Here is a 234,075-nt window from a genome sequence, read left to right on the forward strand (position 1 = left end):
TTGCTGCCATCTAGGGAGTGAACCAGCGAATGGAAGACCTCTCTGTCATTATTTATCTTTATTTATTTGAAAGACAGAGTTACACAGAGAGAGGAGAGGCATGAGGGTACAGGGGACCAAGTACTTGGGACATCTTCTTACTGCTTTCCCAGGCCATAGCAGAGAGTTGGATCGGAAGTGGAGCTGCCGGGACTCGAACTGGCGCCCATATGGAATGCCGGCGTTTTAGGCTAGGGCATTAACCCACTGTGCCACAGCGCTGGCCCCAGGAATTTTTATTTTTAATGGACAAACATTACATATATTTATAGAGTACAATTATGCATATTTATGGGATATGTGATGTTTTTATCTATGTATACATTGTTGAAAAGTTGTATTGAGCTGTAGAGATTCTTATATAAAGAAGACAATTATTAGCAGGTGACACATATTATTTGGAGAATACACACACACACATACATATACATATGTATATATGTATTTTTACCCACTTTAAGGTAATATATTAATTCATATCAGTGTAAAACAACATGCATGTAGGAAGTGGTTGGAAGCCTGCCTCTGCCTCCTCTTGGTGTGCGGTATTCACACCTATCCTGTGTGTTGGTTAGATGGTCACGAAGAATGCAGCCAAGGCAGTGAGCCTTTAACTGATGCACCACATGCTAGCATAGCTCATTAGCACACAGTCTGTCAAAATTTGCATCAAGTGGTCCAGCAAATCTTTTCCACAAGGTTTTACTTAGCAATTTAAGTAGTTTTTCCATCATAATTCAGTGGTTTGGAATACTTATTCTCATATATGACATATATGTCATTGATGACATATGACTTGGGATGTTTTCCTGTCTCTTTACAGCAATTGAGTTAACCGCATCATGATGCTCTTTGCCACACCAGCATGATTTTGGTCTTACTGAAAATTTTAGAAGAATAATTTGTGGTACTGTGCCATTGCCTTGCAGTTGAAGAATGCTAAGCCGTAATGCCTTAATGCTTTGGAAGCATAAAAATATACAAAGCTCATATCATAATTTTATTTAAATTTGTTGACTGAATTTTTGGACTCTAAGATAAAGACTATATTCAGTATTACACATTTTAGCATTTAGATTTAAATTATTAAAATACAGACTATAATATTTTGTAGAGCAATTTGTAATTTATATACCATTTAAAGTATAAACATTGGGGCCGGTGCTGTGGCGCAGCGGGTTAATGCCCTGGCCTGAAGCGCCGGCATCCAACATGGGTGCCAGTTCGAGTCCCGGCTGCTCTTCTTCTGATTCAGCTCTCTGCTTGGCCTGGGATATCAGTAGAAGATGGCCCAAGTCCTTTGGCCCCTGCACCCAAGTGGGAGACCTGGAAGAAGCTCCTGGCTCCTGGCTTCGGATTAGCACAGCTCCGGCCGTTGCAGCCAATTGGGAGTGAACGATCAGATAGAAGACTTCTCTCTCTCTCTCTCTCTCTCTCTCTCTCTGCTTCTCTCTCTGTGTAACTCTGACATTCAAATAAATAAATAAATCTTAAAAAAATAATTACTTTAAAACAACGTCCAAAGTCAATACATAAGAATTTCAGGATTAATATGAGTATCTTAATTTTCCTATTCCTCTATTTCAAATATTTTTAAGTCACAAATGAATTGAGAAAAAGTAAGAACTGAATTACATTCAGAGGAAACTTTAGATGCTTCAGAAACTAATGAACATATATGTTTATAGATTTATACATCATAGATATGACCTAATATAGTAATCACCATTACTTTAACACAGTTGGCTTATAAAGAAGACACATTGTCCAGCAGTCTTTTAATGTGAATTGAAGTAGTGATCTATGTGAGATCTGATTCTGATTGTAAAGATGATTTCTGCTCTTATCTCCCACTGACAGCTTCCATCCACCAAGCTTCAGAGGATTGTGTGAATAAAGGAAGTCAAAAAGTCCCCATTGATATCAGAAATACAAAGTGAAAATGCAAACCCATGCATGTGGATGAGAAAGCATAATTATCATATTAAAATTCATGCCCTTCTGCATTTTCCAATCTCTGCCCTTTGGGACTGAGATGCTGGTCTTTGAACCCCACCTTCTCCAAAAGAACATGAAGCAATTACACACGGGCATTGTGTCTGCAGAAATTCTATTCCTCCCATCAGTTAGTGCAACAGAAAATATTTATCATAATATTTTTGTTTTTAAATCTTTGAGGTACAAGTTACACATTTTTATACATCCATGTGAAGCTTAACTTCTTTAGTTCATGCTAGTGTTATAAAAATTTTGTCATTCAACTGCCATTACTATGAAACAAAATCCATGTTCAGATTACAGGCTGATTAGAATTTTTCAAGTGAAAAGCAACATATAAAATTTACGTTGTGTTTCTTCTGTTTTATTGATAAGTCTCACTTGGTAATTGTGGGAGACAGGATTGACTACCAACTTTTGAGATTGGTTGGCAGCAAATGAGCAAACAGCCAATTTGGTTTTAGTCAATGTCATTCTCCTTTATCTACCAGTAGTCTGACTATCATAAAATGGAAATAATGTCAAAGTGATTGTGTTAATTTTCTTTACTAAGCTAATATTTTAAATTTATTTTCATTGATAAAATATTATAAATAAATCTTAATATTCCATTTTGAAAATTGAGGCTGCTTATCTGGTAAAATTATGATTTCTTTGCTATCTTTTCAGAAAATAATATTCTTATATAGTAAGCAATGGGCTTGTTAGAATGTACTTCCCAAAGTAAGAATCTTGTGTGTTAAGTGCTTTTTTTTTTAACTTTATATTTAAAAATCATTTTATAAATACAAAATAATTGCAGCAGTTTCTCTCTTCAATTAATATTTTCAAAATAACTGCAAGTCAATATTTACAATTATTTGGAAAAACAAAGCAAAACAAAACAAGATATGTGTGGTATTTTTAGATATCTTTCTTTAAAAAGATTTATTTATTTATTTGTAAGGGAGTTACAGAGAAACAGAGGCAGAGAGAGAGAGAGAGAGAGAGAGAGAGAATCAGTCTTCCATCCGCTGGTTTACTCCCCAAATGGCGGCAACAGCTGAAGCTGTGTCAATCCGAAGTCAGGAGCCAGGTGCTTCTTCTGGGTCTCCTACATGGGTGCAGGAGCCCAACCACTTGACCCATCTTCTGCTGCTTTCTCAGGCATATTAGCAGGGAGCTGGATGGGAAGTGGAGCAGCCAGGACTCCAACCCACATCCATATGGGATGCCAACACTGCAGGCTGCAGCTTTACCCATCACAACGCCGACCCCTATTTTTAGATATCTTAATCCAGGTAAAGAAAAGAATTATTTTGAAGCAAAGTACCTGATACAAGCTCACACTAAAATTAATTAATTAATTAATGCTGGAAAACAGAAACTAGACGTTTTAGTCCTCTTCCCTGTTATCATCTCACACCACATTTGGGATCATTTTCCTTAGACCCTGCTCTACTCACTCCATGAATTTCATGAAAACCTGGTACTCCACACCAGTCTGTTCACAGAAATCCAACAAAGTTCACACCAAACCTTATGTTCAGCTCTCTAGGAAAAAAAAAAAAAAAAAACACTTAACATACCAGCAAGTCAGCCATGATGGCCACCTCACTGCCTGCCTCACCAGCACCTGGGAAGAGGCCCCTCCCACCAGCACAGCCTGAGCCTCCAGGAGCACAGCACAGCAGAGGGTGGTTGCTAGGGAGGAAAAGCAGCTGGCTGCCCTTAATGTTCTCTGACTCTGCCTGAGAGCAAGGTTCAACCAGGAAAATATTTTCCAAATAGAATAAAATATATTAGATACAGTCTTCCTTTTCCTTTGTATTCCAAACAGCTATGTTAGTGTTTCTTATGACCAAACTGATGTAATATATTCAGGTATGTGTGTGTGTGTGAATATACATCTGTTTGTTCCTTATAGATCCTATAACGCAGAGTCTGTAATAATGTGACAAATGAAGAAAGTGAAAATTATTCTCAATGTTGATCTGCCTGCCACTAGGCTAGAGATTTTCATGAATGTAACTTACTAAATTTTCACAAAAATCATCTTTATTATATATATATTAGGAAGTTGCAAAGATGTTAAACAAATGTATCACAATTCCTTCAGCTAAAAAGAACAGAGTGAGTGGAATTTTGAACTAAGTTCTATCAGTGTGCCTTAGACAACTAGTAATCAAATTTCTATCCACACAGATTTGCCTGTTCTACATGTTTCATGTAAATAAAACCAAATAATATATGGTACTTTGTGGATGGCTTCTTTCACATAGCATGATACTTTTAAGTTTTTTCTATTCTGCTGCATGAATCAATGCTTCTAATAAGTGCCTGGGAAAGCACCAGAAAAAGCCCCAAGTGCTTGGGTCCCTGCACCCATATGGGAGACCTGGAAGAGACTCCTGGCTCCTGGCTTTGGTCTGCTCCGGCCTTAGCTATTGCAGCCATTTGAGGAGTGAACCAGCAGATGGAAGATCTCTATACATCTCTTCCTTTCTCTCAAGTGGTGACCCTGGAGTGCAGCATCAACATTCATAAACACATCCTTGGAGCAGGCTTCAAGAAATGTGCCCCACGGGCACTCAGAGAGATCTGAGAACCTGCATTGAAGGAGATGGGGACTCGAGATGTGTGCATTGACACCAGGTTTGACAAAGCTGTCTGGGCAAAAGGAATAAGGAATGTCCCACACTGCATCCATGTGTGATTGTCCCTAGTACTGACTCACCAAACAAGCTCTGTACTTTGGTTACCTCTGTACTGTCAGCACCTTCAAAAATCTACCACCAGGGGCCAGTGTTGTTGCATAGCAGGTTAAGCCACCACCTGCAATACCAGCATCCCATATGATAGCAATAGTTCCGGCTGCTCCACTTGCAGTCCACCTCCCTGTTAATGCTCCTGGGAAAGCAGCAGATGATGGTGTGAATCCTTGGTCCCCTGTCACCCATACGGGAGACGTCGGTGGTGTTCTAGGCTTCTGGCTTTAGTCTTGCCCACCCCTGGCCATTGCAGCCATTTGAGGAGTGAAAGGAGTGAACCAGCACATGGAAGAGCTATCTCTACATCTCTCCCTCTTTGTCTCTAACTCTGCCTTTGAAATACATAAATCTTAAACAGAAAAAAAAATCTAAGATCAATGTGGACTAGAACCAACTGCTGGTGGTCAAATAAAGTAATAAAACTGTGAAATGGGGCCCGTGTTGTGGCACAGTGGGCAAAACTGCCACCTGTGACATCAGCATCCCATCTGGGCACCAGTTCGATTCCTAGCTGCTCCACTTCCAATCCAGCTCCCTGCTAATGGCCTGGGAAAAGCAGCAGAAGATGGCCAAAGTATTTGGGCCCCTGCCACCGACATTAACAACCTGGATGAAGCTCCTCGTTCCTGATTTTCAAATAAATACATCAATCTCAAAAAAATAAAAATAAAAAACTTAGAAAGGAAGGAAGGAAGGAAGAGAAGGAGGGAGGAGACCGTTTAATCACAGGTTAATCAATACGTTACAGCTTAACTAGTTAATTGCTTATAACAAACAACAACCAAATCTCCCTTCCTGTGATTAAACTTTACGATAGTTAGGTCTGCTGGGTCTAGGGCAAGTGCCTAATCTAGATCTGTGGCCTCCCACAGATTTTATTTAATGCTAGAAAGATGGATTTAACCAGTAATAATGTTACTGACTCTATCTTGCTTAGCATAACAAGTTTTTACACCCATTAACATTCTTAGGAAAGCTCATTGAAAAGATAAGTAGACTCATTTGTGCTAAGATTTGTCCATTTGTGGTTCATTGGGTGCAAATTCCCAGATATTTTCTCTATTTTAGCAAAACATGTTTGAAAAATTAACACCCCACTGTCTTGTGTTGTCATCTATACAGTTTTTAATATTAGAAAAGATTTATCAAACATTTGTAACTTATTTTTATATTTAGAAAAGAATATACCTGCACATACAAATATATGCATTTGTTCCTCTGGGAAGAATCAAAGAATCTGGTAAGTTTTATGCTATATGTAGCTCACCACATTTTTTTAAAGACGTATTTATTTAATTGAAAGGTGGAGTTACATAGAGGCAGAGACAGAGAGAGAGAGAGAGAGAGAGAGAGAGGTCTTCCATCTGCTGGTTCACTCCCCAAATGGCTGCAATAGCAGGAGCTGGACCCATCCAAAGCCAGGAGCCAAGAGCTTCTTCTGGGTCTACCACGCTGGTACAGGAGCCCAAGGACTTGAGCCATCTTCTACTGCTTTCCAAAGCCATAGCAGAGAGCTGGATTGGAAGTGGAGCAGCTGGGTTATGAACCAGCACCAATATGGGATGCTGGCACTCCAGGTGATGGCTTTATCTGCTACAACACAGCACAAGGCCCTCACCACACTTTTAAAAAAGTTATTTTAGCTTGCTTGAAAGCTCAGATAGGTTGTAGAAGGAAAGTCAAAGAAGACACTGGCATTGTAGGGATTGCTAGTTCTCAAAGTAGGGTTCCTGGGCCAGCAACAAGCAACAGCATTATTACAGAGAACCTGGTAAAATTGCATTTTCAGCAATTTGTGTCCCAATGAGTCCTTTGGGTGTTTCTGCTGCAGGCTATGAGAATTTCTGATCTAATACCAGTCCACGGTTGAGAACTTGCATCCCTATGACACACGGATATCACCTGGAGAAATGTTAACAAATGCTGACATCTGGGGCCTACCACAAATAAACTCACTCAGAGTCTCCAGAGGTAGAATCCGGTTATCAGTGCTTTTTAAAAATTCCCCAGATAAAATGAAAATCAGAACCATATGTGATATAACCTTGCACCTGTTAAGATGGCTATTACTTTTTTTTAAAAAAAATAGTGTTTTATCAAGAATATAGGAAAACTGGGGCTGGCGCTGTGGCATAGTGGGTTAAGCACCTGTCTGCGGCACTGGCATCCCATTTGAGTCCCAGCTGCTCCTCTTCTGACCCAGCTCCCTGCTAATGTGCCTGGGAAAGCAGCAGAGGATGGCCCAAGTCCTTGGGTCCCTGTACCCTAGTGGGAGACCTGAAAGGAGCTCCTGGCTTCTGGCTCCTGGCTTCGGGTCAGCTCAGCTCCGGCCATTGTGGCCATTTGGGGAGTGAAGCAGCGGATGGAAGACCTCTCTCTGTCTCTCCTTCTCTGTCTGTAACTCTACCCTTCAAGTGAGTAAATAAATCTTTTAAAAAGAAGAATATAGGAAAATTGAAACTTACCCACTCTTGCTAGGAACACAAAATGGCACACCTGCTTTGGAAAAGAGTATGGAAGCTCTTGAAAATATCAAAAATAGAATGAACTTATGACCCAGAAATCACAGTTTTTAAAAAAATGTACAATGTAATACTTTATCCATTTTAGTATTTTTTTTGTTCTAGTACTATTGGTTGAACTCTGTAATTAACACACAATTATTTTTAGGTGTTTAAATTTTAACTGAAAAAGTGATCCCTGTTAAATATAAGAGTGGGAATAAGAGAAGGAGGAGATGCACAATTTGGGACATGCTCAATCGGACTTGCCCCAAATGGTGGGGTTAGAAATGTGCCAGGGGATTCCAATTCAGTCCCATCAAGGTGGCATGTACCAATGCCATCTCACTAGTACAAGTGATCAATTTCAGTTCACAATTGATCATAATGATAGGTCTAAGAGTCAAAGAGAGCACATAAACAAGATTAGTGTCTGCAAATACTAACTGATAGAATAAAAAAGGGAGAGAACAATCCAACATGGGAAGCGGGATACACAGCAGACTCATAGAATGGCAGATGTCCTAAATAGCACTCTGGCCTCAGAATCATCCCTTAAGGCATTCGGATCTGACTGAAGAGCCCATGAGAGTATTTCAGGCATGGAAAGCCAAGACACTCTGGGGAAAAAAAAAAAAAACAAACAAACAAACAAAAAAAAAAAACTAAATGAAAGATATCTGCGATTGAGATCCCAGTAGAAAGAATGGGGGCCATCAAAGAAGGAGGTACCTTTCTCTGAAGGGAGGAGAGAACTTCCACTTTGACTATGACCCTGTCAGAATAAGATCGACGTTGGCGAACTCAGGCTTCCATAGCCTTGACAACTCATGACTAGAGCCTAGGGAGATTACTGACGCCATAAACAAGAGTGTCAAATTGTTAAGTCAACAACAGGAGTCACTGTGTACTTACTTCTCATGTGGGATCTGTCCTTAGTGTGTTGTCCAATGTGAAGTAATGCTATAACTAGTACTGAAACAGTATTTTACACTTTGTGTTTCTGTGTGGGTGCAAACTGATGAAATCTTCACTTAATATATACCAAATCGATCTTCTGTATATAAAGAGAATTGAAAATGAATCTTGACGTGAATGGAATGGGAGAGGGAGTGGGAGATGGGAGGGGTGCGAGTGGGAGGGAAATTATGGGGGGGGGGGAAGCCATTGTAATCCATAAACTTTAATTTGGAAATTTATATTTACTAAATAAAAAAATGTATTGGGACTGGCGCTGTAGTATAGGGGGTAAAGCTATCACTTGCAGTGCCAGCATCCTATATGGGTGCTGGTTTGAATCTCGGCTACACCACTTCCAATCCAGCTCACTGCTGTGGCCTGGGAAAGCATAGAAGATGGCCCAAGTCCTTGGGTCCTTGCACCTGTGTGGGAGACCTGGCGAAAGCTCCAGGCTCAGTCCAGCTATTTGGGGAGTGAATCTCATATGGAAAACCTCTCTCTCTCTCTCTCTCTCTCTCTCTGCCTCTGAGTAATGCATCTTTCAAAAAATGAACCTTTAAAAATTTATTTAAGAGGCAAAGAAAGATAAACCAACACAGTGTTTCCATTTCAAAGACCTATAACTGCCAGGCCCAGCTCAGGTCGAAGCCAGGAGACTAAAATTCAATCCAGATCTTTCATATGGGTAACACAGACTCAAATACTTGAGCCATCACCTGCTGTCCCCCAGTGTATGCAATAGCTGAAAGTCAGAATTAGGAGTGGAGTCAGGATCCAAAACCGGGCACTCCAATGTGGGATGCAGGTTTCCCTAGTGGTGTCTTAACTGCCAGCCCAAACACCTACTCCCCTACTTTAAGAATATTTAGCTGAAAGAACTGAAATTAGAATTTTGAGATATCTGCACTCTGTTACTTATTGAAGTATTACTGTCAACAGCTAAAACATGAAAGCAACCCAAGTATTGTCTCAATAATATCAACAAACAAGCAAAAGCAAAAATAACTCCCCAGATGACTTTTAACATTCAACCAGGATTGAGTACCACTGCCCTGGTGGCCATTGATGATATAGCCATAGCCCTTAAGGACCCTAGCCCTCGGCATACCTTGGCTCTTTAGAACAATGCAGTTCAAGCCATTAGCAAATTACCATTATTGAGATATGTGACTTGATATTAAACATTCAATTAACCTGAGTCTGTATTCTTTAAGGAAACCACTGATTATCACTGATTTCTTAGGTATCATGCCTGGAGTTAAGAAAATACTTTGATCATGTTGTTTGAAAGCAAATCTAATCCTCTTGGGAAAACATTCCATCTTAGACAATAAATTGGCTTGGGGCGCTGACACTATGGTGTAGTGTGTAAAGCCACTTCCTGCAGGGCTGACATCCCATATAGGCTCTGGTATTCCATTTCCAATCCAGCACCCTACTAATGTGCCTGAGAAAGCAGCAGAAGATGGCCCAAGCACCTGGGCCACTGCATTCATGTGGGAAACCAGGATGAAATGACAGCTCTTGGCTTCAGCCTGGCCCAGCACTCTCTGTTGTGGCCATTTGGGTAGTGAACCAGAGGATGGAAGATCTCTCTTTGTCTCACTTTCTCTCTCTCTGTCACTCTGCTTTTCAAATAAATAATTTTTCAAGGTTTTTTTAAAGATGCATTTATTTTATTTGAAAGGCAGAATGACAGAAAGGCAGAGGCAGAAAGAGAGAGAGATCTTCCATTTGCTGGTTCACTCCCCAAATAGCCGCACTGGCCAGAGTTGAGCCTATCCAAAGCCAGGAGCCAGGAACTTCCTCCAGGTCTCCCATGTGGGTGCAGAGCCCAAGGACTTGGGCCATCTTCCATTGATTTCCCAGACCTTAGCAGAGAGCTGGATCAGAAGTGGAGCAGCTGGGACTTGAACCGGTGCCCATATGGGATGTTGGCACTGCAGGTGGCAACTTTACTCACTATGCCAAGTGCCAGCCCATAAATAAATCTTTTTAAAAAGTTGGCTTTGGGTTTATTTTATATCAGTTTCATTAACTTGATTAATATGAATATGGCTAGAGATGGAGACCAAAAGTCCTATATCTCTAGAGATGATGCCCTACATGACCCAGTGCATGCATATTTTGTTGTCTAAGCCTACTATTTGTGGTTTGATGATGATAGAGAAACAAAATCTTTCCCAAGTGCACACAAACAGTCGATATATTTTAATTGCTGCTTGGGAAATGGTGTTACTATTTTCCCTGTTCCTTCCTCCAAACAAGTTCCTTCATTGGAGGGCTTCTATTTAGTTCAAGTGTTTCCAATTTAGTGTTGTCAATCCTCCAGGCCCTACCCTGCTGCACCACACCCAACTGAGCTCTGCCAGGCAATGCCCCACAATCTAAGCTTTGCTTGTCTGCTGCTTCTTTCATGTGCTAAGCTTCTGACATTTATTTTATTTTCCACCTGCTATGAGAAGCAGAGCTAACTCTAAAGATCTGTGTCTATTAATCCATCTATAGAATGGGTAGTGTTATAGGCAAGTAATCTTCAAAAAGTCCATGGAGATGCATATTATGAAAAGATATGCAAGAATTTCAAAATTTTTACAACAAAATAAACATTTTTCTGATTTTTTTAAAAAAATGTATTTGTTTGAGAGAGAGAAAGAGAATGAGTTAGAGCTCTTATCTGCTGATTCACTCCTGAAATGCTCATGATGGCCAGGCCTGGACGAAGCCAAAACCCAGAGCCAGAAACTCAATTCAGATCCCCCATGTGAATGGTAAGAACCCAGTTGCTTGAGCCATCGCTGCTGCCTTCCAGGGTCTATGTGAGCAGGAAGTTGGATTCAGGAGCCAGACGTGGGTACTAAACCCAGGGACTCTGATGCCACACCCAGATGCCTTCACCACTAAACGAAATGTCTGCCCTGATATGAACTTTCTGAAGAGCTGTCATATATGCCTTGCGGCGTTCTCTCTTAAGTATATTTTAAAGGTTTCCTTTTAAACTCAGTTGTCTTTCTTTTTGGTTTAGTTTTGAGAAGCAAAGAACCAAAAGCCTTTTGAAAAGAAGCATGCCAAGTCCAGTTGACATCAGCATTTATTAAAGATGTCTCCAGATGATTCTATCACCTCTCAGGGTCTATGGTTCTCTGGCTGTATGTGAGAAGTATCTAGGACAGCTTCCCACTGATCAAATCCCACTGAGTTCAGTTGTGTAGGTGATTTCAGTGCACGATGGGGATGGGTAGTCACTGCTGTAGACACTGGGGGTGCCTTTAACACACAGGCATTGTGTAGGGAGAAACTGGCTGTAGACTTGCATGTTCCTGGTTGCAGACTCTAGATTGGAATAAGATGAAAAATATATAGCCTCATAAATGAGGAGATTTGAAAAATAGAAAGAAGACTTAGAAGGGTGGGTATAATTTAGTGGTTAACATTCCTGGATCCTACACCAGAGTACCTGTATTCAATTCCTGCTCCAACTTCTGACTCCAGCTTCCCAGTAGTGCAGGTCCTGGGAGGCAGAGGTAATGGCTCAAGTGGTTGTGTTCCTTTACCCTTGGCTGCTGCAGCCATTAGAAAAGTGAAACAGTGTGTGTGTGTGTGTGTGAGCTCTCTTCTTTCTCTCTTTTGCCCTCCCTCTGTGTGCTGTGTATGTGTGTGTGTGTGTCTATGCTTTTCAAGTAAACAAACAGAATGTAGTACAAAGGAACTTGTGCGAGGTAGAGTGAAGTTTGTTTTTCAGTGGAAAACCATGCATGTCTATAGCTCATCCTTCTGAGTATTGTGGAAACTATTCTATGGAAATGATTTTACTACTGTAAATAGAACACCACTGATAGCAATGCAAAATTATTAACTATAGACATACAAATTCTATCTGAAAGATTCTATTGACTTCTTTCCTCTACTGTTCCTGTACTGTAGACTCTAATTTCCCCTCCATTTACACATTCATTTAACTGTAATATGTCTGTGTCTCTGTTTCTCCCATTGAACCAGTTTTGATCTCACCAGTTTCATCATTAATAAGTTAAATAAAATAAACACTTTTTTTGTATCTCTATGGGAGATATGATTTTACTCCTTTTGTAAATTTTTTTTTTATTTTTTGACAGGCAGAGTGGACAGTGAGAGAGAGAGAGAGAAAGGTCTTCCTTTTGCCGTTGGTTCACCCTCCAACGGCCGCCGCGGTTGGCGCGCTGCGGCCGGCGCACCACGCTGATCCAATGGCAGGAGCCAGGTACTTATCCTGGTCTCCCATGGGGTGCAGGGCCCAAGGACTTGGGCCATCCTCCACTGCACTTTCTGGCCACAGCAGAGAGCTGGCCTGGAAGAGGGGCAACGGGGACAGAATCCGGTGCCCCGACCGGGACTAGAACCCGGTGTGCTGGCGCCGCAAGGTGGAGGATTAGCCTGGTGAGCCACGGCGCCGGCCTCCTTTTGTAAATTTTTAAAATGCTATTACAGTTTCAAGTGTTTTAATCCTTTAAGTAAGGATTGGCTGTTATGTTTTTCAAAGTAACAGTTGAGCTAAGAATTCTAAATTTCACCAATTTGATTATGTTGAATAAAACTAATATTGTATATATCATGTTCTTACATGTGTAAGTGTAAACTGAATTATTTCCCATATTATTTCATCCAAAGCATGACTATAGTAAAATACCAGGGTACTACCAAAATGTCATGGAAAAATGGAATTAAAAGATGAGTTTATTTTGCTGTGAAATTTTTTGAAAATCTATGCATAGTTTTTTCATAATACACATTTTCCATAAACTTTTTAATATTCTTCACTTTATCATTTTAATAGTGTCTAATTCATACATTGCACAAAGAAAAATATTAATTTTATTTTCCTAAGCAACTTATCAGGATAAACCACTAGGTGGCAAAATAACATTTCTGATGCCAAATTTGAAGCAAGGCCTAAACTATGTTCAATATTATAATTAAAATAGAGATGGTCATTGGATTCTAACTTGATAACATTTTCTAAGGAAATCCAATCTTTATAATAAACTTTTTAAAACACCAGAATTCAAATATATGGAATTAAGCCATCTATCCTGAAGTCAGAGATAAACTTGAATTAAAAATTATTCTGGGGGGACTGTTCCCTGGTTCAGTGGTTGTGACACTGCTTGGGCATCCCATTTGGATCCAAGTCCCAGATCCACTTCTGATTTCAGCTTCCTAGTAATGTACACCTGGGAGCAGCAGGTGATAACTCAAGAGTTGCTGGGTCCTTGCCAAACATGTGGGAGACCTGAGTTAAGTTCTGGGCTCCCGGCTTTGGCCTCCCAGCTGGCACCTGGGAGTGAACCAATGGATCTCTCTCTCCCTCTCTCTCTCTCTTTCTCTCAAATAGAATGAAAATAAATAAAACTAAAATTAAAAGAAAATAAAATTATTTTGTACTGTGTAATAGAGCAAAATACTCCAGTATGAAGAGACTTATGATATCATCTAAACTAGGTTTCTCCTTTATGCTGACACTGGCTTTAGGATATTTCCCCCAGAGATTTATTTATTAATTTGAAAGGAAGAGCAACAGGGAGAGAGGAGAGACACACAGAGAGAGAAGTCTTCCATCTGCTGGATAACTTCCCAAATGGCCACAATGGAAAGGGCTGGGCCAAGCCAAAGCCAGGAGCCTGGAATTCCATCCATATCTCCAATGTGTGTGAAAGGGGATCAGCGTTGTGGCATAGCAGGTAAAGCCTCTATTTGAGATGCCAGAATTCCATAAGGGAGCTGGTTTGTGTCCTGGCTGCTCCACTTCTGAGCCAGCTCCCTTCTAGTGGCCTGGGAAAGCAGCAGAAGATGGTTCAAGTGCTATGAGCCCTACAACTCACAGGAGACACAGGAGACCTGGAAGAAGCTCCTGGCCCCTGGCTTTGGCCTGGCCCAGACCCCACCTTGGTGACCATCTGGGGAGTAAACCAACAGATGAAAGCTCGCTCTCCCATCCCTCCCCCCACTCCTCCACTGTCTAACTCTGACTTTCAAATAACAAATAAATCTTTAAAAAAATTTGCCACATAGGTGACAGAGGCTCAAACACTTAGGCCATCTTCTGCTACTTTTCCCAGGCCATTAACAGGGAGAGCGATTCGAAGTGGAGCAGCTGGAACATGAACCACCACATGGGATGCCAGTGTTGCAGGCATTGGCTTTACTTACTATACCACAACGCTAGCCCCATTTTATGTTTACTTATTTGAAAAGCAGAGAGACAGGGACAGACAGAGGGAAATCTTTCACCCCAATGGTTCACTCCCCAAAGCTCTGCAACAGCTGGGACTGTGATGGGCTCAAGTTGGAAGCCAAGAAATCAACCTGGACTCAGGTACTTTAGCCAGCACCAGTTGTCTCCCACAGTATGCGTGGGCAGGAAACTGAATTGGAAGCTGATCCAGGACTTGAACCCAGGCCACCAGATGTTGGATGCAAGCATCCTAAGCAGTATTTTAACTGCTGTGCCAATCACCCACTCCTCTTTTACTTTAAATAGAGAGGGGAATTGTTTCAGGAAAGATGGAACAAAAAATTGACAATAAAAGAAAATAAAAACAGAATTCTTCTTGGATACACATTAAAATACAAATGGACAAAATTGGTTATTTTGTACCACAATTTTCCAAAAACATAGTACTCTCCTAAAAGTTTTGGTAATTAAAATTTTACATTAAGGGGTGAGAATTGTCGCACAGAAGATAAGCCACCAACTGGGATGCCTGTGTCCCATATCAGAATGTTGGAGTTTAAGTCTCACCTCTACTTCTTTTATATACATACACACACACACACACACACACACACACACACATATATATAGAGAGAGAGAGTGTGTGCTTTTATTTAATAAATATAAATTTTGCAAGTACAACTTTTGAATTATACCTGTTCTTCCCCCCCCAATACCCGCCCTCCCACCCCCAAACCATCCCATCTCCTACTCCCTCTCCCATCTCATTCTTCATAAAGATTCATTATTAATTATATTTATATACAGAAGATCAACTCTATACTAAGTAAAGATTTTAACAGTTTGCACCCACACAGACATACAAACTATAAAGTGTTGTTTGAAGACTAGCTCTACTGTTAATTCTCATAGTACAACACATTAAGGACTTCTGATCCAGTTTGTTGCTAATATGCGGTCGGGGAGGCAGCAGGTCATAGCTCAAGTACTCAGGTCCCTGCTTCCCACTTTGGGAGACCTAGATGCAGTTCCTCACTTTGACTTGGCTTAGCCTTTGCTGTCACAGCCATTTGGGGAGTGAACTAGCAGATGGAAAATCTCTTTTTCTCTTTCTCTCCCTCTGTCACTCTGCCTTTCAAATAAATTAAAATTAGATACTTTTAAAAATTTTAAATCAAGGTATTTATAGCAATGAAAAGCGGGAATTCTGGTAGTGATAGCATGAAGGAATCTGATGATTTTTTTCTCACTCAGGGAACTAAACACTGGACAAAACTGTGACAAGCAGGTCTTCAAAGGCACTGAAAATGACCAAAGACAGGCAAAAATTGAGAAGGGTTTACTCACTGAAAACGGCCATTGGATGATTTTCTTTCTAGAGCATTCTTCTGTCACTACCATACCCTAGATCAGGAAGTGGAAAACAATAGTCCTGCACCCCAATGGCAGATGATGGATTTCTGATAAATGGAGTAGCTAGAAATTTAACAGAAAATATTTGAAAGTGATATTACTGCAAAATATGACTACAAACCAAGTCCTAGTCCGTGGTTTTATATATATTGTATATATATATATTATATAATATGTATATATTGTATATAATATGTATATATATAATATGTATATATGTATATGTTATATATACAGGGAAGGTCCCGGGAGCTTGGTGAAAAGGCAGGCAGAAACCAGAGAGGAAAGACTTCTCTGAAAAGCAGAACTAATCCTAGTGAGATCCAAGCTTCTTGTGCCTCCAACGAAACGTACCCCTCAGCCTGTACATGGCTTAGCAAGTGGACACCTTTTAATATGTCAGGGAACAGAAGCTGGAACAGGCAGAGTAATTTCTAGTAACTCAGGGAGACATGTTAGAAGCAAAGGAACCCACAAAAGGATAGGCCTCCAAACCTAAATCTTTGATGCATCATTAAACTGCACAGATCCAGGGGAGATATCTGAAAAAGCAGAATCTAGCAAGTGAAAGAACTGAGTAGAGATCCTGGCTGTTGTCTGATTCTAAGAAAGATAACTCCTGTTTTAATAAACAAGCAAAAGTCCTCACAAGAACAAAAGAGATTTCATAACCTCTTCAAAGTAATACCTAAAAATGTTTTTAGTTGAACAAAACTTATCTGATGCACAAAAACACAGAAATAGAAATTTATGAAAGATTCCATTTGTTGGATTTAAAACACAAAGATTTCAAAGTAGCTGCTATGCATATGTTCAAGTAATGAAATGAAAATGTAATTTTATGGTTGAACAAATAAGAAATTTTAAGAGAAGCAGAAGCTGTATACCAGAAGTTAAGAAATGCAGTAACTGAAATGAAAAATTAACTAGATGTACAGAGCAGCAGATTTTAGGTAGCAGAAGAAAGAACCTAAACGTGAAGGTAACTCATTAAAAAGATCCAAGTCAAAGAACCAAGAAAGATTGGAGAAAACAAAGCATCAAAGATTCATAGTTCAATATCAAACAGTCCACCATATGGGAATTTTGAATCTTAAAAAAAGAGAACAAAAAAGGGGAAAGCAATTTTTAGAATATATAACAGATGAAAACTCTCCAAATTTCACAGAAAACGTGTAGTTCGCCAAACCTCAATAAGCCCCAAGTAGTATAGACACAACAGAAACCTCATCTAAACATACCTAGATGAAAGCCAAGCATGCAGGAAAAATTCTCAAAATAGAATGTGTTTGTAGCAGCACTATTTATAATAGGAAAAACTAGAAAGAATCTACATGCCTGATATCTATCTCAGACCTGGATACATTAATTATGATGTTTACATAATGGACTGGTTGCTACTGAAAAAAATAACATTGACTGAACTACTAACGTACACAACAACATAAAGGGGTTACAAAAATGCCATGACAGCTGACATAATTACATACAGAGTGATTCTATTTACTAAAAGTTACAGAAAAGGCAAACTCACACAAAAGATAAAAACAGTGATTGACTGGGAATAGGGGTCATAGGAGGGTCTGATTAAAAAAGAGACTGGGAGGGGCTGACATTGTTTAGCTGATTAAGCCTCCATTTCATATGCCTGCTTCCCATATGAGCACCGGTTCCAGTTCTGGCTGCTCCACTTCTGATCCAACTCCCTGGTAACGTTCCTGGGAAAGCAATGGATTATGGCTCAGCTACTGGGCCACTGCCCCCACGTAGGAGACAGGGATGGAGTTCCTGGTGCTTGGTTTTATCCTGGCCCTGCCCTAACTGTTGTGGCCATTTGGGAAGTGAACCAGTGGATGGAAGAGCTTTCTCTCTCCACTCTCTCTCTCTCCCTGTCTGTAACTTTTTTTAAAGTGAAAGGGAGGCCGGCGCTGTGGCTCACTTGGTTAATCCTCCTCCTGCGGTGCCGGCACCCCGGGTTTTAGTCCCAGTTGGGGCGCCGGATTCTGTCCCGGTTGCTCCTCTTCCAGTCCAGCTCTCTGCTGTGGCCCAGGAAGGCAGTGGAGGATGGCCCAAGTGCTTGGGCCCTGCACCCACATGGGAGACCAGGAGGAAGCACCTGGCTCCTGGCGTAGTACCGGCAGTAGTGGCCATTTGGGGGGTGAACCAACGGAAGGAAGACCTTTCTCTCTGTCTCTCTCTCTCTCACTAACTCTGCCTGTCAAAAAAAAAAAAAGTGAAATGGAAATTTGGGGTGATTAAAGTATTTTATGATTTGATTTTATGGGTAGTGATAATACAGCATTCATGTAAGTGTAATAAAATTAATATTTAAAGTAACTGAGGGCAGCAGCACTGTGGCGAAGTGGGTAAAGCTGCCGCCAGTGCCGGCATCCCATATGGGCACCAGTTCTAGGCCCAGCTGCTCCTCTTCCAATCCAGCTCTCTGCTATGGCCTGGGAAAACAGTAGAAGATGGCCCAAGTCCTTGGGCCCCTGTACCCATGAGGGAGACCCAGAGGACACTCCTGGCTCTTGGCTGTGGATCAGCCCAGGTCCGGTCATTGTGGACATCTGGGGAGGATGGATAACCTCTCCTCTGTCTCTCCCTTTGTCTGCACCTCTACCTGTCAAGTAAATAAATTTAAAAAATCTTTAAGAAAAAAAACAGCTGAATTTTCTTGTTTGTAAATTCTACCTCACTTCATTTGTTTAAAAGAAAGTAACAGCTACACACAGATACATAGAGGCCTTGAAAACAAAAGGACTTGAACTTAACAGTAGATTTCAGCAGGTCAGGAAGGTGAAAGTAAGCAAGGATGTAGAGCAAGAGTTGGAGAATTGTGCACTGTGAGTTACATCTGGCCTGTGACCTGCTTTTGTTGTTGTTGTTGTTTTTGAGACACAGCTATGCTGATTTACTTGCATGACTATGGACACTTTTTGCACAGCAATAGCAGGGTTCAGTGGTTGTGAACTGAAAAATCCCAACTTCAATTATCTGCATCTATAGAAAAGACTTCCCTATCCTGATAGAAGACCAAAATAATATAATTAATAAGATTGATTTAATGAATGATATCAGAATGAGTAGGCTATCAACAACAAAAAAGACTATGTCTATTTATCCCAAACTCTTCTTGTATTTATTTAAAATAAAATAATTATGTGTAGCATACATAAACACACACACACTTGAATTATGACAAATTCTTTATAGACCACATTCTTTAACTCACAGTACAAATACAATGGAAAGAAATAAACTTCAAACAAAACCCTAAAGAACAGCTGAATTTTTTTAAACTTTATTTATTTTCAATTTATTTGAAAGGCAGAGAAAGGGACAGAGATCAATCAATCTCCCATCAGTTGGTTCACTACTCAAATGCCTCCAAGTTGGGCCAAGCTGAAGCAAGAAGTCAGGAAATCCATCTGGATCTCCCAGAATAGCTGGGGCTCGAATTGGCACTGTGATAGTGATTTGCACAGCCCAAGCAGTGGCTTAACCCATTGTGCTACAATACACCACTGCCCCAGGAGTGCAAACACTTGAACAATCTTCTGCATAATACCTGAATCAAAACTGAAGTTACAAGCAGGCTTCATATCAGCCAGTAGCCAAAACTTCACATAGGAACAATATGTATGTGTGTCTTGATGGTCTTTTTGTTTTGATGGTCTTTTTGTTAAACAACACTAACAGTGACATAACCAAATGGGGCATTACTTCATGAAATTAGAAATGTGGCAGGCATGGCACAGCAGTTAACTCACTGCATGGGACACCCCCATCCCATATCAGAGCAACAATTCAAGTCCTGGTGACTCCACTGCCAATGCAGCTCACTGCTAACGTGCATAGGAAGCAACAGATGATGGCTTGAGTACATGTATATCTCATCCTCTGGATCTATATCAAATCTCTTCTCCTGTTTTTCATCTTTTTATTCTTTTCCTTTGAGTTCTATACACATTTCTCATTCACTCCTTATATACTTCTATAATATCCAACATGGTATGAATTATCTCCTTTGCACTTCCAAAATGTTCTGCAGCATTCTGATCCATTCACACAACCTACCTTTGGGTTAACTTCATTTTAGACTGACAAATTCACTGTTAATTCATTACCTAATTCTGTCATGAATGATAGTAACTTTTTTGGTATCTGTCAACAGGGTTTACTTTTTGTCAATCAATAGCAAGAAATCTACCCTTGCTTTGTCTTAGGACTGGAGTCCCACGAGATAGTGAACTAGGCCCCATTCAAATCTTCAAGAATCCTCTATGGGGAAATGCGAAGAAGTCTTTAACCATCCCTATTAGAGGAAAATATTTGATATAATCAGAAACGATGAATTTTTTTATGTTTCTTCCACGAGTCTAGTAAAAGAGGCTAAAATTCATCAGTGAGATGATTTCAGTATTTTCATGACACAATTTTCTTTATTCACAACCACAGTCACCATCCTCCCACTTCTGCCTGGAATGGTCTCCTGCATCAGAGAAAGTGTCCCCTGGATTGACACGTCTGCTGTACTGCTGGACAAGAGTTCTTACCTCAACAACAAGGGTGATGAGGAAAGGATGATGAGAGCCCCTTCTTATGACCAGAGCACCACAAATAGGCACCTCAGTTTTAGACCAAGTGTTCAGAATGCTTAGGTGAGCTGCCTATCCTGCTGTTAAAGAAACACCATGTAAGTTCTCCTTTATATTGGGAGAGTTAGGCCCTCTATTTCACTTCATAAGGACATGGGTTGAAGTTATGTATAAATGTTTGAGAAAAATCAGGGCAAAAGAATGTTGGAGGTCAGGCCAGCGCCGCGGCTCACTAGGCTAATCCTCCGCCTTGCGGCGCCAGCACACCAGGTTCTAGTCCCGGTCGGGGCGCCAGACTCTGTCCCGGTTGCCCCTCTTCCAGGCCAGCTCTTTGCTGTGGCCAGGGAGTGCAGTGAAGGATGGCCCAAGTACTTGGGCCCTGCACCCACATGGGAGACCAGGAGAAGCACCTGGCTCCTGCCATCAGATCAGTGTGGTGCACCGGCTGCGGCGGCCATTGGAGGGTGAACCAACGGCAAAGGAAGACCTTTCTCTCTGTCTTTCTCTCTCACTGTCCACTCTGCCTGTCAAAAAAAAAAAAAAAAAAAAAAAAAAAAAGAATGTTGGAGGCCAACCAAAAGCCAATGGCTACACAGACAGCCTAACGTCCTGACACCTGAAGAACGAGGCTTGGATTAGAGCACATCTGTAGCCTGTGCACATGGATTTCATGTGGCTTCTCAGTGGTCCTCTGGAAGAGTCTCCCTTATTATTGTAAACCAAGTACAGCAGGAGTTATTCTCTTAATGTTTATGTTCATCTATTTGAAAAGCAGAATGACATGGACAAACACACACACATACACACACAGAACAGAGAGAGAGAGAGAATCTTCCTTCCACTGATTCACTCCTCCAAATGGCTACAATAACCAGAGTTGGGCTATGATGAAGCCGGGAACCAGGAACTTCTGCATCTCCCACATGTATGGTCGGGGCCAAGTACTTGGGCCATCTTCTGCTGCCTTCCCAGGTGCATTAGCAGGGAGCTGGATCAGAAGCAGAGAGGCTGGAACTCACACTGGCACTTCCATATGGGATGTGGGCCTATTGCACTATAGGGCCCACCCCAGTAGAAATCATAATGAAAATTTGAAAGGTAGAATCAGATAGATAACCGTGTCCCTGAAACAAATAAGGTTGCACAGATAATAAGTGGCTTTGTATGCTTGAAAGCCTTTGGAACAATGTTAATGTTGTATCAATGAAGAATCAAATTCATCATGATACCAATGACTAAATGATTCTGTGTACTTAGGAAAAAGTAAGTGGGTGAGCTAGATCACCTGCATCACTCTAACATCAATGTTCTTCCAGTCTCCATTTCTGTTTTTCTTTTCATTGTTATTATTGTTTTGGTTCTAGGATAGGCATCTCAGTTTTAGGGACTGTCTTGGCCATTATCCTCTTTAAAAAAAACTGTGCCATTTACAGCCAAGACCCGTGAAAACCAACAACATCCCCTCTGGCCACGGATGGGTGTGGGAGTGATAGGGCACTTCCTCTGATGGCCGAGGTGATTGTGTTCTCTCTCAGATGTGAATTGGAGAGCTGGGGGTAAAATGAAGTGATTATTAGTGGGAACCAGAGGTGAAATGGTGTCAGGAAGTAGGTCCAGGGTCTTAAGAGGCATGCTATATTGAGTACATTAAGTAGAACAAGAAATTGAGACTATGGATTAGGAGGAGCTAGGCCGTGGAGAAATATAGTCAGAGGGGAGCTCTGTTTCCATAATTTCTCTAATCCAGCACACTTGAAGTTCACAAAAAACTTTAAATGGGAATCCCTAAGTCCCTCAAGGAAGAGGCCATGGGGAGATCTATACATTATGTATTACTGGGTGGCCTATATCCTACAAAAGCTTCCTCAAAGTGTATTTGATATTTGGCCCCACTTCCATCATCATTGCCATTTTCAACTATTTTCCCTAACGTGACAGCATTTTCAGTCAATGTATTATGTTCATTAAACTGAAACAGCATTTTCCTTATTTGATTGCTATTTTTAAACATCATTTGCACCCTCCATTGCCACCAAGTCATTAACTCGCTAATCAAGATTTGAAAAACTCTCATTGCATGCGAGGCACACTGTTACTTGTGGTCATAGAAGCTGAACACTGCGAGGATCCCCAGGAGGGCTTTCAGTAAGAGACTGACTCTCAGAGAATGAGATCACTTTGCCAGCTAATTTGAGGCGCCACACACCAAACACAGACAGGAAGTAAGGAAAATTCCCTATTTAAATCCCGACTCTTCAGAGAATTGAGACTTGAACAACCAGAGGACACATATGCAACATCCTGGAACAGGGTGAAGCAGGTAGAAGGAACAAACCAGCATCAAATCCCTCATGAGAAAGTAAATTCAACGTCCTCATTTCAAGAGGAGAATCCAAAGTCTTAGGATGGAAGAGCAGACTGCAAAATTGTGATTCAAACTAAAATATCTTCACTCAAAGTACATTTCTCTTCTTGAAAGAATAAAAAAAATGACTGTTAAGTGCATGGATTACATGGCCTACATAAAATCAAAATTTTTATACTCAAATATCCTTAATCGGTTAATAACCAGAATCTACAAAGAGATCAAGAAACTCCACAACAACAAAACCAACAACCCAATTAAGAGATGGGCCAAGGACCTCAATAGACATTTTTCAAAAGAGGAAATCCAAATGGCCAACAGGCACATGAAAAAATGTTAAAGGTCATTAGCAATCAGGGAAATGCAAATCAAAACCACAATGAGGTTTCACCTCACCCCGGTTAGAATGGCTCACATTCAGAAATCTACCAACAACAGATGCTGGCGAGGATGTGGGGAAAAAGGGACACTAACCCACTGTTGGTGGGAATGCAAACTGGTCAAGCCACTATGGAAGTCAGTCTGGAGATTCCTCAGAAACCTGAAGATAACCCTACCGTTCGACCCAGCCATCCCACTCCTTGGAATTTACCCAAAGGAATTTAAATTGGCAAACAAAAAAGCGGTCTGCAGCCTAATGTTTATTGCAGCTCAATTCACAATAGCTAAGACCTGGAACCAACCTAAATGCCCATCAACAGTAGGCTGGATAAAGAAATTATGGGATATGTACTCTTTAGAATACTATACCACAGTAAGAAACAATGAAATCCAGTCATTTGCAACAAAATGGAGGAATCTGGAACACATCATGCTGAGTGAAATAAGCCAGTCCCAAAGGGACAAATACCATATGTTCTCCCTGATCGGTGACAACTGACTGAACACCAAAAAGGAAACCTCCTGAAGTGAAATGGACACTATGGGAAACGGTGACTTGATCAGCATAGCCCTGACTGTTAATGAACAACTTAATACATTATCCCTCTTAGTAGTTTTTTTGTCTGTTCTACTTAATATGACTGGTTTAATTCTGTAATTAATACACAGTTATTCTTAAGTGTTGAAAATTAACTGAAATGTGATCCCTGTTAAACATAAGAGTGGGAATAAGAGAGGGAAGAGATGTATAATTTGGGACATGCTCAAGCTGACTTGCCCCAAATGGTAGAGTTAAAAACATACCAGGGGATTCCAATTCAATCCCATCAGGGTGGCATGTTCCAATGCCATCTCACTAGTCCCAGTGATCAATTTCAGTTCACAATTGATCATAATGAAAGGACTAAGAGTCAAAGGGAGCACATAAACAAGTCTAGTACCTGCTAACACTAACCGATGGAATAAATAAAGGGGAGAGTGATCCAACATGGGAAGTGAGATACTCAGCAGACTCATAGAATGGCAGATGTCCTAAATAGCACTCTGGCCTCAGAATCAGCCCTAAAGGCATTCAGATCTGGCTGAAAAGCCCATGAGAGTATTTCAGGCATGGAAAGCCAAGACACTCTGGCAAAAGATCTCTGCGAGTGAGATCCCAGTGGAAAGAACAGGTCTTCAAAGAAGGAGGTACCTTTCTCTGAAGGGAGGAGAGAACCTCCACTTTGACTATGACCTTGTCTAAACAAGATAAGAATCGGAGAACTCAGAGGGCTTCCATAGCCTTGGAAACTCATGACTGGAGCATAGGGAGACTACTGATGCCATAGACAGGAGTGTCAATTGGTAAAGTCAACAACAGGAGTCACTGTGCACTTACTCCTCATGTAGGATCTCTGTCCTTAATGTGCTGTGTATTGAGATTTAATGCTATAACGAGTACTCAAACAATATATTTCACTTTGTGTTTCTATGGGGGTGCAAACTATTGAAATCTTTACTTAATGTATACTAAACTGATCCTCTGTAAAAAAAAAAAAAAAAAAAAAAAAAAAAAAGAAAGAAATTATCAACTCCCAACTTGACTCTCACTGGGATTAAACATGACAATAGGTCTGATCTGATTTCATCATCATTTAAAAAAAATCTTCTATTATTTTTCACTTTATGTTTCTGTGTGGGAGCAAACTGTTTAAATCCTTACTTAATGTATACTAAGCTGATCTTCTGTATATTAAGATAATCGAAAATGAATCTTGATGTGAATGGAAGGGGAGAGGGAGTGGGAAAGGGGAGGGTAGTGGTGGGAGGGACGGTATGTGGGGGAAGCCATTGTAATCCATAAATCGTACTTTGGAAACTTATATTCATTAAATAAAAGTTAAAAAAAAATATCCTTAATCACTCTAATCACCTCAAAAAAAAAAAACCCACACTGCCCTATACAAATAGAAGCATGGATAAAATGGATTAGCCAAGAAGTCATGCAGTAGACAGTTGTGCAAAGGTGTAGGAGATGATAATGATATCTGATAAATAATTATAAAGAGTAGGTAATTTGGGTCTCTACTACCATTCTGCCCAAAAGCTACTGGGTGAGTCTGATCTATGTAGCTTTTGGCAGAGAGGAAATGGGAGCCCCAGTGACTTGTAGAGGTCACATGTCCAGTGGGCATATAAACCAGTGAGAGGCAGGCACCCTATCCCTAAAGGAGAGAGCATGGCATGGAGAGTGGGAGGTGGCCTCACACTGGGTATGGGACGATGAGCAGTGTGAGGAGGTGATCTGGCTCCAAGTATCAGGAGTAAGAATCAGGAGGGTTTCCATGCAGAAATCCACCAGTGAAGAGAATCATATCCAGAGTAGGGAAATACAGCCATTTGTGCAAGGGAAAATGGTGACAGTGGAACAAGATTTGTTGCACTCGGGATATTGATATTAAATTAACCAGTATATTAAGAACAATGATAGCCAGGGCTAGATGTTGTGGCACAGAGAGTTAAGCCACAGCTTGAGATGCCCATATCCCATATCAGAGTGCCTAGTTTGAGTCCTGACTATTGTGTTTCTGAGCCAGCTTCCTGATAACGCACTTGGGAATGGTCCAGGTACTTGAGTTCCTGCCACCCACATGGGAGGCTTGGAAGCAGTTCTTTAATAAAAAAAAAAAAAAAAGATGTATTTATTGTATTTGAAAAACAGAGATACAGAGAGATAAGGAGAGAGAGAGAGAGAGAGCGAGCGAGCACATGCCTCCATCCACTGATTGACTCTACGAATGGCTGCAATGGCCATGGCTGGGTCAGGCCGAAGCCAGGAACCAGGAGCTTCCTCCAGGTCTCTCACACGGGTTCGGGGCCCAAGCACCTGGGCCATCCTCTGTTGCTTTTCCCAGGCACATTAGCAGGGAACTGAATAGGAAGTGGAATAGCTGGGACTCAAACTGGTGCCATATGTTATGCCAGCACTGCAAGTGGAGGCTCAACCTTCTACACCACAGTGCTAGCCCCACTGGATGGAGTTCTTGACTCCTGGCTTCAGTCTGTCCCAGCCCCAGTCGTTGTGCCCATCTGGGATGTGAACAAGAAAATGGAAGATATCGCCTTCTCTCTCTCGCTCTCGCTCTCAGTCTCACTCTCACTCTCGCTCTCACTCTTGCTCTGTCACTTTGTCTTTCAATGAAGTATTTTTTCTTTTTAAAAGATAAAGAATCATGGTTAAGAGTTAGATGATAGACAGATAGATGATAGAAAAATACAAATGTAAATGTATATACATATACACAATACTAAACCTTTATCTGGGTTTAGCCTTCCGGGGTTTCAGCTATCCTCAGTCAACAGTGATTCAAAAATAAGAGTACAGTACAATGCAATAGATATTTTGATCTAAAGAGAGCTCACATTTCCATAATTTTTATTAAAATATATTGTTACAATTAGCATTTTATATTAGTTATTATTGTTAATAGCTTACTGTGCCTAATTTTTCAATTGAACTTTTTCATAGGCATATATGAGTAAGAAAAAACAGTGTATATATAGGATTTGGTATTATCCATGGTTTCACACATCCACTGGGGGTTTGGAACAGAAACTTGGTGCCTAAAACAATAGAAATTTATTGCTCACAGTTCTGGGGGTTGGCAAGCCCAAGATTTAAGTGTCTGCAGATTCAGTTCTGGCTAGGACTTTCTTCCCGGCTTGTAGACAAGTGTCTGCAGATTCAGTTCTGGCTAGGACTTTCTTCCCGGCTTGTAGACGGCTGCCTTCTTGTTGTGTCATCACACAGCCTTTTCTCAGTATGCTTACATGGAGATTACATGGAGACATTCTCTTTCTCCCTTTTCATTTTAGGCCACCAGTTCAATCAGATTAGTATCCCCACGCTTAATGACCTCAGTTAACCTTTATAACCTCCTAAAAGCCCTTCTCCAAATCCAGGCACACTGGAGCTTACAGCACGTGAACTTGGGTGAGTGGGTGAGGTACAATGCAGTCCACAAATTGTACATATAAGGGTATTTCAAACAGTTCATGGAAAGTCAGATTAAAATATGTTTATTTTGCTGCAACAAATTATTATTAAAGTTCTTGTATAAGAGAGGTTTCAAAAAAGTTCATGTAAAGTGCGCAGTATAAAAAATGTTTATGGATGGATTTCAAAAAATGTTTGCACCAGACTTTCCATTTACTCTTTTTTTTAAAAGATTTATTTATTTATTCGAAAGTCAGAGTTACACAGAGAGAGGGGAGGCAGAGAAAGAGAGATCTTCCATCCACTGGTTCACTCCCCCAAAACTGGCTGCAATAGACGGAGCTGCGCCAATCCTAAGTCAGGAGCCAGGTGCTTCTTCCTGGTCTCCCATGCGGGTGCAGGGCCCAAGCACTTGGGCCATCCTCCACTGCCTTCCCAGACCATAACAGAGAGCTAGATTGGAAGTGGAGCAGCCAGGTCTCAAATTGGCGCCTATATGGGATGCTGGTGCTTCAGGCCAGGGTGTTAACCCACTGTGCCACAGTGCCGGCCCCTCCATTTACTCTTATTTCACACGAATTTTTTGAAGTGTCCTCCCATGTGCCTATAGATTAGGAGATCTTAGGTTATCTAAAATTAATATGATCAAGTATTTCAAGTCTGGTGACTATAAACTGTGTCAGAGCTTTTGATTCTCTCAGTTAGGCTGGTCCACTATGATGCTTGCATGAGTATACATACACCCAGTGCCCAGATCTTCATTTCTCATATCATCCTCTATTACAGGAAAAGCCAGAACTTTCATGTTTAAAAACAAGTGGCTGACATCAACGGTAGACTGGATAAAGAAATTATGGGATATGTATTCTTTAGAGTACTATACCGCAGTAAGAAACAACGAAATCCAGTCATTTGCAACAAAATGGAGGAATCTGGAACACATCATGCTGAGTGAAGTAAGCCAGTCCCAAAGGGACAAATACCATATGTTCTCCCTGATCGGTGACAACTGACTGAACACCAAAAAGGAAACCTCCTGAAGTGAAATGGACACTATGAGAAATGGTGACTTGATCAGCATAGCCCTGACTGCTAATGGACAACTTAATACATTATCCCTCATAGTATTTTTTTTGTCTGTTCTACTTAATATGACTGGTTTAATTCTGTAATTATCACACAGTTATTCTTAAGTGTTGAAAATTAACTGAAATGTGATCCCTGTTAAACATAAGAGTGGGAATAAGAGAGGGAAGAGATGTATAATTTGGGACATGCTCGGGCTGACTTGCCCCAATTGGTAGAGTTGGAAACATACCAGGGGATTCCAATTCAATCCCATCAAGGTGGCATGTGCCAATGCCATCTCACTACTCCAAGTGATCAATTTCAGTTCACAATTGATCATAATGAAAGGACTAAGAGTCAAAGGGAGCACATAAACAAGTCTAGTATCTGCTAACACCAAATAATAAATAAAGGGGAGAGTGATCCAACATGGGAAGTGAGATACTCAGCAGACTCATAGAATGGCGGATGTCCTAAATAGCACTCTGGCCTCAGAATCAGCCCTAAAGGCACTCGGATCTGGCTGAAAAGCCCATGAGAGTATTTCAGGCATGGAAAGCCAAGACACTCTGGCAAAAAGATCTCTGTGAGTGAGATCCCAGTGGAAAGAACAGGTCTTCAAAGAGGGAGGTGCCTTTCTCTGAAGGGAGGAGAGAACCTCCACTTTGACTATGACCGTGTCTAAACAAGATAAGAGTCGGAGAACTCAAGGGGCTTCCATAGCCTTGGAAACTCATAACTGGTGCATAGGGAGATTACTGATGCCATAAACAGGAGTGTCAATTGGTAAAGTCAACAACAGGAGTCACTGTGCACTTACTCCTCACGTAGGATCTCTGTCCTTAACGTGCTGTACACTGAGGCTTAATGCTATAACGAGTACTCAAACAGTATATTTCACTTTGTGTTTCTATGGGGGTGCAAACGACTGAAATCTTTACTTAATGTACACTAAACTGATCTTCTGTAAAAAAAAAAAAAAAAAAAAAAAAAAAGAAAGAAATTATCAATTCCCAACTTGACTCTCACTGGGATTAAACATGACAATAGGTCTGATCTGATTTCATCATCATTTAAAAAAAATCATCTATTATTTTTCACTTTATGTTTTTGTGTGGGAGCAAACTGTTGAAATACTTACTTAAGGTATACTAAGCTGATCTTCTGTATATTAAGATAATCAAAAATGAATCTTGATGTGAATGGAAGGGGAGAGGGAGTGGGAAAGGGGAGGGTTGTGGGTGGGAGGGACGGTATGGGGGGGGAAGCCATTGTAACACATGAGTCGTACTTTGGAAATTTATATTCATTAAATAAAAGATTAAAAAAAATAAAAAAAAAAAAAAAACAAGTGGCTGATTTCAAGGCTAGGTTAAAAAAAATGTATAAGGTATAAGCTGAGCCTTAAACATATTTGTGGTCAGGAATAATGAAATGCTCAATGATGGGCACATGACAAAAGGTCACTGAAGCTGGATTGAAAGGGCTCCCTTGGGCTAAATTCTGGATCATTTGAGCCTCAAAATATATAATGACATTCATCCATGATAACCATTGAATAAAATCAAGCTCCATGAATCCATAACAACTAGTTTACCAAATACATATATTGGAATTTAAAAAATAGCATATTTGTGAAAGAAAGAGAAAGCCCATCCACTGGTTTTCTTTTTTTTTTTAACTTTTATTTAATGAATATAAATTTCCAAAGTGCAGCTTATGGAGTACAATGGCTTCCCCCCCATACCGTCCCTCCCACCCGCAACCCTCCCCTTTCCCACTCCCTCTCCCCTTCCATTCACATCAAGATTCATTTTCAATTCTCTTTATATACAGAAGATCAGTTTAGCATACATTAAGTAAAGATTTCAACAGTTTGCTCCCACACAGAAACATAAAGTGAAAAATACTGTTTGAGTACTAGTTAGAGCATTAAATCTCAATGTACAGCACACTAAGGACAAAGATCCTACATGAGGAGTAAGTGCACAGTGACTCCTGTTGTTGACTTAACAAATTGACACTCTTGTTTATGGCATCAGTAATCACCCTAGGCTCTTGTCATGAGCTGCCAAGGCTATGGAAGCCCCCTGAGTTTACTGACTCTGATCATATTTAGACAAGGCCATGGTCAAAGTGGAAGTTCTCTCCTCCCTTCAGAGAAAGGTACCTCCTTCTTTGATGACCCGTTCTTTCCACTGGGATCTCACTCGCAGAGATCTTTCATTAAGGTTTTTTTTTTTCCCCCCAGAGTGTCTTGGCTTTCCATGCCTGAAATACTCTCATGGGCTTTTCAGCCAGATCCGCATGCCTTAAGGGCTGATTCTGAGGCCAGAGTGCTGTTTAGGACATCTGTCATTCTATGGGTCTGCTGTGTATCTCACTTCCCATGTTGGATCACTCTCCCTTCTTGATTCTATCAGCTAGTATTTGCAGACACTATTCTTGTTTATGTGCTCCCTTTGGTTCTTAGTCCTATCATTATGATCAATTGTGAACAGAAATTGATCACTGGGACTAGTGAGATGGCATTGGTACATGCCACCTTGATGGGATTGAATTGGAATCCCCTGGCATGTTTCTAACTCTACCGTTTGAGGTAAGTCAGCTTGAGCATGTCCCGAATTGCACATCTCTTCCCTCTCTTATTCCCACTCTTGTATTTAATAGCGATCACTTTTCAGTTAAGTTTCAGCACTTAAGAAGAATTGTGTATTGATTACAGTATTCAACCAAAAGTATTAAGTAGAACAAACAAAAAAAAAATACTAAGAGGGATAACATATTAAGTTGCTCATCAACAGTCAGGGTGAGGGCTGATCAAGTCACCGTTTCTCATAGTGTTCATTTCACCTTATCAGGTTTCCTTTTTGGTGCTCAGTTAGTTGTCACCTATCAAGGAGAACAAGTGGTATTTGTCCCTTTGGGATTGGCTTATTTCAGTCAGCATAATGTTTTCCAAATTCCTAACAGGGATCACTTTTCAGTTAAAATTTAAACACCTAAGAATAATTGTGTGTTAATTACAGAGTTCAACCAATGGTACTAGAACAAAAAAAAATACTAACATGGATAAAGTATTACATTGTACATCAACCATCAGGACAAGAGCTGATCAAGTCACTGTTTCTCATAGTGTCCATTTCACTTCAACAAGTTTCCCCTTTGGTGCTCAGTTAGTTGTCACCATCCACTGGTTTTCTTTCCAAATGCTGTGGACTCAGGAACTCAGTCTAGATTTCCCACGAGGTTGACAGGAATGTAACTACTTGAGCCATCACCTGCTGCATTCCAGGGTGTGCATCAGCAGGAAGGTAGAATTCAGAATAGAGACGGTCCTCAAGTGTAGGCACTTTAATATGTGACACACGCATCCCAAGTGGCATGTTTGCTGCTGAGCCAAACACCCACCCCTACACTGGAATTTTTATAAGGAGTAGTATATTTTTATCATTTACTACAAAAACTTTCTCTTCCCCCAGGTTTTTCTTCTTGATTCTCCTCTGCTGCTGCCCCAAATCGCTCTGTATTGCTATTCCTTAATCTCTAGCCTCAGCTTTGAGCATTTCTCACACAAAGTAGCCAATGAACAAACTCAGCTAATGTTTAAACTTGGGGGGTCCTCCTAGATTCTCATTTTCCCTAAGACACCTACAGACAAATAGTAAATGTGTTTTATCAACTTTATTTTCTTACCATATCTCAAAATTTTCCCATCTATTCTGACCTAACTACTTCTGTACTACTACAAGCCTAGATTACTGCTGCCTTTCCAACCTTCCTGCTTCCATTTCATTTATTAATGTATTCTGCCATTCATTCAGCAAATACATATTTAAGTTCAATTAGGCATTGGCACAAGACAGAGAATTCTGTCCTCAGCTAATTCATGAACTAATTTAATGAATGATTACAAAATTGACCCTGTAAGTACAATTGGGATGACTGATATGAAGGAGACTATAGGACTTATGAGAAGATATAACTAATAAAAAAGATCTAATGAGGAGGATTATCAAAGTCATTTCCAATCACAGCATTTGAGCTGTGATCTGAAAATAGGTATGGGATAGAAAATCCCAAATGATGTATATTGTACATTCAAACTCACCAAGGCAGGGAAGAGCAGGGTACATTCTAGAAACCAAAACAAGCCAGTACAGCTGAAGAACTTTGAGGGAGGCAGAGAAATTCTTGGGAATAAAAATTGACTTGAGTTTTGATGTACTAGACCTGGTGTTGTTAGGGAGCGGGGGTGGGGGGAGTATCCAGGATGACCTCTGAAGTTCTGGTTTTAGCTACTAGTTAGAGGAACACCCTGTTTGCTTAGAAAAAGAACATCAGAGAGATCCCAGCCATACATTGCAGTAGAATGCATGATAAAGAACATCAGTTTACTTTCATTTGCCTATAGAGAGCCTGGCAGTGGTGACATATGGAGCTCAGAGAATGCATAGATAGAAAAAGGAATTGGAGAGCAGTTATGAAAATAAGAATGTGCAGAGACTGGGAAGTCAAAGAAGCTAAAGGAAGGAGGCTTTTCTGAACGCAGGAAGTGATGAATAATCCCAATTTCCACTGACATGTCAGAGAATAGTAACTGAAATATGTCCATTGGAATTAACCACATGAAGGTCATTGTGCTTGTACAATAAATTATTTCAAACTCTCAGACGATAGTAGGTGACACACCTGACTATCTCACCTCCACCCCGAGGTACTTCATCACATCACTTTCTCACTGCACTGCTACCAAAGCCCCTTCAGAAAGAGTGTCCTTTATTTAAGCCCCAACTCAAATTTCTTCCATCGATGATCCATTTAACTTTGTGTTTTGATTTACATGCATTGTGATTTTTGCACATCCTCATCTCTCCCTATTAAAAATATTAGCTCTTTGAGGGCAAGGATTATATTTTATTCATCTTTGCTTCAGTAGTGGCTTGCACATGGGAAGTAAACATGTGTTTAGCTGTATTTTTCAAATTTTCTGTTACTCACGAGATGCTTTGCAATGGATTTTTCATTATCCTGTTTCTCTTTTCATGTGCATTTCTGAAAGAGGCTGACAAGATGTTTCCGAGTGAGCTTTGCCAGGTGTCAGCACATTCGTGGAGTCACCATGGATACACAGTCTGCTTTTCAATTTTGTAAATCAGGAATCTTAATCTCACCAGTTAATCTAGTGATGGACAGGTTCTGTAAAGAATTCATTAAAATCAAGTTACCAAAATATATGCATACATAAACACACACACACACACACACACACACATTCATGCTTTGAAGATGACATACGTCCACATGTTAAATATTCTGAATTAAAGAGTGGTCTGGGGGCCAGCACTGTGGCACAATGGGTTAAAGCCCTAACCTGAAGTGCCGGCATCTCATATGGGTGCCGGTTCTAGTCCTGGCTGCTCCTCTTCCAACCCAGCTCTCTGCTATAGCCTGGTATAGCAGTGGAATATGGGCCAAGTCCTTGGGACCCTGCACCCACGTAGGAGATCTGGAGGAGGCTCCTGGCTCCTGGCTTTGGATTGGCGCAGATCCAGCCATTGTGGCCATCTGGGGAGTGAACCAGCGGATGGAAGACCTCTCTTTCTGTCTCTACTTCTCTCTGTAACTCTGGCTTTCAAGTAAATAAAATAAATCTTTAAAAAAAAAAAAGAGTGGTCTGAATGATCACGAAACATAGACGAAGTAATAAACACATGAAAATATTCAGCTCTTACATGATTTCCATACTTTATACTTTAAAAAAAAGGGAAAAGGAGTGAGAAGGATTGAATCTGAAGATACAGTGAGACTATATGATGAGGTAGGAAGAAAATAGTGTACTCAAAATAAAAAGATCAAGGTACCAATTCCAAGTATGGTTTGATGAGTTTCTTTATCAATTAATGAGGAATCACAAAGCCTACCAAATAAGGGATTATTATGAGAATTCAATTATTCAACTTGTGATAAGTTTCTGGATACACTGTATCCAGATCTGAAGCCAGGAGCCAGGAGGTTGCAGGGGCCCAAGGACTATAAATACTGATTTACATTCTTTTAACCTTCTTCATATCAATATATCAGATTATATGTCCTTTTGTCCCAATTTCTGTTTAGACTAGGAAACATGCTATCTTCTACTTCTTACATGATCTCTCTCTGAAAAACTATTTCATTTATCAACATTTTCTGGAATCATAGAAGTATCAGATTACAGAAACAGGAAAGTGAACACCATCATCATTATTCAAAATCAAATGTAAATTCATGACCAACAGACCCAACCTGAATGCCAAGTCCACATTATCAAAGCAAGTCAGAACAACCCATAGTCAACTTTGACCAAGAGAACTCCCCATAGGCAAGTGAATATTCTATACCTATTTTATCTAGAGATGTTGTAGTTGGCACATGTTGTTATAGAACATTTTCTAAAGATTTATTTATTTATTTGAAAGTCAGAATTACACAGAGAGGAGAGGCAGAGAGAGAGAGAGAGAGAGAGAGAGAGAGAGAAAGTCTTCCACCCGATGGTTCACTCCCCAACTGGCTGCAATGGCCAGAGCTGCACCAATCTGAAGCCAATAGCCAGGAGGTTCTTCCAGGTCTCCCACGTGGGTGCAGGGGCCCAAGGACTTGGGCCATCTTCTACCGCTTTCCCAGGTCATAGCAGAGAGCTGGACTGGAAGTAGAGTAGCTGGGCCTTGAAACGGTGCCCAAATGGGATGCCAATGATTCAGACCAGGGCATTAACCTGCTGCGCCACAGTGCCGGCCACATGTTATAGAACATTTGTAACACACTCTTTCAGGTTCTGAGCCTTGCTAATCTACCATGATGCTTAATTTTCTGTTCCTGGATCATGCAGCATGCAGACATTTAGTTAAACATTATTTCTGGGTGCACTGTGAGGGTGTTTCCAGATGAGATCAGCTTTGGAATCAGTAGACTGGCCAAAGGGAATTGCCCTCACTAATGTGAGTGGGCTTCATTCAGTCAGGTGAGGGAATAAGGAGAACACAAGGCTGACCCCTCTTTGAGGAAGAAGAAATTCTTCCTGTCTGGCTGTGTTGAGCTGGGATGTCAGTTCTTTCCTGCATTTGGAGTCCAGCTAGCCATGAATTCTTCCTAGATCTTCAGCCTGAGGGCTTTCTGTTGGGAACTATACCATCACTGATCCTGTGTCTCTCTAGCTTGCCAATAAGAGATCTTGGGACTTCGTAGTCTCCACAGTAGTAGCAGTCAATCGCATACTTCCTGTTGCCTTTTTTTCTGTAGAGAATCCTGATTAGTGCCTACCCTGGAGAAATTGACAGAGCTTTGTGTGGATCTTGGCAATGGCATAGTGACTGAACAAACTCATTGTACATTATCCTCAACACTTGCTACCTCAGTCCATGTATCCAGCTATCTTGATGGATGTAGCATGATTAATGCATACACTCAGTATACATATTTAGAAGCCTTGGCTGGCCTTTGCATATTTTCCAAGATACACAGATATACAAATTTCTGAACTGTTTCTGCAACAACAGGTACTGCAAATTTTCTCCTTGTCTGCCAAATCCAGTAGTAACATGATTCTTTTTTCATGTTTGCAGCATTACATTTATAAGAAAATGCTTAATCCATCTCAGAAGTGCTTATTAAAGACACTGTAGAAGCTAAAGCATGCATTTTGAAATTCAATCATTTCAACAATGTCTCCCCAGGCATCTCCCTCTCTCTCCTCTCTCTCTGTCTCTCTCTCTCTCTCTCTCTCTCTCTCTCTCTCTCTCTCCACACATGGCAATCACATACTAGTGGCATCCATAAACATTTAAATAAGAAGAGGAGTGTCATATTTTGTTTAAAATTAAAATATATTAATCTTATTGTATGGGAGATAGTTTGAATTTTAGTTAGCTAGCTATTGTCAAAATCTGCAGTACACTTTATTTCCTAGTAACTTATTTGCAGTGGAAATTTTCTTCTGAGAAAAACTAATATATTACCAATGGTTCATTTTGCGTTATCTTTCAGAAGTTGGTTAACAAATTATCCACAGTATGAACTTTCAACTAAATAAAGTTTCCAAAGACAACACATTGGAAAAAAATAGCATTTTACATATTAGCATGCTTTAGTCAATGAAACAATATTGATCACAGATAGAAATTTTGATGAGAATTTCCTCCTATCTGTTAAACAGGCCTGGGTAAATGACAGATTGATAAATTGACTCTGTCTCTCCCTTATGTCTAAAGGAAAATAAATAAGTCTTTCTAGTCTTTGGGATCATAATTTTCACAAAAGGGAAAATCATAATTCTAATGCAGATACAAGAATGAACAGATGTTAAGGTTGTTATTTAACTCATAGTGAGGGAACCAGGCAGACATTACAACTGGTTCAAAAAATAATCCAAAAATCAGAAATATGCATAGGCCGGGAATACTGAAGTCAATGTGCAAATGAACACAAAACTCTTTCCACAAGGATGGGAGGGACAATGAAGTCCACCAAGCCTCTCCTCAGACAGGAAACAATTTTATGCCTATGGACAAGAACATTTTGCATTCTTATCAGCTATCTACATTTTACAGAGTCATAAAATAGCTTCCATAAAATCAGAAACAGAAAACCCAAAGGGATATAATAATGTAGAGTCTAGTCAATCTCTAATTTCCCACCAAAGCACAAGTTTTTCTTTTTTTTTTTAAGAGGGTAGAGTGAGGGAGAGGGAGGGAGAGAGAAAGAGGTCTTCCAGCCACTAGTTCACTCCCCAATTGGCTTCAACAGCTGGAGCTGTGCCAATCCAAAGTCAGGAGCTTCTTCTGGGTCTCCCACAAGGTGCAGAGGCCCAAGGACTTGGGCCATCTTCCACTGCTTTCCCAGGCCATAGCAGAGATCTGGATCAGAAGTGGAGCAGCCAAGACTTGAACCGGTGCCCATATGGGATGCCGGCTCTTCGGGCAGTGGCTTTACCTGCTACGCCACAGCACCACCCCAAGTTTTTCTTTACATTCAAAAATGTAAGCCCTAACCTGCTCCCTAAACCTGTCAATGAGCAAAATTATCAGCAACAAATTGGATTTGACGTTTGGGCATATTCCAACCAAAGATTACATACAGCTCCAAAGGAATAAGTTAACATGTCACTCCTTACTCCAGCACAGAGCTCCTCCAAGAATCACATTAATTCTAAGTTAAAAATAACCAACTGTCCAGATTTTTGAGAGATTTGATTCATTGCAGTAGGCATAGGTAGCTGATGAGAGATGACTGGAGAGAAAGGGAAAGCAGAATTAAGTACATCACCATTGCTGTCTAACCACCCCATCACCTGTGATTTATTCTCAATGTTTCCAGGACATTTCCCAGAGGAAGGTGGAAGCTAGAACGAGGCAGGAAGAGAGGGAGAGAATGATCATAGATTTGACCTAAATGAAGTTTCTCCTTGTCAACTAGTGTTTTTGTTTAATATTATCAATAACATTCTTATCAATGATATTTCAGACATTAATTAACATTAAAGGGGATATTGTGGTGCACTAGATTAAACCACTGCTTGGGACACCCACCTACCATATTGAAGTGCCTAGCTCAAGTCTAGGATCCTCTGTTTCTGGTCCAGATCCTCAATTAATGTGCCTGGGAAGGCAATGGATAAAGCATCCATTAATTAATGTGCCTGAGAAGGCAATGGATAAAGCATCCATTAATTAATGTGCCTGAGAAGGCAATGGATAAAGCATCCATAATTGGGTCCCTTCTGTCCATGTAGAAGACTGGATAGAGTTCCCAACTCCTGGCTTCTGTTTGCAGCACCAACATCCCATATGGAAGCCGGGGAGTGCCAACTGCTCCACTTCCTATCCAGCTCTTCTGCTTAAGCAGCAGAAGATGACCCAAGTGGTTGGGCCCCTACACCCACATGGGAGACCAGGGAGAAGCTCCTGGATCCTGGATCCTGGATCCTGGCTTTGACTTGGCCCAACACCAGCTTCTGTGTGGTGAGCATTTGAAACGTAAATCAGCAAAAAGAATATCTCTCTCTCTTTCTCTCTCTCCTCTTTCTCTGCCTTTCAAATAAATAAATTTTTAAATGACCTGAGATTTTGAAAAATTGTTAACAACCCTAGGATCTGAGGCTCATTTGCAAGTGAAAAAGTCTATTTCTCTCTTTTTTTAAGATTTTATTTGAAAAGTAGAGTTTTTGAGAGGTGGAGTTACAGACAGACAGAGGGAGAGACACAGAGAAAGGTCTTCCATCAGCCGGTTCACTCCCAAATGGCAACAACAACTGGAGCTGGGCAGATTGGATGCCAGGAGCCAGGAGCTTCTTCTGGGTCTCCCGTGCGGGTGCAGGGGCCCAAACATTTGGGCCATCTTCTGCTGCTTTCCCAGGACATTACTAGGGAGCTGGATAGGAAGTGGAGCAGCCGGGACTCCCTAGTGCCCATATGGGATGCTGTAGGCAGAAGCTTAACTTACTATGCCACAGTGCTGGTCCCCAAAATCTATTTCTTTATAGCCACCTTTCAGAGCACCTCCAGCATGTCTTTGCTGTTAGAAAAGGAAGGACCCATGGCTAGCCAATAATAATAAAAACAGAAAGGCTAACAATTCATATGAAAGAGTATGTGGATATCTTTGGTCATAATAATGTTTCCTGCTTACTGATTCACATTTGGACTCTACCATTGTGCCTATAGGATTTCTTTACTTTGAGTGAATCATGTTATTGAGTCCTAGAATCTTTTCCCACCTTGACTCTTTCCTGGTTGGATTCCACTGCTTCTGAATATACTACTAACCAGAGCAACATCCTTCATTAAAAACAATAGGAGTGGGTGTTGTGGCACAGTGGGTTAAACAACCCCTTGAGACACCTCAGTGCCAGTTAAGAGTCCTGGCTACTCTACTTTTGATCCAGCTTCCTGCTAATGTGCCTGAGAAGGCAGTAAAAGATGGTCTAACTACATGCGTCCAGACCACCCACTTGGGAGACTCAGATGGAGTTTCTGGCTCCTAGCCTCTGCCTGGCCCTGATCCAGCTGGTGCAGCCATTTGGGGAGTGAGCCAGAGGAAAGAAGATCTCTCTTTCTCATTCTGCCATTCAAATAAACAGATAGATAATTTTTAAAAAACTAAAATATAGGGGCTGGCACTGTGGCATAGCAGGTTAAGCCACTACTCTGCAGGGTGGCGTCGGCAGACTCGAATCTACCAGTTCAAGTCCCAGCTGCTCCATTTCTGATCCAGTTCCCTGCTAATGCACATGAGAAGGCAACGGAAGATAGCCCAAGTGCTTGGGCCCCTGTGTGCGGGAGACCTTCATGAAGCTCCTAGCTCCTGTTTTAACCTGGCCAGTCCCAGCCATTGCCTCTGCCTTTCCCTCTCTGTAAATCTGTCTTTCAAACAAATAAGTAAATCTTTAAGAAAGCTAAAATATAAAAAAAAAAAAAACAATAACATTAGCTAGCATTTATGATGTGCTAAACATTTAATTTTCACAGAAGTCACATCAGGGAAGGAGTAACACACTACAAAGTTATAGATAACCAAAATGGAAACTTCTGGCCGGTGCCACGGCTCACTTGGCCATTCCTCCGCCTGCGGCGCCAGCACCCCGGGTTCTAGTCCCGGTTGCTCCTCTTCCAGTCCAGCTCTCTGTTGTGGCCTGGGAAGGCAGTGGAGGATGGCCCAAGTGCTTGGGCCTGCACCTGTATGGGAGACCAGGAGGAAGCACCTTGCTCCTGGCTTCAGATCTGTGTAGCGCACCGGCCGCAACACGCCGGCTGTAGTGGCCATTTAGGGGGTGAACCAACGAAAAAGGAATTACTACTTTCTCTCTCTCTCTCTCTGTCTAACTCTGCCTGTCAAAAAAAAAAAAAAAAGGAAACTTCTCTCAGTCCATTCATGAAGCTGCCAGGTGGATGCACTTTCATTGAAAGATAACTTTTTCATTCTTTCACTCAGGTTTTTATGAAATATTGCTTACCTCGCTGGATTACATCTAGAAATCATCATTCCTATAGGGTTTCCTCCCTATGATTGCTTCAATCTGAGCAAATCATTTTACTGAATCCTTGAATCTAGTCCTAGGCAATGACTAGATTCTAGAGCAAAAAGACAAAAAAAAAAAAAAATTAAACATTTGACCCTTAAGTGGCACAGTTGTGAATAGGGTCAAGCACAATTAGGCAAGTACCCAGTTACACTAAACTAGAAAAAACATACTTCAGAGGAAATCATGAGCAGTTTTAGCTTTTGATGAAATGTCTTTAGGGAAGTTCTTTACTCTCTCCTTAAAGGTGATATCTTAATGATATCTTGTAGATGGGATTGAATAAAGTAACCCTGTATTCATGCTTCTGGCAAGTCCTGACCATTAGTGAGCTGACTGAAAACCAGATACTTCAAATTCACATGTAAATCATGCGAAACATTTTCTACTGAAGTATGGGTTTAAGCTGACTTGTATCTCAAGAAGTATGTGCTCGTATTTTAAAGATTTACTTACTTATTTATTTATTTGAAAGGCAGAGTTACAGAGAGAGAGAGAAAGAGAGAGAGAGATCTTCCATTTGTTGGTTCACTCCTCAAATGGCCACAACAGCCAGAGCAGGGCAGATCCAAAGCCAGAAGCCAGAAGCTTCTTCTGGTTCTCCCACACACTTGGACCATCTTATGCTGTTTTTCCCAGGTGCATTAGCAGGGAGCTGGATCAGAAGTGGAACAGGGATTCAAACTGGATGCCAGCACTGCAGGTGGTGGCTTTACCCTCTATGCTACGGTGCCAGCCCTGAAGTATATGTTCTTGAGATATCTATGTTTGTTTGTACAAGAATTTTCCTGAAGGATATAACAGGATAGACACACAAAACTGAGATTCTCTTCTGTTTGTAACACTATGAAGTTTTCGACAAGGAATTGGACTGAATTTAGAGAAAGTTTACCTAGAGTAAGTGGGCTTCATCCTAGGAATACTGTTATGAAAGGCTGAATGATGTGGGTTGTGGATGCTTACTGTGAACTGCTGAGCATCTCTTGGTCTGTTCTTGATGCTGAGAGCAAACTCCCTTTAAGGAAAAGAATAGAATCTCTCTCAGTCATCTGAGGTATTGGATTTTGATTAGAAAATATTACCGTGCTTTGTTAGTCCACAAGGAGGTGGGCCTAGGTTATAAGCTGTAGAAATGCCTGCAGATCACTCTATAGAAGCCTACCAGGAAAAAGTACATGCTTTGCAAAAAGGGTTTGTCCAGAAGCTCCTGAAACTTGCTATAGAGAGTTGTTTGTTCCATCTGCTCGATTCAAGCTGTTCTTAAGCCTTCAGTAAAACCTGGTTAAATTCCAAAAACCTAGCATTTGCTATAACTCCGAATATTGCTTCTTCCATGTGGATGAAATAGGTATATCTGCAGAGATATCATCAGATTTTTGCTGTCCCTGCAGAGAAATCAATCCCAGCTTTTTACATGTTTGTTTTATTTTTGTATTTCATGACAATTATTTTTGGTTTGTTTAAACATTTGCTATCTTTTTCCCATAAACAGACTGCAGACTATTTCAAAGAAAGGACCATGGGGCCAGCACTGTAGAATAGCCAGTAAAGCCACCGCCTGCAAAGCAAGCATCTTATTTAAATACCAGTTCAAGTCCTGGCTGCTCCACTTTCAATCCAGCTCCCTCCAATAACCTGGTAAAAGTAGTGGAAGATGACTTAACTGTTAGGGCCCCCTCCACTCAGTTGGGAGACCTGGATGCAGCTCTTGGCTCCAGCCTTCATCCTGGTTCAGCACTGGCTGCTGCACCCATCTGGGGAGTAAACCAGAAGATGGAAGATCTCTTTCTGTACCTCTCCCTTTCTGCTACTCTGACTTTCAAAATAGATAAATATATCTTTTTAAGGAGGACTATGGATGCCCGATTTGCTGTTGAACATCCTTGACCTAGAACAGTGGCCAGGACAGAAGCGATGCTCATAAAAGATTCTTTGAACAAGTAAGTGGTGTTATTGACAGTGGAAGCAGTAGAATAATGATAAAGCTAATGAAAGAAAGAGTCAAAATCTTAACTGAAAATCAAGTTCATTTAATTTTGGAATTGAAATGAGAAATTGTGATCACCCAAAACAACCAGAAAAGTCAAGCCAAATTTCAGTATAAGTGTGCATCCATATGTAAGAATGGGCATAGTCCCAATTAAAGGGGCAGTGGAAGTCTCAATAGTAAAGTTTCTGTAAGTTTATATCCAATGAAATGGGGCAATCACATGCTTGTGGTAGATATGGATATACACAGACCTAATAAATCCCTCAGTCCTCATATTATATCCTTATTCTTAAGTCATGAACATGTTCATAATCAAAATTTTTAGGTGGGGTGGATTAGCTGGTTTAAGGTAATGCACGCTTCTTTCTTTTAAAAGGAAGGGAGGGACTTCTCAAGAGGTCTTCCGCCTCTTGTGTGGGACAGTAACTAGATTTATTACTTGGTCCACTGATCTAATGAGAGGGATGAAGTTACAGCAGTATTTATGCTTGAGAACAAACCAGAAATCCTTTGATCTTGTCAAAAATAGGAGGGTTGGGAAAATAAAAAGAATTGGGAAAATGTGCAATAGTCACAAAGTTTTACAACCTAGCCCCCCTGACATTTTCATCAGTAGTAATCCATCACCAATGCAAGGGGATTTCAGATGGCAGGAAGCCACCCCTGACTCCCAACTCTGATTATAAATTCTGATGTGATTGCCCAGCCATTGCCACTATTGATTAAAAGCATTAATATGGAATAATGATTCCTTCTTTGTTCCTATTTTATTCTTTCAAAATCTAGCACTTTGAGTTCTGACATTTTGGATTCAGTTGTCAGTATCTGAGAAGCAGCAGGCAGAAATTCATTTTCAAGTTTTGCAAAAACATGAATAAGAATAGGTTTCATCTATGCAATCTCTTAGCAGTTTCAGAGAGAATAATGGTCAGGGAAGTCACACCAAGGACATCTGTCCCTGAGTCTTGGATCTGTCTTGGTGGTGAGAGGCTGCCTTGTAAACCAAACTGACTGCACCGATATGAGCTCCTTTGGCTCCCAACCTGCCAAGGCTCTTTTGCAAAGAGCACCTTTAGCATGTTCTTGTCAATTCTTCCTTCTCTGCCTTTTGGTTTTCCTTTATGATGTGTCTGCTAGAGAATAAATCGATTGTGACCTCCATGCTTTCCAAAATAAATCACTAAATCAAGAAATATGATTCGGTAGATTACACAAATGGATGGTTGTGTGCAAGGCAGAAACAAGAAGTGTGCCAGCCCTCCCCCACAGATTTTTCAGAAAATTCATCCACAGAGAAGCATTTATCTTCTGTGGTGTAATCTTCTTCACAGTGCCATCAACATTCTCAATAATTACCATATTCTAGCTCACATGTTTGATTGCCTTTTGTGCTCTTTGAGAAAGAACAATACAGCCTGTTTTGTCTTAGTGTTCTGCAAGAGCAATTTTGTATCGTTAGACCAGGCTCCCAAATATCTTCTTGAATACAAAGGACTCTATTCTTCCATTCAGTGTGAACAATTGTACAAATAACAACTCATACACATCACTTGATTGTGAGGAATAAATAACACTCCTAAAATATCAAACATATCATTTAAAATTACTTAAATCAATCATTTAAAATCTATTGTCACACCTCAAACATTTGAATTGGAAAATTTAAGCATTAACATTACAGAATATTAATACAGTACATACCATGGACCATTTCCAACTTCATAAAATTTAATTTTAAAAGTCCACAAATTTCCAGAAGAACCTACATATTTTCCTAAAGTTTCAATCATGGCAGGACTTATACTTTTGAAACCGGACTTGAAAATCTACCAAATCAGACCCCAATCCTGTTTGTGAAATTCTAACTCTGTTCCCAGCAACAAACGGATTGTACCTTAAAGAAATGTCTGTTCAGATATAATTTTATGCATTTCCAAACCCTCTCTTTCACTTACCACATGGTGAAAATATTATTGCACATTATCATGCATCCATCTGTATTCCAGATATTTCTGTTTTAGCACGCATGTAACTCAATACTTTTATTTAAAAGATGCTAAATTTGATCATGATATTTTCTACTTAATTGTTTGAGAGAGTTACTTACATTTCTGTTTAGTAGAAATGTTGTATTTGAGTGATAAGGTAAATACGAGAGTGAATATTGATTATTTTGGTGACAAAGAGTCATTTATAGCTACTTATGTTTGTTGGATTTTTTATTATTTAATTTATAACTGTTTGCAAGTCTTTCAAAAAGTCCTTTTGTCTGTCTGCGTGTCTATCTAACATGTATCTATTATCTGTCATCTCTGTCCTGAAAACCCAACAGAATTTGCAGACTAAACTTCATCCATCCTTTCTTTTGAAAGTAAAAGTGTAGAAGTTCAAAAAGTACTAAACGTATCCCCAAAATGTGTGTTTCAATGGAAAACTATGCATCTTCTATAGTATACACATCCCAGTGATCATCCTCTAGGCCTCTTTGTTAGCTTTGAGAAATTTTACAATGCTGTGAGTTGTAGGTAACTGATTCCAGATTTTTCTTCTCCCTAGGTTATTTAATCGGCTTCATCCACCATGTGGAAAAGTGACTTCTGATTCCATTTGCAATTCCTTTCAAAATATGTATTAACTTATGCTGCTTTAACATTTCCTTTGAATTGGTCATAATATCTGCCTGGCTCACTCATTCCACAAGTGAAATAAACCTCTTTAACATGTATTCACTTTTAGAGACATAGGAGAGCCATGATTTTACATTTACTCTGAAAATTATTTTTCCAAACTAAGACAATTGCCAAATATTGGACTATCCAGTAGCACATGCCAAGACAGAGACTGGGGTATAAGACATTGATTAAAGAGTAATAACTGTGAAAGGGAAAGTGAGGAGTCAGCATTGGGTGGAGGAAAAGTAAAATTGCAAAGCAGGCCTGGGACTGCTCATCCCAACCCAGTGGGCAGCCCACAATCAAATTTCATATTTGCCACTTACCTTTTAGGCTTCAGTCACACTTGTTGGCTGCCTCCAAGTTTGTGACCACAGCCACCAGGGTCCCTGCCACAGAAGCAGAATCTGCCTCTTTCTTCTTCCTCTTTTCACATGCTTTGACATGCCCTTAGAACACCTACCTGCCACCACGTAACTTGTGAGCTGCACTTTCAGGAACCAGCTCAGGGTTAGCAGGAGTCCTGGAGAATGTTTCTGCCTGGAGCTGCTGGGCTGGTCGCAATGCAACTGCACTTGGAAGTGACAGTGAGGCACACAGATACAGCCCACTAACTGCCATATGTTCCTTCTCAGATCTTTGAAAGGTCGACAGCCTCAGCAAGACGGTGGTCACAAGGGAGGTGGTCAGCAGGAAAAGATGGGAGTGCAACAGGATGTTAGGCCCCCAGGCTGCGATTTTAAAAAATTCCACTTGCCAATTTCATGAAAACATATAACTATGTGGACATGTGGCTAGCTTTCTCCCTGGGGCTCATCCCGAAAAGTAAGCTTCCTTCTCTTCACAGCAAATCTGCTTCTAAGTACAGGCAGCCCCTCTGTAGCTGCAGATTGCACAGATTTAACCCACCACAGGGAGAAAATATTTGGGGAAAAAATGTGTCTGTACTGAACACATAGATTGTTTTCTTGCCATTATTCTCTAAACAATACAGTACAGCAGCTGTGTACATATTTAAACATTTACATATTTATATTACATTGGGCGTTATAAATCATCTAGAGATGATCTGGTGTGTATGAAATATAGGCACAGGTTATATGCAGACTCTAGAGTGTTGTACAGAAGGGACTGGAGGCTTTGTGGGTTTGGGTATCTGCAGAAGGACCTGGAACAAATCAGCAATGGCAATGAAGGACATCTGTATGTATATAAATATGGGGTCACGGGGCAGGGGGAGCACAGAAGACAGAGTGACTAATCCTGCCTGCACCAACAAGAGGCACACTTTACACAGGAGATATTTAGTCTTGCTAGGCAGAGAAGAGGCAGCAGGTAAAGAGAAAATACTGGGTTTACGAATCAACAGGAAATACTTAAAATGACTATAACTTTCAAGATCTAGTTTGGACAAACATTCTGAGTTCAAATGTTTATCTCAGTCTCAGCTGTTTTCTGAAAACCAACTGCATTTAGAAAACAGGAATGTAAATATTCTGAGAATAGACTCTTTCATTGGATTATTACTTCCTCTGTAAACTTTGACCTTCATAGCATACTTGCCTTGCTTCCCAATAGGGACAAAGCTAGCATTTGAGCTAGAATGGTTTTTAAAGGAGACATGAGCAGCCAGCAGGAATATTCTGTTTGGAATATGTATCAAGAAATCAGTGTATTTTTTATTCCTCTCCTAGGCTCTGAGGATATGCCTAGGCCTGAGGATTATCCACAAAGAATAACCAAACAATACACCAAGCACATAGTAGATACTCAGTATTTGTTTCATGAATGAAATAAAATGCAAAGTAAAACCGTAATCACTAACAGGGCTTAGTATTACGTATGAATAAACTGATAAGTTGAATCACTTTCAGTAGTTAATTTATATAAATAATTATATAACTAATATAATATATTACACAAACACAACACAGTCTAGAAAAGAAAATGATAGCTTATAAAACCAATCTTTGGAAGGAGCTCTGTATTTACATTAAATCTCTTGTATGAAAAGGGAGGTTCTGGTCAGCTGGGAAGCCCCACTTGACAAAGTTCAACTGCCTCATGCTCCCTCCCCTGAACTGCCCTTGGGGTGGATCGGCTCTCACTGCACCCATTAAGGCTTCTCCCCCAAGGGTCTTCCATCTGCTCCCCTCTGAACACTTCCTCAGGAGGCAAAGGTTACACAGGATGGCTCCTGAGTCAAACTGCTCAGAGGTAAATCATGGCTCTTATTCTTTGCAGCAAGTTGATCTTGTGCAAATTTTGGTGACCTTTTTGTGCTTCCCTTGCTTGCATTTGAAAGAAGGACAGTTGGTGCAGCAAACATGCCACTTGGCATGCCCACATCCTATACTGGAGTGCCTGGTTCGAGTCCAGGCTCTTCCACTTCTGATCCAGTTCCCTACTAATGCGCAGCCTGGGAGGCAGCAGGTGATGGTCCAAGAATTTGGACACCTGCCACCCATGAGGGAAACCTGACTGAGTTCCAGGCTCCTGCTTTTGATCTGGCACACCGCTGCTTGTAGGTAACATTCAGGGATAGAACTAGTGGACGTTAGATCTCTCTCTCTTTTTCTGCCTTTCTGTCTCTTTGTCTTTTAAATTAAGTAAATAAGTAAGTAAGTAAAGAAGTAAATGAAACAATTCAGGCAAAGTGTAAGCAATGTTTAACACATAGGAAGTGCTTGCTAAAATAATCACACATAAAATAAATAAAAGTATATTTAAAGCTAGCCCATCTTAAAAAGTTCAGATGTCCCACGTCTGTATATTCCTTTTCATATCCTTTTTCCTTCACAAATAAGTTTTTTGCTTCATTTTATTTCTTTATTTCATTTATTTGGAAGGCATAGAAACACAGAGAGAGACAGAGAGACAGCAGACTGATAGAGCTCCACCAACAAGTGTGTTCTTCAAATGCCTGCAATAGCTGAGGTTGAGCCAGGCTCAAGCCAGAAACTCAATCCTGGTCTCCCATGTGTATGACAGGGATCCAGCTCCATGAGCTATCACCTGCAGCCTCTAGGTTTAAAGGAAGCTGGTACTGGGAACAGAGCCAGGACTTAAATCCACACTCTGAAATGGAATGCTGTCTTCGGAAGCAGCCCCTTAACCTCAGGGCCACACCCACAGTCCAGCTTTTTGAAAGCATTGTGCTAGTAAGTTGAAAAATCCTTCTTTTACCTCTGCCATTCCAATGAACTGCCTTTTTCACCAGCTCCGCTGACCCAATTTCTGACAGTATGGAAAATGTTTGAATGTGCGTGCCTTGAATATAATGCTGCATTTTCCCCTGTGAACCACCAGAGATGCTTTAAAATTCTCTCCTTTCTCACAGTCTGAGAAATCTTGTTGGTGCTCTTGCTGTCTGATTAGCTTTGTCTCCTTTGTAGACTCATTTTGTCTCTGTTAAAAGATTGCTGATCTTCAAATTTCTGTCTAGGCTCTCTTTTCTTATCCTTCTATTGCTTATCTCTGGAAGCCTGTTAAATTTCTGTGACTATAAATCTACATCCAGAGGGTACATCTTTTGACTATAGAGTTTCATGTGCAAAAGCCTTCTATATATATCTAAATGGATCACTCACAGATAACTCACACTGTCATATCCAAAACTGCATGCATGATCTTCTCCTGCATCCAGTATTGCACACTTTAATGGGCCTAATACTCACTGATCAAGCAAAAACTCTGATATTCCTATCGTTCCTTTCATAAATCTAAAAACAATTATATAATGAGGAGAGCATGTATTTTGAAACCAAAGCAACCTGACTTAATTCCAGCTTTTGCAATACCTAACTGGCCATCATTGGGATGTCAAAAGAAAAATCTTTTGTTCTTCAAATTCCTCTTCTTTAAAAATGAAGCAACATTAATTTCTCAGGGTAGTGGAGATTAAATGGTAATGTACACAAAAGTATCTTTGCTGAAACGTGCAGCAGAAGTTTAAAAAAGGACAAACTTTCCCTGCTTCTTTTTTTAAGAAAGAGAGAAAGGAAGAAGGGGATAGATGATAGAAAGATTGAGAGAGATCTTCAATCCATTGATTCATTCTCCAAATGGTCACAACAGCAGGGGCTGGGCCAGGCTGAAACTGGCCTCTCATGTTTGTTCCAGAGCTCAAACACTTGGGTCACCTTCTGCTGCCTTCCCAGGCACATTATCAAGAAGCTAGAGTAGAAATAGAGCAGCCATGACTCAGACTGGCACTCCAATATGTAAAGCAGGTGTTCCACATGGCATTTTACCCTACTGTACTGCAACGTCAGCACCTGCTTCTGTTGTCATTGACCACACATTCAATTCAGCACTTCCTCAATCTTTTTTTTTAATATTTATTTTATGTATTTGAAAGACAGAGTTACAGAGAGAGGTAGAGACAGAGAAAGAGGTCATCCATCTGCTGGTTCACTCCCCAGATGGCCGCAATTGCCAGAGCTGCGCTGATCCGAACCCAGGAGCCAGGAGCTTCTTCTGGGTCTCCTACCTGGGTGCAGGGGCTCAAGGAGTTGAGCCATCTTCTACTGCTTTCCCAGGCCATAGCAGAGAGCTGGATCGGGAGATGAGCAGCCAGGACTAGAACTGGCACCCATATGGGATGCTGGCGCTTCAGGCCAGGGCTTTAACCCACTGCGCCACAGCGCCGGCCCCAGCACTTCCTCAATCTTCAGCCATCCTTGTTGCTCACTTGAATCAGCGACTTCTTCAGTTGGTCTCCAAATTTGCAGACTAACATCCCACAATCATCCTTTATTACTAGAAAGCACTTTGAAATATTATGAGTATGAGTATATCACGTCTCCAGTAATCTCCAGAAAATTAAATCCAGCCTTGTCATCCCACAATTAAACACATACTAGATTCTGGTCTCTATTTATTCCACCTCACCCTTGCCACAACCATTTCTGACCCATGCCCTATCTCCAACTTTCTGTGTGTATGTGTATAGGGGGAGGGGGGACTTATAAGCTATTCCCTTGAAATTTACTCTTCTCAATACTAGCAAAAAAAATAATTATCTTACACAGCCAAATTCTCACAGAGAACGTTCATGTAAGGGTGCAATGCTTTTCCAACTTCCATGTCCCCTCCCTACTTGGAGATTCTGATTCATGTCTACAGGATGACTTGTCATCATACATACTTAAGTAAGAAAGTTACTGAGATTGAGAGAAGATAAGTTGCAACCTTCGAATGAGTGAGAGAAGAAATATGAGAATCATTGTTATAAAGATTAAAATGGGGCCAGCATTGTGGAGCAGCAAGTTAAGCTGCAGCCTTAGACATGGGCCCCGGTTCAAGCTCCACTTCTGATCTAGCGCCCTGCTAATATGCCTTGGAAAGCAGCAGAAAATGGCCCAAGTCCTTGGGCCCCTGCATCCACGTAAGAAACCCAGATGAAGCACCTGGCTCCTGGCTTCTTCAGGGCCCAGCCCTGGCGATTGTGGACAATTGAAGAATGAAACAGTGAATGGAAGATCTCTCAATGTCTCTCCTCTCTGAAATTCTGCCTTTAAAATAAATAAACTCTTCAAAAAATATCCAAATTAAACAAGAAAAAATGAATTACCTATCCCATCTCTCCATTCCCATAGATGCTTATACATACCTCCATTATAGGAAGATTAAAATGATTTTTAAAGTTTAATCTCTCTCATCAGATTTTAAGTTTCCTGAGTGTATCTCAGCTTGTGGCCTGGTGACCAGCATACAGTGTATGTATGTAATATCAATTTCAAACATGAAAATTGACTCTTATAAGCATATTTATTAAAAGTTCTGTTAGAGTAAGTGCTCAACATGGTAGTTAAGATGTTGCTTGGGATGCCTGCATTCAAGTTCTAACTCCACTTCTAAATCCAAATTCTTGGTAATGCCCACCCTGGGAGGTAGTAGGTGGTGTATCAAGTAGTTGTTTCCCTATCACCCATATGGGAAAACAGGCTGGAGTTCCAGGTTCCTTGCATTTTTTTTAAGATTTTATTTATTTATTTAGAGATAGAGTTACAGACAATGAGAAGAAGAGACAGAAAGTTCTTCCATCTGTTGGAATGGCCAAATGGCTGAAATCCCCAAATGGCCGCAATGGCTGGAGCTGAGCTAATCCAAAGACAAGAGCCAGGAGTTTCTTCTGGGTCTCCCATGCAAGTGCAGGGGCCCAAGCACTTGAGCCATCTTCTACTGCTTTCCCAGACCATAGCAAAGAGCTGGATCGGAAGAGGAGCAGCCAGGGCTATAACCGGTGCCCAAATGGGATGCCAGCACTGCAGGCAAAGGATTAACCTACTGCCCTATAGTACCAGCCCCAAGGTTCCTGGCTTTAGCCTGGCCAAAGCTGGATTTGGTAGGCATTTGGGAAATAAACCAGCAGATGGAAGATCACTATTTGTCTATCTCTGTGTCTCCTTCTTTCTCTGTCTCTCCCTCTTTCTCTCTGACTTTCAAAAGCAAATTTAAAAAAATGTATTTTTAAAATCAAAACTTCTGTCACAGGACTCATAGAGGAGATGGAAATGCTAATTACTGGCCGGTGCTGCGGCTCAATAGGCTAATCCTCCACCTTGCGGCGCCGGCACACCGGGTTCTAGTCCCGGTCGGGGCGCCGGATTCTGTCCCGGTTGCCCCTCTTCCAGGCCAGCTCTCTGCTATGGCCAGGGAGTGCAGTGGAGGATGGCCCAGGTGCTAGGGCCCTGCACCCCATGGGAGACCAGGAAAAGCACCTGGATCCTGGCTCCTGCCATCGGATCAGCGCGGTGCGCCGGCTGCAGCGGCGGCCATTGGAGGGTGAACCAACGGCAAAAGGAAGACCTTTCTCTCTCTGTCTCTCTCTCACTGTCCACTCTGCCTGTCAAAAATAAAAAAAATAAATAAATAAAAATAAAAAAATAAAAAAAAGAAATGCTAATTACTGTGATTTTATCAGTATTCACCATAAAATCATCTTAAAATCACACTAAACACCATAAATATATACACTCATTGCATGTTAATAAAGTGTATAAAATTCCTGTGAAATATAAAAAATAAATAAATTACAATAAAAATCAAAATTATAATAAATCCTGACATAACAGATTCTAAAAGAAATGCTGAATTTTCACTAAATCACAATTTCACTGTAGTACTCGTTTCTACAACCATAATGAAGATCTTCAGGGAAGGGTTGGCATTATGGCATAATGGGTTAAGTCACTGCCTGCAACTCTGAAGTCCCATATGGGATTTTTCAAAAATTCCCTTTCAAGCCATACTCTCAGCTAATGATCTCTATCAAATTAAGATAATAGAAATAATCATAAACTACTGATCATGGACCCACAACACTATATATGTATACCCTATCTGAATCTCTGTATTTTCTCTTGTTACTGAGGGTGAACTGTCCATAGTTTCCAGTGGCCAGGAGAGTCGATCCTGCTCCCACCCTAAAGAATATTGCCCCACTGATACTTCTTTTGCTAGCTGTCTTAAAGCATTCACTTTTTCTTTCTCTTCTGGGTCATTTCCCTCAATATATGCTAATTTTTAAATAAATATCTTTCCTCTTCCTTCTTGTATCTTTTTTCTTTCCTTCTACACCCAAATTCCTTGAATGAGGTGTCTGTCTACACAACTGCCTCTCCTTCACTCATTTGCCCTTGAACCTTCTAATTAATTTTTCATTCCTTCTACTCAACAAAATATGCTTCAATGAAATCCACATTATGCTTCACTCTGAAATATCCATTCTTGGATTCTCAGTCTTATTTGTTTATACTTGACCTGTCATTATCAGTGAATTCATTAACCGACTTTCTGTCCCTCAATACATTCTTTTTTGCCTCTTGAAATCCAAAACTTCACACTCTATGTGTTTTTTTCTACCTCTCTGGACATTTTGCCAGTCTGCTTGATGTTCTATTGTAATTTCTTTTTTTAAAAAAAGGATTTATTTCTTTATGTGAAAAGCAAGTGACAAAGAGGGGGAGAGAGACATCTTACATCCACTGGTTCACTCCTCAAATGGCCACAATAGCCAAGGCTGAAGCCAGAAACTCCATCCCAGTCTCCCACCTGGGTGTCAGAGGTCCAAGTACTTGCACCATATTCCACTGTTTTCCCAGGCATGTTAGCATGGAGCAAGACCAGAAGCAAAACAGCCGGGATACAAACCAGCACTCCAATATGAGATAACAGCATCACGGTTGCTGGCTTAACCTGCTGTGCCACAATGCTGGGCCTGTATCATTTCTTAACCTATAAATCTAGAAATCTCCTAGCTATTTGTCATGCAGGGTCCCTTGCTATGTCAACATTCAGTCCTTAGTAAATCTCATCCAAACTCAGTATGATTGACCATCTGGATGCTAAAGGTCTCACACTGGCATCTCCATCTTGAATACTTTGTTCCAAAATCCAGACTCATAATCAACTACCTTCATTATATCTATACTTAATTGTTTAGTAGTCACCTCAAGTTTAAATATCCAAAAATGAATTCCTAATATCTCTCCATCACCACCAAAACAATTCATTTCTCAGTAAATGCAACTCTAGGATGGTAAATTTAAAGGGAACAGAGATTATTAAGTGGATAAAATTATATATTTAAATCTATAGCAATTCCAATTCAAGATTTTATATTTTAATGGATTACATTAGTAGTATACAATTTTCCTTATATAACTTGAACTCAAAAAAAATTTATGTTTAGCTTGGTATGAGGGTGGAGTGAACGTGTTAATTTGTAGTACAATCACAGAACACAAAGAGTGAGAGAAAAAGAAAGTGAAGCAAGCAAATTTGGAAAGAAAATGCTGACTAAGTGTTCCACAGTTTTAAGGTGACAGGTATGGAAAAGGTGCCTTCATTGGGAAGAACAGAGAGGAAATTTAAGTGGTCTCTTGTGTCTCTTGCCAAGCACTGGCCAACATTTGCCCTGAGAAACATTTCCCCTGCACTTCTATGTTGTATTATCCAGTCCCATGGTGGCAGGGGAGCCCAGGATGGACCTGATTCCACATTCTGCAATGGCACTGGTGTTTCTGGTGGGAAAGAACCTAGAAGGTAAGTACAGCCAGGAAGTTCTGAGGAGGCAAGTGAACAGTGACAACCACCCCCTCCAAAACTGCTCCAGCAGATGTGATGGCTAACACCTCCAAAACACCCATCGAATTCACATCTCTCAGCAAGGAGTCAGCCAGGAGTGCCACCTCTGTGTCCACATTTCAGAGTATTTTTTTTAACTAGAAGAAGAAAAGGTCATTTAGAAGCATTATCTGGTAGTTGATATTAGAATGAATGTCAACTTGATATGTGGCTTAAAATGGCAGAAAATTCTTTAAAGACATGGGCATTTTGGACCATCAGCTTATCATTTCATGAATATTTACAGAGAGGACTTCTGAATCATTTCCTGAAATAGTTCCCAAATTAGCAACTACCTGATACTATATTTTGTTCTAATTGTACCTTTCAGTCTGTTTGATGTCTTGAAAGTTGATGACTAAAGCGAATTACATGACATTCCTGCTGCCTAACCATAAAATTCCAATTCGAACTCCTCCCTCAATGATTCTTTTCCATTTCTATATCTACTATTTTGGGGACCATCAAATAGAATAATATTTTTGTGTGAATTAGTTGTGAAATCTATACAGGTAGAAAAGTCACTTTGGCATTAAATTTTACTGCAGGCTTCTACTGAGTGATAATGCTGCCTATTTTAAAGTTACCTCAGGAATAGATGAGTCTACTTAAGTTATTTAAAACTCCAAACTTTAATTACAATGTCGTGTTAACTAAATGACTAATGCTGAATTTGAGGGATAGATCAGTGTTAAAAAGGCTATGTTTTACAAACTATTAATTGAGCTATTATTTATAAGTGGGATAAGAAATGTCCAGGCAGTGGGACATATAAGCCCACAAAATCATTTGGTCTGTCCCTGTCAGGCAACTTCTGTTTAGGACCAGAAATTCAATAAATCTATAGCAGTCTAGTTTTTAAGCTGACAACGTTGTATGGTCCATGAAAAATGTTATAAATATCCAAATAGCCCTTGGCAAAAAAATAAAATAAAATAAAAAGGTTCTCCACCCCTGGTCTATAAGGCAAGTACAAAAGTAAATATTAATATGGAATTAAATTATATTGATAAGGAAATTTTTGGTATTAAATTTTAAAGGAATTAAAATAATTATTTCATTAAAAAGTACCCTCCATTAATCTTGAAAGATTCAAACAGTGTGGGGAAATTAGTTACACGAAGCAATTCAAAGATGGTGCCCAGAGGAAGTAAGGTGGGTGAAATCCAAAGTTGTTTACCACTAAAGCTAACTGGCCATGCAACATCAGGGGAGGTAACAAAACTAGTAACAAGTGTATAGACATATGGCTAGTCCTATAGAAATCACCCTGTAAAATGACCATTTAAGTGATTGTTTGGTCCTTAGCCCTGCCCCAATGACTTTGCAGTTTTGTGCTATAAAAGGCTCTGTTACGACTTGACTCCCCGCTGCGTCTGATTGTCTCTGGGATCAGGAGGCTGGGGAACGGGTGAGCACTTACCTTTCCTTGGACCCAGTCCATCCTTGTATGGGTGGACTAAGACCCTGCAAAACAGTGCTTATAATATCAAGGATGTCTCAAAAATTCTTAATTTTTGCCTCTTCCTGTTTTTTTGAAGATTTATTTGAAAGGCAGAAAATTTCATCTATTTATTTATTTATTTATTTGAAAGGCAGAAAGTTTCTTCAGAGAGAAAGAGAGCTCCTCCATCCACTAGTTCACCCCCCAAAAAATGGCCACAATGGCCAGGACTGGTCCAGGCTGAAGCAAGAAACCAGGAACTCTATCCTAGTTTCTCACATGGATGGCAGGGATGCAAATACTTGGACCATCTTCCACTGCCTGCCCAAGCACATTAGCAAGAAACTGGATTGGAAGCAGAGTAGCTGTGACTTAAGCCAGCACTCTGATATGGGATGATGGCATCCTAAGCAGTGGCCTAAATGGCTGCTCCACAAAGCTAGCCCTTCTTTCAGTTTTTGAACATAAATATTTAACATATAATAAGCATTTTATAATATATATACATAACAAGTTATGCAGTTCAATTAATTTACACAAAATATAAGCAGCCTTCAGATAAAGAAAGAGTTGGACAGAAACTACTGCTTGCCCTTGTTTTATACAGTTAATGTGGAACTAGGTGTGAACATGAATTTAAGTTAGCAATTGCCATTCCACGTACTTTGGAGGTGATTTCCATGAGAATTATTTAAAATCGTTTCAGAGTTAAGAATACAGTGAGAGTGAGATCCTATCCCTGCATGTAATGTTCAAGATAAGTGAGCAAAATGTACTGAAACACAGAGTAAGTCCTTGAGTTTGAAATCAGTCTCACATTGTCTTATTGATTGTATCATGCAGATCTTGGCAAAGGGATTTTGACAGAAAAAAATATTCAATTACTACTAATTTCTTTGCATATAAAAGACAGTATTTAAATTGTTTTTTTTAATCAAACTGGTGCACACCATAATTATTCATCATAAATAAAAGATAATGTCAGGAACTTTCTTCAAATAAGCAGTATTTAAGAAAGTTCAAAGTATGAATACATTATAGTCAGGATGTTGGATTATCAAGCAATAAGTTTAAAGAATATTCATATACTATTAAGCCAATCAGTGATAAAAATAGCTTACATTACTTTGTTCTGCTATAAAAACTGAAAAGGCAAATTTTAATTACTTTCAAAGACAAATTTCTTTTTATAGCTCTTTGTTCAAAGATAGTCTTTAGTTTGATTTTTCAAAAGTAATTTATCTATTTTAGTCACAGAAACTCATTGGCACTGTCTACATACAAGGGTCTATATTAGATAATTTTAAAATAGTAGGAAGAATAGCAATATGGACATTAGGCTAAAAACACAACTGAAAATTAAAAGCTCAAGGGCAGACATTTGGCCCAGCAGTTAAGATGCTGCTTAGAGTAATAGAGTGCCTGTGTTCAAGTCACCACTCCACTTCACATTTCTCCTTCTTGCTAAGGTACATCCTGGGAGCCAGCAGGTGATGGCCAGAGTACTGAGTCTCTGCCACCCACATAGGAGAACTGAATTGAGTTCCCAGATTCCAACTTCAGCATGGCTATTGCTGGCATTTGAGGAGTGCTGTGGACATATCTAGAAGCTCTGTCTGTCCTGTCTCTGTCCCTCAAATAAATAAATAAATTTTGGCGGGGGAGGTCGATTTAGTTTCACAAAAAACTGAATCTATAAAGCAAGAGATCCTGATAATCTGGCTGTCAGCTGAACTCACTGTGACAACTAATGCCAGATTCAAACTGAAGAGCAAAGATACATCAAAAACACCTGACGGAGGCTCTTTATAGGTCACTAGATGCCGCTATTTGGTGAAAAAAATTATTAAATGACATAATTTATATTTAATTTATATCCCTTTCTTTTTCATGGTTGATCGATTGATTTGAAAGGCAGAGTGCTGAGAAAGAGAGAGAGAGAGAGAGAATGAATATCTTCCATCTGCCGGTTCACTCTCCAAATGCCACAACAGCTGAGGTTGAGCTATGTCAAAGCCAAGAGGTGGAACTCCAACGAGCTCTCCCATGGGCTGCAGGGACTCAAGTACTTGGGCCACCACCCACTGCTGGATTATAAGTGGAGGAGCCAGGATTTGAAAAGGCACTATAATATGGGATGCAGCTGTCACCAAGTGCCAACTTATCCTGGTGTACCCCAACATTTGCCTTTCTCTTTTTTTTTAAGTCACATATTGAATTGGGATGTTGCCATATAATAATTCTATAGTCAGTATATTTCTTGGACTAGGTTTAGTTAAACCTACCCCAAAAGTAAAGTAATACACTATTTGATAGATGTAATAAAGCACAAAATTTATCATTATCAACATAAAATTTTGGCTGTCAAAGCTAAACCATCATTGATCAATAACCAGCAGATTTATAAGCTGAGAATTTAACAGACATGAATATAAATAATAGGTTGACTGCATAAGCATTTTAAAGTGGCATATAACTTAAGTCCAAAATCCTTTCTTTTCCTACATGACTGTATATAGAAAATTAGGAATAGGGTTACACATAAGGTAGTGTAAGAAAGTTTCTTGGAAGCAACTGTCTTTATTCCATCATTGGCATTTATCTTAATTGGATATAAATAGGTTACTATAAAAGCTAAAGAGAGTGTGATTACCTTCAGAAGTAAGCAACTCATGAGAGCCAAAACCAAAAGATGTTTTTCTTATTAACGTGCTAAATTGCTTAAAATCTTTTGCATGTGTAGCATCACACACACTTTTTGTTTAAAAATGTATTTATTTACTTGTTTGCAAGGCAGAATGACAGAGAAGGAGGGAGAGCCAGAGATCTTCCATCTGCTGGTTCATTCCCCAAATGACTGCAATAACCAGATCTGGGCCAGGCTGAAATCAGAAACCAGGAACTCAATGGTAGTTTCCCACGTGAGTGTCAGGGGCCTAATTATTTGGGCCATCCTCAACTCCAAGGTCTATTAATAGAAAGCTGGATCACAAGTCAAACAACCAATAGGCACTCAAATTTGGGATGCTGGAATTGCAAGCAGTGCCTTAACCTGCTATATCACAGTGTCAGCCCCTAAATATGCTGAATGCTAAGGGCTGATTCTCTTTATTCCCCAAAAGGAACCTAAACAAAAATCACTAATACAGTTCTTTAATGTAAGACAAATAATATAAAAGAATTCAATATACATGGATTTGACAGAAAGTTGAAAGCAAGTAAGGTTTTATGCTTTCCAACTAATATTAAAAATCTAAGTATATATAAAGTGTTCTTTCAAATAGACTGTTTCTAAATCTAATGAAAGTAATTAAAGCAACTAGTGTAAACTGATAAGCAATCATCTTAATATTCAAGTGAGGTCTCATAATCTGTCATCTGTGTTTTAAAAATATTCAAGGTAGTATGCTGTCACAGCTCACATACCCTACTGATTAGGTATTGACACATAACACATTATTTCAAATTTGGTGGCAGAAAAAGACAAAAATTATTATCTCACAGTTTTTGATGGTCAGGAATCTAGGAATGGCTTAGCTGACTGATTCTGGCTCAGGTCTTCTCAGAGTTGTGGTTGGGCTATCAGGCAATACTGCCATAATCTCAGAACTCAACCGGAATGGAAGGATTCATTTACAAGTTCATTCACATGTTGTTTTCAAGGTTATAAAGTTCTCTTTGATTATCTAAGACTCCAGATTTTCACCATATAGGCTTCTCCATTGGATTCTCACTATAGGGTAGCTTGTTGAACTGAAAGTAATGAGAGAGAGAGAGAGAGAGAGAGAGAGAGAATGAATTAATGAGCACGTAAGACAGAAGCCACAGTTTCCCTTCCATTTCCCTCCCCTCCCCTTCCCTTTTCAATTTATTCCAGAGGAAGAGACAGACAGAACTCTGATCCTCTGGTTCACTCCTCATACCTGGGCTGGGCTGAAGCCAGAAACTGGAAACTCAGTCTGGGTCTCCCATGTGAATTGTAGGTACTCAACTACTTGAAACATTACCTGTTGCCTCCTAAGGTTTTCATTAGAAAGAAGCTGGAGTCAGATGCCAGAGCTGCCCTTCAAATGCAGGCATTCTGGTATGTACATGGCTGTTGCCTACCCCCATTTCTTCCACATTACATTCATTTTAGTTCACTGTTAAGTCCAGGCCACACAAGGATCCCACAATGGCACCAACATCAAGAGGAATGGATCACTGGCAATCCTCATAGGAGCTGCATAGTAAACTGCACCAAAGTCTAAGCACCAAAGTCCATCCTTCAAATGTCTCCTTCAGTGATTAAAGTTTTTCAAAAGCTGATGTTGACCAATCATATTTCAGCTGATATTAGACAAATAATTTAATTTTTTAAAGATTCAAATTAATATTGTCATAGCAAAAGGGTACTGATTCCATGGAGTCTATAAAAAGAAACAGTGAATAGAATCTGTCATTATGTATTTATGCTAGCCAGGTAGTTTTCTTAATTAACTGAAGTAAATCCCTGAATTAAGATGTAATGTTGGAGAGAATCAAGATGACGGAATAGAGATGCAGTAGTCTAGGGGAAGACAATTAAAAACAACGTGGAGAGAATGCAAACTCAGGGAAGAGTTAGGGAGAAAATGGCAGAGGAAACTCCACACAAATCAGAGGGACACTGTGGATCTACACAGAGGGTGTGGATGCACACAACTCAGGACCCTGGCAACGGAGAGACTCAGCACCAGCTCCGGAGAGTGAGGTGAGACCAGACTTCAGCAGCCCAAGACACTGGTGATAAAGCTGCAGGAAGAACCTGGCCTTGGAGCCACAGTCTTGGAGCCCTGTGGGGATAGTATACTGGCCAACCTAGAGGGATAAAAAAAAAGGAGGCACATTTCTGACCACCCAGCACCAGTGTCCTATAACTGGCTGAAAGTGGGTGATCACCATTTTTAATGTATGTAACAGTGTGTCTGTAAGCCCAGCTACCAGCTAAGAGGAGATGCCTGAGTCTGGCTGGGAGAATTGACAGCGGGCTGGGTGTTCGTGACTCTGGGAGCCTTGTGTGTTGGGACTGTAAAAACACTGTGGCTGTGTATGGTGGTGCAGGGTGTGGCTGGGTCTTTGAGTAGTTACTGCAGGGGCTTCACACACTCAGGGCTCCCTGATTCCCTGGTGAGGGTCATTGCTGCAGGATCCGTGCTCACACTGAAGACTGTACAGATCCTTTGTGTGGTTCTTATGGCAGTGCAAATGGATATTATATCCACTGGGGCTGGCAAACAGGCATTAGTATACTTGGAAGAGAGGAGGGGAGCATGAGACTATGCCAAAGGCACATTCAACCTCTCCTCTGATTAAAAAAAAAAAAAAAGAGGAGATTTGCCACGCCTGATTTGGGTGTCACCTTGGACTCTTCCCTCAACCTGGAACACTGAACAGAGCTCCCTGACCACGCCCAGCACACACCTCTGGGTATTCACTAAAAGAGCAGACACTACCCGAATCCAGCAATAGGTGCCTACATCAAGAAATTGGAAAGGCAACAAATAAATGAGCTATCAAAGCATCTCAAGGATCTAGAAAAACTATAGCAAACCAAACCCAAAGCTAGTAGGAGAAGAGAAATAATTAAAATTAGAGAAGAAATGAACAAAATTGAATCAAAAAACATTACAAAAGAACAGCAAAATGAAAAGCTGGTTTTCTGAAAAAATTAACAAAATTGACACACCATTGGCAAAACTAACCATAAAAAGGAGAGAAAAGATCCAAATCAATAAAATCAGAGATGAAAAAGGGAAAGCAACAACAGACACCACAGAAATAAAAAGAGTCATATGCCAACAAACTGGGAAATCTAGCAGAAATGGATAGATTACTGGACACCCACTACCTACCTAAATTGAACCATGAAGACATAGAAAACCTAAATAGACCCATACCCGAGTCAGAAATTGAATTAGTAATAAAGGCCCTCCCAACAAAGAAAAGCCCAGGACCAGATGGATTCACTGCTGAATTCTACCAGACATTTTAAAGAAGCACTAACTCCAATTCTTCTCAAACTATTCAAAACAATTGAAAGAGAGGGAATTCCTGCAAATTCTTTCTATGAAGCCAGCATCACCTTAATTCCTAAAGCTGAAAAAGATGCAGCAGAGAAAGAGAATTACAGACCAATTTCCCTGATGGCTATAGATGCAAAAATCCTCGATAAAATCCTGGCCAATAGAATGCAACAGCACATCAGAAAGATCATCCACCCAGACTAAGTGGGATTTACTCCTGGTATGCAGGGATGGTTCAAGGTTTGCAAATCAATCAATGTGATACACCACATTAACAGACTGCAGAAGAAAAAACATACGATGATCTCAATAGATGCAAAAAAATCATTTGATAAAATACAACACCCTTTCATGATGAGAACTCTAAGCAAATTGGGTATACAAGTAACATTCTCAGCACAATCAAGGCAATTTATGACAAACCCATGGCCAGCATCCTACTGAATGGGGAAAAATTAGAAGCATTTCCACTGAGATATGGAACCAGACAGAGATGCCCACTTTCACCATTGTTATTCATCATAGTCCTGGAAGTTTTAGCCAGAGCCATTAGGCAAGAAGAAGAAATTAAAAAGATAGAAATTGGGAAGCAAGAAGTCAAACTATCCATCTTTGCAGATGATATGATATGATTCTTTATTTAGAGGATCCAAAGAAATCCACTAACAGACTATTCGAGCTCATAGAAAAGTTTGGCAAAGAAGCAGGATATAAAATCAAAACACAAAAATCAACAGCTTTTGTATACACAACAATGCCATGGCTGAGAAAGAACTTCTAACATCAATCCCATTCACAATAGCTACAAAAACAATCAAGTACCTTGGAATAAACTTAACCAAGGACGTCAAAGATCTCTACGATGAGAATTACAAAATCTTAAAGAAAGAAATAGAAGACGGTACCAAAAAATGGAAAAGTCTTCCATGTTCATGGATTGGAAGAATCAATATCAACAAAATGTCCATTCTTCCAATAGCAATTTACAGATTAAATGTGATGCCAATCAAAATACCAAAGACATTCTTTACAGATCTGGAAAAAATGATGCTGAAATTCACATGGAGGCACAGGAGACCTCGAATAGCTAAAGAAATCTTGAGGGGCCGCACTGTGGCTCACTTGGCTAGTCCTTCACCTGTGGCACCGGCATCCCATATGGGTTCTGGGTTCTAGTCCTGGTGCCCCTCTTCCAGTCCAGAGCTCTGCTGTGGCCCGGGAAGGCTGTGAAGGATGGCCCAAGTGCTTGGGCCCCTGCACCCGCATGGGAGACCAGGAAGAAGCACCTGGCTTCTGGATTGGCACAGCACCAGCCTTAGCTGGCCATTTGGGGAGTAAACCAATGGAAGGAAGATCTTTCTCTTTGTCTCTCCCTCTCACTGTCTATAACTCTACCTGTCAAATAAAAAGCAAAAAGAAAGCTTGAACAACAAAAACAGAGCCAGAGGCATCAGAATACCAGATTTCAAGATATACTACAATGCAGTTATAATCAAAACAGCATGGTGCTGGTACAGAAACAAATGGATAGATCAATGGAACAGAATAGAAACACCAGAAATCAATCCAAACATCTACAACCAACTTATATTTGATCAAGGAACTAAAACCAATTCCCGGAGCAAGGACAGTCTATTCAACAAATGGTGCTGGGAAAACTGGATTTCCACATGCAGAATCATGAAGCAAGACCTCTACCTTACACAAAAAATCCACTCAACTTGGATTAAAAATCTAAATCTATGACCCGACACAATCAAATTATTAGAGAACATAGGAGAAACCCTGCAAGATATAGGCACAGGCAAAGACTTCTTGGAAAAAACCCCAAAGGTACAGGCAGTCAAAGCCAAAATTAACTATTGGGATTGCATCAAATTGAGAAGTTTCTGTACTGCAAAAGAAACAGTCAGGAAAGTGAAGAGGCAACTGACAGAATGGGAGAGGACATTTGCATATTATTTAACTGATAAAGTGTTAAAAACCAGAATCTACAAAGAGATCAAAAAACTCCACAACAACAAAACAAACAACTGCTTAGGAGGTGTGCCAAGGACCTCAATAGACATTTTTCAAAAGAGGAAATCCAAATGGCCAACAGACACATGAAAAAATGTTCAGGATCACTAGCAATCAGGGAAATGCAAATCAAAACCACAATGAGGTTTCACCTCTTCCAGTTAGAATGGCTTACATACAGAAATCAACTAACAACAGATGCTGGCGAGGATGTGGGGAAACAGGAACACCAATCCACTGTTGGTGGGAATGCAAACTGGTAAAGCCACTATGGAAGACAGTTTGGAGATTCCTCAGAAACCTGAATATAGCCCTACCACCCAACCCAGCCATCCCACTCTTTGGAATTTACTCAAGGGAAATTAAATTGTCAAATAAAAGAGCTATCTACACCTTAAAGTTTTTTGCAGCTCAATTCACAATATTTAAACATGGAATAAACCTAAATACCCATCAACAGAAGACTGGATAAAGAAATTATGGGACATGTACTCTATAGAATACTACACAGCGGTAAAAAAAAAAAATGAAATCCAGTCATTTGCAACAAAATGGAAGAATCTGGAAAACATCATGCTGAGTAAAATAAGCCAGTTCCAAAGGGACAAATATCATATGTCCTCCCTGATCTGTGACAACTAACTGAGTACCTAAAAGGAAACCTTGAAATGAAACTGACACTATGAGAAGCAATGACTTGATCAGCCCTTGTCCTGACTGTTCAGGAACAGCTTACAATTTTATTCTTTTTAGCTTTTTCTTTTTCTACTTAATAGTATTGGTTGAACTCTTTAATTAACACACAATTATTCTTAGGTGTTTAAACCCACCTAAAAATTGATCCCTGTTAAAAAGAAGAGTGGGAATAAGAGAGGGAAGAGATGTACAGTTCGGCACACACTCCCTCAGACTTACTCCTAAGGGTAAAGCTAAAAACTTGCCATGGGAATCCAAATCCCATTAAGTTGGCAGGTACCTTGCCACCTTACTAGTTAAAGTGATCAGTTTAACTTAATAACTGATCATAAGATAGGATTAAGTTTCAAAGGGATCACATAAATAAAACCAGTGTCTGTTAATAATGACTGATAGAATTAAAAAGGAGGGAATGATCCAACATGGGGAGCAGGGCACACCGCAGACTCATGGAATGACAAATGCCCTAAACAGAACTCTGGCCTCAGAATTAGCCCTTAAGGAATTCAGATTTGGCTAAAAAGCCCATGAGAGTATTTCAGACGTGGAAAGCCAAGACACTGTGGCAAAAAAAATGACCTAAATAAAAGACCTTTGTGAGTGAGATCTCAGTGGAAACAACACACCATCAACAAAGAAGGTACCTTTCTCTGAAGGGAGGAGAGAACTTCCACTTTGACTAAGACCTTGTCTAAATAAGGTCAGAGTTTCTGAACTCAAGAGGCTTCCATAGCCTTGGCAGTTGATGACAAGAGCTTTAGGTAATTACTGACGTCATAAATAAGAGTGTTAATTGTTAAATCAACAACAGGAGTCACTGTGCAGTTGTTCCCCATGTAGGACCTTTGTCCTTAATTTGTTGTGCTATGAGAATTAATGGTAAAACCAATCTTCAAACAGTACTTTATACTTTGTGTATCTGTGTGGGTGCAAACTGCTGAAATCTTTACTCTGTATAGAGTTGATCTTTTGTATATGGGGATATTTGAGAGTGAATCTCAATGAAGAATGGGATGGGAAAGAGAGTAGGAGATGGGATGGTTTGTGGGAGGGAGGGGAGGAATGGGGGGAAGAATGCTATAATCCAGAAGTTGTACTTTTGAAATTTATATTTATTAAATAAAAATTTTCTATTAAAAAAAGAAATGATAATGGACCTAAAGGGAGACAATAGTAATGGGGGACTTCTATACCCACTTTCAGCAACGGGCAATCAACCAGACAGAAAATCAACAAGGAACAAGGAAACAACAGTTAATTGACACTATAGACCCAATGGACCTAATGGATATCCACAGAACTTTTAATTCTACAGTTGCAGAATTCACATTCTTCTCACCAGTGCATGGAACTTTCTCGAGGAAAGACCACAGGCTAGGCCATAAATCAAGTCCCAGCAAATTCAAAATAATCAAAATCATACAATGCGTCTTCTTGGACCACAATGCAATGCAATTGGAACTCAATTCAAGAATCTCTAGAACATATGCAAACAACATGAAGACTGAACAACATGCTTCTGAATGAACATTGGGTTAGAGAAGAAATCAAAAGAAAAATCAAAACACTGCTGAGGAACTTTTTTTCATACTATTTGTTACACTCTTTACTTAGTATAATCTTCTGTGTATAAAGTTAATTGAAAATAGATTTTATTAAAAAATAAGATTGGGAATAGGAGAGGGAAGAAGGGTAGGAGAGTAGGTGGGAAGGCAGATATGGTGGGAGGAATCACTATGTTTCTAAAGTTGTATTTATGAAATTCATGAAGCTTATATACCTTTAAATAAATGGGGTTTTTTTGTAGTGGTTTAACAGCATTATTTCCTGAAATCACTCCACTCGATTTGCCAGGATTCTATATATTACATACCAGCAATAATTTTGACAAAGGTGTGACCTATTGCAAACCAAAGTATTTGTCTTTTATCTGAATAATACCCACATTCCTGATGATTCTCTTGAAATATGAGTGTTCAACAGTTTATTTCTTAGTATAAAGTAGAACGTGAAGGAAATCTGGCTGTGTTCACTAATCAGACTAGTTTGGTTATTTTGCTATGACAAGTGACCACTTCCTCAAGCTGTGATCTCAACTGAAGGACAGAGTTCCACAGCATCAATAAAATATTCATTTAAAAATCTTTTTTTGTAATTTTATTTGAGAGAGAGAGAGAGAGAGTATCAGAGATCTTTCATCAGCTCACTCGTTTCCCAAATGCCCGCAACAGCCAGGACTGGCCCAAGTTGAAGCCAGGAGGCTGGTTCTGCCTAGATCTTACATGTGGGTGGCAGGGACCCAAGTACTTGATTCATCATCATCTGCTGTCTTCTAGGGGGTACATTAAGAAGAAGCTGGAATCTGAAGTTGAACCAAGACTCAAATCCAGGTACTCTAATATAGGATGTGGGTGCCCCAGGCAATATCTTAACTGCTGTGCCAAATGCCTGCCCCTTTAGATTAATTAACCTTTGGTATCCCATGTAAAGTAAGTTTCCAAGATCCTAATAATCCCTGAGTAACCTGATAACATTATGACTCTGGTGTATAATAGTTACACAATAATTCTGTGAAGTTCCTGAACACCAATGTGACCCACATATGCTTTCCTCCCCATTCTTTTAAAGAGCTTCTGATGTCTGTTAAAATACATTCTCTAAGTTTTTTGTTGATTTTATAGTTCTTATAGTTTGAAAACATTTCAGAATAAGCATTTGGAAATCCCACAATACACAGTATTAATATGGTGGAGTTTCTGTAGCTTCCTGGGGAGTATGGGGCTGGGGAATGCCTTGTGACCTACAGGGTATCGTAGGTATTTTCTGGTAGCCAGGAGCCAGTACACTAAGCTGAGCAAGGGTGAAGAGAAAGCAGCACTGCTTCCCTGGTCTGTGGTAACTTCTTATAGTGACCTCTACTGATGGTTCAGACTACAGAAGGATAGGAGACCCAAGCCAGGGAGGAGGAAGAATTCACAAAGGCAGAAACAACAGAGGGGAAAACATGAATGGCGTGGGGGTAATTATAAAAGGGAAAGAACATTTAGCAAGGTCACCATTCTTTTGGGAAGAAGTCAGAAGCAAGGTGTCATTTCATTGCCACTTCAAGGTCTAACAGACACTTGTGCTCCTCCCATAGCTGTCTGGAATTAGTCTCCCTTTCCAGGAAGTACCTAGAAAAAAAATCACAGTATTTGGCATACATAAAGACCCTGAAAAATAGAATTGTTTTACTTTGACAGTATCAATTTTGAAAAAACATGGGAAGCCACAGAACAAAGTAAAAAAAAAAGTTAATATGAAGGATCAATGTGATCCATGAAAACTTACACTCATGCACAAACTCACACACACACCTATACATACTCAGACACTTACACACCCATACATACTCACAAATTCACACTCACATTCACACACAGACTCACACACCCATACACTCACACACATACACACATACCCAGCCATACACACTTATAAGCACCCACATACAAAGTCACACACTCACTTATACATACACAAACTCACACACCTATCCACACCTACCTAGTACACACATTCACATCCATACATACAAATCTACATACCCACATTCACACACATTCATACATGAACCCATACACACCCACATGCAAACTCACACATTCACATACCCACACACACACCCAAATTTGCATTACTGAATGTGCCTTGGCTAGTCACAAGAATATAAACAAGTTTAAAAAAGAGAATATAAACAAGTTATGCAATTCATGTTGAAGCTTCAGCTTTTTCCTCCACAAAGGACTGCCTATTTCACAAAGTTACCCTACACACTGTAATAATTTTTTGTGTATCAATAGAAACTCTGCAGCTCCTACTGTATTCCCTCTGGGATGTTAGAACATAGCTCTGTCCATTTAATTCAATTAAATTAATGATTCTGTCCACTTAATTATCACTACGTTGCAACTCTTTGTAAATTGTAGGTACTGATAGATGAATAAATTCTACTGTCTGGTGGTGATTTAATTGACTTCCTCCTTTCTCTAGAAAACCTGCTTTCCTCCATTTGCAATTCATCCGCATATCCCATAATAATCTGAACTGTTTTGGCTTTTCCTTTGAACCAGCTATAATATATTCCTGGTGGTCCATGTCACATAAGGAAAGAACATTATTTAGCATGTGTTTATATTTATATCTGTATGAATCATAATGTTACCTTTTTCTAAAGACTATCTTCTAATAGATGTATGACAATGCTGAGCACAGTGGATGACATATATTAGAAATCCCAAGGACAGCTGCTGTTGTGCCATGAGTTAAGCTACCACTTGGAAAACCCTTGCCCACATCAGAGTGCCAGTTCAAGTCCTGGCTCCTCCAACTCCAATCCAGCTTCTTGCTAACATGCCTAAGAAGGCAGCAAACGATAGGCCACATATTTGGATCCCTGTCACCTACATGGGAGACCCAGAGAGAGTTCCTGGCTCCTGGTTTCCTCCTGGCCCAGCCTCAGCAGTTGCAGGCATTTGGGGAGTAAATTGGCAGTTGCAAGCTGTTTGTCTTTCTTTCCCTCTTTCTTTCACATAGATAGATAGATAGGTAGATAGATAGACAGACAGACAGACAGACAGACTTAGGGGAAAATTCCAGAATGGAAATTCCATTTATATTTTTAACTTTTTTGCTTTGTATATACTATTATGGTATTTTAATTTTCTTGAATTATATTTATTCTTCACAAAAATAATGTATGAGAATATGGAACAAATAATATCAAGGCTTATCATGTACATCAAGGGAGTACAACAATCTTTTCTCCATCTTTCAGGCTTTGACCATGTGCATCACAAGTCACAACACGCATAACTCTTTTCTCTATTACTTACCTTTATATTATTAAATAGTACACCTACAGAGCTACTTTGTAAGTTATCCGTTATTCGTTCTTTATCATGGCAAATTAGAATTTAGCTCTCTCATACCATGAACCTCTAATTTTCCCATCCCTGCAATCAACATAAATGTATCAGAAGCTCTTCAGTTAAAACAAGTGTCCCTATATACTTACATTATGTATAAGATATATGAGCAGTACCTCTGAGGTCTCCAAAGAAGTATAGAGATGAAATCATTATGTTCATGCAAATATTTTTTCAGGTCCATGCTAAGTAATGCCCTTTGATGATTCATTCTTTCAAGTGCTACTGTGCTCATTATCTATCGCTATTTAACAAATAACCCCGAAACTTACCTACTTAGACCCATAAATATTGATGACCTCAGCCAATTTCTGTGAGTCAGGAATTCAGAAGCAGCTTATGTGGTGCTGTCTGGGAATTTCTCAGAAGATGTAGGTCTGGGTTCTAGCCATCTGAAGGCTTGCTAGAGTCTACAGAATCCCTTTCCAAATAGCCTTAGTTATGTGGGGCTGGTTACTGGCAGGAGACCTTACTTCCTCCTTACATGGGCCTCTCCATGGACTGTTTCAGTCTTCCTAATGTGAGGACCAACTCCCCTCTAAGCAAGCATTCCAACAACAGCAGGGCAGAAGCACAGCACAGCGTGTTTCATGGCCCTGGCTCAGAAGCCACACATCACCATCACAGCAGAACAAAACAAAAGCTTGCCTGAGCTGTAACTCACATCTCACACACCTTGCCCATTTGAAATGTACCATGCAGTAGTATATTCACAGGTAAGCACAACTATCACCATGTCCATTTCTGAGCTTCGCTTCAAAAAGAAATCCCTATATCCTTTGGCTGCCACCACCATAACTCCATCATTCACTGCTCTCTGTCTCCATAAATTTCCGTTATGGACTTGCATACAAATAGGATACATTTACATATGGACTTTTTGTGATTTTGTTCACTTAGCATAATGTTTTCATGGTCAATCCAAGTTGTGGCATGTATCATACTTTATCTCTCAAGTAATATGCCATTGCAAGGGTAGACCACACTTTTTATTCTTTTTTCCATTGACAGAAATTTGAGTTATGTTTCCTTTTTAGCTATTATGAATAATGCTGTTGGAAACAGGCATGTGTAACTTTTTTGTGTAGATATTTGTTTTCATTATCTTGGGATATGCCTGGGAGTGAAATTGTTGGTAACCCTATATTTAATTATGGGAGAAAATTCCAGATAGTTTCCCAAAATTGCTGCACAATTTTACATTCCAACAAGCATATGTCAAGCTTCTAATTTCTGCACATCTTTACTAAACCTTGTTATTATCTAACATTTTAACTAGCTATACCAGTGAGTGTGAGGAGGTATCTCATTGTGGTTTTAATCTGCATTTCACTGTGGCTAGCAAAGTTGTTCACCTTTTCATTTGCTTATTGGCTGTTGGCATATCTTCCTTTGAGACATGTGTATTCAGATCTTTTGTTCATTTTAAATTTGGGTTATTTGTCTTTCATTATTATAATTTTTAAATAATTCCTTTTACACCCTAGTGCGATCTGTTCTTTAAATTTTTTTTTTTTTACTTGAAAGTTAAAGACAGAGAGAGGGAGAGACAGAGAGAGAGAGGACTTCCATCCAGTGGTTCACTCCCTAAATGGCCGCAATGGCCTAAGCTGCACTGATCTGAAGTCAGGATCCAATAGTTCTTCCTGGTCTCCCACATGGGTATAGGGGCTCAAGCACTTGGGACATCTTCTACTGCTTTCCTAGGCCATCAACAGGGAGCTGGATCAGAAGTGGAACAGCTGGGACTCGAATCTGTGCCCATATGGTATGCTAGCACTGCAGGTGGATGTTTAACCTACTACGCCACAGTGCCGGTCCCTGTCTTTTATTATTGATTTGGAAGATGTCTTCACATATTCTTTCCACAAGTTCCTTATTGCGCAAATATTCCTTTCTATTCTGTGAGCTGTATTTTCACTTTATTGATAATGTCCTCTGAAGCACAAAACTTCATTTACAGTAAAGTCCAATTTACTTTTCCTTTTGTTGTTTATGATTTTCGCCTCATATTTTAAAATTCTTTATCAAATCCCAAATCATGAAATCTACCCTTTTAAGAGTTATTACTTTTACCTTTAAGTTTATTATATATTTTTAATTAATTTTAGCTTAACGTATGAAGTAAGGTTCAACTTCATTCTTCTCCACGTGGCTATTCAATTCTCCAAGCACCATTTGTGAAAAAGAATATTATTTTCGTCATTGAATGATTTTGTCATTTTAAAAAATTTATTTGTTTGCAAGTTACAGAGAGAGAGGGAAAGACAGAAAGAGAAAGAGAGAGATCTTCTATCCACTGGCTCACTACCCAAATGGCTGCGATAGCTACAGCTGAAGCCTGGAACCTGGAACTCCAACCGGGTCTCTCTGTGGGTGGCAGGAGTCTAAGCATTCAGGCCATCTTCCACTGCTTTCCCAGATGCATTCACAGGAAGCTGGATCAGAAGTAGAGCAGCCATGACTTGAATTGGCATTCATATGGGATTTTGATTTTGCACAATACTGGCTGCAGTCTTCTCATTCTTGTAAAAAATCAAGTGATCATAGATGTATGCTTTTGTTCTGAATTCTAATTTCTATTCATCTATATGTGTATCTTCGTGCCTATATCACACTCTGTTAACTATTTTTGCTTCATAGTGAGTGTTTAAATTGGAAAGTGTGAGTCTTCCTAGTTTGCTTTTCATTTTCCACATTGTTTTCACTATTCTGGATCTCCTGCATTTGGTAACAGCCTGTCAGTTTCTGCAAAACATGTTAGTTGGTATTCCAATTGTAATTGCACTGAATCTGTAGACTGGGAAGTGTTGCTATCTTAATAGTAAGTGACAAATCTTCCAGTGCATGGAGTGAGGTCTTCTTCAAATTCTCTCTAACTATTTTATAGTTTTAAGGGTATAAGTTAACAATTCTTTATCTTATTCCTGACAGTTTTATTCTTTTTGATACTAGAGTAAATGGAATTATTTTCTCAATTGCATTTTCAGGTAGTTTATTACAGAACAGAAATAAAATGGGTCTTTTCATATTGATATTGCAACCTTGTTGAACTTCTTTATGGGCTCTCTGTAAATTTGTGACAATGTTTAGAAGGTTCCTTAAAAATATTCTCTCTACTTAAGATTATGCTGGCCGGCGTCACGGCTCACTAGGCTAATCCTCCACCTTGCGGCACTGGCACACCAGGTTCTAGTCCCGGTTGGGGTGCCAGATTCTGTCCCGGTCGCCCCTCTTTCAGGCCAGCTCTCTGCTATAGACCGGGAGTGCAGTGGAGGATGGCCCAAGTACTTGGGCCCTGCACCCCATGGGAGACCAGGAGAAGCACCTGGCTCCTGGCTTCAGATCAGCATGATGCGCCAGCCGCAGCGCACCGGCCGTGGCGGCCATTGGAGGGTGAACCAACGGCAAAGGAAGACCTTTCTCTCTGTCTCTCTCTCACTGTCCACTCTGCCTATCAAAAAAAAAAAAAAAAAAAAAAAAAAAAAAAAAAAAAAAGATTATGCTATCTGCAAAGATGCAAAGATAGTTTCACTTTTTCCTTCTAATCTGGATGCTTTTTTTTCTTCTTGCTTAATTGTGGTGACTAGAAACTCAAGTACAGTGCTAAATAAAAGTGGTGATAGCAAACATCTTTCTTTTTTCTGATCTTAGAGAAAAAGCATCCAGCCTTTTACCATGACACATGATGTTAGCTGAGGACTTTTGCACAGGTCTTAAAAGGTGGAAGAAATCGCGTTTATCAAGAACCCTTGGGCTGGCTCCATGGCTCTCCTCCGCCTGCGGCGCCGGCAACCCCTATAGGCGTCGGGTTCTAGTCCCGGTTGCTCCTCTTCCAGTCCAGGTCTCTGCTGTGGCCCTGGGAGGGCAGTGCAGGACAGCCCAGGTGCTTGTGCGCCTGCACCCGTGTGGGAGACCAGGAGGAAGCACCTGGCTCCTGGCTTCGGATCGGCGTAGTTCCAGCTGTAGTGGCCATTTGGGGGATGAACCAACGGAAGGAAGACCTTTCTCTCTGTCTCTCTCACTAACTCTGTCAAATAAAAAAAAAAAAAAAAAAAAGGGTTTCCAAAAAAAAAAAAAAAAAAAAAAAAAAACCCTTGACCGAAGCTCTTTATTCTGATCCAGTGTAGGTTGGCTTCTCTCCAAGCCTGCCACACAATTATTATTCTGGTACTTCCCTACATTGTTGACTTCCGAAATTCTTCTGACAGTTTTCCAGTGATCATTTCCCACTGATCTGCTGTTTACAGGATACCTCATTTGTATCTTCTAACATTTACTTCTGGGGCAGGCATTGTGATGCAGTGGGTCAAGTTGCCACTTGGGATGCCCCCATCCCATATCCGAGTGCCTGGGATGCAGTCCTGCCTCTACTTTCAGTCAAGCTTCCTGCTGGGAGATAACAGGTGATGGCACAACTATATGAGTCTCTACCACCCACGTGGAAGACCAGGATGGAGTTCCCAGCTCCTGGCTTCTGCCTGTTAGCATCAGTCTGTACAGGCATTTGGAGAGTGAAGCAATGAATGAAAGACATCTCTCTCTCTTTCTCTCCCCCTCCTTCTGCCTTTCAAATTAAAATAAATAAACTTTAAAAATAAAAATGTATTTCCTCTAGGACTTTGAATCAGTGATATATATCTTTCATTTCTATAAATAACTTTATTTTGCTTTTATTTTTGATAGTTTGAGTGTAAAATTATGCATGAAATATTTTCCTTTTTTCCCCTGTAAGTTCTTTTTTTTATTTAATAAATGTGAATTTACAAAGTGCAACTTTTGTATTGTTGTGGCTCCCTCTCCCAACCTCCTGCCCTCCCATGGCCCTCCCCTCTCCCACTCCCTCTCCCATCCCGCCCTTCATCGAGTTTTATTTTCAATCACCTTCATATACAGAAGATCAACTTAGTATACACTAAGCAAGGATTTCAACAGGCATGCATGAAATATTTTCACTAAGAATTTTGAAGAAATTTCTCTAAGATATTCTATCATTCCCCATTGCTTTTGAGAAGGCTAATATGATTCTGACTTCCTAGCTCTTGTAGCTGTCCTTTGTCATTTTCTCTGGAAGACTTAAGTTTTCTACTTTGTACTTGTTGTTTTGAAATTTCATATTTCATGTGCTTTGTGGGGTCTTCTTTGAATTTTATAAGCTATTGGATACCTTTAATTTTGAGATTCATGTTCTTCAATTCTAAAAAATAAATTGCATTTCTTCATAGTTTATGCTCTTTTGCCTTCTATTTTCTCTAGATATTTTGTTAAATGAATATTGAAAATGGTGAATTTATTCACTAATTTTTCTTCTTTATATTTTTTATTTTTCCCCATTTGTACATACGTATATTTCAACTTTCAACCTTTAAATTTATCTGTCAATCATTTTGTAACATTACTCATTACTCTCACATTTTTGTTCTCTGGTTTTATTCATTTTTTCATAGCATCCTAACTTTGGTTACATGTATTTGAAAATGTTAAAGTATTTTCACATTAAAAAAAGAGTCTTTCCCATATTATCTGTTTCTAGTGCTGGTTAGTTTGCTACTATATTTGCTATGGCCTATTTCCTTATCTTTAGTGTTGTTTTAGTGAGGTTTGAAGAGAAAAAATAAAATGTGATCAGTAATTTTTTATGAAAAGAAGGAATTCTTTCATAAATTCTTTCATAAAAAGAATTCATAAAATTGAAAGTCTTTTCATTCTTTTTATCTATTTGTCTGTCTATTTTGATGGCAGAGAAAGATTGGTTCATTCTCCAAATGCCCACAATGAAGCAGGGGCCACCAGGAACACAATCCAGGTCTCCCAAATGGGCTGCAGGAACCCAATATTTGAATCATCATCACTGCCTCCTAGGTACTGCATTGTCAGGAAGCTAGAATCAGGAGTCAGAGCTGGGGATCAGAACCAGGTACTCCCATGTAGGACACAGACATCCTAACAGGCATCTTAACCACTAAACCAAACGTCCTCCTGCCTTTCCCCTTTTTATGTTCCAAAGCACTCATTTTAGTTTTTTTCAATCTGCACTGAGTTGAATAGTGTCCTCTTATAATACACAGCTCCTCAAAACTGTAAATGTAATCAACTTAAGATGAGGTCATAAGAGGGGTATTCTAGAAGTTCATGTAAAATGCATATTCTCCAGATCCAATATGATGGTGTCATTATGGGAAGAGGGAAATGTGGACACAGAGACACCCACATAAAGGAAAAGTGAAGTGAAGACAAACACAGACATTGGAGTGACACATCCCCACTCAGGACAGCTGGCAGAGAGTTGAAGCCTCCAAGACCAGGAAGGAGTCTTTCCTGGAGCTTCAGAGAACAGCTTTGCTGACAGCGTGATGGCAGCCTTCCAGTTCTTCAGTTTTGGGGTACTTTGTTAAAACAACCGTAGGAAATGGATATGCTCTTCCTCACTAAAGTGAATGCAGCATTTAGCACAACCAGAAAGACTATCTTGCTTTTTAAAACGTTGTCTCAGGGGCAGATGTTGAGGCTCAGAGGGTTGAATTATTGCTTGAGAAGCCCCTGTCCCATATCATAGTGTCCATTTAAGTCTTGGCTGCCCCATTTCTGATCCAGCTTCCTGATAATGCAACCTCTTGAGCAGCAAATGATGGCCCATGTACTTGGGCCCATGCCACACACATGGGAGCCCCAGATGGAGCTCCAGGTTCCTGGCCCTGCCCTGGCTGTTGTGGGCATTTGAGGAAAGAAGCAGTGGATGTTGGATGGGGGCTGGCGCTGTGGCAAAGCAGGTAAAGCCACTGCCTGCATTGCCAGCATCTCATATGGGAACCAGTTCCTGTCCCACCTGCTCCACTTCTGATTCAGCTCTCTGCTATGGCCTGGGAAAGCAGTAGAAGATGGTTCAAGTCCTTGGGCCCCTGCACCCGTCTGGCAGATGCATAAGCTCCTGGTTCCTGGTTAGGATCAGCCAAGCTCCAGCCATTGTGGCCATTTGGGGAGTGAACCAGAGGATAGAAGCTCGCTCGCTCTCTCTCTCTCTCTCTCTGCTTCTGCCTCTCTGTAACTCTTCCTGTCAAATAAATATATAAATCCTTAAAAACAAAGAAGCAGTGGATGGAAGATATCTCTCTCTCTCTCTCTCTCTCTCTCTCTCTCTCTCTCTCTCTTTCTCCTCTCCCTGTCATTATGCCTTCAAGTAGATGAAATTAAATAAATAAACCTCTAAAAAAGTCATCTCAGACTGGTGCTTTTTAAACCTTCCTTTCTTAGCAACAGAAAACTCAGTTGGGAAGCCAACACCTCATCCCTATAATCATACCAATGTCAAAAAGGTTAGGCCTGCCCCTCCCTGTCCAGTGGTCTCTCTGGCAGGTCAGCTCAAGCCATCCTAGCAGTATTTTCCACCCAGCAATATGTGGGTAGAACAAAGCAGTTCTTCCCATGGTGACAACTGAAGATAAAATTATAGTTTTATATATTTAGCTAATTAGAAGTGTAGATAATTACTGCTTTTCATATATAATTTTGGGGTCTGGGCAGTTTGATGCCTTTCTCTCAACAATCAGACTGGCATTCATTTTTCTTTTATGCCTAAGAATTTGCTCAGCTCTGCCCATAATTTGACTTAAATCTTTTTGTTTCAAGACTAGTGAGAGATAGAAGGAAATGGAGAAAACAAACAGACAAGCCCAGAAAAGTGAGGAGTTCAAGAACTAAGTAGTCTACTCTAGCAAAGGCGATAGATGGGAAGGTGAATAGTGTCTGGGAACCATGTGGTGTGGAGGGAGTTACTCCCATATCCAGCTCTTGTGGAGTTCTGTGAGAGACCAAGTTAGAGGTGAGGAAATACATAAGTGCAGAGTGCCCTACTCTTTCTAGAAGTTTCTAGATGTTCATAGTACATTATTTCTGAATAAATGTCCCTAGAGGTATTTACATTCAGAGGGGAAAAGATCTAAAAGGGAAAAGCTAGGCGCATTGAAGAAATTGAAAGCATGGGAGACAGGGAACAACAGAGATGGGTAGAGACAAGATGGAGCAGAGACAGGCTAGCGAGATGACACAAGAGAGAAGAGAGAGAGATTAGCGGAGATGTGTTCTTCAGCAGGAGGGGGTTCTAATAGCCACATAACAACAATTTCAGCATTAGCTTTGGACACAAGTAGAATTTTGATGGGGGCTGGCGCTGTGGCAAAGCAGGTAAAGCCACTGCCTGCAGTGCCAGCATCTAGTTGATTTAGATATGATACAGGATAGGCAGGCAGCTAGCTAGGTCTGTTGAGCTGGAAGTCACAAGACCCTATGTAACTATCCTTCTACTTGTCAGTCAAAACAACTCCTATCCCAGGATGCATCTGCTTCATCCAGGACATAAGGTGAATGCCATGAAAATATGGATATCGAGTACCAGGTGGAATTTGTGGAGGTGCCATATCATTCCCTCGTGGCTTCATGTCTGGAGGCATCACCCCCAATCTCATTAAACAGACCAACTACTAGGAGTGTTTGAGTCTCTCTTCCACCACAGAACATGGCTGGAAGGTCTACCAGGAGTTCTTTCTGCCTCCCCTCCTCCACTCATCTCCTCTCCAGAAAATCTTCTGTCCACTCATGATGGGTATTTCTCTATGTGGGGCAACCCATGCTGACATGTGTGTGTATGTTCACTTTATCACCTTTTAAATAAATGTCATAACTTTGTGTACCTTATTTGTGTCAGCATTTAGTATGTTTGTCTTTGTACATGACAAGAACCTAGAGCAAAAAAATAAAATTAAATTAATAACCCCTTACCCATATCAGATACAGTTTGGTTTTCAGAGTGACATGAGGATGGACAAGACATTGAGAATCCTTCTAATTTCTGTGGTTTTAGAAAGCAAAATCATGTGCTTAGTGCATTTATAGAAAGGAATTAATCAGCTCAAATTATTATTTTACCTCCAAGTCAGAGTAGTCATCCAATAACCAAGTGCTGTAAGAGCTCTCTTTACCCCCAAATAGAAAGAGAATCATTGAGTAACATCCCAAACACATGGCTTCTTAGTAGGCCATTAAGAGAAATGATGGATTTTACACAGCCCATCAGTCTTTTATTTTTAGTTCATTTACAAAGCAATAAATGACAGGTACAGACTGTGGTTTCAGAAGCTAAGAGTCTGGTAGGCTTTGCTATTTTATCTCTGAAGGATCTAAGTATCCTGTTTCGATTGAAAAAAAAAAATAGCACTTCCTCTAAAAGACATCCATTGAGGATGTGGGTTTTTGAGGCATAGTTTTGCTTTATTTGCCTAAAGTGCTTGCTCTTCACAGTGTAAGAAGTTGCATAGAAATTATATTTAACTTCATCTGGTGACACCAAGTTCAGAAAAAAAAAAATGGTAAAGAAATAAGTATGTAGCTCCTGTAGTGAAACAGAAGTTCCTGACATAAATTTCAAAAATCAGTGAAATACAGACAAGTTACTTACTGAAGTATTTTATGTAAAACTGCTTATTTAGAAAAGAAAGTGCTCTCATTAGGAAAGCATATAATTTATTCAATCCTTTCAATTAAATGAACACATTCATAATTGAAAGTTGGCTAGAATACCCAGAGACACACAAAATAAGACGCCTGTTCACCAAACTAAAATGTGTAGAGATATTTGTGAAACACAAAAATTCAAGAAAGCATTTTGTAAGTATTTTAGTATTTCTGTTTATATTTATGGCTATTATCCTAGCTTTTACCCTGTTTTTTAGAGTGTTCTAGATAAAGCCAGAGGGTAATGGCACAGACACCATTTTTGTATGGCACATAGTTACTTCTAGCTAGTTCCATTTCCAAGTGAAAGCACAGAGCACTGGGTATCAGTCACTCCAAAATTAGATGAAAACAATGACTATTTCTAGCAATTTAATCAATCCTACCCGTATGATGAATTACTTCATGATATTTTTCTTCCTACCCATTGAGTTAGTGATAAAAAAGCAAACTTGCATTCAATGTGGTGTCTGTCTTCTTGGTTCTTCCTTTTTCTATCAAAGATTATTCTTGAATGGATTTTAGCTTTGCAAATGATAGCACAATGTCAGGTTCAAGAATGCCAAGGAAAGATTGAAAATACAAAATTATGGAAATGATCCTAGCCACACTTAAAAACGTTTATTGTACTCATGTTAATGAGACTGCTTTAATTCAAGAATCAGATAGAAATTGAGGGTTCTGATTACCATAGAAATAGAATAACTTTTTAAATGCCCGCTTTCTTAATATAGCAAGTTAATATCAAGGCTTTTCAAGGTTTATTGAGAGGTAGAAGAAACAGTAAGTGAGCTGAAATACCTTGTATACTTCATTCTATACATAGTTAAGTCATGGTAAGACATTATAGTCACGAATTTTATATTTTGCACTTTTATACTAGATTTTTCATTTTCCTCAGAACAAGAGGAAATATAATATTTTAGAAACATTTGTGTTTCATAAATTGTTCTTAATGTATACAAATTAAGCCAAGGGAAGAAGTAACAAGTATTTCTAGTAATATGTTAAATGTTTATATCTGAACAAGAGCACACTTCTGATGCAGCTCTCCGCTATGGCCTGGGAAAGCAGTGGAAGATGGCCCAAATGCTTGGACCCCTGCACCTGTGTGGGAAACCTAGAAGAACTCCTGGCTCCTGGCTTCAGATTGGCACAGCTCTGGCGGTAGCAGCCAACTGGAGCGTGAACCAGAGGATGGAAGACCTCTCTCTATCTTTCTCTCTCTCTCTCTCTCTCTCCTCTCCTTCTCTGTGAGACTCTTTCAAATAAATACATAAATAAATCTTCAAAAATATTTAAAAATAAAGATTTATTTATTTATTTGAAAGTAAGAGTTATAGAGAGAAAGGGAGAGAGAGAGAGATGTTCCATCTGCTGATTCACTCCCCAGATGGCAGTAATGGCCAGGGCTTAATGAGGCCGAAGCCAGAAGCCAGGAGCTTTATCTGCATTTCTTATGTGGGTGGCAGAGGTCCAAACACTTGAGCCATCTTCCACTGCTTTTCCCTGGCCATTAGCGGGGCACCAGATAAGAAGTGGAGAAGCTGGGGCACGAAACTGGCACTCACATGGGATGCCAGCCTCACAAGTGGTGGCTCTCCTGCTGTGCCATGGTGCCAACCCAACTACACTATTTTTCTTGAGCTGATTACTTTCCATGTTAAAAAAAATTCCACAAGGCTGGCGCCATGGCTCAATAGGCTAATCCTCTGCCTGCGGCACCGGCACACTGGGTTCTAGTCCCGGTCAGGGAGCTGGATTCTGTACTGGTTGCTCCTCTTCTAGTCCAGCTCTCTGCTGTAGCCTGGGAGTGCAGTGGAGGATGGCCCAAGTGCTTGGGCCCTGCACCCACATGGGAGACCAGGAGAAGCACCTGGCTCCTGGCTTCAGATCAGCGTGGTGTGCCGACGACCTTTTTCTTTCTCTCTCTCTCTCTCTCACTGTCCACTCTGCCTGTCAAAAAGAAAAAGAAAAAGAAAAAAATTCCACAAACATAATATGTAAACTGAGTTTTGTTTTTGCAACTAAGAAAGCTAGATAAGCTGTAAATATATATCTTACATTCATTAACACAGTTGCATATACTTAAATATCTCAATGCATATAATTATTAACTGACACATTTGTAATAATTTGGGTAAACTCTCAGCTCTTAAAACAGAAAGCACATTTTCATGATTCTTCATTGCTGGTCAATACTAACCAAGACTAATGCAACTTTACCTTTTTTTGTCAGAAATCTATTCATAAAATATTCCAAAATATTAGTAGCTTGGCTCATATTCTAGAACCTTATTACTCAACATGGCCTGTGTATCAGCAATATCTGCATCTTCCAAGAGCTTGTCAGAAATCCAGTTTCACAGGCTTTCCCTCAGACTTTCTCAATTGTAATTTACCTTTTAACAAGAGCCCTGGGTGATTTTCATGCACAGCAGAGTTTGAGCAGAGATGCTCAATGAATTAAAAACCTAACATGTTGAGGGTTTAAAGATCTCAGGTGGTGTGAAAAGAAAATAAATTGCAAAGAAATACAGCCCAAAGCATACTTGTTTACTTTTTCACATCTCGGATTCTCTTTAGAGTCTACATTGCAATTCAAGCATTGAGTGAGTCAGTTAAATAAGTGGGCATGGTTCAGATTTGGGTGAAAAGAAAAGATTTTATTTGTGTAACACTGCACATTGGAAAAGTGTTTTTAAAACAGAAAAATATGTCAAGTGATTATTAGTGATATTTTTCTGCTTAACTTCATCATCTCAAATCACAATTTCACAATTTCAATGTCATTGAATCAAATGCAAAAATATTTAGATATGCAAATGGTTGAAAACTCCTATTTTTTTTTCTGCATGACTTGGAAGGATATCCAAACCTACAGAAGCTGTAATACAGTAGAAAATACACAGGATTCGATATTCCTGTTTCAACAATTCACTAAATGTATGTGATATAAGTTTTCCTGCCTCCAAATAAAGTCCTGTATACACATTGGTTGAATGACTGAATTAGTAAGGAATCAGAAATAAAGACTTCTGTCCAGAATAGAATGTGACAGAAAAAGATAATAGGGCCAGATCCAAAGGCACAATACATTCAAAATGTCTGTTTGACTGTTTATGAAACCAGAAAGCCAATTCGTTGTTTTAAAATAAGAATTACATTATCAAGAAGAAAGCATCTCATGTTTGCTGATCAGCACATTCTCTTCCTGGGGAAAACAGGTATTGGAAACAGTGTTATAATCAGAAAGTTGTGAGCCAAAGGCATTAGGTGGACGATTTATGGCTAGTGCCATCAAGCCTGAAAAATGGAATATGGCTTTTACCATAAGAATATACTGAGTCACAGAATAGATCCTTGATTTTGTGTTTTTAGGGCACTTCTTTGATTAGTTCAGATGGTTTATTACTGTTGGCCCTCTGTGTTCTTCCCTCCGTCTCTCAGTTCTTCCGCATCTTCTTCCCTTCCCTCTCTCCCTGAGTCTGTTCCTTCCTTCTGGAGAAATGCCTGGAAAGGGATTAATAGGTTGGGGGAGGACAATTCGGAGCCTATTGCTACAGTGTGTGTGTGTGTGTGTGTGTGTGTGAGACCCCAGCTACCAGTTGGGCCTGAATGGGCCTCATTTATGATGATTTAGCATTTGCCCAGGATTTTTCATTTTATCAGAATACTAATATTTGCATTAAAATAATCATGAGTGAGTTTGTTAGGTCTACTGTTTGTATTTCTAGCTTCTGTTGTAGTCTGTCAGACACATGACTTCATCTCCAAAGCAATCTTCAGAGGCAGGCATTTGACCCAGTAGTTCAGATGCTGCTGGACACTGGAGGTTCAGGGTTCAATTCCTAGCTCCTGGTTAGCTGTCAGCAGTAAAGCCAACAAATAGATGAATGCAATAATCAAAAGTGAGATGATGGCTCAGCCTGGGATAATTGTGCAGACTTGGGTGTCTATGAGAAGTGACTGATTTTGAAGATATGGGTCAGACTGGCAGCTCAGGGTCAACTGTTAGGAGAGTCATTCAGCTGATGACTCAGTTTGTATGTTTCTCCTCTGTCTCACTGGATCACTTCTCTGGGCAAACACTTGTTCTTCTGAGGGTGATGGCAACGTCTAGGAGGGAAAGCAGTTACTGACGGTCTTTAAAGTCTATTCCCCAAACCAGCACACTATCAAACCTATCCACATACAGCTGGCCAAAGTAAGCCAAGGGATGGGGATGCTCACTCTGCCCAGGATGACAGCATGTAGATGCCAGGATCCCAGCCAATTGTTCAATCTAGAAACCCTGTGGCAGCTGTGAGCTCAAAAAACAAACATGTATTTGGAATTGGCAGTGGTGCACATATAAATAATTGCATTTCCCAAAGTGCAACATTCTATGACATTAAAATATACATATTTTTATTTGTTCATAGAGCAGATGAGCTACAAAATTTTTGTGATAAAACTGCTATTTCTAAATGAAAACATCCTTTAGCCTGGCAGTGCAGATTTTGCTTTTTTGCTGCTCAGCATCAATAGAATTGTAAGAGATACTTGAGACTTAAAAGACTCAATTTGTAAATTAATTTCTCTTATAAAATATACACATAGTATTCATTTGAAAACCCTGAAAGAAGTCATTTTAGATGTTTTGGAACAATATTAGGAAAAGCATAACATTTTCTATAGCTATCTTGGTATGAAAGCCTAGTAATAAGTAAACAAGAAAGAAAAGTAATACTCATTACATAATAATTTTCTGGGCTACTAGGCAAATCAGTGAAGAATTCAGTAAGATAATATAAAGGTGTTTTATAATTTCAGTTGCCCCACGATCATAATGCATAATTCAACTAAAAATCAATTGGAATTCAGTATACTGAGGAAATTGAAAATTCATATTTGTATGCTAATTTATTACTTATTAAAATATTAGTTCATCATGTACAAACATACCCAACTCCATGTTTAGAAATCATAGTTCATATTGTGCCTCAGTTAAAAATGTAGAGATATAACATAAAATTGGGGAAATTTGAAAAATAGACTATATCAAATTTTTAACCAATGTTTTTATTTTCCATATTTAGTAGGACCTTTGATATCACTTTCTTACAAATTATGTTCTTCATATGCATAATCTTATAGTTAGTAGAATCCATGTTTTTTATTTCCTCTTTCAAGAACTTAAATTATTTCCAAGATCTGTTTATCTTATGCATTATTTGAATATATTTGAAAATAATTTTTCCATGTATGCATATGTATACATTTTAGAAAATTCTTGTGGAAAATATGAAGTAGAATTCTACGGTAATATGGCATCTCAATTTACAGGACAGGAGTTGTAAGTTCTAAGAGTTCTAATTACATCTGAAGGACTCTGGATTATTTCACTCTTTAGTGAAGACACTTGGTATTTAGTCTGACTAGGTGTGAGTAAGTATAGAGGATCCAGCGGGTTCCAGTCAACTAAAATCAGAACAGAAAATAAATGAGCTAAATGGAGACAGAATCAACTAAATTCTAACAATTATTAGAAAGCTATCTCTAAAATTAGCATGAAACTTTATTTCCTGAACCTTTGAAAATATGTCAATCATACTACTTGACACACTCATCATTCATGCATTGAAAAGTAACTCATTCATGATAACTAGGACACAACTGAAACATCCTCTCCTTGCTTGCTTTCCCAATCTACTCCCAGTTACCCAGGTCTTCCTCTTTCCTTATACTTGCTTCCCTCACCCCCAACTTTTAGCTCTCAGCTGATGCCCACCTCAACTCACTGGTCACAGAGAACAGTTACTCCCAGCCACACATCTATTCATTTTCTCTGCCACTCCTAATTCAAACGCCCCACTGTCCTCTCAAACCTGTTTCCACGAGCATATAAGTATTCTCTACTGTTTCCATTTTTAAAATGTCTCTGCCAATCCCATATTCCTCCAATTACTGTTGCAGTTTTATTCCTCTTCCCAGCCCAAATGTTCTATTTCGTTGCCTTACTTATTTCCTCCAACCCCTTTTATCCAATTCATCCCTCAAACTATAAACATGTTATGTCATGCCCTTTCCACTGATTCAATTCTTTCCAAGGTCACCAGTTACCTCAGAGTTGCCAGTTCCATGGAGTTTTCTCTGAGTTGAGCCTGTTTTGACAGCAGTCCCCGGGTTGGCACTGGTGCTCTTCCGAACCACCCCACCACCACCACTTCTGGATTCCATGACCAAAAGCTCACTATCTCTTCAGATGTAGCCTCGGAGTGGGGTCCCTCTGCTGCTTCGAATCCTAGATTTCATTTCCCCCACTCCTTCTTTACTACCCACATCTTCTGCTGGGGCCATCCTTGTCTTCCCTAAAGTTGCACATAGCGTTCCCATGCTCCCACATCCAGGATCTCTTTCTGAGGCCAGATTCATCCCCTCAATCTGAATTCTAGACTCCTGTGTTCAGCTGCCTTTCTGCCATCTTAACCTAGGCACCTAACTGGGTTAAAATGTTAAAGAAGCAGTTGATGACTGACTATCTCTACTAACCCATTCCTCTCCATGATTTCCATGTTAGGAAACGGCTCTGTCAGTTACTCAATCAAAAGAAAAAAGAAAAAAATCTTCACATCATGCCTAATTTCTCTCTGTTCCATGCCACCATCCACTACAACCAAGTGATCCACAGGTCCTGCTGCATCTAATGCTGGAGTACACTGCCCTAGTCTAACTTCCTGTACAGTTCCTGCTTTCACTAACAATTCAGCATTTCTCCGTATCGTGGCAAGAGTGATCTTTCATGATATTCAGCTCACACCCCTTCTCCGTTAGTTCTCCTCTAATTGCTCCCACTGCATCTTTCCACCATCCAGATCCTGTTTACTGCTTCAAACCCTGGCCCACCACATACTCACAGGACATCGCTGGCTTACCCTCCCTGCTCCTGCCAATGGCTCTTCCTGTAGATGTGCCAGCTTCCCCTGTTTGAAGTGCTCTCACCATACCCTACACTTTAGTCAGTTCCGTCCTTCAGATTTCAGCTCAAAATGTACTTTGTTTTGCTAAGTCTACCCTTCCCCATCATTTAAACTGGTCTCTGCCTACAACTCCCTGATTGTTTTGCCCTATGTCTCACACCATTTGAAAACATCATTTTGTTTTCTTGTTTATCATCTACCACTTGAATGTCCATTTAAACAGAAGATAATGAACAGCAGAGACAGTGTGTGTCTGGATCAGTTCTGTATTTTCTTAGGACTAAAACAAATCCTATCCTATAGAGCACTTGATAGGTAATTCATCAATAAATATATGATTCTTGAACACATTATCTATACAGCATATTTGCTATACAAAAAGAGGATAAGAATTATGAAATTGGATGACATCACAATCTGACCTAAACTAAGTGCTCCAACACCCTCTCTTGCCTAGAAAATTGAGTAAGCAAAAATAATTCAAGAAAATGTGGAGCACCAACATGTGAAACACAGAGAATAAAAATAAAATAAATATATTGAATGTGGAGGGACATTTTTTTCTCATCTGAGGAGTGACATGGGAATGTACCTGTACCTATAAAAACATACAAAGAAAAATAACCAGAGTACATTAAATTTGTCTGATTAGAATCTCAATTAATATTTTATTATATAATTTATAATAAAATTAATATTTTTTGGCAGGCAGAGTTAGACAGTGAGAGAGAGAGACAGACAGAGAGAAAGGTCTTCCTTCCATTGGCTCATCCCCCAAATGGCTGCTGCGGCCGGCGCACTGTGCCGATCTGAAGCTAGGAGACAGGTGATTCCTCCTGGTCTTCCATGCGGATGCAGGGCCCAAGCACTTGGGCCATCCTCCACTGCCTTCCCGGGCCACAGCAGAGAGCTGGACTGGAAGAGGAGCAACCAGGACTAGAACCCAGGGTGCCAGCGCCGCAGTCAGAAGATTAGCCAAGTGAGCCAAGGTGCCGGACTCTACTTCAAGATTTTAAGACTTCCAAAGTACCCGATGTTTTCCAAAGCCTTTTTTTCAGGTTTTCAGTTACAGGGAGGGTTGCAATCTTGACCCACTTTGGACTGGTTCAGACCCTACTTCAAGGGCAATGTTTGTGCAGATGGGTCAAAAAGTACCCAAAGGTCACCCTTCACTTCACTTTAATACAAAGATCTCCACCAGGAAGGAGCATAAGCATTCTGATTGGGACATATGATGTATGTCAAGACATGTTTCTGAACTGCATCTGTGTGAACCCCTCCTTACTCCTACACACAATGACAAGAACTTCCTCTCTTGCATGCTAATTTCCTTTAAAATAAAAGATAGCCATTACCCATCCTTTGGTTGTCAAGGTTTTGGAAACAATTCGTTGCGGTTTCCCTATTTGCTGCAATTAAACTGCCTTGTGTGACAACTCCTGCTGCATTTGTTACCTGAACCCCCCAGGGAGGCATTCCACAATTCTAGGTGGGTGACACCATTTTATTCTTTGGTAGAGCTACATTTCATTGCAAGTCAGATCCACAAAAACAGATCACCTCACTCCAGTCGAATTGACTATTATAAAAAGGATAAAAGATAACAAGTGTTTTCCAGGATGTGGAGGGAAGGGAACCTTGACACACTGTTGGTTCTATTGTACTATAGAGTAATTATGCTGTTAAGGAGTTAAACATTTTTCTATAAAAACTCTACTGTATATTTCTCTGTAAAAATTCTCTATAAACTATTGTATGCCTCTCTAGTTTTTCTATTAATAAACCAAAGAAACCAAGAAATTATGACACCATTTTGAATGTTTCACCATAATGAGAAGTTAAATGTTTGAGGTGGCTGGTGCTGTGGCACAGCAGGTTAAGCAGCTGCCTGCAATGCCAGCATCCCATATGGGTGCTGGTTTGAATACAGGCTTCTCCACTTCCCATGGAGCTCTGTGCTGATGTGCCCGGGAAAGCAGCAGAAGATGGTTCAAGTGCTTGGGTCCTTACTACTCATGTTGGAGACCCAGAAGGAGATCCTGGTTCTGGCTTCAGCCTCACCCAGCCTCCAGCTGTTGTAGTCATTTGGTGAGTCAACCAGCCGATAAGTGATCTCTCTCTCTCTCTCTCTCTGTTGCTCTTTAAAATAAATGAATAAAATCTTTTTAAAATGTTTGAAGAGACTGATATATTTTCCATCATTGAACATTACATGGCATGTATATGAAGTGAAACATCCCGTGGTACTTCACAAATATGTACAATTTTTATGTGTATATTAATTTTTTTAAATTAACTACTATATGAGAGAGTCTTCAAAATGTTCATGGAAAATGTATATTATGAAAAAAAAACTATTGTTGGATTTCAAAAAATGTTTGCATCAATATAAAATGATCTTTTAATTCTACTTTTCCACAAACTTTTTTAGTACCCTCATATGATCCAGCAATCTAACTATAAGTTATATATCCAAAGGAAATGAAACAGTATTTAAATATATATGTACATATATATATATACTTTTTTATAAATATAATGCAAGGCTTTGCATACAGGGATCTAACAGCTGAGGCCTATTTCTGTCACTTTGGCCTGTCTGAAAGAATGTTTTGTGGACAACCCCAGCAGACCAGGAGCCTTAGTGGATGGGCACCTGGAGGAGCCCCCCTGAGAATGTGCATGTCATCAGTAAGCTGAGGTCACCCTCTGCACCCTGGCCAGGGGCTTGCAAAGATGCAGAGAGCAATTCTTCCCAGGCCAGTTCAGGGAGGCTGTTATATCCTGAGACCAAACCTGTTAGTTTGGATGTCTAACAGGGTTGTCTACAAAGAATCACAGTACAATCCACATTAGAAGAAAGCCACATTCGAGGAGAGCCTTTCTTTGTGTCCATTTTCCAGGTGTTTTGAGTATACCATATGCTCAATATCACAGGACTGTGTTCTCAGGCCACTATTAAGCACTTAGTTCAACATAGAGAAAATTACAGATACAGATAAGGAAGTGATTTATGAAATGACACTGAAATGAAAAGTAACACCATAATCGTATTGGTAGGAAGAGTCCTTCAGTGTTTGAATGGGTTCACCTGACAATAAAATCACATGGCTTTCTTGGATAAGAGTTTCTGTTTGTTTATTTGTTTCATCAATGAGAGTTTGCTTCCTAAGTCTGACATGGGAATTTTACTATAATGTCACTCAACTTAAATGGATAAGTGGGATCAAAATATTGTTCAATTTCTCTCAGTTGCTCCTTTTACATCACTGAGTTGGGGATGCAGTGAAATGGCGCTTCTCCCCACATCATCTCTGCAGTGTGACAGAGGCTCCTGAAGCTCTGTCCTCCTTTTTGGCTCTGCCAGTTACAGGGCATGCCAATTAATCTCTCTGAAAGTCAAGAGCCTCATCTATAATAATGGACAATAGAATCTATGCTCTCTTTCACAGGACTGCCATGAGAATCAAATGAGGTAAGCATATAAACACATTTTTAAAAACAGAGATTCTGTTCCTGGAAACCACAGCAATGTTAATAGTAATAACAATAATAAGCCCTCATTTTGTAGCTATTTATTATATTCGGAATCTTACTGTTCCAAGCCATAGAAATCAATTCAAGCTCACTTACAAGGAACAAAAGGTAGAGAGAGGACTATATGATTATACAAAAACATTTCCTGGTATCTGAAGCCAGGAGAATATCAAGGCCTCAGGAAAGGACTGGAACCAATGATTTCTCCTCTTTTCTCATCTGTTTGGTCTCTGTTTTTTCTCAAGTAGTTTTTAAATATCTAAAGATATCCTCCTTCTGCTTTTTTTTTTTTTTGATTAAAATATGGCTGCCTGCACATCCAGAGCTTGCAAAGTACAGATCCAGGCTCTTGAAGATATTGATCTTTCATTCATTTCCAGGTACAAGTTCACTCAGAATTTGGTTAGGCTTGGATTGTACACCTGACTATGGCCCTATAAATTGTGATGAATGATCAACAATAAGCAAATAAAATAGTTGCTGGGCAAATACTGTAATTTTCCAATATGCTGGAAAGAGGTGTCTCCTTCCTTGCCAGAAAAGGGATTGTTGAATATAAAATCCCTTAGGTATCTACTATTCTCTTTGACTTTGCAAAGTGCTTTCACATGTGAATAACATGAAAAAATGCATTATCTTAACAGAGAATTTCTCTGAGGGATGGAACTATTTTTGTTAAGAAAGGAAAAAAAAAGCTGCTTTGGCAAACCATTTGAAAGAGAAGTGAAATTTTGAGGGCATGGTACCAGCTGACGCTCAAGAACTAAAGCCGCTTAGGGCGTTTCTCTTCAGAAAATGAAAGGCACTGGATTTTGCTCCTAAGAGGACTGAAAAGGGAAAGGGTAGGAAAGAGGAGACCAGAAAGCAAAGACACCCAGAAATGGCATGTGTCAAAGCTTGAGTGGAGACAGGAACTCAAAAATCTCCCTGGTGCTACGTGAGTAATCCTACCTCACCAAGCACTGACCCTCTCCCAGAATAACTTTTCAAGATTTAAAAAAATGGGGCCAGTGCTCTGGCGTAGTGAATTAAGCTGCTGCCTGCAGTGCCAGCATCCAATATGGGTGCTGGTTTGTGTCCCAGCTGCTCCACTTCCAATCCAGCTCCCTGCTAATGTGCTTGGGAAAGCAGCAGAAGATGGCCCAAACTCCCGGGCCCCTGACACCCATGTGGGAGACCTGCAAGAAGCTCCTGGCTCCTGACTTTGGCCTGGCCCAGCCCTAGCCATTGCAGCCATTTGGGGAGTGAACCAGCAGATGGAGGACCTCTCTTTCTCTATCTCTGCCCACTCTACTTCTCGCTCTCCTTCCGTCTCTCTCTCTCTCTCTTTCTCTCTCTCTGCCTTTCAAATAAATAAATCTTGAAAAGAGAAGCCTGCAAAGGAAGGACTAGAAGGTCTCTGGACCCAGTCCAAGAGGTCAGTTTCTGACAATGAAGTTCAATTCAGCAGAAAAACCATGGACATATGGCCATTAAAAAATATTAAAGAAAATACCTTACATACTTTTTAGCTGTTTCAGTACAATTTGGGTTACATGTCATCTGAACGAGGTAAGAGACAGTGTGTGCATGTGCATGTGTCTGGATCAAATCACATTAAAGCAGAAATAGAGTCAGAGCATGCATCACCCAGGATGCCAAGGGCTGGAGGCAGCAGTTGATGCTGGGCTATAAATGAATTATTTCCTATGATCCACCAATAACTTGTCAAGCAATTAAAGCAGATATCACTACCGCATGTCAGGTGTGGAAACTGAGGACAATCATTTACTCCAACAAATTAATTAGCAAATTAGTCTCAGAGCAGAACTAAAGCCTATATGTCTCTTCATTCCTGGGCTCCTGTTGGTGCGCTGAACTCACTTCCTTAAAATGTTATGACAGCAATGGAGGAATGGCAGCATGCCTTAGTGGCAAGAATCAAAAAGACATTTCTTCAAAAGAAATAAAGGTTTTTAATGAAACCACTAAATTGCTGTTTATTCATTCTTCAGTTCATTCAATATCCATTTGTTGAATTCCCACTCATAATCTAAACAACAGTGGGATGAATGACAGCCCTTAGCTTAAGAGCATGAATAAGTTGACCAAAGTGAACCTCAAATTATATATATATATTTTTTTGACAGGCAGAGTGGATAGTGAGAGGGAGAGACAGAGAGAAAGGTCTTCCTTTTGCCGTTGGTTCAACCTCCAATGGCCGCCACAGCTGGCGCGCTGCGGCCGGCGCACCACGCTGATCCGAAGGCAGGAGCCAGGTGCTTCTCCTGGTCTCCCATGGGGTGCAGGGCCCAAGCACTTAAAAGAGACAATATAGTAATGGAGGGCCATGCAAGTCACAGCATTCTTGATTTCTTTGACGATTTTTGAAATCTTGGTGTCATCACAAAGTCCAACATAATTTCAGCAACAGAACCAAGAAGTGAGAACTAACCATATCAGCCCTAACACAGTGATTGTGGGAATGCAAGAGGGTAGCTTCTTTGCACAACAGCTTGGCAGCTCCTCAAAATACAGAGTTGCCCCGTGGCCTAGCAAGTATACTCCTAGGTATATGCTCCAGAGAAACGGAACCAGTTTTCAAGCCAATGCTTGTGCATAAATGTTCATATCAGCACTATTTGCAGGAGTGAAAATGTGAAAACCACCCAAATGTCCACTGATGAAGGATAAACAAAATATCACATAGCAATGCAAAACAACTATAGAAAGAAATGAAGTATACACATTTGCCACAACATGTATGCAGGAGTATAGGATGAAGTTTGAAGCAGGGGCAAAGAAGATAAACACAAAAGGCCACAAACCGTATGATTACATTTCTAAGAAAAGTCAACAATAGCCAATGCACAAGGCAGAAAGCAGACGAGTAGTTACTAGGGGTCACAGTGAGTAGGGAATTGGGAGTGAATGCTGAAGTGGATGGATGGAGTTTCTGAGATAACAAAAAATGTTCTGGATTTAATGGTAAAGGCTGATAGTACTGTGCATAAATTAACAACCACTGAAATATACACTTTAAAATAGGAGACTTTACTTGTGAATTGTAGGCCAAATGAAAGAAACCCAGCACACAGTATTTCCACTTGTGTTCTAATATTAAACAGAAAAACCAGCATCACAATGAAAACAAACCATATTGAAATCACAGTATTTCCACTGTTACATTTTGCTTTTTGGTGTTCTCCTGTGCTATACACCAATTCCTTTAGTTTGCCACCTTCTGTTTGAAAGCATTCTCCATAGGCTTAAGGAAGCTGAACTTCTGAAAAAGAGCCATGCCCTGCTTTGCCTTGCCCTTCTCAGTGTTCTCGCTCTGTTTTATGATTCTTAGTGTCTACTCTCAGAATACTGTTTTTGTTGTTGAAAAAGCAATTATTAGTGTAGATCAATCATCCATCTCTGCTTGAAGAATTGTCAGAGTAAAACTTTTATGATTATTTTGACTTTTCCTTTCTAGATCAAGAAATTCTTTGAAAGTGCACGGACAGCCAAACTCTCTTCCTGTCTGGGAGTTCCTAAAAAGCTGTTTAGAAAAGGGACAAGAGCAATTTGTTGATCAAAGCACCACTCTGTCAATAGCTGTGTGGCCCTAGATAGGCAAAAGGAGAACCTTGTTAAAGGAGGAGGGTGCATTTATGACTGAGGCATAAGGGCTAAACACACCTCTAGTGAACACATTAAAATTTGTGGCTCCATATGCGAAGGTTCATTGTGAAAAGCAAGGTTTTATGAAAAGGCAGACTCTGAGCCCATCTACCTACTCAGGTGCACCAAACGGAAGAGAAGCTTCTGCTTGTGTCTCTATACCCCATGCAGATCAGAAACAGGATGTGTAGGGGCAGGCATTTGGCCCAGAGGCTAAGACCAGTAAAGACTTTCACATCCCATACTGGAATGCTTGGATTCAATACCTGTTTCCAGCACCTGACTCCAGCTGCCTGCTAATGCAGACCCTGGGAGGCAGCAGGTGATGGCTCAAGTGCTTTGGTTTCTGACATGGGAAACCTGAACTGACTTGGGCCTGACCCAGCCCCTGCTTGTTGTGATCATTTGGGGAGTGAACCAGCAGATAAGGGTTCTATGTGCCTATTTCTCTCTCTTTCTCTCTCTCTCTCTGTCTCTCTCTCTCTCTGGAAGGAAGGAAGGAGGGGAGGGGAGGACATGGCAGCAGAGCATGGAGTCTGAGCCTGATTTTAAGACGCCAATCAACATTCTGGGACCCATTCCTTGTCTATGGCTTTGCCCTATTGCAACATTTAATGCACTTTCTTGGGTGTTAGGATAACAGAGAGCTGGGAATAAAAGGGGCAAGAATAGGCCAGGCACAGGTGGCAACCAAAGATTTTCCTTTGACACACCTATGCTGCCCCCATCACTTTTCAGACCTTACAATCTTACCTTTGGTTTTTGGCTGATGGACTCTCCATGTCACATGCTGCTGTGGTGGACTCCATGGAAAATCTGCAAAATTTCACATCTCCTATCCTCACCAGTAAACTCCTTAACACAGTTATTTGGAATAATGTTGCCACTCATTGCCATTGGAACAGAAAAGCTCTCCATGCTTCCCTCAATCCCTTTGGCCTGGCTCCTACTTGCTGTCCTCCAGGAGCCCTTCTGTTGCAGTTCCTGCTGAGCTGAACAAGAGACACACATGTCAGCTTCACAGCTTAAACAGAGGGCTGCAGGGAAGGAAAACAGCTGAGCCAGCAGGAAGCAGAAACAGAGGGGGAGGTGTCAAGATAGCTGCTTTGTCATGCAGTGTAGTAAATAAACACACAGCCTTTCCTAAAGCCAGGAGGCTCTTTCACAGGAGGAGCAGCCGGCCCCTGCTTCAAGCTTGGCCCAGGGTTTGCTTGATCCTTCATTTGTCAGGAATTTTTGAAATTTTGGGAAAGTCAAACACACCTGTTCTCATCCTTAGGCTCGTTCTCAAAAAGAAAAAAAGCTGAGAATCATGAAAACACTGGCAAAGTGGCATAGTTGGTAAAGCCGCCACCTGTGGCATCCCAATTGGGCACTGGTTCGAGTCCCAGCTGCTCCACTTCAGATCCAGCTCCCTGCTAATGGCCTGGGAAAAGCAGTGAAGATGGTCCAAGTGTTTATACCCCTGCCACTTATGTGGGAGACCCGGAAGAAGCTCCTTGTTCCTGGCTTCAGCTTGGCACAGCCCTGACCATTGTGGCCATTTTGGGAATCTGGGGGGTAAACCAAAGGATGGAAGATCTGTCTCTCTCCATTTCTCCTTCTCGCTCTGTAATTCTGACTTTCAAATAAAAATATTTAAAACTAACACAATGCATGTAGGGATCACAAAAATATGTACAAAATGTCACCATTGACCAGCAAGATACAAACGGATACCAAATCACAATTTCAATTATAATTTCTCAGCTCAGTCCTATCTACACTGTTCATCTTGGCCCTCAAAGCCCCCACTTTCCCCTCCACCTTAATCTCTTTCTCTCCTATCTTGCTCTTATTCTTTGATCTGACTGATTAGAAAAGAAAAAAATATACTGAGCATGAGCACATGATGTGCTTGGAACTGTGGTAGGCATTGATTTGTTTATTCATCACAATGCTCCTGAGAGCTCCAGTTTTTAAAAAGAAACTGAGGCTGACACATTTTAATTTGGAATAAATTCTGGCCACCTTAGAATGGGTCTGTACAGTGGCCAGTGCTGTGGCGTAGTAGGTTAAGCCTCTGCCTTTGGCACCAGCATCCCATATGGGCATGGGTTAGTGTTCTGGCTGCTCCTTTTCCTATCCAGCTCCTTGCTAATGGCCTAGGAAAGCAGTGGAAGATGGTCCAAGTGCTTGGGCCCCTGCACCACATGGGAGACTCGGAAGAAGCTTCTGGCTCCTGGCTTCGGATCAGCCCAGATTGAGCTGCTGTGACCATTTGGGGAGTGAACCAGCTGATGGAAGACCTCGCTCTCCCCCCCCCCCTTTCTCTGATACTCTGAATCTGAAATAAATAAATAAAAACCTTTAAAAAGTGAAGGGGTCTATGCAGCTCCACAGGCTCCGGTTACTGACTACCTTGCAGCCCTTGTTTCTGTCACCTCCTATGGCTCTTTTCTTCACTGTTGGACTTCAGTCAAATTAACTTCTGCTACCTTTGATGAGGCTAACCCTAGGGTGTTGGCATTTGCACTTTGTCAAAGATTGGCATTCACAGCTGGTTCCTTCTTGCCATCCATTTCTCGGCTTGAATCTTTCACCTCCTGAGAATGATCTCCTCCAACATCAACTCAATGTATGTAACGTCCCTCAGAGTGACTCCCGGCTGTGGCCATCCATGTGCATCAAGCAAATCACTGACTGCCTCCTACTGCCCCATTGGCTTCACTGCTGTGTTCACACCTAGGCCTGAGGCCACCCTTGTCCAAGACTGCCCCCAGCCCAAGACTGCGCAATTATCTCTATTAGAACTAGACTGAGGTTGTTTCTCTACTGTCCAATGCAGGACTCCTCCTCCAATGAACAACATCTACCAGGGAGGTGGGAGTGGGCAGCAGTCCCCACAGGCTTAGCCAAAACCTTCTTGGAGTTGCACCACAGTCTGAGGTTCTTTCTATATAAGACAGCTTCTTTCCTTCTCTCCTTCCTCAGGTGTCAGAGTGGCCTCTCCTTTGAAGTCTCTCCTCATCTTCTCCCAGTCATTTTCTTCTGGCTCCTTCACAGGCAGTTCCCCCCAGTAAATCAGAATCCTGTCTCATTCTGTCTTGACATCTGCTTCTCAGAAAATCTGAACTGGTGCACTCTGTCATAAAACTCACTGTTTCATTATATTCATTGCTCGTACAACTATTTTCACTTTATCCTTCCTAATTGATCTACTTACATATGTATTCAACATCTCCCTCCTACCACTGCTGCCAACCCCACCTCACTATAAGCTGTCTTATTCACTGGTTTATTCCCAGGACTAATGCTAGCACCAACTCGTGATAGGGCTTAATTAATATTGTTGAATGAATTAATCAATGAATTTAGAAAACTAGATTTATACTCTTACTGCAGCTCCTCTTCTTCACTCATATACTATGCATATCACTATTCTATGTATCATATATAAAATAGCAAACGAGGCAAAGTCTCTGCTGTGTTGAATTTATTTTAAAGAGAGGAAAGATGAGCAATAAACACAAAATGTAACATATATGCTGCCTGATAAGAGTTACAGAGAAATTACAGGAATAAAAGATGATGAGTGAGCGGTTACAGTATATACAAATCTGATAAGGTGACATTTCAAACAGAGATCTGAGTGAAATGCAGGAGTGAGTCAAACAGTTATCTGGATGAAGAGTGTTCTAAGAAGGCAGAACGTAACTGCAGAAGCCCAATGACAGAGTGTGTCTCGCAAGTTCAAGGAATAACCTAGATGTCAATGAGATTGAGCCACAGAAAGCATAAAAGATAGTGGTAGGAAATAATGTGGGAGAAAAAGGAGGACTTGATGAAGCAGGTAAATCCCAGTATGACAGATATCACAAGAACTTCCCAGAGGATTTCCTTCTAAGTAAGATGCAAAACAAATGGGTAGTTCTTACTTACATTTTAAAAGGATGAACCAGGTTACTAGTTTGAAAATACTAAGGGATAAAGGGAGAAGAAGAGGAATCAGAAAGCAGGGCATTAAAACATTCCACAGACATCTTGAAGTAGGCTATATAGTTGAGAAGGTGATGTTTTGACAAATTCTGGACACTTGAGAAGACAGAGTTAATGGCACCTTTTGATAGACTGAGTATTCATATAAGGGGAAGGAAGGAATCAAGGATGATGCTAAGATTTTGATAATAAACAATAAATTATTAATAAATAGAAGGGTGGAGTTGGTGGTTACTAGGCTTTCTCTGGTTAAACTCAGCTGTGCAGGTGCAGACACAGGTAGATTTTCAGGCTTTTCCTGTTGAATACAGGGTGAAGATATTTTGAGGTTATATGCAAGGAGATGATTATCTTGATGAAAGATGGACTACAAGCTAAGTGAGATAAATCAGCACCTGACAAGGTTAAAGGGATGGAAAAAGGCAAGTAGTCAATAGATATAAGGTCTTGGTAGGATTTAAGAATTGATGGTGATGCAGTCACAGAAGGAGTGAGATAGAATCAGAAATTGAGTTATCTGTGATCTTTCCTTCGTACCAAAACAATCTCCTTTTCTCCTCATGCATAATACTGGAAAAAACTCAAGACTAAAGGGAAACAACAAATCTCACATACCTCTTCATCTACCCTCCGCTGTGTTTCCCACTCTCCATGGTTCAAATCCCCAAGTCTGCTCACTCAGTGTCTGCATTCTCAGTGCTTACTTACCCCTCATCCCACATGGTAAAGCTTCCATCCCTAGTAGTATAGCAAAGCATTTCGCTACATTTCCCAACAGTCTCCTCCTGTTGAAACAATAGAGTCACAACAATTCAGAATGACTGGCATTTTGCAGATGATCTAATTGAACACATATATATTTATACATAGGGATACTGTAATTAGAGGTTAAAGCCCTTTCAAAGACAGATATGCAGTTGAATGTAGAATTTTGAATTGTTCTTAGATTATTACTAGCCTGGAGCTTCTTCCACTGTACCAGTACCACTAGTTGCCTGGTGACCTTTGCTTGAGACATTTGAAATCACCTATCTCTCATTTTTTTCTTAAACCTCTCCCATCCCCCTCCTTTTTTAAATTTATGTGCTACAATAGTCTTCACTGTCCCCTGACCTCATCCAGAATGGTCTCAAAAGACACTTCAGCAGGAAATTAGGTGTTCCAATAGTGTTCCCCAAATATTTCTGAGAGTCCTCCCAGGTGCGGTCACACTCACTTGTGCTCCCAGACCAGTCTGTTGGTTGAAGTCACTGCCTAAGCACTGTCCCTACCCCTGCCCCAGGCTCCATCTCTTTCATTGCCATTGTCTTTTAAGGTACTGGAGGGAAACAGAGTGTTGCCAAGGGTGCAGTGTCTACCAGGAGAACTCGTGTCCATACTGGAAGAGCTTTCTCTAGATACCAGCAGTCCAATAATGCTCAGGTGCCTGAGGTGGTATAATCCATGCAGAGATGTTGCCTGTACCTGATCTCTGTACCAAGACACCAAAACTCATATACTCCGAAAGTATGGTTTGTTTCAGAATCTCTCAGAAGTAACTCAATGGGCTTTTGCTTGCAATCTTTGACCAGAATCCTACAAATCTTCAATAAAAAGGGTTTTGGTTTGGCACCTTTATACACCTTACTATACAAATGCTATTCCCGTCTATGCTACTAAATTTTTCTAGCATCTACTCAAACAAAACTCTTTCCTTCTTATTTGGAAAGCAAAACCTTCAATGCAAATAATGGAGAGCTGTCTACATGCCACATCTACTACCAAATCAGCAAGCATGAACACACACTGCTCTTCTGATCTTTCTCTCTTATACTTCCACTACACATGCACACACACACACATGTTTTTCCTGATTCTGTATTCTGCCATGCTCCTCCTAATTCTCACAATAATCTATGAAAACACCAAACCAACACATCTCACGTTAACTTTCCTTTCCCACTTTAGCTTGTGTAAATAGCTTGTCTGATGGGTGGCAGGATGAGTAGGCAAAGTGTTAGAGGCTAGAAGGAGTTCCCAAGTGTTAATCTCAATTCTGACAGTAATCTGCTTTGATGTCTGAATAATATAGAATGTGGTGGCTTAGAGAGATCCTAAAGATTCACAAAGCTCTAAAATGTGCACAATATGTGACTATCCAGTCCACATGTCTACATCTTCATCAAGAATGAATTTTTGTGGTTGTCCATTTTCTTTTGAAGGAACTGTACATCGTTTTTTCCCTCACACCAAAGTGAAATTGTTCTTGCTGTCATGTTCTTTCAATACTTCTAAGTCTACCACCGTGGAGCCAGATAGAAAATGTCTATTCTTGGTGATTTATGACATCTCTTCAGTCATTTGGAAATAGCTATCATGTCACATTGTATCTTCTCAGTCCTACATTAAATGTCCCCATTTTCCTTAACTATTGCTTACGGCACAACTGAAGTTGATTTAAGAAATGATGCTCTCAGCTGAAGGTGTTCCTATTTGTCTTACCAAATGTCTGCGTTTTAACACATAATAGTCAATATTATTCAGAAACAAAAAGAAATGAAGTACTGATACATGCTACAACTTGGATAAAGCCTTGAAAATTTTATGCTACATGAAAGAAGCCTGTTACAAAAGACTGGACTAAATGATTCCCTTTATACGAAGTTTTAGAATAGACAAATCTAAGGAGCCTAGTGGTTGTCCAGCACTAGAGGGTGGAACGGAATGGGGGATAATGGTTAAGGATGCAGGATTTCTTTTGAGAGTGATAGAAAATCTTCACAATTGATTGTGGTCATGGCTCACAACTTTGTGAATATACTAAAAACCATTGAAATGTACTCTTTAAATGAGTAAATTCCATGGTATGTGATTAGCAGCTCAATAAATTTGCTAATACCAACACACAATGTTCACAAGGGAAAACAGTATTCTGAAGTGGAGTGCTTGAATCTCTGTAACTTCAACTTCACTCTCTCTAAAATACATGAATTATCAATATCTGCTCCACTTCCCTGACTAGGTTGTTGAATCATATTTTGCAACACCATAATTATGTAAGTTATTACCATGAGTGATTCTCACCAGCTCCTATCGGGCTGACTAACAACATCCACTTGTTGGTAACTCATTTGTTTTACACATGAGGCAAGAGATTTTGTTCTCAAACCTCTCTTACCCAACTCAGGAAAATCTAAGTGATCCCTAGTGTCCTCTGTATGAATCCAACTCATTGCCTTAATATTTAACCCAATCTTCTTTGTTCCACATATCCTATAGTTCTTCACAGGCAAACTACATTTCAGTTACAAAACAATTGCTATCTCCTACATGGACTTTGCATACACCAATCCATAGATTCTTAGTTCTTTCAAACAAAATAGATCCTAATATCAAAATTCACATGTTGAATCCTAACCCTTAGTAGAGGTGGGGTCTTTGGCAAGTTGTTAGGTTTACATGAGGTCCTGCAAGTGAGGCCCTTATGATGAGATTAGTAATTTTCTTTTACTTTTATCTAGTAAAGAGATTAGTCATTTTACAAGAAGAGAGAGACCACAGCACACACTCTACCCCCTTTTCATCATGTGAAGACATTACAAGGAAGTGGCCACCCACAAGCCAAGAAAAGCAGGAAGAGAGCCCTGACTAAAAGAACTCTGTCATCTGTCACCTTAATTTTAGTATTCTTGGCTTCCAGAAACATAGGGTATATATTTCCACTGGTTAGCTCTCTAGTATATGGGATTTTGTTATGGCAGCCATACTAATACATACTTCTTGCAACTCCCTGCCAATACCCTGGCATTACTTCTTTCAAAAGACTTTTCAGAACCTGCTTCTCTTGAGACTCTCCTCCATATCCACCGATCACTCTGCTGCTCATTACATCACAGAAATTTTGCTTAATGTAAAGCTAATTTGTGGTTGTTTTTATTCTGTGTATTACATTTTCACTCTTTGCCTATTAGGCAAGCTTTGTAAACGAAAGGGATAAGGTGAACAATCCTATTAAACACCCATTTCTCCCAAACACGTTTTCTGGTTGTTTCCACCAGTACTCAGCATCCTTTTTGGTGGAAACTGTGGCCCATATTCTATAATGGCTTGAAAGCAGCTAATAGAAAAGACTCACAATAACAGGTAATCCAAAACAGCTAAAAAACAAACACTGTGTTGAAAGTTGATTGTGTTATGTTGAAATCCAGAGTTCTTACTGAACATTAATATTTAGAGCAGCAAGAATTACAAAGCACAATTAAAGACTGCTCCTTTTTGTCGATATATCATCAAAGGCCACAGGAAAACTAGAGGCAGTTCTGGAAATTGCATCTCCTGAGCCCAAGGGTTGCACTATCAGGGAAGAGACAATCTCTGCCAGCTCACAAATTTGGGTTAAATGACTCACCCTAAAGACCTTGCTTGGATCATCAGCTCAGCCTCACCTTCCTGGACAGTTTCTCAAAGGGTTTTTAGGTAATAAGATTTCCACATGGAAACCAAAATGCCAGTCCCTTAGTTTTAATATATCAAAGACATCTTTTTCCACAAGTTCCACCTTCTTCATCTTTAAAGATTTATTCAGAGAGAGAGAATCTATCTTCCATCTGCTGGTTCACTTCCCAGCAGCAGCACTGGACCAGAATGAGGCCAGGAGCCAGGAGCCTCATTACGGTTTTTCACGCGGGAGCAGGGGCTCAAGCAGTTGGGCCACCTTCCGCTGCTTTCCCAGGCACATTAGCGTGGAGCTGGATCGGAAGTGGAGTAGCCTTGATTCCAGCCGGCACCCATGTGGGATGCTGCTGTCACAGGCATCCACTCTACCCTCCACACCACACTCCTATACCCATCTCCCGTGCAGCCAACATTTGCTGTGGTCCTCGCTGTTCATTAGGGACAGTCGTGGAGCCACTGCCAAGGGACAACCAGTCCTCAAAGCTGTGCTGGGCGTCAGGCCCCGGGCGCAGTTCACTTCCACCCCAGGGGCTCACCTCCACCCGCCGAGTTAGACCCTTGGCGTGCTCAACCACTCGTTTTTTTTTTTTTTTTTTTTTTGCTCTCGTCTAAAATACACTCTTTGATTTCCCAGGCTCCCTGTTCTCAGACTATGAAGGAATCTCTCACTAGGTAATTGTGAACAGAAAAGGGAGAAAGGAGTGGACGGAAGAGGACACTGACCTAACTGCCCCGTCCCACGCCCTTCCCCCACTCTTGCGTTTTCCCACCCCGGGCCTGGCACCCTCCTCAGTCCCCCGCGTTCCTGGGGTCGCGGGAGCCCGGAACGCCGGCCCACAGATGGTTGCGTTCGGAAAGCCCTGGCTCTGTGGCCGCGTCGGCCCGGCTGTGGTCTCTCACCCGGAACGGCAGGGACGTGAACAGCCCCCGGAGGGCGCCACGGCGAAGGCACAGCGGCCCCACTCCCGGTGCGCGGGCCGGGCAGAGCGCGCGGGGCGGGGACGCCGCGGCGGCGGCGCGGGGCGCGCGCGCCCCATCCGAGGGGGGCGCTGTCCGAGGGCTCGCGCGCGGGCGCGCGCTCTGGGAGTGGTCGCCGGGGGAGGTGGGCGGGGCGGCGGCGGCGCGCGGACGCCGAGCTCGGCGAGGCTGCGGCTCGGTCAGCTGCGCGAGGGCGGCAGCCGCGGTGTCCCCGGACCTCGGTCGCTGGCGACTACTCTGAGGCGTGAGAGCTGCGTGTCCCGCACCGCCGGCTGGTGTGGCGCGGCCGCCCGGAACGAGGCGGACTTTCCCCCGGGGTTGCGCGACAGAGCTGCCGCTGTGCGGGCAATCATGGGCTGCACGCTGAGCGCCGAGGACAAGGCGGCGGTGGAGCGGAGCAAGATGATCGACCGCAACCTGCGTGAGGATGGCGAGAAGGCGGCGCGCGAGGTCAAGCTGCTGCTGCTCGGTGAGCGCGGCGGGCGCGCGGCGCGGCTGAGGGGGAGTCTGCGGGGCGCGGGGCCCCCGCACGGGAGCGGCCGCAGGCGGCCGAGGGCGCGTCAGCTCTTTTCTGTGGAAGTTTCGCGCAGCCTGCCGGGGATGGGGGGCGCGTTCGTGATCCGAAAGCTCCGAAGCGTGGGCTTGCGGTTGTGGCGCGGCCCCAGAGGGCCCCGGTCAAGGGGCGGGCGGCGCGGTTGTTTCTGTGCCGGTCTTGCGAGTTTAACGTCCCGCGAGTTTAAAGGGAGCCACGGATCTCTCGAGGTTCCCTCGCGTGAATGGGGGGGGGGGGTAACGGGCAGCGCCGGAGGCTGGGTTTTTCTGCGCGAAACCAGCAGAGTCGGGGCGTCCTGCGCTCCGGAGCGGCCGAGGCGGGTGCCTCAGTTTCCCTGGAGTGGGCCCCTTGCCGGGTGCACGCAGGGGGCCAGTGTCTCCTCTCCAGGGCCCTGCCCCTGTGGCTCAGCGCTGCTCCGAGGTCTCTCCCAGTTGTTAGAAATGGGGAAAAGAAAATGCAAAGAGTAAAGGCAGGGTTTTGCCTGGGGGGTGCGCGAGGGAAGTGCCCATAGCCAGAGGTTGATTTCCCTCCCCCCCTCGAATCTGGGAGTTAGGGTTTCCTTTTGTTTGCTGCTTTTCCTTTCACACTCTATAGGGCATTCTGGTTGCTGAATGATTTTCAGGCTCTCCATTTGCACTTTGGGCTGTGGCTTGTGTTTATTTTCCCAACAGTTACAATACAAAGGAGATGCTCAGGAAGATTCGGCTTGGTGGGTTTCATGACTGCAGGAAAAATGGTGTGTGTCTGTGTGTGTGTGTGTGTGTGTGTGTCCGTGACTAGTAGGCTCAGAAGCGGCAGCAAACTTGGCATGACTGAAAGTAATGATGATCTGAGTCATTTTGCAAGCAAACTGTAACACAACTTTGCACTGTAAACGCTTGGGTGGCTTGATTCACCTTCCCACCTCCGACGTCGATCTGTCTCGGCTAATACTGCCACCTAAGTTTTTCATTAATAAGAAATAACTGCATTTGGGTGAAGTCAGTGCCCTTTTTAGTGTGTAGACGGTGGAAGACACAACTTGATACCCACCCATGTGGATGGCCCTCTGGTAAACGGCATGTGTTTCAGACAACGTGAAATACAAGGGTTACCAAAGTTCTTTGCCCGCCATTCCTGCCTTCCTGTCGTGATGTGCATTTCTGCGTGACTCCTCACCGGAGCCAGCCATCCACCATGTTTGAAGCCATGGAAAAAGAAGTCCTCTGGAGGTGGTGTTTTATCCCTCTGATGAGATGACGATTTGAGAGAGGCAGGGTGGGATGAAAGTGTGAGTCGTTTTGGCTTACACTTGCAGAGATGAGTGTTTCCTAACCTTTGGGCAAAGGGAGGTATTCTGGGCACGCGGGTTCTTTGTTGTGCAGGCTGTGTTGTGCACTGTGGGATGGTTAGCAGGGTCTTTGGTTTCTTCTGGGTCCATCTCCATCGCTGACCCCTCAAGTGTCTCCAGAGGCTGCCAGACCTCTCCTGGGGAAAACATTTAACCTGTAGGGAACCAGGGTTCTAGACGAACAGTGTGATCTAGTTGAAAGTGTCATATGGAACTAAAAGTTAAATCTCTACAGCCATTTGTGTAGAGCTAAGAGAGAGGTGCAGCGGAGTCTTGATTTTCAGAAGCAATGATGGAATTCTTCTCCATACCAGTAAACATTAGAAAGATTTCAAATGATTTTTCAAAATCTTTAGGAAATGCCTTTTGAAGAATTCAGCTCTTTTCCTAGCTGTGCTCTTTTGCTTTTCCCTACATCTCTTCTTTCTGCAGAAATCCTGCTCCATTCCTCTCTTGTCCTTCCTTGTTGGCCCAGACTCTTCCTTGTCTGTCTTACCCCTACTGTATCCCCTCTCCCAGAGTTCCAACACCCTAGTTCCCATAGACAGTTCATAAATCTGATTTCTTGGAATGCTTGAATTTTTCCCCCTACTTTGGCTTTAGTTGTGAATTATGGCCTTTGATTCTTTTCTTGAATGTTTAAAGTACATGTGTAAGCAGCTCAATGAAATCATCATGTCTGAAACACAGCAACTGAATCGACTAGATATGGAGGATGGTTTCTAGGTAACTATAACCAGTGCCGCGTACGTTTACATCAGGTCTTCTTCAGTTATTCTGTTTTTCTCATCAAATGATTTTTTTTAAAGAAAGTACATTTAAGGCAGTGGATTATGACGTTTGTTATATTTATTTTTTCTTAAGGAATGCATTGCTGTTTTAGAAACCTGGGCTTGGAGATTCAGGCGTGAGGCTTGTCCATTATTGGTAAAGATTTTGGTCCTGCTTGTCTAATATTACAAATTTAAATAGAAAGTATTTTTCTGTGCTAACTGGGAGCAGGGGATTGGGTTTTTAAAAAGAGAGGACCTCATCTAATCACCCACCTGAAGGAAATGAGGTCAGGATTTGAGTGGTAAAAGTCTTTTAGGTATAATTCCCAGGCTTTAGTATTAGAATAATAATTTTAAGTGGATAAACTTACTTTAATGGATCCAATAGTAATGAAAGTTTTCTTTCCATTATATATGGCTAATTTTAGGGGGAGGAGGGAGAGAGTGGAGAATATCTTTTATTGTTGCATCTTTGAGAATGTTACAATTTAGTATCTTTTAAGGTAGGATCATTAGGCCTACAATGTTTTTCAGCAGGACTATAGTGTCCTAATGGTACTTATTAGATATTATTTTATTGAAGATACAAGAAGTTAGATTATATAAAAATAGAATTTTCATGCAGTAAAGGTTTCTGAATCATTTCACTCCAAAGCTTTCAGCCTTACTCTCTCTTATTCCAGAACACTATTTTTCCTGTACTCTGCCCTCTCCCATTAAAAACAGATCAGCAAACAAAACTCCACACCCTTACCTCCTGCTTTAGTTTGATTGAAATATTACAGGTGTGGATGAAAATGAGATGAGGGATTGGATCTCTTCTGTTTGTTGGATATTTTTCCATTGCTACCACCACCCAGCTATTTGGGATTCTTCCTCATTAATCTTTTTTACTCCCTTTGAACTTGGCCTGTGACTTCCTCAGTTGAGAAATTCTGGTATCACAGAACTTTTCATTTTTGCATTGCTGTAGCTATTTCCTTGAATTGGCTCAGGATCTTGGATGTCAAAGAGCCCATATCCTTGAATAACTGGTGCTAGTGTTGCATGCTCCTCTCACAGGTCTACTTTATATTAGAAATAACAAAGTATGCTTTGAGAGTGCTGATTTTTCTGTATCTTCTGTTTTCTCCTTCTCACATTCATTGTCAAGTCCTTTTGCCTCCAGTAACTTAAATCTAGTAGGATTTCCTGTTTCTGGTCTTTCCTTCTATCCTGTCCTTCTTTCCAGAGGTACTTTCTTTGTTCAGAAACCTTTGTGGACTTCCCCATTGCCTGCAGAATAAAAACTTTGTTGTGGACAAGGCTTCCCTCTGTCTTTCCAGACTGTTCCTCGGATGACTCCTTCCTCCACTTGGTGTATACCGCATCGTGTTGTATTTTCACTTCCTTTCTAGTGTTGTTTAGCTTTGTGCCTGTTTCCCTACTACTGTGAGCTCCTTGGGAGGCAGAATCTTTGTAACTTATCTTTGTGTTCCTAACAACACTTCTCATTTGTTGTGTGTAAAATGAGTTCTTAATTATGTGGAATTATTGTCTTGCTGGGATGTAAACATTATGCCCTGCCATTTTCAGTATGGATGATAGTAAATAACTACCCAGGCAAATAATGTAAGCAAGAAAGGGTCATGAAAGGAAGAGATGTACAAAATAAAGGCATCTATCTAAAATAAAATTATTTGATATATATTTTTCACATGTATAAGAGCTTTTCACAGTCATATTATTTGATAAATTATATCTAATTTCTAATTTTTGTCTTTGCCCTCTTTTAATCATACAAAAGAACCAGAATCCCATCATACAGAGTTAAGTAGATGTCATATTAACCTGGAAAAGAGGGCTGTAATTTCTTAAGTGAAAATAGAATATCCAACCACCAACTTAATTTTTATTTTGTTAGCATTTCTCAGCACCTTGAAAGATTTAAGATGGAACAGATTCCTGTGGGAGGACCTGAGTGTGTTGGCCACATTTCTAGGTCACGCATTCTGGCACACAATTACCCAATGTGTGACTACCCAGAGTATGACGTTGGTGAAGTTCACATCCCTGGTGGAGTTAAGCCTTAGGGACTAAAGTCAACTCTATCCCATCTCATAGTACTTAGGCTGCTTTTTGGTTGTAGCTTGTTAAATGCTAATTAAAAACCTTAGCAGAAATAGGGCAAACATTGCTTTCAAATGAATGTTCATTGCCAGCAATTTCGTGCCTTACCAACAACAGAGTTTATTGTCATACAGGTCTGCAGGTCATAAGTCCAAAAAGCATCTCCACGAGGCTAAAATTAGGGTGTCAGCTGGGCTGCTTCTGGAGATGACAGAGGAGAGTCCATTTCCTGTCTCTCCAGCCTCTGTCTGAGGATTGTCTGCGTTCCTTGGTTCATGGTGCTTTTCTCCATCTTCAGAGCCAGCAGTGGCTGCCGGAATGGTTCTCATGTGACAACACTGCTCTGCATCCCTCCCCCATTTCTAAGCACCTCTGTGATGACCTCAGGCCCACTCACACAATCCAAGGTGACTGCCCTGTTTCAGGATCCTTCACCTCATCACACCTACTGAGTTTGTTTTGTCGTGGAAAGTGACACATCCCCAGCTTACAGGGGCTGTTATTCTGTCTACCCTGACCCCCAATGATTTGTATCTATCCTATCTATATGTAAAATGTGTTCACCTCTTCTTGACATCTCCAAACGTCTCAACCCATGATGCCACTCACTTAGATTCTGGAATATCACCCATAGGCCATGATCTGACTCTGGAAGGGATGAGCAGTCTATGGCCATACCAGACGCACCCAATCTCGTCTGATCTCTGAAGGAATGGGTGAGCTTCTGGGACACAGTTCTCCTGTGTTTGTGGACATGTGAAAGCAAGGACAAGTTGCACTTCCAGAATATTATGGTTTGGACAAGTGTAGGCCATCATTTATGGACATTCCCATTGAAAACAGAGCAGATGGAAACAGCAAAGGAGTCTTCAGTCTGAAGCACTTCCAGAACTCCATTAGGTTTCAAGGCCAGGGAACAGGCCTTTGTGACTCCCTATTCCACCTTATAGGTATTGGACCCCACCTTTGGTGTCCTCCTTCCCTTCTAATGCATGGTGGTACATGTTGGCTTCCGAGGGGTTTTCTCAGCCTGTTTGCTGTCGATAGTTTTGGTTGCTCAAGGCAGTAGTTTCATTTTGAATTCTCTCAATTAATTTTCCTCCTTCCTTGTTTTACTGTAACCAGCAAGGGGTAAAAACAAAACCAAACCAAGAGGCCTTACCTTCAGCACTTTGCTTGGAAATCTCCTCTTGTAAATATTGAAACTCAGAGCTTATGAGATCTGCTTTCCCTGTAACTGCAGGGCATGGTTTGTCCAAGCACCCTGCCCCTGTACTACAAGTATCCCTTTTCCTGTGGTTTCCAACCACAGGGTCTTCCTTTCCTTCCAGTCCTGCAAGCACACCTGGAGCCCATGTATCTGTCAGTAGGCTGTTCATCACTTCAGGTGTTTTCTAACAGGATTTATGCTTTCTCTACCATGTTCCTGATGTCCTTCCAAGCCCTCACTAGGAGAAGTGTTAACATGGTGCTTCCAATGGTGCGTCAAGCAAGGCAGTGTAGGCTTTTTCTGTTGTGCACCTCGGAATTCTGGTTTTTTTTTTTTTTTTTTTAGATTATTTGTTTTTATTGACACATAATAATTATACCTATTTGTGGAGTACAAGGTAATAGTTTGATACATGCATTCATCTTAATGATCAAATAAGGATAATTGGCATCCATCACTTCATATATTCAAGATTTCTTGATAGTGTGAACATTCAAAAGTCTTTCTTCTAGCTATTTAGAAATATGCAGTATGTTATTGTTAACTGTTGCTAGATATCTGCCCATTACCCAACTCCCAAACCTTTTCTACATTTCCAGGTGTTTATCACAGGAATATCCCACTTCCAGATGCTGCCTTTGATGTTGTAGATAGAACTTTAGATAATGCAGAATGGTTGTGATTTTATATTCTCCACTTAATAGTTTATGTCACTGTCACGGAAACACTAAAAATCATGTTCCTGACACTTTTAGTAGCCTGTGGAATTTTACTAGAGTCATGATGTGAAAGAGTCAGGCTTTTCTTTTGGTCTCATCTTCATGGAAGTTTTTCATGGGCATCCAGTGTGAATCAGTCCTTTTTCCTTTCCCTTTGTAATTATGCCATGTTGAAATCATCTTGTGCATTTATTCTGTATGGTCTGCTGCCTCTGTCTAGGGGGTTGGACTTGTTCATCATCCGATGGGGTGACATAAAGTGCCCCTCCATAAATGTTCTTAAATTAATGGATACATTATCGAACATTAGTTTCGAAAAGTAGCCCTTTAAGGGAAAAATAGGTACATTTTCCTTGGGCCTTGGGTGTGTATTGCCATCTATTGTTTTTATATTTTGCTGGTTAGAGTAACTGAAATTTATTACATTATCACTGACACAATTCCAAAAGTTAATTTTGGGAGCCAAATCCTATTGCATGGTCAGAAAAATATAATGACTAATAAGCAAGTGATACAGTAAAATGCAATTTTTGTTTTGTATATTTTGAGTGCTTTGTTATCAGTAGTGTTGCACTGTTATTTCACGCGTTATTTGACTGCTTTCTTAAGATGCACACTGTAACACGATGTGGCATTTAATGCATTCTCATTGCTATGGCCTTGTGTGTGACATAGGCTGCAGTGATTTTGGGTAAACTAGACTTTCAGAGCCAGTAGTGAACTGAAGCTCACCACCATTTTGTTGCTTACGCTTGCTTATCCTTTGTGGTGAGAATTATCACTGCTGACATTTATAAAGTGTGTTCTATGCTTTTGGTGTCGAGTTATGCCTTAGGCTTACCAAATCCTTTAGAGAATTTACAGTCCGCTTAGGGAAATAAAATATGTACATGAAAATAATTTCTCAGAATGGCAAGGGGAGGAAATGGAATAAGGATAGGTCATAGACTGCTGAGCTTTCATATGAGGAGACCTCAGAGTTGTCTGGTTACTCTTGGGGGGCATGGTGGAGTTGATACTAGCACATCGTTCAGAAGTTGTTATCAGCCTGTTTCCTTAATGTACTTCTGAATGTTCTGTTAAGTTCTGATAGACTGTAAGTTCTCGTTGTATGAGAACTTGGAATTTAAAAGAGACTTTGCTATCTGTGAAGTTAGTTTTCTTTCATTCTCCATGTGCAAGAAATTTTTGCTATCTAAAGTTTACATAGCTCCATAGGGAGACTGTGAAGAGGAAAAGGCAGTGTGGAGCCCTGGTGGTAAAGCATTTCCCTTAAGACTCTGGCAAAGTTATTCAGGTTCTTTAAGATTCATTTTTCTCTTCTGTTAATGCCACATAATAAATGTGGGACAAAATGAACTCATGCATCTGGAATACTTAGAATAGTACAGAAATGGGGTGGGTGTTATGGTGCAGTGGGTTAAGCTGCTGCATGGGATGCCAACATGCCATATCTGAGTACCTGGTTTGAGTCCAGGATGTCCCACTTCCAGTTGAGCTTCCTGTTAGTGCATCTGGGAGGCAGCAGATGATGGATCAAGTGCTTGGGCCTGTGCTGCTTACATGGGAGACTGGGATGGAGTTCCTGGCTCCTGGCTTCAGCCTTGCCCAACCCTGGCTGTTGCAGGCATTTGGGGAGTAAGCCAGCAGATGGAAGATCTCTCTCTCTCTCTCTCTCTCTCTGCCTCTCAAATAAATAAATAATCTTTTTTAGAAGTACATAGCATATACATTCTTAATAAATATAAACTGTTATTAATTCTTTAAATACTCTGGAGTCAGCACTTCCTTGCATTTTGGTCCAGTTATGGTCGTAGATGATAACCTCTTTGTTGGCTTTTATTAGTGAGGCTGTGTATAGTAGCTTTAAAAAGTATAAAGTCAGTTTTAGTTACTAGCTTCTGATCCCATTTTATGGAATTGGATTTCTGTTAATAGCTTGCTCACTGAGACTAGACCAGGTAAATATCTGTGCTATATTAAGAATTCTATAGAGAGTGAATTTTAAGTAAGTGGAAGACTTTACAAACGATTTAAAAGTAATTTTCTCTCCATTATTACTCAGTGTTAGAATAAGTGCAGTGGCTCTGGCAAACTTTCTTTTTATCTTTTTTAAAAGAAAAACTAAGCTGTTAGTGTAAATTATGAAATATTATTTGGGTTGATTCAACAGAGTGTCCATTCCTCAGGGGAGTTCATGATGATTTCCAATGAAATTTAAAATCTTTCTGAAACTTTTTGTACTGCTGACTCAGTGAGGTTCCTAATAAAACTCCAGAATTACCATTGAGTTACTTGTATGAGGAGAAGCACCTCTTGAAAAGGGGGTGGTGGCTTGGATGTATAGATAAAGAGGCATCAAGCCTGTGGTGCCTTTTAATACATTGGGAAAGGAGCCCCTTATAGCAGCCTTGAATTCTTTGGAGCTGCTGTTTGCTTTGCTTATCCAAGAAAAAGTCCAGAATTATTTATTGCATTTTGCTTATCTAATCTGTATGATACATTTTTCTTCTTTCCCCACATGCCTTTTATGTGATAGTCTTTTTTTTTTAAAAAAAAATTTATCTTATTTTTTATTTTATTTTATTTTATTTATTTGAAAAGCAGAGTTGTAGCAAGAGAGAGAGAGAGATATCTTCCATCCAGTAGTTCACTCCTCAAATGGCCACAATAGCCAGGGTGCAGCCAGGCTGAAGCTAGGAGCCTGGAATTCCATCCAGGTCTTCTGCATGGGTGGCAGGGGCCCAAATACTTGGGCCATCTTCTGCTGCTTTCCTAGGTGCATTAACAGGGAGTTGGATCAGAAGTGGAGCAGCTGAGACTTCAGTGGGCACCTATATGGATGGCAAAGTTGCAGACATCTGCTTAACCCACTGCTCTGTGATGCCAGCCTTTCTTAAGCTCACTAATTTTTTCATGATATCAGAAAGGTATGGAATTTGTAAGTAATATTAAGATGAGTGTCATATAGGAGTTAGAAGAAAACTAACTCATATGGGAAAACTTATTATATGAACTGATGGTTAATTTCATCTGAAGTTAATTTCATTTCAAGAATTACTTTTATGGCCAGTGTTGCAGTACAGCGGGTAAAGCCCCTGCCTACCACACTGACATCCATTATGAGCACTGGTTCGAGTCTCAGCTGCTCTATATCTGATCCAGCTCCCTGTTAATGCACCTGGGAAGGCAGCAGTAGATGGTCCAAGTGCTCAGGGCCCTGTACCCACATGGGAGACCTGGAATAAGTTCTTGGCTGCTGACTTCGGATCAGCCCAGATTGAGCTGTTGTGGCTATTTGGGGAGTGATCCAGTGGATGGAAGGTCTCGCTCTCTCTATTTATCTCTCTCTCTCTCTCTAACTCTGCCTTTCAAATAAACAAATAAGTAAATCTTAGAAAATAAAAAAGAATCACATCTATTTCCATACCATTTAAAACCAGTGCATGTATAGGAACTCAACTGAATTTCCACAGACTGAGTAAATCATGCAGGCAGATGTGCAGGAGGTGTGTCAGGATTGTGCAGAGGCTCAGTGCTGGCCAGGGAAGTTCCTGGAGCTGGGGAGGTGGTGCTACTCCTGTCAGTCGGGCCCTCTGTCTGCACCTGATCTTGCCTCCAGCACCTTTTCCCATCCCCCCTCGTTCTCTCTGGCAGATTTGCCCTGCCTAAAAGACTCCTGTGTCCTGATCCGTAAAGGTCATCAAGTCATGCCTAGAATTACAAGTATTAAATCAAGACAAAACTGCCCCTGCACCCCGTACATGGCTTTTAATCTGTTTATGTAAACTTTGCAGAATATTAGGTTGCATTTCAAATTTTATCTTTCATTTTCCAATCACCCTTCCTCTTGAGTTTATGAAATTTTCCACTGTAATAGAAGTACTTTGAATTATGGACTTTTTCATATATGTAGAACTATTAAGAAATAGACTCTCATAACCACACCTGTCTGTTTTTAAAAAGAGATAATATCTTGTGCTTTTTCTGTCTTCCTCCCTTCTGGGGATCCCTTTTCTTAGGAAAAAATAATTAATTTATCTGAAAGACAGAAAGGGAGAGTCAAGACAAAAACAGAGACAGAAAAGAAATTTCCCATTCCAGTGCTTCACTATCCAAATGCCCCCAACAGATGAGAATGGGCCAGGCTGAACCCAGGAGCTGCAAACTCAATCCAGGTATCCCACCTTGGTGGCAGGGACCCAAGTGCTTGGGCCACCACCTGCTGACTCCCAGAATGTGTGTTAGGAGAAGTTAGAATCTGAAGCTGGAGCCAGGACTTAAACCCAAACAGTGCTGCGGGATGTGAGAGTCCCAAGTGACTTTTTTTTTTTTTTTTTTTTTGACAGGCAGAGTGGACAGTGAAAGAGAGAGACAGAGAGAAAGGTCTTCCTTTTTGCCGTTGGTTCACCCTCCAGTGGCCATTACGGCTGGCGTGCTGCGGCCGGCGCACCACGCTCATCCAAAGGCAGGAGCTAGGTGCTTCTCATGGTCTCCCATGGGGTGCAGGGCCCAAGCACTTGGGCCATCTTCCACTGCCTTCCCGGGCCACAGCAGAGAGCTGGCCTGGAAGAGGGGCAACCGGGAAAGAATCCGGTGCCCCGACCGGGACTAGAACCTGGTGTGCCGGCACTGCTAGGTGGAGGATTAGCCTATTGAGCTGCGGCGCCGGCCCCAAGTGACATCTTAACCACTGTGCCAAATATCCACCCTGGAGTTCCTTTTATATTAACTGGGGCTTCTCATTCTAACATCTGTTTCACATTTCTCCAGTTTTATCTCATTATCTTTTTGTACTACTTAAATATCTCTGGGTTCGTTCTCTCTATTCTGTAATAACCTAATCTGCCTTTTTATGCATTGAGTTTTTAACTCTTAATGTTGACATTTTCATTTCTAGAAATTATTTTTAATCTTTCTCTTAAATACTGTTTATCCTGTTCCTTTATTTACTAACCTTTTAAGGTTATTTTCATTTTACCTGTTTCATAGTCTGCAAAGTGTATTATTGGAAGTACTTGGGGGTGGATGAATTTGCGGTGTTTTGCTGGTACCTCATGGCAGATTGTGTGCTCTTATTTCTTGCTGTGAGTGTGTATTAAGCAGCAAGTAATTCATGTGCATCGTGTGCACCTTTCAGTCCTGTGAGGTGGGAGTGGAGGGCAGGTTTACTTCACTTTACCTTGACGCCATATATTCTGAGCTGAAAGTATCATCTCTTAACTCTTAGTCAACCATTTTCTCCTTCCTGTTTTTCTTTTTTAGTTGGTGGTGCCAGCTAAGATTAAACTTTAATGTGCATAAAAATGATTTTGAATCTTGTATAGTATAGATTCTTGATATCTCACCTGCCTTCGCACCCAATCAATTGAAATGCTCCATTCTCAATGTTTTCCTGCTTGTTGTGTGATCCATTGTGTGTGTGTGTGTGTGTGTGTGCATGTGTATGTGTGTGTGGTGGGAAAGGTCTCTTGTAACTGCTCCGCGAATTCTCACTGGGTTCTATGGTGCCACTGTCCCTGGCAGCAGGCTAACTTCTTGTCTGTTGGCCTCCACTTCTGAAGTATGAGTAGACTTGCCAGTCACTTGCTGCTGCTTGTTTTGGTCTCAGCCAAGGTAATCTTTCTTACTGTCTTGGTCCTGCTCTGACCGCTGCTATGGCCCTCCTCATCTCAGTTTTCCCCCCACAGCTCCTGGCTGCAGTGCTAGGACAAGGTAACCATGCTACCTTGAGTGCTCTACCTTTTCTGGTCATCAAGCAGGAGGCAAACAGCTTTGTTGCTGCAGAGAAGTGAGCTCAGGTGGCCTCTGCATGGGCCACATCTCCACCAGGCTGCTCAGGTGTATTACAAAGAAGCCCCTTCACTTTAGCCATTCCCTGTCTTCTCACACAAGCTGGTCACTGCCAGAACTGTGGCCCAGAGAGGTTGAGAAGGAGTTCTAATGCCCTGCCTCTCACAGCCCCATCTACCTGTGCATGCTGGCTTGCAGGCTCTTCCGTGGGCTGCCTTGGAAAGTAAAACACTTGTATTCTCCCATTTCTGTCTGGATGATACTAATGTCTGCATCTTCTCCCATTATTCATGTAAATGCAAAAGAGAAAACTAAAAGCACATTGATAATTTTCAGAGTATTTTTTGCATTACATTCTCTAGTTTTTTTCCCTCTGTGATTGTTCCTATTTTATGTCCTTGTTGCATGCCATGCACTAAACCTTTTTTTTTTTTCTAGAGCTGTTCTCAAGAAACTTTAAATGGACATAGGAGTAATTTGGAGTCTTGTAAAGTATAGATCCTAATTCATTTGGTATAGGGTGGGGCATAAGAGTGTGTCTTTGTCCCCAACTCCCAGGGGAAGTCCATGCTGCTAATGCACACTCTAGTCTATACATCCAGAAGCAAAGTCCTAGAGGAGGTGATCCTCTTGGCGTTCATCCATTTATCAATTTTGTAAGCATTTTTCTGGTTTTTGGCACATTTATGAGACCTCCTGTAATCTTAACAATAAAGTGTTTAAAACAGTTCCTTTCTCAGTGAGCACCCATGATGTCTTATACATTTATGAGAATGTACAGCACATACTGTGTGTTGTACTTAGTATTGTTGTTCTATAATTAAACTTCTAATGTGAATCTGGGACCTGGTTTTAGTAGTGCTTTTTTGAGAAAAATAACTTAATATTATCTTGCCTGGAAACATGTACTTCCTGAGGAGTGACCCAAATCGTAATTAGTGATAATGAATCTTCTGTGTATTTAGCAAGACATTTTTAAGTGGACTTCTTTTGATGATAAGATCATTCAGGTCAGGCTCAAAGTACCCCTTTGATATCTTTTCAACTATTTGTGTCTGGTAATGTTTGTGTTGAAATTCTGTTGTCAGAAGTAGACAAAAGGTAGTTACTGGTAGGGACTGAAGTTTTTGTCCCCGTCTCCCCAAATTTCTATGTTGATACCGGAATCATCAGTATGATAGTATTTGGGAGGTAATTGGGGTTAGTTTAGGCCCTGAGGGTTGGGCTTTCCTGCTGGCTTGGCGCTCTTACACGAAGAGGAGACCCAAGAGCTCTCTGTGCACATGCACCAAATAACCACATGAGGACACAACCAGCAAGAGGCCCCTCCCCGGGGCTGGACCATGCTAGTATCCAGGCTTAGCTTTCCAACCTCCAGAACTGTGAGCAATAAATGTTGTGTCAGTCATACAGTTTGTGGTCGTCTTTTACAGCTGCTTGAAGTGACTGAGACAGTCACAAACTCTGATAAAGTTTATAGCCTTTGAACCTGAATAATTGATAATGCTATTTTTGTATAACCTCAGCTCTCCTAATCTATAGGTGCATATAATATAGTTTCCGTTCCCTTTAAAAGAGACTTCTAATCTTAGAAAAATGATGTTTTACACTAATATTTAGTGATAAGTAATTACAAAATATGAAATTTTGTGACTAAATATAGCATAAGTGTTCTATAGCTTCTGCTTTCATTATAGCCTCATTTGCTGGTCAGGCTTACTTGAAGTAAGATTATCATGAAATACATGTAATACTTTCAACACATATTTATAGAATGCCTATATTTTCTAGGTATCTGGGAAAGGAATAGTCTTTGGGAAGCTGATATAAATAAATAGGGGAAAACATTCTTTCAGCATTTTGTCATTAGGTCAAAACAGCATAGTTATTTTGGCTTGTTTAGTTATAATTTTAAGTATGTAAATAATGGGTTCTGGATTTTTTCTGTCTTCCGTTTGTCTTGGTATACCTTTGTAATAGCTTATCTAAACATGCTTTTGAGTGACAGCAGTTTATTCGTCAAACTGAATTATATACCGGTTTGCTGAAAGCTGTTCTAGAACTTGTAGAGCAAAGACTACATAATGAGCTGCACAGTTTTTTTTTTTTTTTTTAATACCAGGCACATGGTGATGCTTACAATTACAGAATTAATTTCCTGAAAAGTTATCAGCCAACAGATATAGCCTCTTGTATACTATAAGTCTCATTTCAAAAACTTAAATTACAAAGTAATATAAAAACAATGATGCTAAAAAGTATAAAGCTCTGAATGAGATCTTAATAGTGGCTTCGTTTGGAGAATTAGCAAGACATACACTTTGTGATTCATAAACTTGTGTGGGTTTTGCATTGTATTTGAGTGTATGTGGAGGTCTTTGTACATCAATGAGAAAATGTTATTTTAAAAATTAAAATAAAAGCATAGGAATTTCAGACATCTGAATGAGTCTGGTAGATAAGTAACTTTTCTGATCATAAATAAAAAAAGCTATGAGAAAGTTCTCAAGTGGGTCAGTATTTATGGGGAAGTAAAGTGAGAACTGAACTTTTAATGCTTCATAATTGTATGGTGGGAATGTGGAAATAATTTAGTATAAATGTTTGTATTTTTGAAAGTTAAGATTAAGTATTTTGATTAATGGTAGACTTAATCATTAAATATTATATGGGTTAGTTTACAACTAATATAGTCAGCTTATTTGATAGAACTTTTGAAGTAAAATATACAGAAATATAACCTTTGCGTTAAATATTTCCCATATACATGGCCTATGATTTGGTTTTTAATTATGTATATACCATTTGCATTTGTGATATTTGCAAGTTTAATTTACCATCCTTTTCTTTTTTTTAAAGATTTGTTTTATTTTTTATTTATTATCTGAAAGTCAGAGTTACACAGAGAGAAGAGAGGCAGAGAGAGAGAAAGAGGTCTTCTGTCCGCTGGTTCACTTCCCAATTGGCGGCAACGGCTGGAGCTGCGCCGATCTGAAGCCAGGAGCCAGGTGCTTCCTCCTGGTCTCCCATGCAGGTGTAGGGCCTAAGCACCTGGGCCATCCTCCACTGCCTTCCCGGGCCACAGCAGAAAGCTGGACTGGAAGAGGAGCAACCGGGACAGAATACGGCGCCCCAATGGGACTAGAACCTGGGGTGCCAGCGCCACAGGCAGAGGATTAGCCTAGTGAGCTGCGGCACCGGCCTTAGTGAGCTCTTGACTCACTGCCTTAAGCTCTAGCTTTCCAAAAGCTGATGACTCTGATCTGTCCATCTATCCTGATGCCTCAGACATTTGAGTCCTGGGCCTTTGCCAGCCTAAGACTAGGGGACCCATTATTTAAGTACTCCTTCCTGGTACAAGTTGTTAATGATTGGGGGTTGTGGTACAGAATTACTGATGTCACTTCTCAGCAAAGCCAAGGAAGGGGATGTCAGTGTGGTAGTACAGCAGATTAAGCTGCTACCTGCGATGCTGGCATCCATATGTTGCTGGTTTTGGTCCTGGCTGCTCCACTTCCAATCCAGTTCCCTGCTAATGTGCCTGGGAAAGCTGTGGAAGATGGCCCTACTGCTTGAGGCCCTGCAAACATGTAAGAAACCCTAATGCAGTTCTTGGCTCTGGCTTCAGGTTGGCTCAGCCCTGGCAGTTGTGGCCATTTGGGGAATGAACCAGCAATGGAAGATCTCTCCGTCTCTCTTTCTTTCTCCTCTTACCCCCCATAACTACCTTTGAAGTAAGTACATAAATCTTAAAAAAAAAAAAAATGGGGAGGGGCTAGCACTATGGTGTAGCGGTAAAAAGCCACAGCCTGCAATGCTGGCATCCCATATGGGTGCCAGTTCATGCCCTGGCTGCTCCATTTCTGACCCAGCTCCCTGCTAACAGCTTGGGAAAGCAGCAAAAGATGGCCCAAGTATCTGGGTCCCTTCCACCCATGTGGGAGACGAGGAAGAAGCTCTTGGCTTTGGCCCAGCTCAGCACTGGCCATTGAAGCCATCTGGGATGGAAGATCTCTCTCGCTCTCTGAAACTCTGGCTTTCAAACTAAATAAATAAATCTTTTTAAGACATAGGCAAAAGATCTGGATAGACATTTCTCAGATGAAGAAATACAAATGGGCAACAAATATGGGAAAGAATACTTGCCATCACTTCCCATCAAGGGAATGCAAATAAAAAACACTGTGAGATGTTATCTAATTCCAGTTAGCATGCCTGTTATAAAAAAGAAAAAAAAATTACAAATACAAGTGAGGAGGTGGAGAGGAGAGAACCCTCCTGGGTTGATAGGAGTGCAAATTAGTATAGTCATTATGGAGAATGGTATGGACATTTCTCCAAACATTTAAAATAAGTTTACCATATGCCCCAGTTAAACCATGTGTAGGTGTGTATCTGATGGGAATGAAATCAATGTATGAGAGAAATACCTATACTCCCCTGTTCAATGCAATACTATTCATTATAACCAAGATATGTAATCAAGCTAGGTGTACATCGGTGGATAAATGGATAAATAAAATGTGTCATTTGTGTTTTTATCCATATAGATAAAAAATGAAATACTATTTAGCTTTTAAAAAGAATGTAATCATATCATTTGCTGCAACACTGGTGGAACTCAGGGTCATTATGTTAGGTGAAATAAGCCTGACACAGAAAGACAGATAATGTATGTTCTCCCTTATACTTGGAAGTCACAAAAATATTATTCAATCTGACCTTAGAATAGTGATTATAAAGGTTGGGAAGGGTCAGGGAAGGGGATGTAGAGGAAGGGAGATTGATAACAGGTTCCAGCAGCAAGTTGCACAGCACAGTGGGACAACTATAGTTCATGGCAATGTAATACAACTTTATTAAAAACTGGAAGAGAGCAGTTGGCAGTTTCCCAATACCAATATCTTTGAGAGAATGCAAATGCTAGTTGCCTGCTGTGCTTGTTTTGTACCCTGTATATGTGCTGAAATATTGTCTCCTGCCCCATAGGGATATATAAGTATTACATGTCAATCAAAAATTCCAAAAAGTAAGATAATTTAAGAAAGGGTTTTGAACTGTTCTGAGACTTATGATATGTATAGGAGATCACTGTCCCTGAGCATTCCAGTTCTGCCCTCAGGAGCTGTGATATCTCCCCTGCCCTCACCAGCGCTGTCGGAAGTACCTGTTGATAGGTAAAGGTGACTTCTCATGGTTACTTTAATGTGCAATTTGGGGTTTTCTAAGGGATAGGACTCTGTATTCTAAAGAAGTCAGTGTCCATTTCCATGTCATCAATACTTGGACAATATTTTTTTGCATATTTCTGTACTTTTCCTCACTTATGTACTTTATATTTTGTTATCCTTTTAAATAAAGATTTTATTTTTTATTTGAGAGGTAGAGTTACAGAGAAAGGGAGAGACAGAGAGAGAGGTCTTCCATCCACTGGTTCACTTCCCAAATGGCCACAATGTCTGGAGCTGGGCCGATCTGAAACCAGGAGCCAGGTGCTTCCTCTAGGTCACCCACGCGGGTGCAGGGGCCCAAAGCACTTGGGCTGTCTTCTTATTTTGTTACTTTTTTTTTTTTTTTTTTTTTTGACAGGCAGAGTGGACAGTGAGAGAGAGAGACAGAGAGAAAGGTCTTCCTTTGCCGTTGGTTCACCCTCCAATGGCCGCCGCGGCCGGCGCGCTGCGGCCGGCGCACCGCGCTGATCCGATGGCAGGAACCAGGAGCCAGGTGCTTTTCCTGGTCTCCCATGGGGTGCAGGGCCCAAGCACCTGGGCCATCCTCCACTGCACTCCCTGGCCACAGCAGAGGGCTGGCCTGGAAGAGGGGCAACCGGGACAGAATCCGGCGCCCCGACCGGGACTAGAACCCGGTGTGCTGGCGCCGCAAGGCGGAGGATTAGCCTAGTGAGCCGCGGCGCCGGCCCTTATTTTGTTACTTTTTGACATAGATAACTTACTTTACTTCAGTTTAAATGAAATTATTTAGAATTGTTCTGATTGTTAGCTCCTACAACTATGTCTTGAGCGGGTTTTACTTATTTTCATTTTATTGATAAGACAGAGAAACAGAGAATCCATCCACTGATTCATTCCCCAAGTCCTGCAATATCCAGGTCTGGGCCAGGCCAGAGTCAGGAGCCTAGAACTCAGTCTGCATCTTCCATATGGATGGCAGGGACCCAAGTATTTGGTCCAGCATCTGCTGCCTCCCAGGGTGCACTTAGCAGGAAGCTGGATGTGAAACAGTGGAGCCAAGATTCCAATCAGACTCTCCAATATGGAATCTAGGCATCCCAAGTAGTAATTTAACTACTGTACTGCCCCCATGCTCCTCCTAGAGTGGTTTTAACAGTGAATTTTTAAATTCACTTTTTATATTTTCTTTCAGAATGTAGTAGCTAAGAATTTTTTCTTTAGAAGTAAAGAAGAGGGGCTGACACTGTGGCGTAATGGGTAAAGCTTCCTCCTGTGGTGCCAGCATCCCATATGGATGCCAGTTCAAGAGTTGGCTGCTCCACTTCCAATCCAGCTCTCTGCTATGGCCTGGGAAAGCAGTTGAAGCTGGCCCAAGTCTTTGGGCCCCTGCAGCCACGTGGGAGACTCGGAAGAAGCTTCTGGCTTCGGATTGATTCAGCTCGGCCATTGCAGCCATCTGGGGAGTGAACCGGTGGATGGAAGATTCTCTCTCTCTCTCTCTCTCTCTCTCTCTCTGCCTCTGTGTTTCTGTAACTCTACCTTTCAAATAAATAAATAAATCTTACAAAAAAAAGTAAAGAAGAAAAATGTAAACTGCAGTAAACAAGATGGATCTGTTAGTTCATGTTAACATTAAATACCTATGTCCCATAACAAAGTGGGATAGAAAGCATTATCATTTGAGTGCATTAAAATGAGATACCATTTCACACCCAGCAGAATCAGATGGTCCAGAATATTGACTTGGACAACTTAAGTATGCTGTTTGTAGGAGCATCGATTGGTAGAACCATTTTGGATGAAGCTTTGTCAATACTTAGTAAACACTTAGTATTCAAAGAAAGTGTTGTACACATAAGATAAATATTTACTTCAACATTGCTAGTAAAATTAAAAATTGGAAATAAATAAATTATTCATCACTTGGAATGAATAAATACTTGGGCAGGAATGAATAAATAAATGAAGGCATGTCTATAAAATGAAATAATGTGTTATAGCTATATAAATACAGTACTAAACAGAAAGTGAATATATAAATCCTAATGAGTTTTAAGTTAAATAGGCAGTTTGCAAAATGATATACTCTATGACATATTAGTATAGAGTTTTAAAGTCTGTAAAGCTTTATTCTGAAGTACACATGCATCATGTATGGAAAAGACAAGAAAAATTTGGGGAGGGGAGGAATGTCAAATTCAGAGTGCTGGCTACCTCTGAGACAGGAATGTCCAGGTTCTTGTAATGTTTGAATTCTTAAGCAGGATGTTGGACACACATATATGAATTCTCTTACCTTCTAAATGTTTTGTATGACAAATATTTTGTAAGAGAAATGTTGATATTGTAGGCTAAATCCATGTCAGATCTGTAGTCGTTATTCCCATGTTTTCACATCTGGTTGTTTGCCAAGTCTGGTTTATGCTTCATGTGCATTTCCTTGGCCAGTCGAGTTTGCAGGAGTGTGTTGTAATATCCTCCTACTTGCTCTTCCTATCTACCTACTTCCAACCCTTTGATCTGTATTAATCCTCCTGAATGACAGCCTTCACACTTGCTCGGAAGTCTTTACTAGTCATTATTTGCACAGTGCTGCCCTGTGTATTGGCATGCTATGTACAAGCCTCTGTACTTTGATTTCCACCCAGCCTGCGCACATTTCCCATGACTGTCCTTTGCTTTTCTCCAAGAATTTCCCGTGGTTCCCCATCTTTTTTTTTTTTTTTTTTTTTTTTAAGATTCATTTATTTATTTTGAAAGAGTTAAAGGAGGGGGAAGAGAGAAAAAGAGGGAGATCAGTCTTCCATCCACTGGTTCACTCCCCATATGGCTGCAGCAGCTGGTGCTGGGCCAGGCCGAAGTCAGGAGCCTGGAGATTCTTCCAGATCTCTCATGTGGGTGGCAGGGGCCCAGGTTCTCAGGCTATCTTCCACTGCTTTCCCCAGGTGAGTAGCAGGGAGCTGGATTGAAAGTGGAGCAGCAGGTACATGACATGGCGCCCAGATGGCATGTGCTGGTATCATAGGTGGCGTCTTAACCTGCTATATGCCACACTCTGGCTCCAGTTTCCTGTCTTGATTTCGTTGCTTGTGCTCTCCAGAAATGCCCGTCCACTCGCATCTGTTTTCATCGCTGCCCACATGTGTTCATGAGCAGAGTTTGGGTCCATTTTTCTCAAAATTGAATAGTACCTGGATCCCTAATAAAACAATTCTTGCATATTCCCAATATTGATTTAAATATATTTGTAGTATCACGTCAATATGTTCTGTTTTGTTAACTTTTAATTAAGTGTAAAAATCATGTTTCCACCTTTTAAGGCAGCCCCAAAGCCAAAAAAGTTATACCAAAGCTACAAACTAGTTGAATTCTCGTGAACATCATGTGTTTTCTGCAGGCTTGCCTACTCCCAGATACCAGAAGGTGTCTCAATTCTCCCCACCCTTTTCTCTAGTTACAAAACCGTCATTCCTGGGGTGGTCCCACCTTCCATGGAACAAACACCTCAGTGAATCATAAGGCTCAGCAGTGTGTCCACCCAGTGACCAATGTCTCTGGACCTAACTTGAAATTGCTTGAGTGCAGATAATTATTTTACAAATACTAAATCGGCTGTATTTGAGATTTTATAAATTAATATAATTAATTTTTTATGAACATCAAATCAGCTACTGGCTGAGTCATGGAAGGCATAGATAAACACAGGTCCTACCCTCAAGGAGTTGAGTAAGTGGCATGAAAGAAGACAAAAAGGAGTATTATTTATGGTATGGATTAATGCCAGGGAGTGAGTTGAACTTGTATAGAATTTCAAGTTCAGGGATGTCAGCTACTTACTTAGTGCTTCAGCTGTTAAAAGGCATAAGCAAGAATGTGATTGCTATGTGTTTGTGTTGAGCTGATTCCCCTACTTTGGTGTATATATTCTCCTCCTTTCATTGCTGCTTCTCATTTCTTTTTCATGGACCTGTTTTTTTTTCCATCTTCTAGAGCTAAGGTAGGCAGTGTTAATCTTGTGTTGCAAAGCAGGAAATTGAGACTTGGACACTTAAGTAATTTGCCCCAATACATCCAGTTTGTAGCCAGTTTGTATCATGGTATCCTTCCTGTCTCTCAGTGTTTTCTCATGATGATATTCCATAAATATATGCACTTCTTTTGTATCAGTTAAAAATGCATATATATATATATATCTTCTGTCCTCACATTATTTCAAGTGGACATTTGTAGTTGTGATATTAAAGGTTATTTTCCCCCTTTAGGGGGATAGGACTTGGTAGAGACTAGATGCTAAGTAAATATTTATTGAATGAATTAATTAACAATTATATCTTATATTGAAAGAATTGGTTATAACTTATAACACCAACAGTAACTGATAGATTTTATCAGGTGTCTCAACCACAGTTTTTTTAAAAGCAGACACTAAATCATGTATACACTTTGAAATAGTGCCAGTGACTGGTTTATAAAAATATCTGAGTAAGAGGAACCAACTTCAGGACAGAAGCTGGGGTTAGTTTAGATTCAGTCTCATCTGTTACACCTTCAGTATCTAATGAAAAGTGAAATTTATTTTAAAAAATCTGAGGCAGCTAGATATCTTGAATGCTTAAAGAGAGAGTTACAATTACAGAAAAAGAAAGTACGTTGTTTTGCTATAGAAAAAAAAATTTTAACATCAATGACTTTGCCATTAGCCAAGGCATCTGAAGTATTCCATTTGTGAGACTATCCCACAAGGTAGAAGTGCCCATGCCTTTCACAGCCCTGCATGGCATGGTGTTGGAGACTTCAGGAAAGCAGAGTAAATCCATCAGGCCTGACCGCAGGAGAAGGTCTTCAGGAAGCATCACAGTGGTTATTGTAACTTTGCATTCTTCTCTTTCCTTTGATGTAGCCATAATGCAGTTTTATACCCTTGGTTTAAAGTTTTAGTTATAAAATATGTATCCTAAATATCAGCTATTGTTAAAGGTTGTATTTCCCTAATGACTTTTTTTAAAAACAAGATTTATTTTTATTTATTTAACAGAGTTACAGAGAGAGGTGAAGACAAAGAGAGAAAGAGGTCCTCCATCCGCTGGTTCACTCCCCAACTGGCCTCAAGGGCTGGAGCTGAGCCATTCCGAAGCCAGGAGCCTAGAGCTCCTTCGGTGACTCCCATGTGGATGTAGGGGCCCAAGGACTTGAGCCATCTTCCACTGCCTTCCCAGGCACATTAGCAGGGAGCTGGATTGGAGGTGGAGCAGTAGGGACTCGAACTGGTGCCCATATGGGATGCTGGTGTTGCAGGCCGCAGCTTTAACCCACTTGCACCACAGTGCCGTCCCCTTCATAATAACTTTTTTTTTTTTAAAGATTTATTTATTTATTTGAAAGAGTTATGCAGAGAGAGAAGGAGAGGCAGAGAGAGAGAGAGAGGTCTTCCTTCCGCTGGTTCCCGAGTAGTGCCGATCAAAAGCCAGGAGCCAGGAGCTTCTTCTGGGTCTCCCACGCAAGTGCAGGGGCCCAGGGGCCGTCTTTTACTGCTTTCCCAGGCCATAGCAGAGAGCTGGATTGGAAGTGGAGCAGCTGGGACTCGAACCGGCACCCATATGGGATGCCAGCACTGCAGGTGGTGGCTTTTTACCTGCTATGCCACAGTGCCAGCCCCCCTAATAACTTTTAAAGTATGTTTGAACTCTGATTTGTCTCCTGATCAAATTGGAATTGAAACCACTTTAGCTCTATAGGTTAACCAAGACTGTTGGTTGTATTTGTTTCCATGCTATGGAAAAAGAAAAATGAGTGATTAATAAATGGGTTGAAGGTAGCTAGGACAGGATGCTTAGGCTAAAATAGTGTAAATTCACAAAGGAGTGTGTCTGGTCAGTTTATTTTGCATGATCATCTTAGTGAATGGTCTCACTCTCTGAAACACGGACCTAAGGACTTTTCTCTGTTGAAGGGAGACAGCCTGTGTAACTGTCAAGAAGGGGATGAAGGCATTTTTGGTGATCAGAAAGCAAGACTGACTTTCTTGCCATTGGGACCTTGCCTAGCTCTCCTCATCTTGATCTTATCTTGTGTGACTTCTTTTTGTTTCCTTTTAGTGCAACTCCTAGAAGTATTTCTGGCAGTCAACTTACATAAGACTTACATAGTCACCAAATTGATTTTTCAGGGAACAAATTAAAGGCAACAGCTTTGTTTCTATGGGTATTTCTATGGTTATGATGTCCTGGGTTTAACTGAGTTCTGTGTGGTAAATGTGTTATTACTAGGGTATTTTTATATGCCATGTGATTTTGGTGAATGGTATTTGGTACACTTACAGAGAACTAAGATTGAAGCTAATACTCAGGGACTTTACCAACAATGACCTAATTTTCCCACAGTTCTTAAGTTTTGCCCTGAAAAGTATCCACGGTGAATAACAGCATGATTCTGTGGACCATATATATTCATTTACTTATCTGGGCCTTCCAGTTTGAATTTGCATGTTTCTGACATAATCAAGCCACTAGTATAATTTATATTCTCTACTAGAGTAACTTTATTTAGATTGATGGTTGACAATACAGTTCAGTTATTGTCATTTATTGAGTTGATTTCTTTTTCTATATTAAAGGAAATGATGAATGTTTTACCCTTAAGAGAAAGCTAAAATATCACTTGAAAATGAGATTTTCTCCCAGTTCCAAGAATTCAAAAAGGTTTCAATTGTTATATATTATATTGGGCTCAGCAGTAACTTTCTGGGTTATGTTCCAGGAATATACAAGGGGTATAGTTGCAAAGGGCTGGTATTTACACTTTACTAGGTTTGTAATTTGCTGGATTTTTAAAAGGTAGGTTATTCTTATATAGAATACAGTTTCATCTTTAATGAGTTCTGTCATTGCAGGAAATGTCCTTCCCATTTATTAGAGAAAATAAAGAGTCCATTGGTTATTCTTTATTCCATGTTACCCTGTTTTTGAACTCATTTTTAAATGGATTGTTTGTTATGAATGTTGCATTTTGCACTAAGTGCAGAGATTTTTCAAAATTACTGACTCTGTGTGGGATTATACACTATTAAATTATTGAAGTCTTCTTGGTAAAAGGAAAAGTTTAATGCTTTTTATAAGGACAAACCATTCTAAGTTAATATTTATCAAACATGAAATATTTTGGCTTTTGGATATTTTAATCACAGTGAATTGAATTTTCTTAATTAAAAATAAAATCTTCATCATGTATTATCAATTTGGAACAATTTCTAATTCTGAATCTATATTAGGCAACATATGTGTAATGTCTGAAAATGACTTTTTCTTTCAACATGTACAAAGTCCATGAAAGTTAAAGCTTTCAGTGACTTCAGAGTTTGGTAGTTAGAGGTTTTGTTTCTGTTTATTCTGGGATCAGATGATTGCATCAAAATTAAATGAAAATTCCTATGTGATTACCTCTGTTAACTGTATCTTAGGTAGTCTAGCTTCCAAGATTTGTACTCATAGTCATTAAGGCATCAAAGTCAATGAGTAGGCTGGTGTCTTTGTTATTAAAAATCAGTGATTATAATTGAGGTTTTGAAATTTTTAGGTAGCAGTGGTATTCCAAGAGGAGTGATAGCAGAGTTATGCAGTTAGATGTTTAAGGGAAAGAAAATCAGTGTCACTGAGCAGACTATTAGGGAGCTAATGTTCCTATCAGCAGCGAGGCTGCCTCTCTTCCTGGTGACATTAACCATGAAGAACTGCTGGCTCAGGCCTTCGTTGTCCGTGGGGCTATATTCCTTTGCATAATCTTCCCAAACACTTTACCCTGTCTTCAAAAAAAAGTATGTTGTATTCATTAAGCACTTGTGGTGCACTTACCATGTGTAATATGCCGTGTATCCTGTAAGGAGATGTGAAAGGAAACAAGGAAAGAAGATTCCAGCATGCTGGATTTACAATGAGTAAGACCTTTTACATCTATCTCTGGAAGGTGCAACAAACTCTGTCTTTGTTATATGTACCCTTATAAAGGAGGGCTTTTGAGTACTGAAATGAAATCATTTCTAATTCCATGACATTTTAAAAAGACTTTATTTTTCAGTGCAATGTTAGGCTCACAGCAATATTGAGCAGAAGGTACAGACTTCCCCATCTTCCCCCACCTCCACACATGCATTGCCTCCCCCATGTCAGCATCCCCTTGAAGGGTGGTGCATTTGTTGCAGTGCATGAACCCATGTTGACGCATCATCATCATCCAGAGTCCGTGGCTTACATCAGGACTCACCCTTGGCTGTGTATATTCTGTGGCTTGTCCAAATGCATCTTGACACCCGTTTGCCAGTGTAGAATCACACACAGTAGTTTCGCCATCCTGAAAATCCTGTGTGCGCCTCCTGTTGCCCCACCCCCACCCCCACCCCCAACTGGGCTAAAGCCTGGCAACCACTGATCTTTTTACTTTCTCCATTGTCTCTGCATTTTCTAGAATATCAGCTAAGCTAGAATAATACAGTATTTAGCCTTTTCAGAACAACTTCTTTGACGTAATATGCATTTGTCTTTAATGTCTTTTTCTTTAGTTTTTTTAAAAATTGGGTCTTGTTTTAAATTTTCTTTTTAAAAAGATTCTATTGATAGAGAGAGAGAGAGAGAGATCTGCCATCCATTGGCTCATTCCCGAAATGGCCTAACAGCAAGGGCTGGCCCAGGCCAGGGACTCCATCTGGGTCTCCCACTTAGATGGCAGGGGCCCAAGTACGTGGGTCATCATCAGCTGCTTTCCCAGGTTCACTAGCAGAGTAACTGGCACTAAAACCGGCACTTTAATATGGGACACAGGGGTCCCAAATGGAGGCTTAACCCACTGCCCCACAACAGCCATCATGCTTTTTCATGGCTTGGGAGCTCATTTCTTTGTAGCATCTGAATAATATTCCACTGTCTGATGTACCACCATTTATTTCTCTGTTCACCTACTGAAGAACATTTTTGTAGCTTCCTAGTACTGACAATTACGAATAAAGTGGCTGTCACCATCCATGTGCAGGTTTTTGGGTGAATATGTTTTCAGCTGCTTTGAATAAATAACAGGGAGTGTAACTGCCAGATTACATAGTGAGAAAATTTTGAATTTTATAAGAGACTGTCTTCCAAAGTGACCGTACCATGTTACATTCCCACTGGGAATGAATTAGAGTTCCCATTGTTGCACATCCTTTTCCGTGTTTGGTGTTGTCAGTGTTCAGGATTCTCTCCGTTCTAATAGGTGTGTAATGGTATCTCATTAGTGTTTCAATTTGCGTTTCCCTGATAACCTATGATGGGAAGCATCTTTTCAGTGCTTATTTGCCATCTGTGTGTCTTTGGATGAGATGTCTGTTAACATCTTTAGATGTTAGGTTAAATCAGGGTATTCTTTTTAATGTCGAGGTTTCTTTAACTTAAAATTTAATTTGTTTTCAAAATGTACTTGAAAGGCAGAGACACAGAGAAACAGACAGATAGATCTCCCGTTCTGTGGTTCACTCCCAAGTGCCTGCAGCAGCCAGAGCTAGGCCAAGCTGAAGCCAGGAACCTGGAGCTCAATCTAGAGCTTCTCCCACATGGGTGACAGGAACCCACCTATGTGAGCCATCATCTGCTGCCTCTCAGAGGTCACATAAATAGGAAGCTGGAAATGGAAGCAGAATGCAAACTTGAACTCAGGCCTGACATGGGATGTGCATGTCTCATGTGTCTTAACCATTGCACCAAATGCCAGCAAATATTGTGGAGTTTTAAGCTATTTGTGTATTTTGTGCTTTTAAAATTTTTGTTCTTTTAATGGACATATCTTTTGTATACTTTGGACAACAGTCCTTTGTAAGTATGTCTTTTGCAAATGTTTTCTCCCAGTATACATTGTTGTTTCAGTTGACAGTGTTTATTACAAAGCAGATGTTTTTAATTTTAATGAAGTCCTTCCTTTTCAACTATTTCTTTAGTGTTGCATCTAAAAAGCCATCACTAAGCCCCAGGACAATTAGATTTTCCCCTGTGCTACCTTTTAGGAATTTTATAGTCATTTATTTTCATGCACTGAAAGGCAGAGTGACAGAGCCAGAGAGAGAGACTTTCTATCTTCTGGTTTACTCCCCAAGTGGCTGCAATAGCCAGGCTGGACCAGGGCCAAAGCAAGGAGCTAGAAACTCCCTTCCTGGTCTCCCACATGGTTTCCAAATACTTGGGCCATCATGTACTCTATTCCCAGGTGCATTAGTGGGAAGCTGGATTGGGAGCAGAGCAGCTGGGATTAGAACTGGCACTCTAACATGGGATGCTGACATCACAAGTGATGGCTTAACTTGCTGCAGAACAATGCACATCCCGAGTTATATTTAGGTGTGTGATTCACTTTGAGTTAATTTTTGTGATGTCTACGTCTAGATTCTTTTCCTTTCCTTTCCTCTTCCTCTTCCTCTTCCTCTTCCTTTTCCTTTTTCTTTCCTTTCTTCCCTCCCTTCCTTCCTTTTCTTTCTTATTTTTTTGTTTGTTTTGTGGCACATGGACAACCTGTTATTCCACCACCATTTGTTGAAAAGGCTGTCTTTTCTCCATTGCATTGCACTTGCTCCTTTCTGGAAGATCAGTTGACTTATTTCTATGGCTATTTTTTCTGTTGCCCTGTCCGTCAATCTATTCGTCCACCAATACCATACTGTCTTCATTACTGTTATTTTACATAAGTCTCCTGAATAGTTGTATTAGTTACTCAACACAAATCTGCCTCTTCATATAAACTTTGCAATCACTTTTTTGCTATTCATAAAATTTGACTAATTTCGTAACTCTTAATGAAGTGTTTGTATGATTAACCAGTATGCTAATATTTAACAGTGTTTCTAGACATTTATTAAATTCTTCTTTTCCAGAGGGTGACCTTTACAGCAAAAGTCACAGTGCAGAATGAAATGCTATTTCCTTAATTTGCTCAGAGCTACTCTTGCCAGCCTCATGGATGGCATCATCCCCTTTGAGATCCACCCAGTCCCCCTGCAACTTGTCAGGGAGTATCTTGCACTTGTAATCCTTGAGCCAGGGCTCTTTGCTTCCATGTGGACCACAGGAGTTTCCTTCTCTTGCTGTGGCTCAAAATGGTTATGTTATCAAGGTTAGAGGCAACCTAGCTTCTGCCACTGATACACTGAGACTGCTGGTGCCCCAGCTTCACATTGCCTCTAAAGGCCTTGTGATATTTCCCACGTGAAGCCGAGAGTCTGGGCCACATAATAAATAAATAAATCTTGTGCTGCTGGCACAAGTTCTAGTGCCCTCTGCTCTCACTGTCCCACAGAGACTTTTGAGAAACAGTTCTTTTTGGGTTTCAGTCATGTGTTTATTGCAGTCCCCTGGTGCCCTTTGCCAGTCCCAGTCCAGATGGTCTGGGTTGAATGACCCTCCGCTCTGAACAACAGGCTGCTGGTCCTTTAGTTTTTAGCCAGACTGTGTGGAAGCCTGGTCCCTCTGTACCTGCAGCTCAAGTTCAAGCGCACACTTGTTGGGGCCCATAACAGAAACTTTAGGCATTCCTGTCAGCTGTCATCTTCCTCTGCTGAATGTAAACATTTAAAAATAATTGGATTGTGGAGAATCTTTGGTTGTGATTATCTCCAAGTTGATTTGCCTCACTGTGTTGTTCTTAAGGAATCTACGGTGCTCAGGAAGGCAGGATTCAGTTTGAATCTCCGCTTCCTCTCTCTAACTGGTGGGTGCTCATGGCATGTGTTTAAACTTTGGGGAAACTGGATCTCCTCGCCTGTGCAGTTGGCAGAACACTCCCATCTCAGGGATTGTGTGAGGATTTGAGAGATGCGTCTGGTGCTGGCACGTGTTCAGCGCTCGTTATGTGCTGCTAATATTGACCTTTCCGAGTCAGCTGGGCCACTCATTAACCATCGATCGATACGCCAGCTGCTCCTGTTGCTTCACTCTGTAGATCTGTGCTCACGCACAGCTCTGCTGCACATCCCTGCACGTAAGCCTCTCTAGGAAGATGAGTGCTTCTCTTCTATTGATTGATTTAGTTAAAGTTTTATTTATGGATTTGAAAGGCAGAGTGAGTGAGAAGAGAGAGAAAGCTTTTATCTGCTGGTTCACTACCCAAATGCTCACAACAGCCAGGATGAAGCCAGGATGAAGCCAGAAGCCAGGAACTCCCTCTGCGTCTTCTACTCAGGTGGCAGAAATTCAACTGTTCGGGCCATCAGCTGCTGCCTGCCAGACAGAAAGCTGGATTGGAAGCACAGAGTAGTTAGGACTCAAACTAGGCTCTCTAAGCTGTTGCTTAACCTGTCATGTCAGAATATCTGTTTCTCTATCTTTTATTTTATTATTATTTTTATTTTATTTTTATTTATTTGAATGACAGAGAGAGAGAGAGAGAGAGAATGAATCTTCCATTCACTGGTTCACTCTCCAAATACCTGCAATGGCCAGGACTGGGCCAGTCTGAAGCCAGGAGGTCCATCCAGGTCACCCAGTGGATGCCAGGGACCCAAATACTTGGACCATCTTCCACTGCTTTCTCAGGTCATTAGCAGGGAGCTGGATCAGAGGTGGAGCAGCCAGGATACAAACCAGCACCTATATAGAATGCTGGCATCACAGTCGGTGGCTGAACCTCCTTTGCCACAAGACCAGCACGTCTGCTTCTCTTTTAAATGATCATGCTGCCCCATTGGGAACACTGGCACACCGTAGGTGGCCTCTGGTCATGGCAGACAGTTCCCCCTTGAAAACTGAGAGGGAAGCAGAAGTATCTGCATGTGAACATGCAGTTGTCAGCAGGGTGTAGATTAGAGAAGCAGTGTGCCATGGAGTCCAGCTGCTTTCCATGGTTTCTGGGCTTCAGTTTGGTTATTAGGAAAAATAGGAGGAACGAACCTTTTGGTGTTGAAAAAAATCGCTCATTCTAATAAAACAAGACTTGCTTTGGTTTACTTTCTAGTTTAGGGTTTATTTTATTTTCTTTTATTTTTTAAGATTTATTTTTTCATTTATTAGAAAGAGAGAGATATCTTCCATCTGGTGGTTCACTCCACTCTCCACATGCTCAAAATAGCCAGGGCTGGGCCAGGCCTAAGTCAAGAGCCAGGGACTCCATCCAGATCTCCCATGTGAGTGGCAGGGCAGGGACTCAAATACTTGGTCCATCTTCCACCGCCTTCCCAGGTCCTTTGTCAGGGAGCTGGATCAGGAGCGGAGCAGTTGGGATTCTAACTAGATTTGGGAGGGGGTGTCTCAGTTGGTAACTTAACCTGCTGTGCTATAGTGCTACCCCTGTAGTTTATAATTTAGAAAAGCGGTTTGCATATAAGTAGAATGTATTTTGGTATTCTCATGAAAGAATAAGTTAAGTGTCCAGGATAAATTCAGTTTAAGTCTGAATTTGGAAATTGACCAGTTTCTGGCCTTTTTGGTTATAGCCTTCAAAGACATCCTTTACATTAGTTTCTCAATTTGTCTTCCTTTTCACTTTATTTGAAAGATGGAAAGGCCTTGTATCTACTGGTTACTCCTTACTGGGCCTGGCTGAAGCGAGGAGCCCAGAATTCATTCCGGCTCTCCCATGTGGGTATCAGGGACCCAACTCTCTGAGCCACCACTTGCTGCACATTAGCAGGGGGCTGGAATCAGGAGCAGGAGGCAGACTTTGGCCAGTCACTCTGATATGGGATGCCTGTGTCCCAAGTAGTATCTTGACCACTGTGTGAATGCCCATCCCCTTACATTTTAAAAATGTATTCTTAGTAATTTGCAAATCAATCTTCATTTTAAGTTGTCTGCCAGTATATTATCTGTAGTGATTTTTTTAAAAGTTACATTTAAACAGTTAACATTTTAAAAATTTAAAATTAAGACGACTATTACCTTGAAGTTTTATAGCACATTATATTCAGAGCAATGTAAAAATATTTTATTAAAGAGAGTATTTTGGTAAAAGAGTGTATATCTCCTAAACAGGCAGGAAGTATATTTTAAATATTTTTTCCAGTCAGCAATAATTGAAAAATTTGGAAAGAATAGTCTAATAATTAATGCAATAGTTGGTATTGTGTGGTATGGTGTCTTGAGGTCTTTTCCAGAACACTGAGTCACAAATCAAGGAAAGCAGCTTGTTATTTAATTAAATCTAAGAATTGAGTTCAAGAAAGTTTAATTTTAGGGGTCAGTGTTGGATATAGCAGTTAAGACACTAGTTGGAATGCCTACTTCCTGTGTTGGAATGCCTGTTTCCAGCGCCAGCTATGCCTGATTCCAGCTTCCTGGTAATACACACTCTCAGAGGCAGCAGGTGATGGCCCAATTAGTTGGGTCCTTCCCCCCCCCCCCTCCCAAAACGATGTAGGAGACCTGGATTGAGTTCCTGGCTCTTGGTTTTGGTCTGGCTGAGCCGCAACTGTTGTGAGCATTTGGAGAATGAACTAGTGGATGGAAGATCTCTCTCTCTTTTTCTCTCTGTGTCTCTGTCTCCCTACCTCTCGAATAAACAAATGAGAAAAATTTTTTAAAAAAGCTTAAGTTTAAACTTTTTTAAAAAATATATGGTACTCTTTTTGAATCATTCACCTGCTGATGTGAATTGTGAATCCTTAGAAAGAAGGTACAGGACATTACGTAGTACATTGTGTATTTTAGCACCCACAGAATGCCTATTGGCATTTTCCTCACATTGGTATTCCAGGGATACAGTGTATGAGATGCTCGTCATGTAGTCTTTTGCAGCTTATAGTGTCCTGTTGCATTATCACCTCTTTGGATTCTACTCACCTTGTTAGGTGTTGTTTTACCTGTCAGGTTCATCAGCATCTGAGCAGAAATTATGACTGCATTATGGAGGCATGTTCTTACTTTCAGGTAGGAAATGAGATCTATATTTGAGAAATTAATTAAGTCCAGCTTTGGTGATTAAAAGAACTGTATTGGAAGATGTTGATTTGGAGAATGAGAGTTTAAGAATGCCAACTATTGACCACTGGGCATACTAGTGAAATTTTCCACTCCTTAATGGTATTTGTCAGCAAGAAAGAATTTCTTTGAATGTCATATATTTTTAGTAGTGCATAATGGCTCTGCAGCATAAATTCTCTGGGCTCTTATTAAGTTAACCTTAAATATATGCTAATCTATAAAGTGACTTTTCATCAAGGCTGTGTTTGATTTTGAAGTGGAGGCTGCACACTCCAGAAGACCTTGAGTCATGGACTGAAAAAAAGTTGAGTCCAGAGAGATTTTTGCTATTCCTTGGTCCTTCCTCCTATTCAGAGAGCATAAATAGTCCCTGCATCTCCTGAACCAAAGGATTCTATAGAATGAATGAAAAGTCACTGGAAAAGTGCTCAATCACCTATTTATTAATAGTTCAACAGTGCTTACCATTTGTCTGAAGTAATCTTTAATTATCAGATTATTTAATAGTGTCTGTGCTGTGGACTGAATGTTTGTGTGCCTCCAAAATTCTGTGTTGAAACCCTGACAATTTGATGATATCTGGGGAATGGGGTCTTTGGGAAGTGATTGCATCCAGAGGAGGTCATGGAATTGAGCCTCTGTGATGAGACTTTACAGGAGGTGAAGGGATGGGAGCAATCCCAATCTTATGAGGATTCTGTAACCAGGGAACTGTTCCCTCAGAACTCATCAGCACTGGCACTCTGATCTCAGACCCCCAGCCTCCAGAACAGTTAGCAGTGAGTGCTTATAGTTTAAGCCTCTCAGTGTGTGGTGTTCTGATACCACAGCCAAGCTGATTGAGACAGTCTGCTAATGTGCAGGTGGATTTCCCAATTATTTATCTAAGGTATTTTATTAAGACCTACAGCAACTCACTGAGGAAGTTTGTATTATTATATTCATTTTACAGATGAAGAAGCAGGCACTTGTCTAATCTCATACTTGCCAAAGTGAAGCACACAGCTGTGTGCCAGGGTTGACTTAATCAGCAGAAAACGGGACTATCCTACATCTTCATAATTGAATTGTATTAATGCACAAGCAAAACCAGCTGAATTCTTTTCAGCTTCATGTTGGAGTCTTGGACCTTCCCCTTCACTAGCAATAGAGATCTCTCTCCCTAGAAGGAAGCCATTCTTGGGTTGAATGCATGCTTTGAACAGCTCTTGGAGGCTGAGGGAAGGTGTTTCAGGTACTTAGCTGGGAGAAATGATGAATGGTCTCATGCAGCCACACACCAGACTGGTGCAGCAGTGCGTGTGGGCAGGCTCTGAGACTCCACTGGGAAGCAGTCCTGGAGACCTGAAGGGGCTCTCAGTGAAGAGAAACAAGGGAAGCAGAAGGGATGTGTGGGGTAACCCTGATAGTTTTCTGCTCTGCATTGTCCAAGGTAAACGTTGTTTTCTCCCTCCACAAAATCCCATAGGAATCATTTAATAGTTTCTGAAGTTGGATTTTTTTAGAGATTGTGGTCTAGTAGTGACCCCGGCCTCCAGGGAGGCCCGTAAGACTCCTAGAGGTCACCCAAGGAAGGTCTAGATGCCTGGGTCCCATGTGTTTTCCTAAGACTTGTGTTAGTTTCCTCTGGCCAAATGTATGTCATTTCACCTTTTACAGCATCTGAAAGGGCTACACTATATATCTGAAGTACAAAACAGTCCCTCCTCCAGAAGCCCCCGGTATTCACTGAAGCTAAATAATTGTGCTTGTTAATGCTCCTTGTCTCATGATTTCCAAGCAGCTCAGCATCCCACTTGGTATTTTGGGTGGCTCTTCCCATATTCAAAGCCCAGTAGGGTGCTGAGCAGGAGCCAGCACTTGCACCTGGCCCTATCTCCTTGTAACCCTTAAAAACGTAGGCTGTTGGTAGCAGATTCTCCATCACTGTGTTTGGTGTTCTGCAGACTCTTACACTGGAGACCCATTTAATTGTACTCAACTGAAGTTCAATTAAAGAACTGCTTAGCTCCAACCAGTAACATGTATTTGAGAAGGGGGACATTTTGAGTCTAAGTTCTGAATTTTACATTAATTTAATTCTGCATTTTACATCAGTTTTAACATTTGTGAAGATGTTTGCTTTAGCCCATTATTACTATATTTTGAGATATTAAGGGATCTGTGTTTTCTTTCCATTTTTTTCCCACCTCCTAGTACATGGTATCAATTCTGTTGTATGCCATCCACTTACTGAAACTAATTCATTAAGCAACCTTTTATTTAGATTTATTTTATTTATTTGAAAGACAGAGTTACAGAGAGAGGTAGAGAGAGAGAGAGAGAGAGGTCTTCCATCTGCTGGTTCACTCCCCAGATGGCCATAATGGCCAGAGCTGCGCCAGTCTGAAGCTAGGAGCCAGGAGCTTCTTCCAGTTCTCCCACATGGGTGCAGGGGCTCAAGGACTTGGGCCATCTTCCATTGCTATCCCAGGCCATAGCAGAGAGCTGGATCAGAAGAGGAGCAGCTGGGACTAGAACCGGGGCCCATATGGGATGCTGGCGCTTTAGGCCAGGGCGTTAACTCACTGCGCCACAGCGCTGGCCCCAAGCAACCTTCTTTACATAGAGTTTGTCCCAACTGATGAAATGTAGCATTGGTTTCTAGTATTGAACCCAAGAAAATCATGGGATGTATTATCAAAGCTTTGCTGAAATTAGGTTCCTTAGGATCTCAGATCCAAGCATGTCTTCTCTAATAATACCATTAAAACAGACTGGCCTTTTTGGCTACCCTGTATTATTTCATGATTCCACTGCTGTCTTTTCCGAGTGCTCACAGTTTTAACAAATTGTCTTCAAAATTCTCTGAAATTGACTCTAGGTTTTTCCAGCTTCCACTCCCCCTTTTTGTCGCTCCCCCTCTTCGCGGAGGAATGACACTAGACCCTGCGCTGTTCTTTTGTCTGCTCGGCCCTTCCCGGGTTTGCTGCTGGTTCTTCCCGGGTTGGCTGCCGTCCCTCCACCTCCGTGGAGGGGCGGGCCCCCCTGCCACTTTCCCCACTTCCACGGGGGAGCGGCACACCGCCGGCCGGCTCTCTCGGGGGCTGCTCAGGTGTTCCCTTTAGATGTTCCTGGTGCATGTTGTCTCTCTCCTCCTTTATAGTCCTCTTCCACCAATCCATGCTCTGCTACCCACACGCCGAGCACACTGCTCTCCTCCAATCAGGAGCAGGATCAGCTCCTGCAGGTTATTGGTCGAACTGGAGGCAGCTGCGTAGAAGCTGTTTCCTCCTCTCCCAGCGCCATATTGTGGGAGAGCAGATGCATAGAATAAGTCTTAATTTGAGTAACTTAGTCTAGTCCGAGTTGCTCCCCACACTTTTAATTTGGGACATTTGTCTGTCTCTTCTCTAACATTCCACACAATCTCAGATTCTGTTTGGTGAGTTTAGGAATATAACAGTACGTGAAGAAGCAAGAATTATCACTTCATAGCTGTTGGACAATTTGAAGCATTAGGGCACCACCTTTTTGTTCCACCTTTTAACAAATTGAGGCCAACAGAAGAGAGATTGGGAGGGAAGGGGGTGGAAGAGAGGGGAGATGAGGAGAAGGAAAGAAAAGGACCTCCCATCTGTTGGTTCATTCTTCAAATGCCCACAGTGCCCAGGTCTGGGCCAGATTGAAACCAGGAGCCAGGACCTCCATCCTGGCCTCCTCTGTGGGTGGCTGGGGCCCAAGCACCTGTTGCTTCCCAGCAAGAAGGTGGAATTGGGAGCAGAGCTGAGATTTGAACCTATACACTTCAGTGTGAAGACCCAGGTGCCTTAACTGCTAGGCCAAATGCCTGCCCCTTTACTCTTCCTGCTAGTGTTAATGGAGAGGCACCCAGAGAAAAGGATTTATGAATGTTCAGGAAATAAAGCCCATGAGAAAAAAGCTAAAAATACCCGATTTGTCCTCCCCAAAGGGAAAGCAGAAGCCTTCATATATGAGGCTGCATTGTCATGCCCAGCTCTCTTGCACAGTCCACAGAAAGCAAACCAAAGTAAAATGCATCTACACTGTATTCTTTAAGGATTTATATTGAAAATAAGTGGAGTTTTATGATTCTAAATCTTGTTCATCTCTTTGGAGGAAGTTGTGATTGTTTTTCCCTGAAGTCTCTAAAAATAGCATATATTTTTCTCTCCCAGTAATGGTGGAGTCTTACAATGCTCCCAGAGGCTGCAGAAGATACGAGGTGACCTTTGAAAGTCCTTTCTTGCTCAGTGGGTCTGTCTTTGCACCAGTGTCACCACACATCTAGAGCTCTTTGCATTAGATTCGGCTTTGTTCCTGCTGTCATTTAAAGTACTGTTAACATTCCACCACGAATCTGCTAATGGAAAGGTGACCACTCAGTGTAGGATGCTTTTCTCAGCATAAAAATAAAACTCTGCTTCATATGTGTAGATACACTATAAATACTTCATGCAATATTTCAATAATTGAAAAGCATGAAATACTTGATACATTATTCTTAAAGACAGTCTCTTCAGTTTACCTTCAGAATTTTGACAAATCATATTTTTCTTTCTGCTGTGAAATTGAACATGCCACACATTTATTTTTATCTTTTCCTTCAAACAATTCATTACTAGTTCTTTCAGCTGAAATATTCTATAGCTGTAGGTATTTTTCACTGTAAAGTTTTTTTAAAAACTAGATTCATGCTAAGTAGATTGTATTTTCTGTCCCAAAAGAATAAATGCTGTTTGGAAATGTCATCCCTTAAAGTTATTGATTTGTGATTAAAATAAATCACAGTTTAAAGAAAATATTAAAATAAGTATATGAAATATTTTCTGTGGCTTACTGCCTCATTTGGACAGTGTTGTTCATTTGACTTTTTTATTTTGCACTTCCATGAAAATTCAAGCAGAGCAGGTAAAATAGTGGAAACTCTTTGACTCCTGGATCTCTACTTTGTGACTCTGGGCATTTTGTGTAATCTTTGCTCACCATCAGTTTTGCCATTTATAGTATAGCATGGTAGTGACACGGTGCTTTTTAAACTGGATGAAAAGATGAAAGCAAAATTCTTTGCATTGTGCTTGTCACATTGTAAGAACCACAAAAGTTGTTATTTTTGCGTATTAACTAAAACGGAGCTTGCTTACTGCTATTCGCTAGGTGTCAGCTAGAGCTGCACTGAATGTGAGAGAATGCACATGCTTACCTGGGAAATGTGGGTAGAAACAGTTGTGATAAGGGAGTGGTTATAGAAATACAGTCTTCCAGAAAATAGGGTTGGGTGATATCTTCGGATGATCGCTGAGGGAAACAGAGCTTCCAGTTCTTTCTTTCTTTCTTTCTTTCTTTCTTTCTTTCTTTCTTTCTTTCTTTCTTTCTTTCTTTCTTTCTTTCTTTCTTTCTTTCTTTCTTTCTTTTTTTTAAGGGAAGGGTACTTTTCCCTTAGATTGTTTTTCTTTATGCAAAACAGATTGGTACATTATTCTTATGAACAATCATAAGGTTAGTAGTGGAAATACAATTTTCATGTGCTTGATTGTAAGTGACTGTATATAGAGAACTGTTGAAGGAATGGAGAATCACAGTTCTGTGGTGAATATTTACGTATTCATGCTAAGTTAATACTCTAGGTTGAGACTAGGATTATTCATATTGAGTTTTATTCCAATTTTCTTTCTTTACATATTTTAATTTATTTTTAGTCACTTCAGATCACACAGGAGTATTGACAATAATGTCTGTTAATAAAATTATTTTCAGCTTCATTCCCCTCACTCCCAGTAATAGTAATGTCATAGGTTGTGGATGAGATGATGTAAAAGAATCTTCTTATATACATAGATAAGATACAAAGACCTGTGGTTCTTCAAAGTGATTTACTCCAGGTCACTAAGCTGGTTCCAGTTGCTCCTTACACTTTAGTCTTCAGATTTATGAGATGTCAGGGTCTATAAGGTACTTGTCATGACAAGTTTATTTGTCATCATAAGGGTATGTCATCTGGGTGTGGTGTTGGCCATGGGAGCTAACAAGGTAGATGGCAGCATTGTAAATAATAACTAGTGAGAGTGGATAGGTTAATGGATCACTGCTTCCTGGTAATGATCCATGATCATTGTTCACCTGAGAACCATTGGTTTCATAGCCTTAGAGTGGGTGGTTGATCCTGGTCTAGCCTGGCAACTAATGAGCTAATGAACATTGTTGTCCTGCACCTCCAACTGATGGGCATTCAACGTCTGAGCGCTGTGTGTGGATAAGTAGAAGAAAGACAGAGTCATTGTACAGACACTCCAGTGTCTGTAACACACTCTGAGATATGGAGCCAGTGTGACTTCTGTGTCCTTAAGGTGGTGGTCATTGTTACTGGAGTAAAGCTGGAGTCAGATGACTGGTCAAGGAAGAGACATCTGTGTCTTACTTGCCCTGGACCAGTGGTCTCCTCCTAAGCAGATTTAGTGCTCCCTCTTTAACAAATAATTTTAATGCCCTATAGGATATCCTGAAAAAAATGTATGGATAATAATCACTTTACTTTTGTACGTATACTAAAAATCAAGTAATATAACATGTCTTAACAGTAATGTATTAGAGAAGTAAAATGAGGTCATTTAAAATGTTTTAGTATGTAATGCTCAGCAACAATACAAATGTTATCAAAGTCAGATAGTTGTTACTATACATAAAATCATTTCTAGTGAGCTACACTTGCAACCTGCAGTACATTTGCTACTTTAATGTAAACTTCAATATCTTAACAGTTTTTGGAAGGTGCAGTTCAGTGGCATTAAGTATAGTCACATTGTTCAACTGTATCCCTCTACAGAATTTTTACACCATCCCTAACTGAAATTCTGGACCCATTAAACAAGTAACTCCCCAGTTGGCCATCCTGAATGCTACTGTAAATATCTCTTTGAGATTCAACTTTTAATACTTTTTGGTGCATACCCAGAAGTAGAATTGCTGTTTTTTTGTTTGCTTTTGAGAATGAAAAAAAATCTATATTTTATTTTAGACTGCTATACTGTTTTTCATAGCAGCTGTATCATTTCACATTCCCACCTGCAATCCAAGAGGTTTCTGCTTTCTTCAGCTCCGTGCCAACATTTGTTTGTTTTTGGTTGAAGCTATCCTGATAGGTATGAAATGGTTTCTCATAGTAGTTTTGATTTTAATTTACCTAATGATTAGTGGTATTGGATATATTTCATGTTGCTTTTATCGTTTTTGGAGAAATGACTCTTCAAACCTTTGTCTATTGAGTTGGGTTTTGTTTTGGTATTGAGCTATAGGAGTTCCATATATATTCTGGATGTTAATGTCTTAGCAGATATATGATTTGCAAATATTTTTTCTCATTCTGTAAGTGACATTCTCATGTTCTTCTTAACATTTTTGGTTCATAAGTTTTCAATTTGGATGATCAGTTTAGTCTCTTTTGTTACTCATGCTTTCAGTGTCATATCTAAGAAATCATTGTCAAATCAAATGCCATGAAACTTCACCCTTACGTTTTCTTCCAAAAGCTTTGTAGTATTATTTATTTTTTTAAAAGATTTATTTATTTATTTTAAAGTCAGAGTTACACAGAGGGAGAGGGAGAGGGAGAGGGAGAGGGAGGGGGGAAGGAGAGAGGGAGGGAGGGAGAGAGAGAGTCTTCCATCCACTGGTTCACTCCCCAAATGGCCACAACAGCCAGGGCTGGGCTGATCCAAAGCCAAAAGCCAGGAGCTTCTTCCAGGTCTCCCACACGGGTTCAGGGGCCCAAGGACTTGGGCCATCTCCTACTGCTTTCGCAGGTCATAGCAGAGAGATGGAACAGAAGTGGAGCAGCCGGGACTCAAACCAGCACCCATATGGGTTGCCAGCACTGCAGGTAGCAGCTTTACCCGCTATGCTACAGCACTGGCCCCTGTAGTGTTACTTCTTATGTTAGGTCTATTTTTTGTTATGTTTTGTATATGGTGTAAGGTAAGGGTCCAACTTCCATTTTTGTGTGTGGGGATTTCTGATCTCCTAAATCTTTAAATTCCATTTTGAAAATCATCATCTATAGGATTAGATATGTTACTATTTTAATGTCTTAGTCCATTTGTCATATTTAACTTTTTTACTTAATTTTTAAATTAGTCTACATTTTTCTAATTAGTATCATATTTATCTTTTGTTCTCAAGATGTGCATTTTATTTTGAAGTTCTTTAGTTATGTTAGCTTTGTCTTCATTTTCAATCTTACTTTAACCACCATATGTCATTCATCCATTATATGTGTATCCATACATGTATTCAATCTAACATTTTATAGCTTGCTTTTTTCACATAATGTGTCCTGTACAGTTTTCTATATCTTATCCCTTAACCTTTTTCACTCAGTTCCTAGATATATCACTGACTTTGCTATTTTTTCCTTGTAAAATAACTATTTTCATTACAAAGTAATACATGGTTATTATAAAAAGATTCTACCAGCAAAGATGTAAATTAGCAAATGGAAAAGATATACTACCAGCAAAGATGTAAATTAGCAAATGGAAAAGATATAATCTGCTCTGGAACAACAGTTTGGTGATAGCCTTTCACCAAATATCCACTGGGTACCAGTGGATTGATTGTCTACTGTACGCATATTCTTTCATGTATACGTGTATTTGATCTATTTATATACTTCCATTGCCTGGTTTTCCCCCACATGGTATCCTGTACGTTTTTATATGTTGACTCATGTAGTAATCACATTTTTTAATGTTTATATAGAAATGCAGGGTTGGACATGTGCACAGTAGTTTGGAGTGCCTATTAGAGTCCCAGCTGCTCAGCTGCTGATCTAGCTTCCTGCTGACGTGCATCCTGGGAGGCAGCAGTGATAGCTAAAGTACTGGGTCCCTGCCAGCCACATGGGAGACCTGGATGGGGTTCCTAGCTCTTGGATTTTTGCTTGACCCAACTTTGGCTTTGCTAGCATTTGGGGAGCAAATCAGAGGATGGAAGATAACTTACTTTCTCTCTCCCTCTCTCTTTCTCTCCCTCCCTCCTTCCTTCTCACCCTCCCCTGGCCCTCTCTCTTTCTCTCTCTTTCTCTCTCTCCCTGACTTTCAAGTAAATGAAATTAAATAATTATTTAAAAGTACATTTTATATGGTGGCACTGTAATTTAATGACTCTTCTATTTCTAGACATTTAGATTGGCTTTCCATTTGTTTGTATTATTAAAATGCATAAATGTGCTTAGAATAAAATGCTGAAACTGACCCTTGTGTTTAGATTTGGGATATTTAAAGCTTAGAAATACATTGTCAGTTGCCCTCTGAAAGGTTATAAAAGTTCCAGTCCAGGAACAGTATGTGAATGTACTTCCTCTTTCACTCCATGTCCAACAATTTGTCATCCTACTTGACTGAAATTATTTTATTATTGTTTTCCTATGACAAGTGAGGTTAGCCCTCTTTATGTTTATGGGCCTTGCATATTTCCTTCTGTCAGTTCTTGTGCTATGTTTTCTGTTTCTTTATTGTTTCTTGTTGTGTCCTGATTCTAGATTGGTTTATTTGTTCCATTGTATCTGTGTTAAGTGTAAATATTTTTCTCATTTTCCTCTTTCAGTACTTTTGTCCCTGATTCTTTTGATTTTATTCATGCCACTTCATGATTTCTCCTTTCTAAAATGTTCTTGGATTCAAAACCGGTTGCAAAAACCATGCCTTAGAGAAAACAGTGGGGAGAGGCTGCCACATCTATACACACAGCTCCTGGGTGGCTTTCCACACACTTGCCCCTGCAGCAGCCCTCCTAGCTCTCAAACCTTTCAACTTTTGTAAATCCGGAGATCTGGAGGCTAAAATTTCTTCCTGAGGGAATGTTTTACGAGTCCTGGTATCACACTGCATTAGCAGAAATGCATCATTCTCTCATACTCAACACCACCTAGCTGCTAGGTCTTTATATAGAGCACACTCTGCAGGCAGGAAAGCTACAAGGACAAGGGAAGGTAGAATGAGGAGTCATGTAAGGAAACGTTTGGTCTTGCCTGAGTAAGGAACCCAGTGTTGCGGGATGATTTGATGTCTGTCATCAAGCTTTAAAATAGCTTTCCTGGATTATCTTATTAATTAATTGATTACCAGCTTTTAATTAACTTTTAAAGACAGCTTTATTAAGATTTATTGTATTTCACCAGCTGTACAATTTACTAATTTAAGGTATATAATTCACTACTTTTTAAAAGAATATCTAAAACGTTGTACAGCCTTTAGCATTATCGATTTTAGAATATTTTGATTCTCAAGAGTCCCTGTGTCCATTAGTAGGGCTTCCTGCAAATCCCACCCCCACCCTCAAGTAACCACTGATCTGCTTTCTGTTGCTCCAGATCTGACATTTCAAGGAAATGCAGTCATTTAACATGTGATATTTGTGTTGGGCTTCGTTTACATAACATGTCTTTGAGGCCCACCCCATGGTGATTTGTATCAGTTCAGATGGTTCCTGGCTTAGAATGTCATCATAGAGTGTTTTCCAAAGAGGCTGCACCATTTTGCATTTCCTCTGTCTTTGTGGATTCCAGTTTCTACATAACCTCAGAAACACTGGTTATTATCTAACTTTTTTTAGGAGCAACAATTAAACTTTTATTATTATAAATTTAGGGATTTTGTTATTGTAGCATAACACCATAAAATCTAACATGGTATATTTTATTCTAATTTTTTAACATAAATACAAAGATACTTCAAAAAGTTCCTGGAAAATGAATTAAAAGATAAGTTTGATAGAATTTTTTTTTTGAAATTTACACTGAGTTTTTTTCAAAATATATTTTCCAAGAATGTTTAAAATATTTCTTATATACATAGAAGTCAAAAACTATTTGCACCAAATAAACTTCTTTTAAAGAAATTATTCTCATTTTGTTTGAAAGGGAGGGGAAAGAAGGGAGAACAAGATTCAGTCAGTCAGTCTCAAGTTCTTTAGTTTACATCCCAAATTCCTGCATTAGCGAGGGCTGTGCCAAGAGCCTGAAACTCAGTCCAAGTCTCCCAAGTGGGTAGAAGGGACCCAAGTACTTAAGCTGTCATCTGCTGCCTTCCAGGGTGAATATTAGTAGGAAGCTGGAATACCAGGTGGAGCTGGGACTGAAACCAGTACACTCTGATATGGGATACAGGCATCCCAAGGAGCAGCTTAACCATTGCACAGAACACCTGCCCCTAAACTTATCTTTTAATTCCATTTTCTATGAACTTATAAAAGTACCCTCCTATATGTACAGATGGTCCCCTACATAGAGCAGTTGACCTTAATTTTTCCTCTGGACAGTGGTGCTCAATTTTTTTTTGTTTATACCCTTGATATTTTTAGAATTCAACTTACAAATATACATTTCTGTTTTATTACTTTTCAAACATAACTATTTCTGTGAATTGAAAGTCATTTATGTTAAGTAAAATTTAATTTAGCTCTCAATAACAAAAGTGTAATTCCTTATCCAAGATTTACTGTTTCCTCAACTGCTTTCAGAAATTTTGTAGATTGAAGAGCCTTTGGCATTTTGGTGAAGTACTTGACAATTTTAATAATAGTTTGGATTTCAAAGAGCAAATATTTAAGATGTTCCAAGCTTCAAATTAAATACCAAGTAAAGGAAATTTTTGTGGTGTTTGAAATTTTTAAAAAATTTTATTAATATGAAGAGAGCACATTTCATGTATTTCATAGATAGAATTCTAAGAAGATAACCATACTTCTTTCCATCCCTCAACCCCCCCTTCCTTCCTTCTTTCCTTTCTTTTTTTTCATTTAATTTTTGTGATAACATAATTTCAGGCTTATTGCCCCACCAACCATGATGCTCAATAAGTAAAAAATAGACAACTGTTCCACAAGAATATAGACAAGGGTCCTAAGCAATAATCAAATCATGTCAGTTTCATTCTTACACATTTTTTGTATTCTATATTAACTAAGTACTACATAACAGAGAAAACATAGGAAATTGTCTTTTGGGGACTGGCTTATTTCACTAAACATAATGGTCTCCAGTTGCATCCATTTTGTTGCTAAAGACAGGAATTCATTCGTTTTTATGGCTGAGCAATATTCCGTAGTGTATATATACCACATTTTCTTTATCCAGTCATCAGTTGATGATGAACATCTGGGTTGATTCTAAATCTTAGCTCTTGTGAATTTAGCAGCTGTAAACATGAAGTAACAAATAACTCTTTCATATGCTGATTTAATTTCTTTTGGGTAAATTCTCAGGAGTGGGATGGCTGGGTCATATGTAAGATCTATTTTCAGATTTCTGAGGAATCTCATACTGTCTTCCACGATGGCTGTAGTGGTTTACATTCCCACCAACAGTGGATTAGGATGTTTTTCCCTACATCTTCACCAACATTTATTGGTTTTTGATTTATCTTTTTATTCTAGCTATCCTAGTGGATGTGAAATACTGTTTTAGGTGATTTTGATTTGTATTTCCTTGACGACCCATGATGTTAAGTATCTTCTCATGTTTTTAATTACTTCTTAAAACTTAGGTATATGAATTTCCTAATGTAGAAACCCTAACCTGGTGATCCATTAGTGAAGAAACATCAAGTGGACATACCATGTCTCATTTATTCTGAGATATACTTTTTTTTCATATTTACTCTCACTGCAGTCAGCACATCTTAGAGTAAATGTATTATGGTTTAAGTAAGGATGGTGTGAAAAAGGGATTGTTGACATTTGGTGTATTACCCTAAAGCAGCTGGTTCAGCTGGAATTTTAAGTCTTCAATAATTTCTTCTCCTGCAGTTCATTGGAGTAATACTTTAAGTTGCGATGTGAAACCTCTTCATCTAAGAACACTTTTTTTTTTTTTTTTTGGACAGGCAGAATTAGAGAGAGAGACAGAGAGAAAGAGGTCTTCCTTCCGTTGGTTCACTCCCCAAATGTCCACTACTTCCGGCATGCTGCACCGATCCAAAGCCAGGAGCCAGGTGCTTCCTCCTGGTCTCCCATGCAGGTGCAGGGCCCAAGCACTTTGGTCATCCTCCACTGCCTTCCCGGGCCACAGCAGAGAACTGAACTGGAAGAGGAGCAACCGGGACAGAATCCAGCACCCCAACTGGGACTAGAACTTGGGCTGCTGGCACCACAGGCAGAGGATTAGCCAAGTGAGCTGTGGTACCGGCCTACATGTTCTGACTAGTGTTGATACTTGCCAACGTATTTCATCATGGTCTAGCCAGTTGTGAAGGATTCAATGCATTATTTGTCCTCATTTTTTTTTTTTTTTAGAAGAAAGGTTTATTGTCAGGTGGGGGAAGCCCAACAGATGGTTGTGGGGGCACGGTGGCAAGAGAGTAAGACAGCATAACAGTGAGAGAGCACATGTTTGGGAACAGGTCCTGTTAAACCTTTGCTAGGGGGTGGGCAGAGAAGTAGGAACAGTGAATCCCATTAGGGTAGGGATGGAGCTGACACCTGTGGTTGGGCCATCTGGCCACCTGGCTTCCAGCAATGGCGGTGAAGGCTGGAGCCTCAAATGATGTCTGAGGCATAGAAGGTGCCACAGATAAGACTGTACAATTTTACTAACATTCCTCCCTTTTGTTTTTCATAAAGCAAGTGTCTATGGGATTACATCAGCCCCCAAAGTCCAGGAGGGATGGAAGGATGATGCTCTGTCTTTAGAGCTTCTCCCTGCTGACAATGGGGCAATGAGGTACTCTCTGCTGGCATGAGGCGATGTCTCAAGCCAATGTATCCTGGGTCAGGAACTGAGTATATCCCTGTAGCAGCATTTGGTTGACTGCCTGTTTGGTGAAGGCTTTGGTTCATTCCATTATCACCTCCTGTAAACGCTCAGTATTTGGAAGGCCGTTGTGTGGATGGAGATCAAGGAGCATTTGGTGGCATGGAAGGAGTTCCTGCGGTGTGTTGTGACTTATAGAAATCCAGGACCTCAAAGCAGCTCAGATCTCGAAGGGAGAGCAAGGTCGATGGGAGAGCCTGGATCTGAGTCACGGCACCAATGTAAGGCTGCCACAAAACACACCAAACACCAGAGTTAGAGGAAAGGTTTATTGTTGGGTGGGGGAGGCCTGACTGGCTGGGCGGAGAGGGCAAGAGGGTAAGAGATAGTAAGAGAGCGTAAGAGAGAGAGAGAGACAGAGAGAGAGAGAGAGAGGGTCTTTTTTTTTTTTTTTTTAAGCAATCTCTATTCCTGATAGAGACAGGATTTATTGGGTATTAAGAATCTGTGCTTATTCTCTTCTTTGTAAAGTGTGAGTCTCTGTGTGCATAGGCAGGAAGGAGTGCAGGTGCTGTCATCTGTCGTTTGCTTGCTCGCTCTGTCTGGCATAGTGCGCTGAGGAGGAGAAGCAGGGGAGGCTTGCCTTTTATTGATCTCCTTTGGATGTTGAGCTTCTGCTGAATGGGTATGCCCATTATCTGTGAGCTCAGCGTCATCTTTTATTACTAATGTTTATATGAAAGCCACATTTTAACACAACTGTGTGAATCGGTACAGTACAGTTAATGATTTCTAGTAGTGTCATCCCATTGTGTTTTGCTCCACTTCTTAACCTACCTCTTGATGTGAAATGAAAACTATGTACATCTATGCCTCCTTGTACTTGGAACTGGTAAGATGAATGGGCAGCACTCCTACTGACAGATGAGGCATCAGGTTGTTAATAGATTATTCCCTTCCGGAGCCAAACTTTCTTCTGCACAACTTCCATTATTGATCCTACTTCTGGTCTCCTGAGAGTCACGAGGCTTAATTTCTTCTCCCATGTCAGGGCTCTTCATCTATTTCTCAGACAACTTATTTTCCCCTAGTCTTTTTTTTTCTCCACACGTTCCTCCTCCTCTCAGCCTTTCTTCAAGTGAACTGGTTTATAGTTCTCTCCACACCTCTCCAGACTTAAATCTATTTGTTGTGTCCTTCTTAGAAGAATCATTTTTAAAAATGGTATTTGAAGTGCTAGTGGATCAATGAGAAGCATAATAGGGTTGTAGATTCTGTACATTGATATTGTATGTATTTGTACATATTTCACTTCTGTCAACATGTCTGTATTCTTTCATTGTCATTTCCTTTTTCATTAACTTAGTCTTTACAGTGAGTTACTAGATAACACTAAATTATTATTGAGATACATTAATAGCAGTTGTTGGTATTTTAAGTAAACTGTCCACATGTATTAATATCTCTTCCTTTCCTTAGTACACAATCTAAAGCATTTCCTGCCAACTGTGCCTCCCTCACATGTGAGCAGGAGCTCCAACTCTTATTCCCACTGGCTCCATCCTGGTCTAACATTTTGCCTATTTTATAGTAGGTACTCAGTGCATATTGTTTTAATGAAAAGAGATTATGTCATTCTTCTTTTGCATAACTCTCTCCCTGTACTCTGAGCTTCCTAGAGGCAGGATCCATGTTTCATTCAATTGTGACATGTTTAACATAGTCCCTGACATAAGGTGCTAAATCTTGGCTGAATGTGTTAGCTAATTATCTGTTCTTTAAAGATTTATTTATTTATTCGAAAGGTAAAGCAACAGAAAGGGGGGAGAGAGAACTAGAGAGAATCTTCTATCTTCCGTTGATTCACTACCCAAATGGTTCCAACAGCTTAGGTTGGGCCATGCTGAAGCTATGAGCAGCTGGGACTTGAACTGGCTCCTCCATATGGGATTCTGATGTCACAAGCAGCAGTTTAACCTGCTACACCACAGTGCTGACTTCTGGATAGATTTTTGTGAAGATTTATGTGCTAGAGTAAGGTTGGAATTATATACAGAGGTGTGGCTGAAAGGCTTTTATTATCTAATCCTAGAATGCTTGGAATGCCATGTTAAGACATTTGCATTAAATAGTTGATACAGACTAAAATAGTGACAATAGTGGTTCTGAAAGGAGTAAACTTTGGGAGATGGAAGTAATTATGTGTCAAATTGATGTGCAGGGAGAAGTTCCCTCTGTACTGATGTGGTCAGAATTTATCTGTCAAAAACAACCAGTTTGCAGAAGAAATCCTAAAATTAAGAAAATTGCAAACATACCTCAACTTTCTCATTCAGTTAAAAACATAAACATGCTTTTATTAAGCAGCCTTTTGATGTAGGATTGTGGCTTCTGGGGGAGAAGGGATGATTCAGTGATAATAGTTAAGAGTTATCTTTTTTCCATATCCAAAATAGACCCCCTTTTTACTTTCTGTTTCCTTCACATAAAACAATGAAAATGAAAAATCCTCCTAGATTTAAAAAATTGTTTTTCCTTCCTAGTTAACAGTTGTCTCACCCTTACTTAATTCAGTGGCATTTTTTAGCAATTTGCCTTACTCCTTGTCTTTCCAAAGCATTCAACATAGGTTTTAGCAGGAAAAGTAAAACAGCTAAATAAAAAACCAAGTGGGCCTTGCCACACCGCAGTTTAAGCCAACGCTTGGGAGGCAAGTATCCCATATAGGAGTGCCTGGGTTCAACTCCTGTCTCACTTTCAATCCAACTTCCTGCTTATACATCCTGGGTGGCAGTGGTTATGACTGCTTGGGTCTGTGCCACACATCTGGGAAACCCTGGTGGAATTCTGGTTCCTTCCTGACTAGCCTGACCCAGTTCTAACTATTGTGGGCATTTGGAGAGTGAACGAACAGATGGAAAATTCTCTCTCTGCCTTTCAAATAAATGAAAATAGAGAAATAAACATTTTTTAAAAAAAGCCCAACTCTTACTTTGCATGTGTTGATTTATATAATACTTAATTTGAAAAATACCCAATGTAAAGGTGGAACAGAGCCAAAGGAGAGGAAAGAATCAGCTTGTGAGGTAGCAGAGCCTTCTGGCTGTCCTGCTGTCCCCAGTACTCCTTAGCATGTGTTTTCTGGGCCCCTACAGCTAATGACTTTCTCCCAGCCTTCCTTGTAGCCAGGTGAAGCCAGAGACTCAGTTCTGGCCATGGAGATGTGAGTAGAAGTGAAGGGTACAGCTTTTGGGTTATGCTCTTATAGGGACAAGGCACTCCTCCTACTTCCCAGCTTGTCCTTTCACTTCCACTGACGTCATACACAGGTGACGTCACCAGCAGATATATCTCTTCTGAATAACCTTAGAAACTCAGTCCTTACATATTAGTAGTGAGGGTTCTAAAAGTTAGTTCACACTGCTGCAGTCTGGGTGTTGAGGCAGAACATTAATTTAACATAGCCTAAGGTGAGCCCCAACCTACTGATTAGTAGGGAGGAACTATAAAATGTTCAAAATTTACGCAATGTTCAAACCTTAGTCCAGCCTGATAATATAAACAGCCCACTGGCATAGTAGTGAGATAAAAATGCTTATCACTTGGAGTGCTCCCCTCCTACTTTGCCCCTTAATAAGAAGAGGAGCAGAGGGAAGAGTGGCTCACTGGACCTCACTGTCCCAGGGACAGACTGGTCCCTTGGGTTAGGTGTGCTCTGCCTCCTCTGCTCTTGGAGATAATGGCCTTCAAATGTGTGCTGCTGGCATTGCCACTGGAATCTCCAGTGCTGCAATTCGTGGCTTGCTTAGAGCCTGCCTGCTTGATCACTGCAGGTCTTTTTTTTTTTTTTTTTTTTTTTTTTTTTGACAGGCAGAGTGGACAGTGAGAGAGAGACAGAGAGAGAAAGGTCTTCCTTTGCCGTTGGTTCACCCTCCAATGGCCGCCGCTGCAGCCGGCGCACCGCGCTGATCCGATGGCAGGAGCCAGGAGCCAGGTGCTTTTCCTGGTCTCCCATGGGGTGCAGGGCCCAAGCACCTGGGCCATCCTCCACTGCACTCCCTGGCCATAGCAGAGAGCTGGCCTGGAAGAGGGGCAACCGGGACAGAATCCGGCGCCCCGACCGGGACTAGAACCCGGTGTGCCGGCGCCGCAAGGTGGAGGATTAGCCTATTGAGCCACGGCGCCGGCCATTGCAGGTCTTCTTGAGCTGTGGTCTTCGTGGTTGTCCCTCCTGTTGCCATGGTGAGCCCTGCAACAGCCCTGTACTTGCCATCTCAGTTACCACATTCTCTGCAAATCAGAAATGCTTGGGTTGAGAAAACCCAGCCACAGAGGCCCCCTGCCTAGTCATGGAAGGTGTGGTCCTTTTGAATCAGGCCCATGTTGATAAAGTGTTTAGCAGAGGTGGAGTAGAAGCCTTGATGATCATGACAATTTGGAGAGTAAAAGCAATTGGCTGTGGCTGGAATGTGAGATTTATGTGCATGGGTGATGAGGCAGGAAGGTGGGTAGATGCAAATGAGCTTAAAGAAGATGATTTTATTCAGCTTTCATCATGGGAGAGATACGATTTAATTCCTCCAAGTTGCATAATTTTGAATCAGTGTTATGTTAGAAATTCAGAAATTATAGAAGTTTTTGAGAAACAAAATCACATAACCCAGATATAAACACTTTTCAGTATGTTTTTCCCATGTATTCTTTGTGTTGCATGAATATAGGTACACTTATAAACACTTGTATATAACTTTAAATTCTCAACATGCTTGCTTCTGTTCCCTCTGTGAACTGTTTTTGGAATTTCTGCTGTTCTTTAGAGCCTGGTATTTTTCGTGGCAATTAATGTTAGTTCATTAAGTTTTTTGTTTTTGTTTTTGTTTTTGAATCTATGCTTCGGGGCCGGAGTTACAGCTCAGTGGGCTCAACTACCACCTGTAATGCTGGCATCTGCTGCTTATCCAGTTCCCTGCTAATGCTCCTGGAAAAGCAGCAGTAAATGGCTCAAATACTGGGGTACCTGCCACCCACCTGGGAGACCCAGGTGAAGCTCCTGGCTCCTGGCTTCTGCCTAGCCCAGCTCCAGCCACTGTAGCCATTAAGAAGTGAATCTATAGATGGAAGATCTTTCTCTATCTCTGTCTCTCCCTCTGTAACACTGCCTTTCAAATAAATGAATAAATCTGTTTTAAAAAATCTCTGCTCTGACATTCATGCATGCCTTATGAATATTTCTCCCTATTCTGTGGTTGGCCTTTCTGTTTTATTTATGGTTATTTTCTAAGATACATGAAGGTTTTGTGGGCTTTTGTGTGTGTGTGTGTGTGTGTGTTTAGTTACATGTTTGTATATTTAAATGTATTCAATTTCTTAAAAAAAAAGTCTACATGAAGACCAGGCTCTTAAAGAAATTTAACCTGGACTTGGCCTAAAGGAGGTAGATGTTTATTTCTTTCATTTTTTTTAAGAGTTACATATTTATTTGAAAGAATTTCAGAGAATAAGGGCAGAGGGAGAGAGAGAGCTGGTTCACTCCCTAAGTGGCTGCAATGTCCAGAGCTAGGTGAGGCCGAAACCAGGAGCCAGAATCTTTATTTTGGTCTCCCACATGAGTGCAAGGGCCCAAGTGCTTGGGCTATTCTCTACTGCTTTCCCAGGTGCATTAGCAGGGAGCTGGATGGGAAATAGAGCAGCTGGGACTTGAACCAGTGCCCATATGGGAGGCTGACACTGCAAGCTGAGGCTTAACCTTCTATTCCACAGCACCAGCCCCCAGTGTTTATTTTTTAAGTAATGAATGTGAGGTTAGGTAGTGCTGGGGTGTTCTGGCTCCAGGGACCCAGGTGCTTGCCCTCTCCCTGCTCCACCATCAATGGCTTTTAGGCATTGTCTTAACCTACATGATGGGAACAAAATACTCACATCTGTTTCTCAGCCCCTATTTTGGGGCTGGAGAAGGAGGGTCATTTTCCTTTTACAGACACATCCAGTGGGCGTTGGTGAGGAATGTAGTGATGTGTTCCTATCCAGCAGGAGGGGAGGGTGAGCAATGGTGTCTTCCCTGACAGCTCTATTCCCAGCACTATTAATACAGTGAAAGCGTTGTGGTGACCCAGGCCCTGGCTAGGTTGGGGGAGAAGACCGGCTAGACTTTACTCCAAGTTCTTATCTCCCCACAGGTCAGAATACAACTGGGAGACACAGATAGAGCTGATCAGGAAAGCAGGATTTATTGAAAGGCTCCGGGATCCTACACATTCAGACATGACTGCAGACAACCTTGTGAGGGAGAATTGCCACTGTCCAGGCTGGGTTGTCCTTTTGTAGGATAAGGGGTGGTGCTCGGGGCAGGGCTTGATTAAATGTTCAGAGGAGGCAGAGTTGGGGTCTTCAGCCAAGGTGTCATGATGTCTGATGCATGATGGGGAGTGGACATGTTGAACCTTTATCCATGGTGAATCTGAATGGAAGGTGGTGGGATTTGGACAGCGCATATGCCTTCGGTGTTGGCAGTCCTCCGCTCCTTGCTGCTCACTAGCTACCTGCCTACCCATATCAGAAGGAGGAGAGAAACTCTGCCAAGGTGCAGTCACAAGTTTCTACCAGGTCCTTCCTTTATTTCCTTTAGTTTCCAATAGAATTCTTCTCCTGCCACCATTCCTGTCACTATTCGCTGATTTTCCCTTCCCTCTCTTCTTATTATTTATCAAGCAACTGTGAGTAGCTAGGAGTAGGGATAGGCCGAGGGGTTCCCATGATGATGAAAACCAAGGACTCTCTTCTCTCATTGTCCACTTTATCAACATGGGCCTGATTCAAAAGGACCACGCCTTCCATGACTAGGCAGGGGGCCTCTGTGGCTGGGTTTTCTCAACCCAAGCATTTCTGATTTGCAAAGAATGTGGTAACTGAGATGGCAAGTACAGGGCTGTTGCAGGGCTCACCATGGCAACAGAAGGGACAACCAAGAAGACCACAGCGGAAGAAGACCTGCAGGGATCAAGCAGGCAGTTTAATGCTGAGATAAGCATTAAACCATTGTTGTTTTGAAGTGACTCATAGATCTGTCCATGAAGGTGTGGGTATAACTGCTATCCTCCCTTGAGAGCTACGGTTCTACCTGTTTTTTGAATCTGTTAGACAGATTCATTTGAGCTGCCATTTGAGGGAGAAAGAAAAAGGTTAGACTGTTAGCAAAAGGTAAGTAGTACAGGTTAAAAGCAGTGACTGGGAGTTGTCAGAAATGTGGGGGTTAAATTGCATTAAGCAGTACAGTTTCTCAGGACTGTTCAGTGTCTGAGATTTTACCCCACTTACAAACTACTGCAGTTTTCTGGATGCTGAAAGAAGACATGAGATTGCTGGAGCAGAGACAAAGAGGACTTTATTACAGCAATGACAGCGTCCAGAGAATCAGCATTTCTGGAGATTTTCCAGGCCCCAGTTCCCTAGTGCCATCCTGAGAGAGATCCTGGAGATGGCTGCTTGAGCAATGGACTGTGTTATAGCAGAGGAACCCTGAACATAAGGTCCCCAGTTTTTGTGTGTGTGTGTTTTTTAATGATACAAAATAAGCCTGCCTGACCTTGATCCCAGAGGAGGTGTTAACATTATTATACTGGACAATAAACAAACCTTCCCTCTGCTCCAGAGGGAGACATTATCTCTCTCTTCCACAGCTGTTTTCTGTAAAAATCCTTGAAACGATCATTGGGAACAAAGTCAGTTCCTGCTTCTACTCACAGATGTCCACAAATGTGAGAGAGGCCCATGAGGAAATGCAGCTTGACTGCAGAAGTTGAGAAAATGTGTATATGTTAATTATTTACCAGTTCTTAATAGTGAGCAGCTTAGCAAAGCAAGAGAAGGTGGACTTGAGCTTCAGAAAGAGGATTGTTTGGTGCCCTGATGAAGGAAGATGTTGTTCCCTCCCGTGATTGTAACTTATTCTTATGGATGTGTATAACTGTCTTAAGGGGTGAAATTCCTTATGCTCAAACATGTATTGATTTGGTATGACAGTGATATATTATCCACAGTCAGTTGCAATACAACTGTTTTGATTTGGCAACATTCTTCTGAGGTGGGCTTTGAAATGACTAATTCCTGCATCTTCCCTCTAACTTCTGTAACTTTGTTGGGTAAAGCACATGGTGATCTTATCTGCACTTGATGTGAGGGTGTCTTTAAACTCTGCTTTTCCCTCATTAGCTCAAGTTATCTGAGATAATGCTGCTTGAGACTGGATTGGTCCAAACTCTTTGGGGTCCACATGAAAGAAGTCAAACTCATAACTGCTCTCATCTCTGGGAAGTCAAAGTGGACTAAGTATGGCTAGGTCAGTCCTGGTTAACTTGGGCCCCGTTCACCTCTTAATGGGAAGTTACATCTTCTCCCCATCTGTTGCTGCAGGCTTTCCTTGTCACAGCTTTCTCCTAGTCTCTCTACTCTGCTTTCTCTTGTTTTGGCGCTGTCCTCTTACCATGTCTTCTGTGAGGTTGTCTTGGGAAATGGCCTTTGTGGCCAGATTTCTCATCTTGCTTTTAGTGCTGTGATCTTTCTTGACAGCTGTCACAGAATTGGCTGGGGAACCAGTCTGATTGGTATGTAGACCTTACTCCTTTCTTGGTGGGGGGTAGGAGGTTGTGATCACCATACCCAAAGTGATTTTTGTCTTGTGTGTTGTACGTAAATGCTTACATCTATTAGTTTTTAAAATATTTGATGATTGGTATAAGACCCATCAGCATAAGGAATTTTGCTCCCAGGAACACAGCTCTGATTGGTCACCTGGAAATATGTGATGCCTTCTTTGGTAGTAAGGATTCAGTGACTGACATCCAGACCAGATAGACTGCTGGATGGAAAGGTCCCCAAGGCACAGTATTTGATGCTTGTGTAAGCATTTTAGCAACCTATAAATACAAACCCAAATGTTGACCTAGGAATTGTAGGGCTCTGTTGAGAGAGATGAAGTCATCCAAAAGACTCAGAATTGTGTTTTTATAATCATTATACATTAAAAACACCAAATTAAAAAATTCTTGCAGAAAACTGTTGGACTCCTGAGAATATTCCTGTAAACTCCAATCTACTACCCTTGTTTTGGGTCTGTGGACTTTAGTATACTGGTTTGTATTCAGCTACCTGAATCATGGACTCTGTTTGGCTGGGCTGCCAGGAAAGCACTTCAAGTGCTCTGCACAGTTCTTGCTTCAGGCCTGCCTTTCTAGGGTAGCCTTGTGTAAACTTACTCTTTTTTTTTCTTTTTAATTTTTTTTTAAGATTTATATACTGATTTTAAAGTCAGAGTTACAGGGACAGGGAGAGATGGGGAGAGAGAGAGGGAGGGAAGGAGGGAGAGAGAGAGGGAGGGAGGGAGGGAGAGAGAGAGAGAGAGAGAGAGAGAGAGATCTTCCAATTTCTGGTTCACTCCCCAAATGGCCATAACAGCTGGGGCTGGGCCTGGCTGAAGCCAGGATCCAGGAGCTTCTTCCAGGTCTCCTATGTGGGTGCAGGGGCCCAGCGACTTCAGCCATCCTCTGCTAGTTTCCCAGGTGCATTAGCAGGAGCTGGATTGAAGTACAGCAGCCAGAACTTAAACTGGTACACATATGGGATACCAGCATTGCAGGTGGCAGCTTTACCTGCTAAACCACAGCGCCGACTCCATCTCTGTTATTTTTTAACCACAGAAATTAAAAGCTAGAGGTCCAGTATTAAGGTGTAAGCAGGGTTGATTTTTTTTACAAGTAAAAATTATATATATTTACGCCATGTACAATGTCATGTTTTAGTGTATGCATACCTAAATGATTAAATCAAGCTAATTAATGTGCCCATTGCCTCATTTGCTGTTTTGGGAGTTTTGGGGTTTTGTTTTGTTTTGTTTTTGTTTTTTTGTTTATTTTTTTTTCTTTTTTGGTGATGAGAACATGTAAGATACACTCTCAGCAAATTTCAAGTACAGAAGTACAATACTGGTTCCTGTACTTGGCATAGTATCCCATAGATCTCTTCTCTAACACTTTGTACCCTTTGACTGACATCTCCTCATTGTAAGGCCACCACAAAACACACCAAACATTGGAGTAAAGGAAAGGGATTATTGGAGGAAACCCAACAGACCTGAGGGAAGGGCAAAGAAGGAGAGAGAGATCAAGAGACAGAGAGAGAGAGACAGAGATCAGAGAGAGCCACGTGTTCAGGAACAGGTCCTTTTAAAACTTTGCCAGGGGGTGAGCAGGGAAGTAGGAGCAGCAAATCCCATTAGGATGGGGGTGGGGCTGACACTGGTGGTTGGGCCATGTGGCCACCTGGCTTCCAGCAATGGCGACAGGGCGGTGGGGGGGGGGGGGGGAGCTAGAGCCTAGAATGGTGTCAGAGTGTAGATTGCTCCATAGATAAGACTGCACCATTTTAATAACACTCATTTTCCACCCACCTCTACCCAGCCCCTGGGAACCTTGGCTATACTCTATGTTTCCAAGTTGAATGTTCTAAGTTCCACATTTAAATGCATTCATTCAGTATTGTCTTTCTGTGCTTGGCTTATTTTACTTACCATAAATGTCCAGTAAGTTCACTGATATTCCATGTCCATATCAAAATTTCTGTATCCATCCATTCCTACAGACATTTAGGTGGATTCCATGGCTTGGCTCTTGTGTTGAATGCTTCAGTGATGCTTCAACAAACATGCCAATGCAGAGGTCCCTTCTGCATACTGTTGTCATTTGTTTTGTGTGCACTCCCTCTTGCTCAAGATAATAGTATGATACCTATACAAGCATGAATTGTTTGGAAAATTGTTTTATGGGGGGTTAAGTTTGGGGAAAATGATCATTTTGAGGATGTAGATTTTGGTGTTTTACGGTCATTGTCAGTTTACTCTTACATTCCCAAATGTCAGATACATCCCATATACAAAGGTACTTCACACTCTTCATGGGAACTGCATGGTATGAAAAAACTGCATGTTTATCAGAACTTGTTTCCATCAAGATATACCTATATTTTAATATCATCTTTTCACAAGTTTAAAAGTATCTTATATATGTATTTATTTTAATATAAATTTAGAGTTCTCACAGATGAATAGAGTGTGCACCCCCACTGGGGAATTGCAGTTAAAACCAGATTCTCCTCCCAACCCAGAAGCAGGGATAGTATTTTCTCTATTGGGTAAGTATTAAAACAGGGGTTGGCACCACTGGCCAATGGTTAAAGGACTGTGACCAAGAAAGGAACCTCACCATTTACACAGCCATACTTACCTCCCATTGCATTCAAGCTCACTGGGTAAAATGGAACAAGCCCTCAGGTGGGAGGACTTGTGGGGCCCCTTCCTCACTCACTTTCACTTGCTAACTGGGAAGACCCTGTGTGTTGGCTCCTTGCCTTATGCAAAGGAGAAAAAAACTTCCCTCTTTTCTACTGAGAACAGTTTTGCAGCTGGGAGAAAGGTGCCTTTGGAAGCTAGCTCCTCCCCTCCCCAGGGACCAGAGCCTGGGGGGGGTGTTGTCTCCTTTGATATTTGCATTTCAAAGAATGATTCTCTGGTCTTAAAGCTGGCCAGAGGCCCTTTTCCTTCACAGGAGGTATTCATTTCAATAAGGAGAAAAAGGACTTCTAATTACAGTTTTTGTAAAGTAAATGCTCTCAGGAAAAGGAGGGAGGGAAATCTTTCCCCTTTCTTCACAAGGGGGGGCAATCAATCCTTGTGTTTTGAACTTATATTTGCCATTTAACCCCTTTGGTTCTTTGCAAGGATTTTGGTCTTGTTAATCTCACAGTCCTGTGAAAGCAGGAGTGAATTTGAGTGCAGTAGTAATGTGCATGTGTTCTGTTTTAAGCTAAATTTTAATTGAATTTTCCTCAGTGCAGACATGTTAAATTGTGAAATTCTCCATCAGCAGTTGGAATTTCCCAACAGGAGAGTAGTGCTGTCAGTAAAGCAGCACTGACTGGCTGAATCACCATGTTCATGGCTGCACAGTCTGTGTTGCTAGGTGTTGGTAGAAATGTGACCTTAAACAGAGAGCTGGACAAAGATTTTTCTTTAATATTTTTTTACTTTTAGAAAACCTTTGCCAGTTGTGAACAAAACCAGGGTCAGAGACACTGATTATCATTCCTACAGGGGTAACTTACTGAATTCTGGAAGGCAGGATTGGAACTAGATCTTAATTTGGTCTCTGTTGTCCCACTCCCCGAATCCCTTTCCTAGGTGGTCAGTGTCATGCCTTTCCCTTTCTCAGGTCCCATTTGCAGGTTGCTGCCCTCCGTCTGCAGAAGAGCTCCTTCTCAGTGTTTCTGTGTCCATGCCCCCAGTGCAGTGGAGTTGCTGAGGGCCACTTCACTCACACACCTGCTGGGCTCTGGGTTGGATCTAAGAGAGGCACTTCCATAGCACTTCCTTCCTAAAGGAGACCTGGGGGCAAGCCCCTCTGTGCTTCCTCTTTCCTGTTTGTAGCCTCACACCCACCCTGAGGATTTATTTCGCAAGCATTGTGCTCTCTTGTCAGTCCCAAGTCTCACCCACATGCATAGTGAGTGACCAGCTTGTTGATAGTAACTTTACAGGCCACTTAGTGACCTTGACCCAGGAGGCCTTCTGACTGAAGTGGCCACACATGTCCTTCCTGACTGATCCCTCTATTAGGTATTCTTTCTACGGGCAGTTGCTCTTGATGGGATGGGAACATATGTTTCATCTCAAGGACCACTGGGAAAATTGACCCTTTACTCCTGCCCCTGCCCCTCCACTGCCCCTGTGTGTTTCTTGGCAGTTTTCTTTGTACCCTGCTGATCTCTGAGACCTGAATGTGCTGAGATTTGTAGGGAATAGCCTTTAACCCTTTCCTACATGCTAGCTGTAGAGGATATCACTACTTGGAATGCCAAAACCTTAATTATGAGGCATCTGTAGTTTCCTCTTAGGAGTCTGTCTGCATGGAAGTGAGTGTTGAAAACCGATAACATGAATTGCTACGCCTTCAGGAGTTTTTGCAGTGTTTCTCTGGGTAGTTCCACAAAGAGTATCTTGTGATTGGAAGGATGCTGGAAATACAATTAATAATATTGATGGCCCTACTCTTCGATGTTAAACGGATTTCAGGATTTTTTGAACCACAAAACCACTGTCCAGATGCCCATTCCAAAATCAGTTGCTAAAGTGTCTCACATTACCATTCACTTTAAGAGAGTGGTGGCCAGCCTTATGGTGTAGCAAGTAAAGCTACCACATTGGATGATGACATCCCATATGGGCACCACTTGTTCAAGTCTGAGCTGCTCCACTTCCAATCCAGCTCCCTGCTAATGGCCTGGGAAAGCAAAGAAATTGGGACCCTGCCATCTATGTGGGAGACCTAGAGGAAGCTCTTGGCTACTGACTTGGCCTTGCACAGCACTTGCTGTTGGGATTATCTGGGGAGTAAACCAGATGATGGAATGATGGAAGAGTCTCTCTCTCTCTCTCTCTCTCTCTTCCTCTCTCTTCCTCCTCCTCCTCCTTTCTCTACCCTCCCTCTCTCCCTCTCTTTCTGTAACTCTTGCAAATAAATAAATAAATCTTTAAAGAGAGAGATTAAGTGAATTCAAGATAAAGACAATGTCTGACATCTGAAAAAGTTGGTTCTTTTCTTGTTAAGGTTTGAAAGTTCTCTGTTTACACTCAGCTCACCCAGAAGCCATCTTGTTCTTGGCTGTTTCTTGAGTTTTCACTTTGTGTGTCCCTGGCCCCTCACACACTTATGTCATCCAGCTTCTCTCTGGTCTTTGAGTTGTTGCCCTAAAAGGATGGACCGTGGGCTGCTGCTCATGGATATTCAGGATTCCAGTGGCGTTACTACCACCGTGTGGATTCTGGACCTCGGATGCCCCCTCCCTGCAGCATGGCAGCTGTGGACACGGGCCCAGCCCTGGAAACCACAGGGACCTCCTAGAGACAGCACTGCTGGAAATTGCCTGGGGTGTGGTTACCTGGGTGGGCTGTCCCACACCCTGCCTTCAGTGGTGCCTGTCAAGGAGCCCAGTGCACTGCTGCTGACTAATATCTTGCAGTTGTTTTGATTGGCAGATGCCCTGAAAGTGTCAAATGCTCTCTGTAAAGGAAGAGAAGGCCCTCTTTGTTTATTCAGTGCCTGCTTTTGTATTGAGTGTGAGGGGATCTTGGGGACATTTCTTGCCTATCAAACCACAAGGAAAATTCAGGCAGCTTTCTCCCTGGATTTTAAAATAGACCGTTAACCATGACCTGTTGTCAGATGCCAGTGATGATGGTGGTGATGATATGATGATAATGATGTTGATGATGATGATGATGGTGATGCTGGTGATGGTGATGATGGAGAAAAAAGGGGCATAGGGAGAGAGAAAGCCTCAAATTGTATCAATCACATGCATTTAAGTACATTTCTGGTTGACTGCTTGGGTGTTCAGCACAGACTTGGCTGCTGAGAACTGGAGTAGAAAGTTGTTCACAGTGAGAGATGGCAGGCCAGAGTCACATGTGGAGTGAGCGAGAGGAGGCTGATGAGGAGAGAAGTTTGATGATTGATGGACGGTCACCATGGTGGCAGGAGGAAGTGGAGCAAAGTGCCTTTTTGCAGGAGCACAACATGAGTGAAGGTCTGTGGCATGGCCAGCAGTGGGTGTTGTGGGAGCTCTATGATGGTCGGTGATGCTGAGCTTAAAGCACTTTGGGAATGCCTGTGGGAAAATGGGAATATGCAGCCATGCTAATGAAATCCCTGAGCTCTGTCTCTCCGACAGTAACAGATTACTCCAGGAGCTATAGCCTTGGCCAAACAGAGTGGGCATCCAAATGATAGACCTGTCACATCTTACTGGTCCCATGTCCTATGCTCAAATGTTCTCAGTGTCCAGGAATGGAGAGGAGCCTGACATGTATTTGATCCAGGGTACTGCAAAGGTAGCAGCTACTGCTGAGTGGGAAAGGAGTTTACAAGGCTCCTAAGTGATTCTTTCATTAGTCGTATAGTCCTCTTGAGAGAGTTTGATACTGAGGACTCAGACCTTGCAGAGATCTCACACATGTAGAGAGAAAGAGAGCTTGGAGAATGGCTCCTGGCTTTATGGCTTGCGTGAAAAGAAGAAAGGTCTCAAGAGGAGCTGTCTTGGTTCAATGTACTATTGATTGCATCCCTGTGCTGGCTCTTTGGCAGTTTAGTCTCAGTGATTGCACATACTGTGCAGGACACATAGCTGTTTTCTTTTAAAGATTTATATTTTTTTTTGAAAGGCAGCATCAGAGAGAGAGAGGTGGGAGGGAGAGTGGGCAGAGAGAGAGAAAGAAAGAGATCTTCCATCTATTGGTTTATTTCCCAAATGCCCTTAACAGCCAGAGTTGGGCCAGACTGAAGCCAGGAGCCAGGAGCTCCATCCAGGGCTCCTAAATGGGTGGCAGGGACCCAAATGCTTGAAGCATCTTCTGTTGTTTTCCCAGGTGCAGTAATAGGGAGCTGGGTTGCAAGCAGAGCAGCCGGGACTCAAGCGCTGTGATATGGGATGCCAGTGTCAAGCAGCAGCTTAACCCTCTGTGCCAGAACACTGGCCCCAAGATGTAACTTTTTTACATGTAATACTTTAAAATCATTTATTCACATGTATTCTTTGCAGCACTGCCATCTACTCACAGGAAACAAAGGTTAAAATTAAATAATTAGCCCAGTAAGTTAAAAAGCATCTTCCAGTGGGGAGCAAAATCTTGAATAAAACTAATTTATGGCACTTCAGTTTAAGTTGCAGAATATTGAGTTTTTAATGCATGAGTGAATGCACACCAACAGCAATGAAAGCTGAATTTACTAAGAAGTGCTAGACAGATGAGACAATTTCTCAGAACTTTCCTATGTATTTGGAAACCAGTAGATTTATTTTTAAATAAATTTTATTGTGTGTATTAAGGAAGAGCATGGGGTTATTAGATAGATATGTATATATATATTTATTGTGTATATATATATATATGATTAGTAAAACAAATTAGCATATCTATCATCTCACATAATTAGCCATTTTCCCCATGAGGCAAGAACAGCTGTAAGGTAGTCATTTAGTAAAAATCTTAATACAACACAGTATTTTTTAAAATTTTCTTTTATTTGACAGATAGAGTTAGTGAGAGACAGAGACACAGAGAGAAAGGCCTTCTCTCCATTGGTTCACCCACCAAATGGCCGCCACAGATGGAGCTACACCGATCTGAAGCCAGGAGCCAGGTGCTTCCCTCTGGTCTCCCATGTGGGCGCAGGGGCCCAAGCACCTGGGCCATCCTCCACTGCCTTTCCAGGCCACAGCAGAGAGCTGGACTGGAAGAGGAGCAATCGAGACTAGAACCCAGCGCCCACATGGGATGCCGGCGCCACAAGCGGAGGATTAACCAAGTGAGCCATGCATGGCACCAGCCCCAGCAACACAGTATTTTTAAAAATATTTATTTATTCAAAAGTCAGAGTCACACAGAGAAAGGTAGAAACGCAAGAGAGAAAGAGAGAATCTTTCATCCGCTGGTTCACTCCCCAGATGGCTACAACGGCCAGTTCTCGGACAGGCTGAAGCCAGTAGCCAGGAGCTTCTTCTAGGTCTCCTACATGGGCGCAGGGATCCAAGCACTTGCTCCATCTTCTGCTGCTTTCCTGGGTCATTAGCAGGAAGCTGGATCTCAAGTGGAGCAGCTGGAACACAAAATGGTGTCCATATGGGATGCCGGCACTGCAGACAGCTGCTTTACCCACTATGCCACAAGGCCAGCCCCATACAGCACAGTATTATTAACTATAGTCCTCATTTTATACATTAGATCTTTAGATTTGCTCATCCGACATTTTTACTGCTTTTATCTCCTTTTAATAGAAAACAATTCAGTTGTAAGAAACAAGAGAGAGAGAGAGAGAGAGAGTGTGTGTGTGTGTGTGTGTGTGTGTGTGTTGGAAGTCAGATACATGTGATAATCCTGAAGTCCGAAATCCCTGATTTGATTTGATTTGGTCTTTTTTTAGGTGCTGGTGAATCCGGGAAAAGCACAATTGTGAAGCAGATGAAGTAAGTAAATTGAAAATATTAAATTTGTTCAAGTGTCATCTCTTGTCAAAGGAAGTCAGTGTCTTGTTTTCCTTGTCCACTGGTTAGAATCATCCATGAAGCCGGCTACTCGGAAGAGGAGTGTAAACAGTACAAAGCCGTGGTCTACAGCAACACCATCCAGTCCATTATCGCTATCATCAGGGCCATGGGGAGGCTGAAGGTAGACTTCGGCGACTCAGCTCGGGCGGTAAGAGATGAGCAGGCCTCATGAGTAACTTGCCTGATTGCACAATACCATGTGACAAAGGCTTGTCTGGACTCATCATGGGAGTCAGGATGGCAGGAATGAGGGAAGTGAGCCAGAGCTCTAGAAGTGAGTGGAAGAATAATATACAGGGCTGTGTGAACTCCCCTTTATAGCTATACTCTCCTCATCCATCCCATGGCATAGACAATTGAACAGTAACTGCAGTTGTATAAACAGTGGGTATCTCTCTCTCTCCATGACTGTTTTTAGTAGTGAATGGGGTAAATGGCTTACACCAGCAATTCTCAACATGTTTTTTTTAATTTGGAATACTGACCTGATCTAATTATTTGTAATCATGCCAGAATAATTTTTTGAAAAAAACAATCTAATTGCAAATGATAGACACAGTGTAAAAGTTTGCTGATCATCAGAGAAGGGACATGCTGACTATTAGAAGCATTTGTCAGAGTTTTAGAGCTGAAGAGGACTGTTGGAGACAAGCTGGTCCCACTTCGTTATTTTACCAGGTAATAAAATGGGAACCAAGGAAATTAGGTGACAGAGAGTGCCATGCTGCTGGTGTGCACCAGGAGCTCGAGCTGGGCGTCCTTGTTTGGCTCGGAGACTTGGTTCCAGTTTCACTGGAAATGGCCCTGGTCCTTGCCTATGACAGTTTGTTTTTCTTCTTTCACCACCCCGCCTGCTTTTGCTTGCTTAATCTATTAGCTTCAAGGCTGTTATCAGTGTATGGTTCATTTTCCCTTGATTTTTTATTAAAATAACTGTCATAAATTTTTTTTAACTTTTATTTAACAAATATAAATTTCCAAAGTACAGCTTATGGATTACATTGACTTTTTTCCCCCATAACTTCCCTCCCACCCGCAGCCCTCCCATCTCCCACTCCCTCTCCCATTCCATTCACATCAAGATTCATTTTCAATTCTCTTTATATACAGAAGATCAGTTTAGTATATACTAAGTAAAGATTTCAACAGTTTTCACCCACACAGAAACACAAAGTGTAAAGTACTGTTTGAGTACTAGTTATAGCATTAATTCACTTTGTAGAACACATTAAGGACAGAGATCCTACATGAGGAGTAAGTGCACAGTGACTCCTGTTGTTGACTTAACAAATTGACACTCTTGTTTATGGTATCAGTAATCACCTTAGGTTCTTGTCCTGAGTTGCCCAGGCTATGGAAGCCTTTTGAGTTTGTCGACTCTGATCTTAGTTAGACAAGGTCATAGTCAAAGTGGAAGTTCTCTCCTCCCTTCAGAGAAAGGTAGCTCCTTCTTTGATGGCCTGTTCTTTCCACTGGGATCTCACTTGCAGAGATCTTTCAATTAGGTTTTCTTTTTCCTCTTTCTTTCTTTCTTTCTTTCTTTCTTTCTTTCTTTCTTTCTTTCTTTCTTTCTTTCTTTCTTTCCTTCCTTCCTTCCTTCCTTCTTTCCTTCTTTCCTTCTTTCCTTCTTTCCTTCTTTCCTTCTTTCCTTCTTTCCTTCTTTCCTTCTTTCCTTCTTTCCTTCTTTCATTGCCAGAGTGTTTTGGCTTTCCACTCCTAAAATACTCTCATGGGCTCTTCAGCCAGATCTGAATGTCATAAAGGATGATTCTGAGGACAGAGTACTGTTTAGGACATCTGCCCTTCTATGAGTCTGCTGTGTATCCCGCTTCCCATGTCGGACCTTTCTCTCCTTTTTAATTCTGTCAGTTAGTATTAGTAGACACTAGTCTTGTTTATGTGATCCCTTTGACTCTTAGTCCTATCATTATGATCAATTGTGAACAGAAATTGATCACTTGGACTAGTGAGATGGCATTGGTACATGCCACCTTGATGGGATTGAATTGGAATCTCCTGGCACATTTCTAACTCTACCATTTGGGGCAAGTCAGATTGAGCATGTCCCAAATTGTACATCTCCTCCCTCTCTTATTCCCACTCTTATATTTAACAGGGATCACTTTTCAGTTAGATTTCAACACCTAAGAATAATTGTGTGTTAATTACAGAGTTCAATCAATACTATTAAGTAGAACAAAAAAAATACTAGGAGGGATAAAGTATTAAGTTGTTCATCAACAGTCAGGACAAGGGCTGCTCAAGTCTCTGTTTCTCATAGTGTCCATTTCCTTTCAACAGGTTTCCTTTTTGGTGCTCAGTTAGTTGTCACTGATAAGGGAGAACATATGATATTTGTCCCTTTGGGACTGGCTTATTTCACTCAGCATGATGTTTTCCAGATTCCTCCATTTTTTTGCAAGTGACCAGATTTCATTTTTTTTTACTGCTGTATAGTATTCTATATAGTACATGTCCCATAATTTCTTTATCCAGCCTACTGTTGATGGGCATTTAGGTTGATTCCAGGTCTTAGCTATTGTGAATTGAGCTGCAATAAACATTAAGGTGCAGACAGCTTTTTTGTTTGCCAATTTAATTTTCTGTGGGTAAATTCCAAGGAGTGGATGGCTGGGTTGTATGGTAGGGTTATATTCAGGTTCCTGAGGAATCTCCAGACTGACTTCCATAGTGGCTTGACCAGTTTGCATTCCCACCAACAGTGGGTTAGTGTTCCTTTTGCCCCACATCCTCTCCAGCATCTGTTGTTGGTAGATTTCTGTATGTGAGCCATTCTAACTGGGGTGAGGTGAAACCTCATTGTGGTTTCGATTTGCATTTCCCTGATGGCTAGTGATCCTGAACATTTTTTCATGTGCCTGCTGGCCATTTAGATTTCCTCATTTGGAAAATGTATGTCTAAGTCCTTTGCCCATCTCTTAAGTGAGTTGTTTGTTTTGTTGTTGTAGAGTTTCTTGATCTTTTTGTAGATTCTGGTTATTAACCCTTTATCTGTTGCATAGTTTGCAAAAATATTTTTCCCATTCTGTCAGTTGCCTCTTCACTTTCCTGACTGTTTCTTTTGCAGTACAGAAACTTCTCAATTTGCTGCAATTCCAATTGTTAATTTTGACTTTGACTGCCTGTGCCTCCGGGGTCTTTTCCAAGAAGTTGTTGTCTGTGCCTATATCTTGCAGGGTTTCTCCAGTGTTTTCTAATATTTTATGGTGTCGGGTTGTAGATTTAGATCTTTAATCCATGTTGAGTGGATTTTTGTGTAAGGTGTAAGGTAGGGGTCTTACTTCATGCTTCTGCATATGGAAATCCAGTTTTCCCAGCACCATTTATTGAATAGACTGTCCTTACTCTAGGGATTGGTTTTGGATCCTTGATCAAATAAAAGTCGGCTGTAGATGTTTGGATTGATTTCTGGTGTTTCAATTCTGTTCCATTGGTCTATCCATCTGGTTCTGTACCAGCACCATGCTGTTTTGATTATAACTGCCTTGTATTATGTCCTGAAATCTGGTATTGTGATGCCTCTGGCTTTGTTTCTGTTGTACAAGATTGCATTAGCTATTCGAGGTCTCCTGTGTCTCCATATGAATTTCAGCATCATTTTTTCTAGATCTGAGAAGAAGGTCTTTGGTATTTTGATTGGTATTGCATTGAATCTATAAATTGCTTTTGGGAGAATGGACATTTTGATGATATTGATTCTTCCAATAGATAAGCATGGAAGATTTTTCCATTTTTTGTTATCCTCTTCTATTTCTTTCTTTTAGATTTTGTAATTCTCATTGTAGAGATCTTTAACGTCCTTGGTTAAGTTTATCCTAAGGTATTTGTTTTTGTAGCTATTGTGAATGGGATTGATCTTAGAAGTTTTTTTCTCAGCCATGGCATTGCCTGTGTATACAAAGGCTGTTGATTTTTGTGCATTGATTTTATATCCTGCTACTTTGCCAAACTCTTCTATGAGTTCCAATAGTCTCTTAGTAGAGTTCTTTGGATCCCCTAAATAAAGAATCATATCTGCAAAGAGGGGTAGTTTGACTTCTTCCTTCCCAATTTGTATCCCTTTAATTTCTTCTTCTTGCCTAATGGCTCTGGCTAAAACTTCCAGAACTATGTTGAATAGCAGTGGTGAGAGTGGGCATCCCAGTCTGGTACCAGATCTCAGTGAAATGCTTCCAACTTTTCCCCATTCAGTGGGATGCTGGCCATGGGTTTTTCATAGATTGCTTTGATTGTATTGAGGAAAGTTCCTTCTATACCCAATTTCCTTAGAGTTTTCATCATGAAAGGGTGTTGTATTTTATCAAATGATTTTTCTGCATCTATTGAGATAATCATATGGTTTTGCTTTTGCAGTCTGTTAATGTGGTGTATCACATTGATTGATTTGCAAACATTGAACCATCCCTGCATACCAGGGATGAATCCCACTTGGTCTGGGTGGATGATCTTTCTGATGTGTTGTTGCATTCTAATGGCCAGAATTTTATCGAGGATTTTTGCGTCTATGTTCATCAGGGATATTGGTCTGTAATTGTCTTTCAATGCTGCATCTTTTTCAGGCTTAGGGATTTTGGTGATGCTGACTTCATAGAAAGATTTGGGAGGATTCCTTCTTTTTCGATTATTCTGAATAGTTTGAGAAGAATTGGAGTTAGTTCTTCTTTAAATGTCTGGTAGAATTCAGCAGTTACTCTGTCCGGTTCTGGGCTTTTCTTTGTTGGGAGGGCCTTTATTTCTGTTTCAATTTCTGTCTCAGTTATGGGTCTGTTTAGGTTTTCTTTGTCTTAATGGTTCAATTTAGGTAGTCCAGGAATCTATCCATTTCTGATAGTTTTCCCTGTTTGCTGGCATACAACTCCTTGTAGTAATTTCTGATGATTCTTTTTATTTCTGTGGTGTCTATTGTTACGTTTCCTTTTTCATCTCTGATTTTATTGATTTGGGTCTTTTCTCTTCTTTTTTTAGTTAGATGGTCCAATGGTGTGTCAGTTTTGTTTTATTTTTTTTTTTTTCAAAAAACCAGCTCTTCATTTTACTGATCTTTTTTAATTTTTTTTTTATTCAATCCTGTTGATTTCTTATCTGATTTTAATTATTTCTCTTCTCCTACTAGATTTGAGTCTGGTTTGCTGCAGTTTTTCTAGATCCTTGAGATGCATTGAAAGCTCATTTATTTGGTGCCTTTCTAAGTTCTTGATGTAGGCACCTATTGCTATAAACTTTCCTCTTAACACTGCTTTTGCTGTATCCCTTAAGTTTTGATATGTTGTATTGTTATCCTCATTTACTTCCAGAAAGATTTTGATTTTCTTCTATGACCCAATGTTCATTCAAGAGAATGTTGTTCAGTCTCCATGTGTTTGCATACAATCTAGGGATTCCTGAGTTGCTAATTTCTAGCTTCATTCTACTGTGGTCTGAGAAGCTGCATGGTATGATTGCAGTTCTTTTGAATTTGCTGAGACTTGCTTTATGGGCTAGTATGTGGTCAATCCTAGAGAAGGTTCCATGCACTGCTGAGAAGAATGTAAATTCTTTAAATGTAGGATTGAAAGTTCTGTAGATATCTGTTAGATCCATTTGGGCTATAGTGTCAATTAAATCTGCTGTCTCCTTGTTGATCTTCTGTCCAGTTGATCTGTCTATTTCTGAGAGTGGAGTATTGAAGTCCCCCAGTACTATTGTATTGGGGTCTAAGTCTCCCTTTAAGTCCATTAACATATCTTTGAAATAAACCAGTGCCCTGTAATTAGGTGCATATGCATTTATAAGAGTTATATCTTCCTGTTGAATTGAACCTTAATCATTATTTAGTGCCCCTCTTTGTCTCTCTTAACAGTTTTTGTGTTAAAGTTTATTTTTCCTGATATTAATATGGCTACACCAGCTCTTTTTTGGTTTCTGTTGGCATGGATTATCTTTTTCCAACCTTTCACTTTCAGTCTGCATGCATCTTTGTTGGAAAGATGTGGTTCCTGTAGGCTGCAAATAGAAGGGTTTTGTTCCTTAATCCATTCAGTCAGTCTGTGTCTTTTAACTGGAGAGCTGAGGCCATTAACGTTAAATGTGACTCTTGATATGTAGTAACTTTGCCCTGCCATTTTCCCAAAGATATTTCTGATATGTGCTTTGAGTTTCCTGTGATCTTTTCCTGGGAAGTTTTCTTCCTTTACCTTCTTTCATATTGCTGGCCATGTTTCTGTGTTTCTGTGTGCAACACATCTTTAAGCATATTTTGCAGGGCTGGACGAGTGGTGACAAGTTCTTTCAATTTTTTTTTGCTATGAAAGGTCTTTATTTCACCTTCATTCACAAATGAGAGCTTTGCAGGATATAATATTTTGGGCTAGCAGTTTTTCTCTCTTAGTACCTGGGCTATATCTTGCCATTCCGTCCTAGCCTGTAGGGTTTCTGATGAGAAGTCTGCTGTGAGTCTAATTGGAGATCCACTGAGAGTAATGTGACATTTCTCTCTTGCACATTTTAGAATCTTTTCTTTATGTTTTACTGTGGTGACTTTGATTACAACATGTCGTGGTGAGGATCTCTTTTGGTTATGTTTATTAGGGGTTCTATGAGCTTCCTGTACTAGGATGTCTCTGTCCTTCTCCAAACCCGGGAAGTTTTCTGCTAGTATCTCACTAAAAAGGCCTTCTAATCCTTTCTCCCTCTCCATGCCTTCAGGAACTCCTAGAACCCAAATGTTGGGTTTTTAATAGTATCCTGTAGATTCCCGACAATTTTTTTAGATTTCTAATTTTCTCTTCTTTTCTTTGGTTTGACTGTATACTTTCCTGTGCTCTGTCTTCTAAGTACAATATTCTCTCTTCTGCTTCACTGATTCTGTTTTTAAGGCTCTCTAATGCATTTGTCATTTGATCTATTGAGTTCTTCATTTCATTTTGATTTCTCTTCAATATCACAATTTCATGTTCTACTAGTTTCTTCATTTCATTTTGATTCCTCCTTAAGATTTCATTTTCATGAGAGAGATTTTCTATCCTGTCCAGTAAGGATTTCTGTAGTTCAAGAATTTGTTTTTGAGAACTTCTAAATGTTCTATATCATAATTTTTTTTTTTTAAAAATCCGTATCTTGCATTTCTTCTATCTCATGATCTTTATAATCTTGAATTGGGATGTCTTGTTCATTTGGGGCATCATAATGTCTTCCTTGTTCTTGTTTCCTTGGTTTCTGTGTTTGTTGTTTGGCATTGTGGAGATATTCTTTGGTTTCTTCTTCTTTTTTCTTTTTTCCTCGTTGTGGTGGTTTTTCTCGTTACACTATGACTCTAGATTAAGTGGACTGTTTGCTTTTGATGGATCCTTAGAGGCTTGTGATGGGTGTGGCCAGAGAGCTCTGGTTATTCAGGGTTAAGGGTGTGCCAAAGGTGATACATCCAGGTTAGGCGTGGTAAATCTTCTCTCTCTCTCTCTCTCTCTCTCTCTCTTTTTTAATTCAGAAGGCAGTCAGTGTGTGAGCTCTGGCCCCTGAGGGTATAATATTCGTGTGCTCTATCCCAAGGACCACACAAAGAATCTGTTCAGTCCTCAGTGTAAGCTCAAATTCCCCTGTAATCTTCCACCGGGTTACCAAGGTTGCCGAGTTTGTGGCATCTTAGGCACTGGTGAGTTCTCTCACACATCCTGTTTTTTTTTTTTTTTTTTTTTTTTTTTCACAGTCTCATTTCATTAGCTCCACACATTCGCTAGGTCTTAATCTGCTGTTATTTTTCCCCACCAGAATCAGATTTTTCTGCTTGGCTGAGGGTGGGTGCAGCCCGGAGGTGGCACAGCTTTTACATATGTCCAAAATGGCGCCTGCTCTTTGTCTTGCTCACCTTTGTAAGGTGAGTGGAGAGAGAGAATCGTGTCCATACTGATCCCTTTTTTTTCCCCCTCTAGTTAGCCTGGTGAACTTTCTCTCGCGGGGCTTCAAGCCTCGTTCCCTCTAGACTCTTCCTGCCACTTCCCTGCCAGTGTCTCGGGCTACTGAAGTTTCACCTCACCTCCCTTTCTAGCACTGGTACTTAGACTTGGTGGCTGGGGTCCTGAGCTGTGGGCGCCCATGCCCTCCTTGTAGGTCCACCGTGTCCCAGTAGTTCCAGAAGAGTTTCCTCTGCAGTTTTTTCCCTAACTCTTCCCTGAAACTACAGGATCTCCACTTTTATTAAACTATCTTTTCCCAGACTATCAGTGTGCTCCCTCCCTATTCCACCATCTTGGAGGAAGCCCTCTGACATAAAATTTAATGTGACCAGGAGCCTTTACTTGAATCCTTAGTTTAATTTTTTATATTTGGCACAGAGTAAAGGTATTATATGTTTACTAATGTTCATCTTTATAGTTCCTTTCTGTTTTTATATATTTAACATGTATATTGTGCTATCTTGACTATTAATACTGTGAAGTTTTCAGGTATAGAGGCGAACTATTTGTCTTGCTGTCTGCTAGGTTTTTTTTTTTTTAATATACAGACTCAATTCCTGCTTAATAGGAAAGAAAAAATAATGCAAACAACATCAGAGAATACACATTGGTCAATCTGTTGAATGTCTTCCTTTTTGTAAATTTTCATTTATATTTTATTTATTAGAGTGACCGAGAGAGCTCCTGTCTAATGGTTCATTCTCCAAATGCTAGCAAAAACCAAGACTGAGCCTGGCCAAAGCCAGGAACCCAATCCAGGTGTCCCAAGAGGGTGGTGGGGACTGGACTAGTTAAGTCATCAATGCCTCTCAGGGTATGCACTAGCAGGAAGCTGGAATCAAGAGCAGGGCTAGGACTCAAACACAGGCCCTCTGATATGAGATGTGGGCATCCCAAGCAGTACTTTCAGCTCTGTGCTGTATTTTCACTCATGGTTGTTCTTTTTATGTTACTAAAAATTTTTTACTGGGGCCGGCGCTGTGGCATAGCAAGTTAAGCCCCCATCTGCAGAGCTAGTATCACATGTGGGTATAGATTGGAGATTGGAGTCCCAGCTACTCCACTTTCAATCCAGCTTCCTGCTAATACACCTGGGAAAGCAGCGGAAGATGATCCAAGTGCTTGGGGCCCTGCACACACGTGGGAAACTCAGATGAGATTCCTGGCCCCTGGCTTCGGATCCACACAGCTCCAACCATTGCAGCCATTTGGGCAGTGAACCAGCAGTTGGAAGATTTCTCTCTCTCTCTCTCTCTCTCTCTCTCTATCTCTATCTCTATCTCTATCTCTGCCTTTCAAATAAATAAATAAATAAATAAAAAATTTGTTAAAATTTACTGAGCCTTTTTTCTCAGAGTTTTTCCTTTCAAAAAGAGATTTAAAAGTTTATTGTGATGAATTAAAAATTGGCCGGCGCTGCGGCTCACTAGGCTAATCCTCTGCCTTGCGGCGCTGGGACACCGGGTTCTAGTCCCAGTCGGGGCGCTGGGTTCTATCCCGGTTTCCCCTCTTCCAGGCCAGCTCTCTGCTGTGGCCAGGGAGTGCAGTGGAGGATGGCCCAAGTACTTGGGCCCTGCACCCCATGGGAGACCAGGATGAGTACCTGGCTCCTTCCATTGGATCAGCGCGGTGCGCCAGCCACAGTGGCCATTGGAGGGTGAACCAACGGCAAAGGAAGACCTTTCTCTCTGTCTGTCTCTCTCTCACTGTCCACTCTGCCTGTCAAAAAATAAAAACAAAAAAGATTATAAATGGATTTCGAGTTCATTTGGATGTTATTGTGTATATTTGAAGTTTTCAAAACTGTTATCGGAGATATATAGAAAGTAAAATGGTTTATACAGTGAACCAAACTGATCTGTGTTATCACAGTTATTTTTCTTATGACAAGAACAGCTAAAATATACTTATTTAACCAAATTCCTTAGTATACTGCAGTTTTATTAACTGTATTCCTCACATTGTCAACAGGACAAGTTAACGAATGTTGATGAGGGTGTGAGAAGAAGGAACCCTAATGTATTATTGATGAAAATGTTGATTGGAATAGCTGTTACAGAAAACAGTAGGGAGATTCCTCCAGAAACTAAAGATTGGACTAGTGTGTGACACAGCAGCCCTTCTGGGTGTGTCCACAGAGATGAAACCACCGCCTCAGGAAGGTATCCACACTTTCATGTCCATTGCATTTTTTCCCCTCAATGACTAAAACATGGGAACAACCTTTAGGTCTATCAGTGGGTAAAAGAGTCAAGAAGATGATGGTATACACCCGGGAATATTGGAAATATTACTTGGCCTTAAAAAGGAGGTCCTGCAATCTTCACAACATTAATGGACCTGGAGGACATGATGCTGAGTGAAATATGCCAGGCTAGGAAAAGCACTGCCTATTCTCATTGGTATGTGGAATTTTTATGTAAAAATAGAGAGGTCAAATATAAGTGAAGAAAATCGTGGATACAGGGTCCAAGTAGCAAATGTGTAGGATGAATAGATCTAGAGATATAATGTACAACATGAGGGCCATAGATAAGATCATTTTAATAATTTACTCATTTAATGATTCATTCATTTGTTAAAAAAGCATTTGTTGAAGGAGCATTTGAAAAATTCATAAATTACATATTAAGCAGATAGTAATTAAAAATATTCTGGATATGATCAAATCTTATTTCAGAAAAGATGATTCAGAAGGAAGTCACAAATTATTAAGAATAGTCTTGAAATCTGCTTGGCAGTGTTAGTCACCCTAAGCTTTTTAAGCTTTATCTACAAGGACTCTGGAGAAGGGAGCTACCCTGAGAAGAAGGAGCAGGGATTGATGTAAATTGCACTTTATGTCAATTCCAGTTGCAGTGATTTAAGCCACTTATTAAAGTCACATAGATGGTGTTCTGCGCTCAGACCTCACATAGTTGTAGAACGGTTAGTGTCCTCTATTTAGGAGATAGTGAAAGGTAAATGCAAGCAGCATTTTACAGAACAGGACCATTTTCTGGTCCTACTATTTTCTCAAAGAGTGTTGTTTTTCTGCCCCCTCTTATATTTTGAAAAGGTAATTTATGCTTGGTTTCCAGACTGCCTGGGAATGTTGGCTCTCTCAGGACATGCTTTCTTTTTTCCAGCTGGTTTTCTGCTGCTTTGCTTCTGTGTTTGGGCCTGCTTTGTGTCTCTTGGTTCTTTGTAGTGCTTCTTAGTCCTGGTCCTTTCAGTCTCTCTAGATATACCCTCCGACATGCTGCCATCCTGCCTGCAGGTTGTTGCTTCTGTTGGCTTCTACTATCATCATGGACACATTGACACAAAGGTTTTCATGTTCCCACCTGGCTTCCCAGTGGTTCACTCCATGTGTGTGTCTGCTTGCCTGTGTACAGGCTTGAAAACCCCCAGCCAGCCCTTGGAACTGTGCTTAGCAATGCAACGATGAACTGCACATGGCCTGGACAGGAAGAGGAAGCATTTAGCCAAGTATTACACTGTCAGTAAGAGTTTTCTAGACAAAAACAAGGAAAAAGCATTCTTGAATAAGAACCTATGTTAAAGAGCGGCTGAGTATATTTCTTTTCTACAGTATCAACTCTTGGAAGTATTAACACTGAGTTGAAAAGATAACGAGATGTTTAATTTTGGTAAATAACACAGATGGACTTCCCAAAGACAAGCAGTATGACCAATCTTTTTTAGAGATTTATTTACTTATTTAGTTAGTTACGTGAAGGGCTGAGTGCAGAGGGACAGGAAGATGGGGTGGGGAGAGATATCTATTATTTCACCATTCGAATGGCTACAACAGCCAGGTCTGGTCCAGGTTAAAGCCAGGATCCAGGACCTCCGCCTTGATCTCCAGGTGGGTGGCACCAGGGAGCTGGATCCAAAGCGTACAGTAGCTGGCACGTGAACCTGGTACTCCAGTATGGGATGCAAGCTTCCAAAAGGTGACTTAATCCAGTGTGCCACAACACACATCCCCTGGACAATCATTTTTAGTGACCGTGGATCAGTATCTATCTTCCCTGAGTCTTACCAACTTAGACATCGTAAACACGTTAATGCTTAACAACTGATAAATAAGAATTGTGCCTTTTTTAGTGTTTGGTTCTCTGGTTTTTTGAATCAGTTTGAAACATTTTGCCCGTTTGTATTTTGTGAACTCCTCTTGTGTTCTTTAGCCATTTCTGTTAAATTATGTGCCCTTCTCACATTGAGATAGTAGCTCTTCATTATACATTGCAAATATTTCTTTGCTCAGTGTATTTCTTTTGCTTTTTTAGTAGTACTTTCTTATTAAATAAGTGGATTTTTGAAATTGATTTTGACATCTGTGCTTGATCTTGTTTCAAAGGCATTTTTCACCTACGGTTATATTTTAAAATACTCCTATTTTTCTAAACTATGTATAGTTTTATTTATTTATTTTTCTGTTTATCTCTTCACCTACTTGGAAATGTTATTTTTGTTTGTTGCTAGATAGAATGGAAATATGTTTTATACTCCAGTTGTCTCTTGCCTTAACACTGTGTATTAAATAATCAGTCTGTTTCTCAAAGTCGTGAAAATGCTTCCTTTAGTATTAAATTTGGTGTGTTTTTAGATTCCATCTTTTCCGTTGACATACTCTTTTCTCTCCCAGATCAGTTACGTACTAAATTAAATTCTCTAAAAATGTTTCATTATAATAAAATAAGAATAATATATCTTTTCCAGGATTGTGAGTAATAATGACAGAATGAATATCTAACATTTGCTAAATGCTTTGGTCATAAGTGCCCAGTAAAATGCTGCTGCTATTGTTATTTATATTATTATTGTTCTTGTCAGAATCATGTTAATTTCTATAGCTTCACAGTATTAATTTGTATCTGTTAGGTTAAGTTCACCCTATCTTAATATATCAAGGCTGTCATGAATTTTTCTTCCAGGTGAACTTGAAAATCAACTTATTTCCCTCAAGTTTGTTGAAACAAAGCAGGCAAAAACAGGCCTGTTGATATTTCAATTGGGAATATATCTTTATATGTAGGTTGATTTGAGGAGAATTGGTTCCAAGGTATAAAATGCTGAGAAAGTGACTGTTATACTGTGATTTGCTGCAAGTTTGGCAGTCAGCAGGCTTGCAAAGCAGCTTAGACACTTGATAGAGGGAAATGGGATTCCTTTTAAGGCTGACCTAGAACAACCCTATTTTATGCTTATTCTCTTTAAAAGTTTCTCAGAATGAAGGTAGTCCCCCCATAGATGGTAATACATTGATAATTTGGAATCTGTTTCCTACTTGGAAACAGTGAAGTTAGGGAAGCATCACCTAGGGGCCTCTATCAGCATGTCTTAAGTACTGGAAACTTAGAACAGTGCTGCTGAAACGAGACCCCTGGACCAGGGCAGGTCCACAAACAAGAATGTGTGCAGATGAGGATGGAAATTTAGGGTATTGCCTTTAGGCAGGTTTATAGCAATTAACAGGGTACTTCAGGTTATCGCTGATCATTTATAAATATGAATTTGTTTTATGTGCTGTTCAGTTTTAGTTTTTTACTGCTATTAGTTCAGAAATAAACTGGAAGCAAATAAGAATAAAACAAAAGACTCGTCCTTCATCACACAGAGCTTGAAAAGCGCTTACTTAGAGTACCTTGTGCTCTGAAGAACAGGAAACCTTGCCTGGATGGACTAACATCCTCTCCTGCTCCCTGCACAAGGGTCACTTTTCTTTTCCAATGCTTTGGTAATTTGTTTTCATTATTTGTTCTTCCACATCTGTCTGCCAGATTGGCCAGATTGCTTTTGAGAACGGTTGCATTGCTTACCTGGCTAGCAGCAATTTATGAGAGTGCCTTCTCTTAGCACTTTGGGCAGCCAACATTTAGGATTCTTACATTAATACAAAATTGCTAACTTGTAATAGCAAATCTTCACTGAATTTCAATTGAATTTTCAACTATGCATGTTGTGGCACAGTTTTCAGTTTCTTTATTAATGATGCCTTCATTTCTGCCTTTGTGGCTGGTTCCCTTTATTCATGGTTCCGGTTGGAGTCTTGCTGTTTTGAATATCTGCTTATTTGTGTGTATATATATTCACCCTGTGCCTAATAACACAAATGCATTCCACACATTTTGTTCATTGCCTTTAAGTCCTATGGCAATATATGTATTTTAAACCCCCTTTATTATTCTATTATTAGAACATCCTCTCAATTAAAGATTTACCAAATGTTAGTGCTACTTTTAAAATTTTGCAGGAGAGCATTTTAACCTTAACTTCTGTGTGTGTTCTTTAATCTCGAAAGCCTGGAGTCAGGATCTACATGACATTTTACTTTTCAAATGGCTGTTACCACCAGTGCTTTTTGAATAATCTCATCTGTTCTTACTGTTTTCCGGTGTCCCTTTTGCTGTCTTTGAAGGTTGGGGTCTTTTCTCTTATTGCTCTTCGTTCATACCATACCATATTCCATGCATTTAGTATCTGATAAGTTCAGCCCTACTTTCCCGGTCTTCTTTTTCAAACTATTCTTGGATATTTTTACTTGATTTTTTTTCCAAGTGAATATTTGAATCATTTATCGAAGTAGTATCTTGGTTTATGTTTGAGAACAAGATGTGGAAGCATGATATTGAATTCTTTTGGTTCTGACACACATTGATAGATGTGCATATGTAGTAAAATGATATTAACTATTTGAAACGTAATGTGTGGCTGGCGCCTTGGCTCGCTAGGCTATTCCTTTGCCTGCGGCGCCAGTACTCCAGTTCTAGTCCTGGTTTGGGTGCCGGATTCTGTCCTGGTTGCTCCTATTCCAGTCCAGCTCTCTGCTGTGGCCCAAGAAGGCAGTGGAGGATGGCCCAGGTGCTTGGGCCCTACACCCACATGGGAGACCAGGAGGGGACACCTGGCTCCTGGCTTCGGACCGGTGCAGCGCACTGGCCATAGCGGCCATTTGGGGGGTGAACCAACAGAAGGAAGACCTTTCTCTCTGTCTCTCTCTCTCACTGTCTAACTCTGCCTGTTAAAAAAAAAAAGTAATGTGTGCTTCTAGCAGAGTTTATTTCTACTTCTTCCATTCACTCATCAATTATTATACATTTCTGTATCTGTTTTTACAGTAGGTTATCTTTTTTTTTTTTTTTTTTTTTTTTTTTTGGACAGGCACAGTGGACAGTGAGAGAGAGAGACAGAGAAAGGTCTTCCTTTGCCATTGTTTCACCCCCCAATGGCCGCTGCGGCCGGCGCACCACACCGATCCGAAGCCAGGAGCCAGGTATCCCCTCCTGGTCTCCATGTGGGTGCAGGGCCCAAGCACTTGGGCCATCCTCCACTGCACTCCCGGGCCACAGCAGAGAGCTGGATTGGAAGAGGAGCAACCGGGACAGAATCCAGCGCCCCAACCAGGACTAGAACCTGGTGTGCCAGCGCCGCAGGCGGAGATTAGCCTATTGTGCCGTGGCGCCGGCCTACAGTAGGTTCTATGGTCCATACAGAGAACACATACATACCTGTCATTATTGCTTGATTTTATTAATTTGAAAATACCTACATGCACATTTATTAAATTTATAAATATGCATAAAAGTCACATTTTTGCAATGCATTTATCAGTAATTTCCCTTCTTGACATAAGGAAGCCTATGTTCCATTCTAAATTTACAGCAATCTAGTCAAAAATTCTGCTCTCTGCAATTTAGTTAAAATTAACTGAGATTATTTTATTTTTGGGCTCTTTCACCCTTTTACACAATCCTATGGGAAAAGAGAAAAACAACTTCCTGTCTTCTTGCCTGAAGTCATTTCTGCTTTGATTACATTTGAGTTTACGAGAAAATGTGTTTTGTATTTGTGAACTCTTAATCAAAGAGAGTCCTTCATGTCTGAGGGTGGGCCTCTGAGTCATGAAGTGATAAACCCACTCACCTTCCTAGGATCTCCTTAAGGGTGTGCCAGCTTTGATAAGATGTGCTAGATTAAATACGTGAGAAGTTACTGAGTGGGATAGTCAAGATCATGGGGTAATTTTAATAATGACGTAAACCAAACCACTGAAATAAGACTTTATACTTCTTTTTTTTAATATTTATTTATTTATTTATTTATTTTTTGACAGGCAGAGTGGACAGTGAGAGAGAGAGACAGAGAGAAAGGTCTTCCTTTGCCATTGGTTCACCCTCCAATGGCCGCTGCGGCCGGCACACCACGCTGATGTGATGGCAGGAGCCAGGTACTTATCCTGGCCTCCCCTGGGGTGCAGGGCGCAAGCACTTGGGCCATCCTCCACTTCACTCCCTGGCCACAGCAGAGAGCTGGCCTGGAAGAGGGGCAACCGGGACAGAATCTGGCGCCCCGACTGGGACTAGAACCGGGTGTGCTAGCGCCACAAGGTGGAGAATTAGCCTTGTGAGCCGTGGCGCCGGCAAGGCTTTATACTTCTATCGTGATATTCCTGTGTTATTCCTGTGGCCCAAAATTCAAAGATATCAACATGTTTTTAATATTCCTTTTACCATATTTCTTAGTGTCTATTTTAGATCGGCTTTTTGACGTGTTCCATCATTCATAAAGTCTGTCTATTCTATCACAGTAGTGAGTCCACTAGCCTTTGGTTAAAAACTACACCCCCTCTTTTGTTTTTTTAGGTTGCTTTGACAGAAAAATTTCTGTTATCCAACTGAAATCTGGTGTCTTTTGCCCCAAGAATGCTCCTTTTTCTGCATTGTGTCTAAACAGGAAGCTACTCTTTCTTACCCTGTAATTTATGAGATATCAGCCATGATTATCCTTCAGATTCTTCTCTCCCCATCCTGGACAGATGGTCGTGAATTCTCATAAAATGGGTGACAGCTTCAAATCAAGTGTGCTGTCACTAGATGAGTGCACCAGAGAAGAAGACTTGTGCATATCTCTTTCCACATGAGTGCCTCAGACTCCTTTTTGAGTTCCTGAAGCACTCAATTCTGTGAATTGGAGTTTGCATCCTCTAAGTCATTTTTGTTTAATTCTTAGAAATTTGAAAACAGTTTAATAGGTTATATCTAAGGATTTTTCCTTTCTATTCTCAAATAAATAATTGCCTAGAAAAAATTCCTTTTTTTTTTCCGTTTATTTTCTTTTCTTGATGCCTCAGAAGAATTTCTGTGAACTGCATCATTCATCTGTAGGCCTCCTGACTGAGTTCCAGTCTTGTCCTCAGTAATCTCTCTCCTTTCTCTACCACATGTCACATTGTTTGGTACTCTCATGTTTATGCTCATAAATACTCGTAAGTAACTTTATTTTACATAAATCTTTGCAGAAACTCCATTCCATAACAAGATAAGAAGATCACAACCGTCATTGTGCAGTTTTGAAGTTTGTCTGGTTTTAGACAGTTACTGTGCTAATTGTTGACTTACTGTTGTTGCATAATCTCTTTGTATCTTGGAGTTTTTTACTATGTAAAACAAATGATTAGGTAAAATAACTTCTGCAGTGCCTTCCTGTTCAGACATATGACCTGAAAGCTGTAGGTAGACATCTGAGTGGCCTGGGTATGATGTGGAATTGTGTATTCCAGTTAGCTTCTCAAGAAGAGGCGAGTTTACATTTTGTGAAAAAGTGGCTTTAAAAAAAATTTTATTGTGTATACTTAAGGCTTATAGCATTTTACAAGATAAAAACGTAAAATGGTAACTATAGTGAAGCAAGTTAACATACCCATCATCTCACAGTGTACTTTCTGTGTGGTAATCAGAGCAGCTGAAAATCTACTTATTTAGCAGAAATCCTTACTGTAATACAGTGCTCTTAACTATAGTCTTCATACTGCATATGGTGGTCTCTCAACTTGTTCATCCTGCACACCTGATGCAAGCCTCAGGTCCTATGACGCATATGCCCCACTTCCTCTCCTTCCCTGACTCTGGGCACCACTGTTTTATTCTGTGTGTGTGTGTGTATTTGACCTGCTTTTGTTTTTAACCTAGAGGACATATGCAAAGTGTTATAAGCAAACATAGAAAGAAAATACTGCATGAGGACATAGAAAAATATTGCATGATCTCCTTACATATGGAACCTTAAAAAAAAAAGTCATTTTTGAATGCCTCAGAGAAAGTGCACTTTATAAATACAGTTTCTAAAGCTCCAAGAAACTTTTATTAAAGCTCATTTAAAAACCTGCCAAAGTGACAAGTAGAGAAATTATGCTTGATATAGTTTAATGCATAAAAATGGTCAAATGTAGAAATCTCTCATGTATGGTTATCTGGACTACTGGATAACTGTTTACTAGAACTGTTAATGGTGTTAAAGGTGACTCAAAACCCTATTCTGAGGGTTGACTGAGGAGATGGTCCACATGTTCCTTTCTTGCTTGTATTTCTCTTGTGATTTACTAAAAAGGGAAACACATGTTTGAATAATATCTTCCCATGCTGAGAGATTTAATTATTTTTCATGATGAATTCCCACTGGAAAGAAAATGTCTGATGTATTGGCAAGAGGTTGAATTTATATTGTCAGCTAGTACAGCCTACTGGCCCATGTCACCAAAAGCTCTCCTCTGTCCATGTGACCACAGTGCCTTTCCATCACTGAATAGGCATCTGCCACAGTGCTTCAGAAGAATGGCCCTTGGGTTGTCCACCTGGTTAACACACACAGTTGTGTGTCTTGGGCTCTGAAGAATCTCTTGGAATGGATGAAGGGAGCTGCTTCACATTTCTCCCTCCCTCCTACACCTCTCTCCCTTTCTCTGTGTCTTTTTTTTTTTTTTAATTAACTGTGCTATTACTTGGAAATTAAGGAATGGTGGCTGCTTTCCAAGTGGCTATTGAATATATTTACATCTAATCTGAATTGAGATGTGATGTGTTGTATGTATATAGTACATACCAGATTTCAGAGACTTAATAGGTATTATAAATGTCATGTTGTATCTCATTTTATATTGGTTATATGTGGAAATGATATCTTTATGTATAGGTTTCTGTGTTTATTTTGTCTATTTTGCTTTTTGTAATGCAACTATTAGAAAATTTAGAGTATGTTAGTGGCTCATACTGTATTTCTTTTGGACAATGCTGATCTAGAGGGGTTGTCACTTGTTGTTCTGAATAGCTATAAATATTAGTAGCTGTGGGGCTGGCATTCAGCCTCATAGTTAAGACTCCTGGCATCTCATACCTGAGTGTTTGGGTTCAACAGCTCCAGTTCCTGACTCCACCTTCCTGCTAATGCAAACCCTGGAAGGCAACGGTGTTGGGTCAAGTAATTGGATTCCTACCATGTATGTGGGAAACCTGCATTGAGTTCCTGCTTCAGTCTCTGCCAGCCTTGGATATAGTGGGCATTTGAGGAGTGAACTAGCAGGTGGGAGGGGTGTGTGTGTGTGTGTGTGTGTGTGCACATGCACGTACAAGTACACCTCTCAATTGACTACATTTTTTAAAAAAATAGAAAATAAATTAGCCTCCAAACTTTTTACCCAGTAGACTTTCACTTGGAAATTTTTACATGATGTCTTTTTGTTTACATCATGAATATTTCTACTCCAGATCTGATTTTTTTTTTTTCTGTGTGTGGATTAACAAACATCTCTCAACTGCCACCCCACTGATATTAAATACATACTCTGTGGTATCCCAGAAATCTCATTCTGTGAAAGTAATCCTTCTTCCTCCACATTTATTTCTCCTTTCTCTGTGCTTACATTGCACGTATAAAGTATATTCTAAAGTAATTTCTAAAAGTGTTATCAGTTTCTTATTAGAACCATTTTGAAAGGGAGGAATAAGACACACAAGTTCTTTTGTCTTTTTCCCAAAAAATGATCATTTTCAGTTCACAAGAGTCATTGGGCAATTGGCTGACATCCCCTTCATGAAGTGTCATTTTAGTCATTCTTCCCACTTCTTGATGCCTTGAGAGGTATCACTAATGCCACAGAACAGAGACTTAGGATTTGTGATTACATTGTTTTGGTTAAGTCAGTTTTTTCTTTTTTTAATTGGTACTTTGGAGGGAAAAAAAAGTTAGAACCTTTCTGTGAAAAAAAGCATAAAGGAAGGTCACTGTTGTATAGTTTTTATCTATAGTGCTCCCCGTGCTCCTTTATGTCTCTAATGCCTCCCTTTTTACCCTCTAAAACAATGGCCTTTGGATGTGCAGGATGATGCCCGCCAACTCTTTGTGCTTGCTGGAGCTGCTGAGGAAGGCTTTATGACTGCAGAACTCGCCGGAGTGATAAAGAGATTGTGGAAGGATAGCGGTGTGCAAGCCTGTTTCAACAGATCCCGCGAGTACCAGCTTAATGACTCGGCAGCGTAGTAAGTAATCATAACTTCAGAGCTCAACAATCATGAATAATTACTTGCAAATCAAATTTACCTCCAAGGCAGTTTTACTGCAGAATTGGCTGACACATTCTTATGCAACTTAGGATATGCAGCATGACAATATTTGAGAACTGTCTCTGCCTCTTTGGTGTGTATTTGTAGCCAGCAGTGCAGTTGCTGCCTGCGTGTGCAGTGGTGTCTCCAGAGATTGGTACTTACGTAACTCTATTGGAAACATGCAGAACGGGACTGTTCCCAGTATATTTCCAGGAAGGTAATTAGAACTTCCCAAAATTCACTTGGAATTTGGGTGTATCTCTAGTTTACTTGGAGCTAGCCAGATAGGGGTTAACTGATTTAGGGTGTTTTCATGACATTCATGGTGCCTGCGAAAAGCTGCTTGTCTGTGACAGAAAGCTTAAGCAGGAATACTTTAAAGAGGTGCCTGGTGGTCACAAGATAATTCCTCACTAAGGAAAGTAGCTGCACATTTGGAAATTTTCAGTTGTGTTTGCCCTGTGCACTGTTTGCAGACATTTAACTACCGTTTTTTGGGAAGAGAAAACCTGCCCAGATAATCCAGGTGGTGGCCCCAGAAAATTAGCAGAGCAAGTTGTGATAAAACCTAATTAGGAAGCTTTCTGTTTGTTGATCTATAGAGAATTAAAAAAAAAAAAAACAAAAAACCACAAGTGGTGGCTTCCCTGGTTGACTGCGCGCACACACACACACACACACACACACACACACATACAGAGTCAGTAATATCAGCTGTGGTGTGTCCAGTGTTCCTCAGTCTTTAGGATGCGTGTTGTGCATTCACTCTACTGCCCCAGGTCGTTCTGTGTTCTATCAACTTCTAGGGACATAAACCAGGATTAGACAGAAGATGACAGGTATTGATAGGTTTAGGTCGATGCATGCACTTTGCCACGGTGAAAAGCAAACAAATAGGGTACAGCTCCTGAGGACCTCATTATTTTATGTCAGAGCACATACCAGGTGTGAGCAGATAAATAATATAAAACCACTACATCACCCTTAGCAGTCTTTACTCTGATTTCCTTAACCTATATGTTAAATATTCTAACATATGAATTACATATGTGGTTTCTATATGTATATGTGACTTATCTTATTGCTTCTGTAATCATCTCTGCAAGTGGTATCTCCCTTCCACATGAAATGCATGTTGGCCCCCTGGGCAGGTCCTTGCTTCCATGTTTTAGGAAGTTTTTTTTCCGAGTTTTAAGAACTCATAATGCCATTTTCTTTTGCTTCAGGTTTACATTAGTTTTCAATTTATTTGACTTATATTTACATTGTGACTATTTGATTATTTTCTGCCCTGCCAATACACTGTAGATCCAGTGTCTGTTTTTACATACACCCTGGCACACCGTTGTCAATTTGATATTATCTTGTTTAATAATGGATGAATTAATAAACTAGACTTCACAGACCTTAGAAGACAAATTGGAAAAATCACCTAGAGGGAGAACAGAACTCTCCTGTCAACCATACATAGTGTTTGCTTTGCCACCACCAGCACCTGCAATAAGATTGAAACGGAAATCACTGTTTTAGCGAGACAATGCTCTGTTGCATCCAGCAAAATGAGCTACTTCAAAAATTAAGGAGTGCTACTAGGGGATGATAGATTAAAGACTCCTGGCCAGCGCTGCGGCTCCATAGGCTAATCCTCCCTGCGGCGCTGGCACTTCAGAACCCGGCACCCCAGGTTCTAGTCCCGGTTGGGGCGCCGGATTCTGTCCCGGTTGCCCCTCTTCCAGGCCAGCTCTCTGCTGTGGCCCGGGAGTGCAGTGGAGGATGGCCCAAGTCCTTGGGCCCTGCACCCGCATGGGAGACCAGGAGAAGCACCTGGCTCCTGCCATCGGATCAGCGCGGTGCGCTGGCCGCGGCGGCCATTGGAGGGTGAACCAACGGCAAAAGGAATACCTTTCTCCCTGTCTCTCTCTCTCACTATCCACTCTGCCTGTCAAAACAGAAAAAAAATAGATTAAAGACCCCTTCCTTGTCAAATGGGGGGACTGCCAGACCCCCTCAGTCTCTTGGCTAAGACCCTTCTCCTTTGCAAGCTGCTAGTACATACAGTGAGAAACCTGTTGCTTTGGTTCCCTCTTATATCATGCCTAGCACTTCTGACTTTAAAATGGCAGTAATGGAGCCAATTTTCAAGAACAAAGGAAGTTGTGGAAGCCTTTTTCTCCCTGGTGGTTAAAGGATATCTTGCCTGGAGGTGGAGAGATGCATCCTCACCCCCTCAGGCCTGTCTGACGATTTAGACTTTCTCAAAATACTACTTGTTCTTTTTTTTGCCTTGTTGAAATATAAATGTGCATTATTTTTAGAGACCATAGAGCTTTTATGTAAAAAAATATGTGAGTGACTAGAGTACATTTTAAATAACACCTCACTATTTTAGTGAAATCTTGCCATGGCTTCTTTTGTTTATCAAATCATATTTTCTTAACAGTAAAGTACAACATTATAAAAGGGGTCTTCAGAAAGTTCCTGGGAAGTATACATGATGAAAAAATGATGGATAGATTTCAAAAGTTTTATTATGCCAAATAAAGTTGTCTTGGAATTACATTTTCCACAAAGTTTCTGAAGTCCCTATATGTATACAGAATCGAAGCAGAGACTGGGTGTAGTGGTAAAGCTGCCGCCTCTGACACCAGTATCGCATATGTTTTGTCTTCTGGCTGCTCCACTTCCCATCCAGCTCCCTGCTAATAGCCCTGGAAAAGCAGCAGAAGATGGCCCAAGTGTTTGGGACCCTGCACCCACATGGGAGACACAGATGAAGCTCCTGGCTCCTGATTCCTGGCTTTGGCCTGGCCTAGCCTTGGCCATTATGACCATCCTGGGAGTGAGCTAACTGATGGAAGATCTTTCTCTGTAACTTCATGTCTTTCAAAATAAATAAATCTTATTAAAAAAAACAAATCAGAGACTATACTGGGGGACTGTCATCAGTCAATGTGATGATAGAATTCTCTTCTGTATATGCAGCAACTCAAGCTGTTGTCTCTGTGTTCAAATATCGATGCCACATATACATATACATATATATATATCTGATTGTCTAGAATGCTTTTGTTACTACTAAAGTGTTTATACAGTATTCCAACCATATCTCTGATAAATCAAATATTGAGCAAGCTCCTTTCTTTTCATAAGGCCACATTCCAAATGGCTAATCAACGGTTTCTCAGGGTACTGCCAATTTAAAGCTGCCATAGTTGGTGTCCCTCTGTACCTGGCCTTATGTTGCTTGGAGTGATGCTCCTCACTCGGCTTACCCTGGGACTAATTCCTGACTTCTAGTTTAAGGTTACGCATAGCCTAGTAGTGGCCTTACCCTCCAAAAAAACACGACTGTTCCTCTCTCCATTCTGATTGCAGCCTTTCCTGATGGAAATGACCTTCTATCTTATGTTCCACTACTCTCTTCTTTCCTGACTTCCTATGAATTAGTAACTGCACCATTTAATTTGACACTAAGAAATTTACTGTCTTAGATTGCATGGTGTGATCCACTACATTTAATCATTTTTTAAAACTGTATTCACTTGAGAGAGAGACAGAGACAGAGAGACAGAGATCCTGTCTCCACAATACCCACAAAGGTCTGAGCTGCACGTGGGCAGAATGTGGAGTCAGAAGCAAAGTGCAGGTCCCTCACATGGGTGGCAGGGGTCCAGCCACTTGAGTCATCACGCACTGCCTCCCAGGGTTTCACCAACCAGGAAGCTGCAGTCAGCAGTGGAGACTCTGATAAGGGATGTTGGTGTTACAGCAAGCATCTTAACTGCTACACCAAGTGCCTGCCCCATCTACTACATTTGTCTGTCTTAACATGCTTTGTATCCCTGACAAGAAAACTTATGAGTGACTCAAACTAAGAGGTACAGTATCGATACTTAGCAGTAAAACTACCGGATAAGGAAGCGTGCCTCGTATTTCCCTGGGTGTAACAGCAGGTAGAAAAGAGACAGCATCTCATCCAGGCTGGGGTCACAGGTTTCCTCAGTGCTTTCTCCAAAAAGACTTTGACACTTTCTACAAAAACATCTGAAACGTCAGTCCAGAGTTATATCCAGAAAGTGTAATGGATTTTAAGAAAGAGATTCATGGTTGCAGTCCTGCATTAAAAAAAAAAAAAATTGTCGTCTTTCCTTTGATTGCTAGTCACTGTCTTTAAGTATAGTTTTTAAAAATAGTGAAAGACCTTTGTGGCCAGAGAAGTATAAATATTTTCATTTCAGTGGGAGTTACGTAAGCTCTAAGCTTAAATTGGTTGTTTTACCTCATTACATAGAAATTTTAAACCTCCCAGTGACTGCAGAGTATTGCCTGTGTTTTTCTCTCCCTATTAGATGATCTTTATTGGCTGTATTTACTGTTAGCATGTTGTTTTGCTGTTTGTTTTTTCAGCTATTTGAATGACTTGGACAGAATAGCACAACCCAATTATATCCCAACTCAGCAAGACGTTCTCAGAACTAGAGTGAAAACTACAGGAATTGTTGAAACCCATTTTACTTTCAAAGATCTTCATTTTAAGTGAGTAGAATCAAAATATGATTTATAAATTTAGAAATATAAAGTTGTTTTGGAAATAAAAGGTATGATGGTAGATTTTTGTAACATAGCAGTTACAGTCAGAAAACTCAGATGATTGAACAAAGAATTTTGTGGTGAAAGAAGACAAAACAGAAGCATCTTTAGGAAGAATATTGTTATTTAAGAAAAATAGCCTAGCAAATTCCCTTGGTCTATAGTTTTTTGCAATGATGCCAGTAAACGTAGTTTTCGGCTTCTATTTCTAGATAGAAAATACTACTCTAATACACTGTAGTATATTTTGGAGGCATTGCTGTTCATCTTTAGGTAAAAAGGAGAGTTTTATTGATAGAATATATGCTTGTTTTTGGAAATGTTTAAAAAGAAGGGTGCCTTTTAAAACTTTTTCATGAAAAATTTTACTGAAAACAAACTTATGGTTGCACTGTTTGATGTTGCAAAGTGTTTGTTTAATTTTAAGTGTTCTTACTAAGGACTTACCGAGGTCTAAGCAGAGAAGTACTGAGTTGTATCTTTCCAACATGGGAGTGGTCTTGGAGTTCATTTTGTCCAGTCTCCTCATTTTGTAATGAATGAAGCAGGCTGAAGATTTTATTTCATGCAAATTTCCAGAACTGCATATAGAAAGAAGTGGCAATTTTCAAGGTGTAAGGAAAACTGTTGGATTAGACACAAATATTTTATTTCCAGATTCTTGTATTATCTATACAACCCTTGCAGTCAATTTAGTTTAATCCATTTTTCCCTTTCAGGTCAACTGCATCTAGGTTTAGGTAGCCTGACTTTTCTTCTGCTAAATGCTCTACTTATTTGATAACAGTTTTTACCAATCAAAATTGCCATTCAGTATGCATTGTTATCCATCTGTTGACCAGTTAACTCTAGTTAGCAACAACAAAATGATGCAAAAAGAGGTTCTATATTTCATATAAAGACATAGCAGTTGGGACTTGTGTTGTGGTACAGCAAGTTAAGTTGCCATCTGCTGTGCCGGCATACCATATGAGCACTGGTTCAAGTCCCAGCTGCTCCACTTCTGATGCAGCTCTCTGCTGATACACCTGGGAAAGCAGCAGAAGATGGCCTAAGTGCTTGGGCCAGTCACCCACATGGGAGACCTGAATGGAGTTTCAGGCACCTGGGTTCCACTTGGGATTTGGGGAGCAATCCAGTGGACGGATATCTCTCTCCCTGGCTCTCCCTGTCTATAACTCTGCCTTTCAAATAAATAAATCTTTAAAATAGAGACAATAGTATACATAAAGAAGATAATTAACATTTCAGGACTTTCTTCCAGAACAAAACTTCAGTGTCTCCATAGAAATCCCAGACCGTTGTGGTGTGACATGATCTTAAAAGATGCAGGTTAAAAGCACTTTACAAGTGTTCTTCCAACTCACACCCATCCTTAGCATTATTGTTTCTGCTCGTTGAAACTAAGTAAAGGGGCCTGTGGAAATTGTGTTTTTAAAAACCAGTAACTTCTCATAACATAAATTCATTCATAACATAAATGCCATTTTTTCTAAATGCTGGTCCAGCATCCAGCAGAAAGTACCCTGGTCACAAAGCCCTTGAATGATCCTGAGGCCCTACTAAGAGGCAGCCCCTGCTTCAGGTAAACAGGCTCTTTACCCTACTTTAAAACCCACACAGTACCTAAGCCGTATAAAGATTCTTGGAAATAAAAATATAAAAGAGAAATGCTAGAATTAAATATTGCAGTTTTTTTTTAACTTTTATTTAATAAATATAAATTTCCAAAGTAAACTTTTGGATTATAGTTGCTTTTTCCCCCCATAACTTCCCTCCCACCCAAAACCATCCCATCTCCCACTCCCTCTCCCATTCCATTCTCCATAAAGATCCATTTTCAATTATGTTTATATACAGAAGATCTACTTAGTATTTACTCAGTAAAGATTTCAACAGTTTGCACCCTTACAGAAACACAAAATGTAGAGTATTGCTTTAGTAGTAATTTTACATTTAATTCACATAGTACAACACATTAAGGACAGAGATCCTACATGGGGAATAAGTGTACAGTGACTCCTGTTGTTGATTTAACAATTGACACTCTTATTTATGACGTCAGTAATCACCCAAGGCTTTTGTCATGAGCTTCCAAGGCTATGGAAGCCTCTTGAGTTCACCAACTCTGATCTTATTTTGACAAGGCCATAGTCAAAGTGGAAGTTCTCTCCTCCCTTCAGAGAAAGGTACCTCCCTCTTTGATGGCCCGTTCTTTCCACTGGGATCTCACTCACAGAGATCTTTCAGTTAGGTTTGGTTTTGTGTTGTTTTTTTTGTTTGTTTTTGTTTTTGTTTGTTTGTTTGTTTGTTTGTTTTTTTTGCCAGAGTGTCTTGGCTTTCCATGCCTAAAATACTCTCATGGGCTTTTTAGCCAGATCCAAATGCCTTAAGGGCTGATTCTGAGGCCAGAGTGCTGTTTAGGACATCTGCCCTTGTATGAGTCTGCTGTGTATCCCGCTTCCCATGTTGGATGGTTCTCTCCTTTTTAATCCTATAAGTTAGTATTAGCAGAGACTAGTCTTGTTTATGTGATCCCTTTGACTCTTAGATCTATCATTATGGTCAATTGTGAACTGAAATTAATCACTTTGACTAGTAAGATGGCATTGGTACACCTTGAAGGGATTGAATTGGAATCCCTTGGCACATTTCTAACTCTACCATTTGGGGTAAGTCCGATTGAGCATGTGCAGAACTGTACATCTCTTCCCTCTCTTATTCCCACTCTTATATTTAACAGGGATCACTTTTCAGTTAAATTCAAATGTCTAAGAATAATTGTGTGTTAATTAGAGTTCAACCAATGGTATTAAGTAGAATAAAAATATACTAAAAGAAATAAAATAGTAAATTGTTCCTTGACAGTCAGTTTTAAAGCTTTTTTTTAAATAGGTATTTTAAAAATTTCTAACTGTGCAAGATTGGGATTGATTTTAAGCAAGGTTACATTTGCAGTTGTGCATGGGAAGGCATCAAAAGCCTTCTTGCACCTGCAGAACTTTGTAAGGTGGCTCCAGCTGAGCACACCCTAGTTGGCACTACAGAATATCGTTTTAGAAAAGGCACTGAGGGTCTCTTTTATTCTTTATAAAAATGTTCATGCTTTCCTATGTTTTTCTAAGATTTCATTTTTAATAGCATGAGGAATCAGATCATTCTTTTTTTGTTTCTGATATATCTTTTCAATTATGTTTAGTGCAGGTTCTTAATTTCTCTGTAGAAATTCAGACTTCACAAAACTGTATATATAACCCATTGCTTATACTCTGATGCATCCCTGCAGTACCAAAAATATTATAAATTAAGATTAAAAGCAAAACAAAAAACTGTTATCATTCTTATTTGTCAAGAAAAATAATTTATCTGCTTCTGCTTTGCAAGTAGAGGATGCTATGTTGCTGCTGAAATCATTTTCTCTTTTCTCTTACTCTGATGAAAAGCTTTATGATTTGAGATAATCCTTTTAAGTAAGGCTTCACTGTGAATTATGGATGAGACTTTGTTTCAGTTGACACCAATGCTGTGAAACAGTGATGATAATAAAGCAGAATTTCTAAACACATCTTGGAAAAAGGTTCCTAGTCAGAGATTAAAAGCAAACAATTATTAGCTCATCTCAGCAAGAAAGCCTACAGTTAAATAGATGCAATTCTGATTGCTTCCATGCACATTTTAAGTATTATACATCTGTTACTACCGTTTGTCATTCATTTATCGATGATTCATATGATTGGATTTTTTTTCAGAGAAATAAAATTTAGTTTAAATTTTCCATGACTGTTCTCCCCTATTCCCACTCCATCCCTCCAAAACTAAACCCAGCCCTGCTATCTTAAGTGAATATATGAGTAGTGGTCATGAATGGTGTATCTGGCAATATTTTCTTCATGCTTTCATGCATGGTACAATATTGCAATGCTTTTAATTCTTTTTCCATTTTCATTCTCTTGTAAGCCCTGGTGAACTTTTTTTTCTGCTAATACTATGTTTATTGAAATCATTTACCTCCTTTTATTTTGTTTATTACTGCTTCTAGAATATTAAATAACCAAACTTAGTACTCTGATTTCACATATAATATACTGTATCTGACCTGGGGATCCTTGTTTATCTTAAAACTATAAAGTGATTTTACTTATAAGGAACTTCACTGTTGCAATGAGGCTTTAAAATGTATTTCTTTTATGAACCTACTGAACCTTAGTTTCTTGTGTTTTGTTTGCTTTGTTTTTAAAGACCGTGTTCTCAAAGCAAATGTAAAGGGTGAGTAATGCTCAGATAAGGGCTTACCTCTAACCAGTATTGTCAAAGAAGAAAATGCATGGAATTGAGGTTAGCAAGTGAGGATGTAGGTTCCTGTATCACATAGCTGGGCAAACACATTATGATCCTTCAAAAGAGACTACTACAGTCTTGCTTGAAGAAACTTCAAGTGAATTATTGCCTCTAAAATGCCATAAAGGTGAGAATTCTAAGTGCTGAAAAATGACAGTGCAAATGTTAAATCAGTATTATACAGAACTTCAGGCGGTCTGACTGTAAAGTTCACAGTTCATCATGGCTAGATGCACTCTTGAACATTTACTTCCAGACCATACTTTTTTTTTTTTAAGATTTATTTTTATTTTTTTATTTGAAAGGCAGAGTTAAACAGAGGCAGAGGCAGAGAGAGAAGTCTTCCATCCACTGGTTCACTCCCCAAGCAGCTGCAACGGCCGGAGCTGTGCCAATCTGAATCCAGGAGCCAGGAGCTTCTTCTGGGTCTCCCACATGGGTTCACGGGCCCAAGCAGTTGGCAGGTAAAGCTGCTGCCTGCAGTGTTGGCATCCCATGTGGTGCCGGTTCAAGTCCCAGCTGCTCTACTTCCAATCCAGCTTTCTGCTATGGCCTGGGAAAGCAGTGGAAGATGGCCCAAGTCCTTGGGCCTCTGCACCCGTGTGGGAGACCTGGATGGAGATCCAGACTCCTGATTTCAGACAGGCCATCTTTCACTGCTTTCCCAGGCTGTAACAGAGAGCTGAATTGGAAGTGGAGCAGCCGGAGCTTGAACGTGCACCCATATGGGATGCTGGCCCTGGCAGCAGCTTTACCTGCTATGCCATAGCACCGGCCTCTAAACCCTACTTTTCACTTCCATCCTTGTCTTTTCACAGTTGTAGTTTTGCCATCAAGCAAATACTGAGATTCCATCGACTTTCAACATGATGCTTCAGGAAGTTCATTAATCTTGTTCAGTTTGGGTTCCTGGGTGAGGCCAAATTTTATAAGCCTCTGGTGTAGTTACTGTTCTGATTTCCTAAACTAAAGATAAACAGATTTCTCTGCAACTTCAGATAAACTTTCTCTTATTTTGGATTTGAATTCTGCTAAATTACTGTCATTGCCAATGCGTGGTTCCAACCTTGCATTGATTTCTCTGCAACTTCAGATAACTAGCAGAAACACCGATTGGTATCGCTGCTTTCATTTTCAATGACAAGGCAGATAAAGCACAGAGCATCACTTATTCTTCCAGATATGACTTAGAAACACCTCCATACTTCAACTGGTATTTAAAATTTCAAACCTTTTTTTAATAAACAAAAATATAGAATGTTCTCCTTCATATGAAAAGCTGGCACTTTTGATGAGCGCCATTAGGAATGAATGTGAGTTTCCCTAAGGTATTTTAGAGGCTACAGTAGACCGTGAGGGACATCCTAAGGTATGCTAACTTAGACTGTTATCTGTCACCACTGTGATCAAGACCAACTAGTACAAAGCCGGGTAGCCATATCTGAATGTTAAACTCATGCACTGCATATGGTGTTCGCATTATACTACTATAGAGAAGGAATTTTCTCCTGTATTATAATAATTTCATATCAGAAAGAATGTTTTATCTCTGTATCCAGCAACAGTAAAGTTAAACTGTGATTCTTTAACTAAAACTAAATAATCCAAACAGAAACTACCCATAAACAGTTTTTTTTTTTTTTCATGAAAATTGTTGAACTCTTTTAGTATAGAGTTGGTCTTCTGTGTATAAAGTTAACTGAAAATGTATCTTAGTGGAGAATGGGACTGGGAATGGGAGAGGGAGGAAAAAGAGGGGTGGGAATGTGGGTGGAAGGGTGGGTGTGGTGGGAAGAATCACTATATTCCTACAGTTGTACTTATGAAATGCATGAAGTTTGTATTCCTTAAGTAAAAGCTTTCTTTGGAAAAAAAAACCTACTCATAAATGCCAAGTCACAGCTGATAATATGAATTCTTAAATTATAATAATATACAATTCCTTCATTTTGAACTTAATACCCATCATACAAACAATAAGTGAAATTATTCTCAGAAGTTAAATGAGACAAAAAGTTACAATGAGATGCACACAACCCAATTCATTACTTACAAATTCTCCCTTCCACCCCATACTAGAACACAAGTCAGCCAGCTGTTTGCCATTTTATAACAAGGATTGTCTTTTCTGTAGGGTGCAACAACTTGTTTTTCACATCTGAGACCTCATTAAAAGTACCTGTAACATTCACGTACCTCCCAACACTGTTGGTGATGATACTTGTGTGCTCCAAGACAGTAGCTTTTCTTCTCTTCTCTCTTCTTCCTTCTGAGCTCTTAGCAGAATGTCCTGTAATGTCCACAGTTCTACCAACTGTCTCTTTAGAATAATTGCCAGGTACTTCAGTATTCTTCCAGCTATTGTCCATGACCCAGTTGCAAAGCCACTTTCACATTTTTAGGCATATGTTAAAGTAGCACCTCTCTCTTGGCTCTCACATTTGTTTTTCTGCATTCTCCAGAGAAACAGAACTGGTCAATTATGATTGTTTCAAGGAATTGGCTCATGTAACTGTGGAAGCCCTAGTTTGTAGGATAGGCTGGGCACCTTACACACGAGTGCTTTTACAGGGCTAGAAAGAATTTTGTTTCTGCCGTGGAAACCTTAGGTTTTGCTCTTAAGGCCCTTCAGCTGATGGCATGTGGCCTATCCACGGGTACTGAGGACCAACTCATGACTTAAAGTAGGCTTATTATAGATTTTTTTAAAAGATTTATTTATTTACTTGAAAGAGTTACACAGAGAGAGAGGAAAGGCAGAGAGAGAGAAAGAGGTCTTCCATCCGCTGGTTCACTCCCCAGTTGGCCACAATGGCCGGAGCTGTGCCAATCCGAAGCCAGGAGGTTCTTCCAGGTCTCCCACGTAGGTGTAGGGGCCCAAGGACTTAGGCCATCTTCTACTGCTTTCCCAGGCCATAGCAGAGAGCTGGATCAGAAGTGGAGCAGCCAGGTCTCAAACCAGAGCCCATCTGGGATGCCGGCACTGCAGGCTGTAGCCCTAACCACCACGCCACAGTGCTAACCCCTTATTGTAATGTTAATCACATTCATGAAATACCTTCATGGCAGTACCTGGAGATTAAATAATGGTGTGGTCAGCCAGCCAAGACAACACAAAATCAACCATCACAGAGAAAATGTCAAGTGATCAGGTGGGATTGTTATTTTGTATTGGCTAGACAGAGAGTAGATGACATTTGGTTGGAAAAGTTTCCTAAGATTAAGATATGGTTTTTTTTTTTTTTTTTTGGTAAAGTTACTTTTTCCCCCAAGTTTTGTTCCTAAGCAATTTAATAAATGGTTTCCAGTTAAAATCAATTTATTTTCTTTTCTTCTTCTTTGGTCTGTGTTACTGACTGTCCTTTATGTATGCTATCCATTTTTACTTATCATGCAGTAGAATAATATAGCATACTTGAATGTACTGGCAAAGCTAAAATAAAGGCCACTTAAATGATGGGAAAGGTAACAGTAGTAGTTGATGTGCCTAGATTCAGTTTGTAGGCCAATAGTGCTCCATAGGGAAAATTCTTTTTTGCCTGGGAATTAAATAGGGACTGTTTTAATTAGTGCACCATCTAGATAAATGGAGCCTTTAAAAATGTACCAGTTTGCATAGTGCTTCTCTTACATAAGCGATTATTTCTAGGTTGCATAATATAATCTTTGTGGATTTTAACTTTTGCTTATCTTTATAAACTCTTGTAGGAAAAAAAAAACCATTGTTTTTATATTGTATGATTGTGTTATTACATCATTCACTAACAGAATGATTTACTATTGTATATTGTACAAAAACTGAATTTTTCATTCTCAGTTGCTAGGCTATTTATATTTACTTCTTTATATTTCAAATATGCCATTTTTTTCTGCACCATGGGTTTACTTTTTTGTGTTTTTTAAGATTTAATTCTTCATTTGAAAGGCAGAGTTACAGCAAGAGAATGAGAGAGAGAGAGAGAGAGAGGAAGAGAGAGAGAGAGAGAGAGAGAGGTCTTCCATCTACTGGGTCACTCCCCAAATGGCCATAATGACCAGGGCTGGGCCACCCTGAAGTCAGGAGCCTGGAATTCCATCCAGGTCTCCCACATGGATGTCAGGACTCTAGATACGTGGGCCATCTTCTGCTTTCCCAGACACAGGGAGCTGGATGGGAAGTGGAGCAGCCAGAACTCAAACTGGAGCTCTCATGGGGATGCTGGTGTCACAAGTGGTGGCTTTACCCACTGTGGCACGACGCAGTCTCCCCACAATTGTCCTTTTGTAACAAAACCCTTTGCCACTACGTGGATGTAATTTAGTTGCCCTGTACTTTCTTACCTGGAATGGGCTGTCCTTTATCTCCAAGTCCTCTGAGAGAAAGCGTTTTATAATAGGAAGAGGGGAGCCCCTCCTCTGCCTGCAGTGCTCCCTGACTTTGAATGTGCACTCTTCGGTGTCTGCGATGCCCACTGGCTTCTTGTGATGCCTCTGTGTCTACACACAGTGCAGTCCATTCATTTGCATATGCTTTCATGTTCTTTTAATGTTCTCATGTTAATGAATGTCTTGTGTTTCCAGGATGTTTTGTTTAGAGGTATCCTCCCTTCAATCAAAAAATTTCCCCACTTGAGAAAACCAATCTGTGACATTGTTTTCTTCCTAAAAAGTCTTTCTCCTTTTTTTTTTTTCTTTCTTCCCATTTAACTATTTGGAGCTTCTGTTGTGGTCTCTCTGAGCTCCTTGGGCCTTCAGAATGTGTGATTCACGTCAGCTCCTTGTGTTTCCCCTTCCAGAATGTTTGATGTGGGAGGACAGAGGTCCGAACGGAAGAAGTGGATCCACTGCTTCGAGGGAGTGACTGCCATCATCTTCTGTGTGGCACTGAGTGACTATGACCTGGTCCTGGCTGAAGACGAAGAGATGGCAAGTAGAGCCACTCTCTGGGGTGGGGCATGAAACGCAGTGAGAGGGATGTGTTTCCAGAAGTTTTTCTGAGAAATTCTTGATGCATGCCTGAATTATTTGAAGTTCCGTCACTTTCCACTGACTTTTATGCTTGCATCATTCAAGAGAAATCTGGTAAAGAAGCACAGATGGGGCTTGAAAAAGAGGAGACGATGGAGAGTCCATTTCATCCTGCCCTCTGCCAACTGTGCCTTTCCTGTATCTGCCGTCTGCATCCCGAGTGAAAATAAAGCCAGCCCATAGCCGTCCAGGGCTCATTTTTCATCATGTGTCCCTTCCTCCCATGTAGTGATTTTTGTTACGCATAGGTTATGCTATACTGATGCCATGTCATTTTCTTGTGTGTTTCAATGCAGAAAAATTTTTTAAATATAAATTTTAAAATTCTCAATTGTTTTTAATTAGCTTCAGTACAAAATGGGAACAGGGATAGATAGAAATGTGAGTTTTATATTTTAAAAATCAGGCTGTGCAGTCAAGTGAAATGCAACACTACACATTTGTTTTTCTTATATAAAAGCTATTAAATATATCAGTGCCCTGTAAAAAATACTGTTTCTTTATTTGGGAGACACAGCAAGCTCTCATCCATTGCTTTGTTCCTCAAAGGCTCGTAACAGCCAGGATTGGTCCAGGGTAAAACTGGAGCTGAAAACTCAATCCCACATTGCCGTATGGCAGGCAGGGACCCACCTGCTTGAACCATCACCCCTGCTTCCCAGGGTGTGCATTATCAGGAAGCTGGAATTGGAACAGTGCTGGGGCTTGAGCTCAGACTCTCCAATATGGAATGTGGGTGTGTCTTTCCTGCTAGGCCAAATGCCTACCCCTTAGTGCTCTTGTTTTGGGAAACAAACAAACAAAAATAACCTATTTTATTTTATTTGAGAGAGAGACACATCTTCTATTTATTGGATCACTCTCAAAGTGCATGCAACAGCCAGGGCTGGGCTAGGCCAAAGCTAGGTGCCTGAAGCTCAATCCAGGTCTCCGATGTTGGTGGTAGGGACCCAAGTACTTGACCCATCATCAGCTGCCTCTAAGAGTATACAACAGCAGAAGCTGGGTTGTAGGCAGAGGAGCCGGGCTTCAAACCAGGCCCCATGGTATGGGATGGTAGTATCCAAAGCATCATCTTAACCACAGTATCAGATGCCCACGCTCCTTGGTTTCCTTTTCAGCACAGGTCCTTTAAGAGCAGGAAACTGGAACTAGAAGTCTCCTTTGCTAATATTTAATGTGGTGGGCTCATTGGGTTTCAAAGTATACTTGTCTTAAAATGGCAGAAATGTATTTTTGTGGTCCATGACCTATTATTCATCTGAATAAGCTTGTATTATATTTGTTATTTTTTAAATAGTCCTCTAAATCTTTGCTATTAGTGATGATGTGACTTCATTTTCTATTACAGAATCGAATGCATGAAAGCATGAAATTGTTCGACAGCATATGTAACAACAAATGGTTTACAGACACGTCCATCATACTTTTTCTAAACAAGAAGGACCTCTTTGAAGAAAAAATTAAAAAGAGCCCTCTCACTATTTGCTATCCAGAATATGCAGGTATTTTACTTTTTGGTAAATAACTTAGCAAGTCATATATTTCAAGGTGAAACATCCCCTAAGGCAAAATTGGGTTGTTGATTTGAGTCTCTTGGCTTGGTAATTCTTCATATTCCTTCTGGGTAATTATTTATCAAACTCTGAGTTACTTAAGATGTGAAAGCGATTATTGAAAATAACATCCCTTTTCAGGAAAAGCTGTCAAAAGTGCTTTTCCGTGACAACTCCAAGCCTTCAAAAATTTAAAACATTGTTGACCAGGTTAACAGAGCTCATATCAGGTAATGTGTGATGCACAAGGCCTGCTTGCTGTCTAATCTCCAAGGCATTCACACTATTAAAGGAACCATGGCCCTGCCACACACTGCTACAAAGGAGCACAAACATGATTGTCAGGGGAGAAATGAAGCAGGACTCAGTGAAACCACAGATTTCTCCAGATATTCAGGGACGATTTCACAAAAGATCTCAACTTTGGGAACCAGACTATTCATGGCCCTTGAGTTTACTGCCCTGGAAGATGCCCTTGAGTGAGAAAAGTTGTTCTGAAGTACATTCCTGGGTTGGCTATAATTAACTCTTGGTCTTGAATATAGCAGTGAACTTGCCCTGTTCTTAATGATACCCCGACTGTGAAATCAAGAACTTGGCTGCAACATTGGTTTTAGTGTAGGTTAGCTCCTTGGAGCCCCACATGGGCTGCTGCTGAATGCAGGTACCTGGAATTGAAGGACTCACTACCCTTCATGCCTTTCCACTCCTCTCTCACTACAACAGAGTCGTTCTACTTTTGTGGGTTTGACATACCAGGTTTCTCAGTAAGATTTTATTTTAGAAAAGTGAACTCTACCTTAAAAGGAGAACAACATATTGCTTCTTGGCCTTTTGGCTAAGATCAAGTATAAAAGGAGAACAAACAGGAACCAGCACTGTGGCGTAGTAGGCTAAGGCTCCGCCTGTGGTGCCAGCATCCCATATGGGTGCTGGTTTTATTCTGGCTGCTGCTCCTCTTCCAGTCCAGTTCTCTGCTGTGGCCAGCTCCTTGCTGATGTCCTGGGAAAGAAGTAGAATATGGCCCAAATGCTTGGGCCCCTGCACCCGCATGGGAGACCCAGAAGAAGCTCTTGACTCCTGGCTTTGGATTAGGCCAGCTCCAGCTGTTTGTGCCATTTGGAGAGTGAACCAGCAGATGGATTATCCTTCTCTCTCCCTCCCTCTGTAACTCTGCCTCTCAAATGAATGAATAAAACCTTAAAAAAAGAAAAAAAGCAGTGATGCTATTTCTAGTTTGAAAAAACAACCGCCACTTCAATTTCTCTCCAGAGTCCCAAGCTTGCATTATCAATTCATTCTTGAACATAGATGTGTCTTTTTAGCAATTGAAACTCAAACTGACCTTGTATTATTTTCCCCACCTCAAGTCTCTCCTCTTTCTCCTCTCACCTTTGTAATAACACCATGAACCTCCTAGTTCTCCATTCCTTTTCTTTTTTTTTTTTTTTTTAAGATTTATTTATTTACCTGAGAGGCAGTGTTATAGACATAGAGAGGGAGAGACAGAGAGATAGAGGTCTTCCAGCTGCTGGTTCACTCCCCAAATGGCCAAAAAAGGCCAGAGCTGGGCCGATCTGAAGCCAGGAGCCAGGAGCTTCTTCTGAGTCTCCCACACAGGTGCAGGGGCCCAAACACTTGGGCCATCTTCTGCTGCTTTCCCATACCATCAGCAGGGAGCTAGATCTGAAGTAGAGCAGCTAGGACTCGAACTGGTGCCCCTATGTTATGCCAGTACCACATGCAGATGCTTAACCTATAGTGCCATCTCCCCCCCCCCACCCCCAATTCTCCATTCTTCAGCCTGTGTCTCATCTGCACTGTTCTTGATTCCAAACAACTTCACCATACACATACTTTGCTATTTGTAAGACTTAATGTCAGGTTAAGGGATGCACTTATTACTTCTTCACAGATGTCCCTTGTAGCTCTTGGGGTTAAAGAGTTTAGCAGCTACCCAGAATACCCAGAATATATTCATAAAATTGTGCTAGACACTCAGGGCAAGCTGTTCCTGCAAACATCTGTCAATGTAGCAGTCACATTAATTTCTGTGGCCAATGAGTCACTGTGGATTGCTGTAGAACTTAGGAGCACCAACCTTATGACTTAATAAAGTAAAATAAACCATGATTGATGAAAGTATATAGCAACATAAAACAGTTAAAAATGTATATTCATTCAAAGACTATAGTTGTACTATTTACATCGTCTATCCTGGGTTTCACAGGTAATGTTGTGATAGTATTTTAAATAAAACATTCTTATGGTTGTTTGTCACATTATATTGTACAGGGTGTTATATAAGGTGTGGGGTCTCTAAGATATGATGCTTATTCTTTTTTTTAAAGCATTTATTTAATGAATGCAAATTTCATAGGTACAACTTTAGGAATATAGTGGTTCTTCCCCCATACCCATCTTTCCACCCCCCCACTCCCACTGCACCTCCTACACCTCTCTTATCCCATTCTTCATTAAGGTTCATTTTTAGTTTAACTTTATATACAGAAGACCAACTCTATACTAAGTAAAGATTTCAACAGTTTGCACCCACACACACATACACACACACACACACACACACAGAGTATAAAGTACTGTTTGAGAACAAGATTTGCAGTTAATTCTCATAGTACAACTCATTAAGGACAGAGGTCCTACATGGGGAGTAAGTGCATAGTGACTTCTGTTGTTAATTTAACAATTAACACTCTTTTTTATGATGTCAGTGATCACCCAAGGCTCTTGCCATGAGTTGCAAAAGCTATGGAGGACTTTTGTGACCACAAACTCTGTCAGTATTTGGACAAGGCCTTAAGCAAAACGGAGTTCTATCTTCCTTTCAGAGAAAAATCCATCCTTCTTTAATGGCTCCTTCTTTCCACTGGGGTTTCATTTACAGAGATCCTTCATGTAGGATATTTTTGCCACAATGTCTTGGCTTTCTGTGCCTGAAATGCTCTCACAAGCCTTTCAGCCAGACCAGGAAACCTTAAGGGCTGATTCTGAGGTTAGAGTGTTAATTATAGCGATTGTCATTCTATGAGTCTGCTGTGTGAACTGCTTCCCATCTTGGACATTCCTTCCTTTTTAATTCTGTCTCTTATTATTACCAGGTACTTGATGCTGTTTATATGATCTCTTTAACACTTAATCCTATCTATATGTTCACTTTAACACTTAATATGAACACTTTAACAATTAAGATGGCATTTTACTACCAATTTAATGGGATTTGGAGTCCCATGACAAGTTTTTAAACTGTATCCTTAGCAGTAAGTCCATAGGACTGTATGCAGAACTATACAGCTTTACAGTTACAAACTTCCTCCTCCCTCTCTTATTTTTTACTGAGATCAATTTTTAATTGACTTTATATACATATGACTAACTCTGTTAAGAGTTCAGCATATACTATGAAGAAGAAAAAAGAAAAAAATTAAAATTAAAAACTGTTCCTCAACAGTCAAGATGAGGGTTGTTCAAGTGATTGTTTCTCCAAGTGTCAATTTCAGTTCTACAGCTTTTGTTTTAGGTGCACTATTCTCATGGATCAGGGAAAATATATAGTATTTGTCACTTTGGGGCTGCCTTATTTCACTAAGTATAATGTTTTCCAGATTGATCCATTTTGTTGCAAATGACTGGATTTCATTTTTTACTGCTGTATAGTATTCCATAGTGTACATATCCTATGATTTCTTAATCCAGTCTTCAGTTGATGGACATTTAGGTTGATTCCATGTCTTAGCTATTGAAAATTGAGCTGCAATAAACATTGAGGCATGAAAGCTCTTTTGTTTACTGATTTCATTTCCCTTGGGTAAATTCCCAGGAGTGGGATGACTGGGTCATATGGTAGATCTTTATTCAGATTTTAGAGGTATCTCCATACTGTCTTCCATAGTGGCTTTCCCAGTTTACATTCCCACCAACAGTGGATTAGGGTACTGTTTTCCCCACTTCCTCTCCAGAATTTGTTGTTTGTTGATTTCTATATGAGAGCCATTCTAACGGGTAAGATGAAACCTCATTGTGGTTTTTATTTGCATTTCCCTGATGGCTAGTGATCCTGAGCATTTTTTCATGTGTATCTTGGCCATTTGGATTTCCTCATTTGGAAAATGTATGTTTAAGTCCTTTGCCCATCTCTTAAGTGAGTTGTTTGTTTTGTTGTTGTAGAGTTTCTTGATCTTTTTGTAGATTCTGGTTATTAATCCTTTATCAGCTGTGTAGTTTGCAAATAATTTTTCCCATTCTGTTGGTTGCCTGTTCACTTCCCTGAGTGTTTCTTTTGCAGTACAGAAGCTTCTCAAGTTGAAGTAATCCCATTTGTTAATTTTGGCTTTGACTGCCTGTGCCTCTAGGGTCTTTTCCAGGGATTCTTTGCCTGTGCCAATGTTTTGCAGGGTTTCCCAAATGTGCTCAATTAATTTGATTGTGTTGGATTGTAGATTTAGGTCTTTAGTCCATGTTGAGTGGATTTTTATGTAAGGTGTAAGTTACGGGTCTTGCTTCATACTTACGCGTGTGGAAATCCAGTTTTCCCAGCACCATTTGTTGAAGAGACTGTCCTTGCTCCAGGATTGGTTTTAGCTCCTTGGTCAAATGTAAGTTGGTTGTAGATGTTTGGATTGATTTCTGGGGTTTCTATTCTGTTCCATTGATCTATCCATCTATTTTTGTACCAGTACCAGGCTGTTTTGATTATAACTGCCTTGTATTATGTCTTGAAATCTGGTATTGTGATGCGTGCAGCTTTGTTTTTGTTGTACAAGATTGCTTTAGCTATTCAAGGTCTCCTGTGCCTCCGTATGAATTTCAGCATCATTTTTTCCAGATCTGAGAAGAATGTCTTTGGTATTTTGATTGAATCTGTAAATTGCTTTCAGACGAATGGACATTTTGATGATACTGATTCTTCCGTTCCATGAACATGGGAGATTTTTCCGGGTTTTTTTTTTTTTTATCTTCTTCTATTTCTTTCTTTAAAGTTTTATAATTCTCATCCTAGAGATCTTTGGTTAAATTTATTCCAAGGATTTTGATTGTTTTTGTAGCTGTTGTGAATGGGATTAATCTTAGAAGTTGTTTCTCAGTGGTGGCATTGTCTGTGTACACAAAGGCTGTTGATTTCCGTGTATTGACTTTATATCCTGCTATTTTACCAAACTCTTCTATGAGTTCCAATAGTCTCTTAGTGGTCTTTTGGATCCCCTATATATAGAATCATATCCTCTGCAAATAGGGGTATTTGACTTCCTTCTTCCCAATTTGTATCCCTTTGATTTCTCTTTCTTGCCTAATGACTCTGTCTAAAACTTCCAGGACTATATTGAATAGCAGTGGTGAGAGTGGGCATCCCTACCTGGTACCAAATCTCAGGGGGAATGCTTCTACTTTTCTTGATTCAATATGATGCTGGCCATGGGTTTGTTAAAAATTGCTTTGATTGTGTTGAGGAATATTTCTTCTAAACCCAATTTGCTTAGAGTTTTCATCATGAAAGGGTATTGTATTTTGTCAAATGCTTTCTCTGCATCTATTGGGATAATCATATGATTTTTGTTCTTCAGTTTGTTAATGTGATGTATCACACTGAGTGATTTATGAATGTTGAACCATCCCTCCATACCAGGGATAAATGCCACTTGGAATGAGTGAATGATCTTTCTGGTGTGTAGTTGGATTCGATTGGCCAGAATTTTAGCATCTATGTTCCTCAGGGAGATTGGTCTATAGTTCTTTTTCTGTTGAATCTTTTCTGTGTTGAGGAATTAAGGAGATATTGGCTTTATAGAAAGAATTTAGGAGGATTCCCTCTCCTTCAATTGTTTTGAATAGTTTGAGAAGAATTGGAGTTAGTTCTTTAAATGTCTGGTAGGATTCAAAAGTGAAGCGATCTGGTCCAAGGCTTTTCTTTGTTGGGAGGGCCTTTATTACTGATTCAATTTCTGTCTTTTCTTTTTTAAAAGATTTATTTATTTGAAATTCAGAGTTACACAGAGAGAGCAGGAGACGCAGAGAGACAGAGAGACTGGTCTTCCATCTGCTGGTTCACTCCCCAATTAGCCGCAATGGCTGGGGCTTGTGCTGATCTGAAGCCAGGAGCCGGGAGCTTCCTCCAGGTCTCCCACGTGAGTGCAGGGGCCCAAGGACATGGGCCATCTTCTGCTGCTTTCCCAGCCATAGTAGAGAATATTGGAAGTAGAGCAGCCTGGTCTTGAACTGGCACGCATATGGGATGCCAGCACTGCCGATGGCGGCTTTTCACCCTATGCCACAGCGCCAGCCCCTCAATTTCTGTCTTGATTATGGATCTGTTTAGGTTTTCTCTGTCTTCATGGCTCAATTTAGTTAGGTTGTATGTGTCCAGGAATCTATCCATTTCTACTAGTTTTCCCAGTTTGTTGGCATAAAGCTCTTTGTAGTGGTTTCTGATGATTCTTTTTATTTCTCTGTTATCCTTTTTCATCTCTAATTTTATTGATTTGGGTCTTCTCTTTCCTTTTTTTGCTTAGTTGTGCCAATTTTGTTTAGTTTTTCAAAAAACCAGCTCTTTGTTTTGCTGATATTTTATATATTTTTTTGGTTTTAATTTTGTTGTCTTCTCAAATTTTAATTACTTCTTTTCTTCTACTAGTTTTGTGTTTGGTTTGCTGTTTCTTTTCTAAATCCTTGAGATGGATAAATAGTTCATTTATTTGGTGTCTTTCCAGTTTCTTGATATAGGCACCAATTGCTATAAACTTTCTTCTTAACATTGCTTTTTTCAGTACCCCACAAATTTTGGTATTTTGTATTATCGTCATTTGTTTCCAGAAATTTTTTTATTTCTTTTTTGATTTCTTCTATGACCCACTGCTCATTCAGAAACATGTTGTTCATTCTACATGTGTTGGCGTATGGCGTAGAGATTCTTGAGTTGTTGATTTCCAGCTTCATTGCATTGTGGTCTGAGAAGCTGCATGGTATGATTTTGATTTTTTTGGATTTGCTGAGGCTCACTTTATGGCCTAGCATATGGTCAATCCTAGAAAAATTTCCATGCACTGGAGAAAAAAAATGTGTACTTGTGGCTATAGAGTGGAATGCTCTGTAAATATCTGCTAGGTCTATTTAGTCTGTGGTGTCGATTAACTCTGTTGTTTCCTTGTTGATTTTCTGTCTGGTTATTCTGTCCATTGCTGAAAGAGGTATTGAAGTCCCCTGTTAATATTGTATTTGAGTCTATATCTCCCTTTAAATACTTTAACAATTCTTTTACATAGCCAGGTGCCCTGGAATTAGGTGCATATACATTTATAATAGTCACATCTTCCTGTAGAATTGATCCTTTAATCATTATATAGTATCCTTCTTTGTCTCTTAATAGTTTTTGTGTTAAAGTCTATTTTGTCTGATATTAGCATGGTCACAACAGCTCTTTTTTGGTCTCTGTTAGTATAGATTATCTTTTTCTATCCTTTCACTTTCAGTCTCCTTGCATCTTTGTTGGTAAAGTTTGTTTCTTGTAGGCAGTAGAAAGATGGGTTTTCTTTTTTATCCATTCAGCCAATCTGTGTCTTTTAACTGGGGAGATGAGGCCATTTACATTCAATGTAACTATTGTTAAATCTGTCTTTTCTCTGCCTTGTTTCCTTACATAGTCCTGTTTATATATTTTGAATTTCATTTGTACTTCTACTGAGTCATTTTCTGCATTCATTTTCTTTTGTAGTGATGTTCCTGCTTCTGGGTTTCTGTGTGTAGCACATCCTTGAGCATCTTTTGTAGGGCTGGGCAAGTAGTTACAAATTCTTTCAATTTCTGTTGGTTGTGGAAGATCCTTATTTCTCCTTCGTTCATAAATGGGTTGACAGTTATTTTCTCTTAGGACTTGGAATGTCTTGCCATTGTCTCCTTGCCTGTATGGTGTGTTGCTTATTCTTGAAGTGTTTGTATTCCTAATGTAGGAGACCTAATGCTGACAAATGATTTGAGACTGTGAACAATTTTCATATAATAAAATCTGAAATAAAGGTTATCTTTAGTGTTTAGGAGGAGAACAAAGTTGTTAAGTGCTTGAGAGCCCATCTGGGTTTGATGAATTAGAAAGAGCTGTGTGGAGTGCCAGTTTTGAGCAAATGTGAGTGGTCAGAAATACCTGCTGGTGCAGTACAGTGGAGGGAAAGGACTGTGATAATGCTGGTGGTAGCTTGTGTCTTGGATCTTTGAGGGATGGAGCTCCTCAGAATGGCATCACAGCACAAGCTGAGAATTGTAGATTGTTACTGCAAGAAAAAAATTATATAGTTTTGTTCAAAATGAACATTGCATAGTAGTTTATAGATATATGTTATTACATTATGCACATGAGTATATTATTAAAATAATGTTTTATGGATACATGCATAGATACATACACAAAATGCACACTCACACACATATCTACAAACAACCCCAGGGTGAAGCTCATTGAAATTTCAAAAGTGAACGTCTCAGGGTAGGCATTTTGTGCAGTAGTTAAGTCACCACTTGCGATACCTACAACCCGTAACAAGAGTGCCAGGTTTGAGCTCTGAGTACACCACTACCAGCCCAGCTTCTTGGTAATGTGTACTCTGGTGAAGATCCAAGTATTTGGGTCACTGCTACCCACTTGGGAGACCCAGATGGACATCCAGGCTCCTGGCTTCAGCCTGGCCGAATCCTGGCTATTGGAGGCATGTGGGAAGTGAACCAGTAGACAGAAGATCTCTCTGTCTCTCTGCTTTTCAAATAAAATGAACTTAATTAACTAATTAGAAAAAGAAAGAGAACACATAGATTTCCACCACTCAGGTCAAGAAACGCAATGTTTCTGGGACTCCAGAAGCTCTGCCATGCCAACTCTCAGTCTTGAATCAACCCCACCTGCCCTCCTCTGCATGCAGATCATCCAGCAGACACTCTTTTTACACTCATTTTGTTGTTGTTGTTGTTAAGCTATGTGTGCGAGTGGTCCCTGTCCTTGTGTGCAGCAGTGGTGCTTCCACCCTCATTTTGCGGTCCTGCATCGCAGCCCATTGTCTGAACATGCTGAGCTTTGTGCTGTTCACATGCTTTATATGCCCTTGGGTGAACCCAGCAACATGGGTCTGTCCACTCTACACCTAGATACAGAACTGCTGGATGCGAGCATGTGTGTGAATATCTGTAGATACTTCCCAGCAGTCTCCAGAGTGTTTGTACTCAGAGCAAGTCTAGTCAGTAACCGGTTGCAAGGCGGGAGGTATCATTCACTTTTTTGTAACCTCATAGCCCAAGCCACATTATAGACCCTTGTTCAGGTTTTGAATAAAGAAAAATGAGGGAGCAATGCTATTACTTCTATGTGGGAAAGATGAAAAAACACCTATCAGCGTTCAGCCAACATTATTGATCCACCTCTGGGTTAGACTGAAGTAACATGCACCATCAAGCAAGCAAGTGGTTTAGTGTGCAGATGAAGAGAGTGGGCAGGAGAGAAAGGACATCCAACAATTGGGGGTTAGGGCAGGAGCAAAGACCATGGTAATCATGGAAGGCCAAATGAAGGGGCTTTTTGTTTTCTTTTTTTAATTTTAGGGGTGACTTCCAGTCATTAAAAAGTCATCTGCAGGTGTTGTTTTCCAGTGAGACTTCATTTGTCCTGTTGTACAAGGGGAAAATGCAGTTAATGAGTCCACATATTTTGTATGAATAAAGCTGACTTCAATATTTTAAGGTCTATTTTGCTTTATTTTAACTTCCCGTGTTCTATTTGTTCTATTTGTTTCCTTTTTCAGGATCAAACACGTACGAAGAGGCAGCCGCATATATTCAGTGTCAGTTTGAAGACCTCAATAAAAGAAAGGACACAAAGGAAATATACACCCACTTCACATGTGCCACAGATACTAAGAATGTGCAGTTTGTTTTTGATGCTGTAACAGATGTCATCATAAAAAATAATCTAAAAGATTGTGGTCTCTTCTAAGTTTTGCAGTGAATGGTAAATTGCATTTTCAAACCAAATGAGTGCTTATACGGATCTCTAGACTAGAGTCTTACAGCAGCAGAGAATGTAGGGTATGGCAGATGCATCCGGTACCTCACCAAAGTTACTCTGTTTTTTTTGTTTTGTTTTGTTTTTGTTTTGTTTCGTTTTGTTTTTAACTGAAAGTAACAGAAGGACCTTTCTTAAGTGTGTAAGATGGTCCTGCAGTGGGAAGCTGAAGGGCAGTGTTAAAGCTGGGCTCTAGAATATCGGTGACTTCTATGTCTAAGTGTAAATATGCAAATGTATGTACACATGTATTTATAACTTTAATTTTCCACATAACTATTAGGTTTTAAGAGTGGTAACTTGCAATTCTAGTGTGATGGCTTTGAAAATACCATAAATATCAAGTACCTTGTACTGAATGACAGACTATTACTGTGTTTGCCAGTTTTGAAGAGCTTTATTTATGTTCCTGTCTTACAGATTTTTAAGTGCAGCAATTAATATTAGGAAACATTGCAGCCCTTACCCTGATTATATGTATACTTGTATTCATAAAAATGTTATTTGTACAAACATTGCACAGACTATTTTAATAACATAATTTGTTCTTTAAATTTACTGTGTTTTATTGAAATGTTCTTAAAGAGGATGAATATACCTGCTTTTGGATCACTTATTTAAACACTGTATGGATTGTCTTTTTTTTTTTTCTTAATTTGAAGAGTGCATGCTGCTTTGATTCTACATTAGATCTGGTTCAAATAACTAAAATTTTAAGTTTTTGAGGATATACAATCTTAAGCATATTCTAAACACCTAGTTTTTATTCATTAGTTTGCTTTCACTTTGAATTTTAATATTTGGATGGTGTTCAATGCATTGCCTTAAAGGTGATGCCTGATTAATTTTTATACTCTTGAAATAACTACACTTTTATTTATAACTAAGTTTAGGTGGAGATGTTGAGAGCATTTTTGTGGGTTAAAAAAAAGTCAGCAAAATGAATTTTGAAGCATTCATTTGTGTATTTCCTTTGGGAAATCCCTTGTACCTAGCATTCATGATAGTTCCTCCTTAGAGGTTAACAAGAAAGATCTTTATCCTACTGCTTCAAATTCACTTACGAAACAGGTTTCAAATTCAGTTATCACACTACATTAAAGCTACGTTTTGCTTTTTGGATACTCAAATTTCCTCCATTTGCTTGAGTTCATATTATTTCTTTTTAAATTATGCTCTTATTTCTGAAGAAGAAATGGACAATGGCACTTAGAAAATGAGTAATCGTATTTAAACGTCAGTGATTATGTGTATGCTCAAATTAAGTGTTGCTTATCAGCTAGATCGTGAACTTGATGGGATCCTTTTCTAGGGTTCCTGTTAGTGTGTCTCTGTGACCTTGTTTCAGTGAAATGAAAAGCCTTCCTCATCCCACCTCCCTCTTTTTTATTCATCTTGGGAAAAACTAGTCTTTCAACAAGCTTCGTTGGTAAGTGGCTTCTCGGTTTGATTATGTGTTGTTGTTTTGTTGAAGTTCAGTTTTGTGTTGTCATTTTCCTGAAGAATAGTTGTTGAAGTGTGTGTGTATGTGTATGTCTGGGTAGCCACAAACCATGTTTGTATCTCTTTTCATTTTAGGGATTCTGTTTTTCTTCTTTGTAATGTAAAGAATTTCAGAGTTATTGAAATTTCTTACATGTGTTAGTTTAGATTCTTTATGTGCCTTTCATGAAAAATGTTTTCATTACTTTTATTGATGGGAGACCTGTAATGTCCGCATTGTGAAGCTGTGTACCTAAAATTTAACTAAAACCTGAATAAATTTGAATAATAAGAAATATGGTTTAAAAAGCCACCAAGAAGCACATATTGTTGACCATCATTGATGAATTCCTAAACTTTATTCTGTGTAATTGTGTTACTAATAAATCCTAATAAATTTAAATTTTTAAAATTTTACAAACTGTTGACTAAGCGCATTTTGCATTAGAATTAAGTATTTGTCTATCGTATCATCATTTCGTCTTTCTCTGTGTTTGTGGTTTGTTTGTTTTTGGGTTTTTTTTTTTTTTTCAGCTTCATCTACTCCAGAAGCTTGAGTTTCCCCCCAAGTTTTATCATTAGGTGGATGCCCTGTTTGGAATTGCCTGCTTCATATCCCCTTCAGAAAATTCATCATATGTTCCGACTCCTCATGCCCAAAACCAAATCCATCCTCATCCCCCCGGAAGCCTGTTCTCGTCTCTGACTCTGCGCTTTTAGCTACTAAGGACCAACCATCCCCATTTGGTACTCAGTGGAGAATACTTCAGCCAGACAGAACCCTTCCTATTCCTCTTCTCTGTCTCTGTTGGTACTCAGGCTTTTCCCGTACCTCACATCTGTGTTTTGGTTTTGTTTCACCTTCCATTCTATCCCCACTACTACCTACTGAATTGGGGTCTTTGCTGAACTTCCATCTGAAATGCTTGAGTCATTGAATCCCCACCTCCCGTTGCTCCTGCCTCTCATCTAGGTTGACTGTCTTAATATAGATCTGTGGTTGTGTTGCCTTCCTTTCTTTGACCTTCACTGAAGCTGTCAATACAATTAAATATAACTCAGCCTCCCTCCCATTCAAGGCTCTTTGTCACCTGAGCCCACTGCTCCTGCACTCCTTTCTGAATCTGCATACATATAGTCTGTTGTGTACACAACTTGGCCTTTCCTTCAAGCATGAGCTACATACTACATGTAATATGCTTACAGTAGAGTCTGGAGCCAGGGAAATGGTCATTTATAGCTGATATTTTTATCTATTGTTGGTTTTATTGGTAATAACCTTTTAAAAAGAATTTTTGGAAGCAAAAATAAGAAATCTTCCATCCACTCTTCAGCTTTGCAGGAAATGAGCCAGGTCAAAGCCAGGAGCCAGAAAGTAAATCCAGGTCTTTCATATGGGTGGCAAGGAACCAACTGCTGGAGCCATCACCACTTGCTTCCTCCTCAGATGCACATTAGCAGGAAACTGGAAATCAAAAGCAGAGCTGGGATTTGAACCAGGTACTCATATGGGATATAGGTATACAAAGCAGCATCTGGACCGTTGTGCCCAATGCCCACCTCTGATTGATTTGAAAGGCATGAAACAAACAAGGCAGACAGATCCGCCATCCAGTGGTTCACTTTCCAAATGCTGTATGCCCTCAGGTTGGCTAGACAAAGCTGGCAGCTGGGAAGTCAGTCCAGATCCATGTGGGTCGCAGGGACCCAAGTACCCAAGTCAGTCCCCGCTGCCTCCCAGGATCTGCACTAGCAGGAGGCTGTACTAGAAAGCTGAGCTAGGACCAGAACCCAGGCTCTCTTGTATAAGATGCAGGTTTCTAAACTGGTAGCCTAACTGTTGTGCCAAGTGCCTGCTCTGTGGTATCTTTCTTAGATTCCACTGGTATCTGTTATTCAGCCTGCTCTTTGAGAGACTGCATGGTTCTGGCAGGGCTACCAGTCAAATCGCTCTATTTCTTGGCAGTTGGCTCAGGCCTGGTGAGACCTAGTTCACCATCATAGGGCAAATGACTGTAACGCAGCCAGTCCTCATCCCAGGTCCCATTCCTGAAGTTCTAGAACTCTTGTGGTTTCTAAAGTTCCCCTCCTTCATTTCGGTACTCTTTGGGAAAACTACTTTTATGCCTGAGTTAATTCAGTCATGTTCAGTCTCTTACTAAAACAATACTGACTAAAATGCCTGCATTCCTATTGAGTGCAGACCATTGCTGTGAGATGGAAAGTTTCAGAGGTTAGTTAACTTGAGCGAGGCCAGTCAAGGTTTCAAGCTAAGGACTTGTGGCTCCATGTCTGTTGGACTTCTAAAGATGCTACCTTCTGTCCAGAAAAAAACATAAGTAGTCTTTCACCTGTGCTTCCTCCACCCTCTGAAGGAAGCATACTTTTTTTTTTTAATCTTAAAAAAAAAAGAAAAAGATGGTGCTGGCATTTGGGTGCAGTGGTTAAGTCTCTGCTTGGGAAGCCTGATCTGCTGTTGAAGTGTCTGGTTCAAGTCTCTAATTCCAGCTTCCTACTCTTGAATACCCAGGGAGATAGCAAGTGATAGCTCAAGTATTTGCGTTCCTGCCCCCTGTATGGGAGACCCAGATTGAACTCTGAGCTCTGACTTCAGGCTGGCCCAGCCCTGGCTGTTGTGGACATTTGATGAGTGAACCAGCAGGTGGAAAAATCTCTCTGTGTCTCTGTTTCTCTGTCTCTGCCTTTCAAATAAGATGAACATAAATAGATGAAAACAATTTTCTAAATATATACTTATGTATCTAAAAGTTATTTGTGTTATCTTAATACCTATTAGATTTGAAGCATGAACAGTTGTGTGTATTTTTACATAATTTGTTGTCTGCAGATCCTCTCTGGGTGCACCATATAAGTGAATTTAGTTAATGTAATCAGTGTTACAGATGTTACATTGTCATTGCTTAGTGTGTTATTTTAGAAGTAGAAAGTGACTATTAAGATCCAAGACTGTTCCCCAATTTGGATCCAAATCCCATCTCTCTCTCTCTCTCTCTCTCTCTCTCTCAGATTTATTTATTCGAAAGGCAGAATTAGAGAAAGAGGGAGAGATCTTCCATTCACGGTACACTCTCCAGATTCCCACAACAGCAAGGGCTGGGCTGGACCAGGCTGAAGACAGGAGCCCAGAACTCCATTCCCATCTCCCACGTGGGCAGCAGGGGCTCAGGCACTGCGGGCATGCTCTGCTACCTCCCAGGCACATTAGCAGGGAGGGAGCTGAATCAGAAGTGGAGCAACTGGGATTTTGAACCCAAGCTTGTAGGGGATGGCGGTGTTGCAGACAAGGCTTAATCTACTATGCTGCAATGCTGGCCTTTTTCTCTCTCATTCAATAGGTGACCTATGGCAAATTATTTAATCTTTTCTTCCTTGCTGTCATCTGGATAAATTAGTAATTAAATGACCAGATCATTAATCTGATTATTGTTGGCAGCATTAAGTAAATTGACAATGTACATTAAACACTTAGAAATGAGGGTGGTATGTTGTAAGCCTTCAATAAATTTTGCTGTTATTAACTCTAAAGAATGTTCTAGGATGCCTTTAAAATCACAATCAGCAATTAACAAATGTTTGTTGATACACTTTGTCTTTAGAGTTAAAACTTCTGAGTGTCTCATATTGATATTAATACTGGATGATATGAATGAGAGAAAAAAAATGTACCTTTAATTAATTTCAGGACACTTCTCTATTTTAATAAAACCAAAAATGTGGGAGTTGTTTTTTTTTTAAGTTAGTTTTGAAAGGGGGCCAGTGCTGTGATGTAGCTGGTAAAGCTACCGCCTCTGATACTGGCATCCCATATGGGTGCCAGTTCATGTCCTGGCTTCCCCACTTCTGACCCAGCTCACTACTAATGTGCCTGGGAAAGCAGCAGAGGATGGCCCAAGTGTTTGGGCCCCTGCATCCACGTGGGAGACCTGCATAAAGTTCCTGGCTCTTGGCTTTGACCTGGCCCAATGCTGGCCTTCTAGGGTGTAAACCAGTAGGTGGAAGATCTCTCTCTCTCTCTCTTTCTCTCTCCCTTCCCCTCTGCTATTCTTTCAAATAAGTAAATCTTTTTAAAATTTTTTTTAAAATGAAGTGAGTTTGGGAAATTTTCTCTATTGCTTTCAAAACACTATCCTGGCAGTTGAAATGCACTTCTATCAAGAGTTTTATATTTCACAACTCCATTGGCCTGTTTCCCAGGCATTTTTCCCAAACTGGTAACTACTTGATTTGGTTTCTGTTGTGATTTTATTTTATTTACTTAGATTTTTTAATGACTTTAAAAGTTATGAAATACATTTCATCAAGTCCAGACACCAAAATAGGTACAGACCAAAAAAGGCTGTGATTGTTCAGGGCAGAGATGTTGAACTCTGAACGAGTACAGACACACTATGTAAGACATTTGTCTCGAGCACCATGTTTAAGGTCATGTATTTCCAGCTGCTTTGATCGCTCTGTCCACCTTAGGAAGAGCCCAGAGGGTTCACAAAATTCCTTTCCCAGCTGCCAGGCTGTGGTTTGAAAGTACCCACCCAAAGTCTGTGTTTTAGAAGCTGAATCCCCAGATTCGTATGTTAGTGATATTTGGAGGTAGGGCCTCTAGGAGGGAGGTGGATGAGGTCATGAAGATAGTGCCCCTCCATGATGAGATTAGTGGCCTTACTGGAAGTGGACAAGAGACCTGAGCTGTAAGCCTGCTCTCTGGCTGTGTGATGCCTCTTGCTGGGTCAAGAAGTCCCTCATCAGGGACCAGCACTGTGGCACAGTAGGTTAAGCCTGTGGTGCCGGCATCCCACATGGGCGCTGGTTCTAGTCCCAGCTGCTTCTCTTTTGATCAGCTCTCTACTATGGCTTGGGAAGGCAGTGGAGGATGGCCCAAGTGCTGGCACCTGCATAAGAGACCCAGAAGAAGCTTCTGGCTCCTGGCTTAGGATCAGCCCTGCTCTGGCCAAAGAGGTTATTTGGGGAGTGAATCAACAGATGGAAGACCTCTCTCTCTTTAATTCTACCTCTCAAATAAATAAATAAAATCTTTATTTAAAAAAAAAAGGCAGCCCTCATCAGATGCCAGCACCTTTGTCAATACAGAGGTGCTGTATTGACTGCTCAGCCTCCCAAGTTGTAATACCAAGTCTGTTCTTTATCAATTAGCAGTCTTGAGTTCTGTCACACCAGACGAAAATAGACTATGACAAAGGAATTCTTTAAATTAGTTTTGTTCTGTGCAAATATGCTGTATGTTTATTTTCTATCTGACTAAGATTTTCTGCTTTTGCAGCTAATGTTTGCTAGACTGACAAAGACCTGCACAATTTCATTGTAAAATTAATCTTTGTAGTAAAACATGGTTATGACTAGATGTTGCCTGGAAATTTCTCTTATGCACTCTTAAATTTGAATTATTTTCTGAGAAAAATTCACAGAATTTCAGGTTTGATCCTTTCAGCATTTTAAAAAAATTTTATTTATATAAGGAGAACAAATTTCATGTGTTTTGTATGATCAGATTTAAGATCATAATGATACTTCCCACTCCCTTCCTTTCTTAATCTTTTAATTTTTACAATGACATACTTTGAATTTGTTTTATATTCACAAACAACCCTCTGCTAAATAAAGAATTCAACAAATAGTAAGTAGAAAAAACACTGTTCTTCATTCTTAATATCAGAAGTGGGTGATGGTGTTGTGATGTAGCGGATGATATTGTCACCTGTGAAACCAGCATCCTATATGGGTGCTAGTTCATGTCCCAGTTGCTCCACTTTCTGATCCAGCTCCCAACTAATTGAAAAGCAGCAGAATATGGCCTAATGCCTGTGCCCCTGCACCCATGTGGTAAACCCCGATGCTCATGGCTCCTGGCTTCAGCTTCAGTCTGGCCCAGCCCTGGACATTGGCAACCATTTGGGGAGTGAGTGAACCAGCAAATGGAGAATTCCCCCTCCCCCCCTCTCTCCCCCTCCCCCCTCTCGCTCTCCCTCCCTCCCTCTCTCTCTCCCCTTCCCTCCTTCCCTCCCTCCCTCTCCCTCTCCCTCTCCCCTTCTCTCTCTCCCTCCCTGTGTGTGTGTGTGTGTGTGTGTAACTCTGAAATAAATAAATATTTATAAAGAATAATAAGCTACTTCCAGACAACCCTGTCTTTTTTATTATATTATTAAAATGAATGGGACTGAGTTGTCAGTTTTGGAGCTCGTGGGATACAGACTGTCCCAGCAGCATATCCATTAGTAGAGTTTGTGCAGTACTCTTTGCAGCACTCACTCTAGTATAGCATGCTTCCTTTCTTCACAGACATAAGCAGTGACCTTCCCGGGTACGTGATCAGTTCTAGTAACCTACTTCACTGGGTGACTTAACTCTTAAACTTGGGTATACATTTACTCCATTTTTTAAGTGCCTACTATAGCAGATTACAAATTAATTTTAATTGCAGCTGTTTTTCTTCAGAGAGGAAGCTTATCTAAAAATCTAGTATAAAAAGGTCTTTTGGCTTAAGCTGGAGTGGAAAGCTTGCAGCCAGAATAAAGTGCCTTTTCTTTGCTCTGAGGGCACAGCTGTGTTTTCTTGCACCTGAGACTCCTGGATGCAGATTGGAAACCATACAGTTCTAAATCAAGTCCTTTGAAAAATTTACTGGTGTGGTAGGATTCATTGAAAACCATGAGCCCATATGTAGTCTCAAATGTGTTACGGATATGCAGCCCCTTCTAATACAAATATATAGAGAAAATACATACATTATATACATTTAGCAAGTGTCTACCTTGTGCCAGGCACCTTTTTTTGGGTGCCTCATTTAGTCAGCAGACTGGTCCAACAAAATTTGGTAGAATTTCCATTTTCCAGGGAAGGAGACAAATGTAGGGTTAGTATTTTGTGCAGTGTTGGCTACCAATTAAGTGGCAGAACTGTGAGTTAAATATAGGAATATAGGTCATTTATCAACTCTATCTGTAAATCCAGTGGCAGAGAATTTTCCCTAATGATGTCATGTGCAGCAAGTCTACATGTCAGATGGTGTTGGCAGAGTCAGTGTTAATAAGCCTTCAGTAGGCACATTAGTTTGTCGAGGGCTATGAAAAGTCCTGTAGGAAAGAAGTCTGTATGTGTTAAGCCTATGTTGTTTTTTTTTTTTTTTTTTCACGAACACACGAGCTGTGCTAACACAGCAGGCACTTCCCATACATGGCTATAGCACAGTTGAATTGTAGCTAGTCCAAGTTGAAGTTTGCTACTAGTATAAAATACATCAGAGCTCAGACTCATAGAAAAAAATGTCAATTTGCAGTCAAATGCTCTACCACTGAGCTATACCCCCATAAATGCCTCTGAACTAAGCAGGTACAGAGTTGTTTCCACGTCATTATTCCCTAAACAATACAGCATAACAACTATTTACATACTACTGCCCTCATAGTAGATTTTTTTTTTTTTTGACAGGCAGAGTGGATAGTGAGAGAGAGACAGAGAGAAAGGTCTTCCTTTTGCCGTTGGTTCACCCTCCAATGGCTGCCGCGGCCGACGCGCTGCGGCCGCTGCACCGCACTGATCCGATGGCAGGAGCCAGGAGCCAGGTGCTTATCCTGGTCTCCCATGGGGTGCAGGGCCCAAGCACTTGGGCCATCCTCCACTGCACTCCCTGGCCACAGCAGAGAGCTGGCCTGGAAGAGGGGCAACCGGGACAGAATCCGGCGCCCCGACCGGGACTAGAACCCGGTGTGCCGGCACCGCAAGGTGGAGGATTAGCCTAGTGAGCCGCGGCGCATCGTACTTTGGAAATTTATATTCATTAAATAAAAGTTAAAAAAAGAATATCCAATACTCAGTTGTTAATAAATCAAAAAATATGCTAAGCAAAAAAAAAAATGTCAATTTGGAACCGATAATATTTTATTTATTGGGTTAGATGTACTTTTGAAGTTCCAGCTCTTTTTTTTTTGACATTGAGTCTACTAGAACATATATAATAACTTGAATTTTGCATTGTGTTTCTATTTAGAAAACAGAATACTTTATGGTTTCTTCCACATAACTCAATTTGCATTCCACAGCCAAAATTCTAAGCTTCGAAGAAGAAAATAGGATGGATAAGAAGCTAAAATTTGGGGCCAGTGTAGTGGATAAAGTTGCCACTGGCTGCTGGCATCCTATGTGGGAATCAGTTCAAGTCCTAGCTGCCCCAGTTCCAATCCAGCTCCCTGCTAATGCACCTGGGAGAGCAACACAGGCTGGCACAAGTGCTTGGGCCTCTGCACCCACATGGGAGACCCAAAGAAAGTTCTTGGCTCCTGACTTCGGTCTGTTCCAACCCCAGCCATTGCAGCCATTGGAGAGTAAACCAGCAGATGGAAGAACTCTCTCCTTTTGTGTCTCTACCCATCTCTGTAATTCTGCTTTTAAAATAAATAAATGTGTTTTGTTGTTTTTTTTTTTTTAAAAAGAAGCTAAAATTTGAACGTCATAGAACTGGGCATTGTTACTTCAAATGAACCAGTATCTGAGTGACTAAAGTGGAAAGTGGTGGGTGAGATTATATCAGCTTTATTGTGCCACACTCTGCTTTGATGTCACATGACTTTTCCTTTGGTGACAAAAATCCATCTCATTTTCACTTCATATATGCTGGCTATCAGAGATGAAAGACAAAATTTAAATTCCATTATTTGCAATTAGCAATATGTTTATTTTTAGTGCCAGAATTCATGGTCAGAGTGGACACATCAGGATCCTGGAAGATCCTGAAGCCTTGGTTTACAAACCCACCTCTTGAGTGTTCTTTAGCCAAATCAGAAGCTTGGTTTTTCAGTGTTGTTATTGTATTGTGTATATGTGTGTGTGTTTTAATATGCTTCAATTCCCCCAGCCAAATTCTTTCTTCCTCCACACCTCCCACAGGATCAGGCTGAGCACAGTCATGCATGAAAAAAGCTTCCCAACGTTTTTTCCGGAAAGAGTAGCTCCCTGGGGCTGTGGAGGAGGACAGGAACTTGATATTCTGCAGGACTAAAGTCAGGAGAGCTGATCAAATATTCCAGAGCCTCTGGTGCACACTTTGTGTTTTGATAGACATGTGACTGTGAATGGTTTGCTCTTTAAGGGTCACTAATAGCATACCTCCTGAACTGCATAATCGAAGCCTCCTAGATTCTCAGACGTCCCACATGATTTGACTTCATCAGTTTCATGAAATAGTCTGAGAAAGGGTATTACACATATGTGCATATTTTAGCGATACTTGTCCTTAGTGTGTGTGTGTGTGTGTATGTTTGTATGTGTGAGAGAGAGACAGAGAAAGGAGGTTGTTCCACAAGAACTATGATGATTTTCTACTTGTCACAATGTACATAAAATAAAAGCTAAATATCTTGGAATATGTTAATAACTCCAGTTGTAGTTAGTTGAAAGTGTCAAGACATACTGGAGAGAAAAATGTTTGATCTTTTTAATTTGAGAAGTGCCTAGATAATCTAACCTGTTAACTTCTCTAGCAATTGTGAACAGGGAAAAGACTAGGTCTTATAGTAACTTAACTGTCATATGATTAAACAATTATGTATCCAATGATGATGTTGAGATTCTAGTAAATTTATATCCACATGATTTAATATAAAAAAATCTAATGTTTTTTTCAAAAAACATTCTTTATCAAATTGCGCTTATTATTTACACCATTCAGATAATTGTACCTATTTTTATCCCTCTTATCATTATTATAATGTACTTACCTTTATTTGATACATCAGGGTTCACATAGGAAGCAGAGTTTTATGTGGTAAAGATGCAGTATCATTCCCACTGGCTAATTCTCAGAGCCTGACTTTAAGCCTGTGAGTGTTCTCGGCATGGTTTGTGTTTATTCTGTTTGCTAAGTAGCAGAAGATTTCCCACACTTGGCTGGCAGTCCAAGCCCAGGGCTGTTTTTCAACAGGACTTGTCTCAAATTCAGCAAGAGAATTCATTTAAGAAGCCATATAAATGCTCCATCTTTTCTAATTAACTGTTATCTCTCTTGCCCACAAACCTTTGGAAAAAATGCCCTTGCTGTTTAGTTGCTGTCAAGGACAGTCAGGGAAGCATCTGACCTGTTAAGGAAAATACAGCTGCCAGCTCCACTTATAGATTGTGGTGAAGCTCTAATCAAAAATCTACTTCAAAGATGAGTATCTTCCCTCCAATAACTCTCATTTCCCCAAATCAATTCTAATCATTTTAATTTAGCTCTGCGAAGGCCAAGGACAATATTTGGTGTGCATAGTTGTTTTTGTTCTTTTAGTTGGCCGCAGAAGTTTGGCTAGAACACAAACTATTACCTTGACATTATTTGTGTCCTACTAAACTCTTTTTTTCCCACCGATATTTAAGATTAGGCATGTGGACCCAACTATCCATTTCTTTTCACACAACTACTTAGCACCTTCTCTGGGAGAAGTCCAATTGGGAGAAGCCAGATGGGTGGTGATGAAGAAGCCAGAACATCTGAAACTGCATGCCACCTCCTGATGTATGACCTTGGTAGATACTTAACCTCTCCATACCTCTAATTTCTATAGACAATGTGAATAATAGTGTCACCGCACTGTCATCATTTCAAGGACAAAATCATTAATAATATGCCATGGTGGATTGATTGAAATGCTGTTATAATTTTCATCATAATGATGATGATGCTAATGACTATATCATGAAAAGTAGAGAGAAAAAAGGGAAGAGATAAGAAAGACAGACATGCAAGCGCCTCATTGCAATTCAAGACCAAATCAAATAGGTTTGGAAATATAAGTGCAGGGACCATCTGCCCCAGCACAATTCCACCTTACTCCAGTTGTCCCAGCATAATTATTTATTTCATGGTCATCACAAATATAACCTGAGAGACAAGAGGATGGCCTTAGGGCCTCGTGGAGGGAGAGACTTTGATACGGACCTGGAAAAGAAAGATGGGTAAAGAGGGAAGCCATTTCTCTGCCTTTGCCACGCACCACTTAAATAAGGAACCTGAAGAATAAAAACTAAGCCGTCCTTCTTCTTTCAAAAATTGTTAAGATGTATTTATTTTCACTTTATTTGAAAGGCAGAGAGACAGATGGAGAGAGAATTTGTGCCCCCAGTTTACTCCCCAAATTCCCACAACTACCAGGAATGAGCCAGGCTACAGCCTAGAACTCAGTCCAGATCTCCCTCATGCATGACAGGGACCCAACTACTAGAATCATCATCTGCTGCCTCCCGGGAAGTGCATTAGCAGGAAGCTGGAATCAGAAGCAGAGCAGCCGGGACTCAAACCCGGCACTGCAACACGTTGTGCAGGTGTCCCAAGCAATGACTTAACTGCTGCATCAAGTGCCCATCCCACCGTGAGTATTCAAAAACTCTGAACAAGACTGTACATTAGTTTCCTGTTGTGACTGTAACACATGACCACAAAATTAATGACTGTATGGCGATGCAAATCTAGTCTCTTGAATTCTGAAGGCCAGGGTTCTAAAATGGGTTAAGTTTGTGCATCATCTGGAGGTTTTGGCGGGGAGTCTAATTCCTTACCTTTACCTGCTTCTAAAGCTGTCCACCTTGCTTGGCTCATGGTCATATCTTTTATCTTTAAAATCCACAGCCTCACCTCTTCTCTCGGAGGCTTGCCTCTGTCCTAACATTTTTCACAACCGTTCCAACACTCTTGCAATGACATTGGGTCCACCTGAGTATCCAGGATAATCTCATTGGAAGTCCCTTCATGCAGTCACATCTGCCAAGTCCTTTTGCGATCTAAAGTAACATATCCCCAGTGACCAGCAATGAGGACATGGACATCTTTGGTGGGCGTTACTGAGCCTATCACAGAGGCACATTGCTTTCTTTGCTCCGGTATCATGAACATAGTACTTAGAGCCAAATGTCATCCTATTAAGGGTGCAATGTCCACTATTTCCGCAGTCTCAGGCACATGGTGAATCACAGCTGACTCCAGTTTCCAAAACCAGAATCAGGAGCTCACTGAGAAAACTGGACTCAAAACTGAAGTGATTTCTTAGATCTGTGTTTAAGCTAGAAGACCAACACAGGAAATCCTCATCTGAAAATAGTTGGTAATGGAAAGAATCTTAAAGTGAGTTCTCTTAACCTGCAACAAATCCATAATATTGATAAACAAGGTTGACTTGGTATTTTCTTGACAACTGCAACTTAAATTCTAAAAATAAGTAGGCTACCTTAGCTTTAACAAAACTTAGATTATAGCCTCAGTCATGCTATAATTTGCTAAGCTGTATAGGAACTTTGACTTTTATATATAGTATTTTTTAAAAATATATGTAAAGTGATAGGGCATGGATACCTTCATATTTGGTGTATTCATAGAAATAACGTAAAACGTTATTTTTGACAAGGTATCTGATGGCTGACCAGATTTCTGAAACACCACTCTTAATAATTCACCCATGAAGAATCTATTTTGAATTCTTCTTGGAAATGTTTTTCTTTGTTGTTCAACAGTCCTGATTATGCTCTGTCTTCATTTCTTTATGGGATTTGATTGTAGTAATTCTCCAACATTATTTTCATCACCTTCACTAAATCCTATCTTCACAATAGCGTTTCTTATTTGACTTTGTGGTTGATTGGAATCCTGTTTGCATAGAACATCAGATCATAACATGCAAATGCAGTCTTTAAAAACTCGGATGAGCAAAGGTGTTGCTGTCACTAGTGGGACTTGTACTGCTACTAATTGAGATGCATGTTTGAGCAGAGACTAATTGAATCTAAAATTTGAAATGAATTTTTCATCTGATGACTTGTTCTTCCCTGTGCAATCTTTTTTTATTATTATTGTTTTGGGACCTCAGTAGTTACTCAGGTAACCAACTCCATGGAATTAAAATGATTTGGAAAAAATACTTGGAACTAAAAATCACATTAAGCTTGTTTTAAACTTCTGTTCTTTATTTTACTACTATACGAAATGTACTTAATAGAGAAGTGATTAGTTTTAGTGATTTTTTTCTTATAAATAAACTTCATTAGCACAGTAACTATGACTATTGTGTCTCAAACATTAAGATAATATCTGTTGGGCCAGCGCCCCGGCTCACTAGGCTAATCCTCTGCCTGCAGCGCCGGCACCCCGGGTGCCGGGGTGCTCCTGATCGGGGCGCCGGATCTGTTGCTAGAGAAGGCATTCGTTTAGTTTTAGGTGAGAATGCAAGATGCAGAGGCTCTTGAGGGCTTAATATATGGACACAGATGTCTGTGGTTGGTTGGTTGTTTTGGTCCTTTCTCTCAGAAAGCCACTGGCATTCAAATGCAAAGGAACCTTCACCTCTCCAGAACTGTGAGCCAGGGAGTCAAGGGAAAGCCGGTTTCCCTTATTAACTAAGGACCCCACCAAAATGAGTCTTTATAAAATGCATTTAATTATGAAACTGTACAAGGTGTAGGCCCGCGCTGCAGCTCACTAGGCTAATCCTCCGCCTTGCGGCGCCGGCACACCGGGTTCTGGTCCCGGTTGGGGCGCCGGATTCTGTCCCGGTTGCCCCTCTTCCAGGCCAGCTCTCTGCTGTGGCCAGGGAGTGCAGTGGAGGATGGCCCAGGTACTTGGGCCCTGCACCCACATGGAAGACCAGGAGGAAGTACCCGGCTCCTGGCTTGGGATTGGTGCAGCGCGCCAGCCATAGCAGCCATTTGAGGGGGTGAACCAACGCAAGGAAGACCTTTCTCTATGTCTCTCTTTCTCACGGTCTAACTCTGTCAGAAAAAAAAGAGAAGGAAGCAAACATTTATTCTCCATGACATAGAGAATCTCATATCTTTGGAGTCCCCCTCATGCCTGTCGCTAATCACATCTCTCTCCATCCTATTCGGAGATATCCAGGATCCTGACACTCACCACAGTTCTACAGTGAACTGTGCAAGGACTCAACTCAATACAAAGGAGTTGAGTTCTGCTTCCAAACACCAGACAGGAAGAGAACACAGTACATTCATACCACTCCATATCCTCCACTGATTCCATCATGTGTGTTCCACAGTCAGACAGATGTTTCTCTTCTCCTGCAGAAGAGAACTAGAAACATCTTTCACCATCCCTTTGTGTTTCTTGATGAATGAACATATATGCACATATCATTTAGCTCTACATCAGGCTTTCATGTTTTTGAATTGTAGATATATAACCTCCAAATGTAGGTATTCCATGAATTGCTTCTTTGTTGTTCTCAGCCAACCTTGTGAGCTATATCCACATTGGCATGTGTTACTCTTCATCTGTTTTCACTGCTGAATTTGATGCAGTGTAAGACCATAGCATGATTTCTTCAGTCATTCTTCATTGCTGGAAATTTCAGTCATTTCCCTTCTTTGGTCATGAACATGCACATGTTGAGCAGATACTTAGGAGGGGGCACAAACATATTCACATCTTGAACTTTGGCAGATGTGAAATTGTTTTTCCCGGTGGCTGTAGCAATCTCTGCTCTTACCAAACTTCTATAAAACTTGCAAGAACGGTTGGCATTATTAAACTTAGAGCCAGTCTGCAGCAGGGAGTCAAAGTCTGCTGCATGGTCAGCTGCTTGGAGGCAGAGCTTGTGGAATTTTGAGTTTACCCTCCAGGAACACATCTATCTATTCCCTTGTGAGTCAGCATGAGTACAGACCCAGCCAGTCTGGGATAGTCCTGTTTGAGGGAACAATCTGAGAAATAAATAATTACAAAAACTCTGTATTCTTCAAGCTGAAAGATAATAAGCTCTCCATTCCAGGCAGGTATCTAGACTAGTAAGAGCATCCCTGCAGGAGAAGAGAAACATCTGCCTGACTGTGGGACACACGTGATGGAATTAATGGAGGATGTGGAGTGGTATGAATGTACTGTGTTCTCTTCCTGTCTAGTGTTTGGAAGCAGAACTCATCTCCTTTGTATTGAGTTGGCCCTTTGATCCTTGGACAGTTCACTGTAGAGTGAGAGTGTAAGGGGCATCTTCAAAACGAAAATCAGTTACTTTGTGCTGTATAAGGAAACTTGGAACTCAAACAGCTAATTGAGTGTGATTCTGTTTATACTGTGATCAAGTGAAAGAGATATCCTAATTCCTTACTAGTAAGTGATATACAAATCCTCCTTTTTGCTTCTATTCCATACTAAATTCAAGTTAAGCTTCTCTGTTAAGCTGCAGTTGTAACCCAACCCTCTTGTAACTAGCTGGTCTTATTTCTCATAACGCCTTCTAAAATGCCACCTCGTCTCTTCCATCAGGTCTGCTCAAAGCCCTTATTGTCAGTATTTTCCTCACTCTGGAATGACCCCTGCTCACTTCCTTCACTGATGTAAATAGTCTGAGGTCACACTTAACAACTGTACGTTAAATTGCAGCAGCTGAAGCTCCACCAGCCTTGCCTCTAGAAATTTTGAGGATTTCTTTTTTTTCTATAAACATGCAATGTTGGCTTGTGATAAATTGTGAAATGCTTTTCATTGGTCTTTGCCTTTCATAACACCAAAGAAGGAAAAAGAACTTCTAATAAAGCAGTGAGAGGTCACACTCTATTTCCAAACCCCTTTCTTCCAACAGTTGACCATGGTCCATGTAGAATTACCAGTGATTAGTTGGTGTTCTTCCCAGTGGTGCAGTTTGACAACAAATGTCATTGCTTTCTCTGCTGGAAGCCCTAACACTTCTGCAGGTCGATGGCTCCCTGAATACTGCTCATCGGCTGCTGAATTCCTAGTGACACTTCTTTACTTCATGCTCCCCAAGACCCTGATAGAAGCTTCTAACCATGGCTCTGTCCCTTCCTGGGCTTCTTCTTGTGAAAAGGGATGGACTTTTCATTAGGCAAAACCTTCTTTGTAAAAGAAACAGAAATCAACTAAAAACTCAATCCAGCTTAAATAAGTAAGAAAACGAACCAAAAAAAAAAAAAAAAAAAAAAAAAGCTGACTGGTAACTGTCAAGTCTCAGCGTGTGGTAGACTTTGAGCATATTTCAATCCAGGGTTTATAACAAAGCTGTTATCTCCAGTTTTTCTCTGCCTCTGGGCCTTGGTTCCTTCTGTGCGACCATATCACTCTTATGTGAGCTTTTTTGTCCACATGGCATGAAAGATGGCTCCTACCAGACTATAAATGAAAAAAGAGGCTCTCTCTTTAATCTCATGAAACAGATAGGTCCTACTTGGTGCTTGTGTCTACCCCTTAGACTGTTGCATTTATTCATTGCTTAGGGAGACAGAGTGCTATGATAAACAATGCCAGATCTGGGTCCCATCGTTGTGCCTAGGAGATGTTGGGAATACATGTGACTGACAGTCACACACACACACAAAGAAAAGAAAACAAAATAAAAATTATTTTTTGTCAGAGGAACTAACTCTTCTTGTGTTATGATTTTCTTTCATTACTTTAGGCATGTGAAGTCTTTTTGGGTTCACACCTGTGTACTGCAGAAGCACCAAAGTGGAAACACAGATTAAGAAAAAACGGCCTGTGTTTATTTTCTTACAGACTTCATATAGACTTGAGAGGTACATACAGAATAGAGCACATACAGTGAGAGGACACAGCAAACAGTCTGATGGTTTGCCAGTGTTTGTAATTCACAAAAAGCTTGCTTGCCATAATCTTTAGAGTGATGTCTGACTTAAGTTTATCCTGAAATGAGTCTGCACCTTGAGACAAATATCAGTACTTGGGGCTGGCTGTTGTCTCGTAGATCAGAATGAGAATCAAGTACATTCTAGTCTGATCCTGCTAATCTTTATTTTTATGTGGCATTATTGCTTTCCTGATTCTCTAGAAACATTGGTTGGTTTAGAAAAGACTCTTGATTTTATATTCAAGCCTGATGTGTTTCTTAAACACACACAAATCACTTCAAATTTCTTATTAAAAGTAACATTTATTTGAAACAAAAATGTGTGCATTGTAAATCATGTCAAATGCAGTTAGGTCAGGAACTTAATATATTTTTTCATAAAATGTTAAGTTCCAAAGGTATTATTCCAAAAGCATAATGCGTTAACATGTTACGCCTATTGGTGTTAGAGTCTTATGGGTAGCCAAGAATTTTTTTTTTACTGAATATTTTGCAAAAAAAAAAAAACAAAACACAAGTTTCAAAATTAGCTTGGCTTTCTTTCTTACATATTATACATTTTTTCATATATGTAGTTTTTGGAAGTAACAAAATAAGATCTACACAAGGGCCAAAGATAAAATCACAGATTGTAAGAAAAATAAGTTTTACTTCTAAATATATAGCGGTATCCAATATCATAAGAATTATGAATTGAAAAGCAAAAACCATCAAAATAAATGAAATTATGCAATTTTGAAATCAACAAACCAGCTGATTCTCCTCATTTAGGGAAAAATCTGGCTAAGCAGATGGCCCCAATGCTGAGCCCCAAGGCCAACAGACTTGGCTTTATTGGACCATGACCAATAGCCATGACTTTGTCCTTTCCTTGTCATTTACATATAACACTTTACCAGACTGGAATATTCCAAAATAAGGTAACTGTTCAAATTAGTTTGGGGAAGTATCTTAATAAATGACAGGAAAAGCCAACAAACCAGCACTTTTTATTGATTTATCACTCCAGATTAAGTCACCAAACAACCTCAAGAACTTATTATCAATTTTGGAAAACATCTGAATCTCATCTTTACCCCAGTTTTTCCTGATATGCTCTTCTTCAATCAGATGGTCCCTGTGCCCACCAAAATTCCATTATGAAAGAAGGAATGTCATTTCTGTAATCCTACTATTGCAAGAATATGCACTAAGACTCAGAATTAGTCTAGAACAATTTCAGCATTTCAGGATAGTGGGAAATTATTTTGAGATACATTTCATCTATAGAGAAAACTAGAGTGGGCCAGTGTTGTGGCTCAGCAGGTCGGCCTGCTGCTTTGGAGTACCCATTTGAGTCCCTGCTACTCTACTTCCAACCCAGCTGCCTGCTGTGCACCTGGGAGGGCAATGGAGGATGACTTGAGAACTTGGGCCCTGCCACCCACATCAGAGATCTGGACAGAGTTTCTAGCTCCCGGCTTCAGCCTGACCCAGCCCTGGCTTTTGCAGCCATTTGGGGAGTGAGCCTGTGGATGTAGGTTCTCTCTCTTCCTCTCTTGCTCTTTCAAATAAATAAATATTACTTTTTTAAAAAGCTAGAGTACTTAGAAATATTTACTAGTGATTATTTAAATCATGCAGAAGTTGGTTTATAATATTATTTGTGGGGCCCGGCACCGTGGCACAGGTTAATCTTCCACTTGTGGCGCCAGCATCCCACATGGGCGCCGGTTCTTGTTCCGGCTGCCCCTCTTGCAATCCTACTCTCTGCTATGGCATGGGAAAGCAGTAGAGGATGGGCCCTGCACCCACATGGGAGACCTGGAAGAAGCATCTGGCTCCTGGCTTTGGATTGGCATAGTTCTGGCTGTTGTGGCCATCTGGAGAGTGAACCAATGGAAGGAAGACCTTTCTCTCTGTCTCTCCCTCTCACTGTCTGTAACTCTACCTCTCAAATAAATAAATAAAATCTTAAAAAAAATACTATTTGTGTCAAATTCGTGGAGTACTCAATCAATAGTGAAGGAACATTTACTAAATACCACTGACAGACATTGTACTCAGTGTATCTCAAGCTAAGTTTAGTTTCATTCCAAGAATGTATATTGTTTATCATTACTTACTCACTGCTTAAGAAGACATATTTTAATGTCCATTAATAATAGCCTAAATGGTTAAATGTAATCAAGTTAGTCATTAATAAAACTCATATAGCATACTCATGTAGATTACATTTTAATAGCAAGAATAAAGAATCTGTGAAAAATTAGACATTGACATAAAATGTAATATTATTGAATATTTTTGCTGTTTGAATGTTTTAATATTTTAAATTTTCATTAGAAAATAAAACCTAATTCAGTCATTTCTTAAAGAAGATGATCACCATTTTAAATGAAAAAGAAATAGCAAATTGGTGAAAAGTAGATCAGAGAATGAGAATGGGGATTAAGAAGAGATGGTGAAAGGTTGGCTAGTGAGTACTGAGTCACAGTTAGAGAAGAGTAAGAATTTCCCAGGGAATCAACTGCACAGTAGGGTGACTATAGATGATTACAATGACTGCACATTTCTCTTAATAAAAAAAAAAAAAAAACAGAATAAAGGATTTTCAGTGTTTTCCCCATGATGTTAAATGTTTGAGGAGAGTGATATGCTTACCTCATTGGACATTATGCAGTATATAGATGTATAGAAACATAATGCAATACCCTATAAATATATATGTCCAATTTTTGTATATTTACTTGAAAGTCAGAGTTACAGAAAGAAGAAGATGCAGAGAAAGAGGTCTTCCATCCACTGGTTCACTCCCCAGTTGCCACAACAACTGGAGCCGCATTGATCCAAAGCCAGGAGTCAGGAGCTTCTTCCAGGTCTCCCATGAGGGTGCAGGGGCCCAAGGGCTTGGGCCATCTTCTACTGCTTTCCCAGGCCGTAGCAGAGAGCTGGATCGGAAGTGGAGCAGCCAAGTCTCGAACCGGTGCCCATATGGGATGCCAGCACTGCAGGCGGTGGCTTTACCTGCTATGCCACAGCGCCAGCCCTCTATGTTCAATTTTTATGTATCAGTTAAAAACAAATTTTGAATTGAAAAATAAAGAGCAATTGTTGAACTGTTGAAAAATACAATCAAATTATTTACAAGCATTTTTCTCCATCTCTTTCCCTCTTGTTTTGTGTAAATAAGGGTGATAAACTTGAAATATTTGCCTCTGGTCACTGCAATAGTGATTAAACAGGAGCCCCAAGGAAAACCATATAACAATATTCATGGTTCTTGGACATGACTGCGTGTATAGGCTGATAAATAAACAATTTAATCATTGCTTCTGTGAATTATTAAGACAGATGTGAATTATTAAGATGCTAGTTAGCTTGACTGACTTCTGCTGGGTGTGCACTTATACAGACACCATTTAACAATCGAGAAAAATAGGCCCATGTTGTGGTTCATCAGGTCAGATGCCAGCATCAGAATGCTGAATCCAGCCCCAGCTTCTCAGCTACAGATTCAGCTTCCTGCTAATGAGCCTAGGAAGGCAGCAGAATATGGCCCAAGTGCTTGGAACCCTGCTACCCATGTGGGAGACCAGGATGGAGTTCCTGGCTCCTAGCTCCAACCTAACCCAGACCTGGTGTTGTGGCCATTTGAAGAGTAAACCACAAAAGGGAAGAGATCTCTATTTTTCTCTCTGTCTCTCCTTCTCTTTCTGACACTCTGTGTTTCAAATAAATAAATAAGCAAATGTTTTTTTAAAAAAATTAGGAAAACAGAGAATACCTCTGACAAAAAATTCAATTTTACAAATGATGCCAACCAGGGACATTGAAGTTGTCATTGATTTGTGTGGCTCAAGGTAACCAGGTAATTATATTAGCACAGAACCAGACTTCCAAACATTAGGTTCTTTTCAATTTTATTTTGAGTCTTTATTTTAGTCATATTTTAGGCAGATAAAAAAGCAATATTCTTTTCTTTCAGTAAGTTACATAAGTGTCTACATTGCTGCAATGTCTAAACACATTTCAGTTTCTGTTTATTTATTTAGAATTGCTTAGGTAAAGGAAATAACAAAATAATAAATGTAAATGTGACCATATTAAAATTTAGAGTTTCCTTTTTGTTACAACAAAGAAATAATGTATATTGGAAGGGAAGGATACCCATAATGGATAGAGATTAAACAGAACAAAGCTTGATATGCATGCTGTAATTGCATCCTGTACAATTAAAAATGAGCATAAAGGGACAGGCATTTGGTGCAGTGGTTAACTCCCCCTTGAGGATGCCAATGTCTCATGTCGAGTGCCTGGGTTCATTCAAGTC

General features: G+C 40.5%; 1 protein-coding gene and 2 long non-coding RNA genes across 3 annotated transcripts; 1 reads left to right on the forward strand and 2 right to left on the reverse strand.

Annotated features, from left to right (window-relative positions):
- Window positions 1-53,694: 53,694 nt before the first annotated feature.
- On the reverse strand, window positions 53,695-102,381 carry LOC127491648 (uncharacterized). Its single transcript, XR_007920497.2, has 3 exons — window positions 102,246-102,381; window positions 97,620-97,696; window positions 53,695-59,306 (listed from the first exon to the last, which is right to left on the reverse strand). It is a non-coding gene; the product is annotated as an uncharacterized lncRNA (long non-coding RNA).
- Window positions 102,382-102,445: 64 nt separating this feature from the next.
- Window positions 102,446-213,574, forward strand: GNAI1 (G protein subunit alpha i1). Its single transcript, XM_002712018.5, has 8 exons — window positions 102,446-102,792; window positions 165,692-165,734; window positions 165,822-165,963; window positions 185,906-186,063; window positions 190,537-190,665; window positions 199,833-199,962; window positions 201,416-201,569; window positions 211,412-213,574. Exons 1-8 carry the CDS (start codon window positions 102,675-102,677, stop codon window positions 211,600-211,602), a joined length of 1,065 nt encoding a protein of 354 aa, XP_002712064.1. The 5' UTR covers window positions 102,446-102,674; the 3' UTR covers window positions 211,603-213,574.
- Window positions 213,575-214,399: 825 nt separating this feature from the next.
- Window positions 214,400-223,136, reverse strand: LOC138849045 (uncharacterized). Its single transcript, XR_011387410.1, has 2 exons — window positions 222,900-223,136; window positions 214,400-214,618 (listed from the first exon to the last, which is right to left on the reverse strand). It is a non-coding gene; the product is annotated as an uncharacterized lncRNA (long non-coding RNA).
- Window positions 223,137-234,075: the final 10,939 nt, after the last annotated feature.

Source organism: Oryctolagus cuniculus, chromosome 3 (genome assembly GCF_964237555.1).
Source record: "Oryctolagus cuniculus chromosome 3, mOryCun1.1, whole genome shotgun sequence".
Taxonomy (NCBI): domain Eukaryota; kingdom Metazoa; phylum Chordata; class Mammalia; order Lagomorpha; family Leporidae; genus Oryctolagus; species Oryctolagus cuniculus.

Excerpts from the sequence above, each read along its gene's own strand:
- GNAI1 (XM_002712018.5), top strand. The coding sequence starts at position 102,675 with ATGGGCTGCACGCTGAGCGCCGAGGACAAGGCGGCGGTGGAGCGGAGC. Across the intron at positions 165,735-165,821 it reads ACAATTGTGAAGCAGATGAA|AATCATCCATGAAGCCGGCT; the intron begins GTAAGTAAATTG and ends TCCACTGGTTAG. Across the intron at positions 165,964-185,905 it reads TCGGCGACTCAGCTCGGGCG|GATGATGCCCGCCAACTCTT; the intron begins GTAAGAGATGAG and ends TTGGATGTGCAG.